The sequence below is a fragment of the Cygnus olor genome, chromosome 1 (genome assembly GCF_009769625.2).
Source record: "Cygnus olor isolate bCygOlo1 chromosome 1, bCygOlo1.pri.v2, whole genome shotgun sequence".
NCBI classification, from domain to species: Eukaryota; Metazoa; Chordata; class Aves; order Anseriformes; family Anatidae; genus Cygnus; species Cygnus olor.
In genome coordinates, this window is record NC_049169.1 from 164,422,622 (window position 1) to 164,688,414 (window position 265,793).

General features: G+C 36.5%; 2 protein-coding genes and 1 long non-coding RNA gene across 24 annotated transcripts; 2 read left to right on the forward strand and 1 right to left on the reverse strand.

Moving 5' to 3' along the window:
- Positions 1-38,064: 38,064 nt before the first annotated feature.
- MYCBP2 (MYC binding protein 2) lies at positions 38,065-234,089 on the forward strand. 21 transcript variants are annotated; one of them, XM_040539587.1, is made up of 85 exons: positions 38,065-38,699; positions 63,878-63,953; positions 70,859-71,074; positions 75,035-75,188; positions 76,909-77,105; positions 77,327-77,569; positions 77,844-77,915; positions 81,022-81,118; positions 85,914-85,987; positions 87,126-87,264; positions 88,036-88,112; positions 89,737-89,941; positions 92,374-92,538; positions 93,255-93,413; positions 93,906-94,110; positions 96,062-96,207; positions 98,294-98,395; positions 107,752-107,859; positions 114,694-114,813; positions 115,216-115,297; positions 121,310-121,427; positions 124,850-125,054; positions 125,414-125,567; positions 128,054-128,226; positions 129,303-129,428; positions 129,540-129,667; positions 131,449-131,540; positions 132,097-132,231; positions 132,319-132,402; positions 134,148-134,244; positions 136,511-136,703; positions 137,312-137,586; positions 138,401-138,622; positions 140,289-140,480; positions 141,610-141,816; positions 141,972-142,103; positions 142,398-142,576; positions 145,501-145,643; positions 146,478-146,578; positions 147,805-148,023; positions 148,840-149,065; positions 149,410-149,528; positions 150,657-150,744; positions 154,566-154,618; positions 155,801-155,973; positions 156,650-156,794; positions 158,624-158,836; positions 161,607-161,662; positions 162,053-162,168; positions 164,098-164,195; positions 168,479-168,595; positions 169,361-169,501; positions 174,919-174,993; positions 177,096-177,320; positions 178,260-178,392; positions 181,348-181,473; positions 186,821-187,006; positions 196,460-198,103; positions 199,118-199,287; positions 200,122-200,366; positions 201,009-201,176; positions 202,778-202,935; positions 203,372-203,571; positions 203,959-204,108; positions 206,337-206,497; positions 207,090-207,246; positions 207,828-208,052; positions 208,416-208,481; positions 210,614-210,853; positions 210,986-211,084; positions 211,813-211,893; positions 213,199-213,465; positions 215,355-215,638; positions 215,900-215,996; positions 219,093-219,212; positions 220,914-221,015; positions 223,198-223,326; positions 225,894-226,026; positions 226,300-226,403; positions 227,496-227,684; positions 228,178-228,285; positions 229,211-229,420; positions 231,710-231,817; positions 232,021-232,186; positions 233,283-234,089. In XM_040539587.1, exons 1-85 carry the CDS (start codon positions 38,434-38,436, stop codon positions 233,396-233,398), a joined length of 14,265 nt encoding a protein of 4,754 aa, XP_040395521.1. In that variant the 5' UTR covers positions 38,065-38,433; the 3' UTR covers positions 233,399-234,089. The 21 variants fall into 21 exon arrangements, with proteins under 21 accessions (XP_040395521.1, XP_040395529.1, XP_040395531.1 ...); XM_040539595.1 differs by having other exon boundaries at positions 210,986-211,075; XM_040539597.1 differs by having other exon boundaries at positions 186,845-187,006.
- Positions 145,622-161,590, reverse strand: LOC121061220. Its single transcript, XR_005815001.1, has 4 exons — positions 160,947-161,590; positions 150,984-151,126; positions 147,279-147,348; positions 145,622-145,698 (listed from the first exon to the last, which is right to left on the reverse strand). It is a non-coding gene; the product is annotated as an uncharacterized LOC121061220 (long non-coding RNA).
- Positions 234,090-248,295: 14,206 nt separating the features above from the next.
- On the forward strand, positions 248,296-264,690 carry FBXL3 (F-box and leucine rich repeat protein 3). Of its 2 annotated transcripts, XM_040539801.1 has the most exons (5): positions 248,296-248,573; positions 253,097-253,460; positions 254,879-255,001; positions 258,065-258,236; positions 262,268-264,690. In XM_040539801.1, the coding sequence occupies exons 2-5, from the start codon at positions 253,098-253,100 to the stop codon at positions 262,909-262,911; spliced, it is 1,302 nt and encodes a 433-aa protein (XP_040395735.1). In that variant the 5' UTR covers positions 248,296-248,573; position 253,097; the 3' UTR covers positions 262,912-264,690. The 2 variants fall into 2 exon arrangements, with proteins under 2 accessions (XP_040395735.1, XP_040395743.1); XM_040539809.1 differs by lacking the exon at positions 254,879-255,001 and having other exon boundaries at positions 248,338-248,573.
- Positions 264,691-265,793: the final 1,103 nt, after the last annotated feature.

Here is a 265,793-nt window from a genome sequence, read left to right on the forward strand (position 1 = left end):
CATTATGAAGTCTCAAATAACAGTGAGTGATGTACTTGCAAATGATACTTCCCACTCTCGGTGGGCCAAGGAATTTTGCAGCAAGAGTGCCTTCCCAGAGAAAACCATTGATGTTGCAATTTTTATTCGTTTGTTTTCAGGATGCTTTCAGGAATCTCTGAGGAAATCATTAACAGACTGCAGAAATCAGCTGTCACTTTAAATGAACCTTCTTGCTCTTTTTCTCCTCTGTAGAGACCTATACAGTGATTTCCATTAAACAAGATCAGCTTTTAGCTGTACTTTATATGAAATTCTAACTAAAAATACAGAAACAGAAATACATATGAACATAAGTTACTGTTTGTTTCCTTTCCCTTTCATCATTCGATCAGGGGATACCATTGAAGCAAGTCTTATTTCAGTAACACGTTTCAGCTTCTCTATTGAAACTTAGTGTCAGATTTGCAGAGATTTGAAGCATAAAATGTAAATAGGCACCATCTTATGTATCTGATTTCCGCCTTTTTCTGCATTACTAGTCTGTTTCCTAGAGGAAGCTACAAGCTACCCTGCTGCTAAGTCATTAATGAAGTTCTGCTATGTAATTATTCAGAGGAAGTAGCTATGGGAGTGATGTCTTGCAAAGGTATACACTGCAACTTGCTCTGTTCCTAAACTTTGGTGTTGGTGTGAAATGTGTAATTCAAGTGCAAGTAATTATCCAGAATGATGATAATGCAGTGTGAGAGGTTAGATGGCTATGGTGGGATACAGGTCTGCTCAAATTTTCTAGATGGGTGTCGTGAGTCTTATCCTAATAGGGTAGATGTGGGTTTGAACTCCCAGAGAGACCCCTCAAATCTCCTACATCAGCACTACAATTTCTCACCCCAGTTGGCTACCTAAGAATTGCCTCCCACATGTTCTAACTGCTGCCGCACTGGTTATTCCAGGAGAAGTATTTGTGTTATTACTTAACTGCTGATGTTCTTAGCACAGCAGGAATGTGATCTGTATATGGAATAGCAAAAATTACATGTTTGAGGAGTGATATTGGGTAACTATAGTCTTTTGTCTATTCAATCACAACATGTTATAGGAAGTAATTTATCTTTTTTTTAATTGTAGTTTTCTTTAAATTCTCATTGTAGCTAGTTATGTAAATAAAAGGTGAAACACCTTAGCACAAAAATTATTAGGTATTAAGGACCAGAACATAGTAGACAAAGGAGCATACATTCAGCCATACAGAGGCACATTTCATAATCTGAGGCTTTCACAGGTGAACGGTAAAAATATACACAGAAAAATCTTATTTAACCAAAGTTTTCATATTGCTCAGATCCCTGAAGACAGGCCCATCTAGTCAATTCACTCTAATCAGCTATTGAAGAACTTTCTCCCTGTGAACTCCTTACTAAATTGTAGCATTGTTTACATTTTACATGCCTGCAACATTTCTTGCAAATTAGATCTAGCAAAGAATGTTTGATTCAGTCAAATATATTTCAAGCACCTGAAAGGTGCTTGTCAGCTGATGTTTTGTTCTGTCATGCTTGCATCTTGTGGTTCAATATTTATGCTTCTCATGAGGGATTTCTTATTAGAATGGATATTTGTTTGTATGACCTTGTCTAATCGCAAGTGCAGCAAAGCATGTGTGAGCAAACTGATTTGTGGGCAGCAACTACTTGTTATTTCTGATTTATAAATGCCTGAGACACTTAATTAGGAAATTAAAATGCCGTCTTATGATTTGAGTTGCCAATATCGTAGACATTCATGAATCTCAAGTCTGAAAATCTGGTAGTAGCTTGGCTAACCTTGACTGATATAGATAAGCAAATTATGACAGATTTATAAAAAAAAAGCAAGAGGAAAAAAAAGAATCTGTTGACCTGAAATTTAATTGCTAAATGATAATTTAGATAAACGTTTTCCTAATCAATAACAATCAAGAATATCTTAATAAAATAAAACCATTGGAAATAAAAAATGCTTTTCATTTTGCAGTGAAAAATTAACTCAACACATGAACCTTTATTTTTAGTAAACAGAAATATCAACTCATTTCACAGCATGATACTTGGATCATCGGGAGATGTTAATCTGTTATCAATATGGCACCTTTCTCCTAACAAACTTCACAATGCAAATATCACACCAGGAATGTGTAAATCATTTCATGCCAAGAACTCCCTAATCTGCTCTGTCCCATCTTGCAAAACCTTTACAGAAATTACTCTTTGGGTACTGCATGAGAGGATTTGAAGGAATCCAGCCATAATAGAGACAGAATTGTTGAAAGTGTCAAGATATTTTTATGCATACAATCTTACATGCTTTGCCTGCTGTAGTCCTCAATAGATCTTAAAAAAATCCATCTGCTTTGATCAGATTAAAAGAGTCCATCATGCCTCCTTTGCACTACCTTCCAGTTAGAGTAACTCAATCTCTTACTAACAGAGTGTTTCATTTAAACTGGTTAAAAACTATGTGAAAACATCCCTAACTTTAAAGGAAAGAAAACCATGCAACTTCTATAATACATTAACTATGGTTATTTGATATTACTGAATGATTCCACAAAAAGTTACCTTGTGTTAACTAAAGCTAAAATTCCTCTTTTGAAACTGTAGAGGGGAAAATCAAAGGAGGGCTTGTAACGATAGAAGGTGGCAGCATGCCATTATTCTTTCTGTTGTCATTGGCAAGAACATGATCATGTGCCCTTTAATCTTTGTTAGTCAGCCTGCTGCTCATATGGATAACACAATCAACCACTTCTTTCAATCAAAGGAATAGGAACAGAATTGTCTGCATTGAGAGAGGCGCCAGGATTAGACTGGACTTATGAAATCTAGCTACTGTGTGTCCCAAACTAGCACGTAGTTGTAAGCCACAGAGATAAAAATATTCTGTACTTTGCTGTACACCTAGTATAGTCTAGCACAACAAATCATGATGATGAAAACAGCAGACAAACAGATTAAAAAATAGAGAGAAAAGATTTCTTCATCTAACTGCTTAATTTAAAGGATATCAGTAGTGTGGCACAAACTGATTTTGTAGGCAATAGCTTTAACTTATTAATATATTTTATTTCATACCTCACAAATGTAATGCACACATGTTGAATTATTAATAGTAATAGTATTACTAAAAAAACCCACAAACTTATAGACTTGATAATTTCATAGAATCATAGAATGGTTTGGGTTAGAATATACCTTAAAGATCACTTAGTTTCAACCCCCCTGCCATGGGCAGGGACACCTCCCACTAGAACAAGGTTGCTCAAAGCCAGGTTGCACCTCCAGGGATGGGGCATTCACAGCTTCTCTGGGAAACCTGTTCCAGTGCCTCACCACCCTCTGAGTCAAGAATTTCTTCCTTACATCTAATCTATATCTACCCTCTTTCAGTTTAAAGCCACTGTACTCCCTGAGAGAGCCCCTCCCCAGCTTTGCTGTAGGCCCCCTTTAGGTACTAGAAGGCCACTATAAGGTCTCTCTGGAGCCTTCTCTTCTCCAGGCTGAACAACCCCAACTCCCTCAGCCTATCTTCATAGGAGAGGTGATCCAGCCCCTTGATCATCTTTGTGGCCTTGTTCTAATACTTTCATGTTCTAATACTTCCCCTACTAGTGCTGGGGGCCCCAGAGCTGAATGCAGAGCTCCAGGTGGGGTTTCACGAGACCAGAGTAGAGGGGAAGAATCACCTCCCTCACCCTACCGGCCATGCTGCTTTTGATGCAGCCAGCATACGGTTGGCTTTCTGAGCTGAAAGCGCACATTGCCAGCTCTTGCTGAGTTTTGTGTTGAACCAACATCCCCAGGTCCTTCTCCTCAGGCATGCTTTCAATCCATTCTCTGCCCAACCTGTATTTATGCTTGGGTTTGCTCCGACCCATGTGCAGGTCCTTGCATTTGACCATTCCATTTATTCAACTTGATATATTATTTTTTCTTTGTAATTTTCCTAACGCTCAGTCCCATTTATGTCTGCTGTACATTTCAAGAGAGCTAACAACAGTTTACTCGTAAATTCTAGGAAATGTTTTAAGATTCTTTGTCCCTTTTTTACTCATATGATTCTCTTTAAATAGTAATACCAGAGTAATTGACAACTGTCAATGTAAATTCTTGTCAACTTAAAAATTAGTTACTAATTTTTTCAGGCAGTGAAATTTCCTTGTCAATTCTGTGTTTTTACTGTCTTTTTTTAATATGTTATTACGTTATATCAGGAAAAGGAGATTATAGATAGATTCAGAGAAAGGACTTCAGTGCAGCAAGGCTAACCATTGAACTACTAGTAAATAGAACAAAACCCAATACTAAGACAGGGCAAATATTCCTGAAGAGGGTTCTGTACAACTTTCCAGAACCTTGTAAGAACATTTATAATCAAGATGAATTATGTAAATACAATCTCTGCCCTAATTAAGAAAAGAATACCTCATACATGCCCTTACACAATTTAAATAATGTGTGCAGAACATCTTCATATTTATGTCACTGTATGCAGAGCTAATCATACTCATACTAAGTATTTTGCACTCCCCAGGCTCTTGAGTGACTCACAATGGAGTAATCTAATTTTTCCAGGAAGAAATTTCACTAGAACATCAAGTCAAGGAGTAAAAATGCTTGTGATAGCAGAGGCTTCATATTTAAATACATGAGAGCATTCATAAGACCAGACATTTAATTTCAGAAGTAGATAAAAATCTAGCTTAATTTTAAGTCTGTTCATCTGAGATCATAGGCACTGAGTCTTCTGTGAAAGCTTGTCTGTATTACAAAAACACATTCATTCCTTTAATGACAGCTGGGTAACTTCATGGGTCTCTCACTCCCTCTCACTAAAGAGTTTTGCCTTACATCTTTATCTGTTATGGATTTAACACTGATACTTTCAACACTTCACTAAAATGTTTTTACTAGTACTCTGTCTAGTCTAATTTAAGAATGTACACCATCTCTACAGTGTGACAAATCTCAATCCCTACAGTTTTTTTTCTGGGTAATCTTCCTGGACTTCATCAATTTGTTCAGACTTGAATAACACTTTGTACGGATTTCAGCCAGTTCAGATATTTAGAAATATACGATTCCTCCATTTTGATGACTCTATATGCCATATATAAGAATATGTAAATACATATATGACTATAAATTGTACAGATTTGTAAATTATGTTTACCTAGTAATTACTTAGATACTACTTAGATACTTAAGGAACAGCCTAATTTTTCCTGTGATACAAAGAAATGATCAGCTAAGCCTAATTCATTCCACTAGATCTCAGTGACATTTCCTTGTGAGGAGTGCCATACTACATTGGAGATAGAAAGTGGTAATATTTACACCAATACTTAGAAGTATCATCAGTTAAGTGGCCTGAGTTTCAAGTAAAGGTAGCTATCAACAGGAAATAAATAAGGAGCTAAACTTCTAACACATGCTGTCTTTCTTGGCTGCTGAAGAAGGGCCATCCAGGACTAAAAGACTTCCTTTCATAGTTTTGGAAAAAAAGATGGCTGAAGCTCATGGCACTCAGCAGTTGATAAAAGCAGAGATGGACCATACATTGCTAAATGACAAAACAGGAGCATGGAGGAGAACAGAATAGGTATGTCTGATTAAAAGCCCAGGCACAAGAAGGTACCTTTCTCCAGTCAGGCATATCATCCATGTAACATGACTGCATTAATAATTAATAATCAAATAAAATAAAAATTTAAATCCTATTTGGTTTGTAATCAGAAAACTAGTTTCTTCTTAGAAAAATTAAGGCCAAGCCAACCTTCTTCATTTTACACTTCTGCAATTGATTTTTTCTATCAATATATAAAACCTTTCACTTGTCATTATATAATTCAAACATTAGTATTTCAGGACACTTCTCCTATCAGTCAAAGTCACTTTGAATTCATATCCTGTCATCTTCAGTTTTTGTAGCCCTTGCCAGATTTATATAGTTTCCAAACGTGGTAAACATCCCCTCTGCAGTTGATACAGGACATTAGCGCAGAGTAGTGTCCAGCCTGGCACAGGTCTTTTTGGATCCCTTCCTAATATATCCATACAGTCTGACAACAAGCCATCAAAACCTCTCTTCTGAGCTCTATTTTTGCACCTAGCTGTGCAGCCACCTTGCAAAGGTATCATGTAGGTCCCTAACTTCTGTGTGAAACTGCCATGTGAAATGGTGCCTAAGCCTTTCAGGTCATAATAAATCATGTCTGCTCTTTCTTCTTGCCTGTTACCCTGACATAAACAGAAATAATTTGGTTTGACATGATTTGTACTGGACAAATCGACGACGACTGTTACTTTTCATCTTATTTGCAATGAGTTTTCAATACTCCAATACTTTACAGGACTTAGTTAAGCTAAACAGTACATAGTTTTTTGGCCTTTTCATGGTACTTCCTTCCCCTGGTTTTCAAGGATTAGTGCTATTATTGCCCTTTTACAGTCTTTTGGAACTTTATCCATTCTGCATGGGTTCTCAGATATAAATGCTAATGGGTTTGAGATAGTTTCATTCCGTTTCCTGAGGCCCCTACTGTGAATTTTACTTGGCCGAGCAAATTTGAAAACATCTCACAAATCTCTTGCCTTTTCTTTTCCTACGCTATGTGATTTTTACCTCTAATTCCATATATGTTAATTGTGTTAAGCAATTAGGCTTTTTAGGGAAGACTGGGAGAGAAGAAAAAAAAAAAAAAAGCCTCTAACAACGCTGGAATCAGCATCTTCCACTATTGGGTATCCTTTCCTTTTCTTTAAAGATCTTTCTTTGCTCTTCTACCCACCAGTAAGCTTACAGAATATCTTATGCCTCCTAATAAGTGTTTCTCATTTTCTACTTTTGTGATTTTTTATCTACAAGTTCATGCTATTTTTTTTTCAGTGAGTCCCTCCCTCCCTCACAGGGAAGCAGATCATTATATGATCTAGGAAAGTGCCTAATTGGTTGCAGGGCAATGTAGAGAGAACCAGAAAACAGTTTCCAATCCAAAAGTCAGCCCAGTGCACCTATCTTTGTCAGCACTGCTCCTATCCCTTCTATTCCCCTCTATATTCTTCAACACTGTATGTTTCTATGTCAGTCCTGTTGATCCTTCCTCACAATGCTGGATGCATCTTATCTGTTTCCTAAGAGGGTCTGCAAGCAGATGCATCCATCCTGACTGCAGGTCCTTCAAATCAAGGCCAGGAGCTGAGTAAATGAATTAATCTGCTTTCCCACAACTATCATTCTGTGGTTCCTGTACATTATCTTCTACTTTCTCCCTTTTGAAAGTGTTATTTCCTACCGCATTTGAATAATTTTACCTACCTGACTGTTTTATCCCACTTTTAATTACTTTTATTCCCTTCATTTCATCTGAGTCTTCTTGGTAAAGATGCACACAAGTGTACCAACATCCCAAGTGGGATGTAACTTCCCTGTTTTGTCATGATTCTGACCACACGTAGTACATGAATTATTCAAGAACTCTTACTTCAAATCATACATCTTTCTCCCAGTTAATCAAAAATAGCCTTTGATTTTGGGGGACATTTTTTCTCCAGAATGACTAGAGGGACATATATTCATTCAGATTTTAACCTGCTGTTCATCACAGTGATTTCTGTAAATCCTCTATTTTTAGAGTACTGTTTTGTTAATATTATTAGCAAACCTACAAAAAGCTCCCAAGATGACTATACAGATATTGAGTCCAAAGACTGTCATGGATAGAGTTTTACATGATGCACGTCTGTGGCTTTTTCCTTTCCAAATGCATGTCTGAGAGATTCATTCATATAATGCTAATAGAAGTGAATGAAAAAAGTCTACATTTAAACAATCATAATTTCTTGATAATACGAATGGAGAAAAAAAAAAAAGGCTTTATAGCTGCATATGCAGTCGTTTAGAATTTTAAAGTTCAATTCTAGATCTTTGCAGTAAAACAAATGAATAGAATAGAATAGAATAATCTTTTATATTCAGACATTGTAATTGGTCACAACTATTTTTATCTAGTTTAGGGTTTTGTTTTTAGAGTTCTGTTAAAGTTCTGTGCAACAAGATTATTTTTCTGTTACCCTTCAAATAAAAATACTATAGCGTGTTAACTTCCCACAAATTGTGAGGAAAAAAAAATATTAGTTTTAAAATAAATCAAATCTTTAGCATTGCAGACCACAGATATCTAAGTCTTACTGATGATAACATTATGACCTAGTTCCACTCAGAACAAGTACTGGCAAGTGAAAAATATGTGGTAACATCTATTATATTGCACACATCAAATCAGTATTTGTTAACTTGAGTTTATCAACATGTGCACAAGATTTGGTAAGACTTACTTGGAATGTGAGAAAATAGAATAAGATGAGGCTTATGAAAACAAATGCAGTAGAAATGAAAAACTAATTTTCATGTGAAAGTTTAAAAGTATGCTAACAATAAAAAGTCCATTTTAGGTTGTATACCAATCAGAACTAGCATCTTGTAGAATACCAGTTATTAGAAACACATATGACTAATAAATAAGCATTAAAGAGGATGAGGTTTCCTTTTTTTTTTTTTTCTTTTCTTTTTTTACATAACATTGCTGTTATATAAGTTTTCTCATAATTTTAATGAATGCACACACAGGCAGGTCAAAGTTTTGTCTAGGTTGACAAACTTTCAAAGTAATTTTATAGCTGTGGTTTGAAAACAAAGTGTTCAAGTCTATAAGTAAATATCTCCTTAGGAATTATAAAAATGTAGTAGAATTATTTTTAAAGTGATGATTAACAATATTTCCTTTCTGTATTGAAGTTGTTGTTCTCCAGTACTTGCAAACACATTCATCTAGTTTTCCTTGTTACACTAAACATCTTACTTTTTTATATATCCTTCTACCAATCTAAGAATGAAAAAGGTATTTTTCACCTCCTGTTTTTTTTGTGCCTTTTTTTTTTCACCTTTCCCTACCAATGCTGGTGACTGTACTTATTCATTGCTATTCTCAGTCGGAAATTTTATTCTGTACTTTCCCAGTGTCCTAGCTTGCCTCTGCTATTGTTTATATTTCTAATTGTAGGAACTGATCTTGCACGTACCAAGGTCATCGGTAGACTGGAACTGACTTGAGTAACAATGGAGTCAGGACTTAGAAAAAGCAACAGCCTTGCATTAAAAAATATTTAAATTACACTAAAAGGTACTCTTATAAACTCTTTTGGAGTTGAGGGCTTGGCAGGAAGACATACATGGTCAAAAATAGACTCCAAATGGAGAAATGAGAAAAGGTGGAAACAGTGATGGAGAGCAAAATGGAAAAGAAAAAAAAAATCACAAAGCAATGAAGAAAAGGGCAATGAAGAAGTAAAAGTAAATAGAACTGCAGAAAGAAGGATAGGAGGGGATGTAAAAACATATTATAAGCAAAATATTCTTTTAAAAGTATTCTGGTTTAATTAACATTAAAAGTAAACAAGGTATTTTATTTATAACCGATGTTTTTATTTCTTATTTTTATTTTTACATCATCCAGTTTAAAAAAAATCTAGCAATCCTAAACCAGCAGCCTTTAGTTCAAGGAATTTTGAGAAGGAATTATTTTGTTTCCTGGTTGTTTTTTGTTGGTGGTGGTGGTTTGTTTTGTTTGTTTTGGTTTGTTTGTTTGTTTGTTTTGTTTGTTCGTTTGTTTTTGTTTTTCCCATCTGAAATACTGGTATTCCATCTATAAAATGTTCTGATTTGATAATGTTCAGAAACCAGAACTTAGGATTGCTGAACTTAATACTGACCATTATTACATTTTATAATGAAGGTGAAATTTCTTATCATGTAGCATCTACAATTTTCTATATATTATACATATATATATATACAATATATATACATATCTTATACATGTATATACACATAATATATATACATATTATTTATCACTTTGTGACTTATGAAGAACTTACAAACAACTTAGTACTTTCATTCTGAAATGCATATCGATACTAGTACACACAGTGTTGCCAAGGTAGCCATACTAGCTGTAATGAAGAAATCAGTCACATTGAATGAAAGCCGAAGAAGGCAATTTTTCCAAATGCAAAAAAATGTTAATTTTCCCAATACAAGGGTGGCCGTACAACTGCAGAAAGACATCACTTTCCAATATATGGATTAAGAAAGCGGTTCTGAGTAACTCTGATAGTAAGTCTTTGTTTTGAATAATTCTTTGGTAGTAATGATACAATGAAAGTTCACTTACTGTCAAATGCAATCCTGCAGAAAAAAAAAATAAATAGAATGGTTAAAAAAATTATAACCTTTAGCTGTTAGCTTACAGATAATGAAAATACACTATTGATTACTCAACTAGCTCACCCTAGTTCACTTTAAGAAAGCTTAGGAGAACACACTGCTGCTAACATGTCTCAATGGTAACCTTTAAACTGCTTGAGTTAAATTCACAATAGGCCAGCTCACCATGCCGCTATCTTCAGACTGAAAATAAAATAAAATAAAATAAAATAAAATAAAATAAAATAAAATAAAGCTTTCTACTAAGCAGCACCACCTCCCATCTCAGAAGATATACGTAGACACCAAGGACTAGCATGTACTTAGTTAATACCTACAAATAATTCAGTAACTGGCATGCCAGTCTGTTTTCCAAGGTCCCAGCCAGTCTGCTAGATTCAAAAACCCTGTTATATTTATTTCTCAGCAGCATAATACATCTTGATTTATTTTATGCCAAGTACTGCAGCTTTGAAAGAAATGTTTTTTTGCCACCATCCTCCTTAGCATCCTGACAGTGAGGTCACTCATCAGAAATAGGAGTTCTTACTTTGAAACAGTGAGTCAGTGAACATGAAATTTGAGACTGCAGTAACAACTAAGATCGTGAAATCTGATGATGATTCTTTAAGACATATATGCCTATAACTTTTTCTCAGATGTGATAATACTGGCCTCCAAATGACTCACTTTCCTATCTAGTGGCAGATATATATATATATATAGCTAATGATATAAACGTGCATTTGAAATATAACATATTTTATGTATATCTTGGTGAAGAGATTTTTTCCGTAAGTAGAAAAAATAAAAATAGAAATAAATACAAATTTAAATGTACAATAAACCAATATAATAATTTTCTCTTTATGAAAGGACTTTATATGTACCATAACGCCTTTGTAATAAGATTCAGCCCAATTTCAAACCTCACCTATCTTTAATTAAGGTAAATGACTTACTCAGTCTCCCTCTGTGATTCATTTCCAGCCATCTTATCTCAACTAGTTTGGCCTCTAGATTATATGATTGACGTTTTTTGACTGAATCTTTAGCTGTTCACTTCCATATGATTCTAAAGATGCCTTGTTTTGCTGTGAGGTCAATCCTTGCTATCATTTCCAGACAAACTGAGATCATTTCTGCAACTATTCATAGTGTACAGCACTTTCTATTTCAAAATGGATGGCTAATGAGCAATCTTTTGACACAGTTATTTTTCCTAAATGGTAGTGTAACGTTGACAATATTTTTTTGCAGCATATTAGGAATTAGTCTTAATAACACTGGATTAACACTTGGACCTTAAGAATCAGTGTAAATTAAATGTCTTTTGCACTCAAATGAAATAGCATGTATTCATTTCATTAACTAGCCTCTTAGATATGAGGTATAGGCTCAAATGTACAATAAAATACTATCAGAAATTGAAAAAACATTATCAGCATCTTGTAGGAAAGAAAGTGAATGACAACCGTGCGAACAAAATTAGCATTTAGTTGTCATTTTGGTGGTCATTTTCAGAAACCACTCAGTTTTACCACATATGAAAAGACAATATTTAAACTATAGCAATAAACCCATCTGACAAAATTTTCTTTTTCAGATGTCCTTGGAAAGCATCCCAAATCAGGTTTTAAAAGATAATGGAGTGAAATAATTGTGTCTGCACCCTTCTTTTTAAACAATACATGACTTTTACTTGATTCTTAGAAAAAATGTACTATATACACATTGCCTTTCACATGGAACTCAAGCCTGTACAGCTCTAGAAGAAGACGACATTTCTGCACATCCTGGGCAGGCCACCAAAGTTTCAGAGAAGAGCAGGATTCAGATGTATTTCTGAACCCATAGTTTCTAAATGTCTGTTACTACCAGCTGCATGCTCCACACCCTCAGATACATTGGCCCTATTCTGAAGCTCCAAATTCTTTCCTCTCACAGTACAGGGAGTTCAGGTCACTAACCCAGCCTTCTTGTACACCAGTCATAGGTAAAGATGTCTAAAAACTGCATATTTGGGACCCCTAACTTCAAACATCTAAGCTGTTTACTGCCTACAGCCTTTTCCTGTAATAGCATTTCTTTTCAAAATTTGTAGAGTCCTACCATTGTAAGCTATTTTGTGAACTACGTCATTACAGTAACCCTGTTTTTCCATTTACTCCTTCAGGAACAGTGCCAAAATATTTTCTTTTCTGGAAACCTACTTGTCTAAGGAAACGCATGTTTTGATTTATATCTTATGTTTTATATTTTCGATTTATATCTTAGGTGTTGACACTGATAAAAAATAGGCTAAGGCTGGTCCTTTCAGACTCACATGGATTATAGAAACTACATTAAATCTTGGATGCTTGCAGAAGTTAGCAAGTCTGCCTCCTGTTACTGTCAGATCTGTTCATCCCAGAAATCAATAAAGGTTTGAAGAATGTATTTACCCTGAATGTGCACGTGCAAGTTTATGAATGAGAAACTGTTCTAATTTAAAACTGTGCCTGCACACAGATGCCACGAATTATTTTTAGTAATTACTATAACATCTTGGGCAGAGGCCTAAAAAGCACTTATATATACTTGTATGTATAAATCCTAAACAGATTCTCAAAATCTTTTCTCAGTTTCTGCATAACTATTTAAAACTTGCAGGTGCCTGATGTTTTGAGATTAAATGTATGCCTAGAAATGCAATAGTCTTAGAGAGCTAAATAATTTTGCCTAAGCTTGATTGTGATCAGAAGTTAAGAACTCCTCTGTGATTGTCCAGGACAGGCTCAATCTCACAGGCAGTGAAAGCTGGATGCAGACACTGCACAAAATGCAAGTGTGGCAATTCTTGTCTTTTGAAATAGGTAAGTGGAAGTGGCAGACTCTCAAGCATTACATCAGTGAATAGCAAATTGACAAAACTACCTGCCTGGTGATAAATGATGGGATCAGGTTCCTCACAAAACAGAGTGACATTTCTTGTAAAACAACCTCATGGTCATATGGTTCTCCGAGGAAGAAACTCAATTACTTTTTTATGGTGTAATAAACTTTGAAGTTCTTGCTGCAATAGCTGGCACCTCCTCGGGAAGAGAGACGGAAAGCATCTGCTCTCAGAATAGACTAGTGTTTAGGCTGACTCCCTGAAGACAGTTCAAACCCCTCAGGGAAAGGATGATATTCAACACAACCACCTATTTCTATCCCAAACGCTCTAACTTCTACCCTAGCATGTGAAAAAGTAGCATAGCATTGGCACACTCTTCCATAACAGGAAGGAGTGGCAGTACCAACAACTCTGTCTCATTAAAGTCCTTTTGCTGTACTTTGAGAGGGGGTTGATTCTGGTCACGTGTGTTAGGTTTGTTCAGCACAATTGTAATTGATTAGGCTAACAGGGACACTTAATCTAACTATGTCTAATACACACAGGCGGAATTCAACCTGCCAAAGTTTATGTCTGTAATGTAGGTAGTCTACCCAGGAGAAATTAGAGGGCATCTATTACATTCAGTAGAGAGACAATTGGCCCAGTCAATGGATTCTAGAAAGCTATTCACATCATCCTGGGGTGGACACACATTTCAGCATCTGAATCTCTCTCCACATTCTGTCTTCTACATTATCTAACTCCAGAAAGACTATAATTAGGTCTATGACACCTAGTTCACACATAGGTCTAAAATTAAGATAGGCTGCATCCTACCCTGTCTGCATTAAAATAAATAAATAAATAAATAGAAAAGACACATCCACATCCATGCACTTGGGGTTGCCTGACAACAGGGATATTTTCAGTTGAAAAATGTCCTTAGCAGGTGTACATATCCACAATGACAGAGAAGCCAGGGAATCAATAGTACCTATTGAGCAGACACACTAAATACAGATCTTGAAATAGAAAATTTTCGATTTCATAGAACTGTGCAAGTTATGAGCCTACCTCCATTACATTTGTTTAATGATTACCTTCCTGGCTTGGAGAATGGCCCCAAATTAAAGACCAGCTTCTCATTCACCTGACACTGAATTTACTCTAATCAGAGTTAGATAAGGCCAGTGCTGTTAACTGGCTTAACAACAGGTTTTCCAGCCTTCATTTTCTGTCTGTGAGAAAAAGTTTTTCAAGTTTTCCAGAAGATTGCTGACAACTCTTTTAAGGCTTGAAAAACCAGTCAGTGAGACAAGTTTGGTGTGATGCTAATTAGCAATGATAATTAGTGCTTTATAATGTCTTTTATCTTCAAAGAACCTAAGAAATGCTGACTTGGCATTAATTCTCACAACATCTTCTCTAACCTTGCTGAGTATACTAACAACTTAGCAGCTGAATAGAAAGAAAAGAGAGGGAGAGAGAGAGAGAGGGAGAGAAAACACCTCAATTTTTTCCTGTGCTCTGTAAGATTCACATAGACACACAGCTCCTGGAATAGGTTCCTACTATGAAGAGAAACTGTCCATATCTGAAGTTCAGACAGAGACTTAAAAACTGATACACCTGTCATACATATTTATTTACGGTATTTATCAAAGTACCAAAAAGTTAGATGCTGCAAAACTTGATTTAATTTTATAGATATAACTTCAATCTGTTGACAACTATTCTTTAAGCCTGGTGTTCCAGACACTTTTCCATCCTGTTTGTAGTCCATCCAGCCTCTCTGTTCCTTTCTAGGCTATGGATTTGCTATGGGAAATTATGTCATAGGCCTTGCTTAATTCAAGGTAAATGGCACCACTGCCTCCACCCATTACAAAGAACCAGTGGTATCATAGAAGGCAATCAGTCAAACATACTTTGGCCTTGGTAAATCTATGCTGCCTGCTCCCAAACACATTCTTGTCCTTCATATGCTTGGAAACCGCTTCTATGAGGTTTTTCTCCATTTTCTTCCACGAGACTAAAGGAAAGATGACTGGCCTAGAGTTCACTGCAGCATTCTTCCAGCACTTTTCAAGATGGATATAACATCTGCTTTTCCCACTCATCAGGGGCCTCCTTCAATCACCTTGACTGTTCAAAGATGATAGAGAGTAGCCTTACAGCGATATCAGTAAGATCATTAACCCTTCCTCATAGATAGGCTTTTCTAACCCTCTTACCATTCTTTTGATTTCCTCTGAATTCTTTCCAGTTCATCTAAAGCTTTAGAAAAACATACTGATCAAAAACAGGGCATAGCGTTCCGACTACTGCATACCAGTACACTCTAAAACGAAAAGCAACATTGCACTGTTGACAGATGCTCCACTTTTTGATTCATGATAGCTCCCACGCTAGCTAATTGGAGACTGCATTGAAGAATGGTAAGGCAAAACAATCATATTTCTGATTCATAACATAGTGCTCAGATTACCAGGCAATGCCTTTCTCTCAGGAGAGATTCAGGTTTCTAAGATCTGATGATTTATAGCATCCATCATGATCAGAACGATAAGACTCAGTGTCCTTGACCAAGAATTTTTTGACACAGAATTACTGCAGATGAGCTAATAAATAACTCACTTGTTATATTAGACTCATTCTATATGTCTGCCCTCCCATAAAATTTAAAAATCTTCCTCAGATTATGTCACAGAACCATTTTTAGCAGCTCTGTTCTAATTAATGTTGCATTTAGTGTTAAATACTTATTCATAACACTGAAGTATCTCCACTTATAGAGAATATTTTAATAAAATTATTGATTCTTCCCTGATTATGGCTACTGATAAGTGCTCTTTTGTTGAATTCCTCTCTCCTTACCTGTCTAAAATGTTAAACCTGGGGAATTAGGTTTTTACTATGTATATTAATTAGAAATAATTTCACTAGCATTTATAAAGAAATTTCAGTGTTTTGGCAGTTATTATATTGTATTGTAATTAGTTTCATATTATTTTAAGGTATTAATACTTCCATGTTTATTTTTAAATAATGCATTTGTAAATGTAGTACTACTTGCAAACAAATATGAGATGGTAATAATTTAAACAGATTTTCATATTAAATAAAATAATGCTTAGAAAATTTCTCTATTTAAGATGTAGAAGCAAGGTCTACACTGTTTTATTGCTCCCAACCTTCTACCCTCACATGATTTCTCCAGCAGTCATATAAGAAATGATCTGTATCCTATTTTGTATGATATTGAAATAGACTGATACAAGATCACCACTTTTTATGTTTTCTTCCATCTGCATGTGAGATAAACTTGATAAAGAGCTGCCATCTGAAGGACTGTCTGCATATTTGGGACATCCTGGTTCTATAACCTTCATAATCATATAAAAGCCATCTCATATTTTCAAAATAATCAGAATGCTTTGAAAATATCAGCCCTTAATTAATTCTCTCTGTTTAATTCTAAACAGTCTCTCCAATTATATGTTATTGTATCCATCTTTGATAACATCAGAAAAAGATATAGTAAAATCTTACCAGAAATTAGTAAGAACCAGGAACAGTTCTTTTCTTTCACCATTCAACAACACATTTACAAATCCTTTCATATAACCATAGCATAGGATTGGAATCTCTAAACTGTAGGTAAACTAGTTTCTGAGGCAACTTAGATCAATTAAATCACCCACTTAGATCACCTACCTCTATAGCCAATGAGCTAACTAACCATTTACACATCCAATCTTCTGTGCAGAAATAAAGTGTCTGCCTGGCTTCTCCAAAGCCAAAAAAAAAAGCTGCCAAGAACATATGTGTAGGATACACACATACTCTACACTTCTCTGTATCATATGGGTTGTTTCATTGCTTTGATATGACATGGAAACACGTCTGATGAGGAAAGCGGAGAGCAGATGAGTTCCCATTTACACAATGGATGTCTCTGCCCTGCTACATTTTCCTTTTTAAAAGACATTTTCTCCTGAGTTACATATGAACTATCTTTACCAGTGAACTGATTTAGTCTGTTTTTTTCTTATTTCTAAATGATATGGCACACTGGAACTAGAAAAATTAAGTGTAATTTTGTACTTCTTCATCATTCACAGCTATGTCTGATCTTAATATTTAGAATAGTTAGCAACACTCTTTTCTTTTCTTGTAATGTAGCTTTCCTATATTGAAAATAAATGTAGCACTATTACTGGAAGACTTTCCTGGCAGGGAGTTTTTCTCAAGGTACTTTTCACAGATAAGAAAAAAAAAAAATCTTTTTCAGACATACATAGCATACATAGGAGGGATTCCATTTCTTTGCTCTGTGAAAAAAGTCAATACTTTATCACCATAGCAATGCTCACTCTTAGCTTAACAGTTTTTGTGAGGAGAGAAAATACATGCGCTGGTTTGTCATGGACCAAAAATTATTTCAAATGGTCCCCTAAGAAATATAGCACTCAATCTTTTGAGAATCTTTTCTTGTTCGTGGTATTAAGAAGAGAATAGCAGAATTTTGAAACTTTCCAGGGTGCTAAAATTCACTGAAATCTTCTGCATGATCTAAATTTGTTTACTATTAGTATTTTTTTCTCTCTTCATATATTTAGTTTTTCCTTCAATACAGATGCAAAAAAAAAATATCCCCCAGAAAATTAATTCACTGAAGAACCTATTATGAAGGAATTTCTGTTTTATTTCATACTGATTGGGAATGTGATGATAATTACTTTGGCAAAGAAAGGTATTTCCTTCATTCTACTTCCATTCTTCAGTTCCAAAAGTGTAAAGACCTGACACCTTACCTAAGAACAAGTTTGGCTTTTGTGCTGTTGGAACCATGGAGGGCAAACCTTTCCCAAAACCAGCATTCTTTCATGAAATTTTCTGGAGAAGAGAAAAAAAAAAAAAAAGAGAAAAAAACACCATTCACTGCAATCTTTACATGTTTTGTTTAATTAATGCTCACTGGAATCTAGGGCATATAATGCATGTGAATGAAAGTGGACTGTAATTAAGTAATGTTTGCAACAAACACTCCACTCCCATTGCTCATCATTATATGGATTACTAAAATACTCTGAAAATATGCTCCTTTTAACTGAGTCCACAATAACATCATCAGTGCTGTCTTTTTGAGTTGGCATACAACAATTTTCCTCATAATAATTGGCAAATCGAATACGATAGACATTACTCAGCAATAATCTCAGTATCAACAATTTTAGACCCAAGTTACTGAGTGCTGAGCACAGTCTACAGCTTCAAATTGAATTTAAAGGTTGACAAGGTTGTGATATTATGTGACTTTAGAGAACTCCTTATTATAATAGTGCATTTTTTATGTAGGAAACCTACTTCTTTTGGGTTTCTGAGACATCCCATAAGGACTGATATCCATCAAAGTTCTCCTCATATTCCATACAATCACTGAATCACAGAACAGCTGAGGCTGGAAGGAATCTCTGGAGGTCATCTGGTCCAAACCCCTGCTCAAGTTTGGCCACCCAGAGTGGGTTGCCCAGGACCGTGTCCAGGTGGCTTTTGAACATCTCCAAGGAGGGAGGCTCCACAACCTCTGGGCAACCTGTGCCGGTACTTGACTGCCCCCAGAGTAAATATGTTTCCTGATATTCAGGTGGAAACAGCTTCTCTATTTCAGTTTGAGCCCATTGCCTCTTGTCCTGGCACTGGACACCACTGAAAAGAGCCTGGTTCCATCTTTTTTGCACCCTCCCTTCAGGTATTTACAGACTTAGATGAGATCCCCTTCCTTGAGTCTCCTCTTCTCCAGGTTGAAGAGCTGGGAGCTCTTCTCCCAGATCTCTCATTCAGTCCCTTTATCATCTTGGTGGCCCTCCGCTGGACTCTTTCTAGTGTATCCATGTTTCTCTTGCATTGCGGGGGATCACCTGTCTCAACCTGCTGGCAATATTTTGCCTAATGCAGTCCAGAATACTGTTAGCCTTCTTCGCAGCAAGGGCACACTACTGACTCACATTGAACTTGGTGTCCACCAGGATGCCCATGCCTTTTTCTGCTAGGCTGCCTTCCAGCTGGGTTGTCCCTAGCAAGTACTGGTGCCTGGGGTTGTTCCTACCAAGGTGAGGACTCTACACTTTTCCTTCTTGAACTTCATGAGCAGCTCACCTCTACAGCCTGTCAAGGTCCCTCTGGATGGCAGCATGGCCCTCTGGTGAATCAGCCACTCGCCTCAGTTTCATGTCATTTTACCCAAGACACGAGACAAAGAAAAAGAAATCATGAGATTATCACAGCAAGGGAAATGATACACCACGGGATTTCAAGTCGTAGGAAGTATTTGGGAAACTAAGGGAATAAAAATAAAATTTTATTTAGATCAAACTGTTTCAGTAGTATTAATATATCCTAGGAATATAAAAAATAAAATAATAATAATAAAAAAGTAAAAGCTAACAAACTAATGGTTCAATTAAAAGAGAGTTATAGAGCATCGCTGAAACACTCATTAAAGAAACTACAGAAGCTATTCTATGACTCGGACTGTGGTAACCTGCCCATAGACGTAGGTGCCTTACTACCTGGGCTTCAAAATTAAATAACCTTCTACTAGTTTTATGTGGCCTTTGAGAAAGAGGAAGCTTTTCCTCTGTGATTTTGAAAAGTATCACTGTATCCACAATATTTTGATATATTCTCCTGGGAAGTTTTGGTTTACAGCCCTTTCAGCTAGAGTAGGTAATAGGATATAAGTCTCTCATTTCTTTGGCAACTGTGCTAACCATTAGGTTACCCTATGAAAGAAAAGAGTGAGCTCAGCTGAGTTCTCCAAGTGAGAGACTGTTGGCACTTACTTTCAAGTAAAAGCTTTCTCAGGCACTCAGTGCTGTTCTATAAGCTTTATTCTCCTAAATACTTTCTACTGCAAGTGTATAAAATGATAAGACAATGGAAACCATAAAAGCCACAAAATACATATACTATATGAGAGGATGGAGTAGTCCTCTCCAGCTTTGGATATAATGTCTTTGGGTTGGCAGTAAAGCCCATCTCATCTTTGAGGAGGGACTCTTTAACAGGGAGTGTAGTGATAGGACAAGGAGTGATGGCTTTAAACTAAAAGAGGGTAGGTTTAGATCAGATACTACGAAAAAATTCTTTAGTCAGAGGGTGGTGAGGCACTGGAACAGGTTGCCCAAAGAAGCTGTGGATGCCCCAGCCCTGGCAGTGTTCAAGGCCAGGCTGGATGGGGCTTTGAGCAACCTGGTCTGGTGGGAGTTGTCTGTCCATGACAGGGGGGTTGGAAATAGATGATCTTTAAGGTCCCTTCCAACCCAAGACATTCTTTTATTCTGTAATTCTATATTTTGCCTGGTCACTACTAGAAGAGCATTTAACACTGCTGTCAATAGCATTTAAATAAATATATTTAAACAATAACTTCGTCCAACCTGCATAAAGAGCTAGGAAATGATCCTTGAAGCTAGGGGCAAATGACATCAACCACCCTGTAACTGCATGGTTTAATGCTGGCTGCTTGTTGAGCAGATATGTCTTGGATGGAGCTAATCCAAGAGACAGTGGCCAAGCTAACAATTAAGTAGCATGCTCAAGATCACTCTGTGACCATCTTTTATTTCACCACAGATTTACAAGAACACGTAAGTTAATGCTTAGGTTTTTTCAAAGTTATCAAAATCTTACACAGGCTTCAAAAATTGTTAACAATTCAAGTTAGAAAATTTTTAGGCTTTACATTAATCTTTGTAAGCCTATTCTATGCTGGGTTTTGTTCGTTTGTTTGTTTTTAAACTAGCAATCCTACCTGGAATAAATTCAGAGAGTTCTGGTTCATTAAAGGACAGGTCTAGTCAAAGCATGACCTTGTAACCTGAAGACAGCTATACCAAATACAGTTCAATCCATTCAAACATTCCTACAGGGATAAGCTAATGTAGTAGAGATGTGGTTTTCAACCATTTCTACTTCTGGAAGCTTAGCCATTTTTCAGTAGCATACAGAAAAATTGAAGCTTATTGACAAATAATTGCCCGGCTTTTCTTAATTTCCCATTTTACATTCTTATGACAAAATTTACAGTTCCTAGGAGTCTAGGTGTCACAGGTTAAAAACCACTAACTATGCTGGACAAACCCTCTACATATCATCCCACAGTATTTTCACATGCACAATTTTCACTTACCTTTCTTTTTGATTGAAATGAAACTTCAGCTTGATGTGTTTTTTGAGTTCAGTTGGCCTCCTGTTTCTTTTCCATTTTCTTATGGAGAACATGTTTCCTTCACAGCTTGTTTCCAGATGGTGGCTGAATTTGTCTCTTCTTTCCAAGGCTTCTAAAGTTGGTAAGAGAAAAGACAACTGACAGATGTGTGTAAGATAAAAGCATTCTTTTCTCACAAACATGGAATATTAAAATTACACAGGAACCTATATTCACAGAGCTAGATTTTCTCCATCTATAAAATATCCTCTTTTGCATTTGATTTATTCTCAAAGTAACATAAAATTACAGTAACATTTATTCTGAAAAGCAACTGAATAATGAGTTAGTGAACTATACTGAACTACCTCCACTTGACATTTATTCCATTATTTTCACTAGTTCTAAGCCCAATAAAGTATTTTTGCAACAGTTTCTTCCCAGTCTTCTTTTAAGAGCAGAAACTGAGATTTTTCTACGATGAAGACATGTCACTTTCACAGGAGAAAAATAAAGAAGTACTAGCCATAATACAATATGAAATCTACCTGACATTTTTAAGGAATAAAGATGTAGATGCATTTTAAAAATATGACCTGTTTTTCACAATTTAAAAGGAAAGAAGTGGTTGCTTATTTGTCTTAATGGGAGGTATTGCTAGGGAATTCAGTCATGAGGGAGATGTGTTCAGCAGCAGTGAGTTAATGAATCCCAAAGGGAAACAAGAAAAGGGCAAACTCCAAAGAACCTACCACCCTGAGGAAATTGTCCTAGGTGAGTTTATCTTCCAATGAACAAGGGAAACAATTTTTAAAGAATTCTTCTTTTTAGACTGCACACATAGGGCATTTTATCATCATTTCTGATCATGCACAGACTTTCTTTTAAATTTATTACAAAGTATTTACTCAGAAATGTCCTTGAAAAGATATTTTATTTCTGGAGTTTAGACCAAAACTGAAGTAGAGTCAACATCCCCTGCAGAAAGAACACCCACCCACCTACTAGGATTCAACCTGTAGCCTAGGCATCTCCCCTAAATTAAGTATCCAAGTTTAGGATCAGCTTCTGAATATTGCTAAGGCAAAGATAGAACCACAAAGGCTGAACTTGAAAGATGCTCACTTTCGTGGACGTTCACATTAAATGCCCCATTGTTCCCTACTGATATTCTTATGAAGAAATAACTATTTGCTCCCATCTTGCTTCCAGGTGTTCCTAATACCACCTATTTATCTGGCCATCAATGTCCTAATTGCATTTGGTCATTTAAGGAAAGGGAGAGGCTATTTTGGACAAGAATGTACATCTTCTTCAGTAAATAATGTTTTACTGATTTTGTTCCCATTTAATGGCTACGCACTCATTCAGCAAATATTTGCCCATGGGAACAGATTGGCTCATGAACAGATCAGGTACTCTTCTCCATTAACCTTTTGGGACAACATGCTCTGTTGTTCTCTGCCTCTGAAGTGACTGTCTGCAAGATAAACTAATTTGGAAAGCTCTATACAGCTACAGACAGAACAGTGTTTCAAGGGCTTCTAGGGCAAACTTTCCTCCAGATTACTTGCCTGAAAGCCTCAAGATCAGTCCAGAAAGCAACAAGGATGCAAATATAATAATTTCTTTTATCAAGATGTTACTTATGTATTTTTCAAGTGATTCAGGCAGGGTCCTCCTTGAGATATGAGTAGAATCAAAAAGTCCAGTGGGATGGTTTGAACTTTACTCCTGAGCTGAGCTTCTTGGTGTTTGGGTTAGAGAGCAACGCAGATGATTGCCAAGCCAGGAACAGTAGGCTTGCATCAGTTGCAGGATGCATGACTCACCCATTGGCAGAGCATCCTGACTCAGCAGGCAGAGCAGGAATGGTACTGCATCCACGTGGCCACACACAATCTGGGGCTTTGTGGGGATATGGAGTGAGAAGTCAGTGGTTCCCTTTCTTCTTTGCATTCCTGGACAGCTATTGCACAATTTGAGCTGTGGTGGTATTATAATATTGACCTTTTCAGCCTGCTAAGGTGGAACAAAGCTCTTGAGTAAGGTGCTTTCAGACTATGAAATCCTACCACTCAGTGGTACTGAGATGACTAGTTTCAGACAGTCCAAGACAGAGTCTCAGAAAGTCCGTGTCAAACTTGCATGGGACTAGTCAAAGGGGTTCCCCACAAAGGACTGTCAAGAGATCATTAGTATCCAAATTATCTAACCTTTCACTGTTTACATCACCAAAATCCATTAAAACAGTCTGCTCTGGGACTTCATAGGTAACTTGCGTTTTCCTCTCAACTATGAAGCAACAAGGATTGGATCTATGGGTTCTAATGTCTCCTATCTCATAGTCTGCTGTCATCTTTGGGATGACAGTTGCAGGGAAAATCACCTGAAGCATTTTTATCCCAATGGCAGCCACACAGTCAGATTTCAGCTTCCCAATATCTCTCTTATATGTTGAATCATCTGCTGAGCCCATAAGGCATTTCAAGAGACTGACTGACCGTGCTGACAGAAATCTGATATGTCAGCCCACTGATTTGAGATCCATCCTCAAAGTGTATTCATTGCAATCGTCAATATGGGCCAGGTCCAGCTGCCTAAACATGGACACCTGCCTGCCTCCAGCTGCCACTGAAGAAAGGTAAAAATCTCTCATGGGATTTGAGTCAAACCTGTTGGTCCAGTGTACCACATATCGAAGGCCTCCTGAATCCTCTAAGGCTTCTCAAATGACACTTATCAGTTATGTTTGAGTAACAACTCTGTGCTTCTGACATGAAACCAGAACTAGATAATCTCATTCCTGGCAAAGATTGAGTCAGTTCTTTCAGTACTTTTGCAGCAGAAGGGCTGGTCTCTAGCCAGATCTTGAAACAGTGGCATCTCAGGCTATCACCTGAAACATTTAAATTAAGATTAGAGCTGAAGACATGACAGAATCCTGGAAAGTATGTTATGAACAGGATTCAGACGAATATGTGAAACCAAACACATTCACTGTTTTATAATTTTGCTATTTCCTCTCATGTTTCTTACAGAGAGGATACAGTTAGCTGATCTGTCCCCCTCTCTGAATGGAGCACTAAGCACAAAAAATAGTGCCTAGAATAGGGAAGAATCTGGTCTTTACGTCTCTACAAAGGACTATAGAGTTCAGATCACAGGGCTCGCTAGTGACTCAGTCAAATTCAGTTTAAATGAGTGAGAAGCTGTATCCAATTGCAACAATTATTGTGTGCTTCAGCAAGAATTGCCCATATGTGTCATCTCATTTAGAAAATAGATTCTTCAGGCAGATTTCTTCATCAACTCAAACTCCAATTGGTAAGACAGACCTTCTTTCATGGCAAAACATTCCAGCAAGATGATTTTTGTTGAAAAATCTTCCATTCATGATATTAGTTGAAAGACTTCTCCTACAAGACTAAAATGTTGTCTTTATACTATAGAAACCAGAAAAGTATTTTACTACTTTTAGAAGATCCTGTAGTCTGAATGACCTTCAAAAATGTTTGTGGATTTATCCTTTCTAATACCAGACTTTTATTTTAGGTCATAACTGGCTCCACGTACTTCCAGATGGCAAACTTGCCCACCTATCACCTGAGTCACCCACTGGCTGTCGAGAGTCAATGGCAACTATCTTCCTGATTTGGCATAGTGTATTGGGTTTCTGTGGCAAGGTTTTGGTTGCACAGTGCCACAGGGGTGACCTCTGTGAGCAGAGCCCAGCAGCTGCCCCATGTCAGATCAGAGCCAACTCCAGACAGCTACAAAAGGGACCTGCTGCTGGCCAGAGCTGAGCCAGTGAGCGAGGCTGGTTGGGCCTCTGGGAGAGCAGATTTAAGGAAGGAAAAAAAACTACTGTGCAACAGCAGCTGCAACAGAGAGGACTAAGAAACAGGTGTCACCAAGGTCAGTGAAGCAGGAGGGCAGGAGGTGCTCCAGGCACCAGAGCAGAAGTTCCCCTGTGGCCTGTGGAGAGGCCCCTGGTGGAGCAGGCTGTCTCCCTGCAGCCCATGGGTCCCACACAGAGCAGATCTCCACGCTGCAGCCCATGGAGGAGCCCCCGGTGGAGCAGGTGGATGTGGCTTGGAGGAGGCTGCGGCCCATGGAGAGCCCCTGCAGGAGCAGGCCCCGGGCTGGAGCTGCAGCCCGTGGAGAGGAGCCCACTCAAGAGCAGGGGGTCTGGGGGGAGCTGCCACGTGTGGGGGACCCGTGCTGGAGCAGTTTGCTCCTGACGGATGGACCCCGTGGTATGGAGCCATGCTGGAGCAGTTCTTGAAGAGCTGCTGCCTGTGGGCAGCCCCTGCAGGCTCAGTTCGGGAAGGACGGCATCCCGTGGGAGGGACCCCACGTGGAGCAGGGGCAGAGAGTGACCGTGAAGGAGAGTCGGTGATGAAGCGTTAGGGACTGACTGCAGCCCCCATACCCTGTTCCCCTGCGCCGCTTGGGAGGACGAGGTGGAAGAGGGTGGGTGGGGGGAATGTGGTTTTAGTTTGCTTTTAGTTCTTACTGCTCTAGTCTGTTAGCGATAAGCAATAAAATACATTAATCTCCCTGCACTGGGTCTGTTTTGCCTGTGATGATAATTGTTGAGTGATCTCCCTGTCCTTATCTCTACCCTTGAGTCCTTTCCATCATATTTTCTCCCCCTCTACCTTTGAGGAGGGGGAGTGAGAGAGCAGTTGTAGTGGAGCTCAGCTGCCTAGCTGGGTAAAACCACCACAGATCTTCAATTATTTGCCTAAAATTAGCTTGGAAAAATTGGGACTCTAAAATGTTTCAACATGCCAGCTGGTTAAACTGTTGTTGATTCTTAGAAAATGAACTGCAAGCTGCAGAGCTGAAATCAGATTTGGAAAAAAAATAAACAAATAAATAAAAATCCCTGTTTTTCTTCTATGTAGTTAAACAAAATAGACAGATGAAGCACTCTTTTAGTTTCACCAATTCTTGAAAGAGTTTTCCATTCTTGTCCCCATCATCCGTCTTAAATGGAGTACTTTAATTAGGATCTCAGATACTTTTTAAAAAAATGAAAGTAACTTATATTTTCCCCAAATCAGTTGAACTAATCTAGTTTGCAACTATACTTCTTTAATTTTATCAAACTGGCTGATCCCTCTTTAGGTTTCTAATCATAGAACCATTTATGTTGGAGAAAATCTTCAAGATCATCAAGTCCAACCACTGAGTCCTATCATTAAACCATGCCCCCTAATGCCACGTATTCTTAACATTTTATGAATCCATTTCTGTCTCTTTTTAATCATTGTTTCCTGTTGAGTATCTTTTTTTTTTTTTCCCTCATTATCTCCTGACAAATTACGTTGCAAGGTATGTCTTTTATGGTTTTTAAAAATAATTCATGCATGTTAATATTTGTGAGCGCTAGCTGTGTGGTTGATACACAGATAAATGACTTTGTGTTCCCTAAGCTTTCATAAACGAACAAGAGGGGAAAGAGGAAGATGATGAAGGATAGCTCTCAGTCTGACATGAAGCTGGAATGCAGCTGGAGATTGTAGCTGGACCCAGATGTCAGGACATTCCCCTCCATTCCACAGTTTAGATTGGCTTAAGTACCATTAATATAGCAGAAAGGAAGTCAAATAAGCAAATAAAGAGAATACATTTGTTTTTCTTAAGAAGCTTTCTAATCTTCTTTTCCAAAATGTACTACTGGCTGATCCATCTCTTACTAACATTTAAAGCTCTAAAAGTTTGGCTGTCTATTCAGATCATGACTAGAAAAGGCTCAGTCAACACTTGTTCCTTTTGCTACATTCATAGTGAACTATTTGCTTTAGGATTATTAAAGGAATTTATAGGCTAAATTCAGTAGAAATCAAGAAGCAAGGCTAAAACTTATTTAATTACTAGAATCAAAGCTCCAGTCTGCTTGTTTGCTTACGTTTAAAATGACCTGCCAGAAAGCATAGCTTCATGTTCATAAACAGATTATGGGGAAATCTTCAAAGAAATAAGTTTCTTTTCTCTTCAAACCTTTTATACTTTCTAAGCTACCCAAACTATTCATTTCCAAAACATTTCTAAAACATTAGATTGGCTACTATTAAGCACATTCATTTAAAACAAATTTATGTTATCTTCTATTACCAAATCTCCATAGCTAAGTAACTAATATAACTTAACTTTGAACTTGGGTGCTTTCAAAAACAATTTTATCAAACATCCAAGACTTTCCAACTTAATAAAAATATAGCTTTCCTCTCCTCTCTAGACATTAACTATGCTTTTAAAGGGTAACTAGAGTCTTTCTGATGGTAAACTAACTGCTGTTTATCAACATGTCCATCATTTAATTCATTTAATCCAAATAAAATAAACTTCTTAAATCTGAATTTTCCCTGAGTGGATTTCTGCAAACCCAAAAATCCTGAGTAGCCTTAATATTTATACAGAGCTGTTGTTGAGTACAAAAATTCAGAAGGTCTTGGATTTTTTTAGAGCTAGCCTTGGTCTGTTCTTCAATATTATGGAAAAGCCTACTCCAGGAGAAGAATAGCAGGGATAATCTTATCTTTACATATATCTAAAAGATTGCAATAATAAAAATTTATTATGAAATCCACAGTCTAAGCATAAACATATTAACTGAAGTTCAAACAAGAATATAATAAGTCCCTGTTTTCCTCAAAGCACAGCAGAAATAAAATTCTAGAAATTTGTGAGGTAAGAAGATCTAGCAAAAACATTTAAGGACTTGCATCTGACACGCATCTAGATCAGCTGCCCAGACACCTTAGTGCAGCAGCCCCAAAGCAATTCCTGGATAAAAAAAAATGGACTGTTTTAAGTGCAATGGGAAATTAATACGATAAGCAATGGCTAGCAGCTTTGAGTAATTAAGGTCTAAGGACTATACTGGGATATGGCTTCAGATGAAATTGAACTGATATGAAAAATAAAATTACAGTAGCTAGCAAGCAAGATTCTGGAACTTTGCAATACAACTTTCTCTACTGTGGAGTTCAAGAAACAAGGTTGGTAGGGCTTGCCGGAAAGCCTCTAGTGAAAATGAGTAAGTGAGAATTTAAGGGCTAGAATGAATGAATGCATTTTGATTTTACTAGCTCTTAAAATAAAAGAGAGCAATAGCTGAAGGTGCAAATGCATTCAATGCTCACCTATAATCCAAAAAAAAAAAAAAAAAAAAGCCTTCTAATAGCAGAAATTAAAAGCATGGCTCCATCATCTCATGTTAGAAAGATTTGCACCATGAGCCATATCTGCCTTCACATTTTGCTACTTTGCATAGCATCAAGACGAGCAAAGAACTTGAAAAAGTATCACAACTACCTAATTAACAGAGGTCTACACCTTTTATGTACTATTTATCAGTTTCAAGCTCTAATTAAAATATGGTGGGTACCTCTGGAGGGCAATTCATTCCACCAGAAAAACAGGTGCTAAGGACAGGTGGGATAAATTGCTCTCTGGAGGTACTTGTCTCTTTTTATTTACAATGGAAAGATCTTAACAAGTATGGGCAAAACAGGTAATATATAGGTGGTTAAAGTGAGTCCTGCCTGGGGGAGACTGATTATTTGCTGCTCATGCTAGACTGAGATATGTTACGTACTTAATTAAATTTTAAGCCAGATTAATCTGAGATACCTAACCTTTAGATGACTAAAATTAGATAAAATAAATCTTCCGTTTTGTAACAAGAATGACTATCCTACAGGAGTTGTAGGTTAACTTGCACTATTCCAAGTGTGAATTAGCAGAGGCTAATAACTTCTTTTTTATGTTTCTCTGATTTACGTTGTGAGCAGAAAATACTTGAAAATTTCACCAAAACGTAGCTAGCTAACTTTAAATCGTATTTCATTGCTTTAAAAACATTATTCCAATAACTGCTTCGAAAGGAGAAAAGTGCTAAGAAGCTCATCAAGTTATCCTAAATTCAGCAGTTAGACACATGGTGCTTCCAGATTATTTTGAGCACTGTGTTGCAAACAGTCCTATTCTCCCATCGCCTGTAAGTGGTTCTGGAACAAAGGGGTGGAGATAGTCCAGATGTATATGACTAGTTATTTTGTAGGTTGCTCCCAGTACCTATATCTCTATGCCTTTATACAGACTTAAGGATATCTCATTCATAAAGCTGAAGCAAGAGAAACAGGAATAGCTGTCTCTTTCTAATATTCTCTCCAAGAATTTCAAATTCATCTTTTAAATGGTAATTATAAACCTGTTCCTCACTGACCTCAACAGTACAGTATATGTAGATACAATCACTTCTCTTTTCTTCCTCTTCATTTCTCCATTCTGTAATCAAGGATTACATTAAGTCCTTCTTGATACAACACTGTGGTTAGGTGTTACAGTAATAGCGTATGGGTTCCTCATTATTGGGAATGAGAAAAAGAAGGTGAGAGGACTGTGTGTGACCTGAAGGATAGTGGTGGGTCTTTGATGAACTGAATAATGCTTTCTTTGTGAGTTTGTTTGTAAAATAAAGCTTCTCTGTTTAACTGCAGTAGGTGTATAGGGCTGACAGTTCTCACAACCCCGCCACTTTTATTGCTTTTCATTTAAATACAAAAGTATACTAGACGTAAAATCTTTATTTGAAAAAAAATGTATTAGTAATATTTTTTTTTTGAGGGGGGAGACAGACAACTATAAAGTAACTTAATTGTAAAAAACTTGTAGCTTGGGGGATGTGTTTTTTTGTTTGATTTTTTTTGGTGAGGGGTGCTTTTGTTTTGTTTATTTATTTTTACAGCATTATTTTTTTACTATAGAGCGGGGCTGGACTCCAGTCAATGAAGTATACATTGTGATCGAAGTAAATTCTATAAAAGGATTAATCGCATATATATTTTTGAGAAGTACTTGTTAATCAGTTTATTTATTTTATGGTCTATTGTTTTATATGGAGTTGATGTCTGAGTCAGAATGTTTTGTAGTACTAACTTTGATTGCTATGCTTGTAGCTCTTTCAAAGAGAGAAAGAAGATTTATTTAATGAGATCTACTTTATTTTTTTAAGACCATAACTTATGCTATTTCATCTTTGGTTGTCTAGCCTTGCAATCCTTTCTGTTACCTGAGTGAGGAGAGACGCTAAAATAACTACAGGGCAATTATTGTTTTCATTCTGTTTGTACTTTTGATACTAGCATAGATTTAGTGTTCTAGTTATCTTTTGATAGATCTTTGAGTCCCAGGGAATTCTAGGAAAAAAAAGAGAGAGTATCCTGAGCCAAGGTTTTTATGTGGTTCTTCACTATAACCAGTTAAAAAATAAATAAATAAATAATAAAAAAAAAAATCTGTAGAACTTCCTAACATCTAACTTAAGAACTAATGAAAATGGTATGCAAAGTGCCCAACTGCTTCAAGGTAATGCAGGCACTTTCCAAATACAGAACAAACGTGTTACATACTTAGTGCTTTTAGCAACTTTACTATCATTGCTTATTAGAAGGAAAGAGATCATAGTTCACAAACCTTCCTTGAGTCATTCCTCCTTATTTTTCTTTTTCCCACTTTGTGGTTGTTTTAATTCTAGTTGTCTTAATTTTGCAGTTGAACACCAGGCTTAAGCTAATTTGTCTTCTTCCCTGACTCAAAGCAAACTAACTTGGAAATTCTCAGCTTTTAATAATGTTTCTATGTTTAAACTTTTCCTCTTAATATCCTTTAGTCAATTATCCTATCTCTAGATCTAGGCCTTTAAAAACATCTAATATTTTAGACATTCTTCTAAAACATCTAATTATCACAACACTTCTAAACAGAATTTTTTAGTATATTCAATGTAATCATGGCATTAGAATGGATTTCTTTGTGATCACCACATTTCAGTTCACAGATCACCTTCATAGTAGGTAACCTTCATAGCCTTTGTAGTCCAAACCAATTGCCATTAAACTGTCCATAAGTCTATGCATGTACCACTACATAAATGAGGAAAATGTTGGTCCTGTTTCAGGGCCAGTTGGCACCACCTGGATCATGTCCTGTGTGCTTAAGACAGCTTCTTCTAGAGTAAATTAAATGTATCTATGTGATTTAGTCACGGCTTTGCTGCACTGCCATTCTGAGTATAGAAGTATGCCTAATGTGCTGCCATTCTCCCTCAGACATAATCTTCTCTGTTTTCTTTAAAGAAGAAGTAATGATGTTTTATCTTGCCAGTTATGTAAACTCTCTCACAATTGGTAACGAGGCCAATTATGTAAATTGAATGCTTGTTTATGTTAAGACAATTTGACTAGGGTCTTTAGACTTTTAGTACGCCCATATAAGCAGATAGAAAATATAAAATACTAGTGATCCTTCTCTGCTTCTGTTCCTTATGTGCAAGGCTGTACTCTACCTATGTGCTTGGTGTTCTCCTTGTACCACAAACAACCTTTCTACACGATACCTCTCACTTTCCACTAAGATTAAGAAATTCTCCTCCCTCAATGAGATATCCAGATCATCTCATTTACACATCTTTCACTACCACTTGACTAATGAAGTATTCAACTTATTTTCTTGCTCACTTTACAGCTAGCAACATGTTTTAATATTTTTCTGTATACTCTAGAGACAGGGTAGGTGTCAAAAAGTATCAATCTGTGACTTAATTTCATCATGTTTTTATAGGTAACTGCAAATTTCTAAAGCTTTAGATGACACCAAAACATTTATCTGCTGTGTTTTATCACCACTGGAGACTTCCTAAATATGTTTACAGTTCTTATTGATGTTGTTTGTATTGTTTCCGTCCAAAGGAACCTGGACACACTTCTTTTGGCCACTATTGAGTCCCCCATAAGGTTTTTTCTTAATCAATAGATAACATCATATAAACTATTTGTATTTCTAAGATTGAAGAACTTATTTTGACAGGTGCTGGCATAATACTGCAAAGTTTACAACCTGTCCTGGCCAATTTCTGGACATTCTCCACATAAATGTGGAGAAATCTTTGCTGTACTCTCTGTGTCAAAGTGGAAGAGCCATGGCATCATCCTCAGAATTTTCCTGTTTGCTGGCATTTATATATGATTTATATATGTATGTGTATGACACTTATTTAGGTGTTGGGTGAGAAGAGACAGTTGCCCACCACTCTTCAACACCTTTCAAAATAATATGAGTAACATGCAGCTCTAATGAACAGCAATATTGGCTGAGATTTGCCAGTTCAACCAATGAAGTATTTGGTTATCAGTATCAAATCCAAAGATATTGCTGTGTTCCAGTGAACTGCTAGTGGAACTTGGGCAGTAGAATACCATGTGCTAGAATAATGTTTGGGCCAAGGTAATGTGCCCAGCATCTCAGAAGTGTCCAAGAGTCACAAGCATATTTCTTCTTTGTGATACAGGAAGTGATTAGATCAACTGAGATCAATTCCAAATTTTAATAAGCTCACATCCTCAGAAACTCTAATAAAATAACTCTACATAGGTGGGTCAGTGGCCCTTGTTCTTACATAAGTAAGGAATGTCTATAGACACAGAAATTTGAGTATATTTATATGTACTCCATCGTGCTCTGATATGACCTTGCTATTTTTTGTTGTCTGTCACAGCTCTATTTACTGTGCTATCATTTATTCCTTGTACTATCTATCAATATGCAGCAGTTTTAGTTTTTCCTTTCCTGTATTATCTCCTCTACTGGTATGTTTCTCTTCTATCTCCTTCTAAAACAGAACTAATCAAAAAAAGTGATAGCAAAATTTAGTTTCAGGCATTGCCTAAATTTCTTCAATGTGGTTTTGACTCTCCCAGATACAGAAGATCTGTTCATATGTAGAATAGTGTTTAGGTCCACTTCCTGTCGCACTGTATGATCCTCTTCGTGCAAAGGTTTCTGTTTCTTAAAACAGAAATTTTTAAAGTAACTTTCAGTTACTAAAAATACATTTGTGGATAACTGCATGGGTTTTCAGGCAGTTGCACCTTAGAATGGTATGTTTTCTTTCTTCTGTGATTACAGCATCATCTTTTCACTCTCCTAGCTAGACTTACAAAGCTCTCACAATTGTCCTAAATACACTCCTGGCATCCTTCTCTGAGACTGGAATTTTAGTTTAAGATTGACCTGTTTTATCCATTTGAAAAGTCTCAATAATGTAATTTCAGTCTTGTATGAAGACACAGTCCAAACAGAAATATAATCTCATCCCATTTTTCTTTTTGGGATATGCCATATTACTGTTTGGAGAGTAACGTTTGAAGTGTTAAGGTGTTTTTTTTCTGCCAAGCCAAGTTTCAATAGAATGCAGGTGTTCTGTGTCTTGCAAATGACCTACAGTCCCCGTGTCTGTTGCATCATTTCTGGTGGAGGACTGGTCTTGAAGACTTAAGTGATTCCTCCATTCCTACTTTTCTATGGTAGGACTTCTGAATGGGATTGCATCTTAGTCTATATTTTATTTCTTCATCTTATGTAATAATCCAATAAACATCTCATGTTATCTGGGACAGGACTTGAGGTTTCCAAGGACAAAGTCTAATTCCAAAGTTGGCTGGCATCTGTAGATTTGAATGTGAAACCACATTTTATCTTTCTCTCAACCTAAATAATTTCATAGCAATTATATTTTATAAATCATTGATAATGTCCTCTTTGTGGGTTTCAAGTACTCTTTTTGGTTCTTGTAATTATTTTTTTCCAATTCATTCACATGCTACAGTACTGTTGGTTATAACGTTGTGCGTAACTTTTCTTGCTTTTTAGGGCGATGCCTTGGTAATATTTCTTCTATTCCATCTTTGTAGGAATGAAGGAAAAGACTGAGTTAAATAACTAATTGCTACATCCTTGAAAGGAAAAAGTTACTCATGAACAGCATGCTTATTGGAACATGTATCTATTCTTATTTATTCTAATACCAGTCATATCACCATGTTATAAGTAAAATGCTGGGGGTTTCTTTGTTGATCTCACTACTGTACCTGAAAGAAATCATTAGCTTAACTTCAAGAGTTGATGCATATGGTACAGCATAATGAAATGTCTGAGCTGTAAGCTTGCACAATTGTTTTTCTAAAGTCAGTCTTAAAGAGAGAATTTCAAGGAGAAGACGACACAGTTTGGCTAAGGCAGAACTAAAGGCAAAATGTTACCACAACAGAAAGTATAAAAACAAAAGTTGGAGAAGGGGTATACAAAGAGACTTTCACGTTAGTAAGCTCTTTGGGATATGTGACAGCTGGCATATAAAATGAAATGTATGCTTTGTTTTGTTTTCATGTTTTTTATTAGTTTCCTTCTAGCACTTCTCTACAATTAATGTTGGGGAAACTTGACTTGCAAAAAAAACATGGCAAAGCAACTAAACTTAGAGGTGTGTTTCTCTCTCTTTTTTTTTTTTTTTTTTAATACATGAGCTTTGTTTTCCTTCTCATGGGCTGTGTAGAGAAGCTAAAGATGGGTAAGCATAAGAAGTTGTCACTTGGAAAACAAGCAGATGAGCATCTCCATTGTAGGAATGGAGAAGGCCTTGTATTTACAGTCAACATAGTTCCTGTCCTGCACTTTTTATCATTAAAGAACTCTTAAGAAGTGCAGGACAAGGATTATGTTGTGAAATGTTGTGATTTTTTTTCCCCAATAATAATGATGTCTCTCAAAAAAAAAAAAAAAAAAAGGTGACTTTAATCATATTCAGAGCTTTACAGAGTATATTAATAGTGACAGCAGTTTAGTAACTGAGATATATAATTTCTCTCGTCCCTCTCCTCATTGCTGCTTTAAGTCCTATTTGTGGATAACATGTGACAGCAAGAGCTAGTTGCTTCTAGTGAACAAGAAAACCACCATCAACAGATTGTAGCAAATCATGAGTTTTATCACGGAAGTACTGAATTCTGTGGTTCATAACTTTCTGGCTGCAACCCAACATACAAAGGGCCTAGTTTACATATTTTGATGTTATCTTATTCTGTATTCTTTGCTTGTGAAGAGATTACTATATTGGTTTGTATCAGTTTGAAAGCTTAAAAAATTAAGGCCTAGAAATATCATTAAAAACTGAAAAGGATTATGAAATTGTAGAACTTTCCCCTTTACATCCAGTCATGTACGATATGGGAGCTTTAGAATTACCTGTTAGAAATTATTGTAATGCTGTGTTGAAACCCATGCCAATACAATGTTCATGTGAGCAGTGATAGTCAACAAGGCAAACCGTCAGACTCTGATTCTGGATGACTTCTGAACAATTTGTTCTGCTAAAACCTACTTATGAAGCTGCCAAGTGCACGAAAGCAACTGCTGAAAACCCCACCTTAAAGTAAGAGGGAGAGACTGACTGGCGAAGTGCTTCATTCAATAACAGCAAGTAGATGTTGCCAAAAAGGAAAAGAGTATTGTCAGAAGTAAGATATGCTCTGGTTGCAGAGTAGAACTACCAAAAAATGACAGCTTTTAGTTGACTGGGACTGTTTTGATGATATAATAAATCTGGCTTCTAAGCATCTCCTGTTAGATAAAAAGCTCTGCAGCTACATAAAACAAAGGGCTAATCTGGTGCAAACTGATTCTCCAAAACTGTTAGCTTTTTTTTTTTTTTTCTTCTCCCTCTGGGCACAAATTTGAACCTGTACACACTTACACTAACTGCAGAAGTATGCAGTATGCCCAGGTCTCTCTAGTACTGGGGAGCCCAGAACTGGACCCAGTACGCCAGGTATGGCCCCACCAGTACTGGGTAGAGGGGAAGGATCAGCTCCTGTGACCTGCTGGCAAAAATTTGCCTAATGCAGCCCAGGATACCATTAGCATTCTTTGCAGCAAAGGCACACTGCTGGCCCATGTTCAATTTGGTGTCCACCGGGACCCCCAGGTCCTTTTCTGCAGAGCTGCTTTCCAGCTGGTGCCTGGGGTCCTCAGTTGTGCTGTTGGTTGTTGCCAAATATTACAGCTCTTCCTAGGCTGAAGCTTATGGGTGGAGGACTGTGCACTGTGGATAATTGGTGAGATCAAAAAAAAAAAAAAAAAGGCAAAACAACTTGAGATAAAGAGATGCAGAGTGTTCTCCCCAAGCTGCAACTACTAATAAAGTTCGCGATGCCGCATGTGGCTCTGTACAACACAAGCCCAGACAACTTCTAGAGTGTGGAGCAATACGCAAGAATTGCAATAAATTGCATCACTTTCATAAAACTTTGCCAGAACTTTGCTTTTATAGCACACACATTAAGATGGCTACAACAGCATTAGTGCAGAGACATGACAGGCAATGTTACACCAGAAGGGAGTGCATTTGTCAGGGGATGTGTAATTGGTGAAGGAAAACTAGCAGCTGTTGAAACAAAACACCCAAATGAAAGGTGCTGGGGGTGCCTGGGTGGGTCCCCTTGTCTTCTGCTGTATTCTTGCCTCTAGGAATGATTTTAGGTAGTTTCTAAAAGAGGAACTAGAAAGCATTATTATTCTGATTTCTAGAGGGAATGCAATTTGGTGGTGGTTAGCACTGTAAGACACGGTGCTTATCTCACTGTGGTTCCTTCTCTCACTGCTGGATTATCCTTTTCCTTTTTTTTTTTTTTTTTCCTTTCTCCAAACACGTTACAGTATAAGAATTATACTTGAAAGCTTTTTATGTAGTTAGTATTTCAAGTACTTCTTGGATGGTCTCTGCCTCTACGTTCAGAAAGCACTCTTTTTTCCCAGTGATGGCACTAATCTGGCTATCTTTCTCTGACTGTGAGAGCTATCCCTAAGAAAACCTGTATAATTTATTATCTTTGATATCTCTAGTTCTCTGTAGAAAGTGCTTGAAATTTGGCATGGATACCTAAGTGTTGGGGAGTTATACATAAGCTTAAGAAAGATTACAGTCGCATATTGACTTGCATTTGCTGTTACGCAGGAAGTTGTTTGCAAATACGTATATGCTGATGTATTCAGTATCAGCAGAATTACAGGCTTTTTTCAGGCCTTCATTTGGGAAAATAATAATAAATGACAGCATACATCTTGTTTGGGTGACAGTTTTTGGCAGACTTAGATTAAGATGTATTTTGCATGCAGTTTTATTTTAGGAGGATTTTTTTTTCCTTTTTTATTTTATTTTTACAGCATGTACTCTGAGGTGTACACCTGAAGCCCTCAGCTGGGTAAAGCTGTAAGGAGCGTGACAAAACCGCAGGGCTGAACTCACAACAGATCAGTGAAATTTTAAGGAGAAAGGAAGGCAAGGAGGAGGATAAAATGAGGTAATACAGACGGAGCACACTGCAAGGGTGCCCGCTGCACTGCCTCTCCTATCCTCTAAAGGCAGATGAAGCATCGTGGGGCCTGTGAGGGACACTTGAGGAAACCTAGGCCTAACGTGGCAACCCCATTTCGGGGGCCGTGTTTCTGCGTGGAGAGGGCACTGCTGCTCGTGACAGCGTTACAGAGCACAGCCCCGGGCGGCGGGGCGCTGCCACCTCACGGCTCAGCCGCCACTGTTGCTCTGGCCACCACGGTGCCTGAGGGGGGATGGCGACGACCCTCCCCTCTGGGGACCGGGGGCTGACTCCAAACGACCTTTCCCTCCGTATAGAAGGGGCGGGAGCGGGTCTCGGGCTCCGCGGGGCCGCCCCGGGGCCTCTAAAGGCCGGCGGCTCCACGCCGTAATGGAGGGAGGGGAAGGAACGGGCGGTGCCGATTCGCGCATGCGCCCGGCCCGGCCCCGGCAGGGAAGGAGGGAGGTGGAGGTGGGGCCGGAGCGGCTGCGCGGCGAGGGCGGCGGAGCGGAGGAGAAACTCCAGAGGGGAAGCGGCGGCCGCCGGCCTCCACCCCCCGGTAGCGGGAGGAGGAAGCGAAGCGGGCGGCCGGGCCGCTGCCGGCCCCGAGGTGCACGGTCCCGGCCGGAGCTCGGGCGGGCGTTTGGCTCCCCTCCGCCGCCGAGGGGAGGAGCAGCGGCGTCCCCGCAGCCCCGTCCCCGGCGGATGAGCAGCCCGCGGGGCGGCTTTGGCGGCCTCGCCATGGCCGGGCCCCGGCGGTGAAGGCAGCGGGAGCCGCCTGCGGCCGTGTCCGTGCCCGCGCCCGGCCGGGAGGCAGCGCAGCCACCAGGGGGCGGGCGGGGAGGGGGATGAGCGCTGCCGCCGCCGCCGCCTCCTCTGCGGGAGCCGCCGCCTGCGCCGGGGCCGAGGGCGGCTTCTTCTTCCTCTCGGGCGGCTCCGCGCCCATGGGGCCCGAGGAGGGCTCGGCCGGCGGGCTGGGCGCCCTGGCGCCGCCGTCGGTGGGCTGCCGGGGCCGCTACCAGCTGCTGCTCTCGGGGAAGGCCCTGGCCGACAGATACCGGAAGATTTACACGGCGGCGCTGAGCGACCGGGAGCTGGGGAGCCACCCGGGCAGGTAACGAGCGCCCATCCCGGCCCTGCGCCCATCACCGGGCGGGGGGCTCTGCCGCACCCCTCCCTCCCCGAGGCCGGGGCATGGCTACCTGTGCCCGCCTCCCCTCCCCCAGCGAGGCTTGGGGCGAGATGACGCCCTTTTCGCCAACGGGGGCGATGCGAGCCCCGGGCCGCCCGGTAGCAGGGCGATGGCTCGGCCCCGTGCTGCAATCCGGGGCCGGTACAGGATAACGGGACCCCGCCGGGGCTGGCCGTGCGGCTGTCACGGGCTAAACCAGCCCACGGGTGCCAGCCTCGCACGGCACCTGCCCGTCCTGCCGGCGGGGCCGTATGTCAGAGCAGCCTTTCACCATCCTATTTTTTTGTTCGTTTCGGACATCGCTGCCCGCGGGAAGCGGAAAGATGAGGGAGAAGAAATGGGGCGCCGCCGGGGCCCTGAGGAGGAGGAGGAGGCGGCTGCCTTATGGGAGGGGGGCGAGGGGTGGTGCTAACATGGGCACCCTCCAGCTGCTGCCCCGGTGCTCCCCGCTGTGCCCCTCTGGAGGTGGTTGGGGTCGTGGATGGCACGGAAATGGGGCCTTGAGCCGTGATAAGGCGTGGTGGGGGTGGCCTGACGGCAGGAAGGAAGACCCTTCAGTTGGTGTTGAGTTGGTAAGTGGCTGCACAGCACGAGGTGCTTGGCATCCTTGGGTGTTTTCTGGGTTTTGTTTGGTTTTCTGCCTGACTTGAACAGCAGGGGTCACTTCCCCCACAAAAGGCTGCGTATGGGAGTGTGTAATAGTGTAAGAAACTTAAAGAATAACGTAATCTTCCCAATGTGCTCTTGGCAAGTGCCAGGAACGTGTGCTCTCTAACACTGGCATTTGACATCTTTGCAATTTCTGAGTTCTCTTCAGATCATATGACAGGGAAGCTATACCTTTTTACATATGTATATATTTTTATATGTGTATAGATAATATATATGCATGTATATATTATGTATACATATACATATGTATACATATATTTATAATAAAGTATGTATATACATGTATATGTATAGTATTTATATATATATATATATGTAGTACCTGTAAGTTTTCTTACCCTTGTTCTTCCTTAGCCCAGCACTCATGCCTTTTTCCTTTACATCTTTTTTTCCAACTTTTGAGCATTTAATCTTGGGACTGCAAGTGCTAAACGTGAAGAAATCTATGTTAAGCTTTAATCAGATGTGATTGTTCAGATATTTAATCTGAATTTTTACATTGACATGCCTGTACTATTTAAAGCTGTAGTTTTGAGCTTTTGTCCTCAATGGTTTTTGGTTTCAGCATAATTCAACTGGTATCTCTTCTACTTACTGTTGTAGAAAATACTAGCTTTAAGTGGGTGTAAATTTCAATATTTTTAATACATTCTTAATGTATTAATTTTGACTCCAAGATATCATAAATTGCATTCATTTTGAGTCTGTTTCCAACTAACAGGTTACTATGAGAATGACAATTAAAAGAGAAATGATGACATTCAAAAGTTGCTGTGTATCTTCAATTTTGAAGACTAGAGTTAGTCACTTGTCTTGGCTACATTTTATAATCTTGCAGTAAATCACAGAAGCCAGAATCTTCTGTACGGGGAAACAGATTGTGTTAAGGTATTAGGCAGGTGAATGCCAGCTAATTAATTATGGTGAATACAGTCAGTCTGGATAGTAGGAATTTTAAGAGGTTTAATGTTTAATAACCAGGTGTTGCTCACCATCTCTTGATACTGACCCCTAACATCTCTTGTATCAGACTGATGGCAGCCAACGCACTGCTCATCATCTCCACCCTTTTCCATAGCAATGTCAAAACATTCCAGTTTAAGATTTGAGAATTTCAGCTACCTGGTGGTCTTTAAAAAGAAATTGTGAGACATTACTAACATTTTCCTGTGCTCTAGGGCTCTCTGCTTTGAAGGGTGATAGTACAACCTGCTTGCGATATGTTGACATAGAATTTTTGCTTCATGTCTGCAAAATTGTGCTCTGCACTTAATAGTGTGATCAATGCCTCATTGAGCCCTTTTATTCCAAACACTGACTTAAATGTTTATGAAGAACTAGAGATCCATATTAGAATGCTTGTGCACAGAAGAGGAAATGAGGCATTGTGAAGAATGTTTAAAAGTTGCACGTAAGATTAATTTCACATTTGCAAGGTGTTTGTGCTAGCTGTCACCTGAAAACAATGAATATCATGTGGTGAGTAGGATGGAGTAATTTGCTTTGAAACAGCGCTAGCAGTGTTTTGCATATCCTCCTGTAATGCTGGCCGTGGTGTTACAAAAACTTTGGTCGCCAAAGAAGATGGTTTGGTTGCTATGCTTGTTACCCGCACCATGTTTACATAATTATTTATATAGTCTCTTGCAGTAACAGATTAGAGACTCATGCTGGGTTAAAATTAACTTGGCAAAAATGGCTTGTTGTAATCCAGCCTAATTCCCCGATCTGGCTCACCTTGCGATTGTACCCATGCTTGTGACAGCGTGAGGGGAAGGTTGCACAGAAATCTTTGCACAGAGAGGTGGGAGGAGAGAGGCTGCTTCTTTTGCCACCAGTGCCAGTCTAATAATTTTATGAAAGGGAGCAGAAATAAAGTATCTAATCCTGTAATTTAATGTACAGCCATCTTTGGTCAGATGACAACTTTAAGAATCTGTTACAGTGCAGAGCAGTGGGAAATTTGCATGTCAAATCAAGATTGGTTTGGAAGATGAATCTATTCTGAGTATGTTTAATCTGTAGTTTGTGCTTTGTGGCTACCAAAATACATGAAGGTGATCGTTAATGGCATTATGGCTGGTATGGCCATGAGGGTCTGTAAAACGCTAGTAGGAAGTAGGAGCCTCTTCAGGGGACAAATAAACGTTTCATGTTATTAGAACATGAACCCACTCATACATGGCTTCTGAGTGGATGAAACTCGAAGTCTCCTCTCTGTTACTGAGAATAATGGAAGTTCTTAAGTGTTTTCACTCCTGAAACTTTGTATTTACAAAATAGGGCACTTTAAAGGTATTTTTGATTTTCACGTTTTGCTGTCTTCAAATATATATATATTTTTTCTGATATATCACTTGGAATTTAATCCTAACAAACACCTCTATCCAACTGAATTGCTGCTACTAATTCTTGTGTATCTCAGGGCTTTCCCTAGACTGTCAGACCCTTTGCTTTTCTTTTACTTGTGTACATATACTAGAAGAATATCAGGTAGGTTTATTGTGTTCTTTGAAATCTTCTGTCATATACAGATAGAAATGAATTTGTAATGGCTTTTGTGTGGCCTGTCTTGTAATGAAGATGTTTACTGAATAATTTTGACTAATGTGAGTTTTTAATATTATAGTGACAATATATTCTGAAATGATAGTAATTTCACACTCACATCTGAGTGTTTTCCCATCTGGTTTGCAGCTATCAATTGATCTTTACCAAAAAGATAGATTTTTTTTTTTCCTGAAGAATGTAAACTCAGCAATTGTGAGAGTAACATCAGGCAGATAGATCCAAGAATGGTTTCTGAATAGCTGCTTCTTTGATCCCATATGCATTTTCAATTACTTATAAGGACTGTGTCTGGATTTCTCTAGTAATATTAGGTGTCAGAAATGCAGCAGTATTTATTGAATAATAACGAGTAATAATATTGAATATACTCTTTATGCTCCTTACTAAAGTGAGTCATCCTGCTGAGCTTATCAGATTGTTAATTTGTTCTTTACATAGTTGCTAGAAACAACCTATCAATTAATGTAGAAGCATTAGGAACTTAAAAATACAGCTGCTTTTTCTGGATTACCTTTTTTTGTCCATTACTTCCTTGCTAGAGTTGCCTCTTTTATGTTAGTTCCCACACAGAAAAAATTGTATTCGTGTTCTGGGAAGAAAAAAAACAAATCTAATGATGTGAAGTGGCTTGCCTTGAGACCAAGGAAAATTTCAGTTATTGCTGGAGTATAAGATTTCTGCTATTGACCAGAAATCAGATGGGTGTTTCTCCAGCCATTTTGACTGAAGAAGAGGCAGCCAATGTCTTTTGTTTCATGATGATTCTTTCCACTGGATGATAAAGAAACTTGGGGAGGTAGGCCAGCTTATCTGCACTCATAGTGGTAAACTATACATCCTTTGGAGCAAATTGATCACTAGTTCATTGTTTAGGCCTTTCACAGTTAAGTGAAAGTCTAGTCTTCCCATATGCCCCTTATGCTCAAAATGCAACGCTTATTTGGCTGTGGAGTACTTTAAAGTTATGCTTTATAAATATATACTCTTCAAAATTTTATTGGAGAAATGCTATTGAAATAATTCACCTTTGTGCTAAGTTGTTAAAGCATGTGTAGAAACCATGTTTATTATATTTAGATATATGAAGTTTGTGTAGATGTGGTAGTTGGTATACCAGAAAGCCTAAATTTCCTAAGATCTAAAGTCTTTACAAAAGCTATAAGCTGCTTTCTGTTTGGGACTTGATACTTCTTTTGTTTTGTTTTTGTTTGATTAAACTATAATTGCAAAAAGCTTGGAAGTATTCATTTGATTGTAAAAGTAAGGTTAGTATACATAGAGACCAATAAAATGATTAGTGGTGTGGGTTTTTTTTTGTGAAGAACTAAGTATTCTTTTCCCGCTTTACTCCTGTAAAAAGATTTGCTTCTCTGTTTTTCAATTCTTGTGTTTTGTAATGTCATTTTACCAAAAAGAAAGTTGAAGCAAGTCCGTATGTAAACTTAAAACTTTATTTTATTAGAAAATTTGTGCGCTGCTGAATCTTACATTAAACTAACCTTTCCTTTTGAAAAGCTAGTAAGAGTTGCTCTCTGCTTCAGGCATTTTAGCTGCAATATAGCAATGCTTTAATACTTTATTTTCAACCCTGGATATGGGGAGAGCAGACTTCAGGTTACTCAGGGAACTAGATAGTAAGGGCCCCTGGGAAACTGCTTTTGAAGGCACTGGGGTCCTTCAATGTTGTTCACTTTTTGGGTACCACCTCTTAGGAGCACAGGAACAGACAGTTTGAAAATCTTGGAAGTCAAGGAGGCAGGACAGAGGCTGAGCAGGAAATCACGAGAAAGAGAGATCCTGATCCTTCTACAGATCAGGAGGAAAAAGAAAGTATGGACACTGAAAGTAAGGTTGGGTGACATGGGAGGACTACAGAGATGCTGTTGGCCACTGTAGGGAGTTCCCAATCAACTCAAAGCTGCCAAATGCTGTCCCAGTTTTCAAGAGGGTCAAGAAAGAAGATCCTGGTAATTACAGGCCTGTCAGTCTCACTTCAGTGCCTGGTAAAGTTATGGAGAAGATTATTCAGGGAGTTATTGGCAAATGTCTGAAAGACAACACAGTCTTTGGACACAGCCAGTACAGGTTCATGAGGGGAAAGTCCTGTTTAACAAACTCAGTTTCCTTTTATGACAAGGTTACCACCCATCTAGGTGACCAAGGAAATCCAGCTGATATAATCTTTTTGGATTTCAGAAAAGCTTTCAATACTGTTTCTCACAGTATCCTTCTGGACAAAATGTCCAGCATACAGCTAGATAAATACATAATGTGATGGGTGAACGATTAATTGGCTGACAGGCCGGGCTCAAAGTGTTATAGTAAATGGAGTTACATCAGGCTGGCAGCAGTCCCTAGTGGAGTTCCATAGGGCTCCATTTTAGGGCCAATTCTCTTAAATGGTTTCATAAGTGACTTGGATGCAGGACTCAAGTACATATTAAGTTTGCAAATGACACTTATTTATGAGGAGCTGTTAGCTCCCGCTAGGGTGGAGAGGCCTTGCAGAGAGATCTGGACAAATCAGAGGGCTGGGCAAATCACTAATGATATGAAGTTTAACAAGAGCAAGTGCTGGATTCTGCACCTGGGATGGTGCAACCCTGGCTATATGTACAGACTGGGGGATGTGAGGCTGGAGATCAGCCCTGCAGAAAGGGATCTGCTGTTCTGATTGATGTCAAGTTGAACGTGAGCCAACAGTATGCCCTAGCAGCCAGAAGGGCCAACCATGCCCTGGGTTGCATCAAGCACAGATGGGCGTTGCTAGCTGGTCAAGGAAAGTGGTGGTCCTGATCTGCTCTGTGCTAGTGCAGCCTCACCTTGAGTGCTGCGTACGTGGTTTTGGGTGCCATGATGTAAGAAGGACATAAAACTGTTAGCATCCGAAGGAGGGCTACAAAGCTTGTGAAGTGCCTAGAGGGCAAGATGTGTGAGGAGCAGCTGAGGCCCCTTGGTGTGTTCAGCCCAGAGCAGAGCAGGCTGAGGAGAGGCCTCATGGCGGCCTGCAGCTCCCTCACAAGGGGAGCGGAGGGGCAGGAGCTGAGCTCTGCTCTCTGGGGACAGCGACAGGACCCGAGGGAACGGCATGGAGCTGGGACAGGGGAGGGTCAGGCTGGGTGTTAGGAAAAGGTTCTGCATTGAGACGGTGGTTGGGCACTGGATCAGGCTCCCCAGGGCAGTGGTCACGGCCCTGAGTCTGCCAGAGTTCAAGGAGTGTTTGGACAATGCTCTCAGACACATGGTCTGATTTTTGGGTGGTCCTGTGTGGAACCAAGAGCTGGACTCAATGATCCTTGTGGGTCCCTTCCAACTCAGGATTTCTATGACTATATGATTTATTCTGCTTTTAGTTAGTTGGGATTAACTTGTTGTTAAACTAAAGCCATGTATTTTATATATCCTTTTCACATATATTGTGATAATGGAAGTTGTTTTACAGATGTGTTTTGTTTTAGAGATGCTATAGTAGGTGCTTAGTCTAATGTGGTTTGTGTTTCTTCAGTGTTGGCATAGAAAATGGAATGGGAAAGAAGCAAGTAACCTGTCTGATTGCAAAATTGTTAAGAAGTCAAGTTGATAAAATGAGGTTGAAAGCACTGGCAAATAGACTAAAATTTCTAAGCACCTTTAAAAAGACAACGTGAATTCTCTCTTTCTCTGATTTGAAAAATTATAAAAAATGGAATCCATGAGGGGAATATTCTGTTTCTGTGGATTGCTAGAAAGGAATTTCCATTTTGCCAAAATGGATGTGGAAACCTCATTAGATGTCTAGTGATGCTACAGGAGACCTTTGTCTTTGTAGTCAGGTGTCCTTATATTTCTTATGAAGGAGGAGCGTATGTAATTTGGAAAGGCACTAGTGCATGTGATAGAATCACACTGTGTGGTTCTTGTATTTATTTTGGAGTACAAAATAATACTGTGTGGAACGTCTTGTTTTTCTGTCACAAGTTCAATTGCAGGCCGTGCTGGAGCCAAACAGAAGTTACAAAAAAAGCCCTGTGAAACTAGCTTTTGTAGCTCTGAGAGTGTGCTTGTATGAGAGCGTGTCAAGTATCAGCAGCTACTGTGTGAGCTGCTATTTAGGGACATTGGGAGTGTGGACCAGCGGAGAAGGAAAACAATTACGTGCAGAACATGTCAGTTTGTTACCAAATCATTTGTATTGGGAATGTACCAATTTAGCAGTAATATTTTGATCATTATTGGTTAAGGCTTCTTAGTGTTTATATCGTAATTGTGTCAGGAAGCATCTTTCCAGAAAATTATGACAGCAGATTGCTGCCTCTTTTTCCCATTATTGGCTCTTCTGTTTCAGCTTCAGGATTCTTATAGACACTATTTAAGCGTAGGTAAGGACCTATGTCATTTTGCTTTCTTGGTAGATTGATCCTTGATGTTTGGTGATCTCTTGTTACTGCTGCTAACTTTGAGGATCTTGGCTACTCAGCGTGTTCCAAAATACTGTGTTTCTAAAATAGTTTATCCTTTCTGAACGTCAGGTTGTGGATTATTGATGAGAATATTTGTATGAATGTGGTTGTAGGTGTTGGTATCTATACAGTGGCAAAATCCTCAACTGCAGCAAGACCTCTGACTCAATTATTAGCTTTATACTTGTAGTAGTCAACTCTGTTACATTAAGTTCATGTTACATGAAATTTCTTCCACTTGAAACCAGCAAACATTGCCTGAATATTCTGCTGAAGTTCACAAGAATTTGGAATTTTAATACCCAAACATAAAAATAATACAACTTCTAAGTAGGACAGGATGAGAAAAAATGGCATATTAGATTTGCAACATTTGTGGTTTACTTCATTTTCCTTAATATTTTAACCAGTGACTGATTTTTTTCTATTTTATTTCAAGATGGGCCACAGCTTTATGGTTAAAGGAATAATTAGAGCTAATTTTGCTTAATTGGGATTGGACTTCCATTTTTTAAAGACGTATGAGTTCTGATGGCAATTTAATATCAAGTCAGATATTCTGTTCTCAGCAATCTTCAGACTAATCTGCATGTCCCTGGGATTCTTCCACCTACTGATTCGAGACCATCTGTTTATGTGTTCCAGTCTCTTTTTTCTTTCAATGCTAGTTTGTAGTGGGGGTTCTTTTGTGTTTTTGTTGCTGTTTTGTTTTTAAACTGTGAGGGAATGCCAGTTAATGTTTTGATTCCAGTTATGCTAGCTGCTCTGGCAGACTGGTGGTCTGTTAAGTGACAAACAGAAGCGGTTAAGGTTAAGCTGGAGCTGGAGTAATATAAGAAGTTACCATCCCTCGCTGCTGGCTGTGTTAAATGAGTTGAAAGGGCTTTCTGCTTCGTGAGAGCTTGATGTTGAATTTGTGCTTCCACTGTGTGAGGATTTTTTTTTAATTTTTTTTCTTTCACATCTCTTCTACTCCCTGCCCCATCCCCTGCCATATTATGCTATTCCTCTTGGCCATGATATCTTGACGATGCTGTAGTAAATTCTTCTCTTGATATGATGGCTGATGTGTTTATAGAGGGCACATATAACATATCAGTAAGTCTTTTGTACTGAACCATTTCCTGCAAACTGTTTTGTGTCCTCCGTTTAGTTTGGAAACTGGACTCCTTACAGCATCTCTCGAAAACATGGTTGCATTTCTCCTTCTTACTTTGCTTGCCATAAACAGTGCTTCAGACTGAGATGCTGGTTGGAATAATAGTCTTAGAATTAATGAAAGCTTTTATATTTTAAATGTACTCTTGCTAAGTAATCTTTCACAGTCAATTCCTACCACTGTACCACTCCAAAAGATGAGTACTAGAAATTGGCACAGGAGAGTGGGCTACTTGTGTTCTAAATGGCTACACTAAGATACATGGTTTTTATATGTTTAAATATATGCTTCATTTTTTTCTTAGCAACCAATATTTCTTAGTAAATAGCATATCATAGCTCAGTACCTTCCTTCAGACTGATAAATGTGTGGGACTAAGTTTTTATCGTTATAACTGTACGATACTTCTTTCTTTGCATGTGATATATCTATCGCTACTTTAATGTAAGAAAACTGTGGGTATTTTTCTTAATAATTTAATAAGTGTAAACCTGTACTAGTTGCACAGCTTAGACAAGAAACAAAAGTTCAGCTACCTTGTCCTCACGTAAATCTGGAGCGCTTTGGTTAGATTAGTGCCATTCCTTATTTTTCATTTTCTTCCCTTGATTTTACTTGATTCATGTTCCCAAGCATAATCGTTTAAGGTAATGGTTTTGCAGCTGTGGTTTGTGAACTCCTGGAAAACAATTCATAGATTCTATGAAAGTGGAAGTAAGATAAGGTGAAAAAAAAATAAGCCCATTGTTAGTAGTTTTAAATTCATTAGAATGATTCAAACCACTGCTGAAAATTTTTATAGGTCTACAAATCTAAATAATTGGAAGTGTCATCTATAACTTGTGCTGCAGTGTCATAGGATTTAGATTGTTTTGATCATGAGCTCTGTCAATCTGGAAAAATACCTTGCTAAGAGTTTGAGCCTTAACAAGGTCAAACCCTGAACTCTTTGTTTCACTTCTACAGCATTCTCTGTCTTGTTGATAACATCACTCATCTTTTCTGTTGCTGAGCCTTTGTTTGTCTTTGTACAGATCCAATCCAATGATTGTCTTTATACAGATCTGTGGCCAGTCTTTTGCATTACATTGAGATGAGCTTGATCTTAAATACTGTATTCTCCTGTTATTATTATCACAGTTTCATCTCTCATGTCTTGATTTTTCTCGAAGTATTCTATCCCCTTTCTCTTCAAACTCTCTATCCCATTTTATCACTAGAATATGGTAGAATATAGAGTGTTGACCATTTGGAGAATGGTAAGTTTTCAGTAGTGTGCTCTAGGTGGTTGCTGCTTGTGCTGTCCAGTGAAGATGGTGCAGTATTTATTTGTTTCTTTGTAATAGTAGTCCCTCTGTCTAAGGATTTAGTACTGTCATTAACAGCTGTAGTGTGCTTTTTCTTTAAGTGTGCTCTCTTTAAGTAAAGTTCTTCCTTAATTTCATGGAGCTGATTCTCTAAATTAAAATTCTGCTGATATGATTTAAAAAAAAAAGAAAAAAGCTTTGTACATGCTTCAGTTTTGGTGGTCACATTTGGATAGGAAAGTGGCCAGAGGTTCTGATACTGTTTGTGCTATGGCAGAAAGACTTTTTTATTTTTACCTAAGCAAAAAAAAAAAAAATAGCCCTAAAGCTGTCTGTAGAGGTGAGAGATACAAAATGCTTTCCTTCACACTGAAAAACTAGAAGTAGAATGCTTTACTTACATGTATTCTTGCAGATCTAATTTCATGGATAATGTTTCAGCTAATTCATGAAAAATCAGGTAATTACAGAAAAGAAACTATACCTGTCAGTGATTGTGTTGAGAAAGCATTCTCTTTGTGCAGAGAATACTTTGTAGGTGTGCTTCCTTGTGCGTTCTCTGTGCTACTAAAACAGCATAAATATATCATAAACATTTTATTTGTAAAAGGGAAATTTCTAGATACTGTTTTGCAGTTCTGCTGTTCTGTCATGGTTAAATTAAAATCAGATCTGTTTCACTTGTATAGTTGGTTTAAAGGTTTAAAAAGGATATTCCAGCAGGCTGAATAACCTGCATCCTTAAGCCTCCAAAAATTAGATTTTCGAGGAAAAAGGATGCTAATTGTTTTAAAAATTCATGTAATAGTAATAATAATATAATGTTATGTCATAAACTTGATAAATTGCTCTGAGTTATGAAACTAAGTCGTCGTGATTAAAACGATGTGCAATTGCTGCTCACAAACAGCAGCACATTAAATTCCCAACTGAGAAAGTAATAATTTTTTTTTCTTTTTCTGTACCAGAGTGTGCAGGAAACAGTCCCAGACTGTAGTAACATGGCTGTTAGCCTTAGCTGTATTCCAGACGCTTGATGTCTTAACTTACCTCTAGCTTCTGCTTAGCTCTGTATTCTTCCTCATGCAGTGTTCTCCCAAATCTATCAGACTCCTTTTTTGATTTTTTTTAAACCTTTTCTCTTCAGATCCTTTAGAAGCCCAGTTTAGCCTGTCCTACTATCTTGCTTCTGTTTTTCTCCTATTTTAATTGGATTGCAGTTGATATTCCTTGCCCTGATTTACAGATTGAAGTGGCTAGATTTTTGATGATTTTTCCATTTGTAGATAAACTGCTTAAGCTCTGACTTGCCTTTTATATTGGCATGGTGAAAATATACATCAGAATGCTTTTTTTAATAATGCAAAGAAGATAGTACAGAAACTGGTAATGGTTTGGGGGACATACACGTGGCTGTTACAATGACTGTTGAGCTATTGCTCACTTTAGTAAAAAGTAGTGGAGTTCCTCAAACATTAGATCTCAGAAGTACCACATGAAGATAGTAATGCTAGTAATGCTTATCAATATTTGAAGTGATCTGAAGATAATATTTTTTTTTATCAACAATCAAAAAAAATCAAGCTTTTATTATTTTGGGAAAGAATTGATTGTACTCTCTAGTTTTGTTTTGAGATCTGTCACTCAAGCTGTGTGGTTTCCTTCTCCAGTGATTCTCACCGGTGAGTTCCTTAAAACATCTGCAGCCCACGATGGAAAGTAATAGTACTTCCAGTATTTTTCAACAACATCTACAGATATCTTCAGGGCAGAGAAAGCAGTGATATTCTTTACCTTTCCTTCAGTAAGGCTTTGGACACTGTGTCCCATGACATCCATGTAGACAGGCTGACAAACTGTGTGTTAAATAAGCAGGCTGTGAGTCCAGAGGCTCACGATCAGTGACACAAGTGACACAGAGGAAGGCCTCTAGTAGTGTACCACAGGGGTTGATGCTGGTACCAATACTGTTTAGCATCCTCGTTAACGACCTGGATGTTGAGACAGAGTGCACCCTCAGCAGATTTGCCAGAGAACAAAACCAGGACTGGTGGCTTATACACCACGTGGTTGTGCTGCCATTTAGAGGGACCAGGACAGGCTGGAGAATGGGGCTGAGAGGAGTCTCATCAAGACCAGCAAAGGGAAACGTACAATCCTGCATCTGGGGAGGAGTATCCACAGGCACTAGTAAGTGCTGGGGGGCTGGCGAGCCGCAAAGCAGCTCTACAGAGGAGTAGTTTGGGGTGCTAGGTGGACAACAAGCTGACTTTGAGCCAGTAATGTGCCCCTGTGGCAGAGAAGGCAGTTAGCCTTCTGGGCTGGGTTAGGAAGTGTTGCCAGCAGGTCGAGGGGAGGTGATCCACCCTGCTCAGCTCTGGTGAGGCCGCATCTGGAGAACTGAGTTTGTCTCCTCAGTACAGGACAGACATGGAGCTACTGGAGAGAGTCCACCAAAGGGCCACACAGACGCTGAAGAGACTGGAGCACCTCTCCTGTGAGGAGAGGCTGAGAGAGCTGGGACTGTCAGCCTGGAGAAGAGAAGGCTCAAGTGCAGTCCTGTCAACGTGTGTAAATACCTGGTGGGAGGGAATGAAGAAGAGTTAGCTAGGCTCTTCTCGGTAGTGGTCACTGACAGGACAAGAGACAATGGACACAAAAATCATGGAATTCAATCTGAACACAGGGAAACACTCTTTATTTTTTTTTTTTTAAACTGTGAGGGTGGCCAAGCACTGGAACAGGTTGCCCATAGAAGTTGTGGAGTCTCCTTCCTTGAAAACTTGAAAATATTCAGAACCCAACTGTATATGGTCCTGGGCAACCATCTCTAGCTGACTGTGCCAGAGCAGGGCAGTTCCTAGAACCACAGCATGGTTGAGGCTGGCAGGGACCTCTGGAGCCTATGTGGTCCAGCCTCCTGCTCTAGCAGGGACACCCAGAGCTGGTTGCCCAGGACTATATCCAGGTGGCTTTTGAAGGTCTCCAAAGAAGGAGACTCCACAACCTCTCTGGGTCACCTGTGCCAGTGTTTGGTTACTGTCCAGCAAAGTTATCTCCCTTCTAACCTACATGAGCCTGTGATTTGGTAATTCTTAGGAAAGTAGCCCAGGATGAGAAAACATTTATAAGAGGTTTACCTGTTGTCTTCTGACAGGAGGTGTCCCAGGGAACAAACCCAAGGGGTGTTGAACAGTCTCGCAGCAGAGCTGTGCTCAAGCTGTGGTGGTCATGTTACTGTAAACATGTATTGGACCTCCATGCCGTAGTTCAAGGGAAGTAGAGGGAATAAGAGGGGAACTGAAAAGGTAGCAACAGATGCAGTTTTAAATAAAAGCTACGCGGTTGTCCTAACATTCCTGTAGGAAGAGGTGCGTGGTAACAAGATCCAATTTTACTATTTCGTATCATCAGCTCTGTCACGTGAGCAATTTCTGGTTTGTCCCAACATTTTATTGACTTCCCTTCCACCCTTCCTTTGGTTTTATATTTGATGGATGTTTATCGGTTGTTAACAGCAATGGTCTATGCCCTGTAAAAAATAAAATAAAAAAAAAAAGTAAAAAGCAAGTAACTTCTTGCAATAAAGGAAGAAATACAGTCCCACAATTTTGAGCTCTTCAGCCTTGATAACCCTTTTTTCTTTAGTGTTCCCTTTCCACTATTTTGAAGCCCTTAATAGTTGAACTTCCATAGCAAAAAGACAGTGAGTAGTAAGTGTCTTGCTGACAGGCACACTAGTATTTATCAGCTGTGGTTCTCCGTTATGCTATGTGATGTTAAGATCAAACTTGAAACTGGATTACAAATTAACAGCTGTTTTGGAGCACTTTGGAGGATGGAGTAAAGGGCATGGGAGATAGGGAAGCCCAGCAGAGGCTGCGGTTGCTTTAATGTCTCTCTGTAATGGGTCTACCCTTCATCTATGTGATCACGTATCAGATAAATTATTTAGAAGATAAAGAAAAAGCACAAAATACACATCATTGTAGTTCATCAGAAGAGTACTGATATTTTTCTGCGTGATTGAAAACTGATGCAGATCCAGTAGAAAAGACAGTAGTGCCTCATGATATGTTAAAACAATTGCAATCAGTGATGAAGGCAAGAATAGAGAACTAACAGGCTAGAGAGTAGTTTGGTGTTTTCACAAACCTGATGAAATTCCTCTGTATGTTGGTTGGAAAAACTGGCAACAGGCTGAGACAATTTCAGAGCTATTAGGAATTATCTTGGAGACTTCATAGATGTATGAGGTTCAAAAGACTGATACAAAGCAGATTGATAAAAAGTCCCTGAATAAAAAATGGATGAAAAAAGACTCGATGTACTACATCGAGCTAGACTACATTTCTGAAAGTACTGAAAAAAATTTTCTAAATCAAGGTGGTAAGTTAGACAAAGTGGATATATGATGAGCCCTGTCTGGCTGTTGTGGTTTAACCCAGCAGGCAGCTCAGCACCACACAGCTGTTCGCTCCACCTGCCCCCCTCAGTGGGATGGGGGAGAGAACTGATAAAAAAAAGTAAAACTCATGGGTTGAGATAAGGGCAGTCTAATAGAACAGAAAAGGTGTGTGTGGGGGGAATACAAAAAATACACAAAACAAGTGATGCACAATGCAATTGCTCACCACCCGCTGACCAATGCTCAGCCAGTTCCTGAACAGACCCCCAGCTAACTCCCCTCAGTTTTATTGCTGAGCATGCCACGATGGCCAGCCTGGGCCAGCTGTCCTGGTTCTATCCCCTCCCAGCTCCTGGAGCACCCCCAGCCTGCTCACTGGCTGGGCATTGTGAGGAGCTGGAAAGTCCTTGGCTCTGTGTAAGCACTGCTCTGCAACAGCGAAAACATCAGTGTGTTATTAACAATAGTTTTCCCCTAAATCCAAACACAACATCATACCAGCTACAGTGAAGAAAATTATCTGTCTGTAACCAGGACACTGGGAAACAATACTTGGTCACTATTAACAGTTATCTAAAATTATTTTTCAAAAAATATGGAAGAAAATTAGTACTTCCCCCAAATAATTTTAAGTGTTAAACTTATTTTTAGTCAGATGATAGTTAAGTTTGGATCCAGCTCTGGGTATGGACCCAGCCTGTCCTTCAACTTAGCTTGCTATGAACTGAAGCAAGCCCAGAATATCTTGTTGTTGTAGATCAGCTAGGAGTATAGAGATCTCTACATCTAGCCTTGGGTCTGCTCTGGGAAGCACACTGAACTTCAAACAGATGCAAATAAGAAAAGTTAGTGTTGCCCCCATCTACTCTGGCTGAACTGTAGCCTTCCTGTAGTTGAATATTTTTTGCACTGCCTTCCAGCTGCTAATTTGGCTGCTCCTGTTCTAATGCAAAGTGGATTTGATACCTGTTGAGACACCCACTGTGGCTACGTGCTGCCAACCGGCCTGCTGCCAGACAGCCCAATTCCTGGAGCAGCAGTGGTTGTGCATCTGGATCTGTCCTAGGTCCTGAACTGCTCCATCTCGGCAGCCGTGTTTTCGGAGAGAGGATTGAGGTTGGAGACGGAAAAAGTTTGTAGGTGATGCAAAGTTGGGAAAGATTGCAAGTAATACTGAAGATAATAACCTCAATAAATGTTTAGCTCTAAGGGAAAACAACCAATATGAACAAATGTAAAACCAAAGTGAATGAAAGTTAAGGTAAAAGTTCTTCATGATAGCTTCTACACGTTATATAAAATTATGAAGTGAAGGTGTCATGCTGTTGGAGTGGTTTTGTTTTTGTTTTGTTTTTTTTTTCAAAGTGCATGACAGATTCTTTTCTGTAGGAAACCTGAAGTAATTCTCGGCCTTTTGTTTGTAGCTGAGGATTGGGGGGTTTCATTGTCCCTTTTCCTGAAAAGCTAGGTATGATTATAAGATAATGAAATTCGTGTCAGTGATGTAAACGATCTGTGGTTTAAGCTGAAGGAACTGAGACTGTTTAATTGGCAGAAGACTTTTATTTCTCCTGAGAATTGAAATAAATTCAGGCTGGTCATGGAAAAAGAGGAAAATAAACTTTTTTCTACCATGAAGAAGTAAAAAAAAACAAACAAACATTAAATTGTCATAAGGGAGATAAAGACCTCACAAAGACCTTTCTCGTAGGATTACCAGACATGATGACAGCATGATCAATAGTATCGGCAGTATATTGGCAGTATTTAATAACTTCATAGGGAAAACACCTGTCAAGAGTTGTTGTGGGTTAACCTTGGAAGGGAGCTAAGCAACATGCAGCCACTTGCTTGTTCCTCTACCTCCAGGGGAATGGAGCAACAAGAAATGAAGAGTAAAAGTAAAAAAAAAAACAAAACAAACAAACAAAAAAAAAAAACCCACAACTTGAGTTTTGACATAATTGGCTAATTATTGAGGGAAAAGTGGAAGAAGAGAGAAAGAAAACAAAAGTGATGCAAAGGCAATGACTCACCACTCCACAGGTTGACCCATGTTCATCCAGTTACTGAGCAAAAGATAGCTAACCTCCATAAGCGCCTTATTTTCCCTTTTTTTGCTGCTGAAAATGTTGCTATAAGGCATGGAACACCCTTCAGTTAGTTGGGGTCAGCTGCCTGGTTGTGTCCCCACCAACCTCTTGTGCACCCCCTGATCTATTCAGTGGGAGGTCAGGCATGCAGACTGAGAAGCTGGAAAGGCCTTGATGCTGCACAAACGCTGTTCAGCTGTAGATTTCTTGTGGTTTAATCCCAGTCAGTAGCTAAACATCACACAGCTGCTGTCTCACTCCCCCTCCTCAACAGAACAGGGGGACAAAATAGAATGGAAAAGTGGGATGAAGGAAGGACAGGGAGCTCACTCACCAATTAGTGCCACGGGTAGAACAGACTCAACATAGGGAATATTAATGCGATTATTGCCAGTTGGTAACACTAGAGAGCAGTGAGAACTAAAGGCAAACTGAAAACACCATCAACACCAGTCCATCTTCTGCTTCCTCCTCCTGAACTGCATGGGGGAACAGGGAATGGGGGATACAGTCAGTCCAGAACACTTTGTCTCTGCTGTTCACTCATGGTTATTCTCTTCTCCTGTTCCCACATGGGATCCCTCTCATGGGTGCTGCCCTTTCTGAAGTGATCCTACATGAGCTTCCCATGGGCTGCAGTTCTGGCCAAGAACTTGCTCCTGTGTAGGCTCTCCGCAAGCTTCAGCCTCCTCCAGGCCACATCCACCTGCTCCACCGGGGGCCTCTCCACAGGCCGCAGGGGAACTTCTGCTGCGTGCCTGGAGCATCTCCTGCCCTCCTTCTGCACTGACCTTGGGGTCTGCAGGGCTGGTTCTCCCTCCTCACTCTCCCAGCTGCTGTTGAATAGCAGTTTTTTTTCTTTCCCCTTCCTTAAATCTGCTCTCCCAGAGGCCCAACCAGCATCACTCTCACTGGCTCAGCTCTGGCCAGCAGCGGGTCCCTTTTGGAGGTGGCTGGAGCTGGCTCTGATCTGACATGGGGCAGCTGCTGGGCTCTGCTCACAGAGGCCAGCCCTTGCAGCCACCCTGCTACCTTGCCACATAATCCCAATACAATGTTCAGCTAACAACAGTGTGTTATCAGCATTGTTTTGGTTCCATATCTAAAGCACAGTGCCTTATGAGCTGCTGTGAAGAAAATTAACTATATCCCAGCCAGGCCCAGTACAGGAATGAAGTGGAATTTGACTTTCTCTGCTGGACCAGGGAATGGAAAAATTAACCTTTTTGGTTCCTTCCTACACACTGCTTTTAATGATTCTAGACTATTTTCCACTTGTCAAATTATGTTCTAGATTGTCTGTACATTTGAAGTTTGAAAAAGTGTTGTTAAAGATCGGGTACACACTGTCCACATTACAGAATCACAGAATGGCCAAGGTTGGAAGGGACATCTGAAGATAATCTAGTCCAACCCCCCTGCCGAACAGGATCATCTAGAGCACATTGCGCAGGATGGCATCCAGGCGGGTTTTGAATACCTCCAGAGGAGACCCCACAACCTCTCTGGGCAGCCTGTTCCAGTGCTCTGTCACCCTCACAGTAAAGAAGTGCCCCCTCATATTCAGCCAGAATCTCCTGTGCTTCAGTTTGTGCCCGTTGGCTCTTGTCCTGTCGCTGGGCACAACTGAAAAGAGGCTGGCTCCATCCTCTCAACACCCTCCTCTCAGATATTTATATACATTAATGAGGTTTCCCTTCAGTCTTCTCTTTTCCAGGATCCGTTTTCTTTTCAATTGATCCATCTGCACAGAGCAGCTATTGATGTTGCATGTAAGCATGTTTTTTGTCATGCGTTTACAATACCCACAGGTATTGGTTACATACAAGATACTGTGTGTATTGATTCAAGTGATTGGCTTGTCTTAATATAAGCATATATTTTAGGTGTGGTGGTATGCTTTTCATCCCTTGTTTTCTTGTTAGCTTTGCATAGTACTGCAGTTTTCATTATGCTAATTCCCATAGAAGTCTGCTTGTATGCCTAAATTTGCTGTGTTTGCTGATCCAGATGGTGAACAGATGAAAAGCTCAGTATGTCTCTACTTGGAAGCATAATCAGAAACATAGCAAGGTACCAGGAAAATGCTAAACTCAGGACTAGAAAAAATGTACTCCTTCCATAATGTAGAAGCAAAGTTACAGAGCAGTCAAATTTTACTTCAGTATGTAAACACTGAGGATCACAGTATGGTTGAATTTGGAAGGGACTTCTGCAGACTGTCTAGTCCCACATTTCTGCATAAAGTAGTCTTTTTCTGTAAAGCTAATTTCCAGTCAGTTGACTGATAGTGTGTACAGGTGCACAAGGTTATTCCTTCCCAGATGCAGGACTTCGCATTTCCCTTTGTTAAATGTGATGACATTCCTATTGTCCCATTTCTTCAGCCTGTTGAGGTCCCTCTGAATGGTGGCATAACCATCTTGTGTATCAACCATTCCTCCAGATTTTCTGTTATCTGTAGACTGGCTTGAAGTTGGACTCTGTCCTATTATTCACAACCCTGTGACCCAAGCCATTTGGCCAGTTTTCAGTCCACATTTATCTACATTGTACTTCCACAGTTTGTATGTGGGATGTTGTGACTGACGGTGTCTAAAGCCTTACCAATGTTGAGATAAACAATATCCATTGCTCTCCTGTTACCTGCCAAGCCAGCCTTTTTGTTTAGAATGAAAGTTTGGTCAAGCATGATTTCCTCTTCATAAATCCAAGCTGACTGGTGTCACTTTCTTGTCCATTTCATTTGCTCAATCACCTTTCTAGGTGATGAAGCTGACAAACCTGTACTTCTCCAGGTCCTCCATCTTACCTGTGAAGACAGGAGGAACGTTTGTTTTCTTCAGGTCCTCAGGAACCTATGCCAATTGCTATGACCTTTCAAAAATTATTAAGAGTGGCATTGTAGTATCAGCAGCTAGCTCCCTCAGTACTTGCAGGCACATTCTGTCAAGTCCTGTTGACGTGTGTATGTCCACTTTATTTAAATGTTCATTAACCTTATGCTCCTCCACTGAGGGTAAGTCATCCTTACTTTCCCTCTGGTCTCAGTAGCATGTGATTGCTGAATTCTAGTCTTATCATTAAAGATGGGGGTGGTCAAAGTGACCTGGTCCTTACCTTGTTCAGCATTGGGCTCACGTTTTCCCTAGTATTCCTTTAGTTACTTGTCCTTTTTGTCCTTCATATCCCATGCCAGATTCAACTCCAGGTGGGCATTGGCTTTTATACACCCATCCCTGAACGCTCAGGCAGTGTCTCTGTATTCCTCCTGGGTGACTTGACGCTGCTTCAACCTCTTGTGTGCTTCCTGTGCTTCCTTTTTATGCTTGAATTTTGTCAGGGGCTAATTGTTCATCCATGTAGGCCTCACATCACATTTGCATGCTACCTGCATGTGTGAACAGGCTGCTTTTGAGCTTGGAAGTTGAAAATGAACTCTCCTGCACGCCTTTCTCTAGGAGACTGTACTCCCATGAGATTCTTCAGAGTAAATCTCTGAACAGGCTAAAGTCTGCTCTTCTGAAGTCTAGGGTTGTAATTCTGCTTTTGCCTTGCTCCTTTGTCTCAGGACTCTGAACTCCACTGTCTTGGTGTTAATGCAGCCATGGCTGCCCCCAACCTTAATTAACCCAACTGGCTCTTCCTTGTTTAAATGCCAAGTCCAGCAGCATGCCTTCCCTCGTTGACTCCTCAATCATCTGTGTCACGAAATTACCACCCAGGCCACTCCAGAAACCTACTGCGTTGCTTGTGCCCTGCTGTGTTGTCCTTCCAGCTGATATTGGGATGGTTAACATCCCCCATAAGGATCAAGGCCTGTGAGGTTTCTTGCAGGCCTCATCAACTTTTTCCTGTTCAGGCTGCGTGTAGCTGACACCCAAAATACTGTCATATTGGTCTGCTCTAATCCTAACTGTTAATTTCTCAACTGGCTTTGAGAGTCATCGAGAACAGTGTCAACTATTTCATCTCCTGTGTAGATCATGAAAAGGACAAGGACAATTCACTTGCATTATGCAACAACTATGATAGATGTTCTGGTGAAGTTTGGATGTGGGAAGATAAAGGAAAATCATCAAACTAAATGGTAGAAATGTGAAAATTACTGTGTTTGCAACATCTTTTGAGGTATAAATTAAAACCTCCCAGAGACTAAAAGAAGGGAGTAATGAAGTCATTGCATTTTTCAGGCAGTCATTTTATATTGATGCAACTTGGTTTACTCAAAATAATCTTCTCTTCCTCATCTCTCTTACAAATAAGTCTGTAGTATTTTAACTCTGCAGCGGTGACTTAGGAGTAGTGGTGCTTCTGTGTGCTGTTGGGTGACTGTAAAGATAAGTCTTTGAAAAAACTATGACTATCAGATGTTGTAATATGTTTATTTAAAAAAGAAAATCACAAAGGCGTTTAGACTTCCTGCAAATCCAGTACCACCCTGACAGTTTGCTAGGTAGAACTTGAGGTAAATAACACTCAGCACACAAAACAAATTTGAGAAGGAACAGAAGTTTTAAGTTCATGAATCACATCAGGACTGTTAAGCCTTGGGGGAAGTGTTCTGTTTGCATTTCCTCAGGTTTTCCAAACAGAGTAAGATCAGTGGTTTTGAGGCAATCGAGGAGCATCCCCCTAGCAATGCAGCAAATATTGCAAACACTAGCTAATGCTACTTCTGATTTGAAACCAGATGAGCTAAACATGCTGTTACTTCCTACCACTAGAGATGCCACAAAGCTGAATGGAAGTTGCAGTTGTGTCATTTAAAAGCGCAGCAATCAGTTGTCGCCTTTTTTTTCCTTTTTGGTTTGAGACAATTGCTAAATATTTGAGAGTAGAACATTGAGAGTTGAACATCTGTGTGAGTTTACGTCTTTGCTTTTATTTTCAGTGGATTTTTCTCTAGAAGCTGTAATAGCACTACTCACGCATCCTTTGCCACAAACATCTTACTGTTAAGGTCTCCTCGTGTTCTTTACTCATTTGATTCCCTTTGTGGTCTAAATCAAAATTAGTAATTTAGTCTCAAATGCTAAACAGTTCACAGAAAACCTGCCTAAGTCTTGCTGATAATCAAAGTTTGGTTTGTGTGTGATACTGATAAACAGTATCAATAGCTGGCTTGAAAGTTAAAGGCTAAAGACCTTTTGTCACTGGAATTAGACTGTCAGCAGAGAGTTTCAGGACCTTTGCACATGACAGTTTACAGCAATTTACAATTGTGAACCAAAATTTAATTAATAATTTAGCTAGAAAATCCAACTGAACCAAGCTATATCAGGTGTTGTTAATCTTCAGCCAGTAGAAGAAACAGGCAGATAATTAATGCTTGTGGTTTTGAACTGGAAATGACTCATAATCTGCTTAATGTTATTTTTCATGAAAATACTTGACCACATATTATCTTTCCTATCTCAATATTAAACCTGCTGTCATAATGGCGTGTAACTGTAGAGCTGTGAATATCATGTATGTCTTTGTTACATGCAGGTAAATTATAAACAGGTGATATGAATATAGAAATGTTTATAAAGTTAGTGTTGATGGGTGTTTTTGTTTGCTTATTTGTTTTTAATGATTAATTGCTTACTAGTTCTGAAGTTTCTTCTGGATACAGGGTGAAAGTATACTTCCTGAAAAAAATGTTTGAATTTCAGTATCCTTGAGATTTTGTTTTAAGAGAAGAAAACAAGGAAGAGAAATGTGGATTTTCAGTATGGCTTTTCTATACTCAAGTAGTTTGCATGCAAAATTTTATTTAAGCCTAAAACTTGCAGAAAATAATGACTGCAGTAGTGGAGCGACTAGGTAAAGCTTATATTTGCAGCATCTGTAATAGTTGATATGTAAATGTAGGAGATCACAGCACCACCATTTGAACTCTGAAAGAGGAAGTAAGCCCATTGCTGATCTTTTCCACTCGCTAACTGAAGAAAACATTGTCTAGGTATTATTGACAAATGAAATTAGTCCTTAAAATGACAAGGGTTTTCTCACTTTGGAGACGAGCCCAGTCTTAGAGAGGAGAAAAAGGAGGTTTCATTTTGAGGTGTTTATTGATAAATACACACAATGAGAAAAATAGGCACCAAAATAGGGACAGCTCCTGTGAAATATTTACAAAATGGAAAGGAAAAAGTGCTTGTAATGTTTGTAGACTATAGCAAATTTGGAGACTTTACAAGGATTTTGGCAGGCAGGATTAAATTTGAAATGTCTTGGCAAGTTGAGTTACTGTCCTTTTTTTTAAAAAAAAAAAGAATAAAAAGAAAACCCCTCTTGAAGTTGGCTCTGGTAAGTGCAAATTGTACTGTGCAGTTGTACTGTACTAAAAGGCACAATTAAAAGTACAACTAGGTAAAGAGTAATGCAAGCTCAGTTTGGAGGTTTGCAGGAAAAAGTTTTCAAGTTATGGTGGGTTGTGTGAAGCTGGCCAGGTAATACCTAGAATACAGTTAAGTGTGACCTTGGAGGCATATGAGGCAATTCTTCCTCCTCTGCTCAACAGTGAATAAATAAGTATTGTCTTAGTTTTAGTCATTGTGGTTTACATTTGGTATGGACTAAGAGAGTCCACAATAAATCCGGACTTTTACACGTGAATTTAGGATAAAAGTATTATAAGAGGGTATTTGGTCCAGAGAAGATTGAGTGACTACAGAACAGAAGGGACTACAGTGTTCTTTATGTTTGACAACAGAATAAGAATTGATTGCATTAAACTGTAGTAAGGAAGAAGAACTTGTCCAGTATAACTAAATAGTGGAACGGACTATGGAGGGTGGTTGTAGAAATTCAGACATCAGAGATTATGTGGATTGTTACTACTCCTTCCTTCCTCTTAAACATGTTGGGCAGACTCTTATATATTAATCCTTTACTGTTGAAGGGACCTTTGGAGGTCATCTAGGTTCTCTTCATAAGCTTTAACATACTGTATTTTTCCCCCCCTCAACTGAATTGCCTCTCTTAACTCCAGGATGATGGTAGTTGCTCCTTTTTATATACAAGACTCAAAATTTATAAGAAAAGTGGGGAAGTGATTTATTTTTGCAGGAAGTGTCTTGAAGAAGTATGTGCCACCCTCTGAGTGTTAATAGATGAAGGTGGGAAAGGTGATGAAATTTCTAGTGGGCGGCTTTTCTGGGATACTCTTTGCAGGGTTTCTTTGAGCTTGTTTTGTGACTGGTGAGTGTCAATCAAACTTCAGTTTCTAGCTGTTGACTGCTGGACCACAAGACGTGTATCCTCTTGAAGTCTGAACACTGTATAGGAGAGAGTTGTAAGCAGTATGTTTCTAGTCCCTCAACACTATCGTTCAGAACAAAGTTGTCCAAATAAAATATTAGATCACCCTGGTTCTCAGTCTCTTTCCAATTTGTTCCCTGAAATTGAAACTTCTTACTACTTGTGATTTTCAGATTCCATAGTTTTATTTTTCCAGTTAATCTGAACTGTAAACCATTTGAGTAATGTTTGAGTGGCACAGAAGAATGTTAGTACCTGCTGCTTAAAGTTCAGTCTAGAATGAGCTGTATGCTGCACAGATAACATCTGCTTTTTTTACAGAGGGCTTGTAGTCTGAACAGAATAGAGAAAGATAGGGTAGGTTAAAATGCATACATCTCAAGCAGAATTTTCTTGGAGGTGGTGACAAATGTCTATGTGTGTATGGTGTCTTTTATACTTCGGTGTCTTTTTTTGAAGTTTTGTTTGTTTGTTTGTTTTTCATTGGATAATAAAATAGAGGAGAAAAATAATGTGATAGGAATGAGGTGTGGGCAGAAGAGGATTAGAGGAGCATGTGTTAGCTGGAGCTGTGAAGGGATGGGAATAAAAAGTCTGTACATTGAGGCTGTGGAAAGAACACACAAAAGTTTAAAAAGTGGCATGTTCAAATGTTGTAGTTTCCTTCCATCACCTGAATGCTCTGCCAAATGATGCATCTGTAAAGCTGTTTTTTTGTATAGGGAGGCTTGAATCTTTATATCTGGTAAAGACTTCACAAAAGGTGTGTGTTCTGGTGTGAACATTCTGGTTTTGGTAGGACCAAAACATATTCTGGTTCTAATGTAACCAGTTATGAATCATTAAGAATTCTCATTTCTAGCATTGGTATGGTAGTAATGGGCTTGTAATAGAAACAGTGATGGGCTTGTAATAGAAACAGCAGGGTAAAAAATATGAAATGGAGGGTTCTTTTTTCTTGCCCTAGCAAATAGTCTGCTTAAAATAATGAGAGTAAAAGTTCTTGATCCAGTGGAGCATTAGGAAAGCACAATTTTAAAGACCTCTGATTTGTACGCTGAAATTTTGACTGTATTGGTTCTTATTGCTTAGGAGAAAAAGTTTTAGAGGACTTATTACAGATTTTTATTTGCTGGTACTGCTGTTTACCATGGGAAAATGAAGGAATTTTAATTAGTTTTTTCTGCTCTTTTTTTTCAGGAGTAAGAAACTTTTTAGCAAGAAAAAATTGAAAAGGAAACAGAAGACTAAATTAAAAGTAAAAACACGTAACAAGGTAAGTCTGTAACTAAATTCTAAAAGTTCTGACTGAAAAACGAGAGTAATTTCAGTTGAAAGATGTGAGAAAAATAAAAATTTATTTGTTTTGAAAAGATAACAGTCCAGCTTTTTTTTGTCTCTTTACTGCTCTCTGTGTGACTGTGATACCAATGTTAACCTTTTTATTCCATGTCAAACATTAGTAGCAAACACAATTGGATATGAACAGTGTTTTGTTTCCCCAATTCCTAAACTTTAAGTAATGCTAAAAAACATGTTGGTCTTAAAGTTAAATTTTAAGAAATGTATGTCTGGCCGGGAATTAGAGACTACTGCTGTAAAGTTCTGTCCATATTGGCTGAAGGAGAAAGGGAGCAAGCACATAGTGTCTACATAATTCAAAGTTATCCTTGAAAATTCCTCTGTACTGGAATAGATGATACTTAACAGTTTGTATTAATATTTTCTCCTCTGTCCCCATCGCTTTAAACACCTAGGAGCAGTACAGTGAACTTCATCAAAATGTTTACATGCTTTACTTTTTGCAGAAGTCTAGGCAGAAGTAACAGTAGTTTATAATACTGCTTTGCTGTATTCCTTCTCTATTAGAGAGCTATTATTTCTCCATTAAAGGCAGAGTTTTGGAGGGATTTTCATGAAAGCTTACTGTAGGCATGGAGGATTATTCCTAGGTTTCTACTGTAGTCAATGAAGTGAAAGTAGCTCTTTTCTGGAATGGGTCTGCAGGACACTACCACTGAACTATCCGGTGAAAGCACTTTCTAGTCAGTTGAATGCTCCTGTAATACAACTAAGCTGTAGATTGCATTGGCCATCTTATCTGTCTTTGCCAAACCTCCTGCAGTTATTCTATCTCAAGACGGATGACTTTGGGAGGATGAAGCAAACACAATATCTCTTAAGTTTGTGTTGCCTTTTTGGATACTTACCAGATTGTTCTGCTTATCTCAAGTAGTGCAGCTCCAGACCAGGGTATAGAAGAGACTTATCTTCAACACTTCTCAGTACTGTACAGTGAAGTGTTTCTAGTTCAAACTAAATTTTTAACCTTTTTTTCTGTCACTGTGAAATTAAAGTTTTTAGCCTTGTTCCCTTCATCCTTTTTATCAGACCCCCTGTCAACACAGAAAAACAAATTGCAAATTAGAAGAGACAGGGCAGAAGGTTGTTAGTCTTTGTGTGTTGTCTGCTGACAGAAACTTGTGTTTTTAAAGGAAGGTAACATATTTGATCACTGTTACTATATAGAAGGAAATTTGTCTTTCTGGATCACTGTTCCCTAGTTGAACTATTAATCAGGAAGCTAAATCCAGAAGTACTGTTCCCCACAAGCTTCATAGTCCAACATATTTCTTGGATTTAGTTGCATTGGATAAATGGATTCATAGGATCCTTTCTGAATGGCTAGAGGAGACATGAGCACAATGATTAGACGTGAAAGGTAAATAAATCAACTAAGGTAAATATTTGTTGCTTTAAACACACTTTTCAATAATATGGCAACATTTTCAATGTCTTCTCTATCACTCAGTGTTTCAATCTCAAGAGGGCATCCATTTCTAAACGATGTTTGAACTGTTCAAAGAATTTGGTTAGGTTTTATGCTGTGTTACACACAGGTTAGATCAGATGGTTATTTTAGGTTTACCGTCTTTAACAACAGATTAACTTTCATATCTTAGCTTATAGTCTATTTCCGTCACATCTGAGAATAAACCATTCTTGCAGTTATCTAGCTCAGGAGGAAGGAAATAAATTCATGAGAAAATAAGCTATGTCAGGATTTCATCTTTTGGTAAATCAGATTGTTCAGGTGGGAGACAAATGTAAAAGAAACCAAAGGGTGCTGGTTTTCCCAATTCTTTCATTGCATGTTTTAGAACATCACAGAGGACTAACTGAGAAGAGCACTTGTGAGTCTGGGTGCTCTATTTTATTAAGAAAAACATTTAATCTGCCTTTTGACCTCTTCTACGTAATGCACCCTTTTTTAGCAGGAGCTATACATTTACAAGGGCAAGTCACACATCAGGGTATGGGTTCCTGTGCTTCATTCTCTCTCCCATAAGGTAGCCTTCTGTCTTTTTTGGGAAAAAGTAACAAAAATAAATTTTCACCTTGATGTACTAAGACCATGTTTATGATTCATTACTTACATTGGCATTGCAATTCCTCGGACTTGCATTAAGATTTCATTATTTAGTAGGCCAGATTTGAATTCTTATTTTTTCAGTATCTTTAAAACTTAAGAGGAAGACTTTTCTAATTTTATCCTAAGTTTATGAAGCATGTGGTCAGCTTTCTTTTTGTTTACCTAAAATGTAGAAAGATTTTGTGAGGAATTTAACTAGGTTTATTGACTTTATAGATTCACTATCTACTCCTCTGAAAAAGATGTTTAAGTCCTTCTGACCACTGAAATGACCTTTCATTACCGTTACTTCACTTTGTGTGGTTTCAGCTGAGATGTCTTTTTTGAAGTTTAATGTTACACATTTTGAAAGAATAGCATTTTGTTTAAAAATATTCTTTTCCAACCAATATTTAATTTCATATGTTTTGATAAAACAGAAGATGTGACAAATATTGTGTATCTCTTAATTTTTACAGTGTATGTTTCATAATGTATCTCCATATAAGAATTTGGGTTTTCAAGTTGTAGTGATAACAAGTGAAACAACAAAGGTATATGTTTCAAAATGTCTCACTTTCATTGAAAAGTATAAATCTGCTTTCAGGTCTTGGAGCTCCATTCTTCTTTAGGGCAATGATAATTTCATACTCTGGGAAACCAAATGCTTTGGGAGGGAAAAATGTAAAGCCTGTCTATCATCTTTTCTTCTACTTGGACATCCTAGAAGCTGTGCTTCTGGTCATTCTTAGACTTAGTGAGTGCTTTGGGTTATAATATTAAGTAATTATGTAACCATCAAGAAAAGAAATTCAGTGATTGCTGCTTTTCACCTTATCTCTAGTGTTACAAAAAGACATTTCATATATTTGTGGATCTCAGTACACTTAAAAACAAAACATGCTATTTTAGAGTTTTTTTAGTCTTGAAGTAAGGGGTTCCATAGTTAAAGATCATTCTTCATTGAATTCGCAGAAGTTCATTGACATTCTGGTTTAATATGCTACTGTTTTCCTTTACAACGTAGAAGTATTTTCACAGAATCACAGAATAGTTGAGGTTGGAAGGGACCTCTGGAGATAGTAGAATCATAGAATCATTAAGGTTGGAAAAGACCTCTAAGATCATCTGGTCCTACCATCCCCTACCACCAATATCACCCACTAAACCCTGTCCCTAAGCTCCAGGTCCAAGTTTTCCTTAAACATCCCCAGGGACACAGTGATGCCAACACCTCCCTGGGCAACCTGTTCCAATGCCTAACCACACTTTCTGAGAAGAAATGTCTCCTAATTTCCAACCTAAATCTCTCCTGGCACAACTTAAGGCCATTCCCTCTATTCCTATCGCTAGTTATCTGCAAGAAGAGGCCGACCCCCAGCTCCCCACACCTTCCTTTCAGGCAGTTGTAGAGAGCAATAAGGTCTCCCCTGAGCCTCCTCTTCTCCAGAATAAACAACCCCAGCTCCCTCAGCCGATCCTCATAGGACTTGTGCTCCAGGCCCTTCATCAGCTTCATAGCCCTTCTCTGGACACAGATCATCTAGTCCAACCCCTCTGCCAAGTAGGGTCACCTAGAACATGTTGCACAGGATTGCATCCAGGCGTGTCAGTGAATTTTGTGTCAATGAAATACAGCATCATTAAAAGAATTGTCCTGACTAAACATAGACTTTATTACTTCTCCTTGAGAAATGCTAAACTTCTGTGTGCTTGCACATTTACTTTTATTTGTCATCTTTTTTTTCTCCTTAAATGAAAGACAGTGAACAGTTAAAGTCAGTTTTCCTTCAGTTTTAACTTATTCTTACAACCTAACAGCTTACTATTTAAAAGAGGATTTATTTAGTAGAGTTATAAGGCCAATGGTTTTAAACTGAGAAAACTAGGTAGTGTATTTCAAGATTATTCTTAAAGGGCATTATTAGGATTGTGACTATATTTGTCAAGTGTCTAACAGATGGAGTATAAAGTGCTTCTAGTTTCAAAGAATTTACAATTCTTAGAAACAAGGTATTGTGGGAGGGGAAGTGGAGATATAAGTAAGATGTAAACAGTGGGTCTACATCGTAGCTAGGAAATAAAGTCTAGTTCTGAGTCATATAGTAGTGCTATGCTGTCTGTTTAGATGGAGCAGGGTTTTGTGGAGAACGGTACACTGTAGTAAGGTCTGGATAGGAGGTTTTTGTAGCTATAGTTTGTGTACTTCTGTAGAAGAATGAGATACTAAACAGAATGGTGAAAGTGCGTACTATTTAAAAGCTAAAGCATTAGGTAGGAAACTTTTTGATAGTTGTAAAGTATTGAGAATAAGGAAGGGGTTTTATTTCTGAAAATTAGTCAGCTTATTATTAATAGGCAAGAGAACAGGCATTGGTATTTTATCTAGCACTGTAATGTCTAAAATTATCTGTGCTGGTAAGATGATTTAGTCAACCTATTTCAAAAGAGATGTTGTAAGCTACAGAGCTATAGAACTCAGATCTGTTCCAGAAATTAAGTTGTTCTGGAATAAAAGTTAGGCTGAACTGACAAGAAAGAACTGGAAGCTCTTCACAGATGTTGTAATTGTAATGCATGATACTAATTAGATAAGTGGACTTCAGATAGAGATCTGCCAGATGACTCTGATATTTTTCTTTTCCTGTAACTGTTTATCAGTTAAGTAGGAAATGCATAGTAAATTCACTTTTTTTTTTCTTTTTCTTTTTTAAACCTGGTTGATTCAACTGAATTAACTGAAAGCTGATATTGTGTGTTTGTCTTATCAGCAGTTGCAAAATCTTGGGGTATATATATGAATATTTGACATAGAAAAGAGTCATGTTATAACCATTTAGTTTTCTGATGCCAAATTAATTTTAAAGAATGTAACTGTTCTGGTTTTGACTCTGATAGAGTTAATTTTCTTCATAGTGCTTGGTATGGTTCCGTGTTTGGGATTTAGAAGAAAAATAACGTTGATAACACACTGATGTTTTAGTTGTTGCAGAGCAGTGCTGACACGGAGCCAAGGCCTTTCCAGCTTTTTGCACTGCCCTGCCAGCGAGGAGGCTGGGGGCACCAGGAGCTGGGAGGGGACAGAACCAGGACAGCTGGCCCAGGCTGGCCAAAGGGATGTCCCTTTGGTGTCATGGTATGGTGTCATGCTCAGCCATAAGACCGAGGGGTTTGGCAGGGGTTGTGCAGGTGCTGCCCTGGCACGGGCTGGGCATTGGTCAGTGGGTGGTGAGCAAGTGCATTGTGCATCACTTGTTCTGGATGTATATTATTATTATTTATTATCCCTTCCTTTTCTGTCCTATTACACTCTCTATCTCAACCCACAAGTTTTACTTTTTTTTTTTTTTTTGATTCTCCCCCCCACCCCCCTGGGTGGGAGTGAGTGAACAGCTGTGTGGTGCTTAGCTGCCTGCAGGGTTAAACCACAAGAGTAATAGCTCATTATCATTGATACCAATCTAAATCTATTTTGGCGCAGTTTGACACTGGAGTAACACAGCATGCTGTATCTTGAATTCTTGCACTTTTTAATATCATGGGTTTTTAACGGCAACTTTATTAATTTCTTTCTGTTCATGTTGAACAAGGACTGAACTTATCTTGCTGTTCCATCTCTAGAACCAGAAGTTCTGCTGTGCTCAAAAAAAAATATATCTGTATTTATTTTTCTTTAGGGAACTATATATTTTTTATATTGTTTTTGTGAATTATTAGAAGGAAAGAAAGAAAAGGCAAAAAGCCTCAATGCTCACAAGTTCTAAAGAATGCAACAAGCAAAGAAAATAACCTTGTGAAGTTAGTCATAGCCCTGACTAGCTTAATCGTCCTTCAAATTTTTCCTGCCTTGTTAAAGCAAGGCTGTCCTGCATTCTTAACCTAGGCTTTCCCTCTTTACTTACAGTCTTTGTGCCTTCTGTCTGCACCAGGGTATTATAGGGAATTCCTAACATTTACTCCGTATACCTTAAGTCCAGTTTTTCATACCAGCCTAGTCTTTGGTAGCGTGCAACCTAAGAGAAAGTATAACCTGGACTGTTTGTTTTGGTTGTGGATTTTGGTTGTCTTCCGTTTGTCCTGTCTCATCTTACAATTTGAAGAAAGGGAGAATATGGGGCAGAATTTCACAGGCCTTGACAGATTTTTTTTTTTTTTTGCTCAGTAGTTTGTCCGTTAGTTTTTCATTTGTTTTCTAGTTATGTGAAATTATTATCCACAGTTCCTGCAGTGGGGAGGTTTTGCACTTGCCATCTGTTTTCATTTCACAAAACAGTTAACACTATTTTTAATTTCTAATATGCATGTAGCAATCAGATTAAATCTTTATTTTCAGAGATTAAAATTAGCAACTACAATAAATAATGCATTTTAGAATTCAGTAATAATAACAAAACTGATCCTGCTAAGAAGATAAATCCTGAATTCTGCTAGTCATTTGGCTGTGGTACAAGTCTGAACCTTTCTTTAGCCTGCACTGCCTCTGTCCGTTTTCATTTTTTTATCCTGGTGTCCACAGTATGAGAGAGAGAGTAAAGCCAGATGGAATATATTGAAATTTCTTCCTTTTCCTCCTTTCTTGCCTGCCTAAAATATGATTCATATCTCAACAGGAAAGTTCAGTCACCAGTTTGAGAACCATTTGTCAGCCAAAATTACTAAGGCTCTGTTAAGATGACTTAAATTTAGCAAAACTTGAAATTTCTAATAAGCTTCAAAACAGAATTTTAATTTTTTTTTAAATCAACCTTTTTTTCTTTTTTTTTTTTCAGACGGAAAACCTAGAGAGTACAGTAACCATACCAGATATAAGATTACATAGCAACCCTTCAGCTTTTAATGTTTACTGCAATGTCCGCCATTGTGTATTGGAGTGGCAAAAGAAGGAAGCATCTGTATCTTTGGCTTCAAAGAACAGTGTACAGAGTGGGGATTCGGACAGTGATGAAGAAGAGGAATCCAAAGAGCCACCTATTAAACTTCCAAAGGCAAGTAGCTCTTTAAAGTGTGCCACGTATGTGGTTTGAAGTTGGTATGTTACGTCTTCTGAGATTTAACAGTGGTATGGACAGAACACTTGCATGTGGAAACTAAAAGGTCAGTGACGTTAATTGTGTTAAGAGAGTATATTAAGAAGAGACTCTGAAGAGTGGTGTAGTTTTAAAAGAGATGGTGAATTAGAAAAAAAAGTATGGAAATTCAGTAAGAGACCTCAGTTTTCCTTTCTTAAAATAAAACATCAAATGAGATATTTGGTTACAGTTACTATAGCAATTATCAAATTGATGAAAATCGGTATTCTTTCAAACTATTCTTTTTTTAGCAAAGAAACTATTAAATATCTAAGAGTTCAAGAACTTCTGCTTATTGAACAATGATTTAGATGCTTGTTACAACCTTAAACTTTTTAATAGCTATCTAGTTAATATTGGATTGTTTAGATACCTGCAAAGTAAGAAACTTTTTATTATTGCTTTCACTTGCATATATAAATTTGAAAAAGGCATACACTTGAAGCTGTCTCACAACAAGTAATAAAACTTAGAGGCTAACTATGTAAATTTATTTATATGCTTTGAGTATAGTTTTCTGTTTTTTATGTATAATGAAAAATATTTAGTTGGGTTTAATTTGTTAAATATAGAGAAAGCTGTTGAAGTTTCTAAGGCTTATAATATTATCTAAACCAGTTTCTGAAGTAATCACTAGCTTATTTTAAAGAATATTGATGTCTTCAGTGTTTGACGCTGGGGTGAAAGTCATACTCAAAAAACACATAACCAGGATTTCTGCTCTTCCAGGTTCTCCAGTGTTAACTGTTGAAGTTAGTTGGTTGTGTGTTACAGTGATATTTCTTTTTGTTCGTGAAAATCCTTCATTTAATTGAGAATAAGTTGAAAACATTGTACTTTTTATGTAGCTTTAGCTTTAGTTAAGATGTTCTGTTGAAGTATCTCTTAGTCTTAAAATTGAGGAAATCATTTTTGTCAAAGTTCTTGTTTAGAATACAGTTTGGAAGTAAACATTGACCTATGTAATTTCTGTAATGAGATTGAAAACAATTTTTTTTTAACAGACCCAGAGACACAATTTGCTCATTTTCAGGTGTTGGCACAATAAAGTTTGTATTTCGGTTGTGTTTGGACAGTTTAGCATCTTGCTTTGATACCTTGAAGTTTTGGATTTACAAGAAATACTGGCCTTTGCCTGAGTATTTGAAAGAGGGCAGGTTCTGATCTGATTTGTAGCTACTAGAGTTAGAGAGGCTTTTTTTGTCAGGGAGAAGAGTGGTGTCTTATATTAAACTTAGCACTGGGCTATGTTCAATCCACAAAAGCCCTGTACTAAAAGGAGCAAATGCTGGATTAAGGTAGAATTAAGTGATTAAATATTCTTTATTCCTGCAGTGGCATACATTTTACTGTTTTGTTAATGAGCTTGAGCTCATTTAAGCAAAAGTTTAAGCAAAAGTTTAAGCAAAAATGAAAACATTTTAAGTTGTAACAAAAAGTAGAAGAAAAATAAGTATTCTCTTTAGAAACTCACTTTAAGTCTTTTAAAATTCATTTGGGGAATATTTTAACTGTGTAAGTATTTTTGTATATATATGATAATATTCTGCATTAATTTTTATGTATGAACATACATATTATGTATTATTAAATAAAGAGAAATGTAGATGTTAGGTAATTACGAGAGGGAAGACAAAGGAAATAATAGTGTAGATAAGATTTCTGGAATAAATAATTGTTTGGAGGAAATAATTATGGGTCATAGTGGTTACATTCAGAACAGTGTTTTGTGTACCCTTTTTAGGGTGAGCTATGCTTTTGATTTTAAGTTTCAAAGTTTTTAGAAAAGGCGCAGGAGGATGGATTCATGGAGAGTGTCAGTAAAAGCTGGCAGGCTGTAACACAGAAAGTGAGAATACAGCAGCACTTGTTTTGGCTTAGAAAATCTTCAAAGATGTGTGAGAACAAATTTAAGGTGTCTTGAAAAGAACTGTGTGCTTATTCTGTTCTTCACTGTACAGAGTTGGAAGGAGCTGAGATAGATATAGACAATTTTTTTTATGTAACGTTTGGATTTTGAGTCTCTTCTGTCGCTCTAGCTCTAATAGTGGATTCTTCACAGCCTAGTCTCCTAGGCTGCCTGTTTGGCTTTTCTGTTCTGCTGGCAACATTTGTGAAACTGACGAGGAGAAAGCTATATAAATGGTGCTTTTGGAATGTAAGGAGGAGCCAGGGAGGTGGGATACCATTGTTTTGGTTCTTCCTAGCTGTAGCAGTGAATGAACACAAGCCCTCTAGTTCCTATGGTACTTGAGTGAATTTTGTAAAGTAATGTTTGCTGTGCTTTTTCACTGTTTATACTTGGTGTTACCCGGGTCTGCCTGCTGACTTCATAGTAGACCTGAAGGCAAAGAGACCTGTTTTAAGAAGCCTGCCCAGTGTATCAATGTCAGATACCAAAACAAGAATGTGTGTAGATCAGGATAAATCCCAGCAGAGCTATCCATAGTCGATGACAAGTTGGTTACTACTGTAGTGGAAGTTCACCAAATTATTTTCTGTGCTGTTTTTCATGTGTTAGGTTCCTTGCTTTCTTCAGGTGCTAGATGAGGTCTTTTGTCTGAAGACTGGGAAAAACAGTGTCTCAGAGATACCCTTACTTTTCAGTGATACTACTTCTAAAAATGTCCTACAGTGTATCTTATTCTTTAGCTTGCAAGATCATAATGACTTCGCATCCTGAAAAACTATCTATGCTGTTATTTTGTTGACAGGTTTTTCTTCCTGTGTAGATTGCATGCATGTCTTTTCCCCCCACTCCTTTGAATGTATGAAACATAAGGTGTAATTTGCAGGAAAATTGCTGTTGAAGACTTGATTCAATTTTGTTTCTTGTCTTCCTCCAGAAATCAAGCAAGTGGTAAAATAACTCCTGAAAGACAGGAATTAAAATAGATCGAATGACAGAGAAGACAGTTATAAGGCATCCAGTATATGTTATAGCTGACTGTCAGACATGAGTGACAGTTCTATTAACAATTTTATTTATTTTCACGTTTCACTCCTCCTTAGATGTGAATCCATATTAGATACTCTAAATGTTGGGGCTCTTCCAACATCTTAGCCTCTTTTTTTTTATTTTAGTAGAAACACATAGTCAACTTTTGAAGATACGCTCACCTATTCGTAATGAGATAATCCTGCTCACTTTGCTTTCATCTTTGTAGTTATTAAAAATGCTGACTTGAGAAGGCGGTGAATGGAACAGTCAGTAGGGATAAGCATAAGTATAATCTCAGAATATTCAGGAATGCTGAAAGGGAGTGTTAAGAGTGGCTCTAACAGCGCTCTTACAGATGTTGTGTTAGTTGGCATGAGGTGTGTCTGTGACAAGTACATATGGAGCTTTACTGACTAGTAACTAACCTCCTTTTTTATTGTCACAAAACAATCTCAGAGGCTTTGGAGGGGAAAGTACTGGTACTACCGGTATCAGCTGTCAAATACACTTTGACTCAAGTAGGGAACTCCAGCTGCAAGCCAATTCTCACTTACTGGTTCACAGTAATGAGTGATGAAAAAGGGAAGAAATAGTCTGACAACTCAAGTATGAACTGAATAGAAATCAGAAGGGGTGAGAGGCAGAGTTTGTCTTATGCTGTCTAAAAATCGAAAGTTTCCTTATTTTTTTCAGGGTGCTATTACTGTGCTTAGCTATGTTCTTTCATATAGTCACATTATCTCTGTTTAATATTTAGTAGTACAGTTGTGTAGGTGCTTTTTTATTTTGATTTTTTTAAAATTACCATTGTATTCTGTTACATAGTGTTATTCAATTAACTGTCTTGTTCTGTGAATGTTGGGATATACCTTTATTGATTAAGATCCCAAAATATATTAACAGATATTCTGAAGTATTTGTACTTTTATTTTTAGATCATTGAAGTTGGATTATGTGAAGTCTTTGAACTGATAAAGGAGACGAGATTTTCCCATCCATCCTTGTGTCTCAGGAGCCTACAAGCCCTACTTAATGTGCTCCAGGGCCAGCAACCAGAAGGCCTGCAATCAGAGCCTCCTGAAGTCCTAGGTAATACCACATTTTTGTTCCTCCATCTGTTACAGTATTCATTAGGAAAAAAGTATCATTTTTTGTTTAATTAATATGGTTGCTAGTGCTTTTTTTTTTTCTCTTAACTGACTAAGTTTATTCTGGAGTGTAAATTCCCTTATGGTGTATGTAACCAGTACTTCTCAGCATTAATCTTTTGTAGAACAGAAGTGTTGTCATGTAAAGGTTCATTTAAAAACAAACAAGTCGTATTTGTTGTTGTGTAATGCAGGGTTTCATTGAAACATAGTAAACCTGACAGTCTTACAAACTGTGATTCATTTGTTTTACTGAATCTATAAAACACTTGGTCTTACTGCAAAGAAGATAATTCTATAGTGAACTTCTATTGCAATCTACTGTTGTATTCTACAGCTTAGCTATGTAATGTTGTAATTTAAAAATAAATAATAAATCTGCTAAACAAATAGAGTAGGATAGTGAGAGCAAACTAAAACCATTTTCCCCTCGAGCCCACTTCTTCCTAGGCTCAGTTTCAATCTCAGTTCTTCTGCCTTCTAGCCCTACCCCAAGCAGCATAGGGGAATGAGGAATGGGGTTTGCGGTCAGTTTATAACACTATCTTTACTGCTTCTTCCTCCTCGCATTCTGCTACTGCTCCGGCCTGGGGTCCCTCCCCCAGGATACAAGTCCTGCACAGACTGCTCCAGTGTGGGGTCCTTCCCATGGACCAAAGCTCTTTAAGAACTGCTTCTGCATGAGTCCATTCACAGGCTGCAGTTCTTCAGGAATGCACTGCTCCAGCACGAGCCCCCCACAGGACTGCAGATGCTGCCAGAAAACCTCCTTCAGGGTGGGCTCCTCTCCATGGGCAGCAGGTCCTGCCAGGAGATCTGCTCCACTGTGGTCCTCCACAAGCTGCAGGGGAACTTCAGCTCTGGCACCTGGAGCACCTCTTGCCCTCCTTCTGCACTGACCTTGGGGGCTGCAAGGCTGGTTCTCCGTCCTCACTCTCCCAGCTGCTGTTGCACAGCAGGTTTTTTTTTTCCCCTTTCTTCAATCTGTTGTCCCTGGCTTGGCTCTGGCCAACAGCAGGTCCCTTTTGGAGCCATCTGGAGCTGGCTCTGATCTGACCTGGGGCAGCTGCTGGCTCTACTCACAGAGGCCACCCCTGCAGCCTGTGCTTCCACACCTTGCCATGTAATCCCAATACACACAAAAATTAAATTTCTGTTCACACCCTGATTGGTACCAATATTCAGCCTTGCATATGATTAAAGTAATTTTCAAGCTTTTATTTGAAATGTTTATTTCTGAAAAATGGGCTGTGCTTCAATATGGATAATGTTCATAAAGATTAGACAAAGCTTGTGAAAACCTACACATCATCTCAGTAATGAAGTAAACTGAATAGGCAGGTAAAGTAACTCCTTCTGACTTGTCACTTATAGTAGTGTTCCACTGCAACAGGAAGACTTAAGCTTTTTCATGTTCTTCCATCCTTGTGATTTTCCATACTCACCTTTCTCTGGGTGAAAAGGAACGTAGAGTTAAGGTTGATTATTATAGCCCTATTTAAATGGGGGGCTGTCTTTTCTGCGTGGAAATAGGGTTAAACTTAATGGCTATGGGAAGATACCATGTAATTTGTAAGTTTAAAATTAATTTCCCATTGGTTGGCAAACTGTCTAGTATGATCTTGTGACTTGTCTGTTTAACTGCTGTGTTTTATCTGCAGAATCCCTGTTCCAGCTTCTTCTGGAGATAACTGTCCGTAGCACGGGAATGAACGACAGTACAGGACAGTCCTTGACAGCACTTTCCTGCGCTTGCCTCTTCAGTTTGGTAGCTGCATGGGGGGAGACAGGAAGAACGTTGCAAGCAATCTCTGCTATCCTCACCAATAATGGCAGCCATGCGTGTCAAACTATTCAGGTTGTGTAATAAAACTTTTCCATATCTGGAAATTTGTGTAAATGATATCTACATGAATTCCAAAATTATCTGATACGTAAATTCAGTTAATTTTTTTCTCACTGTTTTTTGAAATAAGAGTAGGTATTTCGTAGTCTCTCTTGAGATGTAGAGAGAACAGAAAACAGAACATTTAAAAATAGGCATGTTTTTTAACTCACTTTTTGTTTTAATGTTTTTAGGTGCCAACCATTTTAAACTCTCTTCAGCGGAGTGTACAGGCAGTTTTGGTGGGCAAAATACAAATCCAGGACTGGTTCAGTAATGGGATAAAGAAGGCAGCCTTGATGCACAAATGGCCATTGAAAGAAATATCTGTAGATGAAGATGACCAGTGCCTGCTTCAGAGCGATGGTTTTTTCCTATATCTCTTATGTAAAGATGGACTTTACAAAATTGGCTCTGGATATAGTGGGACAGTGAGGGTAATGTCATTTCTTGTCTGATGAATGATAATTAAAATATTAGCTTTTAAGATGTCCCGTTGCCATTGAGAATCTTTTGTAACTTAGTAATGATCAGCTCTTTTACATTTTGTCTAATTTTTTCCACTGATTTCTATGAGAATTTTACAGCATTTTCCTACAGTTTTCACTTCTCAGTATGGCTGAAGATGTTGTTTAGATTATAAACGATTGATTAATTGTAGAATTGTCATTCTGATATTTGTTTAACAAATGGAATTGTCTGGTTTCCCAGGGCCATATATATAATTCTACATCCCGCATCAAAAACAGAAAGGAGAAGAAGTCTTGGTTAGGCTATGCTCAGGTAGGTGAATACTCAAAACATAACAAGCACCCTCTCCACCCTTCCAAGAGTAATTTAAGTAGAGAACGGCTTAGAGAAAGTTTACATAGATACTCTATTGCTCCTTTGACTTTATTTATAAAAGTTTATAAATATAATTATATAAATATATTTATATTTATAAATATAATTATAAATATATTATCATATAATATATATAACACATAATATATAATTATATATAAATATAATTATAAACATATATTTATATATATTATAATATATATATATATTATAAATTTATAAATATAATTATAATTATAAGGTTTCAAGTTATTGTGGAAAATAAGGAACATCTAATGGTATATAGAAGGGAATAATGAAGTGTCATTTATTTGCATTGTCACTGGAAGAGTTTCTTCGAGTATGATGGTTCAACGTTTAAGTTTATGAATTGTGCAGTCACACTTACTTGATGTCTGCTTCTTCAGTAAAGTAAGTTGGTGGATGTAAAAATGCTGTTGCAGCAGAGTACTATAGCAAATGCTTATAATACCAATTTACAATTTTTTTTTAAAACATTTGCAGTAAAACATAGAAGTGCTCTTAGGTCATTGAGTGTGGATTGAAGGGTACATAAACCATAAGTAGAAATAATTGTTGATGTTACCCCAGGGAAATGTAAACTATATTTGGATGGTTTGTTTTTTAGAGTTAGTTTCTGGAATATCAGCTTACTTTTTTTATACCTTTGCCATTCATTATAGAAAAAGTTTTGGTGTGGGGGTTTTTTGTTCGTTTTTCAGAATCCTGTTATTACCACTGAGTGCTCTCAAAAAACAAAACAACAACAACAAAAAACAACACCAAACAACTAATTGAAAGAACACTGAGTTTGCTACATTTTTGTACTAATATTTTTATTGTATATTTACTGTTAATCAAGTGATCTCATTGTCCCTGTGTGAAACTAGGTATACACCTTACCATGCTTTTGAAGTGAAATTGTTCATTATAAATACATATTCTGTTATTACAGATATCACTTATATGATAGCTGATTTTCTTTAGTATTACGACAGATTATCAAAGCATATACTGATACAAATGTGTGAGGATGCATTCGTTTAGGAAACTTTTTTATCAGTTTGGAAAGGAATAGGATCCATACAGTTTCACTACATACAGTTACATATTTGGACATTTCTGCACATAGCTATAAATATATTTAATATTATTCTTTGCATGCTTGTACAGCTGTATGCATTCACACAGTGATTGTGCACAAAGATACTGCTAGTTGGAAAACAGTCAGTCTGGTGCTATATTTATAGGAAGATACGTAAGGTTCGTTTACTGCAAAGTATGTGACCATAAAAGAGGTGAGATGTGCCCACAGTCTCATTTCCCTTCAGTTGCTAGGTTAAGTCAGCTCAAGTTCAAGTGATTTTTCTTATTTCATCATGCATGTTGTTTCAGACTAAAGCTTTTCTATCTTCTTTAATGGTCTTTACTTATTTTTCCTAGTTTGTGTATTGTTTTTTTTCCTTCGGCTTTGATTAATGTATCCAGGAAAATTCAAGTAGTTTAGATGGAAGAAAAAGGGTCGGATGTATTCATTCATTCAAGTTAGATTATCATAACTAGGGTCCGTGACTCTTTGGCAAGTGAATGTATTTTGAGGTTAGGCCTCAGTGACTACCCTGTGAAATGCATTCACTCTTAGATGGGTAAATCCCCACCTGAGACCAGTTGTGCTTCAAGCAAGTGCCAGCCAGTGTCAAATCTCATGGTGTGACACTGCCATTGTCAGAATTATTATTTAGTCATTATTCATATCAGTCTCTGGAACCCTCCTATAGGTGAATACTACTTTGCTTGGCCTCAGTCACATTTAATGAATATGTTCATAGGTGCTCTTGAGTAATCTTTTTCCTTTCATGTGGCTGCATTTATAACAGAAATGTTCTCTAAATGTAAATTCCCTGACTGTGTTCCTACGCTGCTCCTCATCATCTTTGAAGGGTTCAATACGCTTTGCAAGATCTAAAAAGACATAGGAGGAAAGTTGCCAGGTGCTTCTCATATGCATATGTGTGTTACGTAGAATTGTGGGCTTATGCAGGCTATCTAGATTAAGGTAAAGCAAAACATATTTGTCTGTGTTTGTTTGTGCACTCAAAGTTATAGCTGTAAATAATCAATCTCAAACCTGAGCTTTCAGGTAGGTAAATCTTTTTACTGAGAAACAACTAAACTGGTGACTAAATCAAACATAGACAAAACAAAAGCAAAAAACTAAGAAACCCACATATGAACAGAGAGAAGATACTGTTTGGTATGCTAAAGTGTACTAAAAGATGTACTACTTCAATATACTTGTTGATGTGGGCTGCTGACCATGTAGGTAATTTGGGCATGTTGAAGGTGTACTACATATGGAGAAACTGGAAGGGGAAATCATTAGTCCTAAATATGCCCCTTCACCTAGGTCTGGTTAGGAGCTGGGAAGTGAACAATATAATAGCTCATTTTATGTAACCTTTTGTGTCATGGCTGCTGTCACCAAAATCCCTATATACTTTGGGGGACTCTCTTTCATGAAGAGCTTAGAAAGCTTGCAAAACAAGACTGTCCCTAGTGGAAGTCAAGGTGGTTAACTTACATTTTTGAAAAAATCTTCCAGTCTTTTAATATACTTACTCATTAATGTTCAGTCTACTATATGGGTCAATATATGCATCTTCTTCCTGGAATTCATGCAAATCTTTCACTGTTTTAGAAAATGGGGACAGTAACATGTTTTTTGCCATGGCTTTTAACTGTATTTTATACACATACGAAGAACAGATTTACTCCATGTCGCTTCAGAAGCTGTATGTGAGCATCAGCATGCTGATCACTGTGTGGAAAGTGTGGAGGGTGCCAAATTTCCAGTATTTGTCCAAGAATTTAATTATTGAAAAGAGAGTTGATTATCAAAGTAAAGCACATTTAATGTGAAATGTTTCAGAAAAAATTTACACAATGCCTAAAATAATAATCGACTCTCTTTCATTTTTGACAATAACCTTTGATGTATTTGAGATTATTTTCATACCAATGTATATATTCTTACTTTTACCAGGGCTATTTATTATATAGAGATGCGAACAATCACAGTATGACAGCCGTAAGAATAAACCCTGAAACTTTGGAACAAGACGGTACAGTTGCTTTGCCAGGTATGAACCTCCAGATTTGAGAAGATGGTTATAGTTTACTGTTTATATGCTATGTATTTTCAAGCAGGCAGAAGAGAAATCACAATAGATTTTGAGATGAGAAAAAGACTGCTTTATTATGGCTTTGATTTGCTGCATTAGACCAGCTGCAGGATTTCATTCAGAGGTTTTGCATCTACACCAACTACTTGAAGAATATTGTAATTTTAAAAAAATGTATAGTTATCTCAATTTAAAGACTCCAAGAGCTTAGCTTCCTTCTTAAAGAATTTTTGTTTGTTTCTAGTTCAGGCTTTAATAATTTGGCTTAGGTATGACTTTGTTTCCAGTATCTTTTAAATGGAGGTAATCACAAACTATGACCACAGCCATTTGATTTTGAATATAGGCAGAAATATGTCCAAAAACCGAAGGAGACTAATGAACACTGATGGACCATGCTTTTAATGCTTCAATTAGTGTATTTGTTATTTATTTGTTTTTTCATAGGAGCCTTATAACTTGTGTCTCTGCTTAGAAAATTAGGATGTTCCTCCAATGTGTTTTAATGGCTTCCTGGTGAAACTTGTCTGTTAGCCACCCATGCAAACAGGCAGGGCACAAGAATATCTTTTTATCAAACAACGACAGGTTTATTCTTATAGATTAGAAGAAAGATTTTTTATTGCATCTTGGCATATATAAAGCACTGATTGAAACCTCTGAAAAATTCTCTATTCTCGTATTTCAAAACCAATATTTCAAAACCAGTTTTTCTGAAACAAAGTATGCATGTAGAATCTAGTCTTTGCAACCATTTGCATAGTCCTTAAAATGGTAGTGTCACTTGAAGCTGCTTGGTCTTTATGGGGATATATGAGAAATTTGGGTGAGAGCATGTTCAAGGACCTGACAAATTGCCTCGCAGGATTGTTTTTTCCACTTTCTTCACCTCAAGGCAGCTTCAGCCATTAGGGTCCTTTGAGGTCCTTAACTGTGTTATCACTGATAAGCAAAGTATTTTTTATGCAGGCGTTAAGAGACACTTGAACACATTTGAAGTCTGCACCTCAAAGCTGTTAGCTTTCTTCTGCAAATCTTGGTGAAAACAAGGGTCATTCTGCAAGACAGCCTGTTTATACTACAAAAAGACAAAAATTAAATAGAAATGTATTAAACCTTCAGTGCAAAAAAGCAAGTCTTAAAACCGTGGAAATACCCCTTCAGAAATCCCTCACAAATTGTCACACAATTGTGTTTTGTGTGGTTTGTGATAGTGTTGAAGTGGATGCTAGATGTTGTCTGTAACTGCTACCCTTTGTACTTCAGCCCTTGAACTTTGCTGTCTTGCTTTCTGCACTTACACACATTTATCTCACGCTTAGTTATTATGAGCAGGTAATGGCCTTGTTCTTTTGGCTAGAACAAGTGGGAAGGGCTCCACTTCTTGTTATTTCTGTTTCCCATTAAAAGGAAAAAAAATGGAGGTGGGTGCAAGTATGTGATCTATCCTGAGGAAACCCGAGTATGTACATAACTCTAAATAGTAATGACTGTCCCATGTCTCATAGCATGTTCTATAGTTCTGAAAAACCACACCGGATAGAACTAGAGGGCAGTGACCTTGCTAACAGCTGAACATGGATATGAATCCAAGTATTTCCTCCAAATTGGTGTGGTATTCAGATGTAGTTCTATCCGGAGTTAATCTCTTTCAAAAGCCCTGGTTGGTCATAACACATTTAAATAAGGCATTCGTATTTATTTGTAAAGGGGTGAGTAGGAGATTGGGTAACGTGATGAGGAGTTGATTGTAGCTGAAAGTCATGTGGCGTTAGAAAACTCTATGAACTGTGGAACATTATCTTCTCTTTTCTCAGACGGTAGGATCCACCAGCTTCTTGAAACTATAAACTTCTCTTTCAAAGGGCAGTCTTTCTGCTCTGACAGATGATCTAGCAAATCTAACAATGTATGTGGAACTACCAGACTATTTGTCAACATTCTTGCATCTAATGAATGCCTTTGCAAAGCTTCATACACTGTCTTTGAGCTGTCGATCTTGCCTTCCCAGTAGAAATATCATACAATAATCACCAAATTCTGTGATTTGCTATGTGATTGGACCTGAATTTACAGAGGAGGTTTTCATCTTAACTGTTTCTTTAATGGTAATTCTCACTATGTACCTTAGAGAGAGGTTGCTGCATTCAGCTGAAGAAGTAGAAGGTTTCATTGTTCTTTAAAACTGCGTAAGTATTTTGGAACTAAGGGCTGTTCGCTTGGTCTGCATAGTACCACAACTGAAGGTGGAATCACAGAATAGGCAGAGTTTAAAGGCAGACATGAGGATCATTGAATCCAACTCCTGATTCCACACAGGGCAACGTCAGTGTTGAACAGTATATCTGAGAGCATTGTCCAAATGCTCCTTGAACAACGGACAGGTTTGGAGCTGTGACCACTTCCCTGGGGAGCCTGTTCCAGGGCCTGACCACCCTCTTACTGAAGAACCTTTTTTATAATACCCAGTTTGAACTTCCCCTCACACAACTTTAAGCCATTTCCACCTCTCCTATCACTGCTCACCAGAGAGCACAGATCATCACCTCCCTCTCTGCTCCCACTCATGAGGAAGCTGTAGATAGCACTGAGGTCAACCCTCGGTCTCCTCTTCTTTGAGCTTAACAAACCGTCTGCTCCTCGTAAGTCATGCCCTCTAGGCCTTTCACCATCTTTGTTGCCCTCCTTTGGAAACATTCTAGTATTTTTATATCCTTCTTATATTGTAGAGCCCAAAACAGATAAGCTTAGTAGTATTTAATAGCAGGCACTACATTCATGATACCTTGTATGAATATGGAAGGTGATTTTTGACAGTCATCTTCTCTTGGAGCTTTTGAAGTGGCTGTGACTAGCCTGTGTCTATAGTTAAGATATGTAGGTAAGATGTAAGAACCTTCTGCTACAGTGCTCTCCAAACGGAAACCCTGAGTAGCTTTTCTTGATCCCCAGAAAAATTTCCAAAGCCATAATGAATGAATAAGACTACAGATGATCAGAAGAGCACTTTGCTAGCTGAGATACTTATATGGTCCTACTTTTTGCAGATGCTTCATTCACCTTCCATTTTATCCTCTCCCCATTAATATGATATTTATTGATGCATCTGGGTTATTTAATCAAGTGCTAATGTTTAGGAAGTCTTCTGAAGAATCTATTTTAAAAAGGCACACCTGTTCCCAGTTTCCTTTCCAAAAGAACCAGACAACTACATGAACAACTCCCCAAAGTTGTTTACTGGGAGGCTTGTCTCTTCGATAGTAATGACTCAAGAATTAGGCCAAACAATGTAATATGGATCAAGTGATGGCAAGAATATCCCGTTTCCTTGACAGTTACGCTTGTGTTAGCGCGTCATATGCCATTCAAGGGATCTTAATACTTACCTATAAGACATCCAGCTTCCTGTAGCCTTTCAGAAATGTCATTTAGATTATTTTTGGAACTTCAAGCTATTGACAACTCTTTCTGTTACATTACTAATACCACTTTGCAGCATAGAGAATAAAGTGAACTGACTTCAGTCATTAAATCTGAGCTTAGTGTTGAGAGAGCAGTATTTCAAATTTCAGTGTATATGCCGTTCTCCATCCTGCCTGATGCTTACATACATTGTTTCATACTTGTATGTGCTCTGCTTTAGGTCTGTTACTTCAAGATGTGAGAATTAGAGTAGGCCACCTAACGCATATTTTATTCCTTGTAAGATATTTTATTGGACTAGACAATATAGCAGGAAATAGTAAATAATATTTTGGATTTGTAAATAGTTCTTCAAGTATGTTTTTTTCAGCTGTATTATTTTTATTAAAAGTACTTTCTCTACCTACTTTGCAAAAACTAACAAATTTGCTGATTATGCTGGAAACATATTGTGCATGTTTCATCTAGTGTTAAATCTGCTAGATAAACTGACCGATACTGGAACTTTGTTTAGGTTATTATGCAGGTACTTAGAGCATAAAATAGTTGTCCTATAGTATTTTTGGAAGAGGCCTCTTTCCTCTGTGTAATCAATGAAGGAGACACTTCACAAGACACAGAATCTCCCTTGTTAGTAGCTCCATCAGCAGAGCAGGAATAGAAGACATTGCATAGGGATATACCTCTAAACTTGTAGAGAAAGTAGTCGTCTTCTTTTTTTCTTTAATGTGGGCAGAATTCTTTCCCTACCTTTTTTCTTGGAAGTGGCCACCTGTTTTCAATAAATGCATGATACATGCAAGTATAAGTCTTACAGTTTTCCAAAAAGCGCTAGATTTTCTCCTGATGAACAATGGAAAAACAAACGATGAGAAGTTCGATTCTCTCAGGTTCATTTATTTCAGTAGGTTTTATATGCTGGACTTAGTAAACTTTTATTAAAGATAATGAACCTTGCTTAAAAAAGTCTTTGGGGCGTGGGAAAGACTCCTATGCAAAACCGAAAGTTCTGTTACAAAAATTTAGATTACCCCTCACATGTGAATAGTAAATTATTTTACAATTAAATATCAGGGTAACCTCTTACATTTCACACAACAGAAATAGTTTTAATAACTTGTAAAGGGACGGAGGAGTAATATATGTAATATATAGGTGAGAGAGAAGAGATCTAATAAAAAATCATAACACATTATCGGGACAGTATGTTCTCTTTGTAGATCTAACTAGAACTCTTGTAGTTAGACTGTAGTGAGAGTAAATTAAGTGGAAGCAGAGAACTGTGTATATATGTTAATATTAACTAATCAGCGCACTCCATATTTCACAGATTGTCATACTGAAGGGCAGAATATCCTCTTCACTGATGGAGAATATATTAATCAAATAGCAGCATCTAGAGATGTAAGTGTTATATATGATGGGTAAACTATTTTTATCTCACCTAATTGCTTTATTTTACAAAATGTATACAATTTCATTTTTGCTTAAAGTTTGGCTTTTTCTTAGCTAACACAACTAAGGAAGAAATCCATGTAGCTAAAGGTAATGAGAAACTGCCATGTATGTGTATATTCACCCAAGTTTGATTTGTAATGGAAATCTTTCAGATAAGTTTTAATAAAACTTTCAATAAAACTTTAAGATAAGTTCTGGGAAAAAAAAATATGGCTTTTTAACATGTTCTTCTGTAGGGGCTCTGTGGGATAAGCTGCTTAGTGCAATTTTTATCTTAATTTCATTTCCTGTAATTGCTTTGGTACTTGTTGGAGAATTTCAGACAGACTTAATAGAAGAAGTAGCAAAAATAGAAGCAAAAATAGAAGAGGTAGCAAAGATACACTACATTCCAGTAGAGTTTATATGAAAATTGACTATTGGCCAAAGCTGTGGAAACCCTAGTAAGTGCTTCGGTGAGAGGCGAAACCGTGTTAGCTGTTGTATATTTTCTTTGGCAGGCAGTTATTGCATTCATAGTTCTGGACTGGTCACTGTTTACTGCCCATGAGAAAACTGTAATACACGGATGGAGCAGGACTGGGGTGGGGCAGGGTAGACAACAGATACTAGACATGCATCTGTAAGGAAACCAGTATTAACCAGTTTCCCTGTTCAGACAACTTGTTTTTAACATGGCCAGATGAATGTACTTGTAAACAGAAACCTCTTTTAGCTACTATTTAAATAAGTCATCCTTAAACTGCACTTAGAATTTTGAGTTATGAACCAGGAGGAGTTGAGGGCTTAAAGTAAGGTTATAAATCATTGTGAAAGCAAGAGTTCTGTGGTGAAGTTGGAAGCTAATTATTTCTATATCAATTCACTGTTTTCGTAGCAAATTCGAAATATTTTTAAGGTCTGTCAGATACTTTTCTTCAGACCATTCTGTACCATTTTCTTCTTTTTTCCTCTGTACTAAATGTTACTCTATCTGTGTGCCATCTGATAATTTGCTCTGATATAGGATTATACACTTAGACCGTGAAAAGTAAATCAGTGTATTTATTGTTCAATAAAAAAGTGAATATTTTATTTATTACAGGATGGCTTTGTAGTGCGAATATTTGCAACTAGTACTGAGCCAGTACTGCAACAGGAACTGCAGCTTAAGCTTGCAAGAAAATGCTTACATGCCTGTGGCATCTCATTGTTTGATCTGGAAAAAGACTTGCACATTATCAGTAAGTCCTGTTCTTTGAAGGTTAATAGTAAGCTAGTAATTCAAATAAGACTGAAACCCTGCCCTTCCCTTTGTTTGCCTTTATTATATGAAGGAAGGTATAACTCCATTACAAATATCAAGAAGTATGAGGTTTTTGAAACAGCTTAAACACTGCTTGACTCATAGTAAGCCATACAGTCATTTTGAACCACAGTCTTTCTATCTTTTCCAGTATTTTCCTTTAGTTTATAATTATAGCATTGTTTGAAACTTAAACTTCATCACAGGGCTCACATAACATGTATTTAAGCTGTACAACTCCTTGCTGTGGGTCGGTGTTTATGAAGTTAAAAGGACTGCTGGCTGGATTCACGGAAAAGGAATGCATTGAAAGATAGATACTAACATATTTGGAAACCGCCTTTGTGTCAGAATTTCTGAGATGGTAAGCCATTGGTATCTATGAAGGTAGTTTGGAAAAGTCACTTGGCATTTGCTTTGTTTTTTTGCTATTTTAGGTGACTGCTTTTGGCAGAACAAAAGAATGTTTGGCTACATTGACCTTTTGTCTGACCAAGTGCAGTTGCTCTTACATTAGTGTTTTTTTTCCTGTTTGAACAACTCCACCATGTCTAGCCCAGTAAGCCTTCTGGCAGCAAAATTTGTTTCACTTGCAGCTTTCTTAGAACCTTTGTTGTTACAAACTCTCCCTGATGGAGTTAAGTCCATACACTGATCTGTGGAACTGCGTGGTAAAACTGACTGGCTGTCTGCAATCTTCCTTGCACAGGTACAGGGTTTGATGAGGAATCAGCTGTCCTTGGTGCTGGAAGAGAGTTTGCCCTTATGAAAACTGCTAGTGGAAAGGTATTGAAAATGTTTTGTAATAAACAGCAAGTTGCATCAATATATTTCTATTTTTTAAATTTAATTACTGTTTTCAACAATTTCTTTTTGCCTTCTTAATATGTTAGAATGAATTTATATGACTGTATTTAAATAAATTTTCAGAGTCCTCTTTAAAGGGAAAAATGCAAATAATTATTTGAAAACATAAGTAGATGAAGTTGGAACCCTTGGGTAATCTGTGGCTTACTTGTTTGGTTGAATTTATAGGAATTTCTACAGTCACTCTTACTTAGAGACAGTGTGGGGTTTCATTTTATATTAGAGGGAGAGAGATTAGCTTTTGTCTACAAATGATGTATTAGCACACTTGCAAAAATCTTGACTTCCTCATGACTTTCCATAAGCCATCTAACGATAGCCGTTTATGTCTCAGTCTGTTTTTTCAGGTCCTTCAGACAATTATCATGAAATTTCCCCCATTAGAAGTTTTTGGTTGATTTTAAGTCATTTGATACATTGATTCTGCTTAGTAGAGACTGTTTTTCAGAGGTGCTTGCACGTTCACTGAAATTTAGAAATAGTTTTGCTTACTTTCACTATGACTTTTTGACATTATTTAATGTGTTTGTATGTCGGTTTGGAAAAGTAATGTTATTTCACATGTATAAGCATAGATCTTTTTTTTCCTGTGCTCAGAATTTTGTTGCTGTATTGGAATGAGGCTTTGTTATGTTCTCATCACAACAGTGAGATTCATGAAAATAATCACATATAAGCTTAACTATTTTTTCCCAGTAAAATTTAATAATACGAAACCTAGAATTTGGTCAAGCTAGAACTCTTCAGACTATAGGAGGAGATAAATTATTTTGATCTTCAGACTGAGAGCTCTCTTGAAGTTAAAGTCAGCAAACTTCCTAGTTTTGGTCCCTTAAGTTGTGTGTTTAAGCGTAAAATACACTGTATAAGACATAATGAAAAATGGCTTTAAGTGCCTACATATGTTAACACATCCATTTCATAGTGCTGTCTAGAGGAAGTCTTTTGTCCACATCAGTCATTTTGTATTTGTTCAAGTGACATGTTGTGTTTTATGTTACTGTTCACGTGCTCACTGACCTGATGCATTTACTGAAAATAGGTTTTATATATATATATATTTAAGCATATTATATAAGCATATATATTAGCATTCATGGAAAATTCGTGGTTTTCATTATTTATTTATATATTTACATTATATATTTATATATTTATATATTTATATATTTATTTATATATTTTATTTTTATACCCTATTGCTTTTACAGAGACATTTCTCTTAAATGTTTTTAAAGCTTAGTTTCCTTTTAATAGTTTCTCTTGAACAGTTTCTTCTTGTGTATTTAATTTGTAAAGCCAAACAATTAGATACTAAAACTATCTGTTTCTCAGTAGAATGCATATTTCAAACCAAGCAGAATCCAATCAGGATGTTTCTCCCATTAAATCAAAATTCATGGGTTTAGGATAGAGATAGTTATATCAGGAAAAGTTCCATATATTTTGAAATGTGGTAGGCATTAAATACAGTGCAGCTTCAAACTGATACATGTTGAAGTGTTGTGGTGTAACTTCAAATGTTATACTGTTTTTTTCCTAGATTTATTATACTGGCAAATATCAAAGCCTTGGAATCAAACAAGGTGGACCTTCAGCAGGAAAATGGGTTGAACTACCAATCACGAAATCTCCAAAGATTATTCAGTTCTCTGTTGGACATGATGGTTCACATGCCTTACTTGTTGCAGATGATGGAAGTATATTCTTCACAGGTTCTGCTAGTAAAGGAGAGGATGGAGAATCAAGTATGTATTAGGTTTGCTTGATCAGTAGTTGATAAAAGCCTATTAACTACTTTTTAATTTCAAAGGAAAATTGTTAACATTTTCCAAGAACTTGAAAGCACGCCATCGGTAGAATTATTTTATGTAATAGATACATTTTATAGGAATAGTTTTTGAGAGTTGTATTAAAGTAATTACCACATACTAAAGGGATTTGGGGTGTGAGCACAGCAGCTAATTTTGTGAAGTTATGCTTTAAGCAAAAATTGGATATTTATGAAAACTTCACTCTTGTGAACTTTGAACTTCCTTGTATTTCAGTAAAGTTTTCCAATGACATTAAATATTTCTGGGTTTGAATTTTACCCCAATAAAGAACCAGCATCACTGTTTCTCTCAGCTAATGATGTTGAACTCATTTTTAGCACAGTTTGGTTTCTGTGGTGGGAGTGCTATTTTAAAATTGTTCTGATAAAAGTCAGTCATATGTTCAGTCGAGAGGCCATGCAGTCTGTCTGGGAATTTGTCTGAAAATCTGAAGACCCAAACTTTTGCCTCTTCGCTGTTGTTTTAGAGAACTTTGTAAACTGGTGTTTTGCCAGCTGATGTTTCTCTATTATGGAGAAATTATAGAAAAATAATACAAAAATAATGCCCAAAATTAAATATTTCACTTTTTGAAACAGGCTGTTGTGTTAGTTTGTGTGAGATTTAGGTGGGTTGGGGAATGGTAAAGACTTTAATAATACTGGAATTTTTGTGCCTCAGTGTAGTCAGTCAGAGATATCAAATTCAAGTCTTTATGCAGTGCTAGATGGTTAGAATTTAAAATAGAATTTTAAAATAGATTTCAAGTGTGTATGTGTGGGTGTATATATGTGTATATATGTACAACATGAGGTTGGACCCAGCTTTATCTCAATTAACTGTATAGTAGTTTTACCTTTCAATGACGCTGTTAACTAAAAATCATTGGGCTCCATGTACAAGGTATGGCATAGCTCATTTTGAAACAAAACACATATAGCCTAGTGTTACTGTGAAAGATCAACTACATGGACAGTATTCTCCAAGAATGTGTATTTTTTCCCATATGACATAACTAAAATACAGGCAAGAACATGTTATATTATAACATAGTTGATAATGCATGTAGAGGGGATTCTTGAAGGTGCTCAGGGGACAGGAAGTTAGTATTACTCCTGTATAAAAATCTGTGGATAATAAACATGGTATCGGCCGCAGTAACCTTGTAGAGTTTTAAATGCAAATCTACTGAAAATTGCATGGAACAAAATCGTATTTCTTCTTCAGTAAATTTAGAGTAAATTTAAGAGATGTAATCATTTTAGGCAAAAAGATTTCAGAAAATATATTTAAAAGCAGAAATTTCAAGATTTCCCTGGGCAATTATTTGGAAGTTACCTAAATACAAATGATTCTTTTTGTTGTATTAAATTAATCTACAATTTCAGATGAAACAGAAGTTTAGGACTTTGAAGTAAATTGCTGTCACTGCTTTTGTTTGAGTAACGGGAATTGAAGTGGATCTCAGCACTAGGTCTTTTTACTGGAGAATGTGATCAGGAACCTGATCAGGCTATTCTCAGTTCTTTTAAAAGTTCAACTGTATTCAGACTGATCTAGTTGTCTTTGTCACTCTGTAAGTTGGCTTAGAGTGGATGTGCTCAAACTTTACATTTTTTTTCTGATTTCTTTTAAACCTAGGCAGGAAGATACGGGTTTCTGCCTGCAAAGTGCACGTACACGTTCTCTGTAGAGAACGTTAACTGTTAGCAATTAAAGGTAGCTCTCAGTTCTCTGACTTGGGTGAAGTTCATAGGCAGGAATAGTAGCTGTTAATTGTTTTATCTGGTCTTTAGCTGTTCTTTTATTGTTTTGTTTAAGGACAGAGTGCAAACAATCTGGGTGGTTTTTTGTTGTTGTTGTTGATTTTTAATAATTTTTAGTACTTCTCTTTTCTCCTTATAGGAATCTGTTAAGACTCAACTGTTTTTAAGTATCATTTTAATAAACAGGGAATTTAATATTTTTCTTTAGAAAATAACAACAAAACTTTTAATTGTATAGATTACTTTGCATATATTGTCACATATTTTTCTGAGGTGGCATTGAAGACTTTTTAGTATTTTTGTTTTTTTTGGACTACATATTGCTTTGTAAAGCTCATGAAGTATGAGGCTAGTTCAGTGTATATATAATAAAAAAAAAAAGCATGAAGATTCATTACAAGGATATCAACTCATGACTTTTTTTTGCAATTGAATTTTGAGAGAAACCAGTGCAATCCAGTAAAAATTAGACTGGGAGATCATATAGATGGATTTTTTTCAGTAGTATTCTGAAAACTAAACCCTGTTTAGAAAACAAATGTTATTATGTATTCAGAGCTTTCTTGTAAAATGACATGTACTTTATTAATTTATTTAAAGCTAAAAGCAGACGGCAGTCAAAACCATATAAGCCTAAAAAAATCATCAAAATGGAAGGAAAGATTGTGATATCTACAGCTTGCAATAATGGAAGCAGTTCTGTAATTTCAAAAGATGGAGAACTCTACATGTTTGGAAAAGATGCCATTTACTCTGATAGTACAAGTAAGCTAATATTTGTCTTTTAAATGATTTCTTAAATAGAGTAATTGAAATTAGTTTGAAGTTTTTAGCCTGTGGAAATGATGTTTGTGTGTTTCTTACTCTCCTAATAAATTTCTGAATTTCTGCTGGTTCAGCCAGATATGACAGAAGAATAGAAAGACAAGACAGAGTTTCCTTAAGCTCTGTAAAAATATATAGCAGCACCAGGGACAAACTCCCAAATGAATGTATCCACTAAGGGAAAAAAAATAAAATCAGTTGTGTTCTTAATATAACACTTGACAGCCACACAGGAAAGTCAGAAAAATGAGACATATTATGGACAAAGTCTGCAGGAAACTAGGCCTTATAAGTTTCTCTGTACACAAAATTGCCTGTTTTGATTTTGTTTACGATCCTGTACATCTCTATTTAAACAAAATTTTAAAGAAATAAAGCCAATGGGACTATGACACCTTTAGAATTGTTTTATAAAATTAGTGATTTAGGGCAGGGTTTATTTTACTTCTGGCTTTTTTCTTTTTGCAGTAGACATGGTCTAGGACTAATGCTCTTTTTACTTCTTACTCTAGCACTTGTTTTCCTTATCCATTATACTTCTGCCTTACTGTTAATTTAATAATTGTCAGTATTCATTAGCAATTGTGTAATACTGCAGAAGTTTTCATCTCAAGTAGAAAGTGCAATAAACCACTCAACTATTCTGTGTCATATAGGTTTAGTAACAGATTTGAAAGGCCACTTTGTGACTCAAGTAGCCATGGGCAAAGCTCACACCTGTGTGTTAATGAAAAATGGAGAAGTTTGGACATTTGGTGTAAATAATAAAGGACAATGTGGAAGAGACACAGGCTCCATGAGCCAGGGAGGAAAAGGTGAGGAACCTAGATTTTTCCTTTTGTTTCGTATGCTGGAAAATATCACAAGGAAAAAAGCATAACTGTATTTATTTAAAATATAATTGTAATACTAACGCTTAAGCACATACAGTGTACTTAAAAAAAAAAAAACACAACAAAGCAGGCATGCACAAATGCTTCTGCTTCAAAAACATTTGGTTTTGTACATACTAATAAAACTAGCTTTGTAAAAAATCTCATTTACTTTTGTTGGCGAAAAAGCTTTTCTTTAAAACAACTAATAAAACCAAACCTTGTTATTCCTTTTCTTAGTTGTGAAGGCTAGATACATGCCCCAGCTCATGCTTGGAAAAGTTTCAGAGGTGTCGTTGTGCTGACTGAGCATACAAATCAGGCATTTGTAGTTGTTCCTTTTAAAATCTGATCTGTGAATGTTCTTCAGATCTTTTTCAGTAGCCACTGCTGAGCTCTGAAAACAGATGTTTATTCTTTCAATATCCCAATTAGGTTTTGGAGTTGAGAACATGGCAACAGCAATGGATGAAGATCTAGAAGAGGAACTGGATGAAAAAGATGAGAAGTCCATGATGTGTCCTCCAGGCATGCATAAATGGAAGCTGGAGCAGTGCATGGTGTGCACTGTATGTGGGGATTGCACAGGCTATGGAGCTAGCTGCGTTAGTAGTGGCCGTCCTGACAGAGTTCCTGGAGGGTAAGCAGACATACGGAAATAGACTTACTGTAGTGGGTTGAACAGGTAAAGCATGTGTTGAATTCAAACTGAGCTGTTTTGTTCTTAAACTTCAATCTAAGATAATATATTTAAACAGGTATGTGCTTTTAAAATCAGAAATAAGTGAAAATTTTTGTAAATAGCTTGTAATGGTTGTAGCTTATTTAAATGCTTTTTAAAAATTTCTTTAGGATGTACCTTTTGCTTTACTAGAAGCTGTTGAATATGACCAATAGTATAGATTGTCTCTTGCCAAAAATGTCTCTTGAAAGGCACTTAGAGAACAAAGCTCTTATCAGACATAGTCAGCATGGGTTCATGAAGGAAAAGTCCTGCGTTAGTAATTTGATCATCTATGATAAGGTCACCCACTTAGTGAATGAAGGGAAGGTGGTACATGTAATCTTTCTGGGTTTCAGTAAGGCTTTTGCTACTGCCCCTTACAGTGTCATTCTGGGTAATTGTCCAGCTGTGCTTTGAACAGGTTCACACTATGCTGAGTGGTGAACTCGCAGAACAGCAAAGTGCAGAGGGTTATGAATAGGGCTACATTTGGCTGGTGACTGATCACTAGTGGTTCCCAAGGGCAGAATTCTAGGGCCAGTTCTGTTCAGCATTTTTATCGATGATCTGGATGCAGGAGTTGCTGCAAACTTAGCAAGTTTGCTCGTGATACTGAACTGGGAGGTGCTGTTGACTCTGTAGGGATGAGAGGCCTTACAGTGGGACCTAGATAGAGTGGAGCATTGGACAGTCAGCAACAAAGGAAAATGCTGGGTTCTGCACCTGGGACGCAGTAATGCTGGACACAGGTAAAGACTGGGAGATCAGTGAACAGAGAGCAGCCCTGCAGAAAGGGATCTGAGTGTGCTAGTTGACAGCAGGCCCAACAGGAGCCAGCAATGTGGCCTGGCAGCCAAGAAAGCAAACCGCATAGCCAGCCAGTCAAAAGAGGTGATTCTCCTGCCATATTTAGCATCGTTGTGGCCTCATCTTGAATATTGCATACAGTTCTGGACCCCACAATATAAAAATGATGTCAAGATGCTTGAGTGTGTCCAGAGGAGGGCAGCAAAGCTGATAACAGGGTGGGAAGTCATGGAGAGACTGAGGACACTTGGGTTGTCTAGTTTGGAGGAAAGGAGGCTCAGAGGTAACCTCGTTGCCCTCTGCATCTTCCCGAGGAGCGGAAGTGAAGAGGGAAGTGCTGGCCTCTTATGTGTGGTAACCAAGGATGTGCCGTGAGGGAATGGCACAAAGATGTGCCGGGAGAGGTTGAGACTGGACATTGGAAAAATACCGTGAGGTTGGTCAAACGCTTGTTTGACCCAAGCACCTAGCAAGGTGCTTGATTGCCCAGGCCTGTCAGTGTTCAAGAGGCATTTACATAATGCCCTTATTAATATGCTTTAAGTTTTGATTAGCCCTAAAGTGGTCAGTCAGGCTGTTGGACCTAATGATCTGTGTAGGTCCCTTCCAATTGAACTATTGTATTTTACTTACAGAGCTGTTGGCTACAGGATAACCTTTCTTTGTCCTATGATGGAAGATTTTATCTTGGTCTTCCATTTGATTTTATCTGTTACTTCAGGTTTGAGCAGCATAAAGGACCACTGCTTTGCACATTGCCATTACTTTCTTCAGCATTGCATGTGCTCACTGTTTCCCTGTTTGTGTTTTCATGTAGTGTGCATTTAATTAAACAAAGAAACATTATGCCGAGAAGTCAGTTCAGGTGTGTATTGTCAGTGTATGCTCCCAGGCACCGTGCAACAGCATCTAGGATATAAACTAGTTATACTTTCTGTTTATCTTGGGAAGAATTACGTTATTAGTTTGTTCTGTTTGTGAGCATGTATGTTTTAATTACCAAGGCATCAATAATGCATGAGAATTAAAAGTGTTGATAAAGTAACTCTGTTTGCTGCAGAATCTGTGGCTGTGGCTCAGGTGAGTCGGGCTGTGCTGTTTGTGGCTGCTGCAAGGCGTGTGCTAGAGAACTGGATGGCCAGGAGGCAAGGCAAAGAGGAATCCTTGATGCTGTAAAAGAGATGATACCTTTAGATCTCTTACTGGGTAAGTGATATGAAATTAGGGAGATTACTTTTATTTTTTTATCTTACTACGATTTTTTATTTCCAGTTGAAGTGGGGTTTTTCATTTGTTTCCTTTGATACTTCTCTTTGTACTCTTTAAATAAAATCAGTCCTATTGCTGACTTTTGAAATCTGAGTTAGAATAACAGGTTAGTGTAGAAACAAGTGTTCCTTTCAGTTAATACTTTTGCTTGCATTTTATTTTTTTTTGTGTTGTATGATAAAAACTTTACCATAACTTATGCAGTTCTTTCCTCGCAAATTCTGGACTTACATGATAATTTTAGTATAAGAGTGTTAAAATGGATAAAATATAACTTATCAGGCAGATTTATTTATAGTTAGTGTAGCAAAGTGGGATCATTCTGGTAAGTGAAACATTTTAAATTTTTCTTTGCTATAGATATGAGTGTGCCATTTTGACCTGTGTGGTTGGGATACTAACGCTGATCCTACAAAGTTGTTCTTGCCCATTTTTGATAGCTTGAGTTTTTCTGTGATCTTATTTGGAGACATGGCAAAAGATGGGAAATATAATTTCTTGAGAAATTCTTTTTTCTCAGAATTTTTTGGAGTAAGTATGTTGCCGGGAGTATGGAAATTACTTAAAAATGCACATGCACATAAGGAACACCACCTTAAGTCTTTCCTTGTTCTAAGATCTGTTATAGTAACATTTTTAATATTATATTCTCTCTACTTACATCTAGGCAGTTACAGATTTTAGGAGATTTTGCTGGGTCCAACTTTTCTTCCTTTTTTATTTTTTTTATATATTTGTTTTTTATATTTATTCTTTCTTCCTTATTTTTTTTAGATTTAAGTAGAGGCCTTAATCCTGCATAGAAGCAGTATCCGATACAGAAAAGGAGTGTAAAACAATCATATGCTTAAGTTAAAATATTTGTGCATCTCACCAATTTTTAAATTTTTTTTTTTTTGAAAAGTAGTCATCAAAAATCTTATGCTATAATTTGAATGTGAGTTTTTTTCCACATAAAAGTTAACTGGAGTGTTTCTCTTGATAAGTTATTCTAACACTAAGGACCCCCTAATGTTACAGAAGTAGATTTATGCCGTATTGCACTGACAGTGAATGTAACAACAGCATCTCTGCTTAACAGCTCTATTTTCATGCATGACCAAGGATGAGTTAAGGTTTTTGTGTTTATCCCTGCTTTGCTAACTCCTCTCCTAGCAGGATAGATAGCTCTTGGTCCTGTGTTGGGCTTTGGCATAGTTTAAGGTGAGGGCATTGAATTGATTAAGTCACATTTGCCTGGAGAAAAGTGACAGTGCTTCAAGGTGCATTGTTTTATCTGATATCAGGGCCACAGTTTATATATGTATATAAAATTGCTACAATTTCCTGAAGAAACATGGAAAAAAAGGCAGTGCAAACAGCAGTTCTGTTGCTGTGTTCATTCAAGGTGATCCGTGGTACAAAAATGCTTATCAGTACATTTTGAATTCGTATTAAATTAGCTAGTCGTTAAATAAGTCAGGATTTACATACAGATATATCCATGTGTTAAAGTAATCAAATGTTTCTTTGTAAGGACAGAGCATATGGTGCTGAAGCATTCTTAACCATGTTTTAAAAACGTTTTAAATAGACCAGAGATTTGTATAGTTTAAGTGATTTAAATATTTTAAAATATTATTGACATTTTATTTTATGATTGTTTATGTTTGTCATTTGTGTTTATGTTTGTTAATAAACCCTTCTGATTTTTTTGGGGGAAAAATTGAGATAACTGTGATAACAGATAACTAACCATAAATATGTAATATGCTTGATAAAAATTATTAAATACTAATCAGTAATGTTGAAATTGTGGCAGATTCATGAAAATCAAAATTCAGAGAAAAGGTCTAGTACTCTTAAGAAATATTGCTCATCTCCTTTTTTTTTTTTTTCCCCTTAAATATTTTGTAAGAGCCACATAAGGGACAGGTAGGAAGTTGGCTTCAGTTTCCATTTACTAAACTTCCACTGGGGTTTATTACTCTCATAATACGTAAAACTATCTTTAAAAATTGTTTTGTTTTCTTAATCTGTGTAGCTGTCCCTGTTCCTGGAGTGAATATTGAAGAACACCTTCAGTTACGGCAAGAAGAAAAGCGGCAGCGTGTAAACAGGAGACATAGACTGGAAGAAGGAAGAGGTAAGTGACTTAGTGATGAGAGGCTTGAATAGTCTAAGCAAACTTACTCTGTTTTCTAAGAATGGAAATTAACTAATTTTGTTAAGTAGGCTGATACAGTAATCAAACGCAAATCAGAACCTAAAAAACTAGCTTATGTTATTTAGCCTTCTTTAGGAATATTGGGAGAAGTCTATGCATTTGTTAACGTGTATTCATTAAAATTTCACTGGTGAAGAGTAGCATTTTGTATTAATTTTATGTAGTCAATTTTCACTTTTGTTGTTTCAAAATGGAATAATAATTATTTACTGTAAATGCTGAAACTGTCTTTATACAGAAAGACTTAAAATGTCTGCAAGCTTGTCCAGTGCTCATTTTCTATAGTATGAATTATTTATTATAAATTATTAATGAATTTTTGTACTATAATAGTAAGCAAGATTTCTTGGTTTATAAAATGAAATTTTCTTTATTTGAATAGCCTGAAATGATCCAGTACACTGATGAAATTAAACAAAAAACACTTGATCATTTCAAAATTTTACTGCTTTCTGTATTACCTACCTCAGGAATTATTGTTGATATTCTAAACAAACAGACTGTGTTTAAACAAGATTTCAGCACTGTTCTTTTTTTTTAATATATCTCAGAATCTTAATCTGTTAAATAATTAAAGTTGAGAGATTTTAGATTGATAGAACTCATAATATTTTAGAGAAGCATGCTGATGTGGTTGGTAATATTATTGTGCGCTGGGGAGAGGAACAATTTTGTTGAAATTTTATGGTGTTTAAGCTTCTGCTGTGTTAGTAATGCTACGTTTTGATTCTGTCACTAATGTCTGATTTGTATTTTTTATAAATAACTTCTTTTAAGATTTAGCTAGTTTTTTTTTTTTTTTTTTCCTAAGATATAGTGTGCATTGTGATCAAACTTACTTCTTAGAGTCCAAGCCAGTGAACCTTGTGGGGCAACTTTTGGTTTTATTTAATTTGCCTATAAGAAATTACTAGCATTATCACAAGTAAGGAACATGGAAAAAGAGAGCCTACGGATGTGGAGTATAACAGAATATTTTTCTTTGAATCTTTGCAATTAATTTTAGCTTTGCGGTAGAGAGGGGGAAGCCTTTATTTTTATGTCTGTGATATTGGACCTGCGTGCTTCTGTCAAATATTAGGGACAGTTAACAACACCTCAGAAAGGTAATAGTGACAGAGCCAGAAAGTAAATTTTCAGTTGGAGGAAAAGGGGAAGAAGAGCAGAGGAACCCTTCAGAGAAGACCAGAGCAACTTGTCCCTTTTGTATGCCATCTGTCTCTTAAAAATGTTCTGAATCTAAGTCTCAGATGATCAATATTAGGCACGTTGTTATTGTTGGTTTGATAGGTGTAGGGGGCTGTAGTTAAAGTGATGTTGCTTGTTGCACGCATCCACGTTACCTGAATCAAAGAGCACAGACATTGCATAGCTCTGTGCATATTGGAGGTAGTGGGTATGTCTAGCTGGAAGAGTGGAGATTAGTCTCCTGTTTCAGTTCAGAATGACTTAAGTAATGAAGCTGGGAATAGTGTTTCACGAATACCTAGAGAAGTCTTGATTTATACAATCAAGTGTTAATCAGATGAAAAATTTGGTGTTTTGTTGTTTATCCGTCCAAATACTGTAGTTTTCCATGAATTGGTGGAAAGAATAGCACCGTTCTTGAGAACTGATGTTGCTCTTCTGTTTTCATGAGAGAGAGAGACTGGGAACATTTAAATACCTATTGGATACTCATTTTGGTGTGCAAAATGTTTTGCAACCTGAAAAAACTTTGTTATACCAATTCTAAAAAGAATAAGCAGGCTGCTTAGTATACCCAAAAGTTTTAATATTTGTGGATCTCTAACTTGAACAAATCCTCACGAGCTGAAATAGCTGTTTAGTGAGCCAAAGAAAGGTTTTAACCTGTCACTTCTCTGAAAACTTTGGTTGATTGCTTAAAGGCCAGGTTAGCTCTCGTAGAGGCCTTCCTTCAGGTAGGTAGGATTTTGTTAGGATTATGATTTCTGGGTTTTGGGTGTTAAAGTATGGTATTTGCTCTCTCATGCAAGATCAGGGAGAAACAAAGCATGGATAGCTTCTTATGTAGTCAAGAATAGGATCCATCACTGAATGTTGCTGATCACTCTTCAGTTACATGTAGTGACCTTTATTCAATACAAATATTCTCTCAGCAGATCTTCAAAGTCTTGTAGACAAGATGACTCTGAAAAAATTGTAAGTGAATATAGGAATATTTCATTCCTAAAACAAACAAAGAAAACACACAAAGAAACCCCTCACTCCTCTCCCACTGAATGTGTTGAAATAGGAGTGAGGTTTAGGACAAAGGTATAAAAGTACCAATACTGGAAGTAAACTGATTTCCACATTGCAAGTTTCAAGTTGGCTAATTTGTGCTCCTTTAACAGGAAAAAGCAGCTTTCTTCTTTTTAAAATGTATACTTAGAATGTCTCCAAATTTAATTTTGTTACAGTTACTTACCTCTGTAACAGTGCTGCATTGGAATTAAGGGAGAAATTGAAGGCTATGTCTACAGGTATAATCATTTAACTCTTTTAAGAGGTCTGTTGTGGAGGATGATGAGTATGCTTAACTTCATTTGCATTGTTCAACAAACATAAAGTGAATTTCAGTATTCTGGGATGAAAAAGGAGTTGTCATTGGTAGCTGTAACACAAATGGCCTAGTTAAATGTTACTGTATTTTCAATCAAGAGCAGTTAACTCCTCATCTTTCAACGCCTTCCAAATCAAAGTAGCTTGCCAGTGTTGTAATGGACAGGTTTATGTGCTGTTTAGCAGCACAGCTTGGAGTGGTTAGTAAGTCAGAAGTCAGAAATTTTTGCTGTTTAAACTGAAGGTTTCTTTTTTTTTTTTTTGTCTCAAAATGGCAGCCACAACATATTAGACGATACTTGCCAGAATAGAATTGTAATTAGTAAATCATTAATAAGTCTACAATCAGTTGATATTTTTCCTTCACTCAAGAAAGAGGTTTTATTTTAGTGACGCATTAGAGCCTTAAAATTAACAATGGAAAAGTGTTTCAATTTTGGTTAATACATTTAGTATTTGAAAAAAAACTTGAGAGTTCCTTAATCTTGGTTAGATTTCTCTGCACTTTTCAGTGCAGTATGTTCAGTTGGCCAGTTTTGCTTCCTTTTGGTCACGGTGTTAGAGCTGCTTCACTCAGCTTCTAGCTCTGTGGCTGTAGGGCAAGAGCAAAGATGAGGGCTTAAAATCAATTGCACGTTTTTAAGTCTTGTAAATGACCTCTCGAGAGGTTTAGAAGCTGCTATGAATACAGACGGCTGTGCTAAATCCTAATATCCCAATGTAATGATTGATGGATTTTTATCAGCTCTTCACTGTCTCTCTCAAAATCTGGTGAGAAGTGAAGGAACTAGTGTACAATACTGTACCATACAAACATGTTTGTTGGGTTTTTTCAAGCTGTTTGGGGGGCTTGATGGGAGTGGTGAGAGGTGAGTGTAGTAGTTGCACTGTCTTCTTTTCCCTGCTAATGAAGAAGTTTTGTATGTTAGAATATTCAGAACATGGTTAGACTATTTTTCCATTCCTATCAAACACCAGTTTTCTAGTCTTGAGGGTATTAAGTTATGCCTTAATGGACTCATTGTACACTAAGTGTAATGTAGCTTAGATTACCATTTTCTGAGTGAGCTAATCTGGAGAGCTGTCCCTGCAATTTTTTCAGATTGGGATTTGAAGTAGTAGAATTTCAGTTTATTGCTTAAATATAATTCTGTTGGTGGTGGGTTTGTTTGTTTTGTTTTAGAAGGCTGTGAGAATTTAAAAACAGCTTTTTAAAGATCTATATTTAATACACTAAAAGATACAGAAATAGCTGTTAATATGATGATTACAAAGGGCCTCTTCATTCCGTGATATTTCATTACTTTACTCTTGCTCAGCCTGTGATGTAAAACTTCTAGATGATCACTACTGAGATACAGATTTGGTGTTTAACCAGGGGTTTGGCTTTTGATGCCCGTACAGAAGGGGAAAATTATTTTCTTTCAGTCTTATTCTGCTTGGAAGAAAAAGAAATCTGGAAGATAATTAATATTAGTCAAAGCTGTTTTGTACTGAGACAATGTTATCTAAGGCTTCATGTATTTGAGCAATTTTATACTTTTCTGAAGTGTAGCTAATTCAGTTATTTCAGCAATTAGTTTTACTGTGGCAGGCTGAGTATCAGTTAAATCTGTTTAACTAACATCTGCTCAAGGCACTACAAGCTTGAAATCAGTTTGTCGGTAACACTGTTCTTTGCTCATTGCTGAACATATACTTAAATATACAGCAGAACTGTCTACTCATATGCAATAAGTTTCATTTAATATTAGTGCAGCTTTTTTCCATAAATTTATTTAAGTATTTATGTTGATGCTTTCAGGACCTGGAAGTTTTATTTGTTTCAAAGTTTCTTAAAAAAAAACTTTGTACTTGTATACATATAAATTGTATCAAACTCATACCTGACTTTCTGTTTTAAGAAAGCTTTCAAGAGAAGGTTGTGTGTTTTTGTCCTTAATTACCAGCAGGTAAGGTTTTGTGAAGTTACATTGTTATACTTGAGTTTATGACTTCTGTCTGAAAGAGGTGATGATTGTTAATAAAGCTGATTTTTAAAATAGAAATCTTTATATTTGTTACTGTTTTAGAACTCAGATTTGCCATAGATTTAGTGAAAGCAGTTGCTTTATATTTAGTGGTTTAGTTTATCTTACACATACAGAAATGCATCTTTCACATTTGTTTAACAGTAAGTACACAGTCAAGTATTTAGAAGAGAGAAAGTGCCAAAATTATTATCATAAATATTACTTCCATCTCATTTTCTCATACCCACCCCAGTTGTCTTGCATGCTTGTGTTGGCTAGTCTGCATCTCTTTTTGACCATAAAAAGCCCTAGCAATTTTTCCTCCGGACCTGATTTATACAGCTTAACTGTCAGTAGAAAAGAACTTTAAGAACAAAGGAAGAGGAATGTAATCCATTTTTACTTTCAGTGTTTTGAACAAAAGCAGCAAACTGTAGCAGAGGACAATAAAACAAAAATGAACCTTAGTGCCTGCATCACACAGTGTCAATTTACACAAATAAATAAATAAATAAATGCTGTGATAATAAATTGCCACTCATCATCTGAAAAAACACAGTTTTAAAGAATGTGCAGTTAACAATTAATATGGCCTTGTAGGATTATTAAGATTGTTTTTTGTTTGTTTTTTACCTTAAACCTAGAAGTATGGGTATCTTAGTATCTTAGTAAAATATGTTCCACTTTTAACTAAGTATTTGTCCTCAGTTTCATTTTTTGAAATAACCTTCAAAGTTTACCTACTGTTGACCTGTTAGATAGGCTTTTTTTTGTATATTAAGAGTTTGTCTCTGTATTTTATTATTTCCTAAAACAGTCTGTTCTTTCTCTTACAAACATTCAAGAAGACAAAAATAGGGTTTTACGATGGAAAGTATCATCGAAACTAGGAGATTCAGTTAGTAAATCTGTACTGAAAAGCTACTGTGTTTGAAAGAACATAAATAAATTGTGAAATCAAACACTGATGAGTTAAGAAATGGCAGAATTGAGATTTCCTGTGCAACCTTAATTTATATTGCTTATGTACGTACATTATGATACAGTTTTTAATGATGTGATTGTGTACTATTTTTTCAGGTAACCTGCTACATTCAGTGCATTGGTCTACACTAAGTGGCCATTTGAGATCATTAATTTCAGTACTCTGTAATTACAGCCAGTCAAATAGCATTTGTTTAGGGAAAGATACTAGAAGAAATCAAAATATACATAAAACAAATATAAATCAAATAGAAAACTCTGAGGAAATTCTGCCAAAGTGCTTAGGTGGCCTAGAATGCAAAAAAGCACTTAAGTGTGTATACAGAGACTCTGTTATCCCATAGTCAGCTGCTTTGTTTAATAAACACATTCTATTTTTCTAGAATAAAATTACTTCTGTTGATTAACTATTTCTGCTTTATGCTTTTAATTCACTGCCAAAGTCCATTTTGAAAGGCTTGGATCCTGCAGGACCCAGAAAGAAAGCTAATGTTTCTAGCTTTGAGATGTTTGATTTGGGAGCTATGGGAAAACATTCTATAAAAACTAAAGGGAGAGAGTGAATATCATTTTGCATCATACAGCAACTGATTTAAAATAGCAACATTACAGTCTACTAGTGACTGTCATTGCTTTATCTCTCTAACCTGAGCTACTAAAATAACTGAGTAATAGGTTATTATTCCCTATGTAAGTCTACATTAGAAGCTTCTGGAAAAGTTTTTCGAATGATTTTTTGCATTTTTTTAACAAAATAAAGGAAGCATCTGGTGTATGGCTGAATTGTTCCACCAAAATAATTAATAGTACTTAAACTCTGCTCCCTTTGTACAGGCAACTTTTGATGTAAGTAGAAAGTAGATGCAGTCTTTATGAATTGTTCTAGTGGTTTGTTTCCTGTGGTGTTATATTCAAGGGAGAGAAGGTTCTTTAGAGCACGATTGAACATTCAGGCATCATAATATAATCAGAATGCAGATATTTCATATCATATTCTCATTATGTTACAGATCTAGCATGTATAAAAAGCCAAAAACAATGATAGACATACTCATTCTGTTCCATGGATTGGATACAAATTATTATGAAATGGAGAAATACTGTATTTAACTTTATTTTGGACTTGAGTTCCTCATGTAATTGATGGGAACGTATAGGATATACGAATATCCAGAAGCAAAGCTGCTTTAGCCAGAAGGTTGGACACTTCTACAGAGTCATTGTATTGACTAGGGGAATGTAATTCAGTTAAGGGGCTTGGCAGTTATAAGCAGCAGTGTAGTAGCACTATGCTGCCATCCTTTTATGCATTCCCACTATTCTTTATCTCCCAAATTTCTAATAATTCTTTTACTTACCCTAACATACTTAGCTTCCTTCTGTCCTCCTGAATTTCTCTCTCTTGCCATCTTTGCTCTTAACACCAAAATGCCAAAGATTGCTTTCAGGGCTACATTTGGTCCCCTGGGCTATATGTTATGCAGGCATTTTCTGGAACTTTGGAATTTTTTGTCTAAATTATCTAGAACTCACATACTCTGATTACCTACAAATACCTTAGACCCACATACTTCATACTTGCACTCTTTGCAGTCCTTGGATCTTTTTTTGTGACTGTTTTCTACTCCGAGCTTCACTTTTGTCGTATTGTCAGGTCCATTCTCTATTTCTTGGGCTTTTTATTTCATTAGGAACTTCTCAGTAGTAAGCAAGTCCCAGTCTTCCATCACTATCTTTTTTTCTGTTCAACTCCAGTCTGTTTCCTCCTGCTATTCACCTAGCTTTGCTCAGTATCTTTTGTCCTCCTAACACTCCTAGCTTTCGTAATTTGCCTGTCATTTGTCTCTCTCCCCTTTCTTGACTTTTCCTGGTCTGCCTCAGTACCTCCCTTCCAACTTGGAAAGAGAGAGAGGGATAATATTTTTTGTGTGAATTTAAGAACTAGCAATTAAGATGCTAAGCACAGCAAGTGGCCCGGCAGAAGGTAGCCTTTACCAAAAATGGTAACTGAGAATATGGAGTGGTATTAAAAATCTATTAAACGGAAGCTCAGATTGATAGGAGACTGAAAAGTAGGAAAAACAGCAAGACAACTAGAGGAGGAAGCTTCATGATGAAGGTAAATCAAAAGCAAATGATGATTCTTGGTCGTAAGGAGAAGTTAGTTCTTAATTAGCAAGTTGATCTATTCTGGTTGAACTGGGTAAAGAGGCTCCAAGGTTGAACCAAAACCTCCATGGTTAAACCAAACCAAAAATCTATGCTGCATATAAAAACCATAGATGTCTAATGAGGCTTTTAGGCATTATATTAGGTAACACATGTAGGAAATTCAAAGCTTAGAGGAAAGGCAGTAATTATTTTTTAACACGTTTATAGTTTTTCTTTTTTAAGTCAACTTTAAAAAGTCAACTTTTGTCAACTTCAGTGTGTGAAGTTTCTTCATCTGAAGGTTCCAAAGCCAGATAGATTTGGCCTAACTTCCACTTAAATTTCTGTTCATACTGTTCCCTGTCAGTGAGAGAAACTCACTGAGATGACTCTCTCAGTGAGAGAGTCTGATGGTGTAAAGCTGATAACAGGAAACTTGAGACAATGAGCATTTACAGAAAGTTAGCCAAAATTAATTTGTAAGTAAAGATTAGCTATGGGAATTGATGATCTTGGGGAAGAACAGGGAATACTAATTTTCAAAGTTTCATATAAGTCATTTAAAATGTGACACAAAGCCTGATTTGGAGTTTTTTTGTTTTTCTTTTGAAAGTCCATTCATGGACTGGGTCTGGAGACCTGTGGAATGGCGTGAGGTATTTGTCAGAATTAGTTACTCCTTTTTTATGATTTCCATGTGATGTCAGACTTCCAGAAGTAGGAGATGCTTCCAGAGAAATTCCTGATGGCAGGCTTAACCTTTAAAATAGAGTAGAAAGTACAGATTTAAGCAAAAAATTGCTGTTCCATTGTCTGCATATAATCAGCTTTGATTAAACTTAATATAGCTCTGCATGGGTCTAGATTAAAAAAAATAATAATCTGAAGAAAATGTTAAATAAATACATTATTGCTTTCTTCAAATATGTATCTTCTCTTGAAGATTTGACTTTTACATAGATGGGAAAGATTCAAAGAATAACTTAAATAGATTGCAAGATTGATAAGTAGATCAGAAAAACAATCATATCTGAATAATTTTATTCATGGAACCAGTTATTTTTGGATTGCTGTTTTCTTTATAATTGATAAATGAATTTTAAATATGGTAATGACAAACAGTTGTGTGGTTATGTTGTTCTTTAAATTCAGCACTGATATGGTGATATTGTTCCAAATTATTGTTTTTGAACGTAGTATTGTAGGAAGTAAGATGTGATAATTAATCTTTTATACTATTAAATACCGTAATGTATATTTGCTATCATATTTTACTCCACTGTGAGTCTGTGTTTCCATTACAGTTCCATTACAGTAAAGTTGCATACTTAAAAATTCAGGTAAAGCTGTCATTGTGGGATGTTCACTGTTTCTTTGCATAATATTTTGGTCTTATTATCAAGAGATAATGAATTTCTTTTCATTGGGGCTTTTTGAATTTAGACAAACAAGATTTATTATATAGTTACTTTTTTTTTTCATTGCTTTTAATTTGAATTTTGTTTAACACATTGTTTCCATGTTGTGAGCTTTCCTATGCATGTGCAAAATGTTTCTCCTCAGGCCCCCTTGTATTTCCTGGTCCTATTTTTATGAACCATCGAGAACAGGCTCTAGCCAGAATCAGACCCCATCCAGCACAGCTAAAGCATAAACGGGACAAGCACAAAGGTATTTGGACTTCCTTTTCAGCTAGGGTGGAAATAAGCCAATCCTCCCACCTCACCTCTTCATGCACTGAATCTGTCTTTTCAAAGAAATGCACAAAATGGCTTCTGCCTTTCTTTGCGTTAGTACTTTGTTACCTGAGGAGAAAGAGAACGCATTTACATGTTGACTTTTTGTTTTTTTAAGTGTAAATGTTTGGTAGTCTGCATTATCTTCGTTTTCCTTTCTTTTTTTTTTTTTTTTTTGGAATGAAATATGCGTTGCTTTCCTGTGTCTTTTCTCATTTCTAAGGTTGCCTCATTTCTAAGGTTCTTTCTCATTTGTAGGAAACTTTCACACCTGCTAGTGACTCAGCTGTGACATTAGTACTGTTAGTGTTTTTGTTTGTTTGTTTTTGAACTTCTGTGCAGTATATCTGGGGTGATTTCCTTTAACCTAAATTCTATACTTGCTAATTCTAGCATAGTTTTTCATAGGTATGTTGTCTATTAACAAACCTTTTTTAAAGAAAGAAAATATTTAAAGTAATGTAAATAACACTTTTTTTTTGCTAGCTTTGAATGGGGAAAGTATAAATCAGAGTACAATTTTTACATTTCTATATTCATGAACTAAACAGTTCTTTTTTAGAACGTAAGGAGTTATCGTTGATATTTCTGAAACTTCCATATGTCTGGAAAGCCAACTCAGTAAACATTTAATTTCAAAGTGTGTAATGTGTTGAGGTGTGATTTTTTTTTTTTGAAGAGATACTATATTACTAAAAATTTCAACTGAAGTGACTGTAGTTGAACTGTATCAAATCTGATCATAGTCTGTATGTATCTGTATATAGAGGTGTGTGTAAGTATCTATTTATAAAGGAAGGATATGTTTGTAAAATGCAGATTACAGATCTGATCAAAGTAATCAGAAAGCTCTAAAATGGTGTGGGCCCAGAATGTTTCAACATTTTTAAAGAACAGCTAAAAAAAAATGTGAAAAGAATTAATGCAAGTTAGTGATTTGTATTTGGCATGTATAGAAACAACTTGTATGACAATTTGAAGACTTCTGGGATATGATTTCAGTGGGGGAGAGGGGTGATAGGCCTACATAGTTGTGAACATACCTGATAATGAAATTATCTCAAGCTTTTTTTAGGGGAATGAAAACAGAATCTGGTCCTTTTTTTTTGCATAGTATCTTTCCAGTCTCCCTGGATAACATATCATCTGCGCTTTACCACTTAATGGTTTAAATAGAATCTATCATAATCTCCCTGGGAGAGATTTCATGCTGAAAGGCAAATCATACAAAACCTGAGTGCTGTCATTTGAGTGACACTTGGCTGATAACCAATTTTCTTGAACTGGGTACTTCTGCTAGTTATACTGCATGCAAGCCCGTGACCCTATAGGAAAGTGCATGAAGAAGTATGTTCATCCTGCCTACTTCTTATTTTTTGGCATGTGTTAGTAGTTGGAGCTCTCTTTAGCTCTGAGTAGCTACATCAAATATTTCCTTATAAGAGGTATTTGCATTAGTCACAGTTTGAGGTTTGCATGATTTCTTGGAGTGTGGTAGCACACACAATGCACAAGCCTGCATTGTGCTGAAGGATTTTGTCAAATACACTCTGTAGAACTGACAAATTATTTTTCCTTAAGGAAGGCCATATGTAAAGAAATTCTCTGTTTCTTTTATTTTTTTCTGTCTTACGCTGAAGGGGTAAGGAAGTTTTGTCTTGAGCAATACCTTTACAAGTAAACGTTGAGAACCCTTCTCTGACCCAAGATGGCTTCCTGAAAGAAGGCCATAAATTCCACTAGAAACACCTCTTAACTTTCTAACAAAGGAAAGCTGGTGAAGTGGGTTGCTCTCAAAGTAATGGGTGAAAATCCTGGAGAAGATAAGAAATATACCTTATCTTAAAAGGCATTCTTCATTTGCTTCTCTTACTACATGTAGAAGATAAAATCAATAATCTCAAGCAGTCTGAGGCACGGATGTTGACTTAGGAAAAGGACACTGCAGCATTGAAATGAGTATGCTCTTTTGTCTCACTTTTGAATGTGATGTTTTCCAAGCCAGTATTCTTACTTCATATGTTTCTGGTGAGGTAGTCTTTTAACAGTTCACATCAACCAGACCTTCAAGATCTTCTTGCAGGGAAAATGCATTTCAGCTGGTAACATTGATGAGGCAAGGACTAGACTTGCTGATACCTGTTCCTGCTTCGCAGTCTTCAGCTACATATCTTCTCCCGATAATGATATTTATTTAAACTTGAATGTGAACAGCTTCTTCAGGGCTGACAGTTGTGGTCTAATTTAAAACTTTGTACGTTGTACATTGGTATATTATCAAATCTACATGGCTTTTATTTGTGGAATTATTCTGTTGAATTCTTCAGTTGAAAGCTCCTTTAACTTTATCATGAATAGCCATTATCTGGAAAGCTTGCCACTGTCATCCACTCATTTCACATTTATAGGGTCTGCATATTAAGATCTTTCTTATTGCAAAAAATGTGTATTAAACATAATTGTAATCTTTCTAATTTGTGTCTGCATCTTCATCACAAATAGAAAGGAGTAGGCACCACCTTCTTTGGTAATCATGGAGTGCTTTGAAACTAAGAAGAGAAATCAGCTGGTCCTTCATCCTCATTCTGTAACAAGATAGTGACTTCCCAGTCTGTATCTCCAGTCCCAGGGGACTTTATCATCGCAGATCTTGAGTAAACAAGATTAAAGTCTGCAGAAGTCTGTACATTTTTCAACTATAGAAATCAACTGAGTGGAAATTAAAAACAAAGTAAGCTCCTTGAGTCAGTTAAGGTTCTGTAGCAAACACTGCCTTTTTCCTGTATTTTGAAGTAGTGGTAATACAAATAATAATAATAATAATCCAAAGAATATGAAAACAAATACCAGAAGGACAAAGGTTAGAAGAAGCTGAAATTGTAGGGATGGAACAAGTTATATAACAATGATTTTGTAAATGCTAATCCAAAATTATCAGTGTGTTCAAGAAAATTTATGTTCTACTTTTTAGCTTTAAGGGTAAGGAAAAGAGAGTTTGAAGCACTTACTAGAGAAAAACACTTAACAAAACCTGCTCGCCAATACTGGTACAAAAATTTAGGATAGAATTGTTGCTATTGAGTTTGTAATTAGAATGCAAATACATTACCACATTATCATAAGTGTCATGCACTTGAGATTCTGCAAGTCAGATTTCACCCAAGCTCTGTAGCCACCTCTCAAGTATTCAGTGGACTTGCTTATTTTTCTCCCCTTGTAGGAGGGATGATTTTTACAGCCAGAGTGTGTTTCCTTTCCCTCCTGTACCTCCTGCACTGTTGTAGCTATAATATTGCTTACAGATGTTTCAACTAAAGTCTGTGGTGGACAGTCAAGCTGCAGTCACAGGCTGATTTGTTCAAGTAATGTGGTATATAGAGCCTATAGATACTAAAGCATTGAGAACATCCCATGAGGATTGAACATCACAAATACTAACCAGTAATTTGACTGATAGGCATTTATTTAGGTAATCTCTGCTGAACTTAAATAAAGATACGTTGACAAATGGTGTGGTATTATTAAGAGGCAGTTATTCTATGAAATTTTTGTGTACACAAGTCTGTAGAATTAAAGCTTTTCATCTGTGGGGAGAAGAACCACGTTTAACATCCTTGGAAGCACTTTTTCCCTCCTCTATAAATGGTCCATGAGAAAAAAGCAAATATTATCACCCTTCCTGTAGCAGTGGGAGACCAAAAGAATGGTTTGCCTCAGGTCTGGGCCCAGGTTCTGAGGTGCCATTCTGTAAGGTATTTTTTTTCTCCAGAAGAACTCTCATCTATAGCTCATGACTTCACTTGCTTTTAGAACTGATTGAGTTTTTTCTTTGTTGCTGGAAAACAGTGGAGAGTTGGATTTTTTTTGTGTGTTTTTGTGGTAGCAATATTAACCAGGAGAGCTTTTGAGCACAGGGGAAAAGATTGTCTTCAGAAACTCGTTTCCCTAAGGAAAAGGGAGTTGAAGGGTGTTTTTGTGTGTTGTTAATAGTTATACCAGTTAGCACACTTTTCTTCGCTAAGTGTGTAAGGTATCCAAGTTGAAAAAACAGCATTGTGAAATTGTTCATAGCACCCACCCCTCAGTGATGACAGCAGGAAGCATTTTGGAGCTTTCCCTCAATGCTTTCTTCTCTTTCATAGAGATGAAAGAGACAAAGTGGAAGTCTAGTTGGGTAACATCGAAAGTACTAACTTTCTTGCTTGAAGAGCAATCTCTGCTTCATTAGTGTTTCTTTCTGTGCTTTCCCCTTTAGGTTGCTTTGATATTACTTCTAGTGAAATGAGTATGTGCACAATTGTTTGAAGAAAAGCAAGCATGTGTCTCCATAGTTACATTTGTTCATCAAGACACATTCCATTCCTGCATTCTTAAAGACTTTGACAAGTTAGCTTTGGAACTCAAAAGTCCCAACTCTGTAAATCTTTTTCCTTTAAAATAAATCTGTTTCTTGGATAAGGAAATGCAGAAAATTATTTTCATGTGAATGTTCTCTTCTCTACATCGTACACAATAGTATTTAGCATTTCCTTATGCATAATATGGTATCATACTATGCTGTGTGTCTAGTTGGTTTCGTTTTGGGAAGCACATACAGCCCCATCACATACATAGTAGATGTGCCTTCCTGGCAGATGACTTGCAAAGTGCATTTGCACAGTGGGAGAACTTATATTTGTCAGCACAGCCATCAGTGATGGAGGAGGAGAGACAAGGGGCCACAGGTGACCATTGAGAACAATTCACTTTGCTCTGTTAGAAAAATGTGTGTGAAAGAGGGAAGCAGTAAGTAGGCTGCTTCCTGAATAAAATATATGGTGGCAATATTAGCCCTTAGAACCATCTATTGATTACTTTGTCATATACAGTTTAATACAAAAGTTGGTGTAAAAAGTTGATAGGTATTTGAGAAGTAGCCAAATTATTAACTGAAATAGTAGAAGCATGTTAAAGCAGAATTATATGACCAGAAAAAATACATGTTTTTTCAGGTGTGGATTTTTTTTTTTTTTTTTTACCTTTTGTTGTTGTTAAATAGTTTCTTTGTATTCACTTTTTTTTTCTTCTTACAAATAAATGTGCAGACAGGCCTTCAGAAACATTTCTTCTAACATGTATACAGTCTGGTAGTACCCAAGTGATACTATTGGAAAAAACTCAAAATTCCCATGGTATTTATAAGATCTAGACAGTTTCTTTACTATCTCCATTTCACACATACCCAACGTGGAGTGTTGGTGTAAATCTTTTGATGAAGGCTGCCTGTGTTTTAGAATGGATATGTTACTTATTCTGTTAACCTACTTCTTTAAAAGCATTACTTAATACCTCTGTGCATCGTTTCTATACAGATGCAAAGTACATGGAGATTCATTTATCTTCTGTACCCAGTCATCACTAGAAAATACCTTTTTTTTAAAAAAAAGTAAGATTTATTATTTATTTATTCATTTATTTATTTTGTGATGCGTTGAAGTTACTTTGAAAGATTTGAAAGTTCTTAAGTACTATGTGCACACAGTAAATAACAAATGCTCAGAGTTCAGACTTCCACTAACAATTGTTCAGGAAAGCATGTAGAAACATTTAATACAGATCTGAATTAACAACACATCGAAAGCTTTCAGCAGCAGTTGTTTCTCTGTATGAATTTTGTTAATAAGGTAGTAGTAATTGGTCAGAATTATCACAGAAGCAATGTAGAATCTCTTGGGTGCACTTACTTTTCACTTCATCCCTTTTCTCCTCATTCTCTGTGCTAGAGAAACCTCTAGTTTAAAAGGATTTTGTAACAGTAGCTACAGGTGTGTTTACTTGGCCCACTTTGGTAATGTGTGTATACTGCAGTCATATATGACATTGGTCATTACAAAAATGCACTTTCTTCAGAGCTTTTGTTGCCAGATTCCTTCACAGGTGTAAGTGTTTCAGTGGTGCTGAGCATGTTCTCTTTCTCTGTCATATTAGTTTCCTGCTTGTGTTATGAAACCACCTTCCTTTGTGACCCTGTGACAATATAGTTTAATTACAGTCTAGTTAACAGACAAACATCTTTTTCCCAAGATAGCGGCTTTCAAGAAGTTGATAAATAATGCACTTATTTGTCACTTCTGTACTGTTATCTGATGCAAGTGCTGTTTGATTATAGGAACCAATGATGCACTGCATACTTAATAGCAGAAATCAGAGAAATGTTTAAAATTCATCGTAGACCAGAAACAGACGTGGTGGTAGTGGGTATATCAGTGTTGTTAGAGATTAATTGTGTAACTAATTGTTAGTTATGTAAAGCAGGGCCAAGTTGGAGTCAAGTGAAATCCTTAACAAATAGGTATTGAATAAACCAGACCAGTCTATACCTCTTGTGTTCAAGTACAGTACCTTCTGTGTAATTGATAATGTTATTTCCATGAAGAACAAAAGTGATGGTTATTAAGCAAAACTTCTGAACTTATTTCACTTTCCTGTTTTGCTCATCATTTTTTTTTCCGCTCTTCAGAAGTTTCTGCTTTAGAGGATGTGCTATTTTCCTTTTGTGTGTGTAACTTTGATGCGGTAGATTGTTCAGGAGTAGAGCTTCTGTCTTCTTCCAGATGATTCCTTGTTCCTAATTCCTTTGATTACTTGTTTTGAGCTCTCTCTCACTATTCTGTGAGTTCTTTCTCCTACCTTACAAATGGCAGGGTGGGGACTATTGACTATTCTTGTTCTTCGTTCTAACATAACATTTTTGGAAGACATGATATATAATTACAAGTTTTGTTTATAGACGGAAGTGGAGAAAGAGGTGAGAAGGATGCAAGCAAAATCACAACCTATCCACCAGGGGCTGTCCGCTTTGACTGTGAACTGCGAGCTGTACAAGTCAGTTGTGGATTTCACCATTCAGGTAAAAATAAATAAATATGAATTATAGTGTAGATTCCTTCCCTCCTTTCCTCCCTTCCTCCCTTCCTTCTTTTTTGAAGTTTGAAAAAGGTTGCACTATCATTTTGTAGTATACTACACTGTCCTTCAACAGTGCAAGGCACCATAGAAATACCATATATGGAATTATATCAGAGCTTTTAAGCGATTTTTGAGCCATTTGGTAACAGCTGCATGGCACAATTGTATCCCTGTGTAGAGATGCTAGCTGTGATGGGTTGTGGAAGATGGTATAGATCTTTTGGTGTTCCAGTAACAATTGCTATCTATTCTGCCTAGAAAGACTAACCAGCACTGGTACAGTACACTGTTAACACATACATATCTCAGAAAAATATTGTTTTTTTTGTTTGTTTGTTTTCAGTGGTTTTGATGGAGAATGGTGATGTTTACACATTTGGATATGGGCAGCATGGGCAACTTGGACATGGTGATGTTAATTCCAGGTAAGCCGGTAATTGCAAGGCATGACTGTGTATTGCTGTACTGCTGTATAAAAAATGGCTAAGTTTCTCTGTTTCTCTGTAGCCAGGAAATGGGAAAACTCATATATTTTCCCAGTTAGGTTTTGCACTTACTCCCCATAACCCCCTTGGGTAGATCCATTGTTAGTAGTAACCATACTGTTGTACTGTGTAGGTAACTTGTTTCGTATGTGAAGGCTTGTGTGCATAGTTATTAGTACAGCTTTGATAATTGGGTCGTAAATGCTTCTGTCTCTTTATTTCTCTGTCCACATATAAGCGAATGACATTGAAATCTCCTTAAGGTATCATTATTTCTGGAAAATATTGCATATGCAATAATTAAAATACTATGAGGTTATAAACTGAGATTAACCTATTTCTGTTATGTTACTGGCAGTAGCTTGCTTTTGACTCTTTGTTTTTAATTAGTTTCCAAAATTAAATCACTAGGTGAGTCTCAGCTGCACGTTGTAGGCACTTACTTTACAGGTCAGCATGAGAGTGACATGCTTTTTGTGGTCAGTAGAAATAGAGAAGTCAACAGAGTCTGGAGAACTATTTGACTAACCAGCTGCCACTTACCTAATTTAGATATGTTGAGTAGCTCTGTAAAATATATTGCCTTGATCTCCATTGACTACAGTGAGAGTACAGACAACTAAATACAGGTGTCTCTAATGGGAAGCTGAATCTCTCTCTTAGTATCTCATCTGCTTATTGAAGTAGACAATCAATGTCTTGCAGTAAAAGGAAATACAATAGTGTTCTTTGGGTATGCCCATATACCATATATGTGTACGATGTGATTTTTAATAGTAGGGATTATTGAGGCTTTGTGTATGTCCAGTAATGCCCAATATCTTTATATAAAAGGCATGTAGAGGGAGCATCCGTGACCTGTCTTCAGTTCTTTCTTTTGTAACAGTGAGATGAAAATTGCTTGAACATCTATCCTCCTAATCTCTTTCAAGGCTTCCAAATAATCTCTTTTGTCAAGTTTCTGAAGAAATCATCTTCTTCTTAAATCTTTCATTGCATTCACTAAACAAAGGGAGAGAGGGAAGGAAGAATGAGAGTTTACAAGAAACATTACTTTGCATTGGCTGCTGTGCCGAATTGTAGTCTCTGAACTGTTACACTTACTCAGCCTGCATTGGACTGGTGAATGCTGTCCCTGTTTCTGCCTATAATAGGGCCACATCACAGATAAGTAGTCTTTTTCGTTCCTGGAAATTCATGGATACTTGAAGCTGCAACTGCTTTAGCAGGCAATTCAAGTCACTCCTAGGATAAGGCTAGTTGTTCTTTTAAAGACTGAAGAGATACAAAAAGCAGTGGCATTTGTACTGGTAACTTACTGTCTCCCATTTCCAACTTAAATCAAATTGCTTGGGGTTTTTTTTAAGGCATCAGGGCTATCTGCACTATTTGTCAGAATTCCAGGCAGTAAACGCCGCATCTGTTGCTTATTTAGACAGAAACTGGATGGAGACCAAATGTAGTTCCAAATGAAATCCTAGAAGAGAATGTGAAACATCCTGTGTCAAAAGATAGTGCCTGACGAGGCCTAGAAGCTGAGGAGCAGCTTGGCACTGACCTTTGTATCATTCTACAAAAGATCCTAGACAGTGTCTGAAAAAAGCCTTGAAGAAATTTGGAATATGTCCTGTGCATGAGAACTGGCTGTAGTACTATATTGCTGTTTAGCACCATCATTCAGATGATGATTTCCTCATTGATGTACTTCTTTTTCCAGCTTTAAGTAGAGATCACTCCTCTGTCCTCACAGTAAGGGACTCAGAGAAGGAAACAGGGAATCCTTATGCAGAGTTCCACCTCAGTTGGGACGCAGTGGTGCTGAGATGGCCAGCTCCAGCCAGGTCAGTGGTATGTCAGTCATGCAGTGTGTCACATTGCCTGTATTGACCTCAGGAAGACCATCGTCTTCTGAATCCAGGAACTGATGATCTTCTGTGTTTCCAGGAGAGGGGGAAAAAAAAAAAAAGAGGAGATACTGTTTAGGCAGCCTAGCTAATACATGGTGGCCCCTGAAATCAAGAACCGACAGGACAAATGCAGCAACTCTCATTTTCATCTGAGGGAGCCATCTTCATTACCAGATGATGTAATGATTGAAGTTTCTGGGCAGCAAGTGATCCTTTCAGAGACTTCTGTCTTTCACTGTAAAGTGAGTCTTGAAAATGCTTAGCTATTTTGAATTCTGCACAACTGTCTAGACATGTCGTATTCCCTAATTAAGGGGATTCTGGACTCCTCGTTTAGACAGTGATAAGCACCACAAATTCTTTGTACTACTCCAGAAAGAATAAGGCATGTTACATGCCCTAAAAAGACTTCAGACTATTTTCTGTGTTCACAAGCAAACAAACCAGCAGATGAACAGGATGACGTGATTCTCAATAAACCATTAACAGAGCTGAAATGTTGTGGAGGAACAAGCAATATGCACAGGATGATGATGTTTTTTCTTCAGCAAAGACTTCAGTCACTCACAGATGGACAACATACAGAAGCAAGTGATCTGGTTCCTGGGAGACCATTTTTTCCATATCAGTATGCTGCAGCCATTAAACTAGTCTGCATAGGCTTTCTGTTGTAAAATCCACAGCAGTAGATGTTGATGAGATATTTGCTACGTGAAGGATTTGACATCCCCTGCTCTTCAAACTAGATGCTGAACGGGTGGATAGAAACTCAGTGGAAGCAAGAAACACTTTGTGGTATCTAGTATTGGTTAAAAATTGTGCATCTTGTGTTCGCATAAGCAAGGAACTGTTCCTTGGTGATGCTTCTCTCAAGAAAGTGTGACTTAAAACTTCCGGATCTTTCTGTTACTGTTCAAAGTTTGCTTGCATTTCTTGTACCTACTGTTGCTTTCAGCACTTCTTTAGCAAGCACATAATGTGGCAGTCAAGCTCCAAAAATGGAACCACTGAAGTAGAACAAACCTGATGTATCTTTGCTTCCGAAGGGTCAACAATGACATGGAAGAAATACTTGAGCATACCTTCCATGGACAGTCAGAGATGTTCTATGAGAAGACAAAGGGTAAAGACTACTCTATTATCTCTACAACAAAACGTGTCCCGTAAGACTATTTCTAGGTGCATTGTCCAATTATTTTACTTCAGTAGTGGACTGCAGGTCGTACTTAAATCTTTTCACCAAGCTTCCATTTACATCTAAAATCTAAAGATCTCCACTTTGTTTATTTTTTTTAACCCCTATACTGTCCATCTCTGCCTGCAATTTACAGAAGTTTTCCGTTGACACAGTACACAGTAACAAATAGCCCACGGTGAACCTGATTTTACAGCACCACGGTCAGCAGCCCCATGTGAAATGTTGTGCACCTGCCAGCCAGCTATGGGCTGGGCATCTGCCATGGACAGCTATCATTCAGACACCTATTGTGGGATGTCTTGTCAAAGATCACATCACATCTGCTGCCAGAAATGCTTACCCTTCAGAACAGAGGAAGGTTTCACTGGGGGTAGCCTAAATTGTATCTGGACTTTTTGCAGGATCCTGAGTTAGCTGATGCATGTGTATCTGCTGCTTTTCATTCAGCAATCTTAAGTTTTCCCGAGGGATCTCAGGTTGCTGTTTGTATAGCTGAGCTTGGTCTTCTGTGATTGATCTCTGTCAAGTGCCTGTGTCATATTCAGAAGCCCGAGAAACTGTGATTTTGACACAGTGTCCTTCAACTCTTTCTGAGAAGAATACTTCTCAAATGCAGAAAGAGCGCTTGTCAAAACTTTGCCCAAAGGGTCTCTTAGATTTTTAAGTGTCTACATTGCCGTTTTCTATGTTGAGTTTCAGTGGATAGGAAAGTAATTGTATCACGGGTTTTAAATTCCATATAAATCAGTCTACTCTGTTTATTGTATTTTTCCAAATTCCTCTTAGTTTTATGAAGCAAAAAATATTACTCTTATGCAATTTTACTGTATTTTTTGATGTGGTTAAGTGTCTTTATTCCTATTCATTTCCACAGTAGATATGCTATAGTTAGCCATTCCAAAATTGGGTGATCTTAATAAAAGGGCTATAGACAAGTATAACATGCTACATCTGTCTACTTTAGTTGCTTGTCCGCTTTTGCTCTGCTGTTACTAAGCAAATATCATACTCAACAGTCAGATAATATAGCTGATAGATGGAGTAAGATGTGTTTTTTTTTTTTTTAATGTAAATTGTTTTATTTATTTGTCAGAGTAGACATCATAGTGGTGAGATTAGAGGCTAATACTGCTTTCTGGCCATCTGTACAAAAACACTTCTGTGAAAATTTTTCACTCTAAGAGGAATGTTTTTACAGTAGTTTTTAATTTTTTATTTTTTTTTTCTGCTTCGGTACCTTTTTGAGCTTTTGTAAAATTGATGGTTTGAATGATTGAGGTTGAATAATATCCCTCTAACGTTCCTTCTTTTTGTAAACATTTCATCATTTCTGCTGCCAAACTTAGCTCTGTATGTGTGTAAATTATCTTCCTGGTGTCCAAACCCATGTGCTTTTAGGCCAACAAAGACTTACAAATTTATGAATGTCATGTTTTGTGTCCTCTACCAAATTCTGTACTGCTCTTCAGTCTATCTACTTCCACCACAGTCACCCACTGCAAGCAACTTTCTCCATAAAGGAATCAATTATTTCTGTTATATGTGTGTTCCCTCTCTTTCAGGTCATTATTCTGTCTTCATACTACATTCCTCTGTTCCACATTTCCATGTGTCCACATCTTCCCTCCTCCTACCCTTTCCCTTTAGAACATACAGTGTCTCTTCTTCTTCCTACTTTTTTGCCTGCATTGTAGCCAAAAGCAGAACATGCAGGTAACCCCTCTTTTTCTACATCAGCTGCTAAAGATTTGTTATGTAAACATGGGCTGACACTTCTTTATTCCAGTGTAAGACAATCTGTTCTTATTTTATTAGATTAACTTATTTTTGAAAGTGTGTGCAAGTATATATAGTGCTGCTATTCCCTAGGGTTAGAGTTCTCAAACATGGAGTTATTCTGGAGTCACTTGTTTATCAAATTCATAGTCCAAAATAATTTTGAAGTGTAGGTAGACATTCATTATAGGACTCAAATTCTGGTACAGTTCTTACAGTATCCTGTTCATTTCATTGTGATTTATATAAAAATTTTAGTTGTAGTGTCTCGCAGTTCTTTCTTTTTGTCTCTCCTGCAATCTTTCTTTCTTTGCTTCTTGCTCATGCTACTGATTTTTTTTCCTTTATTTTATTAAAATGGTAAATTGATTTTCTTATACCTGTCCATATTTGGGAGGCACAAATATTAGACTTTTCCAGATCTTTATTCAGGAAAACAGTTTGGAGAGGATTGTTCTTTCTCAATTCTGTGAATTTGATGGAGAGCAGGTTTTTAATTCCTTATTCTCCATTAGAAAGTTGCTGGAGGTGGGTGGACCGTCTCTTTTATAGTTCTCTAGACAGCTATCTCAGGAGGGCCACAGCAGTATTGCTTCTGGTCATTGTACTAGAGTACCAACCACATAGGGCTTTGATCATTTCATAAAACAAACAATTTTGTTAAGTACATAACCAACATCCTTACCACAGATTTTTTTTAATGCTACAATTCATTGCTCTATATTTTATATGCCTATACACACACGCATATATATTACTGTAACTACAGTAAGAGAAATGTAATCCTACAATAATATAATTAACCATTTTTATTCCATGGCAATTCCTGAGTTTAGTTGAAAAAGGTACTTGATCTGGTTCTCTATAACAAGAAGGTAAAAACTTAAATATCTGGTACAGTTTTTCAAGCTTCTGTTCATTTAATAAGTAAGATGTTGCTTGACTCTGGTTCCATATAGTATGTGAACATAATGAATATATTTCAGTTAGTGAAATCGTAGTAATATTAGTATATACGTTATATGTTGCATAAGCATGTATTGATACAAAATTAATTTATTTTTGATATAGGGGATGTCCTACTTTGGTGCAAGCATTACCAGGTCCTAGTACACAAGTTACTGCTGGAAGCAACCATACAGCTATTCTCTTAACGGATGGCCAGGTTTTCACATTTGGAAGTTTCTCAGTAAGGAAATAATAATGTTTACTTACGGGAATATACTGATAATCAATGTATTGCTCAAAGGCCTTTCAAAATTGTTTACTTATACTTGCAAGCATAGAACAACTCATGGATTCTGCATGTCTTTCATGTCTGTGTCTCATGTTTAAAAATGGGGCCTCTAATATTGTTGTGTTTAGAAAAGCATGGTACCGGAGATTCTTGGCAGTTTTGAGGTAGAACAGTTTTCTCAAATTCTTTATTGTTACAAGCTCCATTGCAAATAAGTATCTATTGGATATTCTATTACCTGCATTAGCTGGAAAAGTAACTGGGTCACCTTTTCTTCCATAGAAATGGCCATGAATTGCAGAAGTTGTTCTTACACAGTATAACACAGCACAACTCTAGTACTTTTCTTTCCTATCCACCTGGCACATACTCCCCCATGTCCATTGGGATCAATTTATATTTTCACTGAATAAGCACTTCAACATCATTTAATCCCCCTTCATCCTGACTTCAGGGCTTTATTTCGCCTTGTCCTTGAAATGCTCCCTCACTACAGTTTTTCCAGGGTAATCTGTTGTTAGTATTTTCCCCAGAATGTTCTTTTAACAAAAACTAGAGTTTAGAATTGTTTTTATATGTTTTAAAAACAATGTACTGCCAAACACAACAGATACGTCACCTTTTGGAATCTGTATCTTTTTACAGAAAATGCAAAAAAAGATGAAGATTGAAATTTTAGAATTGAAAATTCCATTTTTAATTAAAACTGTGCCCCAGCTGGCTCTTACATTAGTTAATATTTGTTGTTTTTCAGACTTTGAGTTAGACCTTCAGTCTTTGTCAAAAGTGACTTGGGTGCATAAAGGCTTAAACTTTATTGACTTCCAGTGAAACTTAGCCCCTGAAAATCCAAATTCACTTTGAGAAATAGGATTTTAAAACCTGTCTGTTGATTGAGTCTTTTTCTTAAAATAAATAAATAATAAATCACCCAGAAACAAAAAAGGCTTTGAGGCCATATTTAGACCACCTGTTCTATGTCTTTACTCTTATCTAGTCTTAATACTATCAGACTGTAAGTTCACTGAGAGTCTTATGAAGTCAGGCAAGCCCAAGAGCAAGCATATTATTTGTAAATGTCTTCACTAAGCTTGCTTGTTTACAGTATGAAGTATTCTCTTATGGCATACAGTTTGAGTTTCAAATAAAAATTTGATAAATAATTTCTAAATAGGTAAAAATTGAAATGAAAGCAAAAAAGGTAAATTTTTCGATACTGAGATTTTCAGGAAATAGTTTGCAAAATAAAAAGGTATGTTACAATTTGTCTTATTTGCTAACATGGTTTTAGTTATGACTGAAGTGTAAGGGGAAATTGAGACTGATGGATATGTATAGTTTAAAAAAGTGGGCTGTACAAGTTCACCTACCTAGAGGGATGCACATTAGTATCAATACATATCGAAAAACTTTACTGAAAATTAACTTACTAGTTAATAGTGTATTCATTTAACATGTAAATAAGCAGGAAAAAGAATATAAGTAGTATGTGTCAGTGCATGTATATTCATTATACATGCATTACATACGTACAGTATAACTTAATTGTTTTTCTTTCTTGGTTCAACTTTAACAAGTTTCTGATGGTGCATATGTGAATAGTGAATTCTCTTCATTCAAAATTAGTTCAAATGTAAACTTTAAAGACTGGACCAAACTTCTAAATTAGATTATCCTCATCAGTCTCTTCGTTTGCATTTGTCTCTCCCAAACAAAAGTGGTGGTTTTGCTTCAGTATGGAATATACTGAAAGGATGTTGGTATGTCAAAAAATATTAAATATGCTTGAGAAATGGTCTTACAGTATTGTGTGTACTTATTCTTCAGGTTTGGTAAACTCAGGAGTGTAGAAGTAATTTTATTTTCAGAGGTTGTCAATGTGGAACTTTTCTTTTAGCAATCTTGATGTTTTTAATTAAAGAAACTGTTGATTGGTGAGGGAAACTACATGGTGTTAGAAAACTTGCAAATTTTGTTTCTGCAGGGAGGTATTGCAATACTTGGAGTGCCATATTGGTTTGTCTTCCTATAGCAAATACATATTTGTAGAATTGACATCTCAAAATTCCAGTCCATATTCTCAGTTCTGTATTTGGATTTTATGATGTGACTTCTCAGATGTGAATAAGCTCTCTCTGAAACTGAAGCAGAGATTGGAATTATAATTCTCTGTTCTATGGAGTTTCCCACAAATTTGCAATTTTAGGCATTTTTTATTCCCCCCACCCCTTTTTTTTTTAAATTCTTGGCTTTATGAACTTTATCCATGAAGCTCAGTTTGACTGTGTTCCTGTTCAGGCTCACCTGTAGCTAATATTTAGTGTTATGTAGAAAGACAGATAAGTAACCTGCTGGGCAGAATGTATTTGCTGTACATGCAAGTTCTTCTCTTCTAGCGTTTTAAATTATAAATTACCTTAACTTCATTGGTATTGAATTAATTTTCTTTGCCTGAGTGAAGTAGATGGAGTTTGAGCAGGTTTATTGCATCAGTTCTTTCTAGATTTTAAACTAATAAAGGGTAGAGTTGGATTAGATATCAGGAGGAAATTCTTCACTCAGAGGGTGGTGAGGCACTGGCACAGGCTGCCCAGAGAAGCTGTGGATGCCCCATCCCTGGAAGTGTTCATGGTCAGGCTGGATGGGGCTCTGAGCACCCGGTCTGGTGGGAGGTGTCCCTGCCCATGGCAGGGGTTTGGAACTAGATGAGCTTTAAGGTCCCTTCCAACCCGAACTATTCTGTGATTCTGTGATTCTAGGATTCTAGATACTTATGTGCTTAGGTCCATCTTTCAGTTAGCTCACTGTAGATTGGAAATGAGACCCTAGATCTTCAGGTCAGGATGTTAATGAGCATATTCAGGGGTGCTTGCTTAGGCACTTTATACTCTTTTAAGCTCAAATTTGATGTGCTAATCAATTTCAAGGAACTGTTAAGAGGTATTTGTTCTGTCAACTAAAAGTCCATAGAAGTTCAGAACTGAGTTTAATTTAGGCTGTCTGAATCAGTTCCTATCAGTTAATTCCTTGTTTAGCACTGAAGTTATTCAAATATTGAGTATTTAAATAGAATAAATGCTGTTATATTTGATTCTGAATGTGGAAATGAATGTTCTCCCTAATGGAGTGTTTGAGTTCCATTAAAAAAAAAAAAAAAAGAAAAACGTAACTGAATAAGGAGGGGAGAGTATTTCTCAAAAGCTTGCTTTATTTAAACATCTAGTGCTTCACTTAAAGTAGCCGTTATTTTCTGAAGGTAATTTCGTGGTAAGCTCTCTCTTCCAGATTACTTATTTTTTATGCTTTAACTGTGTAAGTAACCTGCTTATCTCTGAGACTTGGTGTTAATTACCAATTTTATATTCTCTCTATAGAAAGGTCAGCTTGGTAGACCAATTCTGGACATGCCCTACTGGAATGCAAAACCAGCACCTATGCCTAATATAGGCTCTAAATATGGACGCAAAGCAACATGGATTGGAGCAAGTGGAGACCAGACTTTCCTCCGGATCGATGAAGCTCTCATTAATTCTCATGTGCTTGCTACATCAGAGATATTTGCAAGCAGGCATATAATAGGCAAGAAATCTTCTAGAATATTTTAAATGCTTACAAAATTATTGGAGAAGAATCGGATTCAGGCATGCAAACAATAAAGGAGCAACAAATTGAAAAAGTCAATAGAGGGAATTAAGATATTTTAACTTTGTAGTTATACTGAGCATGGCTCCCTTAGAAATGTAATTTGATTAAAAAATAAGATGGTAAAGTCTAAACTTTTTTTGCACTTCATATTTTTTGCAATCTTACTATGGTTTATTATTTGCTGTAGCGGTATCTATTCTTCACTGCTACATTAGTGCTTCATGCAGAGAATATGTCATGTAATGAGCAAAGTCTTTTTTGTTGTTTTTTTATTTCTCTCCCCCTTGATCTAGGTTTGGTACCAGCCTCAATATCAGAACCTCCTCCTTTTAAATGTCTTCTGATAAACAAAGTAGATGGCAGTTGCAAAACGTTCAATGATTCTGAGCAGGAAGACCTTCAAGGTTCTGGTGTGTGTCTGGATCCTGTCTATGATGTTATTTGGAGGCAAGTGTGGATTATAGCTCTTAAAGTCATAGTATAGAAATCCTTTAAAAATATTTTGGGAGGCTGGAGATTTGATTATGCTCATTTCCTGAGGAAACAAAAAAACAGTTCTGAGTCTTCCATGCATCTTATTTTGCATTTTTTTGAGGATTTGTTCAAGTAAGCCCCAAATGAACTCCTCCTACCTGAATTTTTGGATTTCTGTGCTTTTTTGCATCATTCTCATTCCAACCTCATGATGTTTGGGGAATCCCAGTCTATTCTACTTATTTTCTATTTTATTCTTCCCTGGATTTCCTCCATCTATGTAACATTGTACTGACTACTTGAATTTTCTTGACATTCCAGTTTCCACAACATTGTGTCTTTCATCTTTGTTTTTCTCTCTCAAGCATTAGTGATTAAGACTTGAATAGGAGAAGGAGTAGAATAATGGTATTCTTTTCACCTCTGACAGTTTGAGAGGATAAACTAAAGATACTTACATAGTACAGGCATTCAAGTTACAGTTATCTTTGAGTGTTGCATTCAGTTGAGTCATTTATCAGGTGTAGATCATAAACCTTTGTTCCAAAACAGAATCATAACATCAAATGCTTCTCTAAAGAGTTATTTTATAGCTGTATTAGGCAGTATTTGGGACAGAGAGTTGAACTGATATCTGGGTGCAAGTGGTGAGTGTTTACACTTATTTTTGAAGACTTGGTCAAAACACAGTAATCACTTAAAAGTTAGAATAAAGCAGGGAACCAGCTAGTCAGCGTTCATCTGGAAAAGATACTATCATGTAGGAGCATATCTTCAAAAGATCATTGTGTCCGTAGGCTACTTGCATTCTACTTTGGATGTCTTCATCCAAAACTGAGACTTCAGAACTTACTAGCCACTTAACATTGAAGCATGCATGTTTGATAGGCCTATTTCTTTATGACCTCTAAAATTCCCTGGGTGGCTGTAGTCCTGCATTGTGCACATCCCCAGGATTGCTGGAGTTTCATTCTCAAGGTACCATAAGTTCTTTCTTAAATTATGCTGAGATTTGAAATACGGAAGAGTAGCACCCACATCCCTTAAAGCCTTTGGTTGTGGTATTATCAGCGTGATTAAAACACACTGAAAGACCCAATTTGTAAGTTATTCCTGGCCATGAGAAAGCAGAAAGTTTCAGGGTGGAAAAAGGCAGGTGATGACACTCAACTTGACGTAAAACAATAATGGTTATTCAGCTTGACAAAGTTCAAACTCAAGTTTCACGTTATAAGAAAGTAACTTAAAGATGATATTATGGGTAAATGTGGGTTCAGGTGTTGTTCTGTTGCCTTGCAAAAATTTGGAGACTAGAAGTAAATCTAGAACTTCAGGACATAACTATGAAGAATGGATTCTTGAAGTTTGCAGATTTATTTCTGTGTTATATTCCATACTTGTTTAATAGAATATATTAAAGCAGTCTAAAGAAGAGATGTTAATGAATATGCCAATTGTTAGTGAAATATGTGGTATATTAATTATAATTCCTGGGCAGTTTTATTGATGCCTATTTAAATGAAAGGGACAGTTTCTTTGTACAAACAGAGATGATATTCTTTACTTTTTAATTTTAAAGATTTTCTTCACAGTTTTGTGAATTTTTTAAGTTAGTAGTGTAATTGAAGTGGTTAAATCATTTCATGTATCTTTATTTACATATATGCATGTATATAAATTTAGACATTGCTAAATTGTTGAAATCCTGAATACATATAGTGTCCTGTAATATCTTTAGTTAAAACTTTCCTTCTCAGTTACTTATACCATCTTAGTCCCTTTTGGATTTTTAGTACAGTGTACCAAGTGAAAATTTATTTTCTTCTTGTTCAGAACACTACCATAGGCCTCTATCTTCTAACTGTTTCTTCCTTTTACATAGTGATATCAAAAAATTCATTTTCGTTTTGTGCATGTTGATCTATAGTATAGAAAGTCTTTGTATTCCCTTATTTATGCTGCCATTTTCTATGATCCTTTAAAAACTCACAATGGGATGTTATATATTCTAAAAGCCCAAACAAAATATGTGGATTTCTCAAGATGTTTTTAAACTTGCTTAAAGGTGAGTAGCTGTTTTACTTTCACTTGTCATCTTTGTCATTCTTGAGCACATCTGCCATTATGTCTAGTACTTTGCTACTTAATTCATGCTTCTTAATAGATGATACCATTTTAATATTTATTAGGTTTGAAAAGTGCCTAACATTTTCTACAATATGCAAATCCATAATATGATCGTTTGACTTGAAGTACAATAAGAATGTTGTCTCTCCATTTGCCTAGTGTTAAGCTAGTAAAGCTTATATGTATTTGGTGTAACGATGTTCACTTTTAAGAGTTTGTACTGGAATATCTACATTTTACATTAAATAACTTATTTAATTATCAGTTAGTTTTTTGTATTTTTTTTAGTAGGTGAAAGGGCTTTTTTTTCACTCTGTTTTGTCTTGCTCTAGGTTTCGACCAAATGCTAGGGAACTGTGGAGTTACAATGCAGTAGTTGCCGATTCCAGACTTCCCTCAGCTCCAGACATGCAATCCCGGTGTAGTATTTTGAGCCCAGAACTTGCTCTACCAACAGGTTCCAAAGCTCTAACCACCAGATCTCATGCAGCTTTGCACATTCTAGGTACACATTTATAGTTGATAAGTCAGAAGCTTAGATGAAATAGATGCATTACTTAATGTATAAATGAACTGTAATGTAACAGCTTTCTGACTTCTTTTTTTTTAGTTAAAATCTTTTAATTTTTCACCATTGTTCTTAACACTTATGATCTGGCTGACGTTCATGAATTTTAATCAGAATAATTTTCTTCAGCCATCTTAATGATGCTAGATGATTTTAGAGTTCTGATGGAACCTGCAGAGGTAAGCAGAATACAGTAAGAGAGCTTCCTAGATAAACTTTTTGGACAGTCTGCAGTCAATACTCTTAAGTTAACTCGCAGTCTCAAAAAAAACAGAAAAAGCACCCTTAAATGTGCAATTTTAAAATTAATTCAGTATCTGTAACTAGAATTACTTCTTGCAGCTTTGTATAGTCAGCCACTAAGAGTAATACGATTTCCTTTTGTAATCTAAAAAGCACACCAAAATGAAAAATAATCTTGTAGTATTCTTGTATAAACCAGCCATAACCAACATGTCCAGTGCTTCAAAGCACAGCTTTGGAAATTATTTTAGGTTACTTGCTCAGAGATTGTAATGGGTTCATTGTCCTGTGTGTTAGAGACAGGATAAATTTTAACTTGAGCAGTATTTTTTGTGTTCAAGTTAGAATAAGGTGTCTTAGGTAACCATGTATATGAAGCATAAAGCCTTGTATGAGGGCTCTCAAATCTGCCCATTGTTCATTTGTTACTTCAGCTCTTTTTTTGTGGTAATATGGGAAGTAAAAGTAAAATCAACAAACAATGAGGGTGTTGCTGGCAATTTATTTACCATTAGATTAAATCATGTTTCTTGGTTATTCTGGAAATTGAATCAATTAAATGACTTCAATCTTCAATAGGAAACCGTTAGATTTTATAGCAGTGACCCATAACCTAATCAAAATTAAAATGATACTCAGTAGACTACATGTGGTTTAGGGACAAAGCAGCTAGGTTGCTTTGATCTTCTTAACTAGGATTCATTTCCATTTCACTGACCATAATTAACAGTAAGAAATTTTAAGTGTTTCTTGGTTTTGCTTTCTTTTAGGTTGTCTTGATACTTTGGCTGCTATGCAGGACTTAAAAATGGGTGTAGCAAATACAGAAGAAGAGACTCAAGCAGTAATGAAAGTTTATTCTAAAGAAGACTATAGTGTTGTTAACAGATTTGAAAGTATGTACACAGTAAAATTTTATAGCATAAATTAGTCAAGCTTATGGAATAAAAGACTAGGGTAGATTAACTGTATTTTTTATTATTATTGTGTTTTTTTTTTCTCTTTAGGTCATGGAGGTGGCTGGGGTTATTCAGCCCACTCAGTAGAAGCTATCCGTTTCTGTGCTGATACAGATATTTTGTTAGGTGGTCTTGGTCTTTTTGGAGGTAGGGGTGAATATACGGCAAAAATAAAGGTAAGGTATTTGGTTTTGTTTTAAATAATTTTATGTCTCAAATTCAGAACTTTAGAAATGCCACCTGCAAACATAATTAATTTTATTTCTCGGTGAATGAGTGGTTTCCTGTATATTAAAAGCATTAGTAATAGAACTGGCACCAGGCTTCTTAGTGAGAAGTAATGAACCTTACACAGGTAAGGTGGATGAAGTAAAGAACTGAGAATTACTATTCTTAATTGTCAAGAATTGGACCATTCTTACATTCACTAAATGCTATGCCATCTTATGGGTGCCTGGAGCTGATACAGGAGTGAGTAAAGTAGTTCTGTGATCGTTTTGATGAAGCTCAGAAAATTTGCAGAAATTTTGTGTTGTGGGCTTCAAGTTAGAAACACATCCTGTGTCAGGATACATGGGGGACTTTGCCTTTCAAAAACAGGAAAAAAAAGGTTATCAGTAGCTGGAATTCCTTTAGTACCAGCTGAACCGTTGCTTCCCACAGATGCTGCCATTTCTTTCCCAGACTGACCTCTGGATGGCTTTTCAGCTGGAATTCTTTAATTGAAAATGAATTGAAATAGCACCAAATGTACAACTTGTGTTTGCTTTGTGCTGAGCATAAAGATGATTAGGACTGGAGCATTTGTACTGATGTAAATAAATAAATTGGTTTGGAATTGGAAAAAAAGCTCAAGCAAACAGTGTGATCATAAGATATCATTTCTGGTAAATACCTTCTGTTCTTGCATTTAATAGGGATTTCAAAAACTCCCTGAAAGACATTGAAAAGGAAAGATAATAGCTGTAGGAGATTTATGTTTGATCTTTATATAAGAAATATGTTACTGTTGTCATATGTTTGTCATTTAATAGATAATTGAGTTTATTTTTCTGTTTTCAGATGAATGGGGCTACTAATTATTATGGTTTATTTTAGGGAAATTGATGGTATGTGGTTAGCATTAACATTTGTGTAAGACAACTGGAGATCTGAAATAAATAGTTGCAATTTATTCTAGTTTAATACAGTGACTAAGAATTACAAATGATTAAGGAAATCAAAGAAAGTTAACCCGAAGAGCATTACGAAGGTTTAAGTACTAAAGATTGTAACCCTGACAAAGCAGTCTTGTATTATTTGTTCAATTTGTTTCTGGTTGTCTAAGATTAGCTTATGACCATTTGTTAATGGTTGTCTAAGATTGGTTTATGACCAAAATAAGATTTGCCAGTCCTATCACAGATAAACTACATATTAAATAGGGCCTTACAGCACAAGTCATAGGTACATATTGTGGGCCTCTCTCAAGCTGATCGAGTTGCAGAAGTGATTTTTGACTGATTAAGAAGCCCAAGTTCTTTTGAAAAGGGTAACATCTTTTGTCCTAGTCAAGAACTGTTTATGATATTATTGACAGTCAAGCTGTCCCTTTCCAGATAAGCTGAGTATATCTCCAGATAGAAAACCTTCATATTCAGCCAAACTTTGCCTTTTTTAGATGCTCTGTATTTGTCTTGTCTGCAAGATTTACAGAGTTTCTCCACTTAAGAATAGAATATGTTTGGGCATAAGGCTGGGAGATCAGTGTCAATTGCTGTTTTTTAATAGTTCATGACATTACAAAATCCCGACTTCCAGGTGGGAATTTGCCTCTCAGTGACAGTAACTAGCAGTTATTTTTGGGAAGGGGAAAGAATAGTATTGGACAGTTTCCGGAATACAAGACAGGAAAAAGTGGTGGTATGAAGTTTGTAACAGCTGAGACATATTTTTACCTTTTTTCTTATTCTACCAGTTGTTTGAATTGGGTCCAGATGGGGGAGACCATGAGACTGATGGCGACCTTCTTGCTGAAACAGATGTCTTAGCATATGATTGTGCTGCTAGGTAAGATGTTTCCCTTACTTACTTTTTATCTACTCATATTAAAAGGATGCTTTGAAAGGTGAAAGAATTTACCATTGAAATAATCCATGACTGATTCCTTCAATTCTTAAGTATCAAGACCCATGCATATAATACTGCTTTCTTAAACGTTCATGAGTAACTCCTAAGAATCTATGCGTAAACTCTTGTAACTTACTAAAAAATTTACTCACATTACTTGTAGTAATATGTATTAAATGTAATTAGTTTTGTGTACATTTTAAATTAACTTTATCTCTCTTTAATGTTTGCATTTCATATCTGATTGTTTCAAAATGCAAGACCATGCTAGACGTAAGCATTTGCAGGTATTTCTGAATTTAAAACAAAGAAAAAGTGAAATCTACTACAGTGTTTTTCAACAAAATATTTTAAAACGTCAAATGTAAATAGATACTTGAGATTAATAAATTAATTCCCATTAATTTTGTTTTCTTTTATAAACAGGGTATAATTTGTTAAAGATCAATATATAAACTAATTCAGTTATATCTTTTTTTGAACTTATTTCTTCCAGAGAGAAGTATGCAATGATGTTTGATGAACCAGTACTCCTACAAGCTGGCTGGTGGTATGTAGCCTGGGCAAGAGTGTCAGGACCTAGCAGTGATTGTGGATCTCACGGACAGGCCTCTATTACTACGGATGATGGGTATTTTTTTTTCTGTATTTTTTAATGCAGAAGAAGAGATCTAATATTACTTGAATAATTGCTTTTGTTGTTGTTGTTTTTTTTCAGGGTTGTCTTTCAGTTTAAAAGTTCCAAGAAATCAAATAATGGTACAGATGTTAATGCAGGGCAGATCCCACAGTTACTGTACAGGTAATATTTTGACCTCTATTTAGAACAATTTATTGACACAGTTTTTAAGCAGAGACCCTGTTTAAACAAATATATATTTCATAGCATTGATATTATCTAAAGTTAAGGAGATCAGTATCTGAAAAATTGAGGTAAAACTTAGTATCTAAGAAAAGTATTAAGTACATTATACCACCATGTATTTCTTCATGGTTTTTCTTTAAAAGCTTATTCTTTGTATGTTATGTTTTGAGACATTCTGTGTTTCCTGTGCAGTGAGTGCTAGGTGACAGTGCTTGGCGGGGGGATTGGACCAGGTGATCTCCACAGGTCCCTTCCAACCTCAAACATGCTGTGATTCTGTGAGACTTTCATTTTTAACAAAATGGCTTTAATCATAGAATCATAGTTCTGTAGAGCTTCGTGATTTCATCTAACATTTCACTTTTCTTCTAGTTGGGAAGTATTCCATTTGGTATGCTTCACTTTATGAGTAGTATATCATTAAACAGGTTTTCACATTGCTTTGCTTTAATGAAAAAAAGCTAAAACGAGTTGTGCGTTACAATTAGTTACCATAAATTTATTGTTCCCGTGATAAATGTTATGCAAGTGGTTTTAAAAAGCAAGAGCTCTTTCACTGTATTAATGTATCTTTCAAATTTCCTCAGATATATACAAGACCTGATACATGTATAAATATATATATATATATATATATATTTATATAAGTTAATTGAAGCATATATATACATCAGGTCCCTTGCTATGTCCTTTTTCACTACGTCCTTTTTAAGGTCCATTGTCAGAGCAGCTGACTTTTCCAGGTAAACTCTGTGTCTATAAATGCCTCTCTATCCAGAGGAATGTTTTGACTGATGCACGTAAAGTCCTGGTACAATTTATTAATAATTCGGTTAATTTCTACAGAGATATAGCTATAACCAAAGACAAGCAAACTTAGGGTCCTCTGAAGAAGTATGTGGCTGAAGAGCCACAAGTGGCACATGAGGAAAGGTGCTGCATTAACATGTGCTGCCTATATTGGTTTTGCTTTTATTGTGTGGGACTTTGGGACCCACCTTCAGGTACTTTAATTCCAAACAACATCCTATACACTTCAGAGTTAAGAATAGACTCAGGGATGTTGTATCCCCAGAAAATAAAAATACTTTTTTATTAGGAACCAGAATTCTTCAAGAAGTTAGTATCCCTTTGGTTCCCTCTCTCTTCTTTCACTTCCTTATAGGTACATACAGTTTTGTCTTTTTTCATTGCAGTTTGAGTGAAATTGAAGGGGTAAAGTATGCTCGAACTTGTATCTGCATTCAGGATGTGTGGACTGATTTTATCTCTGTGAATACTAAAAGACAAAAATGTTGGGTTTTAATTCTGCGTGCTTGATATGCAGTAGATATCACAAAGTAAAAATGATGTGGCCTACACATACCGAAACCCAGCATTCTTTGAGAAATAACATTTCTAGTCCTAAAATTTTTATCTGAAGAAATAAAGTAAATGCTTGTATAAATTTCACATAGATCTCAAATTTATTCTCAGTTGTCACAATGTTGCTAGTTGAACAGAATTCAAGATATTTAATTGCTGGTCTAGAAGGGTTAGGAACTGGAGGAAGTTATGCTGAAATTGAGCATTTATGGATAACTCTGTTAAACCTTTCTTCCACTGTTGTTCTTCAACAATAGAAACAGGAAAGCTTGGTGCAGAATATAGGTCAGTTCTTAAATCTTAAATTGGTCTTCCAGGCTGCCAACAAGTGATGGTAGTGCATCCAAAGGAAAACAGCAAACCAGTGAGCCTGTGCATATTTTAAAGAGGTCTTTTGCCAGAACTGTGTCAGTGGTGAGTATTATCTGGAATCCTTTCTGTTTCGTGCATGTTCATTCATACTTACAAAACTGAAAGATGTATGTGTGGAAATCATTAGTGGTTTTTTTTATCTGCTGTATCAAGCAGAAGTTACACTGTTACGTAGAACTTTTGCGTTTTGATTTTGTTCATTTGTTTTTATTATTTATTTGTTTTCTGAAGTTTGCAGACTGCAAATTTAAGCCTGAGCTAACCTTGGTATTAACCTTATGGTGCAAGCCTAGAAATATTTTTGTTTGTGAGGTTTAGTTTACTTTTCATGTTTGAGTTTCGTAGTTTTTTTTTCTGATTGTCTTTGTTTTATTTTGTTTTGAGTTTTTACTTACTGATTGCATTCAGTGTAAAAGCCCTTACTGCAAAGAAATTAATATTGGCAGATTTTAGTTTAGTTTAGTTTAGTTTAGTTTTGAAGGAGCTTAACTGTATGCTCTTTTCTGTGGCTTTTACATTGCCAATTAGTCATTGGTAAGATTCATTTTCCTCTTGGATGCTTTCCTGAAGGGATGCACGACACAGCCTCCTGATGGCTCTTGAATAGGAGACGTTTATTGCCCTTTTACACTACTACATATACTTTCCCCGTAGCCCCACGCGCTGTCCACGCGCCTGAATCTGTCTTACAATTGGTTAGAGACCCTCGGACGCGCCTTGAGCCAGCCAGCAGTTGGCCACTGCCCAAAGCTCATCTTTAACTCTGTAGCCAATTTACTTTATCTCGACCTTGCTCAAGTTTTTGGTTCTACCGCTGTTTTCCTCATTATCTCTAACTCAGGGACGTGTGAAACAGCACGAAGCTCCCTGCGAATTCCTTTCCCACACTTTCCAATATACGTTGAGTATCAGCATTTAATTAAACTCTGATAAGCTGAGGTAAGGAGTATTAATAGGTACAACGCCCTGCAACTAGTAGTAGAAGATAGTGTGCAGTTCTTCACATACATCAGGAGGAGGGTCAAATTTTGAGGCATAATGCACTCCATTGAAATACTATATTATGATGCAGAATAAGGCCAATTCCATCTTTGTGTTTTCATAGTACAGTCCCTTACTTATCTGTTACAAGCAATGATTATTTGTTGTTCAGTTTCATCCTTTTTTTCAGCTTCATCCCATAAAATATATTTTATGCTGTATTATGTGTACTGTCAGTATTCTTAACTAACAGTTACATAGAAGTTATTGCCTACATACAGACATGTGCAATCTGTTTTTTTAACCAGCTTTTTTTTCTCATTTACATATTCTGCATTTTTTCAGTATTCTCTAATGATCAGAATGATCTTCCAGTGTTCAGATTAATTCTAGAAGTTTGATATGATTTGCATTTTTAGTAATCATTATTAGAACATATTAATAGCTACTCTAAATATGTTTACTTTAAAATTTTGACATTAAACTAGGGACTACTGTGGCTTTTAATACTTCGCATTGTATCTTCCTTCTTCATTATTTTGGTGCTATTATCCCTCACCACAGGGACTAATTGGCATAAGAGTTTTACCATTCTAGAGAATCAGGCATTCTGGACATTGTATACATAACTGAACAGTCAGTGTGTTTGTTGCAGCTTGAAGGTATACCTGCACCTTGTAGGTAATCAATACCAAATACTTGTAGGCTACCTTCTGAGGTACAGCTGTATGAAACTAACACATTTCGTAACGGTAGAAACAAATTTTTGGATAAACAAAACTTTGTAAACCCTCAGATTCCTCATGGACTACCAAGTGCTTCTGTTGAAATTTCCAAGTACTGTAAACGTGATATAGTTCACATGATCTTACAGATCGTAACTGATTAAAAGCAAGGCTAGACCAGCCCTGATACATTACCATTATGGCAAAAATGTATTCTGTTAAAAGTAAGTATCACACTATTCAATGCAGATTAAACAAGTAAAATTTACTGAAAAATCTTTATTACAGATGAACAGAAACAGCTGCTAGTTCTTAAATAAATGAGAGACTTCCACATGCCTAATATTATAATGTGTTATAAATTGCTTTTAGGACACCAATACAGTGAAATATTCCCTACCTTCTCAGTTTGCTTATTCTCAAACAAATAAGTTTTGTGTCTTGTATGGTAGATTTGTGTAGGCATAGGTATGTTTTCAGATTAAACACTGATTATGATGTTGTTTGCATTTCATCTTATTCTGTTGCTGAAAGTTCAATTTTTTTTGGTTTTGTTTTTTACACAAAATCTGTTTTCCTTTACACTTCATATCCTGAAATAGGAATGCTTTGAGTCTTTATTGAGCATTCTTCACTGGAGCTGGACAACACTGGTGCTAGGAGTCGAAGAACTTCGTGGACTTAAAGGATTCCAATATACTGCTACTCTTCTGGATTTAGAAAGATTGCGTTTTGTGGGTACTTGCTGTCTGAGGTTGCTGAGGGTCTACACCTGTGAAATATATCCAATATCAGGTATTTTTCTTAATTCACTTGTTCAATATTTATCAGCAAATAATAATATACAGGACATTGACAAGATTGATCTATTCTTGTAGAGTATGCAGTAAGATGAAATTGCTTCTACAGATATTTTTATTGGAGCAATTAAGAGACTTACAGTCAGAAATGGGATATTTGCAATTAACTGCATAACCAAGTGTCCAATACCACGTGTTTACACTGAAACTCGTGTGTATTTTAATTTTTGTTTTGCTTGACAGTTGAGTTCTTTTAATCCATTTTGTGTCTTCATTTCTCCCATTTCTGTGCATAGTACGTGCTTTGGTAGTGAGCACAGTTTAAATTTGAAAGACAGTAAATGTTTTTCGTACCTGTAGTTTAACAGTACTTATATTAAAATGCAGCATGTATTATGAAAGACCGGAAAATTGGAAGTTTTTGATGTGCAGGTTTCTGTGATGTAGCTGAACACACCCTTCACTATTTTGCTTTGTGAAATTAACTTTTCTAAATATACATTAATCAATGTTGCTAGATGTTTTATTTGCACATATAATGTGCATTTTATATGAAAATGTTTAATTTATTGAACATGAATGCTCTTCTTTTTTGTAACCTAGCTACGGCTAAGGCGGTTGTAGAAGAAACCAGCAAACTAGCAGATTGCATTGGAAAAACTAGGACCTTGCTGAGAAAAATCCTATCTGAAGGAGTTGATCATTGCATGGTCAAGTTGGACAATGATCCCCAAGGATATCTCAGTCAGCCCCTGAGCCTTTTAGAAGCTGTTCTTCAGGAATGCCATAATACTTTCACAGCTTGCTTTCATTCTTTTTATCCAACACCAGCTCTCCAGTGGGCATGTCTTTGTGACTTGCTCAATTGTTTGGATCAGGTACATTAAAGTGTCACAAGTGAACATTACAGCTTAGCTTGCTCTTGTGCTCAAAGAAGCAAAGCAGTTTTAAAATTCTTTATTGCTTTTGTGTGTTTATCATGGTTTGCAATTCAAATTCTGCTGTGGTCAAAAAACCTGCTGCACACTGCTTTTTCAGTGTGTAGTCTATGCTTTATATGTGATTACTGTTGCTGCACATTGCTTAGAAGCATGCTTGTGGAATTTTTGATACTAATAATTCATCACTAATAAACCAGTAATTTCTCATTATTAAATGTTGCAGCAGTGCTGTGATCCAGCAAAGTAGATGAGAAGCTGGCAATATTATCCTATAATCAGCAAGTTTTTCCTAAGCATCGTGCTTATTATGAATGAGCATCCCGTATCTAAACAGTCTAGTTGCTCGCTTGCATTAAATGAGATATAAACAATTTGTTTCTTTGCTTGAAAATTCATGTAGTGTATTAAAATCCAAGGAGGAAACAGTTCTTTAGCATATTATTCTAATTAAATTTTAATTATAAGAAGGCTTCAAGGGAGTATCATGATTTCAAAAGTAATTTTAATGGGTTTATTGTTTTAAAACATGTCATAAAACAAATTTTAATTATTCCAGTTTGAAAGATCTGAATCAAAGCTCAGGAGAGAAGATAATGTAAAATTCACAGCAAATCTAAAAACATATGGAATTGTTTATTTAAGCTCTTTCTATAATTACTATAAAACCAGAAATTTCCTTTCAAAAGTTGTTCTTCCTCATTGACTTTGAATGTAACAGTGCATTTCTATTAATTCCTTTTTATGTCTTTAGGACATCCAAGAAGCAAATTTCAAAACCTCCAGTAGCCGGCTTCTTGCTGCTGTTATGTCTGCTCTCTGCCACACTTCAGTGAAACTGACCTCTATTTTTCCAATTGCTTATGATGGAGAGGCATTGCTGCGATCAATGGTAAAACAAGTCAGCACTGAGAATGACTCTGCTCTGGCCCATCGTTTTCCTCTTTTGGTTGCACATATGGAAAAACTTAGTCAGGTTAGGATATGTTCTAAAAATTTATAAACCTGTTTTACTTTCCAACAAATAAAAGTTATGTAATTTAAAATTTTAGTTTTATAAGATTGTAGCTGAATTGCTTCAGTGCTTTCTTTCTAAAAGATTTGTTTCAAACATTTGTTATTTTATTAAATTTTTATATTTTGGTCTGAATTTCTCCAGTTCTTGCCTGTTTGAGGAAAAATGTTTGAGGAAAAATGTTTGAGAAAAGATGTTTATTCTGGAATATTAAAATGGTAGAAATATATTTTAGAGTTGTCTTCTGTTGCACAGTGTTCTCTGCAAGAGTTTCTCAGCTTTTGCACATGATCACAAGAATAAAAGTGTGGGTAGATCCAGTGCTTTGAGGAAGAGTCAGCACATCTTCAGTAAAAAATTCATGTTTCAAACTGAAGTTTTTAAAGGAGTAAATAAGCAGGTGGACAAGGGAAGTCCAGTTCCTATAGTTCTACAACAGGTTGTTGAACTGTCAAACGCTGTATTTTTGCAGAAGTTTTGGAATTTCAGAAAAGATTTACAGGAATGAAAAGGGTAAAGATGATAAAGATCTAGGACTACTAAATAGTTTTCTTCACTTTAAAAGACGAGAAGGGTAAGGTCTTATGAAATTGTGAATGATGCATGAAAGGTAAATAAATGATAGTCGTTGAGTCTTCCAATACCAAAACTTTGGAGCAACCAGAGACTTTAGCAGAAGGTAAGTTCAAAAAGTAGCAAAAAGTAGTGTTCTTCCTTAAACATGCAGCTAAGCTGTGGAACATCTTTCTGCAGACCATTTCTATGATGAAAGTTTTCATGGATGTAAAAAGCATCTGTGTAAGTTGAAGAAAAAAATCCACCAAAACCTGTTAAGTGCAAAGATAATATTTCCATCTTGGATACAGCTGTTTCTTAACAGCTAAAGATTGAAAGTGTTCCGTGCAGCTATCTGTACAGGTTTGCTTGACATGATTGTCTTTCCTGTCTATTCACTATTGGATATTCTTGTAAGACAGAATGGTGAGAAAGACAAGCCTTTGATTCCAATCAGTGTAGCTGATTCTATTTTTAATTACCGGGAATGACTTTTAGCAGGTATAACTATTTTGAAAAACAGTGGATGTCACTTAAGTAGTAGACACAGTAGGTACCTAAGTTTAGGTTTGTTTAACATTCTTCATTCAGTAAACTGTTTTTATAAGCTTCCCATCACTGATTTCATCTTACCCTTTTGGACAGAACATTCTCTTTACTAAAATCAAAGCCAAAAAGCTTCTGAGTTTCCTTTTAGGCAATGGGGAAGACGATGTGAAGAGCTCAATAGGTAGCCATTTATTTGCTGTAATCTGTTATATGCTTAAAAGCTAAGAAACTAAGTAACCTATTGTATGCTTATGTGGAGGGCTATAAAAACATGGAGGGCTTTAAAAACAGCTACATCTTGAGAAGGACACATATATGCAATATTAATCAGGTTCTTGACAAAGGAATACATGTTATGATAGCTTTGATTTTTATTTTATTTTTTTTACCCCCTAGACATTTCTTATTATTAATGTCACTGATTCATTAATTATTAATGTTTATAATATGTGGAAAGCTTGAAAAGCTTTTTTTTTATTTTTTAAGAACAATGTTATTTGCCATTTTTCTCTTCTTTATGCAGAGCGAAGAAAATGTTTCAGGAATGACAAGCTTTCGGGAAGTGCTGGAAAAGATGTTGGTCATTGTTGTTTTACCAGTCCGGAACAGCCTTAGACGAGAAAATGAACTTTTTTCTTCACATCTAGTTTCTAATACCTGTGGGTTGCTTGCTAGTATCGTGAGTGAACTTACAGCATCAGCATTAGGATCTGAGGTAAAGCTTCCATAAGACCATTCCTAGAAGTCTTTCAGGACAGGTATATTATGAATGTAATACATGCTGTGACAGAAATTATCTAGGTGTGTAGATATTTTACAGATGCTGGAATTGTTCTCAGCAGCTTTCAGATGTCTAGGTTTTTAAAAAAAGTTCAATGTATTAGGTAAATACTGTTGATAATTAGCTACTTCATTATGGCTGAAGAATACTGTACATTTTTCCAAAGTGACAATATTTTTAAGTGTTTTTTTTTTCATGTATGCCTACACATGAAAGCACCATGAAATCATCATGTCTACATACACATGAAGTGTATTCATTTGGTGTTCATTGGAGGCAGTGGCACATCCCTGAGCGTCTCTGTGCCTCTGATGGTATCATGGGTCCTCCATGTGTTCTAATTCTATCTGCTTTTGGTTATGGGTCAGAATTTATAATGTGTTTTGTTTATGCATTTTATAGCTTCCACCTTGTGTTATAGCTTCCACCTTGTATTCAATACTGTATAATTCTGAATAATAATACTGAATACAATACTGACGATAATACTGAATACTGTATAATTCAATTTATAGATACATATAAAAGACATCATTAGACTTTTTACAGTTTATTTGGTTTGTATTTGAAAATTGAGAATGGTACTGTCTAACTTCTTAAAATCCAGAGTTTCACATGTATGAATCTATCATGTTGTTAAATGATAGGAATGTATTTGATTTTATTAAATGCACATCACAGTTTGTGTACTATCAGCAAATTTTTTCACAGAAAGTACATTTTTGATAAGATTGATTAAAGACCTTATTATTATTATGTAAAATATATATCTTTCCTCTCCTGGTATTGACCATACCCTAAAGCAGAAATATGCAGCTCTTCTTCTTGAGGCACAGTTAAGTTATCTTTTCTGATAATTCGTCCTACAAAATATAAATATTAAAATGCTTGAAAAAAAATTAAGGTTCCTAATAATTCTTACTTAGCTCATAATTACCAGAATTTTTTTTTCCTTTTTACCTGGTACTGAAAAGAAGCCCCAATAGTGACATCTACTTTGCTTTATTAAAGTTGCCTAGTGTTTAACAGTTAACTTCTCATACTTCTATTTGATTTTCTGCAGGTTGATGGGCTGAACTCTCTTCATTCTGTCAAATCCACTCCAAACAGATTCACTAAAACAAGCCAGGGAAGAAGCTGGAATACTGGGAATGGATCCCCTGATGCAATATGTTTCTCTGTGGACAAGGCTGGTGTAGTTGTAGTAGGCTTTTCTGTTTACGGTGGAGGGGGAATTCATGAGTATGAACTGGAAGTATTAGTTGATGATGTAAGTACCACATTTGAAAAAACTTCTTCAGTTTTGTTTTATTTGTAATGATGTGTTAAACAGTTTCTACGAGAGAAAATAACTGGCACATTTCCACGAATGTGCTATGTATTTACATAATAAATGTATTAAAATGTCATTGGTCTTTGATTTAGAGTGATCATACTGGAGATTCAACTCATTCTCATAGATGGACATCTTTAGAATTGGTTAAAGGAACTTACACCACGGATGATTCTCCCAGTGACATAGCTGAAATCAGACTTGATAAAGTTGTACCACTGAAGGTAAATCAAAGAAGTACATATCTATAAGTTTCATATGACTTGTAGAAAACAAAACCTAGAGTGTTCAGTATAATAGTTTTTTTGTTCACACATCTACAGTTGATATTGACGTTTGCTTTGTAAGTTGTCACCTTGTAACTGAAAAGTGCAAATCCTGGAAGTAAAAAGAAATTAAAACTTTACTTTTATAATAGCATAAAACAGATTATAGTTGAAATAGCTTTCATAATACCATGAAGCCTAACTTACATACTTGTTTTATACTGCATACTGCTTTTGCCTCTCCTTTTTAAGGAAAATGTGAAATATGCGATTCGTTTGAGGAATTACGGAAGCCGGACTGCCAATGGAGATGGAGGAATGACCACAGTTCAGTGTCCAGATGGTGTAACATTTACCTTTAGTACATGTAGTCTGAGCAGTAACGGCACAAACCAAACACGCGGACAGATTCCACAGATTCTTTATTACAGGTTTGTGTGTTGTCATGCTCTATTTCTAAGAAAAGTAAATAAAACTGTATGTGCTATTATACCACACCTTTTTAGAGAAGTAACAGAAATAAACACATCTGAAGTGTGCATGAGGAAAGGTTCTTTAGCAGCAGTATTGTGTTCTTTCAGTGTAGTTTCAGTCTTAGGGTATTTAGTAAAGACAGCTTTTGGAGCACCAGTTGTACAGTCTTGTATTGGATTCTCTTATTTTTGAACTGGCAAATACTTTGTTAGTTCACCTCTCTCGCAAGGTCCATTGTCTACTCCTTTTAAAGTTATAGCACGGGGGACTGATAAGATGCACTACTACAGTCTGGCTTTTTTCTATAACCTCAGAGAGTTTTGAGAGACTGTTGACTGGAATGTTCCTCTCTCTGATTTCATTCAGTTCCTTCCTTTATTGCCGGAAAGGATTGTATAATGTAGAGAAGCAAGGTCTGTTTATTATAGGAACTGTTTCCTGTCTTACTGTAAAGTTCAAAGGTATAAAAAGAACAACTGCAAGTAAAATCAACTGAAACATTTGACTATCCTTCAGAGAAGCTTTATGTTAGCCTTTCAGGATGAATTCACTTAAGCCAATGTTTTAATGGAAAGTATTGCTTTCAGTTCTGAGGCGCTTACATTGATAGTAAAGAAAATGTGATTTTCAAAATGTAGTAGTGTCTCAATATATGAATTAGTACCAATGTCTGTATAGCAAGAAAATGTCATACCCTTTACTGAAATCTCAGTTTCTGTGGTAAATTGTTGATCATCAGTAAGTAGATCCAAGAAGTAAAATAAGCAAAGAATAATAATTTACTTTGATTCCTAGTTATGCGGTAGGTGCACATAACTAATAAAAGATGAAGAGGATAAAATAAGGAATGTAACAGGTAATGACATATTTTGGATTAACAATTCTAGGAATCTGTTGCTCCTAAGAAAATTTTAAAGGAACTAAAATATGAAGAAATGAAGTTGCTAGCAAAATTGTAGTAATAGCATAGTTGAAGATACAAGTAGTTCTTCTAAATTATTTTGAAATGAGATTGGCTTACGTTGATTCAGAGATCCAACTTGTCAGTAATAACAGTAAGTGCAAGTAAACAAGTAATAAGTAATAACAAAGAATGAAATTACAATGGTACATACCATTACACTTTGATTGATTTAGTCTCTTGGAATCGGGGTTATCTATGTTTAGGGAATCCCTTCAACATTGGAATTCCTGATTTCATTAGAGTATCAAAATCATATGTAAAAATGAGAAGAGAACACAAGGAAAAAAATTTCATTCCCATTCCTCAAATTTCTCCTCTTAGGAGCAAAAGAGGTAACAAAGTACAAGTTTCCTTGATTTCAGAGTGGCAAAGTACACAAAAGTTAAATTGAAGCTTCATGGTGTTCTAACTTAATAATAAGCTAACATATGAAAAAAAAAAAAAAAACCACAACATACCAAAATGCTGTCTTCAGTTGAGAACAGTCTTTTTTTGTTGTTGTTTCAACCGTGATGAAATTCTAGGACACTTTTGAAGGACCCTAATAGCATAACTCAGAAGTGCTCTGCAGAATAAATTAAGTTTTGTTTGGGAAAACATGCAAATTGCTGCCTCTAATCACAGTGTCTTCTGAAGTGTCCTTGGACAACAAAAACCAAAATGTTGTCTGATGGACATCTATAGTTATGGACTTGGCAGTCAGTTTAAGGATTCACAGTTTAGTACATAATGACTTGAGGTGTTGATTTGTATACAGTAAAGGAATAAATGTTCAGTCAACTATTACAGAGCAGAGCTTGTAAAATTCACACGCTGTTTAGTTTGAAGGATTCTCATATGCAAATAGAGTTGCTGCTTATGCGAATGACAAGAAAGGCCATACCAAAAGAAGTGTATTAACATGTTTCTGATTAGGACAGAAACACGTTGTAAGGATTCATTGGAAATGTAAAATTGCATGCAGTGTCAGTGACTGATAAATTTAAATTAATACAGCTTGAGGCTGACAACAAAAGTACAATTTTAGGATACAGTGACAAAAAACCTTTTTGTAAGAGTGGTTGATTTAATTGATAGAGAAGTATAAGTATTCTTGCTGTGCATTTCATTTGGTTGCACTTTATTCTATGCGAAGTCAAGTCATTGAGCGTTCTGAGCTGCTATTTCTGGAATCTTAATATTGTGGATTTTTTTTTCCTAAGTTCAAAACATAAGAAACCCAAAAGAATGGAAAATTTGCTTTACCTGTTGACTGAGTGATTTAAGTTGTCTATGCCACTGCTAAATCATTATCATATAGAAGACTTGAATTAGTTTATGCTTATCTTTGGACTGCTGTGAAAATAACAATCAAAACATCTTTTATATACTTTAGTGGAATAGTTTTGTGCATAATGTCCATATATTGATTACGAGAATCTAATTTGACATAAACAGTACATTTCAAAGAGAAAACTATTTGTTAAGGTTAAGCCTAACATTGTATTTCAAAAACATAATTAATCCTTAGAATAGGGAAGGGGAATCTTTTTCACAGTTGTGATACTACAGAAATATCAATAGAAAGAGTTTCAGTGGTTTCTGTGAAGCCTTTAGTATTGTTCTGTTTTTATCAAGATAGGTTCTCTCTCTTGGAAAAGCATAACAGTAAATTCTAAGATTTGAAAGGCATCCAGTGAAAACAAGCATTTCAGAAGTATGCTTTTCATATTTCCTGGCAAATAAAAATAAAATAATAACAAACAGCAAACAATGAGGCATCTCCTCCAAAATATCCTCAGTGGTTGGATTTAATTATTTCCTTTATTATTTTATCATAAATTAACTGTTCTAATTATTCTGTGCCAAAAACAAGTGAGACATGTCTAAGTTAATTTTGTATTTTATGAACTTACTTTAACTTAATCTACCATCCAGGAGTGAGTATGATGGAGATCTGCAATCACAGCTTTTGAACAAAGCTAATGAAGAAGACAAAAACTGTAGCAGGGCTCTTTCCGTTGTGAGCGCTGTTGTGCGAGCAGCCAAAGACCTGTTGCACAGAGCTCTTGCTGTAGATGGTAAGACTTTTGAAAATTGACTTCCAAAATTGACTTTTCAGAACTTCTTTCCTTGCTAGGAGGAGTTAAGAGTAGAAAATCAGTGATATAACATTTGTAATATTTCTCTTACGTCTTCAAAAAATATTTTTCTAACCTGTCATAGCTGTAGGTTATCAAACTCTGAGTAACTTTTTAAATAATTGAGTTGCTCTTAATCATAGGCAGATACCTCATACAAGTTTGCTCATCAGTTTAGCAGACATCATATTAAAGCTAGTAAGATTCTATATTCCCAAAAGATATGCTGTAATGGGTCAGTACCAAATTTTATTGCATGTTTCATGTGGTAGGAGGAAAAATGGTGTATGTAGTGCATCTATAAGCACTTAAATACACATTTTTCAGAAATTCAGACATTAGTCTTAAAACTGAATGTTTTTAAGCTACCATATTCAGCCATTCTAGAAAAAAATAGAGGAGTCCATAATATTGGATAGTGCTATAGAAATTGATTTTGAGATTGGATACTAGATACTAGGTACTAGATTTTATAGCATAGAAAATATGAAGACAGTTTTACAAAGTGATGAAGAATCAATAAAATTATGCTGTAAAACAAGGAAAATTTTTAACATAGAGCTCTATATAGAGTCATGCTTATTTCAGGTGAACTTCACGCACTAATAATTTGTTTTGAATTACAGTGCCAAGTAGCTTAAAGTAAAAATTAGTGTAGAAACTAGAATTTTAACTCATAAGAAGCAAAAGAAGAAAAATAAGATGTATTTTGAACGGTGATCTATTTGTTATAACGAATATTATGATACTTGTGTTGTAATTATCTTTGTTTAGCTGAAGACATTCCAGAACTACTGAGCTCTTCCAGTCTGTTCTCAATGCTGCTACCACTGATAATAGCCTACATAGGACCAGTTGCAGCAGCAATTCCCAAGGTATGCTCCTCAACAGAAATTACTGAAGAAATTTAAGAATGTTATATAAGGAAAAACTTTACTCTGGGAAAACTGAACATGGTGATTTTTTATAATTTTATGAATTAGTGGTTTATGTTTGACCACTTGACTGGTCATGAAATTTCCAAGAGTCAAGAAATTTTAAAAACATGTTATACTTGAACAGTTATGAACTTTTTTTTTTTTAATTTACATTGAAGTCATTATGAAAAAAAACACAACCTTATGTAAGCAGAGAGAAAGAAGATAGGCTTTGATAGTAGGAAAACTGAAAAAGTTAGAAGGATCTGGATTTATTATTTATTAATGAATATTGGTGGGATAGAATTTCTTATGTATTATATGAATTCAGGTTTTACAATGAACATGAAATCAGTAGTAGCTGTTAATTAAATGAAGATTATTTCTATCAAGTTTACAGTTGGGAGGATGTCAACTATCAGCAAAAAATAACCTTTTCGTTGGCAAAACGTATTTTCACGTGTCTGAAAATCTTGAAAATTGTCATTATATTTACAAATGTTGCCAGTCCTTACTTAGTAGACACTATTGTCTTTTACTGCATTTTCATGACCTGTAAGATCCCTTCTAACTTCTCTATAAAGGGGGAGAAAAGAGGACTGACCACTTAAAACCAAACAGATTAATTTCTTTAAAAATAGTTTGAATTTGTTGTTACCTTGTCACTATGATGAACTGAAGTTTCCAGCAAGTGTTTTGTTTCAGAAGTGTTCTTCTCTTTTGAAAATCTCATAAAAATTACAGAGAACAATGCACTGTTTATCAATGCATGCATTAAGAATATTCAATATTGGAAAAAGAACAATATTCTTAGAAAACAAAGTGTAACTGGACTATGACTTCAGTACAGTATTTGCTTTCTCTCAACTTACAATTATTGTTCATTAATGTTATGGCTTTCAAGTGTTAGGAAGCTTTCTGTGGGCGTATTAATGTAGATAGCTCACAGCTGCAAACAGATTCGTTTCATTTTTGATAAGTGTCTAAGAGGAGTATTTGAGATTAATGTGGTGATGCTTTTTCTGCAAGCATTGTAGATGTAGGATTGGAAAATGTGACTAAATGAACTGTGCTAGTGATATTCTGAGAATATCCAGAATAACCCTTGTAGAGAAATACAAGTTTGAGTATTGTTTTCACCCCATCGTAAGTAATAATTTAGTGTATGTGGTGTTATGTTTCAGGTTGCTGTTGAGGTCTTTGGCCTAGTACAACAATTACTTCCTTCTGTAGCAGTTTTGAATCAGAAATATGCTCCTCCAGCTTTTAACCCAAATCAGTCTACAGACAGCACCACAGGAAATCAACCAGAGCAAGGGCTTTCAGCTTGTACTACCTCTAATCACTATGCTGTTGTGGAAAGTGAACATCCCTATAAACCAGCCTGTGTTACTCACTACAAGGTACACACCATTTCTTACGTTGTTGAAAAATGGTTTGCCATGGATGATAACTCATATTGTCTAATATAGGAGACAGTTTTCCGTATTATTACTGTACAGCTTTCTGGACCTGTCTTTCTTCAGTAAGTATGGGGAAGCATGTAGTTTTAACCTTCTAATTCAGCTGTCTAATGTAAGCACCTGAATTTGTTCAGTCTTAGATTTTCCTACTGTCATGTACAGTTTATTTGTTCTAACTGTACAGACTGTAGAAGTTGGAAGTCTTTATGTAGATGTTACCTCAGTGCTAAAACAATGCTTTGTAAAAAATAGTTAATGTCAATTCTGGTCAAATTCATGTGTATTGTAGTGTAGGGATCTGCCAATTCAAACTTGTCACAAGTTACTTTCACTTGGGCCATGATTTTGCTTTGCAGAAGTCTCTGAAGTCCATTTAAATGTGTTGAGTCACTTTTAATGGGATTCATTCTGCCTTACATAAATGACTATTAAAATGAATCCAGGTTTTCCTAAATGTCAGTAGAGAAAGGGTGTTTTTGTTCAGCTGAATAAAGGTATGAGGTATTAAAATACTTGATTATAGCATTTCAGGTGTATCTGAATTTCAAGGAATAAGTTAGGTTACTAAAGGATATGAAAACAGCTCTACAGATTTACATAACTGAATCACTTTTGTAGCTTGAATCTTTAAGAACGAAAGACAAAGAGGAAGTGAAGAATGGAATGTTTGGAAAAAAAAAAGCAAAGTGACAAACAACAAAAAAAAAACCCACGCTTGCACATAATTAGGTTTTCGACCACTGTTTTTCGTTTTAGGTGACTTTTCCTGAATGTGTCAGGTGGATAACAATAGAATTTGATACTCAGTGTGGCACTGCTCAGTCAGAGGATGTTCTTCGTTTACTAATTCCTGTCAGAATTGCACAGAGTCTGGGGTTTGGACCAAAGCATACTTCTGTTCATGAAAATCTTAATTCATGGATAGAACTGAAAAAATTCTCTGGATCTTCAGGATGGCCTACAATGGTATTGGTATTGCCAGGTAATAAATATATATTGCAGTAATTTCTATTGATGTGAATTATAAAAATGATGAAAATAAATTCGATTTTTCTGCAAAATCATGTTAGAAAACAAAATGGAAAAAGTGTCTCCATCCAACATAGCAAGAGTTCATTATGAGGCATTGGTTGTACATCAGTGAACTATGTTTATATTAGGTTTCTTTTTTGAAGTGTTCATCTGCGTGTTATTTATGTTTTTATTTGCATGGTGCTTACACAGCCTACATTTGGTTTATGTTCATGTGATAGAAACATTTAAAAAGAGGAGAAATATTAGAAGTTCTATTTTATTCATTTTATGTATCATTTTACTTCCTGTAAGGAAATGAAGCTCTTTTTTCTCTGGAGACTGCATCAGACTATGTGAAAGATGAAAAGGCTTGTTTTTACGGTTTCAAATGTTATGCAATTGGATATGAATTTAGTCCAGGATCTGATGAGGTAAGGAAAAAGTGGAATGGCTATAAGCGAACCTATAAATTCATTCTTATATGACCAAGGTTTTTTTTTTTGGTAAAAGTATCTGATTTGTACTTCTGACTAAATAGAACTAGCAAAATACTTTTAAATGATTTTCATATAATTTTAAAACTTTTATTGCTACAAACATGATTTGTTTGGAATTCTTTAATCTGATTATATTGGAATGGCTGTGGGTGTTTTTATTTGTCGGGGGGGTTAAGAACTGTGACACTCTGCAAATAAATAGCATTATGATTTTATCCATTACATCAATAGGATATAAAATTATCTAAAATTCTGAAACTTCTTTATCCAGATGAATTACTAGATATAGTATGAACATGATAGAAGTTCAGATGAATAAAGGCTTTGGCTTGTGAAATAATATTATTACCTTTCATATCTTTCTTTATTCTGATGTCATAGATCATATTGAAAGATGTTTGTCTTATTTAAATTACTAGTGGCCCTAATGATAGAGGTTTCCCATCTCCCTCAGATTTTGGAGGGGGCTGGTCTGTTTTTTTTTCTCCTTCGTGGGAGGAATTTGTCAGACGTTTCTTGGACGTGCTAAATCATCCCCAGATGTAAGTCTTTAACTGTGTAAAGGAGAATGTAAAAACCTTTTTCCCATCCTAGCATCTCCAACTAGAGAGAGGGAAGAGGAAAACAAAATTATGAACAGTATTACCTTTAGAGAAGACAGGAACATGAGCTTTTGTAGTATATATATATACCACATAAACTGTACATCTGTACAGCTTAGAAGAGGTATTTCTTTGTAATCTGAATACTTATGTGTAGTTGTTTTAGTTGGGAGTTCCCTTTCTCTTTAGCATCAATCATCTTCAGATGTTCTTACTAGGCTACCCAAGCATGGTAGCACTTATCAGTCTTCTGACCTAGTTGAAATTGTTCTAAAAATGGTGGTACTTTGGCCCATTAAAACTCTGGCCCCGCATTAAAACATGGCAGTTCAGCTGTACGACAAGAAGCATATCACTGAGAAACTTCAAACTGGAACATACAATTAATATCTCTTAGGAAAAAATATTGTCAAGGAAACCCATCTATTGTCATATTTTCTGAATACTTTTTATTTTTAAGGGTATTATTCAGCTGGAAAAAGAATTGGCCAATTTAGGAGGGTCATGTGCAGCAGCTTTGATGAAGAAAGATCTAGCTCTTCCTATTGGTAAGTTCTACTCAACTTACTTTGTTACTTCATCATTGTTTCAGGGTTTCTGCATAAATGCTGTCTGTCCAAATGTTGTAAATGCTCTAAGTCCAAATGTTGCTTTTAATTCTAAATGATCATACACAATTGATTTTCAAACTGAATTAATCAACCAAGATAATAAAATAATGTTGTTTTCTGCTTAAACGATTATGGAAAGAAGGCAAACCTAGTTATTTAAATCTAAATCAACTCACCCCATCCACAGGTAGCGTATCAGTGTACGAGCTATGTCCTACAGTTCCCTTGTGGTACTTCACAAATGTGCAGGTATCTTATTTGTATTTCCTTTTCACTGTTTTTTCTCCCTGCACTGCACACCGTTCTGAATAAGGAACACCTGCAGCAATGAATTGCAAAATTTAGACTTACTAGTTTAAAATTGAGAGTGGCCATTGTATCTGTAGACCTTGCAGTCTAAAATATTGCTGCTGTAATTTTTTGCAATTATAAAAAATATTGCATACTTTTACAGCAGATGCAGCAAACAAAAGTTTACAGGAACCCAAATGCAATTTAAAATATAAGGAATAGTAAGAATTTATGAAAATGAATGAATATGGAGATTGACTGTTCTAATGATGTAGCTGTACTCTGTATAATAGTATTTGTCATAATTAACTATGTATAGGGAAAATGGATTTATAATCTATAATAAGGTATCTTTTGTTCATTTTAATTTAGGAATGCAAATGAGATCTCAAATAGTATTAAGGAGACTAGCAGAGAAAAATATGTATTAATGAGCAGGAGGACATTGTTCAGTGTGCAGTTATAACCAGAAAACCTAATTTGACTTTTTTTTAACCTAATTTGACTTTTTTTTTTTAACCTGGTACTTTGCTTGTGTATTTGAATGTACATATTTCTTACTTTATGTTGTAAATAAGCACCTCAACTGCACTGGTAAATCTGTATTTCTCTCTCAAAAGTACAGGCAATTCTATAGTTTAAATAGAGTGCCCTCTTCTGTTATCCTTCAAACAGCCACATCAACTCCTTTGTTTGGTTGATTTCCCTAGTACCCATTTATCCCAACGTTCCCACCTAAGAAGCTGAGTGTGAATGCTTATAACTTCCTTCCCAGGTTTTCTAATGCTTCATTCTTCTTTCAGAAGAGGTTTTCATTCTAATTTTGAATGTCTAAAAGAAGAAGGGAGAGTAGGTGATACGTAGATTAGTTTCTGTGCTTTAAGGTAGAACAAATTTTAAATAAAACATGCAGTCAAGTTATCTATACAGTCTCAGCAAACTTATATAAGGGGTTGTGCGTGAACTGCAACAGAGGAATGGTAGGTGCAGAAGCAGGATAGTTTTCTGATTACTGAAGTAATTGATGCAACATAATAAAGAATGCATCTCGCCATTTACCCAACACCAACTCAAGGACTTCAGCCAAATCTGTTAGTATTGATGACAGTATTGCAAAACTAATGACAAACAGATATAATTGCATAGAGGTTCTCTACAAGACCACTGGACCTTATGAATAAACAGATGAATTATAGGCAGGAATCGTAGTGTTTGACTGCTGTGATGGAAATTACTGTGCCTTTTAAGACTGTTTTCAGTTATCTGTAATTTTGCTTGAAGTGTTTTGCCTGATGTCTCGGAAACACTTGGCAGGAAAAGAGGTAAAATGTGGTTTTGGAGAGCAACTTTTAAATGCCTTAGTATCAGACAGCTTTTTCCTTTCCTCCATTATAGATAATGTATCTTTTACCTTTTGCTGTAAGTGAAATGGTACCTTGAAAAGTGCTCTGTTTTATATGCTACTGTCATTACTCATCTGTGGAACAGTATAATTTTATTCATGAAAGGGAGAGTCTTTTAAGAAAAAGATATGTAATCATTTGTTATATAAAAGACTGCATTATAGTGCATGCACACAAGAAAGCCCTTTGTATTAGAGTTTTCATACTTCGTTTTATAATTTCTACAATTTTACCTTAGTTCCATGTGTAGGTGTATATAGTCCAAAGAAAATACCCTAAGGAAAAGGCTTGCTTAAGGAGGGAATAAGCAATTTAATATATAATGTCTGAACTTTGGCATTCAGAAGTTAAGCATCAGAGTCTAAGCTAGTTGCTCTAACCTTCTTTTAGAGATAATATAGACATCTTCAGAGGATGGTTCATGTCATTCCATGATAAACATCTAAAAAAAAAAATCACTGAAAGAAGATGCCTATTTCTCTTCCATTTGCTGTAAAAATATCTTGTAATACCTACGTCTGAGTTTATTATCTCATGCCTCACTGCCAAAAGTAGGTGAAGTAAATACTGCTCCATTGCCCTGGTAATATTTAGACCTCTGTATCCAACTAAGTGATCTTAAAACCTGATGACTTTAAATTAAGAAACTTCACAGATGTCATGGCAAAATTAAGAAAAGTAGGCAACACATGGTTGAAAATTTTCAACAGAGAATTCTGTAGGAGGTTGTGCAAAGAGCATCATGGGATAGATAGGATGACTGAAATGACTTCAAATTAGTCACTAGTTGTTACAGGAATCCTTGTAGACCCTTCCATCCTTACCACTATTTGCATTATTTTCATGACTGCATCATGGTGTGTAAACACTTTGCTGAAGGAGGATATCCTTCACAAAGAATTGCCCTGTTTTTTAATAACTGTTGTAGTGGATATTCTCTGTATACAGTAGGCCAGATAATTGTATAAGTATTCCTATATAAGCATTAGGAAAGAAAAAAAGTGCTTTGAAAGGGCATCAAGAGGGCTTTAACTATTTTTACTCCAGAGGAAAATGCACCAAATGGTGATTCCTTTATTTATTATGAAAACTTCATCTTTGAGAGTACATCCAAATATTGAGTTACTTTGTCAAAAGGCAACATCTCCTCCTTGCAAGTTTTCTAAGAGTTAAGTTTAAAATGCCTCTACTCAAAAGAGACAATTGGTTTGTGACTGAGGTCTAACCTAAACAGCAACGTGGAATCGATCAATGCATTATTTAATTGTTTAACATTATTACTTAATTGTTTCAAATTCTGTAGAAATTGAATTTCATTCTGAGAGCAGAGTTTCTACATACCTATATTTCTTAGAATTTTAAAAATGCCTTAGGACTTGATTATTCTAATTTCTCTTTCTCTCTCCTTACTAATAGAATTGCCTGACATATTTTGAGAGAGACTAGAAATATCATAACCTTACCTGTTTACTTTTCTTTTCTGTTAAGGCTGTATTTGGCAGTTCTGGTCACACTGGAATCAGGCTTTTGAGTTGCATTTTTGAGAAAGAAATGCCATAGAGTAGAATTCATTTGATTTTTATGCTCTGGGTGGATTCATAATTTACAAAATTGTGCAGAGTTTATCAGGTTTTTAAATACATTTTTTGGGGTAAATTCTTATAAAGAAGCAGTTGCTGGATAGTCTTAAGTACTGCTTCCTGGCAATCATCTTGACCTCCCAGAATCTTTTTCCTAGAAGTATCTAGTTGCATCCAAAGATTTGCCATACATACGGTCTTGGAGATAAGTACCAAATTTGATTTTTGTGTAAGATATATTGTTTATTTGCTTGTACACTGAACTACACAGTACTGCATGTTTACTAGGTTTCTTAGTAGAAGCAAAAAAAGATTAAAAGATTCAAATATTAATATTTCAACTGCTGTTTAAACAATATTACACATCCTCCTGCAAACTTAACTTTTGTAATATAAACTAAACAGAATTAAATTTCAAGTTCTATAATGCATAAATAAATGTCAGTATTACTGTTATGAAAAATACGTGTTTATATTTTTACAGCAGGTAATGAATTTGAAGAAGATCTTGAGATTCTTGAAGAAGCTGCTTTACAGGTATGCTGTTGCTTTTAAGTCTTACAGTAAATCTGCGTAGAAAACATGCATAAAATATCAGATAGGAAGTTAGATCACCTTACATGTTGGTTGCATGATTTAATAAATTTTAAATAATCCTTCACCTGTCTTTGTAATTGCAGAAATAAAATAACTCTTTCAGTTGAACAGTAACATCTATGAAGTTCTGGTTAATATGTCTGTAGTTGCTCTGGATTGATGATATAGTTTGGTTGTTGTGATGGCAGCTGATGCTGGTCAGTAGCTCTCTATTTTTTGGCCCTAGCTGATGATGAACAGTGAAAAATTTTTTCATGTTCTCTCTCATAGTTATTTTCAGGGCAAATATTTTGAAATTTAGTTGTTACTGTACTTGCTGGAAAACACATCAGTGCTACAGTATGATAGCATAGGCCTGAGATGACAGAACAATAAACAGAAACTGTTGAGGAGGAATCAGATGTTCTCGAAAGATTTTTTTTTCAGCAAATGTGTTCTTGAATCCACAGTATTTTAATTCAAAAAGTGAACTGGGAGTGTGCATACAAGTAATGGATGACTCATTTTTCACTTGTAGTTCAGCCTGATTTTCTATGCATCTTTCCACATTTCTTATTTTAACCTGTCTCACCCCAAAATATCTTACTCAAGATACTTCTTTCTATCGTTATTATAGTTATTTATAGCTATATAGTTATTTATAAGTTACTATCTCTAGCCTTTTATGTTCTTTTGGAATGTTCTAATTAGTTACATTTTCAAAAGGGCTTTCTTCATTCTTCTCCTGGTCATAATTCAACCAGTAAGGATTCCCTTAGCCTCAAAGTTCATGTTTCCTTATTCTTTCTTCCAGAAACTCTCCCTCAACTCAAGCTCATCTAGTCTCTTCTGACACAAATTATTGACACAGTGTTTTCTAGACTGAGTAGACAATACTTTTGATGCCAATTATGAGTGTTTTCTAAACTAGGTAATTCTAGTGTTAGGAGCTGACTTTTTTTGTGTGTGTGTGTCAATGTAATTTATCCACTTTGCCCCTCCTGGAATGGTTTTCAGTCCCCCAAATGTCTGTGTCAATTACTGTCATATTATGGGAAAGTGTATACATGTAAAATACTGAAAGACTCATTTTTATGTCTCTTTTATCCTCACCCCACCTCAAAATAAAATAAAAAAAAAAAGGTGTGCAAATCTCATTCCGGCATTCTTGGAAAAGGGTTGGCACTATCTCACTCACCAACAATACTGGAAGCCCTTGAAGGAAATCTTCCACTGCAGGTACAAAGCAATGAGCAGTCGTTTCTAGAGGATTTCATTGCTTGTGTACCAGGATCAAGTGGTGGACGACTTGCAAGGTAAAAAGCTTGCGTGCTTCATGAATAAACCCATGACTTCATAGCTGTTAAGTATTGCAGCGAAATAGAAATTGTTTATTTGTATGCTAAATTTTAAAAACTGTGCACTGTTGTTTTTCTATAGAAGTAGCTATGTACATTTAATAACTGTTTCAAACACTTGTTATATTTGTTATCCTTATCCCTAAGTTGGAGAGAGATGGATTTAAAGGGTGGACTGTTTGTTGGATAAGGAATTGACTGGATGGCCACACCCAGAACATTCCAGCCTGTGTGTCAAGGTGGACGCCAATGACAAGCAGTGCCTCTCAGGGGAACAGTTTTAAACTAAAAGAGGGGAGATCTGTATTAGATGTTCGGAGAAAATTCTTTAGTCTGAGGGGTGGTGAGGCAGTGGAACAGGTTGCCCAGAAAAGTTGTGGATGCCTCATCCCTGCACATGGCGGGGGGGGTTGGAAATAGATGATCCTTAAGGTGCCTTCCGACTCAAGCCATTCTGTGATTTAAGTAAAACTGGCTGTGCTGGTTTTATTCATATATTAGGTAAAAGCATATATTTAATTATTCAGACCTTCTGCATTCTTTCTTAGGTGGATATCGTGTTTGTACAGATCAAGACTTTATCTTTTGAGAGGCTAGAAGATATTTTAATGATAAGTGTCTGTCTTTGCTGTAGATGGCTTCAGCCAGATTCATATGCTGATCCTCAAAAAACGTCATTAATTTTGAATAAGGATGACATTCGTTGTGGTTGGCCAACTGTTATTACAGTACAAACAAAAGACCAGTATGGGGATGTTGTTCATGTTCCTAATATGAAGGTAATTATTGCAATCTTGGCTGTTCTTATACTTCATCATGTCTTCATTTAATATTTGTTGTAGATATTCCACAGAATACTCTTGTATAGGGCAGAATGTGGCATTCTTAAATTCAGTGGACTTTTTAACCTATATATCCACGGAATTGTCAAATTCCATATTATGCCAACATCTCATGCAGGTTATGTCTTGTCTGTAATGAGCTACACATATATAGTAGTGGAAATGCCCACTTTTAGACCTTTGGTGATGGTGATGTATAAGGTGACAAGAATCCACTTCTTACTTGTAAGCCAGGAAAGAGTATTATAAATTGTGAAGTGAATAAAAGTGATGGAAAAAAGAATCAGAACCACATTGGTAAATCATCTTTTAGTAATTTTTTTTTGTATTAGAACAGCTCTTCTCCCTTTCTAATATTTGGAAGTTCCTGTAGTCTTTGAACTTATTAACTGGCAAGATCTGAGATTGTTGATTTTTGCTTCATCCTCTTCAGTTAATAACAGCTGTTTTTTTATGGTTGTTGAAGTACTGGAAAGGAAATGTTCATGACCACCTGAGATAGAATTAGAAAACCCTTCCGGGCTTCGGATTAATACCTGTGGGATATGTGTAAAAGTTGGCTGTTAGTTTTGAGATAATGAAGCATGCAAACAAATGAAATTGAACACAAAATGTTACTCATCTAGTTTTAATAAATTAGGTTACATCTATGTTTTAAAGCCCCCTATTTTTCTGGAGTTGTACAGATGTTTTCAAATCTTGCTTTTGTCAAGCATAAAAATAAGTGAAGTACCTTAAACAAAGGTAAGATTCCTACTATAAGAACTCTCAAGACTAGTGTTTGTATATGATGTAATTGAGTTATCTTTCAGTGTACTGTAAATTCATTAATAACCAGTGAGTTTTAAACAATAATACAAGAATCAGTTTAGTCACACAATTTGAACATTATATAAATGTATAGTTAATGACGTAAATTTGTGACAGAGGAAGTAGAAAACTTTTAGTTACTTTATTCTACAAATTGGGAAAAAGATGTGTGAATATAAACCCATCAAAATAGTTGCTGGATTTGTTATTTAATAACTATTTTTCTGCACAAGTATATTAAAGTAACACATAATTTAATTATTATTATTCTATTGGACTCATTCAGTGTTCAATGTACTGAGGTAACTTCCAGTAAATTAGGTCAAATTTTGATAAATAGCATATGACATCTGCAGCAACTAAACACTTCATTGCAGATTTAGGATGAGTAATGCATAAATTTATTTTCCAGGTAGTCTGTTCAGGTAATCCAGGTAGTCTGTTCCTCCTCAGAAAACTAAGTTCAGCTGGCTCTTTGTTACCTACACTAATAGATGTCTGTGGTACTTCTGGGAAAAAGAAAAAAAAAAGATAAAATATGAATTAAAGTGCACAGTGCCGATGTAATAGGGTGCTGTGCCAGGTCTGGCAGGCGCTGATGACTCACTCTGAAACCTGAAGCATTTTCTGTTGTCAGCAAACTTAGCTAGTACACCAGAATATACTGTGCTTCCTAGGGAGTGCTCTGCAACTGGCATAAGTTATCTAACCTTACCCTTACCGATCACGTGCAAAGTCAGTTAGGTGCTGCTTTCCTGTACATTTACATTCTCAAGTTTTACGCTAAGATGTTGTTCTTGACTTTGTCTGTGTAGATGGCATGTTTTTGACATAACTAGATGCAAGTTCTTTAAGCAGTGTCACTGTACTTTAGCAGGTCTAAAAGAATGTGTAGGTTTGCTTTCTCCCTGAATCATTTCCCTAAGTCATTTCCCATATTCTGTGTCTGATTATAGGTAGAAGTCAAAGCTATTCCTGTTTCTCAGAAAAAAACATCTTTGCAACAAGAGCAAGTAAAAAAGATGCAACGGATACCAGGGAGTCCTGCAGCAGCTGCATCCCCTAGCGCTGATATGACTTTCGGAGGACTTCCTTCACCAAAGCTTGATTCTTCTTATGAGCCAATGATAGTAAAAGAAGCTCGATATATTGCTATTACAATGATGAAGGTAAATTACTGTCATTTGAGCAAGATTAGCTATAAAATCCAGTATACAAAGTGGGTAAAAGTATGCGAAGAGGAAGGGGTAAACGTATGTTTCAGTTTGATCACAATCTAAAAATTCATTAGTTGCAAATTACTTTGATTATATTTATTAAGTTCAGCAGAAAAGTAGATGCTTCAAAATGGCCAACTGTGCCTGAATTGTAAAGCAAAAAATAAACGGGATTAGTATATAAAAAGAAAAGTTGTATATTTAATTTTGATTACATTGATTAGTAAACTAGTCTGAGTGAGAGGAGAAATAAAAACAGCTATTGAAATAAGGGGGAAAAAGACAAGCCTCTGTACCTATATAGGGCTGGAGTGTTTCATAGAACCTATATTAAAACCTATAACTGGTGAACATAAGAAAAAAAATGGAGCTAAGCAAAGTTAGAAAGATCATAAAAATGATTGGTGTATCAACTCAAAATTGCCAAATAAATCATCTCAGAGACTTTGCAGGCAACAGTTTTTAAAGACATGAAAACAGTTACTATTGGTTTGAGTGTATTTTAAAACGGAAAGGTGCATTTATATGTAGGTAACATATTGACCCAGTTACGAGATGTGACACGATATATATAACTAGCAGTTGGAAAACTTAATGAAACATGATTAATCAGGAGTTAGAGAAGGATAATACTATACCCTGTATGGATTTATGTGGAAAAAAAGTCAGCAAACTACTGTCTTTTAAAGGGTACAGGTTTGTTTTCTGCAGATGGTAATGCAATCAATATAGGATAAAACAAATGATTTAAAAACTTGTTAACTTACATGTCTAAAATGAAACGAGTGTGGGGTTTATTTATTTATTTACTTTACTTGGGTTACTGCAAAGATCACTCCTTGTCTTGATGCTACTTGGTATTTTTATCAGTGACTTGAGTGAAAAGGTACACTATTTATTCATAGTTTGAACCCAGATGTGATTTCTAATAACCATTGACTACAGGCTTCTTTTTAGCAATAGGTATCAAACCTGTTCGCACAGCTGTTACAGTGGCACACCTTGCAACACATTAGGTACTCTGGAGTAACTGTCTGTGGAGCAAGTGCAAGTGTCTAGAAATTCATCTCCAGAGCTGATGCACCCTTTGAGCGAGGAAAGCTTGGTATTAGCTAATCAACTTCAATAATTTTTAATTTGAATCAAGTAAAGGTAAAATTAAAATGAAAGTATTCATTTAAAGTCACCTTAGCATATAGGACAAAAGTTTGTAATGGTCAAACAGAAGAAGTAAATTACACACATCAAGGTAAAATACAAAAAGTGTCTTTTGCTGAAGCATGATTGACTTCTATGTTTAACACCTTTTTTGAGGAAGTTTCTTGCAAGTTTTGGATGGAAAAGACTTACAATAAATCTTTTTTTTTATTCAGGAAGAGAGATGGTATTTTGCTACTTAAGTTAAGGACAGTCCGACATTCTGAGAAATGCAACTGTGTTACCTGCTGTTCCTGATTAGCTTATTAACTTTATCGATTCAAGAAAGTTAAAATTCTCTTTTACTTCCCTCCTTGCATTACTTAGTTACTTCACTGCAAAATATAGACATCCTTTCTGTTTTATGCCAGCCTGTACGTTGTATCAGTGCTAGATAGAACCATCCAAATACAATTAGAAACTGTAGCTCCGCACTTTGTGACAGTAAATTATACATACAACAAGTATGGAGGATTGAAACCCAAAACCATATTGGATGTTTGGATAAAGACCCAGAATGGTGGATCTGCAGCTGTGTTCACGTGTTTTTATCCTTCCTTTTTTTTTCCACTGTTGTTTTTGATGGAATGTACAAATCTGATAACTCAGCAACTATTGCAACCAGTGATACATTTGCTGAGTTTTGGGACTACTGTAGTCTACTTTTGTGGAGCTTTTCAGTGCAGTCATTTCACAAGAAACTGTGAAAGTAGATTTATTTATTTTTTTTCTAGTGAGAATCAGCAAAAGTATCACCTCAGTACAGAGGGAATTTCTTCATTTTGAGTAGAAAGAGCATCCAAAATTGCCTTGGTAAATCCACTGGGCTGCCTTGCAGTTATGTGCAACATGTTTGTTTTCTTACCTTCACATGGTCTTCAATGCACTGCCTAATGTTATATTTGTTATCCTTATCCCTAAGTTGCAGAGAGATGGATTTCAAGGGTGGACTGTTTGTTGGATAAGGAATTGACTGGATGGCCACACCCAGAACATTCCAGCCTGTGTGTCAAGGTGGAGGCCAATGACAAGCAGTGCCTCTCAGGGGAACAGTTTTAAACTAAAAGAGGGGAGATCTGTATTAGATGTTCGGAGAAAATTCTTTAGTCTGAGGGGTGGTGAGGCAGTGGAACAGGTTGCCTGGAATATATATCCATATATTTGTGCCTACAAGGAAGTTGAAATCTGGATTATTAAACAGAATTTTTAGAGGTAAATTAAAAGGAATTCAAGGGCTTTTAAATCAAGTTAGATTAGAAGGGATTCAAAGACTTGACTGTGAACAAAGCTTTTGTTAGCAATGTGTATTTTTGTTAACGGCAATTTAAAGAGAGAGTGAAGATACTTGTTTTATGTATGTATGTCTTTGTCTCTCTTTCTGAGTTCTGGAATTGGTTTTCTGGTTTCCTACTAAATGTTTCTGGTGAGTGTACAGTTAGATTTGTGTGTTTTTTGAGAAGATACTCTGCTTTCTTTTATTTGATAATTGTTGATTTTATGTTCGTTTAATTTCATCTGTTGATAGGCATATGAAAATTACTCATTTGAAGAACTACGCTTTGCTTCACCGACACCAAAGAGGTAAATGTTAAATAATTATTTTTTATTAGATACTAAAATTAAGATGTCCCATCACTTTTGCTTACACCCTGAGTTGCAGGCCGTTTGTTTTCTTAAATTTAGAGATTCTGGTTTAAAATATTTCATTCTTAGTTTTTCTAATGTTTATTCTCTATTTGTATTATCTATTCTCTGAATGTGATCTTTCATCTTCTGCTGTCAAAACGTGCTGTAGAAGGTTATAGCTTCATTATAAATAACATGGGGTTATTGCTTTGGACAGAGGAAGAAAGCTAGTTAGATTATTTCAAAGAAAAAAAAAAAAGCAGAGTTTACCAAACTAAGTGTTACAGACGATTTCCACGAAGACAGTAATTGTTTAATGATCTCAATTGTTTTGTTTATGCCTAGACCCAGTGAAAACATGCTGATCAGAGTCAATAATGATGGTACATACTGTGCAAACTGGACTCCCGGCGCTGTTGGTCTCTATACCATTCACGTTACTATAGATGGCATTGAAATAGGTACTTAATTTTCACAATACTTAAGCAGAAATTAATCTTATATCCGCTTTGAATACCAATAAAGGCATATCTTGGTGCTCCTAAGATTTAGTATTAAAAAAGTATTAAAGTTCATAGCAAAACATAGTACCCTACTTTTGGTTTAGAAGCCTTCTATTGAAATCCCTCTTCTTTCTCAAAAGAAAAAAGGACCATGGCTATTCTCTCATTGGAATAGGGACATATTTGGCAACTTGAGTATTCGTAATGCATTTAGAAAACAAGAATAATAGAGTATCTTATTGTCTGCTCTGTGTTGCTTTGAGAGGTTTAAGACTGCAAGAAAAATGTCTTGTTTTGACTGAGAGTGACAGAGATGTATAGCTGGGGGGAGGATCTGAAGAACGTAAGAAAAAAAGAAATTGTTCCCAACTGTGCAGGAATAAATTGTCATTTCCTCTGTGGAAAATTGAGAAAGAGTGGTCTTCACTGAGATTATCCTAAGTCTCAAGTGCTAATACCAATATTAAATGCTTTTGGTTTCTTCCTTGCTGAAAATAATTTATCTGTCTTGCTGGTCCTGGGAAATATGAGTTACTGTAGTACGCTGGGGGAAGATTTCCCCTTCAGAAAATGTCTACACTGTGAATTGTCCCTCTTTAATCCTACAGGTGGTATGGTGAAGACAGCAGCACAGATACTGAAGGCATTGTAATTAGGCCCATCTCCCATAGGAGGGTTTAAGCGAGTGCACCAGCAATTTATCTTTGCCAATATTGCGCAGCACCTTTTGCAAATAGATAAACAAATTTCAGTCCCATTCCAATCCAATGTGTGTTACCTACAGAAAATAAGATCAATATTAAATTTTTTGTAATAGTTATCTTTGTTCATCTTCATTCATTGCATAGGGTTAACTTTTAGAAATATTAGAATACAGTTGTTAACCTTGGTTATTAGACAGGTATGAGTGTCCTCTAGTAGTTGTCGATGCCATCTTTCTTCAATGTTACTTCTGTTGTTGTTCAGTGGGGTTCATGTACCCATGCTTGACCCATGATTTGCTTATCTTTGGCCCTCTTATGTACTGGTAGCACTTAGTTTCTTCTCTGTTTCAAATCTTGATCCTTCTAGATTCCTTCTGTTACTTACACATTTGTTTAAAAGAACATTGCTGAAAACATTGCTGATTTATCACTAGGTCTGGCTGCTTCACGTTCTTGCTCTTCGAAGGGTCAGCCTGTAAAACAAAACAAAACAAAAGCTTAAAACCATTAAATTGCTATAGTTTGGCATTAACAGTGACTTCTGAAAATATTTTTTTTAAGATTACTATTCAAGGTTATATCCATCTATTACAGAAGTTTGAACTGTTTCTTTATTTGTATTTTTCTTTCTGATCTGAGAATTTTACTGTCTTGAGATATTTTCTAGCACCTCCTGGTTTTATAACAGTGATGGTAATTAAAGATGCTGGCTCTTTAAATTACAGGCCTTTTCTTGTTGTGTAGCTTGCCTTCTAAGGCTGTTGTCTGTTCATTTCATTTTGTGGTTAGCATCTGCAGCAGTATAGCATGCATAAGCTGTTGCCTCTCTAGGAGCTTTTACTTGCACCCTTCAAACATTTAATTCTGTCTTCACCATTCCTTGAAGCATGTCTGTGCAGACATTAGGATACAAAATTACCTAGTAGTGAAGTGGACACAGCGTGTGACAGATATCTAATACCAACATTAAATTATATATCTCTGAATTTCTACGTGTAACTTTATAAATTTTGATAAAATAATACTTTGCACCATTAAGCAGCTGCAAGTGTTTGTCAACCAGATAAGTGAGTGGCTACTTTGCATGCTATTAAGTTGTAGCACTGATAAACTGCAGTTACTATATGACTAATAAATCCACTTACTTTTTTTTTTTTTTAACTTAGTCTTTGTTTGCTTATAGATGCTGGGCTAGAAGTGAAAGTAAAAGATCCTCCAAAGGGAATGATACCACCTGGAACACAGCTTATTAAACCAAAGGCAGAGCCTCAGCCAAACAAGGTTTGAAAAACTAAATAAAACCCCAAACAGATAGTTGTAGTTGGGTGGGATTTTCCTGTCGTTTAATATATACTTTATCACTTCATAGTGGTACAGGACTTAAGAATATTTGCAAATCACTTTAATGTGCTGAATGGAATGAAATGAATATACAGAATAAAATGAAAGATGTTCATTCCATTTTCTTTCTGTATAACCATTAATAAAGCTGTTAGAAACTATATAGAAACTACCTTTCCCTTGGCTTGTCACACAAATATTGTGCAACCATTATGAAAACCAGAGACTGCATTCTACACTAATATTAGTTCTTTTTATTTGATGTTGTGCTATGGTATGAGTTGTACAAAGGGCACATATTGTTTGTCTTCTGATAAGGCTCTTTCTTTAGGCAGCATAAAATCCTAAATTAGTTTCTTGGTGATGTCTTCCTTTCTTAGAATGTCATGCCTTCATTTTAAAAGGTTATCCTTTCTATAGCTTTTGACTTCTCCATTTCATGTTACTGTTGTACCCCAAAAGACTAAAGTAGACACAAATAACGGATGAAAACTGAAAGATGGTGTGGCACTGCTGGCGAAATGCCCAGATGAGGGAAATATCCTCAACTCCCTCTTTATGCTAAGGAAGGGTTATTAAGCAAAGCACTGAATCTTATTTTCATGCAATAAACTTGTATTAAAAGATGTGAAATTCTGAAAAAGCACAAAGTTATCCTTCCCTTTCTTATTACAAGAGCAAAAGTGGACTCTTCCCCTCTGCTAAGAAATACACGGTTACAAAAAGAACTGGGTGTTTGCCAACTTCTTAGCTGTATGGTACATCTTCATAAAATTCTTTTCCAACTTTATGGTTAATCTAGAAATAGTACTTTTTGTTATACAGCTCCCAAGTCTGTAAATACATCATCCAGTGTCTGCTTCTGCCACTAAAATGATTCTTTTCCCTGCTGCCCTCCTCAAAAATAATAAATTTACTTCTAATTTCCACAGATATTTTTATTCATTGTTTTGTTTGCTTCTTCCACAAAATTATTTTAGGCTGTCTCCCTTCTCTCCATTAGGAGTAGCTCCTTGTGACTTCCTGGTTACTTTATCTTATTTATTATCTTAATAAAAACTTTCTATTGGGTGAAATGCATCTCGCAGATGTTAATGGTATCTCCATCCAAGCTGTGTTTTACTTACTCAGTGAAGAGAAAGAGACAGTTGTTAAGATACAAGTTGCTGGATGTAACTGCCTTCTTTCTTTTCAATTTACTACAGTGGGAATTAAGGTGACTGGTTCATATATAACAGCTATATTTAGTCAAGTAACAGTCATGACAGCTTAAAAAAAACACAACAAAAACTTGACAAAAGTTAGGCAACTGATGTTTTGAGGCAGTAGTCAAGTGTTTAATCATCTGCCTGTGTTGTTGTTCTTGTTTCTTTTTCCAAGTTACAGTCTTTTTGAAAGAGGAACCATCTTTCTGTCCTGTATATGGTGTTTGTTGAGCCTTTGTCAACACCAGGATTTATCAGTGTTGTAGGAACACAGTAGACTTCTCACGATAGATCATTTTATCAGTTTTCTTTCTTCTGTGTCAAAATTGCATAATGAACCAGGTTAGCATAACTCCACGTATGTGAACAGCAGTATTATAAATAATTCAGAAAGATAATCATTGTGCTGTGCTTCATTCTTCTGAAGCCAAGAATGCAGATTAGACATGTACATCAGAAATGGTCCAATATACCAAATCCAATTTCACTGAGAAAAAATGGGTCAGTTAAGTCCTAGAAACTTCTTTCTCTCCTTTCCCAGCCCTAAATTTCAGATAGTTATAACCAAACATCAGGAATAGTGGTGATCTGTTCTCACCTGGAAACAACAAAATGTTTTTGTTGAAACAGGAGCATTCCAGTTTTGGAGTAAGACCTAATTGAATCTCAGGTTGAAAATGGATAATATATTATGATTTTGTATTGATCTCTTCATTTTCTGTTAACTGAAGTTGGATGAAAATCTGTCTTTCCTGTCCATCAAAAGTGGTAAAGGAGGTTATCACAGTGATCTGTATTCAGCCTGGAATACAAGAACTGGTGCCGCCTCATTGGCTGTGAAATTTAGATTAACTAATTTGTAGAAAATCCTATCCCACGGCCTACTGAGGGAAACACTGCCTTACAATCTGTGTAAGGTAATTCAGGGTAGTTGGAACCAAATACAAGAAATCAGTCCTAATGTAATTGAATTGGAAGGGGCAGGACTGTTACCAGTATGACTAGAATCTAACATGTTTTGTTTCTACTGTCCTCACATTACTAAACAAGAAACTATCCGATTAAAAAAAAAAAAAAAAAGGAGACAAAAAAAAATGGGGCTAGTTTTTTGCATCCTTCCATGGGAGGTTAACCCACTTGTAAAGGTTGTATTATTCTATGCAGCACACATTTCTGTGCTGCAAGATGTACCTCTTTTCAGATTCACCAAATAAGACGGCACAGTAACAAAGCTCTTGCAAAGTTCTGTGCACTCTAAGAGATAAGTACATGTCAACTACTATGCCTTTCTGCATTATAATCACTTCCTCTAGTCAGAGCCCAGTTTGTGTGTGCTCCATGGAAGAAGCAATTTGGGCAGTGTTACATGAATAAGATACTGAACCATCATGTTATAGAGACACACTCCAAGCAGAAAGGTGCTCTATCAGAAAGAAGACTCATACAATTAATGTATGGAAATTGCTCTTTCCACACCTGTTTGTAACCAAATCCTGTGTGTGAGTTCTTCTTCCTCCAAATTGAAATTTTTAATCCAAGCTCCAGTTAGCCTGCCACAAGATTTTTCTGAAGTAACATTTCATAGGGGTAGCAATGAAAAATGAGGAATCCCTAATTTGCAAGGCTTTGTTTATTGGCTTCTCTATGTTGAGAATGCTGTAAGCAATGGTTCAGCATTATATTTTTACAAGGAATGGAATGGGATGGAATGGTTGGAAGGGACCTAGAAAGATCATCAAGTCCGATGCCAGACCACTTCTACTTCAGGGCCAACCAAAAATTAAAGCATATATTATTAAGCATATATTCAAATGTCTCTTAAATACTGACAGACATGGGACATCAACCACCTCGCTAGGAAGCCTGTGACCTTCACCATAAAGAAATTTTTCTGAATGTCCAGTCTGTATGTTCCATGGCACAGCCTTGTTCCATTCCCACGTGTCCTATCATTGGTTACCAGGGGAAAGAGATGAGCACCTCCCTCTCCTCTTCTCCTCCTCAGGAAGTTGTAAAGAGCATTGAGGTCATCTCTTAGCTTTCTTTTCTCCAAACTACACAAAAACATTTATGTTATTGTGTTGTTTTGTTTTTGTTTTTAAAGCCTTAAAATGTATATAATTTCTTAAATAATTTGTTTAGAGGAAAAAAAAAAAACGGGTTAATGCACTGAGCTTTTGCCTTTCTTTACCATTGTCCTGAGTTGATTCTTTCCTTATCATTCTGTGCTAATTTGAAGACTAAGTTCATACTTCAGTTGATACATTTGTTTTATAATGTTGAGTTTGAAAATAAGCTTCAAAGAAAGGTTTTGTACAGCGCACACAGAATGTATGCATTTCTTGAGCTGTCTTTTTCTTTTCTAACTTGTTCTTTGGGACAGCTGCCTGATAACATGTTTGAATGGCAAAAAAAAAAAAGTGAATAACAGCTGGGAGATTTGGGGGGCTGTAGTAAATCAGACTAGTAACAAGGAGTGTCTCATCTAACCTTCCTGTGAAAAAAGGAAGAAATTATTCAAATGCCTATTTCAAAAACAAGTAGAAAGATCTGTTCTTTTGCTATTCTTAAAAGGCTATTTAGACTATCTACTAAGGAAAATATCCATATTTTGGCCAAAAGCTGACTAAGCAGAATATTATGGTAGTGTCAAATGAAGACTGATAATCTTGAGTTGGTCGGTTACTGGAAATAGTAGATTTGGTAAGACAAAACCCTGAACCTCGAAACGTAAAGAAGAATAAATTGTAGGTGGGCAGTTATAAGAATGAGAAGCTTGTACTGAATATTGTCTGGTATAACAAAACCTTCAGAGAGATTGAGTTGATGTAGTTTAAACATAGTTTTAACAAAAATAAATGAAATCATACGCAGCAGCCATGGGAAACTAGCAACAAACTGTAACTCTGACTGCCATCTTGTCACTAGCATTTCAGAATCTGTTAAACCTATTTCTTTTTACTCTGAGAGCTCTGTTCCATTTTTTTCTTCCTTACTATCTTTCTTTGCTTCTCTTAGGTTCGCAAATTTGTGGCCAAGGACAGTGCAGGGCTTCGTATCCGTAGCCACCCTTCCCTTCAGAGTGAGCAAATAGGCATAGTGAAAGTCAATGGATCCATCACTTTCATTGACGAGGTAATTAATAAGAAATTTCTGTTGAAAATTGAGCTAAGATGTAAAGTTAATCCATGCAAATAATGTTTTTTTCATGTTTAAATGTTGACATGTACAACTTAAGAACATAAGAGTATAAATCGCAAAAATCTCAATATTTACCAATTTAGTTTTTCAAGCTGTCATTTCCTTTTTATTTGCTTACTTGAAAACCTTTGTAACAGGCACTGTGATATCAGGAAACAAATGTCCTAGAGTTCATCTTCCAATAATATCTCTCTAAGGATTTTATGTTTAGCTATTTCAACTGTATATAAAAATCCAAAGATGCAGGTATCATTTTCATTATATCTTTCACTTACACTTCTGAAAGATCACTAGTGTGTTAGACTACTGTGCATGTATACTTCTTCTAGTATAACTTCATATACAAGGAATATTTTTGCAATTTACTAAGTTAAATGAGCAGTGGAAAAGTGGAAAGTGGAGAACAGTAAGCTTATGAAGGCTTGGCTTTCTTTCCTCTTTTCTCTCAAAGCAAATCTTATTATTGCAAGATCTGATTTAAATCTGTCTTTGCACCTTGCATTCTGAAAAGATGTGCTTCCCATTGCTTTGAAATTCTGATTTTGTCAATATTCCTTTTTACCTCTTCTTATGTTCTGTCAGTATAGTGAAGATCATTACATCCTTGCTACTGCTGTTTGTCTAATGTCTGTTAATCCTTGCTAGCCACAGAACGGTTACAGGAGGGCATGGCTCGTTTTTGTTGCTTGTTTCCCATAGATCCACAATGATGATGGTGTTTGGCTGAGGCTGAATGATGAGACAATAAAGAAGTATGTTCCTAACATGAATGGTTACACTGAAGCCTGGTGCCTCTCTTTTAACCAACATCTTGGCAAGAGCCTTCTGGTACCTGTTGACGTAAGTAAAAGGTGCCTTTGAAAAATATCCAAAGTACACTCTATCCTCATTACAAGACTTTCTTTAATTAAGGCTGCAAATGAGTCCTGAGGTTAAAAAAAAAAAAAAAAAAAAAAGTTGTTTAATTACTAAATACTATCTTACATGTGTTTCCATTTTTGAGGGCTATTGTGTAATGAGGGTGGAGTGTAGCAATGTACAAAGCTTTTTATGTTAAAGGTTCTTCTCCTAGAAGAGAAGCAGAAGTGGAAAGACTGATAAAAAAGTATAACCATTAGATTAAGCACCAGATGTTCCTGATGCAAGACTTCATTGTCCATAAAGTGGCCCACTAATGTAATGATCTCAGAAGAGGCTTACAGCCAGCAGTTAACCAATGTAATTGAGGCACTTTTTTAAAAACTTAAAAAATTCTTTAGGCTGTGTTGTTTTTCATGGATATTTTTGTGAGTTTTATATTTGAATTCCTGAGTTACAAAATAGTAGCTAATGAAAGAATCACAGCATCAAGGCTCAGTAAAAAACATTTGAGTTTATAAGAGTAAGCGTAATTTATCTGAATAACTTCAGTGGTGATCACCATCACTACAAATCAAAGGTTACACATTTTCTGGCAACAAGATACAATTAGATACAAAAGTGTATAAGTGTATAAGCCAAACCAATGTTTCTCAAAAAACTTCTGAAATTGTAGGTCTTCTGGCTTATCTGGTTTTGTGCATTCACCAAAGTGGGCAGTAACATGGTTTCTTCAGGGCAGAGTGTGAGAACTAGATCTAATTGCTAATGCAGCTATTTAGTTTCAACTTGTCCTGTTATATGGGTGAGCTATCAACTTTGGTAAATCAATTTATCAATTTTGGTAAATCTTGTAAGCATGGAAGGGTATGATTTTTTTTCAGATTCTTGTTTTTATTTCTAATACTTTTTTTATTTGCTGTGGGGAATGTTAATCATCTCAGCAGTCACATATATGACTAGGAAGAACTTACTGGTTGGTATATTCTAAATGGCTCCAGTACACATTTATTTGTGGAGTAACATACACTTTGTTCTCTGAGAAAAGCTTTAAAGAGATTATCACTCTTAACAAAATAATAATAATAATAATAATAATAATAATAATAATAATAATAATAAATCCTGAATATTAAATTTTGATAACATAATCTTGATGATTCAAATTTCACTTGAATAAGTAAGCCAGGTACAATTAAATGTGAAAAATAGTGTTTAATTATCATACATCTCACTGTATGAATGCTTCTCTAAAGTTCAGATAAAATATAATAGATCTTTTTTCTTCTTAAAGTGTGTTGTGAAAGTTTTGATACCATGTGAACTCTTAGAATATGACAAATATGGCTATTTTTATTTTAACTAACCAGTTACATCACATTCTCAATCACACTAGGTAAAAGTCACATGCTTTCTTAGTTTCTGATCAGTCAACAGCCAGTAGCAAACAGCAAAGATGTTAAGAAAGCAACTATTAATGTAAGGTGGTTATGTCTAATAACAGATATTTTGAGTTACTTCTGGATAGAAGCTTTCTTTGCATCTCTCTCATACTTTCATACTTTTGAAAGGACATAGCATGTCCTGAAACTATTTTACTATAACCGTATTTAAGCATTCAGACTTGTTGGTTTGATTCATAATCATAAATGGAAAAAAAATCTACATTTTTGCTTTCTTAATGGCCACAAAACAAAAGTCACAGTTCAGCGGCTTACTTTTGACTGCCTTAGTCTCTACTGCAAGCTATTATGTTCTTATGCACCACACAAGTTGATGAAAATTAATAAACTCTTTAGTAAGCTCCAGACTTTTGTAAGTCAGCTTAAAACTCTTTTCTGCTAAATCTTGACCACATAAAGTGATATTGCTTTCTTGTATCTGCCCATCCTTTTTTTGTTTAATTGGGTAACTGAATGGCGTTATGAGCAAAATGTAGTAAAAAATCCATTAATATACACGATTTCTAGAATCTACAGCTGTTCAACCAGTATTGGCTCCAGAAGAGGGAAACATACTGGAAGGAGTCTCATAAGTGACTGCAAGTACATATGGAAAATCAAGTGGCTGAATTAGTCATGCTAATCCCTGTTCAAATTAATGTCACAGTACTTCTACTAGGCTCGATTTTTATTCAACTCAGGAGTATGCAGACTTGGCAGCTCTGATGATGTTACTTTGCTACATTTAAAAATATAAGCTTTTTGTGATCGTCAGTTACGTAGAAAAAATCTTTCAGTACATTTTGTAAAATATATTTAAGGTATGCTTTTTACAGAAAGCTTTAATTGCTCTATTTTATCACTGTATTAATTGAGCAGTGAATAAAAAATAAAAAATATTTTTTAAAAAAGATTTAAAATGATAAAAATCACATTTTTTCTGTAGTGTTAATTTCAGCCTCTAGTCCTATTGGCATATATACTGTATTTACATTTTCTGTTTATTTATAGACATTAACTAGTTATTTTATGATAAAGCAAATATTGAGTATTTTAGATCTCCTTAGTACACTGTTTCTGTATATTTTGATCAAAGGTATTACATTTGTAGATAAACGATCATAGGGAAGCAGAGGCCCACTGTAGTTGCCAGACTCTATTTATTTTAGTTGTGGTCATTTACTTTCTCAAGAAACACTGTATAGTCAAATCTGTTCCTACTTTTGCTCTTCTCCTTTCATGAGGAACAGCTACTTAGACATTGATCTAAGCTTGTGAATCTAATCCATTTTAGGTAATACGATTATGAGACTGTGAGTCTAAACATGTTGTGAATTTGGATTAGCTTCTTACTGTCCTGATAGTTACTTTTCCTTCTGTCATGTGAGATTTCAGTTAATTGTTCTTGCTAAGTTCTGATAGAGGTTATCATGTATACAGACAGTTGTGTATTCACGCACATAGTAAAAGATATATACAGCATAAAACGATACACACTAGTGAGAAATAGTTTTATTTTATGGGGAGTTAATGGAATTTGTTGTTTGGTTAAACTCAGGAACTTTTTAAAAATCATATTCTGAATATGGTTTTGTTCCTTAATTTTAAATGTCAAATATATAATTATAAGGAATACTGTATCCTGCTGCCCAGTTTTAGTGTTACATTCCCCAACCACTACAGGCAAGCAGAACTGAGAAACTTCAAGTTTTTTAAACTACTAATGTAGTGTAAGAGAGAACCAAAATTAGTATGTAGATTGCTGGGTTTGATTGCAGAACCTCAGAATGTTTTGTGGAAACACTGAAGGACATTCACAATAGATTTCTACCATCATTTTAGATGTGATGGGAAATAATGGGTATGTTGGGTAAAAGTCTGAAAAATCATTTAAGATAACACTTAGCTTTGAAAAATAATATTATTTGAGATTTTAAATGCTTTTTTCATTGCTAATTTCTAGTGGCGAAGTAATTTATATTCAGTTTTATGATTTCTGAAACTTAAACTTGATTGGAAAAAAGGTATGAATTTTTTCCTGGAAGAATTCCTGAAATTATTTTTAATTTTTGGAAGGGAAGGCTTGAAAGGAAAAAATGAACTAAATCTACAGATGGTAGCATGAGGACTAAATACAAGAGCTTGTATGTAGTAGTTTCTTCAGAATTAAATATTAATTCTCAATTATATGATAGATATATTGATTTACACTGACATATGACATGCTAAAAGCCAAGAAGCCAGAAAGCTCTAAAGTTCGAAGAGCAAAGGTCTGGTTTGATCTTCTCTGTGTTGCAGAGCCAGCCAGCATGGTCCCACTTCAGTGCTGTGTGTTTTTCACATATAGCTTTATGGCATACAAAACCAGATCTTTGAAATGATAATTCAGTATCTTGGGTATGGTACCCCATTCCTCTGAACAGTAGAAGTCTGTCACAAAGTAGATTTGTTGCAAAGTAATGTAATCAGTCTGTTAAGCTACATTGGATGCCTATGAAGTAAACTCTCATTAGGCAAATGTAGTCTTTTTATAATTATTATAGTTTTATGTCAGATTGGTAAGCCTTTATTCTGTGATTTTGTGATCTTCCTGTCTAAGACACCACCACCACCTTCCCTGATGCCCCCAGGCATCTTTTATTTGTGTATTAGTGCCTCTTTCAAATTCAGGAGGAGGTGCTGCATTCTAATGAAGTTATATGGTGTTTGATAATGTCTTCATTTTTGTCCAAGTTTAAAGTTGTTTTCTTTACTAAAGGTTGATGTAAGGAGAATTTTTCCAAACAGTAGTAGATGATTTACTTCTGTCATGAGGTTGATTTACTTATTTTTAACATGTTAATGTGTTTTTTCAAGGAATACAGAGAATGCTTGCCAATTTCTGCTTAAAATTATTCTTTTATTGTTATTTTCTTAATTACTGTTAAATTTTGGTGTCAATGCTGCAGGGATTTCACTTGGTTTTCCTGCCAAGATGGGGATAGGAAAATAAAAAAAAAAAGTGTCTTTACCAAAGGGATTGTGCTGTAAATACTGGTTATTAATACTACTATTTATGTACTATTAATTATTTCTTTTGATAGGAACAGTGAAAATTTCTTTGAAATGAGTAGAAACAAGTTTATGGAGAGAGGTTACTTAATGGAGAAAAATGGCTGCTTTTGGTGTTTTCCAGTGGCTAATAAATGCCGCCCTAGCTGTTCTGTGGGGGAAAAATGCACAGAACAGTAGAGCTTGTGTCTATAATATGGGCTATTGCTTATAAAATTAGGGAACTCGAGCAGCTCCATTTGATTGTTGATAATTCATAATAAAGTAGTAAATGAATCGTATGTCTTATAAAACTAATGAGATCTTAGTGGTTCTTCCTTACAGCACTCTGCAATTTTTGCTTCTGGTAAAGAGTGTGATATCGATGTGCAAACTAGTGAAATCATTCTGTACAAGTGAGTTGCTTTCAAACATAGAGAGCTTAGCCCTTCTGCATCTTTACAGTTCTGAATTGGTGACAAAAGTCCACGTGCAGTTGTCCTGCAATAATTGAAATCCTTTCAAAACAGCAGACTGTCTTGCTTGTAAAACTGTGGTTTATGGTGGAACAAACTACTGTTTCGTTGTAACAGAAGAGTGGGATCTGTCTGTGCATAGTCTCAAGCTTTATAAGAAATGTCTGGCTCTCGGTTTCAGTAAATGGCATGACACACTACATCCATTTCGAGCTTTTGACATACCAAACTGTTTTTGTTTAATAGATGATTTGGCAAGGGGAGCAATGAACTCTCAGGTGACTTGATCAGAAAAACAAAACTTTTCACTTTTGCAAGATATTCTACCAGTAAAATTAGTTGTGGAGAAAGTTTGCATTACTATACTTCTAGCTTCTTCCTCCGGTGTTTCTTTGTTCCCGTTTCCTTGTTGATATATGTCTTTTTTTTTTTTTTAAACTTTGTTGTTCAGAATGTCTTTAATGCTAGCCAAGGAGTAAGGGATTTGGACTTTTTTTCATGGACTTCCAAAGCTTTACCCCCTAAGGTGAGTTAATTGACAGGAACAGTCACACTGTATCTCTTTTTGTTTTTCAGAATGTACCTTGTAATTCAACTTTACATTAAATATTCTTTGAAGTCTATTTTACCTTGAAATATTTTTACAGTAAATACAAGGTTTGCATAGAATGCCGTATCTGGATCTTTTCCTTTATGAGGAGAAAAAAATTTTAGGGCAGATTAATTCATATGTAGCACTCTCCTTTATTAAAAAAATAGAAATTCAGAGATATTAATAACATAATTCTCCTTCTTGATGCAGAATGAATAGTAGGTTTTTTTCTGTTATTGAAGGGTTCACATGAAGTTGCAGTATCTAATAAGATGACATTCATATGAGGAAGGCCACAAAAATTTAACAAGTAGACCATTCCTATTTTTTTTTTCTAATGTGCAATTACAGGAACAAATTACATTATACGCAGTTAAGCAGTCTCAATTATCTACATAAGTGCATATCTAAATGTCTTTACAGCCTTGTAGTGATTTTTAGATCCAAGTTGTTTTCATATGAACTTTGTAATGAAGATGTTGCTCAATATTGCACCTACTGGTTTAGAGATTTAAAAATTTGTTTTTCACTGAATCTTCTTCCCCAAGATAGCAAACTTCTTTACTGTTATATCACAATCTAGACAATGTTCACACTATCTTTAGAACGCAGAATTTTTTTCTCTTTGAACCAATTTACTGCAGCTTGCTTTGAAAGTTAACATATTTACAGAACAGGTTCATTTGCTAGAAAGGCTTCTTGGGAAGACTGTTATGTAACTCTGGACATGATGCAGACTTCAATACCAAAAATCTGAAAATATATTAATTAGAGATCAGAGGAAATACTGTAAATTAATAAAGAAATAACTAGAATTTTGGTTTAAAACTGATAAAAGTGTTTTTCTACACAGCAGGTAATGAACTCCTAGAAGGTGTAGTTACAGGAGATTGTGGATGCAGAAAGTATCAGCACATTCAGAGGGGATTAAACATATTTATAGGAACCAGATTCATAAACAGACACCAGAGGAAGTAGGGGCGTACCCTCTAATATCCATAATAAAAAGATTTTAAATGTTGTTGTTATGTAAGGGATGGACCATTAATAATGTCTTGCATGCTACTTCTGAACAGCATCTCCTGTTGCCATTTTCTGGACTAGGTGAGCCACTGGCTTCATCCACTAGGGCATTACGTAGGTTTTTAACTTTCAGGTGTTCTTTTAAAAGTACATATGGTTTGCATTTTAAGCATAATAAAGCATTCCTGTTTCTCATTTGCTTTCTTCTGATAGGAATGTGCAATATGTTACCCCCATCCTTCATAGTTTTTGTATAATAGACATTTTAGGCATTTTTATTAAGTCATGGCTAACTGAAAATCTATAGTAGTCTGTCTCTTATTTTTAGTAACTATCATTTTTTCTACTGGTAGGAAACTCAAAAAGTGTGTTCTCGTTTCAGATTTGGGTATATATTTAATCTCTAATCGTTACTGTGTGAAATAAATTTGCAGGCCATTTTTATTATGTGAGTGAAAATTATAAATATGCACGACTATTTCTACGTGCATTTAAGTTTCTGTGGTGTTTCTGTTACTCTGTCATAATTTTACTTTTACTCTAAATTAACAGTGTGCTACAAAATCAAAAAAGAAGCATATCATTCGAAAAGAGGTGATATTTAAGTTCCTTTTACATAGCCCCAGGCTTTTTGCTATATTATTTCACAAATACAGCAGGAGGAATGAGTGTGTATCCTGATAAATGTCAGTATGAAGCAAGGTTTAGTCAAAGTGGTAGAGAAAGTAAATTGTTTCTAATTGTAGATATGGGATACTCCTTTTAAATAAATTGCCTACATTTCTGTTTCAAGAGTAATAGGGTAGCTTTTCAATTAAATTGCAATTTACTAGTAGTTCAGTTGTATATTACTGCATGCTAAAATTAGCAATGTAACTAGTACCTCTTCTAGCTTTGGAATTTAATTATTGTAGTCTTTAAATAAGTATTTCTTATATGAAGAGTTCAAGGGTATTATTAATAGGTTTTATTCTGTTTCTTTTTTGTTTTGCCTTTTTTTTTTAATTTCTCAGGAATCTAGGTCTAATACTGATGATTTTTTCAAAGACCTAAATTCACACTGCCCACAGGAAGCAGTGATGCAAGAACAAGATATGCCATTCCTTCGAGGTGGTCCTGGAGTGTACAAGGTAGTGAAGACTGGCCCATCAGGTCACAACATCAGAAGCTGCCCTAACCTTAGAGGTATCCCAATTGGAATGTTAGTTCTGGGAAACAAAGTCAAGGCAGTGGGCGAGGTATGGATCATTGTAGCTTCAGTTCATGTCTTCATAGATACCAATATATAACTAGTAAACTCAACAAAAGAATCTGCCCCTGTACAGGTTTGCTTTTCCAACCCTCATGATAAATGCTAACTTCTGAACTTGGTTTGTATTATAAATACTAATGCAATTCTGTTTTTTTGTTTGTTTGTTTGTTTTTCCTTTTAGATATGTGTCTTGATTGGAATAATGTTAAAGTTGTACTGACTGCAGTTACATATGCTTGCTTATATATTTCTGTTACAGTATTCTTTTCAAAATGTTGTTTCCTATTCAATGTTTTTGTCATACGGTTTGAAAGAATTTTGTTTCACTGAAAAAAAAATTTCTAGGACCTAACCAATTAACAATTTATTCTGTTCCTCTGTTTTGATTCATTTGTTCAGTTGCTGAACTATTGTTACTGTTCCCAATTGTCCAGCTGTGGTGTTTTATGGTTAAGAATGGCTTAAGGATGAAGTGTGTCATGCTATTTCCTAAATACAATGAAAGGAACAAAATTAGTATTTGAACAAACATTTCATATATATAACTTGCTATTATAATTCTACTGTTGCAGCCACCAATAAAAAGGCATACCTTGATGAATATCTCCTTCAAGTTTTTATTTGGGCTTGTTTGGATGTTCCAACGTTGCGGTGTTCGTGATTTGCTTTTTCTGAACATAAGCAGGTCTAATATTTTTTGAAATATCCCTAACTGTATATGTGCCATAAATGGTTTTGGTCCTTCAATCTGTCTCAGTCTGTGGCCTTAATTTAAGAAACATTTAAAAAAAAAAAAAAAGCTTTAATTGTAATATGAAGATTGGAATGTGCATATTTTTTTCAGTTTCTGAAGTAAGTTGCTGAGTCATGCTACTGAATAATCTGGAAAGTCGGTATGTTGTGCTTTTTTGTGTGTGTGCATCAGGTGACTAATTCAGAAGGTACATGGGTGCAAATGGATAAGAACAGCATGGTAGAATTCTGTGAAAGTGATGAAGGCGAGGCGTGGTCATTAGCTAGAGACAGAGGTGGAAACCAGTACCTCCGACACGAAGATGGCAAGTTGTTTTGTTTTGTTTTTTAATTAACTTAGAAAAAAATTACAAGAAATTTAAACAGGATAAATAAAGAAGAAACTGAGTTTAAAACAGGTATAACATAAATTCGTACTTTCTCATTTGAGTTGCTTTACACTGATGAATTTCAAAGTTGTTTAAATGTTCTTTCTATGTTTTTAAAAGAACAGTTAAAACATTTCCCCATATTTTCTTCTGTACCAGTTATGGATCATAATATTATCCTTCCTTCTTTTAGCTATAGGGATGATTTTCAAATAAGTACTTGTATATTTCTCCTATTAGCTTTCTTCGGTCTATTTTGTGTTTCTAGGAAAAGCAGAGCAGAAAAAAATATTTACATTCCTTTTGGTTGTGTTAAATTTGTTAGTTCTGCCACACTGCATCCTATTAAAAACCCGTTACATATTTATTTATTTATTAACACCGTATTTAAAATTAATATCCCACTGCTAATTACTCTAGTTAGCAAAGAATTATTACCTTTTCTTAAAATGCAGAATTTCTGTCCTGATAATGTTCAAACTGGGTAAGACCTAGAAATAATAAAAGAAAATGTAAGCAAAAGGTTATACAAAATTTGTTATTGCGTATTTTTAATTTTCTTCAGTTCTTCTTTCTTTTCTTCTTTGTACTGCTCTTCCTCCAAACAGGCTGTCATTACTGATCTAAAATATCTTTCTTTCACCTGAAATGCTTCGTATAAGTGCATTGAGGCATCTTGAAACTGTTCTTTCCCTATTAGATAGACCTAACCCACCTGGATGAGGTTCTCCGGTACAAGATTATGGCCTACCTGTATTCTTGCAAAAGATGAAACAGGGAGAGAGAGATCTGTCAGTATTTATACTTCTAGAGGAGATCATCTAGTCCAAGCTCCCTGTCAGTGTAGGTTCAGTTAGATGATGTTGCTTACACCCTTGTCTAGTCAAATTCTAAATATTTCCAACCTTTCTGGACAACCTGTTCCAGTATTTGACCCACCTTTGTGGTGAAAACATTTCCTAATACAGTTTCACATTCTGTAGCTTTTGTTTGTTGTCCCTTGTCCTGCTTCTTTGAACCTTTGAGAAGAGTCTGGCTTCATGTTCTCTAAACCCTCCAGTTTCTCTCAATATTTCTCGCTGAGAATACTTGTAAGTTTCTTCCACTGATCATAAAATTGGGTACGATTTCCTCTGAAGCTGGTTTGTTTCAACTCACTTCAGAGTTATTTTCTGCAAGCCATCTTTTTTTTTTCTTCATATATTTCTCTGTTTCCTGATTGAATCTGAATATTCTCAATTTGTAATTTTCTCACTCTCTTTATGAAATCTAACACATCCATTTGCCAAAAGATGTCTTCTGGAAAATTTTCTAATGCACGTCCTATGTGTCAGTGTGTCTGGTTCTATTCTTCCTAGATAAGTCTTTGTTTTTATAATTAAGGTAAATGCGGATGTCTCTTGTGCATCTAGCTAAAGCAGTTTGCTATCAGTGCAGTTACTGAGATATTTCAACATATTCTGTGTTCTTAGTACATCTCAGTATTAAGGAGCTAAGGAGCTTAAGCTACATACGAAAATGATGTAAACTAATTGCTTTTTTTTTTTTTTTTTTTTGCCATGAAATGAATTAGGAATTCTGCTTGTTATCAACTTCCATACTTTTGCTGGAGGGAAATAAGCATTTGGAGGAGCTCTGGCTAGATTTCCATCTGTCTCTGTTTTCACACATAAATAATACCCTATTTCAGATTGCTTTAATATTTTCATTACATAAGTAAATGATAATGAAATTCTCAGAAAGACGTAGGGTTTGTGTCAGAGCTAAATGCCCAAGTCTGTAGACAGGTATACAAGTACTTTAGCAGGAAAATTACAGCAAAATCTATATATGTCTGTAATTCAGAGAATCAAGGTTGATTTAAGATAGATTACACACTTGTTTCAAGTGCAGCATTTTGCTGTTGCTTTCTAATTCACCCATTCCTCTTTAAGTTCTAAGGCCAATTTTCCTTTAGCAGATAAACAACATTAACTTAACAAAGGATTAAACTTTTTTATTTTAAGTGAATGTATGTGTTATCTAAAAGTACGTAATCTGAAATGCGGTTTTGGTCTGAAATGCTGAAATTTTATAAAAATGGCTCTTAGAAGAGTTGTGATTTTTTTTCAGTTAATTTTAGTATGGTTACAAAAGGAGAAAGTTGGTCAAGGTGCCAACCTGATCTTTTAACCTGCATTTAAGAGATTTCATGTGAATTACTTCTTGCAGATTATTACTTGGAATGATACTTCTGACCACATTGTCAGTAATGCCACTGTAAATCTAAATATTCAAGTGGATTCTGTCTCATATATTTTGGTTCTTTGTTCATATGAATATTTTGAAAGACTCTAGGGTAGTTTTGGTTTGAGTTTTTGTGGTATCATACAAAAAGCATAACTGTAGTACTTGGTATCAGATATGAATAAATTTGTCAAGGAAAAAAATGCCTTATGTTCTGGGAATTAGTAAGGATTATTAAGTCAGGATTAGAAGTTTATTGGCTCTGAGTTTCTTGTCACTCTTAAAACATCTTTTGTCCATCAGGGTTTATCAAATAAATTTAACAATTGCTGTCCAAAGAACAAATATTCAAATGGTATGGCGTTACCAAAAAAATAAAATGTCAAGCCTGTTCCTAAGTGGCATATGACAGCAAAACTTGCAGCAACTCAGTCAAATATAAAACTAGACTGCATGGTATTAAACCCTCAATCTTTTCAATTTTAGAGCATGACCTCTAGGGAAGAAAGATGTCGTTTTCTTTCTGAAGAGGGTTGAGTAGAGTAGAGGAGTGCTATCTGTGGGGAAAGAAAGAAAAATAAAGCTCCTTTGCCTTGTGACTCATCTTTCCAATGTAAATCAGTTACTTAAAAGGTCTAATTCTGAAGTGATGTGTTTTTTTTGCAGAGCAAGTTCTTCTAGACCAAAATGTTCAGACTCCTCCCCCAAGTCCTTTTTCAATACAAGCTTTCAGTAAGGGAACAAGCTGTAGTAATGGACAAGGGTTTGATTATGGCCTTGGAAATAACAAAGGTATGTTTTTACACTTATGTTTTATAAAATTATGTTCCTCTCAATTTTGCTTATGTTTTTGTTACTCATTTCCTACTCTTTTAGGCACCATCAGATGTGCTTCAAAAGATAAATCCAGTAACAGTGAATTTTGTAAGGTGTTCCACAATACATGCAACTAATATTGTAGCTGCTTTTTTCTCTACTTTAATTTCATTCAGTCTAAGTACTCTATATAAAAAGGATCGTCAAATACTTGTAAGTTACCGCTGAGGTTTCTGTAGGGGTAGGCAGAACACTGTAATTCAGAAATGAAAAATATATCTTAGTAAATCAAGATATGAACACTATTGGATTTAGAAAGCATGGGTTTTAAAAAGATCAGAAACATTTTTAAACACTTCTAAACTGTCTTAACATTTTTAAGTGCTTTTAATTGGCTGACAGGATAGTAGATACCATGTGAGATATACGTTGTAAAACTGAAGTTGTATTTCAATCACATAAATACCAGTTAACAATACTGGGAAGTAAATAACTTTATTTATTTTACTGGCAAAATAATAGTTTCTCTTAAGCATAGTTTATTGGTAAGATGTAAGTATAAATAAGCCATCACAGTAAACTCAGATTGTTTGCCTTCTGTTCATTCATTGATTAAATATCTAATAACATAGAAGGGGTTTTTGCTGAGGCAGATGTCTTTGACAATTATTACTGAAACATGTAGCTTTGTCATTCTATTCTTACGACTCTGTACTCCATCCATGCCAGTTAGAACGTGGGCTTTTGGTGTGCTATGTGTTTTTAATACCAACACACATTGTGAGTAACCTCTTAAGCTGGAAAAAAAAACAAAAAAAAAAAAAAAAAAACCACACCTTGAGTTGAGCCTTGCTTTAAAGGAAGACATATATAATACATATGGATATATATGATATTCACAGTTCTACTGTTACATACCATTATGCCAGGAGGTTTTAATATTCACATAGGAAGGATAAAATATGGTCAAATATATTCAGGAAAAACAAAATTAAGGAGATACTAATTTCCTGTTGGAAAACACAAATGTTAATTATAAGCCTGTCTCTTCTACTGCATGACTAACAAAACCTGAAATTATCGAGTAACCTGCAAGCTATTATCACTGTAGTCCTAAGAGTCATGTAGTCACCATCACGTATCAGGGTCCTTCATCATGAGGTTGGACTCGGTGATCTTGGAGGTCTCTTCCAACCTAGATGATTCTGTGATTCTGTGATCATAGCATCAAGTTCCTTAAAAAGCTGTAAATCTGCTGACATGCTTTACTAATGGGCAGTGAAATGTGAGTACTAGCATGTGGACATTGATTGAGAAGTAATGAACCAATGTTTCTTCCACTGTTCTCCACAGCTGCCCCATACTCAGTTACAGGGCAAGATCAGCAATGCATGTAAGAAATCATATAAATAGTGCTCTTTGACAGCTTTCTTTATAGGGTCAGTTAGATTACTTTATTCATTCTATTTGTTGTAACTGCTTCTGAATTGCCAAAGAGCAGGGAGTTGTTGGCAACTATACATGAAAGAATAACAGTACTACTTTTCCTCCCCAAAACAGAACTCTTGTATCATTATTTTACATACTGTTGTCTTGCATTCTTGGATCTAGATCTAAGAAGCTTTGAGTTCTGTGGAAAAGAAAGAACTGAAGACAAAAGAACTGTCAGTTAGGAAAATTTTTGAATGAAACAGTTCTGTTGGAGAAGCCTGTTTGTCAAAAGAACTTCCTGTAGGGATGTGCTAGTTTCATTGCAAATTCAGTCACGTTTACATCAGTCAAAAGTAAAGATATCCATGTAGTAGGTCTGTGTTTACAGTATTGCCTGCAAGGCTGAAGACATAACTCCCACAAATTTTCAATTTGATTTAGCTATATCTTTTATGTGTGAGCCTTTTACATTGCAGGCAAGTCTTTAATATTTGTTATGAATGGCCCTATCCCCCTCCACATTTAATTTGAGCAGATAGTTATTTTGAGCAGATAACTTTCAACCTCTTTTCAGAGGTTCTTCCCTTTAAAATAATTACTCATCTATGAAATAGGCCTGTTTGTTTATTGTGTTCATTTACTGGTCATTTATACAAACTGGAACAATTACAACTGAAAATAGACTTATGTACATTTTCATATATCATCTCATCGTGAAGCATTTTATAGCTTTTAGGAAAGGTCTGCTTGGTCTCACAATCATGACCTTTGCAGCAACTCCAAGATTTCCTTATAGACATACCTGCAAGTATCCTGTTTAATGTCACTGTTTAAATAATTCCACTTACAGATAACTAGTCTTTCCTTACTTTTGAAAGTACTTTTATGTAAAGAAGCAGAGTAAGATTGACTTTGATATTCCAGAACGTATCAGACACTTAAGCAGATGCTATTCTTTGTCCAGAGAAAGGGATTAACTAAAATAATTTTCTATTAATTTCTAAAAAAAATAAATAACAAGGTAACAGGAATCCCATTTTGTTCTGAATTCACAAATGTTAGAAGGAAACATTTTGCTTATTTGTATTTAAAATATATTTGGCATGAGCTATGCTTTAAAATGCTGAAGTCACTTATTAGTTTTGAGACAGCATTAAAAGCCACAGTGAAGCAGTGCCCGAACCTGGGTTCCTGGACAAGCATAGAGGGGAGCTACTACTGGTGCTGGGCTTTGTGTACTTCTGTAAAAATCATTTCCCAGTCCTCTTCTGCCATATAAACACACAGTAATAGTGACAAAACTGATCTTATATATTGTCACACTAGATGATCGTCAGCTGTTAGACTTGGTTGCTTTCCAAATATCCCCTCTGCACCTACCCTAAGAAAACATTAGGAAAGAAAGACTGAAAAGAATTGTTTCATGATACCAGGATTCCATGGTTCTGGAATGTGGTACACGAACAATTTTGTATTTTCATGTAGTATAAATGTGAATACATTAGGTATTCAAGGAGAAAGAATTAACTAATTGTTTTTATGTTTGTTTTTAATAGTGATAACAAAAAGAATTATACCATTTTGGGACCTGAGAGTCAAGTTCTATTTCATTTCCGTAGATGCTAAATTTTGTAGCTGGCCTGAGAGCTTAATTCATACGAGAATTTCAAAGGAGAAGACTTTCAGTTCTGTGATTCTGCTTTATAAACCATGTGTAGAACTAAGATACCATGTCTGATCTTATCACCAGAATTCTTCAGAATTATAAAGATTCACATAGTAGCAATAGTGATGCTTGTTTTAATATCAGATAATGAGGGAGTAGTTTATAATAGTTTAAAAATACAGTGCTACAGTATGTGGAATAATGGGATGACAGTGATAAATAAGCTGATAGAAAAGCAGAGTTTTTTATTTGTATGTATATATATAAATATATATTAGGTTGTTCTCAGGAACATAGTATAGGTACACCTGAATTAGATGACTTCCTTGAGCTTTTTAGTTTTAGGTCAGCATCTGTTCTCCCTCATTCAGCTTGACTCCTTCAGAGCCAAAAACCATGCATCTCTCTGTGATGGTCTGCACTGTTTTTTGTTCTGAAAGGGCTTATTGCTGTCAGTACTTGAGACTGGATCGAGTCTGGTTTACCAATTTTTGTGGTATGATTTGTTAGAGCAGTAAGCCCCAGTGAAGCACTGGGGATAGCAGGAAAGACAGGAAAAAAAAAAAAGTGTTTTAGGTTTTCCAAGGTACTGAGCTGAAAGAATGATCTGCCTCTACATTGTCATTTGTGCTTTGTGTTTCCAGCTGTTAACACAGAACGCAGAACCCAGCTACCTGAGCTGGCTTTGCACTAAAGCAGTGCTAGGTCAGCAGAGTTTACTAGTTGAGTTTGTGAATTGTTAAAACAAAAGTTAGATCTAGAAATAGTGTACATACATTCAACTGAAAATGTACAAAGCATGATCCGAACAAAACCTGTACAAGTATTTTTGCATGTGTGATAGGGTATAAATAAACTACCCACTTACAGTTGAGAGTTACTGCTGGGTTTTGTCTTCCAGTGTTGGTTCTTTCTCTGATAGCCAACGTGAGTTATATCCAGAAAAAAATATTTTGCAACTCTTGACCTGAAATTTTTTTTTCAAATAGTTACTTTTTAAGAATTATAATGCCTTCCCAAATATGTTACTCGCTTCTGGGTTATTATGGTAGGAATGATTGTTGTCCAAGTACTGATTCCAGTATTTTTTCGCTATGCTAGTTCCAAGATAGTGGAATAAAATTAATGTATTGATATCTATAGGTGATTATTTAGAACATAGTTCCATCTATTTCCTGGTATTTTATTCTTTCATTTTTGAAACTAAAATATCAAGAAAATAAGTATAACATTTAATTTTGGAGTTCTTGGTTAGTAAGGGTTAAGGGTGGGTTCCATACACCCAGCAGTCTTTCTCTAATTCCATGAAAAGACGATTGATAATCACCTAAAACTGAGATTCATTGAGCTGAAGATTCTGTATTAGCTGCTATTTTTTTTCTACTAGATTTTCTAGAATGCTGTCAAAATGATGTGAATTTGCAGAATAAAGTGCTGCTATTAGGATTTGGTTGGTGATCATTCAAATCTGCAATGTTCTCAAACTCTTGGTCTCTCTAAGCTCATATGACTAAGTTACCACAACTTATAACATGCTATGATAAACTCTGACTTCTTATTGTAGGCTTCATGTATTTCTAATGTTCATATATAGTTTTTCTGAAAACTGGCATTTAGAAATTAAAACCATGTTTTTAACATGCTAATTTTTGAAGGCCTTCATTTGCCCCACAACGAATGTCTGTAGTTCTTCAGAAAACCAGTTTCAGTTCCTAAATGGTATTTATTTTTTTTAAAATGATTTTCAGTCTGATCTTGAAAAACAGCATGACAGAATACCTGTAAAGATATTTGCAAAAATGAGCAAATATTTACCAAAGCCTTGGCACAGAAATATGCTTGCCAAAGCCTAATTACATGTTATCCTTCCCTTCTCATCAATTTTTCTAATCTTTATCTGCATGTTCTGTTGCATGTGTGTATTACTGTAAATGCTAGGGATTTCTGTTTTTTCTTGGCTGCTGTGCATTTTTTTTTAGCAAGGTGAATATAAATCTCTATTTTGAAATGTTTTGAATAACTGCAGTAAACTGTCCATGATTTTTAAAAACCCTGCTTGTACTTTTCAGTAATTTTATAGCCATGCATGGGATGAGGTTTTTATATTTAGCCACAACCAGAGCTGTATGTGGCTAAATAAGAGCTTTCTCTATTATAACCATTGAAACTTTAATTGAGCACCATTTTACTCTGCATTTCTGGAGAATGACAAGTAACAGGTTGTAGTTTTGACTGTTTTGCCCGCTACAGGTGACCAACTGAGTGCCATACTGAATTCCATTCAGTCACGGCCAAATCTCCCAGCTCCTTCCATCTTTGATCAAGCTGCAAAACCTCCCTCTTCCCTAGTGCACAGTCCATTTGTGTTCGGACAGCCCCTTTCCTTCCAGCAGCCTCAGCCACAGCTTCAGAGTAAGTTTGTCAGCCTTACCTGCCTCATCAGTCCATTTCTGCAGCTTTTACGTTGCTGTCCTCAGTTGCTTACCAGCTGCTAATCATCCCTCAATGCATCTTTCTGGTTTTATTTTGTTGAGTTAGTTTTTCATGATTCAGAAGCATGTGAAGGAATGCTCCTTAAAAAAGTATACCTGTTCAAATTTAATTTCAATATTGACAGTATTTTGCTTTTGTATGTGTCCTGCAGTGCAGATAACATTCATTAAAGTGCATTTCCAGTATTGTATGCAACTGTGGGTTTATAATTAAGGTAAATTTCTTTCATGGTACAAAATGTTGATAAATCTTTTTAGCATAAAAAATTGCAGTAAATTCATAGTTTTCAGTTTTCTTACCTCTTAAATTTCTGGGTTTTTTTTCATCACTTACAAGTTTTAGGATGTAGCTGGAAAGTTGGAACACCTTGATACTACTTATAAAGCTTTGTATTCTTGTGTTGGGTGCTCATAAGGTTGGTGTGGACAAGCAAGTTTGCACCTAGAGGTGAATGGAAGTTAACCTGATTACTGGTGCAAGAACAGGAAATGGTTTAGGTTTTATTTAGTGAAAAAATAAAAGCTTAGAATTCATTTTGAAGAGCAGATACAGCAGTAAATTCTTCCTTATATAAAGAACACATATAGCATACTAGTCCCCTCCTCTCACCCGCAGACTATTCTGCAGAAGTAAAATGGTTCTTTCTTGCTGACAGTTCAGCCTGTCTATAAAGTCCTGAGTCTCTCCAGCTCAGCTTACACAAGTGCTGTGGGAGAGAACGAGATTAAAATCTCTAGCTCACTTTTATAATGACTATCAGAAATAGTCTGACAGTGACTGTGTATACTTCTACTAGGCTTAAACCAATGTCATGAAAAGAGAATGTTCCAAAAGCTGTCTAGATAAAACCTGATTGCCAATGGCATCAACACACCATTGTTGGGAATTTGACAATTGTATGTTCTTTCCCTTAACTTAAATTTTCCTTCTCTTGTCAGAGCTTCTTATTCAGTGTTTCATCACAAATAACCCTAATTGCCTTATTTTAAACTTCAGATTATTTGTCTTTTATTATTTAGACTTGTATGAGAAGAAAAAATGATATTGTTTTATTGGCTGCCCCAAAAAATTTGCTTAATGGGTTTGTCTTTCCAACAGATGTGGTTGGGTAAAAGATATTCATTAAGTTACAATCCAGGGTTTGTGTTTTAATAAGGATCCATGATTCAGAATTAAGCCGTTTATTTTTTATTTTTTTGGCAGGGGGAGTGTTGGTCTAATAAATAAAATAATACCCCCCCACACACACACACACACAAAAAAGTAAAGTTTTTGTCTGATTTGTTATCTCAGCTTAGTATAGATTTTCAGCTGATTTGGTTATTTGACCTTCCAGCAGTATAAACTGAACCAGAACTCAACCTGACCTGCTGTACCATTGCAATAACTGTGATTTGATACTAGGACCTTCTTCCTAATAGTTTGTCATGTAATTTAAGATTTCTTGTAAATAATGTTAATTATACCCGAAGGAGATAAATAATAACATTTTTGCTTCCAGGATCAAAAATCAAGAAATATATGAGGGGAAAACAGTTAGAACTTTTTTATTCTTTTGAAAATGTGTTAATCCTCGCTTTACCAGTTCATCCAAACGTTTTATTTAGAATATTGTCTGTGAAGCATTTAAGACTATATTCGTGTTCATTTAATAGTCAAGGAAATTATCAGGGATCTTTGAAACTTAAGAAAGGCTATCTAGATCAAATATTTTGGTTTAAACAATTATTCTGATATTACCATATTTCTAGAAACTGTACATATTAGAAAATAATGGATTAATTAGTACTGTACGATTATTAGAATAGCGAGACACATATGCAATGAAAATATTTAGACAGAAAAGTTCTGTTTAGATCTCATTTTGCTTTGTATTTTTAATGTGTTCAACTTTACAGGTGTATTAGAGCCGTAACAGAAACCTTTATAACATGTGCCATTTTCATTCATTATTTCTAAAGCACTTGATAGCTTCCTGTTACTAAACATGTAATTAGAATTTAAATCCATTAAAAAACATATCCCAAGGTCAATTGATTTTTGCCCTAGACATGCTTAGTTACAGTTTCAAATTATGTGCTTTGTCCTTAAGCACTTCACGCAATAAATTTAGATCTAAAAATTAAAACAAATGTTTGTAGTCAATAACAGCTATATTAAAGGGACCAATAATAGTTTAACAGTTGAAACTAGATGTTCCCTGCCCTAGATTTCCATGGCTGCAGACGTGGAAACAAAGAAACGTATGTTTTTTGATTTTAGTCTGAGTAAATAGCTTAGGCTACCACTTATACTTTCTGTTCTTCTTGAGTTACTTGTCTTATTGAGGAGTTTTATTTTGAATCATGATTCTGAGGAATGTTAAGATCATGCTGAACATCCTCTAGATTTATTTCCTTATCTAGTTTTTTAGAATATGGAGAAAATTTTTGGTCTGATTGTAATACATACTCCGTGCCAGAGACAGATTGTAGTTTTTCTTTAGAGAAATTTTTAGATAGTTGTTCTTTCTGAGGAACGATTTCTGTTCTTGGCATTTGGTTTGGTTTTCCAAACTGATTTAAGGAAGGGGGTAAGGGCTTTTCACAACTTATTATTTTCAGATACAGTGTCTGGTTATTTTTGCAGAAAAATTAGTGTTTTGGACAACCACTTCCTCAGTTATTATGCTTGAAAAAAACCATGAAGTGTATCTGCTATTCTTATCAAATCAGAGATAGATAAACTAACAAAAGTCCTGTGCTTTTTGTTTTCAAAGAAACATTGGAATTTAATGTGGAAGGGTTAATATAAAAAATAAGTGGAAATTGTGTTACTCAGTTTTGTGTTATGTGCTAGGACTCTATGAAGGGCTGATTGTTCTGTGCTGATAATTCCTGTGCTAATTTTCACAGATGCTCATACAAGGGAGAAAAAAGCTGAGATACTGCTTTCTTTTTTGTGGTGTCAAAGTTAAGAGGCTGTCATCATGTATTTTAATTTCTTGTAGATCTTTTTTATGCAGCTAAGTACAAAAAAGGCAGAAGAGATGGCATACTCGTACATGGAGTTTAGAAACAGCTGTATTGATTTGGAAACTTAGCCAGGATTTTTTTCCAGGAAGAGCACAAATCTATATATGTTTCTTCATTGATTATTTCAATGAAACATTTTGTAATTACTCCAGCCTGAATATGCTTACTTCTGAGAAATCTGTAAGATCATCAATAACAGATTTGGTCAGGATAGCAGCTTCCCACAGCTGCAAGATTATTATCACTGGTTGCTTGATTAATTTGTCTCTGCATTACGTGAAGAACACAGAAGGCTCAAATTTCTGCTTGGATTCTGAGTGTAGGTGAAGTGCAGAAACCTAGACAGTCAAGCAAGATCTTGTTTCTCAACTTTCAGCAGTGTGTGCTGCATCATAAAACTCCTTTGACGCAACCCATCAGGGAGATGGGATCTTGCTACATCATTCAACGCCAGTAATTAAAATTTCATAATTGGCTGTTGAACTCTGAGTTTTGGGAGGAGGCTTGCAGTCACAGAAGCTAGACCTTTCTGCCATTTTTCTTCGCATCTGAGTTGCTGTGGCAAGTGAGGAACAGATCTGTAGACTGAAGAGGCTTTAGACTCCCTCGTTAGCTTCATCTATCACATTCTAACTCTTCCGCTGTAGCCCTGGCAAGTCACTCTGAGCAGTTTGCACAGCACAGCTGTTGTTTCCTGACTCATCTCAATCCAGGCAGAAGGTGCAGTGCTGAGCTGCTGTATATTCATAGTGTCCTGTGAATCACACCGATCTCTTCTATGTCACACTGAAATGACGTAAATGTCATGATAAGAAGCCTAAGAGTATTGGTTTGACTTTTTTTTTTTTCCCCTGATGGTTCTTATTGCGAAAGCTTCATTCCTGAACTAAGTTAAACTGTTTCACACCTTAGGTTTTAAAGATTGGGTCTTCTAAGCTATGTACAAAGCATACATATTTTTTTTCTGTGCCAAACAGTTCAAATCCAAAACCATCCCTGTGGGACTGGTAAGGCAGTTTGGAGGAGAAGTATAAACTGTGTCGAGCTTTATTTTAGAAATAAATCTGGCTTATTGCCTTCAAAATTTATAAAATCATAGATTCATTATTACAAAATTACAGATTAATGTCATATATTGCTCTAGCACAGGCATACTTCTTTCAATTAATATACTTAAGTGACTCAGGCGTTGGTGATCCAAACCCTGCCTTGGGGTAATAAACACAAATATTATGTTTGCAGTGCACTTATATTTTTATAATGATACTGCATTTCAGCTTTTGCTTTAGTTTACTCATTCATTCCCCTACTAATGCTATCTAATACTACTTTCCCTTTTTAATATTTAATATTCAAATGTTTGACTTATGTATATTCTTGTACTTACGAGCAAAAAGAATCTTTATCAGTACAGCATTTGGCATTTTTCGAGATGTGGAAAAAAAAAATAGGCATACGTTGCTTAGGCAAAAGGGCAAAAGCAGGTCAGTGCATTCCTTCACCATCATCATGCAGAAAGGCAGAAAAGGAGTGGCATTTCAGAAGAAACTTTAACTTATCTCCACAATCCAGAGACATTTTACTCTCTTTCAGAGTTTAAAAAAAGACTAACATGGACCAGTTGGCAGTATGTCATGCCTTCTGGTTTGGCTTATCAGCTTTTCCTCAGAGGAAGCAGGCGCTGCTTGTAGAAGACTACATCCTGGCACAGGAATTGAGCTGCCTCTTACGTCTCCATGTTATGTAGCTTTTCAAGCTAGAGCTATTTCCATGTAGAGGGAAAAAATGTGACTAAAGATGTACTGTCACAATCAATTGTGACTTGGCAGAGCTTATCTACTGGTTTTTGAAGGCTTTGTAGTCCTTGAGGGTGACTCAAGAAGCAAGAATCATGTCCCTGTGGCTGATCAGCTGTCCTGGATAAGCATAGATTGTTTCCCAAGGCAGCAAGGAGACTGTGTGGGGAAACTCATTCTCTTTGAGCCACAGTCTCCTTGAAATAACTGGGAAGCAATACAGTGTTCAAGATAAACTAGATTACACCATTGTAAAATGTAAGCATTCTCAGACGTAGACTGAAAGAATAAAATGAAAATGTGCATACATTAAATTAGATTTAATAAAGATTTTCATTTAATTATTCCTGTAGTGGTAACCTTATATATCAAATTGACATTTTTAGGCTTGTGTTTACGGAATTGTTCTTGTAATGCTACTTTGTGCTCCTAATGTGTTTTTCTGCATTTTAACTTCAAAAATTGGTGGAGTGACGTCCTGCTTCTCAGAAGCTATACAGTTAGTATATGGTCTTAGCGAAGTTTTTGTAGGCATCCAAGTAGGCAATACTATTCTTAAATTTATGCTAACACTGGAATGAGAAAATTTAGATTATTTTATTATTTTAAAGAATGAAATTTTTACATCAAGCATGTGTGAACACCTCATTGTAGAGTCTATAGAAGTATTGCTTGTTGCTTAAGGTAGGATTTTTAATGTATTAATGTACAAGTTAGTAAATGTAGTACCAGAACAACAACAACAAAAAAGTCTTCAGCAGTGCAGGAATTGAAATCACTTATTTTCAAGGCACTTTTCTTCTATTTGTACAAAAATGTATTTCTGAAACTGAGTATCTGCTAATATACAAAATCTCTTTACAATTATTAATGCAATAAGAATTTAACCTATTTTTTCTAAAGAAAGGAATAAGAAATAAAATTAGAATTAAATACATACATGTTTATATGAAAGTAAAATGATAGAATCATAGACTTGAAATTACAAGCCCCTGCTGTTATCTTACTCTGTTGTGGATTATACCAGATTTTAACTTTTTTTTTTTTTTTTTCCTAAAGGCAAAATTGTTTTTAAGGGCTGGTACAGACTTGTTTTCATGTCTATACTGTTTGATAGGAACTCTTCTACTGCTAATTATGTCTCTAGATAGTATTGAGACTGAAGTTCACATTACATGTGTTTTTCAAAACGTAACATTACAAATGTTCATTCAGATTTGAAAAAGAAAAAGCGTTGGTGGGTTTCATATATTTTTCATCATTCTTTCCAATGATAAGTGACTTTCCAACACAAACATCCAGATATTCTCTATTTTTACCGAAAGAATGTGAGAAATGGTCACCTAAAAAGATAATATAGTTTTCAATAGTTAATCTCCGAATTTACAGATTAAAAGTTCACATTTGAAAACAGAGTTCAGTTCAAAATTGGATACTGTTAGTTTTATAATAAACCATAAATCTGATTGGCTACTCCTTAAATATTGCATTTTAGATCCTAGAAGTTAATATGTAATTCACAAAAGATTTTTGTTGTAATTATTGTTTTAAATTCACATCAGGAAAAGCATTTTGAAGTAACTGTTTCTCATTTAAAACTAATGCAGGAGTCTCAATGAATTCAAGAATATCTAACAGAGGAGATGCATATCATTTGAAATGCGTGTTTTTCTCTGCTATTTTTTCCATTGAATCTGTCCTGCTTCTGTGCAACTGTTTTCCACTGTAGAAGCTTCATCCTGCTGCCTTGCTTCTCGTGAGCGTATTTACAAATCTAGTGATGTAGCTGGGCCTGCCTCTGCTATTTCATCTCTCTCTCACAAACTGAAGGGTGGGTATGCATGCAAACATAGCAAGGTTATTCAGATTTTACATTCAAAGTGGTTTTTTTTTCCTCCTTCCATTCATTTTCATGTCATTCATTTAATGAAATTCTGTTTGGAAAGGAAACGTTCAAGTTTGGTATTTGTTGGGAGGTCGCTTATAATCATTTGGTGTTGCTTTGCTGAGTGGCAGTGATTTCATGCTATGTGATTTAGCTATCTCTTACTGTTTCGTGAACAGAAAGGTGACTGTTAATCTAGTCTAAAAATAATCTATTTTCAAACAATAGGCAAACAAAATATGGAAGAAGAAGGGGGTAAATCATGTTTTTTTTTTCTTTGTTTATAGATAAATCAGTTTGATACATAATTATGCAGTTTTTCATTTGGGGGATTTTTTTAGTGCTGACAGTTTAGAATGCTAATTAGGTGTATTTACATGTATAAGTACAAATCTAAACCTTTAGGTGGTTTTTTTAATATTTTTATTGCTAAAAGCTATTGCTGGGTCATGCCTTTCAGTATTGTTCTAGAATGTTTTCCTGCTTGTTTTTCACTGGTAATGCATATACTTTGAAAGTGATACATTGCTGAATGGTTTACTGTGTTTCATGTCCTCTAAGAAGACTAGTGTCTTCTGTTAACTGTTTTTTTACTTTAGGAGGAATTCTGTAAAATATCTTTAAATGATCATATCTACAGTTTTTTCTTAGCTGGCAAGCCTTAAATTCGTGTTTTTGTTTGTTTATTTCTGGGAGAGGCATGTATGAAGTAATTATTTTCATTTCTGATTTCATATATCACGAAGTAGACATCTTAAAAATAGTTCTTCAATTTATAACTGAGCTGTCATAAGCAAAATGTTTGGACTGCTATTGAATAAGCATTTTTATTTTTTTCTTTTAGCAAGAACAATCATTTTATAAAACATGATGTACCATGCTATTTCTTCCTTTCCTCCTCCCCCCTGCTCAAAACAAACAAAAGAAAAATGCATAAGAAAAAAGACTAAAGACAGATTGGATTCTCAAAACTGATGATGAAGATACATAAAATGTTCTCATTGTATTCTACTCTTTACATTTAGCATATTATTCATGAATACAGAGAAAATATTTTTTTTCTGCATGGAGAAGTACAAACTCCTACTTTGTCCCATGTGCTAGAAAGCAAGGAGAGTACCCTTACCTTAAAGTTTGTTAAATATTCTAATATCGGTATTCTTCACTTTTTTCTGTTGCTGTTTGTTTTGCTATAAGCTAATTAAATACGGAAAGATCAGAATAATAAGAATTATTTTGCTACCTGAGGAGATATCTGGATTTGTAGTCTTTGTTCCAAAATATTTATTTATTTATTTATTTATTTATTTATTGTGAGATTTTAATGGTATCAGTAGGAAAAAAAAATCAGATCTTTCAGTACTTCTTGCATATATTCTAGCATAGGAATAAGGCGTCATGCTTGGGAACTAGAAGAATTTAGAATCCCATACTGCAGAAAGAGGTAAACATTGAAGATACTGAATAAAGATGAGTGTGAATCATCTCTGTTCACACTAGAAAATACAGTCCAAATTTGCAGACATTCTCTGATTAATTAAAATGTTTTTTTCACAGGTAATTGTTTCCCCCAAAATGTGCCTGGACCATTGAAAATAGCATTTTAGTGTCTAGAAAAAGTTAAAAAATAAAATTAAAAAAAAATCCACAGTACTGTGGCCTCCTTTTACAAGCTTTACAAGAGAAACTAATTCATTTTAACTAATGAAAATACATTCAAATTGGAAGGACTAAACTTCGCAGTGTAATGCCTTGTGGAGAGAGTTATATATAATTATGCATTCATGATTGCTGCATTGCTTACCAGTAATTTAAACATTGTCTTAATTTTCAAAATACAGTTCTGCAAGAGAGACTGAGTATCTTCATAGAATTATTATAAGTAGATTGCTTTAACAAGCTACTTACTTCCATATACTAGTTTGGCATTTATTTATTTATTTTATTCTGCGAATTAATATATGTACAAAGTCAGCGTCCATAAGAACAATAAGTTACTGCATCAGACTATGAGGACGTGATGGTTGATGGTTTAGCTTAGTAGTAAAAGAAAAAGTTTGTTAAGAGTAGATTATTGTTCTGGTAGAAGAACATTGATAGCATGTGTTCTTAAAAATGTGGATACTTCAGATTATCAGTGTGAACCGTTTTAAGCAAGTTTGCAAACCTTTTACCCAATTTGCCTTATAATTGTATTTTCTTCCTGTACTTTCTAACTTTTGAGCATTAGAGATATAAATATATCTGGTCATACATGTGATCTTTATGCCAGTCTCTTGTTTCAATCAGTCTGACAGTAGAGAAATAACCTTTAATTTCTGTTACAACTGGAGTAAACTTAGTTAATTCCTGGCATTCTAGCGAAGGAAGTAAATTGTGCTTCCTTTATTCGAGTTTTGTGGAAATAGTGAACCATGCCTTTTGATACCTCCCTAGTAGTGTTTTCTGTAAAGATTTTCTAACCAATGTTTGGAGATGTATATTTGAATGTTTCTTTGGGAGAAGAAAAATATCAGTATTATTCTAGTGAAAAAAGTTCTCTTTAGACTTATTTGCATTATGATGTGAACAGAAGCATGTGTTTCAATTTTATCTTGCATTCAGGTCTTTAATCCTTGTTTCGTATTATTAGAAGTATCGCTGTCAAAATGTAATAACTATAAAATATACTAAACAGGTGACCGAGTGAATTTCACAGGAGCCGCAAGACCGATTTCTCCAGCAGGAAAATCAGACATGTCATCAAAACACAGAGCTGACAGCAGGTCACCCAAGCTTGATGTGCGAATGAATAGAGCTGCTGCTGACCAGAAGAAACCTAGGAATACAGAAGGGTTATCTGCCAGTGAATCTCTTATGCTGAAATCAGATGCTGCAAAATTGCGATCAGATTCTCACAGCAGATCTTTGTCTCCGAATCATAACACTTTGCAAACACTAAAAACTGATGGAAGAAGTACTACTGGTCTGAGAGCTGAATCTCCAGGGCCAGGAACTCGGTCATCTTCTCCAAAGACGAAGACGCTTACAGCAGTTAGGTCTGGTGCTAGTTCTCCACGGTCCTCCTCACCCCATGATAAAACTCTACCTCAGAAAGCTCCATCTCCAGTAAAAACAAAGCTTGATCCTCCTCGAGAACGATCCAAATCAGATTCTTACACATTAGATCCAGACACCCTTCGCAAAAAGAAAGTACCGCTAACAGAACCCTTAAGGGGGAGGTCCACTTCACCCAAACCAAAAATTATTACAAAAGATGGAAAACCTGTTACAGAAACTGAAAACAGAGCTCCCTCCCCTCATGTTGTACAAGAAAATCTTCACAGTGAGGTTGTTGAAGTGTGTACGTCAAGTACTTTAAAGACTAACAGCATTACAGATAGCACCTGTGAAGACAACACAGAATTCAGAAGTCTGGATGATGGTTCTAATAAAGTTCATTTCAGCATAGGAAAAGCACCCCTGAAAGATGAGCAAGACATGAGAGCATCTCCAAAAGTGAGCCGTAAATGTGCTGGTAGGCACACAAGACCCAAAAAGGAGAAATCCAGTTTTCTTTTTAAAGGAGATGGATCCAAACCTGTAGAGCCAGCCAAGCAAGCAATGTCACCTTCTGTCGCAGAATGTGCTAGAGCTGTATTCGCTGCTTTTCTTTGGCATGAAGGAATAGTTCATGATGCTATGGCTTGTTCATCTTTTTTGAAGTTTAATCCAGAACTGTCCAAAGAGCATGCACCAATCCGAAGCAGTCTTAATCAACAACCTGCAGAGGAAAAAGAAACCAAGTTAAAAAACAGACATTCACTGGAAATATCATCTGCTCTTAATATGTTTAACATTGCACCGCATGGACCAGATATATCTAAAATGGGTAGCATCAACAAAAATAAAGTCCTCTCAATGCTGAAAGAACCACCTTTGCATGAAAAGTGTGAGGATGGAAAAACTGAAACTACCTCTTTTGAAACATCCAGTCACCACACGATGAAATCCAAGTCTCCTCTTCCATTAACACTGCAGCACTTGGTAGCTTTCTGGGAAGATATTTCTTTAGCAACTATTAAAGCAGCATCCCAAAATATGATTTTTCCAAGTCCCGGTTCTTGTGCAGTGTTAAAGAAGAAGGAAAGTGACAAAGATAACAAGAAGACCAAAAAAGAGAAAAAGAAAAAGGAAAAGGTTGAGACTAGGCCAAGGGGAAACCTTTTTGGTGAGATGGCCCAGCTTGCAGTAGGAGGACCTGAAAAAGACACCATCTGTGAGCTGTGTGGAGAATCCCATCCTTATCCAGTGACTTACCACATGAGACAAGCTCATCCAGGTAAGATGAGATATTTTTCTTCCTGTATCTGTCTGCAAAATATATTATACACATACATTTTTGTATTAATTGCTGTTATGAAAATAAGTCAGGCTGCCTTGTCTAATGTTTTACACAGCTTACCATATATGCTAAATTCAAGCTCAATGCCCTGAACACTTGTGTAAGTAATTTCAAGTACATACAGATTTGAGCTCTGAAACACGAAGAAATTTTTTGAAACAAGACCAAAACAACAAGCTGGCTTTACAGTTCCTCTCCAGAAAAGTGCAGTTTATTACACTTTAGGACTTCAAACTGTGCTGAAAAAATTGGACGTAAAAGTATCAAAATTTGTTAATTAAAGTGTCTTCTAGAAGTTTTCTATTATACTACTAATCTGCTGTGTCATCTCTTGGTATCATTGACTCCCATCTTTTGGTTTAAAATGTTTCTTTAGAAAATAAAAATCGAGTCAGTGTCTAGAGTTGTAAACTTTAATCAGAAGGCAATTTATAAAATACAGCCTGAGTCTTCTGTTTTGTCCCTCTACACATATGCCTGAATCTCTTAATGAGATTGTTTAATCTTAGGAAAATTAGGGAAATCGTTATTAGCTAGGCATTACCTCTGGTGTATTGGAAGTTAAAGCTTGTTAAAGAACCTCGATATTCAGCAATTATCAATGCTCTGAAATTTTCTGAGAAACAGTAATCAGCAAAGGAATGCACTTTATTCCCGTTTAAGCTTTATTAGCATGTTATTCATTTCTGAAGAGAACACTGTCGATGTGTTGGACAAGTTCATAATAAACACTTGAAAACTACAGTGTGCTTGCATTCTTCAGATGCTGCATGGGCATGGACCTTGTTTTTTGTTAGTTTCTTTCCTTTAATGAGTTGAGAGATGTAGAAAAGGAGAAAAATAGGCCAGGAAAAGACAAGTATCTTCCTCCCCACCCCTTTCATCCCTGTTTTGGGGACTGGAAAAAAAAAATCCTTATTTTGAAATAACTTATTTATTTACCTTGCATAGGTTGTGGCCGTTATGCAGGTGGCCAAGGTTATAATAGCATTGGACACTTCTGTGGAGGATGGGCTGGTAACTGTGGTGATGGTGGTATTGGAGGAAGCACTTGGTATTTGGTTTGTGATCGATGCAGAGAAAAATATCTCCGTGAAAAGCAAGCAGCAGCAAGAGAGAAGGTATTTTTTATCTGTTTCTCTTATGTTTAGCTCTCTATCTGCTTAATAGTAACGCATTCACAACTTGAAAATAGGGTTTGAAAAATTTGGAATTTCAGAATTTTGGAAGGTTTTGAAATACCTGCTAATGTCATTGATAGGCAATAAGATAGAAACTCTAGCAAACTAGAGGCCAGTCAGCCTCACCTCAAATCCTGGGAAGGTGATGGAGAAAGTGATCCTGGAAATGATTTCCAACCATATGAAGGACAAGAAGATGATTAGGGACTGTGAGTTTGAATTTATGAACGGAAGATCATATCTGACCAACCTAATAGTCTTCTACAACGAGATGACTGGCTTGGCAGAGAAGGGGAAAGCAGTAGATACTGATTATCTTGACTTTAGCAAGGCTTTTGACACTCTTCGTTGACAAACTGATTGAGGAAGTAACAATTTTGTTCAAAGTGAGAAGTCTTGTTATATGAGATCATAACCAGGTCTTTATGTGCTGACATAACCAAACTTGGGTGAACTAGAGCAATTTTTAATGGTAATAGAATGAAAGGTGTTTCTCTAATACTGGTCTTGCCATGACCAATTTCAAATTATTGCTTAAAATACACAAATATGTGGAGTTTTTTTAAGATAAGCAGAACAATGTTGATTTAACTTGAATGAATGAAACCAGATATATTGAAACTTTTTGCACACACAATTCATCCTGAGCCAAACATGAAAACTTTCAGTTGTTATTAAAAGTTTCTAAAAGCAACTTTCCTATGCGACAATTGTCAGTTCTTCTTGTGATGAAGAATAATTTAAATGTAACTTTTTTTTAATCAATTTCTATAGATTAAACAATCTAGGAGAAAACCAATGCAAGTTAAGACTCCTCGTGCCTTGCCAACTATGGAAGCTCATCAAGTGATTAAAGCTAATGCACTGTATTTGCTGTCACTGAGCAGTGCTGCTGAACCCAGTATCCTCTGCTATCACCCTGCAAAAGCATTCCAGTCTCAACTTCCCAGTGTCAAAGAAGGAATTTCTGAAGACTTTCCCATTAAAATGCCATGTCTCTATCTACAGACTTTAGCAAGGTAATTAAAGGAAGTATATGAATATTGATTATAATACTCATGTATTTAGTGTTTAAATAAAAATATGGATAGAAACTAAACTAAAACTTACATAAAAATACCTATTTTCCAAATTCATCATGATCTTTGTTCTTCTATTTCCATGATATTGTTCAGTTTTTTAGATTGTATTTGCTCCAAGGATTAAACATACCCTAAGTAGCCGTAGGATGCTAAATATTTTTAGCGGCATTAGTTTATGTACGAAGAATTTAGAATTCTGTGAAGTGTTTAACTTTTTGTGTTATTCTAGCAGATATGCTCTTCAGAATTCAAAATAGTAAGAAGGAAGCCAGAAAACCTGGGCTTGCCCTGTGTTTCTGAGTAGATCTCACTGTAGCGTCTCACATTTATGACGAATGTACATTTGGCCATAAAATATATGATGAAAAGATAGCACATGGTGATCCCCACCCTGTATTGGTTACTGTTTAGTTCACTAGTTGGAAATGCCAGTGTATTTTGCGTGAACATAGAAATTCCAACTAGCTTAAATACCTTAGGTAAATGGTGAGAGCTGTCTGAATGTATTTGCAAAGGAGTATGTTGTATGTGTATTTCAGTAACTTTTAATCCTAATGTATAAAATCTAATTTGATTTAGGCATCATCATGAAAACTTTGTTGGGTACCAGGATGACAACCTCTTCCAGGATGAGATGAGGTACCTGCGCTCAACTTCAGTACCTGCACCATACATCTCAGTTACTCCCGATGCAAGCCCTAATGTCTTTGAAGAGCCAGAGAGTAACATGAAATCTATGCCCCCAAGGTACTTCCTTGTAATTCTAAGTACTACATACAAATGTTAAAGCATTGGCATAACCCCAAAATCTAAAAAAATAAAAATAATGGAAAACTTTGCTGTAGTTGAGTAGCTAAAGTATCAGGTCAGCTCCAGTCCCTCTCTTGAAATGACAGCAAAAAAAAAAGTCACATGAAACTGTTATAAAAATATCTTCAGCATATTGTATGTATTTTCAACCACTAGCAATGCAAATTTGAAAGTCATATTTGAAACTTCAGGGGTAATGCAGACTAGTTGCTTCTCTCTAGAAACATCTTGATTGCACAGTCAATATATATATATATATATATATATATATATATATATATAAAACAAACAGGCAAAAACCCATATGTTCAGAAACTGATGAAGAACTCTTAGTGTACCTCAGGGAAACTTATCCATAGCAATGGTCCAAGAAAAATAGCTGGTGCCAACTGCCTGAAATTTAGTACTTTTTTTCCTGTGTTCCATTCTGTAACACAACTGCTTGTGGTGTGGATATACTACCTTTTTGAAAAGAAGTAGCTCTTCCTTTCAAGATCTCATTCTGAAGGGAAGTTTGAACCGAAGGGAATTTCATTACTGTACATTTTCAGTGCAGAAGTTGCTGCTTCTTCCTGTGGGAAGTTAAAATGTCATGGAAGAAATGGCAGGTTAATGCTACATGGGACCAAGAGCAATAGGTGATTTCTGCCAGGTTAAACCATTTCCTTATCTCATTAAGTTTACTATAATCTAATTAAAGCAACTAAAGATTTTTTTGTTTTGTTTTGCCCAGGGAAAAAAGCCTCTTACTTAATAATAGTACTGAACCAACACAGATGCTTGAAGTTTTCATATGTTGGTGATTCCACATATTATGAGGGTGTGGTGAAGGGAAAACTTGCTTTTAATCTGTTTTTATTTCAATATGTTATTTTATACTGACTGAAAAAACAGTTTGTTGGAATACTACAATCTACAATGTAGTCTTTTCAGAAATAGAAATTTTCTAACAAAACTCCTTAAGAGTGCATCGTATTGGTATATTCCTTTATTAAAACTGTGGACTCCATGGTCTCCTGAGGCCTATAGGGACAGCATAATCTGGGAGTTCTTCTGCAGACTGTAAGAAGTCCCCTGAAGGTAAGGAGTAAAACACGTCAGAGGCATAGCCATAGCAATTGAAAATTGTCTTTAAGGCCAGTGATGTTGGAAACTTCCTTCACATAAAGTCCTAATTTCAGTTGGCTTGCATATTAAAAATTCACTTCATAGATGTTTTCACACACATTTATCAGGGCAATTTTGTCTGAAACTTTAATTCAGGCATGGTCTGAATGTTTGCATTCTCTCTGAAAAATACCTAAATTCTTAGAACTTACCATGTACATCATTATATTTTTTAAAAAACTCTTGCATGTTTTTTCACCATGTGTAATTCTAATACGTTTCTTCTTTTTTGGTGTTTAAACAGTTTTTGGGTACATAAAACATGCAGCAGCAGTCATTATGAAATGCATGTTCCTTTAATATTTATGCATAATTTAAGTATACTGTATATATTTACTAATGGTTCTATAACTTCACTGATTTCTTTGTAGTTTGGAAACCAGCCCAATAACAGATACAGACCTTGCAAAGCGTACAGTCTTTCAAAGGTCATACTCAGTTGTTGCATCAGAATATGACAAACAGCACTCAATTTTGCCAGCACGTGTAAAGGCAATCCCTAGGAGACGAGTCAACAGTGGAGATGCAGGTAAGAGCAGAGAAAAAAAATTTCAAAGATCAGGCATTGGATTTGTATTTCTTCTTGGAAACTGTAAGCAAAAATAAATTTATGTATATAGATGTAATAACTTTTATTTCTGTTTATTCATAAATACTAGCTGTTTATTAATCTGCCCAGGATTAGCTTCAGAAGAGCTCAGGAATTACTACAGTTTTGAAATTGGTGGTGCATATTCTGTGCTTGATTTAAAAGCTAAAGTGGCATTTTCTTGGGTTTAGTGTCTGCTTACTTTCTGAGTTGAAGCATCATTTTTACATGTTGCTTTCTTAAATGCATTTTTTAGAAAAAAATAAAAAAGTATATAAGTTCTGAAATTGGTCTGCTGCTTTTTATTTTTACTGTGGCTGTAAAATTAAAATGTACAAGCAATCTAATTTATGTATGTTTTTATGCTTTTGAATAGAAGTGGGGTCCTCTCTCCTGAGACATCCATCTCCTGAACTTTCTCGGTTAATCTCCGCCCACAGCTCTCTTTCCAAAGGAGAGAGAAATTTCCAGTGGCCAGTATTGGCATTTGTAATCCAGCATCATGATCTGGAAGGACTTGAAATAGCAATGAAACAAGCCTTACGGAAATCTGCTTGCCGAGTATTTGCTATGGAGGTATTAATATACTGGTGGATCTTCTATGATTAAAATAAAGCATTTGTGAATTGTCTGTTAGTTTTATATTTTTTTTATTATAGATTTAAAACAGGAAATAATTCCTATTTTAAAAACATGTTTTAAATATTCACTTGTATTATCAACTCTAAAAGTTCGGAATACAAAAATGGTACCTGAAAACCTTCTTCAGTAGTATATTTCTTATCTAGAAATGCATGTCATTTTAATAAACTGCTTGAGCTATAGAGCAGTGTCTAACTTGAAGACCAGTGCATTATTATTTAACTGTTCAAAAACATCAGTGTATCTATCTGCTTACATAAATTTTTTTTACTCCAGGTTTGCTTAATCAATTGGTAACTTCCTGTGTGCATTTTATTTTAGGCTTTTAACTGGCTTCTTTGTAATGTCATTCAAACAACTTCTCTTCATGATATTTTATGGCATTTTGTGGCTTCCCTGACACCTTCACCTGTAGAACCTGAAGAGGAGGAGGATGAAGAAAATAAATCAAATAAGGAAAATGCAGAACAAGTATGTGAGGTTCAATATACCTTTCATAAATAAAGTATCTCTGTTGATTTTTGCAATTAATTTAGGAATATTTTCAGTATATGTAAAAAGGAGCCTTAATCCTCACTTGGTGAAGAAGAGCCTTAGTTATGGAATGAAAATTTTTAGTCTTAAATTGTACTTGAACTCCTGGATGGTCGTAGATAAATTAATTTTTCCTCTAAAATTAGCAGATTTTTTGTGGTTATGAATTCTGGTCTTTTAATAGATCAGTTTTATGAGTATTCTCAGGAGAGGAAATTAAAACACACAAACACACAAGCACATTGCTAATCTAGTGGCAAAAAAAAAGGAAAAAAAATACTGTTTGGATTCTATTCTCCACTTGGACCCTCAGAAAGAAGAGAAAAGGAAAATTATTTTTCAGAGGAGCTGTCTGCTGTGTCTTTCAGTGTTTTAAGTAAAATCTATAGTTAGTTCTGAAAATCTAGTATGTAAAATAATACTATCTAGCATACCACTATTTCAAAGAGTTAGTTCATACAAATTCTTCTAGATTCATCTCAGATTGAAAATGTATCATATTCATCCTGAATAGTTCAAGAAAGCATTGAAAGCAGTGCTAGAGTGAGGGTAATGTATTCCAAACAGTCTTTATGCTAGCCTCCAAAATAAGATCCTTTACTATAAAAAAAGAATAAAGAAATACTCTTAGCTGTAGTTTGGATAATTACTGACTGAAATATAAAGCAGCTAAGAAAGGAATGATAAAATATGCCACTTCTGCTCTTGGTGGGAATGTTGCTGCCCATCTTTTGATACAATGAGGGGACTTGCAAAATTCCTCTTGGTCACTTGGCTAGGATGAATAAATTTATGGCCTACAGGAACTGATAGCAGTTTACAGCAAATTCTAAATATACTACAGGTGATGTATATTCAAATCATAACCTTCCTTTGGTACTGTGATCATGTGATAAAAATACATACTTAAATGTATGCACACAAGATAATAAATGTAAGGCAATTTGGTGCTTTTCCAGAACTGTAGTTTATTTCCATATGTGAAATATTTTTACGTATTCTTTTAATGTACTGGGAGAGGGTGAGAAGTCCCAGTGTTGAATGTAGTAAAAATGTGAGGCAGAAATCTGGAATCATAAATGGCTTAACATATAAGATGTAGGTTTAGGGGCAATGTCCTTAGTAAAGCAAAACAAATTGCAAGAATTAATAGGCTACAGAGGAGACAGGAGGGAGGAGGATGTTAACTGTGTAGATAGGCTCTCTGGTTTACGTAGGTTTTGAGCTTTTTCTGAATAATTGGTCATATTTAGCATAGAGTTCAATCTCATGCTTGCTGCTTTATGCACTGAGTACACTTTACATTACACCCTCCAGGAAAATACATAGAAATACCTAGTTTGACTCTTGTCTAGGTAAGTAGGTATCTAAAATTCCTTTCAGGTAGGGTTGTAATATTTCTAGGCACTCATACAAATGTACATAAGACAATTGAATGGGTTAAATAATAATTTTGAATCTGGCTCTGGGTGTTAGTATGTTGGTTGGGGTCATGCAGCTGGGCTCTGTGATTCAAGCATGATTAAATTTTCTTTTAGAAAATAAGCTGTTTAGAAGGCAGAGAAAACAGTTTGTATCCTTCATGGGTCAGTTTCTCCCCTGCCTTTTGAAATAGGAGGCCCTTCTCTTTCTCTGCTACCCTGCCCAACAGCACGCTTAGCTGTTTCCCCATCTTTGTTGATCCTGTGCCAATGCTTTCTTACCCACTGCCCAGTGGAATTTTGCTCCCAATGCACAACTTTTCTTATATTGATGCACCTTAAATAAGAATCATTGTTTCCACAGGTCTAATGAAATAAAGCAACTGATAACCTTAGCTTAATTAGTGAGTTTGCTGTGGCTGTTTTTTGCTGCTCAGAGAAGTTATTAACAGCTAGAAGGTGTTAATTTCTCTAGTTTTTTTTTTCTCCAAAGTCATTGCAATTTAATGTTTCGTATCTTTAAATCATGAGAAAAGTCATGTGTTAATATATTTCCCAAATTCCTTGTTCAGTGTTCACTTATACATTGTTATTTTAAGAATTCTCTGAGAGGAACTGCTTGGAAGTTCACATTTATTATGGCATTGATGCAGTTACTCTCAAATATCATAAATGTTTTTATATTTATTTAACCTTTTTTGTGTGAAAGTCTGTTAACAAAACACAAATTGCTTTGAATCTTAGGAGAAAGACACAAGAGTGTGTGAACATCCTTTGTCAGATATAGTAATTGCTGGTGAAGCAGCTCACCCATTACCCCACACTTTTCATCGACTGCTCCAGACAATCTCTGATCTTATGATGTCTCTACCCAGTGGTAGTGCATTACAGCAAATGGCCTTAAGGTAAGCTCAAAGTAAGAAAGTATTAAAAGGCTGAAAGCATCTTTAACATTCTTTCTAGATGAAAAGGTTTTGCAGTATAGATTGGAAGTTTGAAACACATTTATATGCTTTTATGAAAGTGAGCATGCATTTCTTTACAGATAGAAAAGATACATGTAAAAGATGTATTTGTTTATATGTATAAATACTAGTATAAAGGCTATTTAGAGAAAAATTTATTTGCTCTTAAATTCTCTACTGTATCCACTATTTTAAAAAATATTTATTATTGAAGAATGTGGTAGTATGTGTGTATGTGCATGGTAGTGTAATATCATTTGCTCACGGTAGTCTTCTTAAAAGGCTTGAAATTTTTCCTGTTTATTGGTCTTGAAGATAAAAATTGAATAACAATGAAAATATTCCCTGTTAAAATTTTAAGTTTATTCCATGTTAAAATGTTAAATAGAAGCACTTACGATTCTGACAAAAATAAAGTTAAAGGTTTATACAAAACATTTCAAGAAGCAAAAATGTAATTAATAGCTTTGCTGGTAGGTTGTGTCTTTTAATCAGTGTTCAAAATATCAAAATCGGCTATATGTGTTTTTAGGTGTTGGAGTCTCAAATTCAAACAATCTGATCACCAGTTCCTGCACCAGAGCAATGTTTTCCATCATATCAACAATATTTTGTCTAAATCTGATGATGGAGATAGTGAAGAGAGTTTTAGTATCAGTATACAGTCAGGTTTTGAAATCATGAATCAGGTGAGTATTAGTCTCTCTTTCAAAAGCAGAGATCAATTATGAACAGTGTGTAGTTCCTATAATCCACTCTATATGAAATAAAAATGTATTTTATCACAATGTAACATTTCTTTGAAAGAATCTCTGTAGGGAATCATGTTTCTGATACTCAGGTTTTCATATTTAGCTTTAGAGGTTCAAATATTGTCTCTTAGCCTGTATAGTTCATTTAGGTAATTCATTTAGTTCATTGAGTTAGTTCCATTTCTAAATGCTACATAATTCCAATTCTTACTTGCTCATACCTTTTTTTCTTGTATTGTTCTGAGGAGATTAATACTCCTAATGAATAGCTCTAAATTGTTTTCTTTATTAATACATTTACATATTTACTAATATATTTGTCTGTTAGCTATATTATTGTTTCCTTTGTTTCGAAGGCCTGAATAACTTGAACCAACAAGTGACAAATTTCTTCCTTAATTCAGAGAGCATAATTCTCGTAACAGGAATATGATTCCTGTATGGTTTTAGAAGTGTGAATAATGCCTGTATTTGAGCATAGTTTCAGATACTTTAAGTGTTCTCATTTGTTTTCACAGGAACTCTGTATAGTGGTTTGTCTAAAAGACCTAACAAGCATTGTTGACATTAAAACATCAAGCCGACCTGCCATGATTGGTAGTTTAACAGATGGATCTACAGAAACGTTCTGGGAGTCAGGAGATGAAGACAAAAACAAAACTAAAAACATCACAATTAACTGTGTAAAAGGAATCAATGCACGTTATGTGTGTGTTCATGTAGACAATTCCAGAGATCTTGGGGTAAGAAGGAAATGAAATGAAAAATGGAATGAAATGGAAATGCGTAGACAAAGTTGTATATGTCCATCACTCAAGAAATACCATATTGTCTGTCCAGTTCAGTGTGTAATTCTAATTCAGAAGTTCATATTTTAAAATAAAGTTTCTGATTCCTCTAGTTTGAAAGCAGTATCTGATGAGAGTGATTCATCTAAATTTGCAGTTTATGTGAACCTGAGACTGAGAAAATTAGTTCTCAGTAGCATGTTCAATTTCACATGTACTTATAGATATATATATAGATATAGTTATAGAGAGATATATATATAGATATCAGAATGGTCTTCAGTTGAAATATTTTCTTCTTTTGCTTGTCTGTTGTAGAACAAAGTGACTTCAATGACCTTCCTAACTGGCAAGGCAGTAGAAGATCTCTGCAGAATAAAGCAGGTAAACATTTTAACGTTGAAAAATTGCAGTAATGTTTTTGGCTGCATATGCCAGAGTTTTAGAGCAAATATTTTCCATTTCTTATGGAAAATACATTGTTTTGAAAATATTGGGCTTCCTTTGAAAACACTGTTATTAATAACAGAATTCAGTTTTCATGTATACTGAGTATTGATCAAGTTTTTGCTCTTTTACTAGAACAGAACAGACTAATCTAAAATGTTACTTAGATTTTTCATTGCTACAGGTGAAAGGATAAGGTATCACGTGGAAAGGTTTTGAAACAGATTGTTTAGCTTGTGTTCTGTAAGATCCAAAAAATGTTTGGTTTCTTTTAGAGTTTAATTTATCTAAATATGCCTGAAATAATTGTATGGCATAGTATTATACATTGTTAGATGCTCTGACGGCTAGCTGCTTAGTGTTATACTGTTACTACCTTTCATCTGCTTCGTGGAATCATTCTTCATTAGAGAAGGGCAACTGAAGACTGGGCAGAAGTAGAACACTGAAGACAAGAAAATAAATTATTTACTTTCAGCATTAGGGTTTTTTTAATATGTTATCTAATACATGTTTATAGCACACATTTTCCCTTGTTTCTAGTTCTCAACTTTGTGTAGCTTTTGGACTTCTGTCCAGAGAATCAAGTTCAGAACAGTATTCAATCTTTGTAGTTCTGTTACTAAGCTAAATGATAAATGCATGGTTTGTACACAGAGAACAGTGCTTTGTATTTCGACATTGATGTGACCCATCAAATATATTTAAGGTTTTAAGTAGGCAGTTACTGTTTGGTGTGCAAAACTTCTATCATTTAGCTTACTGGCTATTAGTGGTAAGGTTCTTCAGGGAGAAGCGTCTTAACTGTGTCACAGGTAACATCTGGTAACGCTGAAATTCTGTACAGTTAAACCAGATGAGGGAGAGAGAAATGGTTTCGCTTTTCTCTAACTTTTATCCTCAGAGAGCATTTAAGGTAAAAATATAGCTCCAAAAGATGTTATGTTTCTGAAACAAGCAAAAACTTTGGTACAGTTGCCTCATACTAAACAGTGAAGTGTGAGTGTGTCTGGATATACGTAGACATAAGTGTGTGTGTGTGTGTATATGTAGTGTATATATTTCTCTGAGTCTTGTTAGTTTGATCCATGTCTTTGTTACTGTCTGCTGGAACACAGTGCCCAGGCATTTTTCCAGGGATGATTCACTTCCAGAAGATAAGCAGGACTTAATTCAGCTTTGCTTCCTCCTTGTTAAACAGTCCTCTAGCATTTCTCCAACAGGCTTTTTATCTTAAAATGCACCAACATACTGTACCCCAATTCATACATAGCCTCTATCTGGTGATATTAAATAAAAAATCAGTCTTGTCTGCTGCAGCATGGTTTAATGCAGACACTCAGAACTAGGGTAGAAATGGGGGAGGAACAAATGCTAGTTTGATTATATATAGTATTTAGGCCCTATGGAAGTGAGAGGATACTCAGGACCAACTGCAATTTAGGGCCACTGAGACTGCTCTGAGCACGAAGCATTTTTCATCTTCCAGTAGTGGCATCATGGTTTAAATGATACAATTCATCTGTCTTTTTTTTACAATTACTAAGTCCTTCCTCTCTCGAAAAGGATATCAATTAGTGACAAGTGACATCCACAAAGTTAATATTTCTTTTGCAGGGGTTTATGTGAATTGAGATAGAATAACTGAGGTACTGATAATTGTGCCTTATATTTTCAGGTAAATTATGATGACTTTTTTTTTTTTTTTTAACAAGAAGTAGTAAGCAAATGTCAATTCAAAATGGATATTTTTAGGGTGTGAACTGTTGCTTAGACAGTAAAAGTGACTGTTTTTAATAGGCTATTATTATCACTATTTTTAATAGGCTTTAAAGACAAAAATAATGGCTATATGTCATTTTACTTAAGTTTTAAATTTTTTAATCTGAATTCATCAAGTTGAATATTTTTATAATTAAACATGTTAGTACTCTTACTACTCAGAATGAAAATTTTATAGTAAATGCTGTATTTGTTCCAGTGGTATGCAATGGGTTTGTTTTAGAGGTAGGTGACTTTTTGTTTGATGTTGCGATGTCAGTTCCCATCTTTATATTCCTGTTTAATAGGTAGACTTGGATTCAAGACATATTGGCTGGGTAACAAGTGAACTTCCTGGGGGTGATAATCACATCATCAAAATTGAATTGAAAGGTCCAGAGAACACACTCAGAGTTCGACAAGTGAAAATTCTTGGATGGAAAGATGGTGAAAGCATTAAAATAGCAGGCCAGATTTCTGCAAGTGTAGCTCAGCAAAGAAACTGTGAATCTGAAACGCTGAGAGTATTCCGACTTATTACGTCCCAGGTGGGTTTTTGCTGACATGTTAAACAGTGAAAGTTACTATAATTGTAGACATGGAGTGCTTTATGTATTAAAGTGTTACAACTGCACAAGTTTATCTTTGAGATAAGTTAATTATCAGTATCTTTCTTCCAGGTATTCGGAAAACTCATCTCCGGTGATGCTGAGCCAACCCCAGAACAAGAAGAAAAAGCACTCTTGTCTTCCCCAGAAGGAGAAGAAAAAGTACACAATGTATTTATTTGTATTCTATCAATATTACTTCGCTGAAAAAAAAAATATCCAGGATGATTTTCCATATTTGTCATGTCTTATGCTCCATAATTTTTAAATCACAACAAAAGTAACATGTCAGTTGCATATTTTTTCTTAAAATTCCTTTTTTTTTTTAATCAGCCAATTTTTGTTGGGGTATATGTGTCTAATGGAAACATCATACTATCGTACTAGCAGTGACACAAGTAATCCATACAATTACAAAGATATTTAACACCTGAAGTAATGGTCAACCTGAAAGCCCTTCTTGCCTAATATCTTATGCCTCAAAAGGGAGGGGCTCTGTTGATGTTTGGAGAAAAAGTATTATAAAGAAACCTCACTAGTATCCTTTTATCTAGTATACTCTCATGCAAGGAGTAGTTTAAGAAGTGTGTATTGTCTGTTTCTTTTATTGCAAAATATGTAAAGTATATATAAAGAGAAAAGTATATTCTGTGCACTGCTCTACGAAGACTTAATGAGTGATTGTATTCAGGTAAATGAAGAGGCTGAATCTTAGGTAACTATACTTCACTTTTTTGCTTATTGATTATCTTATTTCATCCTCAAATTTTACTCCCAAAGAGGAAGAAAATGAGTATCAAATTTATTTTGCTTGTACTTCTTGCTTTTGCGTAATTGTTAGGAAGTTAGGAATTGTTTTTGGCACACTTGATCTAATATTAAATATGCTTTTTACAAAGGCAACATCAGATGCGGACCTGAAAGAGCACATGGTAGGAATCATATTCAGCCGAAGCAAACTGACAAATTTGCAAAAGCAGGTTTGTTCACTCTGAAATGCTTTGGGGATTAAATATATGTATTCTATAATAGTTATACTATTTTCCAGAAAATATAGAACCCCTTATTTGACATTTTCAGTTATAACTTCATAAATTCATAGAATGGGTGATGGTGATTATAGAGAATTTCTGTTTTCTATAATCTAATTTTGGGTTACATTTTAATTGTGTGCATGCATTTTATATGAAAAATCTGCTGAAACTGACATTGAAAAAATCCATTTTAATAAGATAAAAAATATATCTTGTTAGACTCAAATTGGTTTAGAAGTTGTAAGTGGTACGTAATTTGTTTCTGTTGATAATAGTAGTGTGATAATATACACTCTCAAAGCTTAAGGAGATGATGACAGACTTTAGACTCTTAGTTCACACATATTTTTCTCCTCCTATCTGTCAACAAAACATATTTATGTTTGATGAAATGTAAGCCTAAAAAAGTAATCAGTGTATAGATTCTTAAATTATTCTTTCCTGCAGTTAGTGGAAGTTTAGGTTTGTGGTTTTACTTATCTTTTTTTTCTCAATGTGAAATAGTAGTTACAATGTGTTATTTTCTTCTTTTAAATATTAAAGTTTTTTAAAATATACCAATTAACATAACCATTTGTGTTATTTTTATTACACCTATCATGAGACAAACAGTACAATGAAAAATTTCACAGTAGTACAAGAAGAATTAGATTCTGTTTGAAGTTTAGTACATTCTTCATGTCTTGTCTAACTTTTTTTTCACACATCCTTAGTAAGTTTTAAAATCTCTTAAATGTACTTTCTAACATGCCATTGGTAAAATGAAAATACGCTATCTAAAACCTCTTCAGTTTCCTAAATACTGAACTAAACAAGATAATAAGCATTTAAATAAGTACTCTTCTTTTGTGGATGTTGATTAAATGTGTTTCTTTATACTTGTGGGTTTTGTTCTTTGCCTGAATCCTATATTAAAAAAAGACAGTGCAGGAAATGACAATAAAGACTCGTTCTTCCAATGAAATTTTTCTGAGTGAAGGGGAACAAATCCAGTGTTAAATCAAAACCTTAATTTTGAAGAATTTTATCTAAATCTTTATATTTAAGTTTAGATTTTATTCTTAATTTTAGTTTGTTAATGTTGAGAAGTAATTTAAAGACAGGACAAATTTCACAGGCTTTTCGTTTTTGTCATATATGCGAAGATAATTAAATTACAAGTGATCAGACTTGTTTTTAAGTTTAAATTTTTTAAGTTTTAAATTAAAAGTTTTTAAGAGTTAACTATGTATTTGGATTCTGCTTGGCTAGGTATGTGCTCATATAGTCCAGGCCATACGAATGGAAGCGACGCGTGTGCGTGAGGAGTGGGAGCATGCCATCTCTAGCAAAGAGAATGCCAACTCACAACCTAATGATGAAGATGCTTCTTCTGACGCATATTGCTTTGAGCTGCTGTCAATGGTGCTGGCATTGAGCGGTTCCAATGTAGGCCGGCAGTATCTGGCTCAGCAGCTGACTCTGCTCCAGGATCTCTTCTCATTATTACACACAGCTTCTCCTAGGGTACAGAGACAGGTGAGTGCTAACTATTCCTTGTCTATCTTGGTTTCGTAGAAAAAAGTCTTTAAAATCCTATAATCATGTGCTTGATAATATTTTTTTGTGAAATATAAGTTTGGGTTTTCACTTTAAAAATGTTTTTCCAATCATATTCAGACTATTCCACATAAGGAATAATTGTAGATAAAGCATCTCAATTTAGTATTGCAGTCATGAGTAGAGGGCAAATTTACAGAATCTCTTTTTGGAATTTAACTGACAGTTTGTTAGTTTTTGGGTTTGTTTTAAGTTTTTGAATGAGGTTAAAATGATCAAGTTCTATTTGTTTGATATATATACACCAAACACCACCCCAATTTAACTCTATAAAACTGTTAGCAGGAACCTCAATATTGAAGGCTATAGTAATAAAATAAACTCACTTTTGAGGAAGTTTTTTATGCTTTGTTCCCAAGAGGTGTAACTTTGAGATGTAGGAACACAAAATTGCTTTAGATAACATTAGTGTCATAATCAACCTAAATGAAGAGACTATTCTGAAATGCCTTTGAGTAAAAGCACTCTTCACTGTTCTTGTCCTTATTCTGAATGATTTTGTATTTGGCAAGATGAGCAGAAAAGGCTTGAAATGTCTGTCAAATGGGTAGGACCTACGAATCCGTTGTGGTTTGGGTATTTTATATTTTGCGTATGTTATATCCATATAGCCTGTGTAGGTAAGATCACGGGCTTTTAATTAGCAGACTCTGTTACTGTTCTGGCATGAGTCCATAGCATGTTTATCTTACACTCAGACTGTGAGTAGTGTGGAAGTAGACAATTCCTTTCTACTTCTGGTATCCTCAGGCAGAGTTTTAATATTTCTGTTTCTTTATGAACTTGAGCATTGTGCAAGTGTATTTGTATTTATATGCACATAATATACCATAAACTTGTACACGTAAAATATTTGCTTTAATACAGTTAATGCACTAGTTTGCTATCGCTAGCTGGTATGTCTTCTCCGTGTGGATTTTTAGTTCATGTTTCAGGAGTTTTTTTGTATTATACTCTCTATGTTTCTCTTTTCAATTTTCTGAACTGTTTGAATATCATATTCCATCTGGAGGCAGATACTGCCTCACTTGGTAATTCTGATTTATTACAGATGTGCAAAATAATGTTTTTTCTTAAAATGTAAAGTTTTTCAAGAGAACATTGAAAGTTTGAGACATGAGATATAAAATGTAACTCTGTAAACTTATATCCTAATTTGTACCAAATTGTGCATGGCATATCCAATTCCAACCCCAGTTCCACCTATTGGTGAAGTCGAAGCATATCCTTTCAAGATGTGTTCTGTTAGATCCAGATCATTGGCACAGATTTCCTTTTCAAAAGAATATAGTTAGAATATTATAAGGAAACTAAATGCGGGGTGGGGGCGGCAGCGCAGCGAGAGTACCATGGAAGGGTATCACAATTTTCAGTACCTCAAGAAAAGTATTTTCTGTTTTCAAAAGTTGCAAGTGTGCTACTGTTCTACTACAGTTTATGACATTTAAAGACTACACAGGGTGGGTGTGTCAGTAATGTGCAAGCAAATTAAAGTTGTGCAAACATCTGCATAGCTGCTATCATAACTTCAGTACCAAGCATGGTTTTATTATTATATGAAGATTAAGTATTTTTTGAGTGAGATTGGTTTTGGACTCTTAGGCTTTGCCTAGGCATATTAAGAACAATTACTTAAAAATAAGATGGGAACCTTACAGAATTTCTTACAAGTGTGATTTAAGTACATAGAGAGAATGCATTCTGTCTTAGAGAAATAATTTGTGAAGGAGAAAATGGAGTTTATCTGATTTTGCTTGAAAACTCTATCTGTCTTGGTAAGAGTTGTGGTGGTTTGATTCTTTTTCCAGGTAACATCATTACTAAGACGTGTTTTGCCTGAAGTAACCCCTAGTCGCCTGGCTAGTATCATAGGAGTGAAGTCTCTTCCACCAGCAGATATAAGTGATATCATTCACTCAACAGAAAAAGGAGATTGGAATAAACTGGGTATCTTAGATATGTTTTTGGGATGCATTGCCAAAGCTCTCACTGTACAGCTAAAAGCCAAAGGAACTACTATAACTGGGACAGCTGGCACTACTGCAGGCAAAGGAGTTACTACGGTCACACTTCCCATGATCTTCAATTCCAGGTTTGTTTAAAAATAAGTATGTGCTCTCAAGCTAAAAGCATAAAAGAAATGCATATTTTGAAGTCAGTTGTTGTCTTTTATATTCTTTGTTTAATAAATGGGAAAAATGTATAACACTGACAGTATAGGTCAAGTTATTAGTGAGTCTGATTAAAAACAAAAAGCTACCATATGCTGAACATGTTCACTATTTGATGTAGATTTTGACAAATATAACTAATTACTTGATTTTTTTCATTTATTACAATATGTTCTTTGTAGCTATATTCGGCGAGGTGAAAGCCATTGGTGGATGAAGGGTTCAACACCTACACAGATTTCAGAGATCATTATTAAGCTGATTAAAGACATGGCAGCAGTAAGTTTCTATCCTGTAAATGTGTGGGGGATATTCAAATATTTCTAATAATGAATAATACTTTTTTTTTCATTAATTTACATTAGAGTTAATATTGTGTTGAGCTTTTAAATGTGAATTGGTCTCAGGAAGAAAAAAGTAGAATCTTTTGGATAGAGTCTAAGCCTAGAAGCAGTAGTACCTGAGTTCTAATTCAGCCTAGTGAATTCAGCACAGTAAATGCTAGGATTAATGTGATGACTCCTGTATGTATAGGTCCATGTTTTTCTCAGGCACCCCACTCCATTGTATAGGATGCAACATGCATTGAGAATGAATTGGCAGGGGGAGCTGATTTGTTCAGGACTTTTTTTTAAGGGTTGTTGCTGGTATTGTAACTGCTGTTGGTAGGTATGTTTTGGATAAGTGGGAAAATGTCAGGAAAATAGTGAATTCTCTTGTGAAGCATTTTTAAATAATGTTGATCAAGTCTTTTGAAGCAAACTCTGTGGTCCTTGTTTATGGGATTCTGGCTCCACATCCTGTCTAAATGTTGGATGTTCCCAGCTTCAACTTAAGATAATGAATGCTTTGAGCATCCAAAATATACTTCATAGTCCACTGCAGGGGGAAGAATAAATGCATCCTCCATCATCTCAAACTTGAAACTTCTGAAGTGGTTTATAGTATTGGCCTCCAGTCTCTCAAACTAAGTATGTTTACTGTGACGACCCTTCCCAGTCTGTGTGTCACCCATACTTAACCACATAAGAAAGTTGTGTGCTGGCTCCACTACCACTCCTGGTTTCCATAGAGGGAGAACTACAGTACACAAAATGTTTGAGAGCTGTGGTGCAGACTCTGTGTCTCATTTTATGTTTGAAGTTGCCATGGTCCTTAGCACACGGGAAGTTTATAGGATGAAAATTTATGAAATGCTTGGCACCATGTGACAGGAAGCTCCATGAACATATGACTGAGTTCAAAGAAGGGTTTGACTACTGTGCTATTAACAGTTGTGAAGTCCAGCCACTAAATTGAGAAAAGAACATACTAGATTGCTATTCATTTGTTCAAAATTGACCTGTAGGAAAGCAAATATATAATCAAAGTGATCATAATATGTACATTTTAAAGGAGTTAAATCAGTATCACAGAGGTATAAGCAATGTTAATTCAGATATTTCCCCATTTGTGACCACTTGGCTTTGCACTTGAATAATCTTCTAATAGCTGTTGTGTAGTCCTGTTGCAGAACTGCTTGTTGCCTAACAGAATCCTCAGCCTTGAGCTATGAAGGCTCCCAGCACAGTAGAGAAGCTTCCATGACAGGAGAGGTGATCCGTTAAAGGAATAGCCAGTCAGAACTAAATTATGCAGAGACCTTTGCCAGGAATAAAATAAAGAGATTAGTAGGAAAAAAAAAAAAGGCTGACTGACTCGAATCGGATGCTTGTATTTTTGTCTAAGTAATTCCTATCACCATTCAAGACCTTCACCATGAAACTCAGTTGCATTCACTAGTATCTGGTTCTACAAAACCACTGGAGACATGTGCAGGAAAGTGCTTAAAGCTGTGGAGTTGGACATGGCAACTTAAGTGCATATCCAAAGTATGCTTGGATATGTAGTCAAATCTCCATCTTCCACATGCCCTGATAGTTTTCTGTGGGTATACTGGTGTGGGTCTTAAATTCTCTTGTTTAAAGTATTCTATTTGGAATAAATATATAACTATTTATTATTAAAAGCAGGGGGGGGGAGGAAATCAGGTCAGTCAGATAAAGTAGTAGTCCTCTCCGATGTGGATATAAATCTCTCTTTCAGTAGATTCTGAATTGCTTAAAGTATAGCATCTCCTAAAGAAATGATTGGGTCTGAGTTACACTACAGTATTTGATAGCTGTACAATAAAGACACTCCTCTCCTGTTGTACAGAGAAGAGATGTGAACTTAATTGCCTTTTATTCTATGCAAGGGAGATGTGGCGTAGGCATTCAAGGGTTGGGAGTACTAACATTTTTTGATGAAGTATGTTTTGTAAGGGACCTCAGTGGTTTAAGTTTGCTCAGAGCATGTTCAGGTGTTCAGCCATATTACTCCAAAGAGGGTGGAGGAATAGAGGTGTCCCAGCTTTAAAACCTTTATTTGAGGCCTTTTAGAGCTACTTTTAGAGCTTTTGTGCTCCAGCTCTGATTCTTTCTTCATATGGGTGAATTTTAAGAATATGCTCTTTCATTCTTCAAATCATATGCCCTCTACCTATTCCAAGTTAGTCATTTCAATAGTTGCTCGGATAGTCAGCTGATCAAAAGAGGTGATTCTCTTGATGTATTTAGCATTGGTGTGGCCCCACCTTGAATACTGTGTGCAGTGCTGGGCTCCACAATATAAAAAGGATGTTATGGTCCTTGAAGGCATCTAGAGGAGGGCAAATAAGCTGGTTAAAGTTCTGGAAGGCCTGTCCTATGAGGAGAGGGTGAGGACACTTGGGTTGTCTAGTTTGGAGAAGAGAAGGCCAAGAGGCAACCTCACCGCTCTGTACAAGCTTCCTGAGGAGGAGAAGTGGCGAGGGATGTGCTAAACTCTTCTCCCTGGTCACCTATGTCAGGACATGCAGGAATGGCACAAAGCTGCACCAGGGGAAGTTCAGAATAGATATTAGGAAAAATTTCTTTACTGTGAGCATGGTCAAACACTGGAACAGGCTTCCTAGCATGGTTGTTGTTGCCCCATGCCTGTTGTCACTGTTCAAGAGGCATTTGGATAATGCCCTGAGTGATATGCTTTAATTTTTGGTTAGCCCTGAAGTTGTCAGGCATTTGGACTAGATGATCTTAGAAGAACTCTTCCAACTGAACAATGCTGTTCTGTTCTGTTCTATCCTAGATTCTACCTCAGTCAGTCACCTGACTATTTGAGGATTAATTTTACCAGATTTGTTGGATTTGAAAACACATGATTTGTCGAAGTCATCCCTGACTTACTCTTTTTCTATTTGAACCTGAGATCCTAACCTAACATTGCTTGTAGCAATTCAATTTTAGTTGTTTTAAATATTAATAAAAACTGTAATAAATTCTTTGAGAAATTTACATATAGTTCTTTCTTTAACAGGGTCATCTGTCAGAAGCTTGGTCTCGTGTGACAAAGAATGCTATTGCTGAAACCATCATAGCTCTGACCAAAATGGAAGAAGAATACCGATCACCAGTGAGGTGCATTGCAACAACCAGAGTAAGAATTTTACTGAATTTGACATTAGTTCATTGCAAACATGCAGTAGGAAGAGCCTTCCTATTCTTCAGCAAATATTTCCCTTGTGGGTTTTCTCGGGAAATAATGTATACAGTATACAGCTTACATTGTCTCTGTGCATAATGGACAGGTTATTACTTAAGTCAGTCACTGCTTGTCCTAAAGTCTTGCTTTCTTCATGTCATGGTAGATTGAGTTGTTTTATTTGTGGTAAAAACAGAATTTTGATTAAGTCTGCATCTTGCGTACCTCTAAAGTAATGAAGAATAAGTGTTATTCCTATACTTCTGTTTTTTTATTCTTGAAGTAATTCTGCTTTAAGTTTGTGAAACTTGCTTCTAACTAAATTTATGTGATCTGCATGGAAAATTGCACAATATGTATCAGCTGTCTTTCTCCAGCTCTCTATGCTATCATTTTAAGTGGTTTGACTTCTAGGTCATCAGCTGCCACATCTCAAAGCTATTATGAAAACACTCAGGGAAAAAAAAAAAAAAACATTCTCTGGGACAACTAAGCTAAACTTCATCTATGTTTTAGTCTCAAAATGAAAAATAATTTGCTGAGCCTGTTTTTTTCTTTCTGTCTTTACTTTTTCTATGAATCTTTTACAGAAAGTGAGAGTAACTTAACTTCAACAGATTGCTTGAAATACCACTAAAAGCATACCTGTAAATTATGGCATTCTTTCCACCTTAGGCAGTACAAATTTTGGCTTCATAAATATAATTTTGAGTAAAAGAAGAGATTTGCGATGGTTGCATGCATTTATCACTCGTTGTTTTCCATCTTAAAGGCTGTGCCAGTTTTTTTTTCTACCTTCTTACTCATATATTCTCGGCTTTTTGGAAGACACTATCTCAGAGTACCGGTAGCTCCTGCTGTCACTGTGTTAGTTTAATCAGGTCACAGAGGAGCCCTGAACATCAGGCCAGCTCTCCTTGTGAGTGAATTTAGTCCTGTTGTGAAAGTGTATATTTCTGGGGGGATTCTATTACAGTTTTTCAACAAAAGCCATTTTGTTGAAATCAAAACTTTTGTTCAAAGGCAATTCCAAAATGCACCTGTCAAGTGCATTTCAGTTTGGGTTGCAGGCCTGCTGACAAGTTATCCTCATGTAGCTAATCTCTTTAGGATTTCACTGTAGTCAATGGAGAAAAAGAAAGAAAACCTTCCTGTGAAGCCTGAAGGACATTTAGCTCAGAACCCCTTTCTAGGTAATGCCCTGTACAGTGAGGAGAGAACGTAGGGAAATTAATCTCAGTGACCTAAAGTTACTTTTTTGATGAGTCTGTCTCCTTCAATTTTCTTCTCTCCCCGCAAAACCTGCAATGCTTTGGGATGCTATGCAAGTGTTAATTGTTTCCTGTATTTTCCAATTCCTGTAATATACTCTGGTTGATCTTTCTTCACTGTTTCTCTCTTGTGTGCTAACTACCATAGTTACAACCATAAAATGTTGTAGTTGAAAGAAACAAGGTAGCTCCCAAAAGTTCAATAAGTTTTATTGTGTGCTTGACTTATTTCGGAAAAGAAAAAACTTGCATTATATGGGCAGGCTTCAGCTAAGGATGGTACAGGTTTCAGGTAACAGTGTTATTCTTAGCTGTCAAAGTTTAATTTTTTTTGTATTTGGATTTTTTTTTCTAAAACATTTAATTCTACCTTGTCTTTCAATAGTTGTGGCTGGCCCTAGCATCCCTCTGTGTACTTGATCAGGATCATGTTGATAGACTGTCATCAGGAAGATGGATGGGAAAGGATGGACAACAGAAACAGATGGTGAGATTGAAACTCATATGCTTCTGTCTTTATTTGGATTTATTCAGTAGTCAAAGAATTTCAAATACGTGACAGGGAAAGGTGAACTTGACCTAACCTTATTTCACCCTCTGTCCCCCATGGAAATTGTACATACATGTTTGAAATATTCGTTTTCTAGACAAATACTGCTCAGAAATGGAAATTCCAACTTAAATCAATAATAAGGTAGCAATACTACTGCTATTCAGGGTGAATCGAGGACCTGTAGAATGGATTTTTGAGAATAGGTTGACTTGGTTAATACGATACCTTCTATGAGAGATTTTTCCTTTCTATCTAGATCTTTATAACATAATAGAGTCAATTGTTTTGTATTCCTCAAGAAGTATTTATCTGCAACTTAGCATTGTCTTCCAGATCTAAGTGAGGGAGTGATTACCCCAAAGAGAAAGAAACTCTCTAAATGAATTTAGGAAAGCTACCATTCAGCCTTAGGATTTACAATTTTAATATGAAATACAGTGGATGAATCCAGTTTCTGTCAGTATTTTCCAGTATCACAAAAAGCATATGAGATTTTTTTTTTTACTGTGAATCCAGAAAGAGCAAAATAGTGAAGCTGGTCTCTCTATAAAGAATCAGGGTTTGGTGGATGCCTGTAGGAGGCAAGAGCCTTCCTGCTAGCAACTGAGTATGCTTAGGGCAAAGAAGCCTCCAGTACAGTTTAGTGTAGGAAGAAAGAGAATATAGGATACGCAGAGCTGCAGCAGTGGGACTGCAACTTTGCTGAGAGAATGAAGCAGACACGAAAGGTTTCTAGGGTGGTTAAGAAAAGACTGTAGAAAGTCGAGACTTCTGTGGAACTTTTTTGCAATTCAGCACAGAATATTGCTCAACTAAGAGAAAACGTGAAGCCCAGAGCAGTCTTTTCAAGGTCATGAGCAAAGATGCATCTTTAATCTTTAAATCTTTTAATCTTTAAATTTTGGCTTCCCCAAATTTATGAGTTTTCATACCTAGCAAGTCATCTTTGTTTCAATGTATGATTTAATGGAACAGCTGTAGAAGTTAAAAAGCCTTACTGCTTTTTTTAATCATGGAATGAACCATTTTAGGACAGGCCTGTAGTAGAGATTTTTTGTCAGCTAATTAAATAGCTGAACTAGAAACACGAATTCCATAATAAAAAAGATTGACTTCATGAAATCAAACTGAACCCATTTCATCTGTGTTTGCTTTCACAGGAAGAGTTTCATTGTTTAGGCTTCCTGTGCTGTTCCACAGAGACAAGCAGTAGGGAATTAGAAAACCAGAACAGTGGTCCAGTTTGTAGATAGGAAGAAAAAAGTTAGAAATTGGGGCTTATTTGAACTAGTGGAAATGGTAGAGGAGCAGCCAAAACATAGGCAAGCAGGCATACAAGCTGCTGAACCCAGCCCAAAAATCCCCAATCCCATTTTATACCAGGATTTTCAAATTTTGAGGTGAAGTGTGTTCCCCTTAACCAGGAATGCTGCTGAAAAGATTTAGTTCTAAGTTGTAGGAGCAATATCATGGAAACCGTGTGTTCTGGAATAAAGTGGAAACTTGGTCTCAGAGATAGGCATGATCCAAGTCAGTCATTGAACTCTGTTTGTAGATATTTTGAACTGTAAAATGAAACTAACTGTGTTAAATTAAAGATGTATCAATACAGCAAGTTAATTTATGGTAGATTTTGAAGCTTTTTGCTTGGACTGTGTTCTCTCTGAGTTGTAGATGACCTACAACTTAGATTAGGTGCTTGAACAGACTAAACTTACCATATGAAAGAATTAAGGGTAAAAATTTTGTATGTCTGTGAAGTTTTCTGTTAATGTGCCTGTAACCCATGTTAGCGTAATTTTTTTCTATGTAACTCAGGCTGGTTGAAAATGATGTCTCAAACATATTTTTGTAGAATCCATCTTCACTACCTCATGTAAAATAAGAGATGAAGAATATTGAAAGAACTGATGCAGTAAACAGGGGCTCTTTGTGTCCAGATCTGATTATTTAAATATTAATTATTTGAAATATACAGTTAATAATCTATACAAGCTCTTTATCCTCTATTATTAATTTGGGAGGTAGGGTTAGGGGAGAATAAAAACACATTCTGGAAGTAAATGAATGATTTAATTGAAATGAATTATTTAATAATGTTTCTTAATTTTTTCAGCCAATGTGCGATAACCATGATGATGGTGAAACTGCCGCAATCATTTTATGTAATGCCTGTGGGAATTTGTGTACAGATTGTGACCGATTCCTTCATCTCCATCGACGAACAAAAACTCATCAGAGACAGGTAGAATATTCATGCATCATGTCATATGCACTGCAGACATTATGTGCATTTCCCCAATTAATATACAAGCAAATGGTAGTTGCAAGATTCAAACCTGAAAATACTATTTGTTTTTATTTTGATGATGGGATAGAGAAGTTTTCATTTAATTCTTTGTTCTGTTTTAGTTAAATTCCTCTGTCTGTTATCTTTTGAAGAACATTTGAAAATCACGTAGCATTTCTCAAGTCTAATTCTTACACTATGTCAGCTTTTTTCTCTCGTTCTAACATTGTCTAGGAACATAGTTAGGAAACATCTAGGAACTGCATAGCCTTTCTTAAGTATACTTTGTTCTTTATTCATTTTAAATTATATCTCCTTTACTACCTCTGTCACGAGTCAGTCCTTGCGGACCCCTTCATGTTTAAATGCTTACATATTTTTTAATATTCAGGAACACCACTTGACAACAAATTTTCCTATTGGTTCTCATATGTCAGTTTTCTCTTTTTTTTCAGTATTTCTCCAGCCCTCACTGTCTTTTCACACGGAAATATGCTGTCATTATCCATAAGCTTGAAAACTTCCTGACTTTTTGTTTTGTTTTGTTTTGTTTTGTTTTGTTTTCCTTTTGGGGATGAAATGTCTTTCCTCTTTGACTTACCTAGATGAGTTTTTACAAATTGCTGTGTTCTTTGCTGTTTAGTGTTCCTTTGTGTTACCCTGTTATCCTCTTCATGTCTAAACCTCAAAATATATTCTCCTTGGAATATTTCTTTTTCCAATTGCAATTTACACTGAAGATGCTGTTACTTTTGAAACTATTGAATATTTCCTCTTTCTCAACACCCTTTCATGTTTTTGCGGGCCTTTATTTTCCCCTTTTCCTATGACTACTTATATTTGTACAGAGGTTAAAATAATAGACCTCATTAATAAAGCTAATTCAGTAGATATCATTACTCTTTGTCCTCTCCTAGAGTGAATCTACATTAGTGTTTTACTTAGGATCAGGAATGTGCTTTTGATATGATTCTCTCTCCTTATCATGCTTTGATTTGGTAGAGCAGCCTTGAAGCACTTGAATAGGATTCCTTCCAGGTGAAAGTAAAAACAAACAAACAACAACAAAGAAAAACACCAAAGGTCCAGAGACACACCTAGTGCAATTCAGCTCCTAATGAGCAGTCAGTGCAAGGGATCAGCTAGCCCAGAGTACATGTGATACAAATATTGGCACTAAGAGTTTCCCCCTACAGATCTCTTCCTTGATGCCTCAGCATTTGCAATGTAAATTCAGCCTAGAAGTTCCATGTGCCTCCGTTGTCTTCTATTTTTCCACATGGATCTTTGCAATCCCCTTTGAAATTTTTCTGTTTTGTCATCTTAAGAAGATGATTTTGTGTGTCTGTACTTCAGTCATGTCACAGCACAGTCTAGTCTCATTTATTTTTCTGATTTCTCCTATATAGCCTGTTCAGATTACAGTTGATAAAAGTAAGTTCTTATCTCATAGAAGTCCTTGCATCTCTCCTTTAATCTGTCCAAAATAGCTACTTATCAGATTTTCATATTCACCTCTAAAAGCATGTTTAAACTTTTAATCTTTATTTACCACCTTTACCTTTACATCTTTCATGTCAAGCCCCTCAATTTAAACTTTAAATTCTGTCATGTTCCCTGTCTCCTATTTTCTCTTAGCTTCCTTTGCTTTGTCCAACTTCTGTCATACATACTTTTTACTGTATTTTCTCTCCTTTCAAGATAGGACAGCCTGTAAGTTTACTATGACCTGTTTAGGTGAATCCTTTGTGAAGCTATTAGGGTTTTTCTATTAGGGTTTTTCTTTTCTGATTCCAGTATAAATTAAAACATAGCTTGAGTTTATACATCTATACACAGGAAAATTCTAACTGTTATTGCATTACAGGTGAAATAGATAAAAACAGAACTTCCTTTGAAACTTAGGAAAGGAGAAAAAGAAGAGACTGCATAAAGTCCACTAAGTATCTCATGCAGCTTTTTGATTTTGCAAAAAAATTGAATTTTCCTGGTTTTAGCTAAAAGTATTCACTGAGTATTTATGTGAAAGTGATAAATGTTATTATTATATATTTATGTATTATATAACTGTCATTATATAGTACATAGTATTATAAATAACGACCATAACTATCAGTGCTGCTTTGATAAACTTCTGACATGGTTATATGAAGGTATTTCTGTTGTTATCTTGTGCTTTTAGTACTCTGTGGCATACGGAAGTAGTTAAATAGCAGTTAGGAACTCCAAGCTCCATATTTTTTAAATTAGAAAAAATGTTGTCTAACTCTTTTCTTAGCATTTCTGCACTATTGCTTCCCAGTCATGTTATACTGAGTGATAATTTTATGTATGCTTACTTTTAAAAACACAAAACGTCTATCCACTCTGCTATATGTACAACATACACAATCTATAAAAGAAAAATACCTTGTAGAAGACAAATTTGACAGAAACTTAAAAATCTCTGTTCAGAATCCAAAGAGAGAATGACAAATATAACATAGAAATGCTATTTATTATCTTTTTGATTAACCTGACAGGTATTCAAAGAAGAAGAAGAAGCTATCAAAGTTGATCTTCATGAGGGTTGTGGTAGGACCAAGCTTTTCTGGCTGATGGCATTAGCAGATTCTAAAACTATGAAGGCTATGGTGGAGTTTAGAGAACAGACAGGTAAAACAACTTGTGTTAGCTGTTCTTTTTCCTGTTTATACGTGCCTTTTACCTGAGCATTTGTCAAAAAAAAAAAAGTTAGGATTTTCACTTGCTTTAGGGAAATGCTTTTGATTGCTGTCTGTTAATAAAAATAAGACATTTTAAATGTGTAAGAGTTATTGTTTGGTAGGTTGTTTTATGTGATTGTTGTTCAGGTGTCTGTTTTTAGGATATCAGTTACTTATGTTTTGTTACAACAGTTTTTATTTTTGTTTCCTTTTGTGGACATAGGCAAACCGACCACCAGCAGTTCCGAAGCATGTCGTTTCTGTGGTTGTAGGAGTGGAACAGAATTATCAGCAGTGGGAAGTGTTTGTTCTGACACGGATTGCCAGGTGTGTATTAATAATTATCAGTCATTGGGAGTTGCATAAAATAGAAGAGACTGTAGGATCAGACCTTATTTTGAGTAAACTTTATCCTTGTGCCCATTTTAAATGAGTTCTCTCATGAAAAAGGTTTGAATATTGAGTATGGTAATATGATTCAAATATTTCTCTGTTGGTAAATGTTTAGCTTAATTATAAGCTACAAACACCAATACTCAACTGAAATACTAGGTAGTTTCATTATCTTCAAAAGTATCTAAGGTTTTCACAGTAGTATTCCAAATAAAAAGTTAAATACACTCTGTCAACATAAAGTCTAGTGTACTGGAAAGCTTGTAGTTTGTGTAGCAGCCTGTATATATTATGTGAGCATAGAACATACAAGATTTGGGGTTGTTTGGCCAGATTTGCCTATTGTATGCATGTGTCCTGAGTGGCTTTATGCCCTTACAGTCCAGGTACAGAGGTATGTTTGGCAGAGGGCCAAATCCCAACCAATTTTTTAGGGTACACTATTTATTTCTGTTTGTGTTGCACGTTTACATCTTCTTTTTCTCTTCCAGCCTATATATTATATTATTGTAATAATATTTCGGCTCAATTCATTGTTGGCTTCTTGGCAATTTACAATAGTTTTCTACTTACTAGGGCTTGAAATTAGAGGTGGTTAAAATATTGTTTTCATATAAGCATCATTTCTAAAAGCATTTTATGCTAGTTAATAAACAGCTCATAATGTGTTTTAATACAGGGCAAGCAGTGTTTACATGGGAGGTACTTAATATACAAAATACATGTGGAAGATCAAAGAATATTTCTCTGTATATTAAAATGAAATGTTACAATTTTAAAATCGTGGTTTCCTTATGCCATTGCTATTCAGGAGTGATACTTTATGGGTAACTGAAGATATGAATTCTACTTAATGTACACAAAATGTTCAGTTTTTCTCGAGTACTTCCTCTAGCAGCGGACAGCAGTATGAATAGTGATTCTTTCATCTCAGTTTATTGCATGAACCAGCAGTCCTTCAAAAAGTAGCGTGATATCAAACTCTTCTTTGGAGGGAGAAGTAAGATGATTGTTTACTTTTAATAGGAGTATGCTAAAATTGCCTGCAGCAAGACACATTCCTGCGGTCATCCATGTGGAGGTGTTAAGAATGAAGAGCACTGTCTACCATGCTTGCATGGTTGTGATAAGAATGCTACCACTCTTAAACAAGATGCTGATGACATGTGTATGATCTGTTTTACTGAAGCACTTTCAGCAGCACCAGCTATCCAGGTTCATCTTTTTTCCCCCCTTTTTGAAAGATAATATTGTGGTTTTAATATTAAATGTCGAAGAAGCTAAAATATAAAGACCTTCAAATCACACTGTTAAAATTTTCAAAACAGACCCAGTAACAGTACTTAAGTTACCTGAAATGCTTTCTTCTTCCTGGAATTACTGCTATTTCAAATAAGCAAGTTGTATCAACTTAACTTGCTATGTTTACTTTATTTGAAATATATAAATGAGAAAAACAACTAAGATAACAGATATACATCATATATATTTTGTACAGCCACTGATTGTTCTAGAATGGAAGGGTTATGATTTTAACAAACGTTTAATATTCATTCATTTCTTTATTAAGAGGAAAGTAGGGGTTCTCCAGGATTTTAAGTAAATTAATTTTGTATTTTGTATATGTTGCCACTTAAAAGCAAGTAACTACTTAAATTTTAGTGGTTAATGTAACTTCAATGTTCATTTGTTCTTTTTTTCCCTAAAGTTGGACTGCAGCCATGTTTTCCATTTGCAATGCTGTCAACGTGTATTAGAAAACAGATGGCTTGGGCCAAGGATAACTTTTGGGTTTATGTCCTGTCCTATTTGCAAGGTAAATGATCTATGTGTTTACTGTGTAGATCAAACAAATTACCTAATACTCTCTCTCTCCCCACACTTTTTAAAATACTATATTGCTTGTTGTAATATAAATTGGATATACATCACTTGTTTCCTTAATTTCTCGTGTCTCTAAAAAAGATGATGGATGCATCTCATTGATGTATCTTTTTACCTTCCCTACTATTCCCTAAAGTAAGGCTCCTCTTAAAAAGTAAACATAATGCAGACATTACCTTAATGCTGTTTTATTCTTAGCACCATCTGCTTGTAAATTCCCATTTTAGGCACTGGGGGGAAAGGGGAAGAAGTAATCTTAATTCACATCGTCTCAAGCAGGAAACCTGGATTCTCCATTTTACGTACACCTTTTAAATCTGCTTTGCTCATCAGTGGCAGAAGTGCAGAGCTGAAGAATTACATGGTATCTGCAGAGAAGCACCTTAAAGCCATAGGAATGTTAAATTTGTCAGGCATTTGTGCATGCTGTGTTTCTTCCTTCATGCTGCTTTTTGGTAATTTATTAAATGATAAAGACTTGGTACGGAGGACTAAAAGTCATTATTAATTGTTGAGTGGTAAGTCAAAAAGGAGCAAAATTAGAGAAAACAGATAACCAGAATGTTCCTGTGCTAGGGTGAATATTTCATGTACCTTTTACCATCCCTTTGTGGTTGTTACAGTCTGTTGTGAGGTCTGTTGATTTCATATAACAAAAGGCCATTTTTGTTAAAAATGTATTCCAGAATCAAATTAAATATTTATCAACTTTTTTTTTTTTTTGAAATATCCATCACCTGAGTGCTTATGTTCTTATGACATCCATTGTGCTATTTGTGTTTGACCACGATACAAGTTACTACAGGTATTGTAATAAAGATGCAAGATATTTTAATCATGTTTTTTTTTTATTTCAGAACAAAATCAATCATACAGTATTAAAGGATTTGCTTGATCCAATCAAAGAACTCTATGAAGATGTAAGGAGAAAAGCACTGATGAGATTGGAGTATGAAGGGTTGCACAAGAGTGAGGCCATCACAACACCAGGTGTTAGATTTTATAATGACCCAGCTGGCTATGCCATGAACAGATATGCTTATTATGTTTGCTACAAATGCAAAAAGGTATGACTATTAGTATTTTCTCAAATTAAATGTATGTTATCATAAGTTTCAAAAGTCACTTCTTAAAGAACGGAACATATAATTAATATATTGTGTATGGAGTAGGAAAGCAAGAAAAGAAATTATGTTAAACCTTAAAAAATAAAAAAGAATTAAAAACAAAAACAAACATTGAGCAAGTTAGACGTACATAGTGTCTTACTTTGTAAAGCTCTAAAGTATGTACAGAGGAATTCAGAAACCAAAAGCGGATTGAGGTGATAGCCTTCTTAAAAGTATGTGCAAATGACACTGTAGCAGAACGCTAACTGTCCCTTTGCCATACTTCCACCTCATACTTCACGTGAACATTAAAATGCTATAAATACAGGTTTCATTTTAACTCTTTGATATAGGGAGTTTGTCACTAAGATTGCACCTGAACTGAGCACCTTTTGTCCAACTTGGAGCTCAATAGAACTTCAGTAAACAGCAAATTTGAGGCAGAAAAACAACCTCTTCTGCAAGCCTATCGGTGTGGTTTTCCCCAGAAATAGTCTTAAAAGACGGGAAAGTGTATTCTCAGTTTTGATTCATGACACTAGAAATGTTAGTTCAGTTGTTCAGTATGGGGTTAAGGAAACTCTTAAGTGATTATGCCTAAATTCGGATCTTAACATCTTGAGTTCCTTTGAAGTGTAGAAATTACAGAACTGATGGCCAGGTGAGCTAGAAGAATGAAAAAAGAAGTATAGAAACAGGGTATGTGTCATCTAGCCTGCTGGGCTCTGGGTCATCTATATATAATTTTCTTCAGGCAGAGTACATGAAACTTATCAAGAGAAAAAACATATACAAACAGCCTGATCGGTCCACCAGCAGAGAACAGACAAATATTGTTTAACTATGGTTAGAGAAATTGTAGATTGTCAGAGACCCCTTCCCATTGTTTCTTTCATCTGAAGCTGATTTGAGTGCCCAACTTGCCCACATCTTTTTCTTTTTTCTCTTAGGAATGAATGGAATGAGGCAATTTCATTATAAAATTTTCAAGGAGAATACCAGTAATTGTTATGTTAAATGGAAATGTTCAATTTGGAAATAGAGGAGAAAGGACTGACTTCCATATGCTAGAGAAGAGCAGTAATGACAGCCCCTCTAGCTCAATACTATGCAGTTTCTCAGTTCACTTACGTTTCTGCCTCCCACAGTTAATCAATTTTCACTTCTCATCCTTTAGCAACTTGCTTCTTGCCTTTGTAAGCTCCCTTACAAAAATACTTTCTTTTTTCATCTTTCTCAAACTTTTACTGTTTTTCATTACACTTTCTTTCCAGTATTTGATGCTGTTTCTGTTTTTCTTGTTTCCCTCTTTTTCCTTCCCTTGTATCTCATTATTCCCTTTCATACTGCACCCGTATGTCTTAACAGCAACATTCAATTAACTAATTTCTAACTTTTTTCCCTTTCTCCAGCTCCTGTTCAACACAAATTTCAATCTACTGCCCTAACATACATCCCTTAGGAAGGTCCGTGTTCTTTTAGTCTGTAGAGTTTGGGGGAAGGTGGTCTGCTTAACTTTTTCCTTCCTTATACTTGCCTTGAGACCATTTTCCCTAGCCTTTTGCAGTCATAGAGCCCTAATTGTCACTGGAAAAAGGAGAGAATGCTGAGAGCAAGAATTCTATGTATTGTCTAATTAGTTAATAAGATGGTAATGAAGGAAGCAAGGATGTTACTCCTCACCTCATTTCACCACTCCATGTGAAAATACTTTATGAAGAAATTCATTAGAGTTGGCAGTCTTACCTGGTACATTTTTGTCCCTAATGTATCCTGGTGAAATAACGTGAGAAAGTGTAATGAATGTATAGAAAAGTTCTAATTATAAGATTATTATAAGATTAATATAAGATTATTGTATAGAAAAGTTCTAATTATAAGGGATCCCACATGAGCATAAAAACTGGTACTCCCTTTGGCTGGTGAAAAGCTCTGCTGGCAGAAGGCTTCCTCAGTCTGTCTTACATGCCGTTTATAGAATATCTAAATACTGTTTCCAAAGCCATACCTTGCAGTCACTAGCATAGAGCAGAGTAGGTTGTACAATTTTCAGTCTTGTGTGTCCTGAAATCGAGAAATTGTCTTAGTGCCTCAAAAACATGTATAGAGAGTCAGAGTCAAGAATTACTCAGGACAGTGGAGACTACAGTAATGGCCTTTATTCATCATTTTCCCATTACAAAACAATTTTGTTAAAATACCAGGTGTCTGTTGTTTAATGTCCAACCATTCCTATATGAAATTTAGGCATATTTTGGTGGCGAAGCTCGTTGTGATGCTGAGGCTGGACAAGGAGATGACTATGATCCAAGAGAGCTTATTTGTGGTGCATGCTCTGATGTTTCAAGGGCTCAGGTAAGCAAAGAATTTGTACTGAAGTTCTTATCTAATTCTAAAGTTTTTCCTGAGTATGTGAGCCATACAATAATTCATACTCATTCAAAATTATTTGTATCACATGATACTGATATACACTAAAAATGTAGAAATGTATTGTTTGTTTGGATTGTTACAGCATTGCTCTTTCATTTATCAGTTTTTATTTTCTTTCTATTTAGATGTGTCCCAAACACGGTACAGATTTCTTAGAGTACAAATGCCGCTACTGCTGTTCAGTTGCTGTTTTTTTCTGTTTTGGGACAACACATTTTTGCAACGCTTGCCATGATGATTTCCAAAGAATGACAAGCATCCCTAAAGAAGAACTCCCACACTGTCCTGCAGGTAGTATTTTTACGGAGCAAATTTAGCAAACTAAGTGCTGAGATTAGTAATTAGTTCTAACTGATGTTCTTGTCTTTTCTTGCTGATAATTTTTAGGGTCGGATTCAGTATCTGGAATAATACTAAAATGGGTTTCCTCTATGCAAGCTTTTGATTTTTTTTTTCCTGGCAATAATACAGGCAATGTGATCACACTGATCCTTTAAGCATTACTTTGTTACAGAAAGACACTTGAATTTACCTACACCGTTTCAGACCCGAGATGCAACATGGTGTGTTACAATTATATTGAAAAATTTAACACGCTGCTATTAAAACATGTAACTGGACTTAGGTACCTGCCATGTGCAAAATATTGTTGGTGCCTTGGTTTCTGACTTACCTGCCATTGATTTGATGCTGATCTCATTAGATCATGTTACTTTCCTTGCTGTTAAGAACAAGTGACAGCTTTTTGATTAAGATATTTACATGAAAGAGGTAAACAGAAAAAAATAATAATTCCTGTTGACACCTTAAAATTACTTTTTATTGCAGAGTACAACTCTTGTTCATATTTACTGATTTTGCTTTTAGATTGTGATATTTTTATCCCCATTATTGATTGGATGAAATTTATTTCAATTACTCTTTCTGTAAGCTTTTTTGCCTTTTCTACTTTGATGAATTTGATTTATTTTAATTAGATTTTTTTAATTACTTTAATTACTGTTTCATCTTTTTTGGTGGTAATGGTAGTTGTGGTGTTTTTTTTCCTTTAAATATGAATTTGATGTTTGACACAACTCTTTTAGGAAGCTAACAATTTGTGATCATGTTTTGTTAGATCTAATTGAATGGCAATATTTCTCTTTACATATTTAGCCTTTAGACTTCTTGCTTGAATTTGACTGGGTGAAAGCACCTTTCTATCTGCTCTTTCTTATCAATTCATAAGGAATCAATAATGAAGGCCTACCATATATCCATACAGACATATTACCTTCACTTAATGTGTTTTTTGAGGAAATTTAGTATATGTGTGTGTTATCTGAATTTACATCGAATCTGAAAGCACTGATCCCTTCTTCTTCCCTCTCTCTTAAATCCCTTGTAGGTCCCAAAGGTAAACAACTTGAAGGAACAGAATGTCCACTTCATGTTGTCCATCCACCCACTGGTGAAGAATTTGCTCTGGGTTGTGGGGTTTGCAGAAATGCTCACACTTTTTAGACTTCTTTTTTTTTTTAACCAGAGCAAAACAGGTGCCCTCATCCCACAAGTGTCCTGAAAATAAAGTCCAGCTGGGATGAGGATGGGACCATTTCATAACCCAGGTAAAAGGAACAATTTACAGTGCAAGAAGGATGCCAAATACCATGTACATAATTCTTGCTGTGAGAAATTGACATTTTTTGAACCGAGACATCAAAACTTGTGAGGTGTTTGCATGTGGCCATTACAGTCATCGGCTAGGAAACATTGGACATTTACAAATAAATAATTGCTATTAAAGGATTTGTGTGTCTGTGGACTATGAATGATGCTGGCTTTCAGGAGAAAGAAAAAAAAATATTGATTATTGTATACTGACTTTTTGTAATCTTGTACAATTGTAACGCATCACAAGTGGGGATGGGAAAGAGGAATATTCTGGTTTATTTCCTAGACTGTTATTAAAAAAAAAAATGTGTTAGGAAGGCATAAATGTAACAAGTATCACACTGTATATAAAGGTATCAATGTTTGTCCTGTATAAGAATTATTAAATTACAACAGCAGTTTCATTTAAACTTCTGGGTTATGTTTGAGCCTGAAATTTTAATGAAGTGCAATACTGAGTGTGCCTCATATCTTGCAGCTGTAAACATAATGGAATGTACATGTCAATAAAGCCACTGTACATTTTTATACAGTGAAAGTCTAACAAATGTGTAAGTCTTAATTTTTGGAAATGTTTTTAATACAAGGGATTTTTCCTCATCATTATTTCAGCAGGTTCTTTTAAAAAGTAGGAAAGTTGTTGGGTAAATGGTTGATTATGGAAATACTTAAGATATGAAAAATGCTGCTCAAATCTTCTTTAAAAGAAAAGCTGGATAATTTTATTAGCATTCATATGAAGTATTGCATTTCCAATTCAGTTTTCAAAACACAAGACTTCAGCTTATATTATTTTTATCACTTATTAAGAACTTTTAGTAATATATCATCCCCACTTCCAGGACAAATAGCTTTTTGCCATGAATCCCCAAATTTTCATTTAACAGAGTCCTCTGCTCCTCTGTAGTGAAAGCAAAATATAACTTCAAGTAAAGGCTTTTTCCTGAAAGATACTCTCTTTAGCTTTTCTCTGATAGGCATGCTCAATTCATTTTCTATTTTTTTTTCTTGGAGTTAATAAGATGTGCTTTACTGGTGGAAATGAGCAACTGCTCTTATAGTTAAGATACTAATAGAAGGCATCCGGGTATGTCAGAGGATCTTGATCAGACTGGAACCATCTCTCCTAACTTAAAACATCTGTAATGTAAATGTCTGTCTGCAATGTGGAATAACCGGGGGAAAACACACCGTGAAGTACAATTTATCTCATTCACAGTAGTGATGTACCATGATTCAGTTTCAGATGTGTGAGTAATATTAGTGCAAGAAGTGTCAGAGTAGATAGAAAGTTAGAAGTATTAGTGGACAATCAAATGTATTTTATATTATCTGTATAATAGACATGTAGTGAAAGAATTCATGCGACTCTGATGTAAGAGGATATAGCTTACTCAGTAATGACGGGGTGGGAGAGGCTGCAGGAACAGAAACAGGTTATAAAACAGAGCTTGCACTGGGCTTGCAAAGAAATACACTACATCATTTTTTTGTTACATCTGACAGTCATCCAACTACTGAACCTGTAACAGTGAGAAGTTTTAACTAGTGGATATCTATTTGGAAAGATATGCAGCAGGAGGCTGCTTGATAAGTTCTTGGAATATATTTGCAATAAATATGATATATAAAGTAGAGAAAGCAACTAAAAGAAGGCTTTACTAGATTTGATTCTGTCTGAAGGGCAGCTTGGATTAAAGCAACTGTGAATTTACAACGTTCATGATTCAGAAAGGAGAGGAGAGGAGAGAAAAGAAGAAAACAAGATAGAGAAATTATGCTCAGTTAAATTGGTAGATTTTTTAGGTAAGATCCCGTGGGAATCAAGTGCAAAGGAAAAAAAAGGGGGGGGGGGGGGAATCAAAGTTTTCTTTACAATAACCAAGTACTCTAAGATCTCAGCCAGCACCTATGCTAATGTAAACAAAAGATACGACTTGTACCAAGCAGTTAGCTTGGTCAAGTCACAAGTTATGTATTTAAAAAAAAAGAAAAGAAACTAAAATAATTACGGATGAATACAAGCGAGAAAAAGGGAAAAGGTACAAGATAAAACTCAATTAGCAATAGATAAAAAGAATAACAAGTAGAAAAGAGAAAGATTGGTCCAGTACCTGCAATGATGAGGTATGTCATTCCACAAAAAATTCACTAACAGTTTGAAATGGAATGTTGGGAAGAAACCAACATGTTGTTCTTAGTCAGCATCTTGAAGTGAAGCCTCTTCCTACATCGTACTTCACTTTTCGAAACAAAGAATGACTCACCTGTCCAAACTACATCCATACTGTGGATGTTTACCTCAGGTGTAGTCATTCTCAGTGAAGAGCAACAGGCACTTCTGAGATATGGTTCATTTCACCTCAGTGTAAGACAGATGCCACCTGGGTATCTCAGATGTAGATGACTAAAATGTGCTTCTTTAAAGTTAGGTAGAGTCATCACAACCTACTCTGCAGTCTGCGAAACAGAAACAATGCTTTGGACCCCACTCATTGCAACCTTCAGCACCGAGGCAGATTTTTTGAGAGCGTGTCCAGATAGGAAAAATATATAAGGTCAAGGAGTTTGACATATTCTTCTGTGTTTGTGGCTTTATGTTGCCCCCCCCCCCCCCCCCTTTTTTTTTTCTTTATGGTAATACATCATTAGCTTTTTCTCTGCTCTTGTGCTAAAACATCTTCCGAAAGGTGAAGGGTAGGCATTGTGCCCTGAGGTTTGATGGTTCATTTTTTAATATTGACAGATATTTCCAGAGACCTACTACTGACCTTAAGAAGACTAAGTGTCTTTTTTTGAAAATGTAAATTCATTACTCAGTATCTGGTGATGCTATTTCTATAGCCAATGAGCTCCAATTAGACAGCCCGAGTCACTTCAGAATAGTAGATGAAGGCTGAAAGATGCAGAATGATGTTCTAAAGACTCTTCTACTCATTATGCAAGAAATGCCCTATTGGGGTTATCAGAATTAATATAACTATTGGTTGGGATGTATTGCAGTAAATTTGGATTGATTATACCAGTGGTATTAAACCATTGGGGAGTATAAAGGACAGAAGGTGGAAAAGCCCAGTGTATGTATTAAGAATTTCCTTGTTCATACTATTCAGAGTGGACTTCCCATCACAACCCAGCCCCCACCTCGCACCCTCACCCATACTCAAAGCCTCATGTCACTGTTCACTTGCTCTTCAACAGGATTCTTGGGTGCTAATTTCTGTCCTAATCCACCACCCTTTTCTCCCTCCAACGCTTTCTGGCTACTGTTTCTCCATTTCAGGAGCCTCTTCCTGCACCCCAATGAAGTTATGAATAGTTGATCTCTCAGCTTTTTCCCTGCTGTCTCTCCCTCTCTTAAGATGCCTCAGGTATTTACTGTGTGCCGTGAAGTAGCTGCACAAGAGCGTTGGCCAGGAGGACTGCATCTGGTAGGAAACCAAAGAGGTAGCCAGAAATTTAGGGCCTTCAATTTCTGCGGAAACTAGTTCCTCTTGAGAAGACAATGAGCTGAGCTGGCCTTGTTCTTTGCAGAAGTGCCAGTTCTTCTAGAGGTAGGCAAGGGTGAGATGACCTTAAATTGCTGCTGTAGAGTTAGGTGAGCCTGCTGTGCTCAGACCCATAGGCCACGTGTTGGCTCTGCCAAGAAAACAAGGATCCCCTGGGTATTCTCACCCTATGTTCCCCGTCTTAAAAACTGGCTTAGATGTGCGCATCCCAAGTTACTTTTTCTTCTTTTTTTTTTTTCACTTGAGTCGTATTTGAGGAAATGGACAAATGCCCCACTGCTAAGCTGGTATTGCTTATCCTCAAAACAGCAAGTCAATAGAGCACTTTATGCTTGAACCACTTCACAGACTGCTAGGGAGTGAATAATCTAGGTGTACTGAAGACAGAGAGGAATCACGTTACCTTTACTTTCCAGGACTTCTATCTGCCTCTCTCCACATAGTCTTTGAATGGAGGAAGTAACTAGAAATGTGTCCAAGGAAATTCACAGCCCAAGGCTGTAATCTTTTTGCAGTAAGACTGAGGAAACCTAAGAGTATTTACACCCCCTCTGATATGTTTTATAAGCAGGAGACAGAGAATCAGAAAAACTGTTCCTCAGTACCCTTCTCTGCTCTTCATTGTTCTCAGTTAAACTGTGGCCATTTGCGTGCAGCACAACTGGAGCACATGGTCCTGCTTGAGATAGGGCAGGAGACCGTGGAGGAGGTTATTTCCTTCTTTCCATCACAGGCTGGCTGTTGGCATGAAAACAATCAAGGTGGAAATGGGGACCAGGGAGCACCACCATCACTCATCTTCCTTCACTTGGTTCCTGTGACTCTGGGTTCCTTTGAGGAAAGAGAGGGGAGATGAGGAAAAGTACCGAAATGGAACATGGTGCAACCCATTACTGTACTGGCTTTTTATTAATATTTAGGGATTAAAAGAGCTGCTGGTTCCTTCCAGTCCATTCTCAGTCGATGTCTTCAGTGGATGTTGCACCTACCTATAGTGTGTGAGAATCTGGCAGGCCTGGTGTAGTTGCAGCACGGGCTCTTGATATAGGTCCCTGTGGCTCTGAAGTTACGGAAAAATGATTAACAGGCAGAGCAGACAAATCTGAAGTGTCTGACCCACTATCATCTTTAGAAAATTTCCCAAGTGTAGTATCTTAGTTACAAATTACCTTTAATTCTACTTTTGAAAATTTAAGACTTCTCTTCCATTTTAGGATAACTCTAGAATCAATTTAGTAAAATGTTCTCACAGCAGGAAAAGGGACACCAAACAAGATGACACTGAGGTTCAGTGTATTTAGTGGACTGAGTGAAGGACAGGCAGTGTCAAGGAAACACTTCCCACACACACGACTGACCCTCACCGATTACTGCTGCAGGGGCATAGCACAGTCAAGCGCAAGCGTCGGGCTCCTGGGTCAAGCTCGGCTGCCCCGCGTAATGCTCACACCTTGGACGCTCTGCTTCAACGCCGTGCCAGACATTCACGTCACATCTCCCCCTGATCTCCGCTGCTGATTATAGCCAGATGTCAGCACAGGCCACTAATCAGATCAGCCCGTGGCGAGGCTGCTGTATGCCTTTCCAGCAGTTTCACACACGCGTCTGTCAGCTGCCGCTCCGCAGCCCACGCAATGGAAATACTCGGTTCTTGTTCGCGCCACCCTGCATGCCACATCTCACCATGTGCTGCTCAGCCAATTTATACACAGCTCCTGGCCAAGGCGAGGCCACGGTACTCCCACTTGGCTTATACACCATTAATTTACAAAGCTTAAACTTTCACGGGTGTATGTGCACCAAAACAATTACAGTTAATACAGCACAAACAATTAACCAGTCACCATCAGGGACTGATAATCTTGATCCTTAAAAAATTCCTTAGTCCTAAATTAGATTGCAGTAAATTAGTTCATTGTTTCAACCTGTGCAGAGACTAGCTAGGGAGCTTCAGGACCACCTAGTCATTCGAGATATAACTCAAACTTTACTTTTTTTTTTTGCCCCAGCCCCTTCCTTGATCCACTGCAGGCATTGCAGGTGACAAGAGTGCAGTGGTTGTAGATGTCTCGTGTCCCCCTGCCCAAGGCATACTGGAAGGGCTGTGCTGTTGCACACCTGCTCTCACTTCTGGGGTGTGCAAGTTACACTTGCGCTAGCGAGCACTCCAGGTGGCAGGTTTTCACTGGATGTAACAATATAGATGCAACCGAATACAGAACAACAAGCAGCTTGCAACCAACAGCACAGCAAGCAGACATAAGAGGGCATCATCAGTCATCGACAGCCTCCCGAAGATGCTCCTGCCAGCTAACCAGTGTGTTTTTAGAGTGACAGCCACCTCCGTGGTCTGCTGGGACAGAGGAGGCACCCCAGTCACCGCTCTCCGCTGTTACCACAAGGTTTCACATTGGCTGTCTCCTGCTAGCTGAATTCCAGTCACTTTGGATGCAACTGATTCTTCCTGTGCACCTAATGCGGGGTTTGGTCACTGAAAGTGTTAAACAGTGCTTGAGGTATTGCTTTGGGCTAGCCTCGGAATACATGTCTGAACGCTTGGAGGTTCAGGTGGTTCAGTATGATGGGCAGGGTACTGCCCACCAGTGGTAATTCTCCATCCAAACGACAGTTCCTAACGATGAGGCTTAGCAACCTGAGTGGTGGATCTGAATGCCAGCCCCTAGAGGCAGGTTTTGTCAGCGGACTCCGTCAAGGAGCAGTAATACCAACTGGGATGATCCCATGCCCAGGGTAGCTCACCCCATGCAACCTGTCCCGTGGGTTTTGCTGTCCTACGTTTAAGGTAAGATGATACATCCCATCTGCATCTACCTCTGTCCCCATTTTCCCCAGTACAAACAGAATTTGAATAATGACATCCAGTTCAAGCCATTGTTACTGTTAAGACTATTGTCTCTACCTTCACTCCTTTGGGTTTTCCCATACTACTAGTGTAGTATTGTGAGAAAAATCTCAAATAATTTTCTTCAGACAGGATCTTCTGTGAAGCTATTTTATTCGCTCTTGCAATGGCTGGCGTCCTGTCAATCAGGAGCGCATTTTAGTAAACAAATCATAACCTTTTATTCCCTATTACCCGACACCTGATCACCTCCCCTGTTTCCTCATTGGCTGAGTACTACAGGTTCACAAGCTACTCAACGCTCCTCTATACTATATATGTACAATTTTTCTTTTTTTTCAACCCTTTAATTTCTCTTTTCTTATGTTTTGAGAACTTGTGATCTTTGTTTTACTGTTCTCACACTGCTCATCCTGTTTTTCTCAAGCTTCTACCTTATTTTGGAACAGTGAGGCCTTCTACTGTCCACTTATCTACTTAGCATTTCTCCTTATTATGACTACACAACTACCTTGGAATACAGAAAAGTAATTCTCTACTGCAAAAACACAACTTTGTTTCTCACAATTCCCCCCTCTTCTTTTCTTACTTCTATTGTTGTTTTTGCACCTCTTCACATACCGCACTCTTGAGTTTTTCCAAAATTAAGATGCAATATTCTTCTTCGGATGTCACAGGGGATGATAGATATACAATGCCATTATTATTACAATACCAACAAATAGTTGTTTGAGCCAATTCTATTCAGGTAATCACGAAATTAGTTTCTCCCAAATGTTTCTAAATCCCCAAGAAGTGTCATCTTGAGCTACTCTAGGTAGGATCTTGTTGTTTTTTTTTTTCCCAAATATTTTTGAGATCAGTCAAATTCATCCCATTTGATCTACATATATACAGCAACTAATATTAATTGCAGTGCACGCTCCTCCTTATGAGGCTATTAATAAATCTAATACTATTTGGTTCTAGAGTACTATTTTTGCAAACTTATCAAACTTATTTTCTAGTTCTTCAATTATAGCTGAGATATTTACAATAGCATTTTCTAATTCACTCACCCCTAACCAAAGTAAAAAACACCTTGCAAAACTGAAATGCTAGAGAATTTTACTAGAGGATTATCTGAAGTCTGCTTAATTCTACGTGTGGTCTCAAGGGGGCTTTGGCTTTGTGGGTCTTCAATAATAGTTACATTTGGAATTATTGCCTCCAGGGTGCAAGCTCCCTTCCATCCTAGAAGCAACACCTTCCTGGCTTTATTACCACATAGCCAGTACCACTCCTTGCCATTCAGGACAGGTCATCCGGTTACAGGATTCTCATGTCGTATCTGGTGTGCATTACGTATATTAGCATTCCCGTGGCTACCATATTCGGTACAGTATGTATTATTCCCTTTTTCATGGATATTTCCACACCCAGGGTCAGTAGTATTGCCCCCTGAGTTTTCTATCAATGTTGTTTAAAAGGCACCTTTGATAACACAGTATATTGTAGCCAGAACTATGTGTAGGGAGCTCAACTTCAAAATCTATTCCTTCCCGGTACTGAGTATGATCTGTCATTTTTAGAAATCTAGAGAATCCAGACACAGTTGCTGCAGGAAACAGCAATCAGGGACAAGGCCTCTTCAGTCTTTCTAGGCATCTGGGTGCAAATCCAACAATTACTTTGACATAGAACTCAAGAGATATTCTGGATTAATTGGAAATGCTGATTTTTCCCTCTATCCTATCACTAATCCATTAAGAATAGGTATTACTAAGATAAACCTAAAATACATCTTTTCTATATATATATATATATACACACCCCTATAATAATTAAGAAATAATTAAGAAAAACAATAAAAATCACAAACTAATAAGGATTCTTCTGGTGGGGATTAAATACCCCCCTTTCTCCCACCTCCAGAGAGTGTTCCCTGGAAACACTCCAATTCTGTGTAATTCAATCCCTTTTACTCATTCATTCATTAAGAATTCTTTTAAGGAGAAGTTAAAGGTTTACAACAGATAGTTTTAACAGTTTTAACCTTAAAAGCCTTTGTTAATGCAGTCTCTCAGGTATCAGGGTTAACTGATGCTTTTACCCAGATATGAGACCACCCTTTATCAGCCGTTCTTACTGTCGTCTCGGTAGTCAGGAGCACTTGGAACAGTCCATCCCATTCAGGTTGCAGTTTCAATTCTCTTCATGTTCGCATCAGATCCCAATCTCCTGCTCGGAATGGATGGATCAGGGCTTCCAAGGGTGGGGTTTGAGCTAACAGTCCACGGGTCCTGAGAGATGACAAAGAGGACAACAGCCCGAGTATATAGTTCTTAAGAAAAGCATCTTTTGTTTCGAACTGAGGTAACTCATTCCCTTTGTCCATGTACAGCAATCCAAATAATATTTCATATGGCGAAACTCCCACATCTTTTCTTGGTGCAGTTTGAATTTGGAGAAGTGCCAAAGGTAAGCACTTCATTTGGGAAAGCTGAGTTTCCAGAACTTAGTCAATTGCTTCCTTACTGTCTGATCCCCTCCACCCTTCCAGAAGAGGAAGGATGCCAAGGAGTGTGAAATTTCCACTTAATTCCTAGAGTCCACATTAGGCCTTGCAATATTTCTGACATAAAGTGATTTCTTTGATCAGAGTCAATATTTTCAACAATTCCATACCTGGGAGTTATTTGTACTAGAATGACTTTAGTTACTATGTTCGCAGTAGCAGATACTGAAGGGAAAGCTTCCACCCACCCTGACAAATGATCTACCAAGACTAATAAGTATTTAAATTTACCTACTGTAAGGAGTTCTGTGAAATCTACCTGTACATTTTGGAAGCATTGAATTCCTGGTTCTCACTCCTCTTTGGGCTGACTGCAGATAATTTTCCTATTTACCTTTTGACATACTACACAACTCCTGCGTACTTGTTCAGCCAGAGTATGTATATTCCTACACATACATATTTCCATAGCACAGCGTCACACATTGCTTGAATTCCCCAATGACCCTCTTGATGTAAAACAGTTAATATTTGCCTCATTAGTACTTTATTCAGCATTTCTCTCCCATCAGGGAGTATCTGTTTTCCTTTGGACTTCATGACTCCTAATTCCTTAAAAACCTCTTTCTCTTAAAACTTTTAAGACTTAAAAAGACTTTTTTTTTAAGACTTCTCTTAAAACTTTTAAAACTTCTTTTTAGTTTTGGGTAGGGGTAGCTCAGCAAATCCCTGAATCCTCTCTGGATTTATTCTTCATTCCCTCTCAGACACTAGATGCCCTAAATATTTGACTTCTCTTTCTATGAATTTTAATTTATTTTCCCAATACCTTCACGCCCTGTTTTCCCAGAAAGTCGAATAGCTTGTTAGTGGCTTCCTTCACAGCTGTTTTCTCATGTCCTGACAATAAAAGATCATCCACATATTGTAACAGTAATACCTCCTTTGGAGGTTGGAATTACTCCAAAATTTGTTCTAGAACTTGCCCAAATAAATTGGTGGCCCTGTACCCCTAAGGTAAAATTGTCCATCTGTATTCCATCTGTATTGCTGCTTCCACCCCATTTCAGGGTCTTTCCACTCAAAGGCAAATATATCTTTGCTCTCAGGGTCTGAGAACACTCCATTAATAACACTGTTATTCCAGCCTAACAATTTACTATTTGAATGCCCAATTTCATTATCAAATCCTTTCCCAACAAGTTAGTCCCTGCCTAGGGTACATACAATAATTGCCCAGGGATCATTGTATCCCTAGTCTCAGCTTGGTGTCCCCAAAAAGTAGCACTGGTATCCCAGTCCCTTCTACCCCCATCACATTTACGGTTTCATTAGTTAATTTAAGCCTTGATACTTTACAGGCCAGTAATGACCTAGCTGCCTCAGTGTACTGGGTTCACATGGCAAGGTTCTGGTAGCAAGGGGGCTGCAGTGGTAGCCCCTGTGAGAAGAATCCAGCAGCTGCCCCATGTTAGATAAGGGCCAGTTTCAGCTGGCTCCAAAGAGGCCCACCGCTGCCCAGAGCCAAGCCATGAGCAATGCAGTTCAAATCTCTATGACAGCACACCCAAGAAAAGGAAACAAAACAAAACAAAACAAAACAAAAAAAAACAACACTGCTGCACAACAGCAGCTGGGAGAGTGAGGAGTGAGAAACCTCCCTGCAGACACCAAGGTCAGTGCAGAGGAGGGGGAGTGCAGTGCAGAGGTGCTCCAGGTGCCGGAGCCGAAGCCCCCCCGCGGCCCACAGAGAGGCCCCTGGTGGGGAAGGCAGACCCCTGCAGCCCATAGTGTACTGCAGCAGAGCAGATCTCCATGCTGCAGCCCATTCAGGAGCTGCCCAGGAAGGCTGGCACCCCACGAGAGGGACCCCACACCAGAGCAGCTCCCAAAGAGCCCACAACTTTGTTTCTCACAGTATGGTCTGTACTACTGTATGGCCTGGGTCCATATATCTTTATCTCCCTCCAGGTGGAGGCAGGGCACAACTACATCCCTCCCACCAGCCAAATTACATGTTCTGGCAAGCCCCAGGTGCTTACTGCTGTTTGAACTTGATGTTTCCCACAAATAGGTGCCTACTGGTAGGACACTGGATCTATTCTTCCAGCACGCTTGTGCATTCAAGGAATTGGTGAACAATATCTGGGTTTCACACCTAATGCTGGGATATGGGAGTTAGAAACAAAATCCTGGACCCATATTTGAAAAACTGTGTTAGGTGTCCACGCAGGAGCCCAGGTACCCTGCTTCAGTTCCTAGTTAGCCAGGCATTCAATCCTAATACAAATGCCGGCCCCCTCTTATCAATAAACCTGTCTGGGATTTTAACTTCACCACTGCTATCTTGCTGAGCACGTTAACTCCTCACCCGCTGGCAGAGACAGCTACGCTGATTTTCAGGGACACCCACAGAACAGAGAAAATTCCCGCAAAACAAAAAGCTCCTGTACCAGTACACTGTCAGGTCAGCCTGACCTGACGCTATCACTTTCTGTCAGTCTCAAGTGTTGTTCTCAGCTGGTGACCCACGACCCATGACATGGAAACGTTCAGTTCTTGCCTGTGCTGTCATTCACATGGCTCGCCACACTCAGCCCGTCCAGGCTGAACTCCTTGCCAAAGAGAGGCCATGATATTACTGCATTGGAGATGCACCAGGAAATGGAGGATTTTACTATGTAATCCTACAAAACATAGAAGAGTGATATCATAGCTTTCACAGATGAGGATTCATCTGGAAGGAATCACTATCGACTCCAGAGATAGAAATAATATCCAGACATTGAGTTTTGAAGAACCTTTTAAAGCAATTAACCCCAGCATTTACTGCAGCATGAACACCACCTCCAAGTAATCCACCTGCTGCAGGCAACACTCTGCCTTGCTGTCACTCATCCTTAGTTTTATATTTTTATTTTTCCGTGCACATGAGCATCGGAAGGTCCTGTCTGCAAGCCTTAAGCTGAGACCCACTGATTTAAGGACCATTTCACCTGTGGCTCCTTTTTTTAAAAAAGGGTGAGTTTCAGTTCCTATTGTATATGGCCTTCTTTGTGATAGACAATACAGACTTATTTTATCAGTCCCTAGTGCTGTCTTCTAACAGCGTAAATGCTTCCTTTCTCCCAGAAAATCTTCCCTGACTGGTCAAAATCCAAAGACTGGTCAAATCCAAAGACTGGTCAAAATACAGTATTATCTGAAAAATGTAGTGACTGTATGACACGATGTCCTCCGTCACTGCTGAGCCATTCGGGAAGATTAAAATTGTTCAAGAAAATGTTGATGAGATACCTTGGTAATTCTAGGTCAAGACCAGGTGCACTACATGCAACTCACTCAATATTCAGAGCTGAGTGAGGGACCTTTTCAGAAGTTGTTTCATTACCATTCCTCTCATGGCACTTCTCAGCCACAGTCACTGGTGATGTTTCCAGAATGCCCCACAGCTCTTTCACAAACCAGCCCAGAGACCTATGAATGCCGTCTTTGGATCTTTGCTACTTGGACCTTTCTTTCTCTGCTGTCACCAGCTACCTCAGAGTCCAAGAGCTCTATAAACACCATGGCTTTGCCCAGAGCCAGCTACAATGTGCCAGAAGATACCCACATCACCAGCTCCTAGGTTTTCTTTTATTCAATCCTGGCAAACTCCCCCATTCTCATGCTTTGCCAACAGATGCTACTGACACAGCTTGCAGTGCTTTCCACCATGTCCTGGGCCTGATTTTGTTCAGTGTAGAGCTGCTGCTGCCCTCCTTGATGATTTTAGCTGCTACACCCCCTACTAGTGTGATACACAGAGTTCCTGCTGCACTTGTCCTCTTCTCCTCCTACACTTAGCATGCCTAAAACTTACACAAGCAATTACAGCACAGCAAATAAGGGCACAGGCACTGAAGCAAACTTTTTTCATTCCAAATATCAGGCAGTAAAATAAAACTGTGAGGCAGTGTAACAAGTCTCTCCCAGTAAGTCAACACATCAACACTCAGATAACGCATTAAGGGTTATAAATTACCTTGAAATAAGGAAATTGTAGGCCTGTTACATCTTCTGAGTCCTTTACCACACAACGTTCTTTTTTATTATTATTATTATTTTATTTTATTTTTCTGCAGACACCAGATTTTCATCAGAGTATTAGTCTTGGTGAAAAGGTATTTCTGACCTTGCATGACATGGATCAGTCACATCGTATCACCAGCATAACACCACCTGAAAACAATACAGGAGGCTATCAGGAGGAGCATGAACTGCTCGCTCTGCATTCATTATTAAGCAGTAGATTATAAGCACAGGTACTGGGGTCAACCCATTCTACCTTCCTTTCCCACATATCCAGAAACTTTCAAGTTCTGTATAACTTGTCATTACCAGAAACTATAACTGGGGGCTGTTATCTTCCCATCTTTAGACAGCCAACCCTTATGAAGTAGAACAGTGACAATGAAAGAAACCTAACATTTATAGGTGGAGACAGTGGAACAGTTCCTTCAGTTTTCTTGAGTGAGAATTGGCTTCAGCCACAAACACACCTTGTTATCTTCCAAGTTTTATGAAGCTGTTCTGTAGAACTCAACAAGTGACAGTCACAGTCACACAGCTATTATATGCTATTACAAGCATGACTGAGATACTCATTAATGCTCAAAGTGATAACCCACCTGTCATCTCAAGATTTTCCTGAAAAGCTGAAGGCTGAACACTGAGACTTGCAAATACACGCAGAGCTATAATGGCTGAGCTACAGGAAATGTCTCAAGACATGTTAAATTTGAAAGTGATTTTATTACAGAAATTCAATATTGAAATGAACATTTCTCATTGAAAAGCATTGCTTTTTCTCTACAAGTAATTTTTCTCCCACCAGTAATCTCAAGGAATTAGATTTAGAACTGAAAGTAAAACAAACCAATCAAAAAAAAAAAAAACAACAAAAAACAACAAGCTTCTTTTTATCGGCCTTCAATTATGTAAGAAAATGCCACAGTATTATTATATTTTATTCATGTAGGGTGCTTCTTGAAGAACTGAGGGATGCTGACATCTGAGAGATGAACTGTTATCCTGTTTCAAGACTGGGAAATCATTGGACCACATCTGGCTATTTTTATGAAATTTATGTTGGAAATCAGGACTGAATTGGAGCTATTTCACATTTCTGTATGTCTTGGGAACTTCAACTTTAAAAAATTCTGTCCTTTACAAGACTGAAGAATGTGCTGCGTGGGATTGTTCAACCTGGACAAGAGGAGGCTCAGGGGCGACCTTATCGCGCTCTACAGCTACCTTAAAGGAGGCTGTAGCGAGGTGGGGATATGTCTATTCTCCCACGTGCCTGGTGACAGGACGAAGGGGAATGGGTTAAAGTTGTGCCAGGGGAGGTTTAAGTTGGATATTAGGAAGAACTTCTTTACTGAAAGGGTTGTTAGGCATTGGAATAGGCTGCCCAGGGAAGTGGTTGAGTCACCATCCCTGGAGGTCTTTAAAAGACGTTTAGATGTACAGCTTAGTGATATGGTTTAGTGGAGGACTTGTTGGTGTTAGGTCAGAGGTTGGACTCCGTGATCTTGGAGGTCTCTTCCAACCTAGATGATTCTGTGATTGTTTGAAGGGGCAATATCACACCGACATTTCCAGCCAAAGGGAGCCGCCATACACCACTCTATCTTCTTCACCTAGTAATATCCCAAGAACTTTATTCCCACTGATGTCTGCTTTCTCTACTACATTTATTCATAAGGCTAGCCTGGCACTGCCCATCCAAATTACTCCTACATTTAACTCTATTAGCGACGAAAACGCCACTTCGCTCCTCCCTCCCGCCCCGCCGCCCAACGGCCCCAACGGCCCCAACGGCCCCGGGGCGGCCGTTGAGGGGCGGCCCCACCCTCGGCGCAGGGAGGGGGGGGGGGGTGTCGCCTCACAGCGCGCCCGCCGCCATTTTGGCTGCGGTCGCGTCGCTTCCGCTGCCGCCCAGTAGACAGGGAAAGAGGGAGGGGGGCGGCGGGACGGGGCGGCCAGATACACAGATAAACGGAAAGACAGACGGTCGGCGACGGCTGCCGTGGAGGGGCTCATGTGGCCGGAGCGGAGGCGCCAGCGCGGCCCGAGTCCTGGTTGAGGCGAGGCGCAGCGGGGAGCCGCCAGGTGAAGGGGCTCGGGGTGGGAAAGGAGAGGTGGGGGGCGGCGGAGTCCTTGTGCTCCTCGTCGTAACCCTGATAAATAGCCGTAATGCCGCCTTGGTTCCGCCTCGAGTGAGTGTTCGCAGCAGTTTGGGGTGGGGGTGTGTGTGTCGCTCGCCCCCTCTTCTACTCCGCGTCCCCGCTCCTCCGGTTGTTTCTAGAACAGCCTTGCTCCAGGTGTAAACAACGCGGGGAGCTCCGCTAGGCTGCTCCATAATAAAGCGTGACCAGCAGGGTATAAACAGTCGTGCGCTGCCCACACCCCTTTTTATTATTTTATTTTTAACTGCCATCGTGTTCTTGCTTGGCGCTATAAACAACGTTCAGCGTGTGCAGTGTTCCTCCTCCCAGTCGGTGACTGAGCTACGTGGTCGTGGCTGAGCAGGACCATACCACAAACGAGGTACATAGCTCCTGTTGTGCCCAGGTGCCCAGCTCAGAACCAAGATGTTATTCTAGGCTGAGAAATTCATTTGGGAAATCTTAACAAGTTGGGCACTGTGTTATCACACCTCTTTTTATCCTGGTAGAGTTGGCTGGTTTCTTTCCTTCTGTCTTTTGTTTTGTTGCTGTTTTGTTTTCCCTTCTGTCAGTGTCTTAGGTTTTTTAAAGCAAACTTAGTTACAGCAGTGATTTTGAAGAGCAGGTCGGTGGTATGTCCTGAGTATGCCGGAGGGAATTAAAAGGAAGAGTGATGGTTCAAACGCTGAAGGAAGTGTTAAACAATCATTGTTTGAAAAATACATCTGCTGATAATTAGTACTAAGTAATGAGTATACATTAATATGCTCATATGGAATTTTGCATCAGTGTCTTCCTTACTGAAGTTATTTCTGGTGGCCTTGGATTCAAAATGGTTAAATGTCTGGACTATCAGGCACACAAACAACAGAGAACTTAACTGCCCAATTTCATTTGCCTGTTCTTAATCAAACTTGCAGAAGGGTTTACTCTTTTAATTGTTCTGTTTTTTTTAGAGGTCACTTTTTATGGCTCTGTTAATTTCTGTAGGGAAATGTGCATTCTTTCAATTCTGCATTTGTTTTACAATTAGGCATGCTAAGAGGTTGAAACCAATACATTTTTAAAAATCTGTTCCAGTACTTTACTGAAACAAGAAAAAGACAAAACAGTCATCTAAGGCTTAAGATCGTTGTTTTTACTCTCTTAGCTTAGACTATTTTAGGACTAGGACTATTTTTCAAAAATCATGGTTCTCTCTTTTTCAATTTCAGAAGCATCCAAGATGTCAGTAACAAAAAAAAGTTCTCTGGAAATGTCTTTTTCCATCCACTACTTTTTAATAACATCTTATTTTCTTGGAAGGTTGTGATCTAAAGACCATCATCAGTACAGTTCTAGTGATTGATTTTTTTTTGTCTGTAAAATCTTAAGATAACACCCTGCAACTTCACAAGTGGGTTTTGACCTGTGACCACTGTATATTAATTAGAACTCATCAGAGTTGGTCAGTGAGCTCCAGGGTGCAACTTGTAAGTTGGCTGTTGATGACCTGGTCCAGTTCTATCAATCATGTCTCAGAGGTTCTTTCCAGCTGAAAAAAATCATAGTTCTGTCAGTAGCAGTGAGTTCCTTGTCATTTCTGCTAGAAAACTGCCAGATCTCCTGCTTGTGTCTTTGAAGAGGTTACTTAGTAAATGGATTGTGAATGCAAATCAGCTGTATTCCGTGTGCACAATAGTCCCTGAATGTGATAGGGGAGAAAATTCAGAGCTTGACCCCCTGAAGCTGTGATGAAATAGCATGCGAACTAGAAAAATCGTGCACTTACATTAGCTTCTCATCAAAAGATGAGGCAGGGTCTCTGTAAAACAAGACTTGGAGAGCTAAGTCTAACTTCACCACGCGTAGTTTTTACAGACAAACAAGAAATGGATTGGAAATCAAATATCAGGCATGTGCCATCTCAGTTTTGGCAAGTGAGCAACTTGCATATGGTAATTGCTCATTAGAAGCTAGTTGTTTTGAATATGTTTAATGTTTAAAGGAATATTTCAGTTCAGACTAGCTTATTGCAGATAAACGCTAAGCATAGTGCAAAAATGTTATTGTAAACATAAGTGTGACAGGTCCCCAGTGGATTTGCTAAACTAATTAGCAAAAGGATTAGGTACTTGTTTTGACTATGCTGCTTTCACAGTTGCAAAGTCCACTTCCTTCATCTTTGTTAGATGCAGGTGATTAAAAGTGACTGTATCCAGTTTTATTGCTTTCCCATCTGTGCAGTGAAGATAGCAGCTCAGCCATGGAACTCTCTCTCAGGTGGAAAGCTCGTTTCACCATCGCAGTCATATTTTGCATAGGTTTATAGTCGTGAGCTGGGGATCACAGTAAGTAGTTCTCATGAACTAAGAAGAGGTTTTCTTGCTCTTATGATGGTGAAATATTATGATTGTCTGCAGAGCTAGTGGGATGAAAGAATCAAGAGAGAAAATGTGTTCATCAGTCTTTCATGACAGTATATTCGGGTTTGATCACAGCGTTTTATAAATAGTCACAGACCCCAACTGATAGCTCGCTATTGTCATGTGAGTAGGAGGTATGATTAAAGTGTCTTCAAAGATAGATGAAGAGATGTTGGCTTTGAGAAAATAAGCTGTGATGCATTGGATGATAAAACAGTATGATTTTTTTTGTATGGGTATCTAGGGTATTGCATTTCGTGTTAAAAAGACCTTTAAGCTTTTACTTGGTTGTAGTACATAGCAGGGAAAGTTAATTGTTCAGACACCAAGTGAACTGGACAAGTGTCCTGGTTGTGGCTGGCATAAAACTTATTTTCTTCACAGCGGCTGGTATGGTGCTGTGTTTTGGATTTAGGAGAAAACTAACACTGATAACACACTGATGTTTTAGCTGTTGCAGAGCAGTACTTACACACAGCCAAGGACTGTTCAGCTTCTCTCTGCCCTGCCAGTGAGGAGGCTGGGGGTGCACCAGGAGCTGGGAGGGGATAGAACCAGGACAGCTGGCCCAGGCTGGCCAAAGGGATGTCCCATACCATAGGACATCATGTGGAACAATAAAATTTGGGGAGCTAGGTAGGGGAGTTGCTCAGGGATGAACTGGGCATCAGTTGGCTGGTGGTGAGCAATTTGTCTTGCGCATCAGTTGCGTGCTATTCCCCCCCGCCCCTTCTTTCTTATTGAACTGTCCTTATCTCAATGCATTAGTTATCAGACTTCTTTTTCTCCAAATTCACCTCCCCACCATCCTGCTGTACGATTAGCTGCCTGCAGGCTTAAACTGCAAGAACGTGTAATAGTGTTGCACCTGTAATTGCACTTGAACACTAAACCAAAATGATTTCACTGTGTGTGAAGTGCATATTTATGGTCCAGAAATCATGGCAGGATTGGAGGTGATTATACATATCAAGCCTACTCTGCCACCCTGGTTGTCTTAGCTTTTTAGGGACTTGAATTGAGCGTATAGTAGTTTAGTTTGAAGTCTCATTCATAGGCTTTAAGGACATGGTGTGCGTCACATTCAGGCTTTTAAAAATAAATGTCTGGATGCAAGTTCAGTTTTAAGCTGGCGTGTACAAAAGAACACACTTTGATCAACACCTGATGCTAAATTTGAAATGTGCATAGTGGTGTTTTTCATATTAAATATGTAAAGTTATACATAATTTGTTCAAATGAGACCGTTAGGGAAGAAGTATATGCTACTGGGAATGAGGTAACCTTTTGCCTCAGTTTTGCTTAACTGAATATGATTTTGAAGAAAGTTTGACTCTTCTGTAATCTTCCTTTCTTTTTTTTTTGTGGGTTGGACCTTCCAGATTGTTTATCGGAAATCTTTCACAATCCCTATTTACTAATTGGCTGGAAAAACTAAAGCACACATGTTCTTGATGAAATATGTTTTTTAAGGATATTGATTTAAAACAAACATACTGAAGTAACCTCTTTGCTTTTAAAAAATAGTGTTATTTCTGTCTGGGAATAAAAATTAACTGGCCAGATGCAATACCTGCTAACACGTATACATTCTTCCTTTTTTTTCTACTTTTTTGCCTGTCTTTTGTTTTCTACAATTTCAAATGTTGTTATTTCTGGTAAATAGGAGTAGTGGAGCACTACGAATAATAACCGTTCGGAAAATAGTTTGGAAGAATGTCTTCCCATTAGTGGGAAAGTGAGGTGATAATCAACCAAAAAGGTGAAACAAATTAGGTTCAAAGTGTTCTCAAACACAAAAGCAAAACACTGAAAAGACGGTGGCTATTGTAAATAGGTTGGTGGTGTTAGTGACTAGGAAAGTAATGTTAACTTCACCTATCTAGGTGGTAGTATGATTTTTAGACATGCATTTCAAGCTCATTGCTACTTGTCTTTTTTCTTTGTTCAAAATCATGGTTACAGAAAAGGTGCATCTTCACCTCCACAATTTTCTATAAATACCGTTCTTTTGAGCTGTCTTACACTTAGAAAACTTACAGAAATTTTCTTGTTCTTGCAGAATGAAACGAGGGAGGAAAACTGATGAGGCCAACAACAGTTCATCTGAAGAGACGAGTGAGAAAGAATCCAAGAGACACAAGATCGCAGATGAGAAAGCCATAGTCGCGCAGAGTCCTGACTGGGGTAACCTGCTCCAAGACATTATCCTGCAGGTATTCCAGTACCTGCCCCTTCTGGACCGTGCTCATGCATCGCAGGTCTGCCGAAGCTGGAACCAAGTGTTTCACATGCCTGATCTCTGGAGGTGTTTTGAGTTTGAACTGAATCAACCAGCCACGTCTTACCTGAGGGCTACGCATCCTGAACTAATCAAGCAAATAATAAAGAGGCATTCCAATCACTTGCAGTATGTAAGCTTCAAGGTAGTGTATTTTATAGGCTCCTTTAATACCTTTCTAAAAATGTGTTAAACTGTTTTTTTCATTTTATTAGGAATGTTTCAAGGAAATATACTCGAAACAGTTCTGATGATTCATCTAGATCAATATCAAAGCATGAGAAGTACTCTGTTAATATCAGTAATTGAAATACTGATGTTGGCAAATGATAACTGACAAAATCAAAACATTTTGACACACTGAAAGTTAAAGAGCATCACTAAATTTTAGGAAAGGCTTATGACGTGATCTTTGTGATTAGGATTATCAGTTAAGAGAGAATATGGCAGTTCTCAGCCTGGAAGACTTGGTGCTTAGGCCCAGTATGCTGAAGAAATGGGTTCTCCAGATGGGTATAGACACATCTTCTAATTCATTATTTATTTGAATATATTTTGGAGAACCAAACTTATAGTAGCAATTCTAAGCATGCCTTTTGAAAAGAAAAAGAAATGGCTTATGCAGCAAGGTGGACGTGCTATTTACTTGTTTCTCAGATCTGGCAGGCTTAATGTAGAAAGCATCAGTGTGGGTGGGTAGCTGAGGTACCTCTGCTGGATCATATGCATTGCAACGGCTTGATTTGATACTGGATGTAGACTGGTTATCCTAAGGTTTGCAAGTGCTCCTGTCTCTTTAGCTACTGTTCAAAGTGAAAATGAACATTCATCAGGCATAGATCGATTTCTGAGAAGGTAGCATGGTATGTTGTAGACTTAAAGTTGATGTCTTGATCATGCTTTTTACTGTTCCGGAGGCCTACAAAGCTGTCATGACTACTGTACTTAAGAGGGTATTCTGAAAGTGCATCTGAGAGTTGGGAAAGTGCCACTGGAGGCACATTAAGTGATTCAGTTGTGTAGCAAAATGATAATTAAGTGGTGTTTTTTTTTTTTCCAGGGTATCCGTTTCATATCTGTTGTGGTGTTAACAATGAAGGTTTAGCTGTGTATGTTTAAATGATAATGTACTTAATTCTCCAGCAGCTCTATTACGAGCTGAGTCACCATAATGGAAGCATCCTTTTCACACAGGGAAGGGTTTGTAGAATTCCCACATTCTGATAGGAAATACGGGGACGGGTTTTGGAGCCAAAAGAACGTTCACCTTTTTATTACTTGATGTCGACCGAATACCTTGGAACAGACTGCTCATCTGACCCTTCACCGTGCTAAGTTTTAGCAGAGGATTTAGGAGCGCAGTAAGTTGATAGCAAGCTATCTTGGATTTTTGATACTTGATTTTTTTTTTTCCTTTCGGAGGAAAAAATAAAAAAGGACAGTGGTGAAGTCTCAGTGAGATGTTCTTCAACCATCACATTACAAAAGATAAAAAAACATTAAAGTTTCATAACAGTTGTTTTGATGCAGTATTTCTGAATCAATACATTTATTTTTGTTAAGGTGGACAGTAGCAAGGAATCTGCAGAAGCAGCTTGTGATATTTTATCACAGCTTGTGAACTGCTCTTTGAAAACACTTGGACTAATTTCAACAGCCCGGCCAAGCTTCATGGATTTACCAAAGGTATTTTAATGTGTGTATTTTTCAATGTAAAATATTGCAGTGGTTTGTATAGTTTTGTTGTAACTTAATGAAAAGTTTTGTTGTAAGAATATGAATCTTTGGTAAAGAAAAATTAGTATTATTGGGCTCTATTAAAAAAAAAAACTGAGATATTCTACTAAGATGGGTATCTGAAGATTCCCTTGCTCTCTGTTTCTTGTGAGAACTTAGTCCTGATTTTATTTTTCAAAGTATTCCTGTCTTTTGGCTTCGATGTAATACCGGGTAGTGTGTTGCAAATCAGGAGGCTAGAGGCCTTACATCTGTAAAAGTGGTCGAGTTTCATCACTGTGGGAATTAGTCTTTGATTTCTCTTTAGAAAGTGGTATGATTGTGACTTTTCAGTGCTTTATGTCACAATGAAGTGTTGGATTCTTAGCTGAAGTGCACGGTATTTCTGGAATCTTTTGTCAGATTTCTGCCAAACATGTCTACCAAAAATAAGATTGCATTAGAGGGCTTCTGATCTAAAAGAAGAACCTTTTGTATGTACTTCTGAGCAGGAATTCCTGCTAGTGAAATAGAAACGTACTATTGTGGAGGAGGAGGAGAGTGGTTGTGGCAGCCTGGGCAGCTTGTTATGTGCAAGAAGATCTAGGATGTCTGTCAGCCTCAATTCTAGAATCCAGTCGACATGGAGGTGAAGAAGCAGTTAGAGCTAAGCTTTTAGCTGGATCACAGTGATGTCATTGCTGATGGCAACAAGGACAAGGAAGAGGTAGGGACAACCTCAGGAAAGGAAGTAGGATATAGGGTTTAAGCAAGGTTAACTACAGAAGGATTATCAATTATTATCCTTGGCAGTGATCACAGCCACGTCATGTATGTACCTTGAATATGTATTTTTAATCCTTAATTTTCAAAGAGGCTTTTGAGTTCTTATTTTTTTCTAGGGTTTTTTCCCTTTTTCAATGTGCTTTGAGACCATAAGAAAACCTAAACATTAGTGGGAAGAATTCACAGACTTAACATGTTCGTTAATGATACTTTGCTTAGCTCTTGTATGTTTTGCTGTTTCTTAATCTGAATGCTGCTTTAGCTTGTCTGTGCATTTTTCACAGGAATGATGTATTGTGGTCCTATTCAGCTTGCTGAATAAATATTTGTAGTCATTCATGCTATGGTCTTTTGCAGCTTTGATTCTTTTAAAATACAGACTTTCTTCCTAATAAGTTCACATGTGGCCTTTTAAGAATGTGTTCAAAATAAGTCTAAATCAACTGGGCATAATTTGCCTTTTGATATTTACCACTCCAATAATTCTGTCACTGGCAAATGTTGCCAGCAATGATTCTTGTTTATTTGCCTTGACTACTAATGAAGCTAGAGTAGAATTGGACCAAGAATAAGTTCCTCTGGGAAGTCATTGTTAAGAGGCCCATTGGTTGAGAAGCAGCCAAAGATGAATGGATCTAAAAAATAGTTAACACTGTGTAATTTTTTATCAGATTGTGTAGAAAGTCTGAACTACTTGGCGTATTATCATCATTGGCATTCTTCTCATTTCAAATAATGTAATGTCTGGTGAATATCTGTAAATCACATTTAGCGCTATTTTGCCTTATCTTTTCCCTAAGCACATTCTACATGCATCTTCTAAAGAGTCTGTAATATCAGAATCTCAGGACTGTACTGTGGGCTGCATATATGGCAATATTCAAAAGACATAAAATCATGAGTTTTACATTTTGGCATACTATGTGTCTTCTGTTAATTGTTCAAACTACAATTTTAGGCATCTGTCCTTTACAAACGTGTTTGATTTTTCTTTAACTTCCTATTTAATGACATTCTTAGTAGAGGGAGTTGCGTTCTAAATACGGAGAATAAAACACAATACCAGCACTCTTTGAATATAAAGTAAAAATATTAATAAAGTGCCTTTTCCTCTCAGTATGTTATGTGTATAATCAGTGTTGTCAGTGCACATGGGAGTGGTATGTAAAGCCAAAATACTGAATGCTTCTGATTTGAACATTGTTTGCATTTGTCAACTGACTTGGCCAGTTTATGTTAATTTGAAAATATTAATTCCTGCTCTAAATCTAATTGTCTCTGAGCTTTAGCAAAAAGCTCAAACATATCACCTAAAAGCAAATATGGTTGCCAAGCCTTTTCTCACATAACTGTATTCAGGATTGTGCATATGGCTCAGTGGCACAGTGTTGAAATCAAAGTAAAAGGTAATTATATGGGATGCTTGGTGTAGCGCATAGAGGAAGTACTTTCTTGTAAATCTTGTAAGAAATCATGATTACAAGCTAGTTACTCAATTCCTTCATATCAGTGATGACTTCTATGAATACTGACCTATCTGTTCCTTAGTCTATGTTTTTCAAGGCATTCTGGGCTCTCCGTCTTTACTGGTGAGTTTTGGTCATTATGCAAAGGTGCTCAGGAGCAACCTTCAATGTTGAACCCACTTTATTTATGCTGCTTAACTGGCAATTAATTGATTACCTGTTTCCTGGCTCTTGACCACCACAATTGGCTTTATAAGACGAGTAATTCCAACCCTAAGTACTCTGTGTGTGTGGCAGTCAGGCAGTAGTGCTATTTGGCTTTGGGCACTTCTGAATAGTATGGTCTTGCCACACTTGGCTGTTTGCATCTCACCGGGGCAGCATAACTCACCACAGGGGACTTTCTGCTCTAGAAGATGCTACTTTAAAAATGTGGCTTGCAAATCTTCCTTAAAATGAGAGCTGCTGAGCTCTCGCTTTGCTTGTGGCCTTCCTATAGCTCTAAGTTCATGCAGTGGGTTGTTCTGGGTCAGGTTGTCAGTTTGCTTAGTGTTAGATGTTCTGATTTGTCAAATACTTGGCCCGATAGCAAAAATTATTATACTTTGTTTTACTCAAAAATGTCTACTTTACTATTTTTGATTAAAGTGATATCAGATTAATAGAAGGCTCTTTCAGCAAATGCTGTGAATAAGTAAAAGAAAACTAGGACGACTGTGTACAACATAAAGCTGTTGAGGTTTTTTTCAGATACCAATTTCGTTTAAACTTTTTTTTCCAGTCTCACTTTATTTCTGCACTGACCGTGGTGTTTGTAAACTCCAAATCACTCTCTTCGCTTAAGATTGATGACACGCCAGTAGATGATCCATCTCTCAAAGTGCTAGTGGCTAATAACAGTGACACACTCAAGCTGCTGAAAATGAGCAGTTGTCCTCATGTTTCTCCAGCTGGTAAGCTACTGTATTTTGTTTTCTAAAGTGTACACGTTCAGTTCTGTCTGAAAACTGGTAAACTGCTGAAAAAAAGGCATGGGGTGACAGTGAGGTTGAATGTGGTATCTACAGCAACTGTTACTAAATAGAATATTAGCTGATTGTCAATCCATCAATCCCACCGCTTTTCTCTGCGGGAGTCTTGCAGATTGACTGCTGAGCTAATAATAAAATAGCGTGTGCTCTGGGCAAGCACATAACCTGTTGCAGAGGTTCAAAGAGCACGTATTGACTTGCTAGTGCGTTATTTCTGCAGTGAGTATTTAAGTATTCCAGTATAATTAAGACTTTCCAGGCTGAGTTCCTTTTCACCAGTTAGTTAAGTACAGGTTCTGAGTGCTGAAATGCCATGGATTATGAAGATGGTGGCACAGTCATTCTGGAAGAAAACAGCTTAATCTTTTGCTGGAGAGCAAGTGCAGGCAGCATCAAAGAAGGGGAGATTTGTTTCAGCTGTACAGAACTTCTGCTATTACCAATTACGTTTAATTAGCACTGTGTGTAGCGAGAATTAAATTAGCTTGTATCAGAATGAAAATGTTGAAGTTCATTGTTGAATGTCGTATTTTGTTGAAGTTAATAGAATTAATGTTTGTGGAAGGTTTATGCAATGCACAGCAAGCATAAGATTGCTGTCACAGCCCGTCAACTTCACATTTCTGGTTTTTGCTGAGAAATGGAAGAGGAATCATAAATAAGATGCCAACAACTTCATTAAATTCCTCCTCTGAGGATAGGTAGAAACTATGGTTACCATCGTTTGCTTCTTGCCAGTGTACTGCAACTGTAAATATTACATGTAAAACGTACCAGCAGGACCCCTAGTATGGGGAAAATTATACTGTAGAAAGGTCACAGTGTTGTAATGATAACAAACAACACAAACTTAATACTTTTGCCAGGTGTAGCTTGCAGACCCAAGCTTGTCTGGTTTTGTAAAAAGTCCTGAGGATGCAGGTTGTTTTGCAGCAGGCTTGTCCAGCAGAGTGTTTACTAGCTTGTTAACTGGAATGTTATTTCCGTCAGAGCTTCGTAGTTATAGATAGGGGGTTGTTTAAATTAGCTTGAGTGACTGTTTTTTCCTGACTTAAAACATAATTTGAGAATCTCTCTGTGCCTGAGGAGTACAGGAGCTGTAACAATGTCTAGAAAGAAGAAGAGGATCCAGCAGTAATTTATAGCTAGGTGTGGGATGTCATTCCCTTGAACTTGGATCCAAGAACAGCCTGGTCATATCAGCTATACTAGACTGCACTAGTTTGTGGCTAATGCTTGCGAGAAGGCTTTATGGAACAAGGGAATGTATAATTTGGGAGAGGATATGGGTCTGCAGAGTTGCTGGACTGGTATATGCTGTTTGATCTGTACTCTGTGATGTTTTAAATTGAAGGAGCAATGGGAAAAAATGGCAATGCCTCCTTAAGGAACAAGGAACACAACTGTTGTCGTTCCCTGATTTGGAGTGAACAGGATGGGATCAGACGTGCACGTGACAGAACTGGAGTGCTAAGCAAATGGCAGAAGAATTTGATTGCTTAATCTAGGTTTGGGTGTGCCTTGAGATAGAGAGAAAAAAGTAGAACAAAAGAAAGGAGCTGGTATGTGAGTAGTTGGCTTCTTAGCGAGCAGACTGCAAAAATGAGACTCTTAAAAGTGAGAAACTCTGAGCATTGAGACTTACCTGTATTTCTTTTTCTTACGGGAATGTTGTAATTACCAGGCTGCTATAAATTGTGGAACAACTATAATTGAACCAAAAGGGTCATGAGTTATGCCAAAGCAGTTACTTGTAGATGCGCTTTAAATGTGTAACTGCAATCTGAAGGCACGTTTCAGGGTGAGGGGGAGATGTTTGGTACTAGACTAGTTCATAAGAATGTTATTAGTGAAGGACAGAGGAGAGCAATGCAAGTAATGCAAAGAGAGACCCCACTACTGTTGGGGTAAAGGAAAAAGATTGACTTCAAGCTGCGAATCGTTTCCAAAAAATGCTCTGAATAATCCCTAGCTTACTGTACAAAAACAGGACAGCATGTTTGGGTTTGGTCTGGAGTGTGTAGTGGCAGTGATGTATTTCTAATCATTTGTCAGCATACCCAGAATTTCTTCTCCTTGCTGTTTCCAACCTGAACTTCAGCTTGCCTGTAGGACTGCAACAATACCTTGTAAAAATTATTTCTAAATAATTATTTTTAAATCCACATCTATCTGGTGCTATTTATTACTTGAAATACTGCATGTTGCAGTATAGTGGGAATTGAAAGTATTTCTGTAAAGGCTGTGACTCCGTTTGGCTTCAGGGGTGGTAGAGTTGTATCTCTGAATGAAGAGCAGGAGAGAAGAATGGATGCAGTGGCCACATCAGCAGTGTGGTGCACAGCAGAGGGTTTTTGAGGCAAATCTTTGCAGTATTAAAGCAGTTTACCTCTTGGTGGCATGAAGGTTGAGGCAGTGCTTAGGGATGTTGTGGGAACGTAGCACTTGCAGCACAGGCTCGAGGCAGGCCCTCCAGCTGGCTAACCATCTACACAGTGCCCTGCGTGTGGAACTGACAGTGAAGGCAGATTTCATAGCCTGCACGTGATGTGGGTGTGCAATCCTAGACCATAAAGGAACACAGCAAGCTGAACCCCAATTCTTCCTTTTTTGGATTGCACTAGTCAATAACATACCTTTAAAGTTAACAGATGACTTTACGAAGGATGTAAGAGGGGTGAGTGTAGATGTTAAATCTGTAGCAAGTCGTTTCCTGAAACTAGTGATGAGAGGAGGCTTGTGAATCCTGCTACTTGAAATAATTCAAACAGCTTCAACAAACCAGCCTATTAGAAAGCAGCATGCCTGAGTATGCTTACATACCACAGCTGTTTTTACAGGAAAGAGTTGCAATAAGAGTTGAATTAAAATTCTGTTTACCTAATTTTTTATTCATCTGTCAATCTTTTTATGTTTGAAATGACAGTACTTGATGCACTTGGAGAAACTCTTGCAAATTCTCAGGTGGAAAATACCTACTTTATTTATTCATGCAATATTTTTACAAATTTCTTTTTTTAGGCTCAAAATAGGCTTCTTGAATTTAATAATCACATCTTACTATAAAAAGACAGTTATTTTTCTTCCTATTGCTTCAGAGCCATAGTTGGTTGAGCTCAGGTTTTTCAGTTCTATGTTAGATGTGTTCTCACTTCTCTATTAATGAAAATACCATATCCTGTTTCATCCTGTTGTCTGGGCCACGTGAAATGCAAATGCAGAGGTCTGTGCACTTCTTGTATCTGCAGATAGGATGAATGGAAACTTTATAGGCTGCATTAAACCCTTTTTGTTAATGTCTGTTTCTTCCATGGGCAGTGAGTTGGATTGATTCATTAGAGGGAGAGAGTTTGAAAAAACATTGTTCTAGGAATTACTGCTCCCGGTTTTTAGTGTTTTCCCTCTTGTGCTGTAGCTTTTCCAAATTTCAAGATGTAGAGTTTATCAGTGTTTGTTCCTTCTAGCAGCAATGACTTCTCTATTTAATTAAAAGCAAACATCCATTTGAAGTTTGCATTCCTCAGGTGACAATTTCATTCTTGGCTGCTCAGTCAGCTACAGGCATAGGCAGCAGTAGTCCCAGAGCAGCCTATGGAAGTAACTCTATAAATAAGCCCCTTTACAAGAATGAATTTGTATATATATGTGGATTTACGACAGGGCAGAACGGAGTATGCTGTTTATATTTGTCACACGCAAAAATCAAATCCCACAGGAAGGTATACAATGTGGAGTGTATGTCTTTCTTTCCATGCCCAAAGAAGTTACAACACTCACGTGAGAAAAGATTTGTTCTGGTTGTTCAGTATGATTCTATTTTGATACTATGTCTTGATTGCATGTTGAAATACCTACTCTTTGCACCTTCGTGACGCATAGCAACAAACTAATTCTTATGCTCCTTGTTTGTTTTTTAGTATATTTACCTTCATAACGATGTTCTGTTTTGTCAGGTATCCTGTGTGTGGCTGACCAGTGCCATGGTTTACGTGAACTGGCGCTCAACTACCACCTGCTGAGCGATGAGCTGCTGCTGGCTCTGTCTTCTGAGAAACACGTCAGGTTGGAACACTTGCGCATTGATGTTGTCAGTGAAAACCCTGGGCAGACTCAGTTCCACACCATTCAGAAGAGCAGCTGGGACGCTTTCATCAAGCATTCTCCTAAAGTAAACTTAGTAATGTACTTTTTCTTGTACGAAGAAGAGTTCGACCCGTTCTTTCGCTATGAGATACCCGTCACTCACCTTTATTTTGGAAGATCAGTAAGCAAGGATGTGCTTGGCCGTGTTGGTATGACGTGCCCTCGGTTAGTGGAGCTGGTTGTGTGCGCCAATGGATTACGGCCTCTGGATGAGGAGCTGATCCGTATTGCCGAGCGGTGCAAGTACCTGTCAGCTGTCGGCCTAGGGGAGTGTGAAGTTTCTTGCAGTGCCTTTGTCGAGTTTGTGAAGATGTGTGGCGGTCGTCTCTCTCAGCTTTCGATTATGGAGGAAGTTTTGATTCCTGACCAGAAATACAGCTTAGAGCAGATCCACTGGGAAGTTTCAAAGCATCTCGGTAGAGTCTGGTTCCCGGACATGATGCCCACATGGTAAAGTCCTTAAAAGACTTCAGGGCAGACGGAATAGCACCTTAAACCCAAGCTTATCACGTTGCAATTAACTGTGCAAGCTTACTTAATACTGTAGTTTATTACTGTAAGCCATTGCGTTGTTTGATGGAAAATTATTTAAAAATTATTTATGAAATCCAGAGTTAAAAATGGAAATCACGAATCACTCAAAACCTTTTTCATCCAAACAAAACCTGTTTTCCGTTTTAGATTTTTTTCATTGATGGCTCAAATTTTTATGGAAAAAAAAATTAAGCATTGAAATGTACCTGCACACTATTAGTATCAATATCCCATCCTTTGATTTTTATATGCTAATGTTGAATGCAATTGGATTCGATCTAAAAGCAACATAAATTGCATGCTCTGCAGACTCTGGCAATTCTAAATCCAGTTACCTAGATGACAGGATTAAGATTATAAGGAAAATTGAGGAGGCTGTGAAATATGTATATTCTTTTATGTAAGAGTTGTAAAAAGCAAGAGCAATACACAATATTGTAAGTTAGATAATTAAAATACTGAATTCGCTACCTTATTCAGCAGACTATTAGATCCATCTAAAATTTATTTAGTGTAAACAAACAGTAGTGAGAGCTACCACAAGTGGTTTGCTTTTTTTTCTTCTAGATGTTTTAATATAGTTTGCTTATGGGGTCTCAGATTCATGTCTAAACCTGTTTTAAGGTATTTATGTCTAGCTCAGGAAGCACAAGCATTCTGGGGAAAAATGTAGATACATTGTATTTAAAAAACACATTGGAGTTAATGAGCTCTTCCTGCACATTAACCAGTTTTTGCAGCATATGGGTAGATGGAATGATGTACAGTTTATTAAATGGACGCTGCAGTGTTTAGTGGGATGACATGGATGTCGACTGTGAGATGAGAAAGGTGAAACTTTGGTGACCAAGAACCTTTTAACTAAATCATAGATACATTGGTTGCTTTCAGTTTGAGGAATAACGGTATTGTAACAATTGCTTAAGCTGTATAAATTAATTGTACACTGTAAATCTGTTTCAGAAATGTTTATGTATAAAGTGAATGTTTGATAGATGATCATTTTGTATACCTTTTAATTCAGCTAGTTCAATCATTTCATATTTAAAAACCTAAAAGCAGTAAATTTCTGTGAAGTAGAGCAATAGGCAAAAATTTGTTTTGAATATTTGGTAAATGAATATTTTGTTTTGAATATTTGGTAAATCTTTTTTTTTAAAGTTTTAGTCTTAAGTGGTGTAGGCAACATGCAGCCTGTGATTTGGGTGTGGCTTGTGACTTCATTTCTTACTGCCAACAGTTACATTATTTTTTCCCTCTATTAATTGGTAACGCTAAAGTATTGATGCGACTCATGAATGTGATTTTGAAAGGTGTGATTGGCCGTCAGCAAGGAAAGCTTCTCCGGCTGTACTGAACTTAGCTGGTGGCTTCTCCTTGTTTGAGCTGTACAGCTGATTCTGGTAATGAGTAGGTTTCTAATGCCCATTTTCAGTAACGTTTATCCTAATGTAAAGTTCAATGGTAATATGCTTATGAGCATATTTAAGTTCATAACTGTATTTTGAGCAAGCACTGCTCAGTGGACTGGATGTCTATAGGGGAGTTATGTTTCTGTAGAGCTGTGGGATTTAAAAATCGCAGTTTATGAAATACACATTTTTGTATGAGAATTTGTTAATGTAATACTATAATATGCTTTTATTTGTATAAAAGGTGTCAATATATATAGCCCGTGACATTAAAAAAAAAAAAAACACACCAAAAAAAAGCTCAGTGTTTTTTTTATATTCTGATTCTCAAAGTTGCCTGTGTGGTGAAGTTGAGTAATGTTAATAATCTGGGGAAGAGGGGAGTGTTTTCACTAAGTTGGTGTATGAAGTAATCTCATCTAGTAATGCAGATAAAATCTCTTTGGACCTTGGCTCATGTTCTGATGCTGCCAAGGTAAGCGATACGTGGTCTGTGGCTTGCTGCTGTGGTAGTGGGAATAACTGAAAGGCGAGATGGATAACCCAGATACCACAACTTCCTCCTGCCAGGAACTCACATCTTTGAATTCCAGCCTTCTGCTTCTCATGGAGAGAAATCCATCAGATCCTGAGGTAGCGAGCGCACCAGCGTTTGAAGGCTTTATGTGCAGTTGTAATTGAACTGCTCACCCCTGCAAGGTAACTGGTGTCTTTTTCTGAGAAGGTCTCTGTTCTGTTGCATAAACTTCTGTACCAGCAAAGGACTTCTCGATGTGACACACACTCAGTGTTCAAGAAGAAAACCACTTGAAGCAATCTTCTGTCTCTTTAGTTTAAGGTTTGCAGTTTTTATACATCAAACCAATCCTCAGCTCAACTAATCCGGCTATAAAACTTCCCAGACATATCTAATTATTCTCAGGAAAGGCTACAATGCTCCTTTTTAAACAAGTCTTGTGGTATTTTTATTTTGCTTTCTACATATTGGAATGATTGAATGATTTAAAAATTTAAAAATCTACAATGTAACTTGTAATAGGAATATCGCACATAGGCTGTCACAGAGCCACTAGAAACATGAACGGTGGTGTCTTAGAGCTGTATAAAATGATCTTTCCTGGGTTCATCTTTATCTCTTGTTTTCAGAAGATAATCCCATGTTAGACTGATTGTCCAGTTTTTGGGTAGTTGTTAATGCAGGCAGTGACAAATCGTATCTCTGAACACAAGTTTTACATCACTTCAGTATTTGGATACAAAACCAGTCTTGAAAATTGATGCCAAACAGCTGAGATAATCCTGACACTAGCTTAAATTGTATCAAAACGGGAGTAATTTAACAGCAACTACATACATTAATTTTGTAGTTTCCTGTGATTTGCCTAAAGCT

What these genes read in the sequence shown, in the direction of transcription:
- FBXL3 (XM_040539801.1), top strand. Translation starts at nt 253,098, where the DNA reads ATGAAACGAGGGAGGAAAACTGATGAGGCCAACAACAGTTCATCTGAA. An exon ending in TGCAGTATGTAAGCTTCAAG is followed by an intron (nt 253,461 to 254,878) that starts GTAGTGTATTTT and finishes ATTTTTGTTAAG; the next exon opens with GTGGACAGTAGCAAGGAATC. An exon ending in GCTTCATGGATTTACCAAAG is followed by an intron (nt 255,002 to 258,064) that starts GTATTTTAATGT and finishes TTTTTTTTCCAG; the next exon opens with TCTCACTTTATTTCTGCACT.
- MYCBP2 (XM_040539587.1), top strand. Translation starts at nt 38,434, where the DNA reads ATGAGCGCTGCCGCCGCCGCCGCCTCCTCTGCGGGAGCCGCCGCCTGC. An exon ending in CTGGGGAGCCACCCGGGCAG is followed by an intron (nt 38,700 to 63,877) that starts GTAACGAGCGCC and finishes CTTTTTTTTCAG; the next exon opens with GAGTAAGAAACTTTTTAGCA. An exon ending in CTCCTAGGGTACAGAGACAG is followed by an intron (nt 213,466 to 215,354) that starts GTGAGTGCTAAC and finishes TTCTTTTTCCAG; the next exon opens with GTAACATCATTACTAAGACG.